The 288358-nt window shown below is 35.6% G+C and overlaps 6 protein-coding genes across 8 annotated transcripts; 3 read left to right on the top strand and 3 right to left on the bottom strand.

Moving 5' to 3' along the window:
* Positions 1–32575: 32575 nt before the first annotated feature.
* Positions 32576–53567, top strand: LOC149777517 (transmembrane protein 45B-like). The gene is made up of 2 exons (XM_089942104.1): positions 32576–32657; positions 37105–53567. Exon 2 carries the CDS (start codon positions 37145–37147, stop codon positions 38108–38110), a length of 966 nt encoding a protein of 321 aa, XP_089798230.1. The 5' UTR covers positions 32576–32657; positions 37105–37144; the 3' UTR covers positions 38111–53567.
* Positions 53568–60959: 7392 nt separating this feature from the next.
* Positions 60960–73995, bottom strand: LOC149777516 (uncharacterized). The gene is made up of 3 exons (XM_089940725.1): positions 73847–73995; positions 69281–70701; positions 60960–61303 (listed from the first exon to the last, which is right to left on the bottom strand). Exons 2-3 carry the CDS (start codon positions 70129–70131, stop codon positions 61108–61110), a joined length of 1047 nt encoding a protein of 348 aa, XP_089796851.1. The 5' UTR covers positions 70132–70701; positions 73847–73995; the 3' UTR covers positions 60960–61107.
* Positions 73996–84436: 10441 nt separating this feature from the next.
* Positions 84437–106148, bottom strand: LOC149777515 (vacuolar ATPase assembly protein VMA12-like). 2 transcript variants are annotated; one of them, XM_089942103.1, is made up of 6 exons: positions 105401–106148; positions 99771–99847; positions 97060–97149; positions 95622–95652; positions 92160–92284; positions 84437–89005 (listed from the first exon to the last, which is right to left on the bottom strand). In XM_089942103.1, exons 1-6 carry the CDS (start codon positions 105408–105410, stop codon positions 88928–88930), a joined length of 411 nt encoding a protein of 136 aa, XP_089798229.1. In that variant the 5' UTR covers positions 105411–106148; the 3' UTR covers positions 84437–88927. The 2 variants fall into 2 exon arrangements, with proteins under 2 accessions (XP_089798229.1, XP_089798228.1); XM_089942102.1 differs by lacking the exon at positions 105401–106148 and adding an exon at positions 104658–104858.
* On the top strand, positions 105102–165607 carry LOC149777514 (splicing factor, suppressor of white-apricot homolog). 2 transcript variants are annotated; one of them, XM_089942100.1, is made up of 17 exons: positions 105102–105297; positions 109163–109329; positions 113616–113726; positions 116716–116783; positions 125432–125684; positions 132559–132632; positions 135505–135617; positions 139250–139426; positions 141112–141307; positions 142578–142788; positions 147825–147980; positions 150528–150713; positions 151102–151327; positions 159559–159801; positions 162392–162664; positions 163910–164012; positions 164368–165607. In XM_089942100.1, the coding sequence occupies exons 1-17, from the start codon at positions 105113–105115 to the stop codon at positions 164449–164451; spliced, it is 2826 nt and encodes a 941-aa protein (XP_089798226.1). In that variant the 5' UTR covers positions 105102–105112; the 3' UTR covers positions 164452–165607. The 2 variants fall into 2 exon arrangements, with proteins under 2 accessions (XP_089798226.1, XP_089798227.1); XM_089942101.1 differs by having other exon boundaries at positions 105163–105343.
* A 2915-nt stretch (positions 165608–168522) lies between these two features.
* On the bottom strand, positions 168523–183280 carry LOC149777513 (uncharacterized). The gene is made up of 4 exons (XM_089942098.1): positions 183139–183280; positions 176287–176413; positions 173040–173164; positions 168523–169504 (listed from the first exon to the last, which is right to left on the bottom strand). The coding sequence occupies exons 1-4, from the start codon at positions 183271–183273 to the stop codon at positions 168548–168550; spliced, it is 1344 nt and encodes a 447-aa protein (XP_089798224.1). The 5' UTR covers positions 183274–183280; the 3' UTR covers positions 168523–168547.
* A 178-nt stretch (positions 183281–183458) lies between these two features.
* Positions 183459–243544, top strand: LOC149777512 (zinc finger CCHC domain-containing protein 8-like). Its single transcript, XM_089942097.1, has 15 exons — positions 183459–183887; positions 189317–189359; positions 190422–190484; positions 193827–193920; positions 198761–198841; positions 199920–200023; positions 204126–204206; positions 208704–208841; positions 209220–209288; positions 210771–210919; positions 211673–211729; positions 217578–217654; positions 220684–220761; positions 233033–233132; positions 239368–243544. The coding sequence occupies exons 1-15, from the start codon at positions 183485–183487 to the stop codon at positions 240168–240170; spliced, it is 2340 nt and encodes a 779-aa protein (XP_089798223.1). The 5' UTR covers positions 183459–183484; the 3' UTR covers positions 240171–243544.
* The last annotated feature ends 44814 nt before the right edge of the window (positions 243545–288358 follow it).

The raw sequence follows: 288358 nt of genomic DNA, 5'->3' as shown, positions 1-288358 counted from the left end.
TTGACAGGTGAACTCAGCATGAGCGGAAATAAAATAGTAGTGCTCGGGGACCCAACATCCGACGAAGACGCGTCAACAAAAAATTGTGTAGATGCCAGCTACAGCATCGTAGATAATAAATTATCCACGTTACGGGCCGAGTATGACGTTCACGTAAGTGCGTTTACAAATCTCCGCAGAAACTTTAGAAAACTTAAATAGCGGAACGGAAGAGACATTTATACTGGACGCAGCTGATAAGAAATTAACCTCAACATCTTACTGGTGGTGTCTGGAATTTGTTGCTGAGACGCTTCAGTTGGTTTCTGCGTAAAATAATAATGGCGCTGACGAAGTCAAACACAGAGTTAAGAACAGAGTTAGGGACAGAATCAAGAGTCCAAAAATATAGATATGATCAAGTACGTGAATGGCAATCAGCGTTAAAAACCATCATTGATAAGTACACCGTAAAATTAAAAAAAAAAAAAAATACAAGCGGCGTGCAGTTGCCATTGATGTTGCAGTTTATTCAGTGTCCACATTAGTTGCGTCCACTGGTATAGTATTATCAGCGCTGACTCCGATAACAGTAGCAGTAGCAACAATATGTGTTTCATCATCAGCAGGAATTGCAGGTGTTTTTAATATTATCGCGAAAAAGATATCCACGTGCACGAATACAAAATTGCACGATTATTCTACGCGGTTACGCACGGCAACAGCAGCATATTCTAAATTATAGTCGCTGATATCATCCAGCTTCGACGACACAACAATATCAGATTTCGAATTTACCAACATGGTGAAGATATACATTGAAGTAATCGACCTAGATACTCACCATTTGAAAGAAAATGAAACCAATAATGACCGAACTACTTCAGCAGATAGCCGCAATACAACCCCGCAAAAGACCACAGCGATAACAGTAAACTCCACTAAACCTGAATTTGGTATTAATTTTCCAACTGCGATTCTGGTGAGTGAGATCGCCCTTGCGCAGTTACGAGTATAGTACAGTTGGCCAAATATCAGATCGCAATCAGTCGGTAGATTACAATCAAATAATTCGTTGGTATTTGCAAATAAAAATAAACCAGATGGAACCCCCGACTGGACCGTCGTTGGAATACCAACCGGAAGTTATGATATCGAAGATATCAATGATGAATTTGCACGCAGAATAAAAAATATCACAGGCAAGGAATCCAAGATAAAAATAACAGTTCATGAACCAACACTATCATCTGCAATCGAGATAAACTCTCCCGATTACCCTGTGGATATCTATCAATCATCGATCAGAACAGTGTTAGGTTGGCCTGTTGTTGCTCCGGAGGCTCCTCCACCACCACCTGAACCAAAACGGGTTGATTTTACTTCAGACAGAAGTTCGTATCATGGAATTACCCCATCATACAAGCAATAATTACTTAATATAAAAAATGCAGAGTTGGGTGGTCATGTTATCTTCGTTGATAAGAACCGTGTAGCTTGGTATTTTCGTACTGAACGATCTGCCACAGGAGGAGCTGCAATTGCAGTTATTCATCTAGATGAAATTACTAAATACTTTAAAGACATTAATCAGGAGCATAAGCGACAACTAGAAAAACTACAGCAAAATTTCCAATTTCCAAGAACATATTTTTGATATAACAAGTTCAAGCAGCGAAATCATTAAACAAATAGAAATATTAACTCAGCTTGTATCCGACATGGAATACCTTAACCACCGAGTAATTCAGGCAACAAATGATGAACCCTTCGACAAATATAATCGCTTTAAACAAAATTTGATAGATGCATACAAGATAACAGAAGATGATCTACCGAATTTTAAATTTCCCGAGTATAACGTAGCTGAGTTAAGAAAATCACTCAACGATATCATTGATGAGTTTTTCCCTAAAATACTCGCTGCATGGAGAAAAGCACTACCGCCAGCAACTATTCTCCGACACGACAATGACTCAGAGGGAACCGGCCGTCATGTATCTCCGGAAACCGTAAATATAACCTCAGTGATCGCGGTCAACCTCGTCTGTGATGCAATTGATGGAAGCTATCAGACAAACACCGAAATATCAAATCAAGCACAGCAAGGATACATCTTATATGCTTTTACTCCGCAAATTTCACCTGGATCTCTCGTTGTGCAAGAGCCAATGAATCCCGTCTATTTGCGATGTCATAATCCACTGTTATCAAGAATAAACTTTAAACTGACTGACCAATCCGGGAACTTGATTGACCTAAGAAAGGACACACTGAGTCTGATTTTATATGTGAAATCTTAAAAATCTACGATTTCTCGATCACAGCAAATAAAAAAAATAATTCTCCACCTTGTCCTTGTCCTTGATAAAATCAATGAGATGAATTGACAAATGGACTACGCTCAGATTCATTTTCGCTGAAAATCTGTCGAATTTTGTAATTGTGATAGGTAATAAGGTAGTCAAACTGACTGATTTGATTTTTTTTTACTGAAAATTGGTCAGTAACAACACAAAAAAAATAATTATCCGTCCTTGTCCATGATAAAATCAACGAGGTGGACTGACATGCTACTTTCACTTTCATTTTCCACGTCCTTGATTTTATCAAGGAGTCTAACTTTCATTTTCATTACTTGAAATAATCTTTCTTAGTTGCCTCACACGAGTATTAATTGTCTTCTTTGCTTCATATTCACGAGATAATTCTGATCTAATGTTTTCCATTGCACGAGAGAGAGAGAGAGAGAGAGAGAGAAATTCCTTTACTTCACTTTCTTTCATTGTAGCTAGCGATTGACTCAAATGGTAAAGTATATCCTCCCTCTTCTTTTCTTTCTTGCAGTGTCTCAAAATCAGAAATAATTTTTTCAGGATTTAGTTCATCAGATATATTTATGCCGTCGCGCTCTAATTTTTTAATAGCAGAAATAGCATCATTGATATTTTCATAATTCAGTATACAGATGAAGGGAGATAACTCTTTCGATATAAGCTCTCCCTCCGGTAAATAATTAAGTAGTTACTTCGCTTGCTACTGCGTAATATTTAAATGACTGATTAAGGTTTTATTTTTGTCATCGTAACTAATTTTATACGATAATTTAAATGTCTACGCGATAATTAACACAATACAGTTCAAGAACATATTTCACTTATCTCTGGCTGCCTTTCATAGTCACCATAACGCCGACGCAGAATATTCCAGAAATAACGGGGATTTCCAGACGGAATTGCCAGAATAACTCAATCAAGTGATTTTCTAGAATGTTCAGAAACATTCGCCCACGCAAAATGACGGGGATTACCAGACGGGATTTCCAGAATAACTCAATCACGTGATTTTCTGGAATATTCTGCGTGGGCGTATTTATGACTTTAAAAGGCACAGAATTTCTCTCTCCCAGTCAGTCTGAAGGTACAATCTGGAATGAACAGAAATAAGAGAAATATTTTTTTTAGTAATCTGGAGGTTGTGTTTGCGCTATACTACACAATTATATTATATCGTCTTGGTTAAGGAATATAATTTAAATATATATTTATAATATAATGAACTCCAAAATTAGCAATGCCATTATTTCTGCAATTAAAAAATTAAAACATGAAATAATAAAAGTGTCTGATGAATTAAACCCTGAAAAAATTATTTGCGACTTTAAATCATTACAACGGCGAAAATTTTAAGATATATATACACTACTAGCAGAATATAGGTTCATAAACTTATTCAATCTGATAATTCTATTTATTCCAATTACAACATTTATTCGGATTATATTATTCATTCTGATAATAATATTCATTCTGATAATAATAATTTTAATCTGATAATAATATTTGTTTTCTGTTTTAGTAGAGCTTTAACAATTACGAGTACCATATACCCTATCAAATTATAAACTCTGACTGATTTTCACAATTACGAGTACCATATACCCCATCAAATTATAAAATCGGACTGATTTTCACAATTATGAGTATCATATACCCCATCAAATTATAAAATCTGACTGATTTTCATGATTTTATGTATATTTACCTGAAAGTTCAATGAGATTCAGTGAAAAATAAAATTCTGTTATATTTTTATTTGTTCCTTTAAAAATTGATGAAATTATTATTTTGTAATATTTTATATTATGTTTTCGATAAGATTTTTTAAAAAAAATATTTTTGGGTATTATTTCCCTATCAATTCGATGACACTGCTTGATGATCTGATTTAATTTGGGAAATATACCCATCAATTTGATGAAATTTTTTGAAAATCTGATTTAATTTGGGTAATATACCCATCAACTTGATGACACTGTTTGATAATCTGAAATAATATTAATAACGATACAATCAAAAAAAAATTATTGAACATAAAATTATTAATGAAATTGTTTCATAATCTGAAAAATTATGGGTAATATACCCATCAATTTGATGAAATGGACTAATAATCGGAACAATATACCCATCAATTTCATGAAATTGTTTGATAATCTGATTTATTTAGGTAATATACCCAACAAATTATAAAATCTAACTAATTTTAATTATTTTGAGTATCATTTTACCCCATCATTTATAAAATCTGACTGCCTTGGCTTTGTCAAAGTTGAATATCATATACCTAAATCTGAACCAGAATCAGCAAAAATAAATTTTGTTATATATATTTTATTAACCCTGATTATGAACCAGGATTGAAAATCAATCACTAACGTGATGATCTACAGATTTATATTCAGAGTTTCAATCCGGTAATCAAGTAACTGTCCGGATTGGTCAGTAAGTTTGAAATGTATCCTTGATAATAGCGGATTATGACATCGCAAATAGACTAGATTAATGGGTTCTTGTACGATCAAATATCCAGGAGGTACTTGAGGTGTACATATATAAAAAAATATAACCTTGCTGAGCTGATTTGATATTTCAAGATCGATTTGATAGTTGCCATCAATTACATCACATACAATATTAGCTGCGATTTTCGATGTTGTATTAACAATTCCTGGTGAAATATGACGGCCCCCACCGTACGGATTATCGTTCTGTTTGAGAATATTTGATGGCTGTGTTATTTGTCTCCATGTTTCAACAATTATAGGAAAGTTTTCATTGATAATATCGTTGACCTGTATTTTTAGTTCGTTGGTATTAAATCCTGGTAATATAAAATGGTAGTAAATCTGCTTCATTTATTTTATAATCATTAGCAAATAATTACCTAAAATATCATTTCCGCCCTCGTTGCTAACAGAACACTACTAAATTTATATGCCAAATAATAATTCGATGAGCGTACTCAAGGTCTGATGCAATTTGATTTAAATGTTGCATTATTTCAATGATTTTCCTTTTTAGATCGTTATTAGGATAGTCCAAAATATATATTTTAAATACTTGTACTAATGTCGTGCGTAGAGTTATATGTTCATCTTTAATTTTATTAGCCAGTGATCTAAATTCATGCTGATTAACAATTATATCAAAGTTTTCTGGATCACGTTTGTGTAGAATAAGATGCAACTAACAAAAATCAGGATTCCATGGCCGCACATTTCGACATTATGTAGGATTTTTAAATATCTTCTTATCCGTGAGGAAATCATCTCGTTTTCGTTCTGGTGGTCCTTGATGAACAGGTGGAATTTCAGGCCATCCTAACAACGATCGGATCGATGATTGATATATATCTACGGCATAATCTAGAGAGTTTATTTATATTGCAGCTGATAATGTTGGTTCGTGAACAGTGATATCAATTTAGATTCTCTTTCTATACTAGATTTAATTCTTTGCTGGAATTCATCGCTGATTTGTTCAATCTGATAACTACCTTTACGTATACTCACAACTTGCCAATCGAGTTTTCCATCTGGTTTATTTTCGTTTGCAAATACCAAAGAAGTATTTGCAGGTAATCAACCGAATCGATTTGATCTAACATTTGGCCAACTATGATATACTCGTAATTGTGCTAGTGCTATTTCTTTCGCTGGAATTGCAGTTGGAAAGTTGACGCTGAATTCAGGTTTCGTTGAGCTTGCTGATATCTTAGCTTTCAACGGATTTTTTTTAAACAACAATCTGCTGTAGTAACTTGTTCGGCGTTGACATTTTTATTATTTTCTAAATCCCGATTTCCTAAAACAGATTTTATCACAGTCATTACTTCTTTGTAAATTTTAATCATTCCTGTAAACTCAAGATCTGATATTTTTCCATCACTAATGCTTGCTGATATTAACCAAGATAATTTTGAGTATGAAAACGTCGCTGTATGTAATTTTATTATTTTATCATGTAATTTTGTGTTTGTGCATGTACATTTTTTTGCGATGATATTAAGAAAGCCAGCATTTGTTGTTGCAGCTGAAACACAATTTTTTACAACTGCTGGTGATTTCATTGTTATTGTTGATAACAATACACCGGTTCCAGTGATAACAGCAGACGCCGAAGACACAATTATGTCAACAACAACTATACGTCTGCGATATTGTTTTACTTTTACTGTATACTCGTCAACGATATTTTATTAGTTTTGTTTGCCATTTACGTGCTTGATTGTATAATGTAATGCTGAACGTTGATTGGGGAGCTCCTTATATTTAAGTATGTGGTAGTTTACAACTAATTCAAGACACCAATAATACAAGACGGGGTTGCCTTTTTCTTCAGGTTCCACCACGAATGTTCCCTCGTCGTTTTGATCTAACATAACTAACACACATCAAGTAATCTCGTTAATTGGATAACGCCGTGGTATTGTGGTGGATATCGCAAATGTCGTAGTACCAAGTACTAATAATCTGTATAACCCGGTAACCTCAACGCGATGTTTAATGGATTTATTAAGTGGTGACCATAATGCTGATTCAGATGCTACCGTATATACTACACTGTCGGTAATTGGTTTTATGTCAACGAGTTTGATGTCGAAGACTGGTGGACTTCCAAAAAAATCAATAATGGCTCTATTAATGTTTCTACGAAAATTTTAAAATGTTTGAACATGATTAGAATCTTCAGATCTAAATGTGGTTATTCCATAATTGATTGTCATTAACGAGTTTGTCATAGAAATGTTGTTATCATCGATAAATTCTTCGTTGCAGCGTCATCGCTTGACTCTGGTTCCCCAAGACCAGTAATTGTATTATTAGTCATATTGAGAGAACCAGTCATTGTATCACCTGCTGTTAATAAACGATCATTGATCTCAATTCTGATCACGTTGTTGTTGCTGTCTGCATATCGTTTTGTTATCACATCATCATCATCTGATTTTGGTTCTCTCACACTAATAATTGTATTTTTACTCATATTGAGACCGCCTTACATGATATCTCCAATTCTTCTGATACGTCCATCAATTTCTTCCATGATTGATAGAACTGATTCCTCTGATGTTTTTAATTTTACCGTTTTTAGTAAACACCACTAAGTTATCTTCTGTTGCATCTGGAACCCGCAGAATAATATATGTCAATGGAATATTACTCGACTTTAATCGTCCAAGTTTGTCTTGAAAAACAACGACTTCATTTTGGTCCACATTTGCAAGACTCAAACGATTAGCGAGTTCACCCTTTACCTCGTCAAGGGTTGCATGTTTAGATAAATCGCCCTGAGGTTTGCCCTGAGTCGTACTCAGACAAGATCTTCCGTAAGTATCTACTATTATACTTTAAGATCTGTTTAAAACATTGGACCGTCTGCTTGTATACTCGTGCACAACTTTATGAGGTGGTACTGGTGATGTTGACAGCATCCAGTACAGAAATTACTTCACGGCCACATATTGGCAGATCTGTTATTGCCTGTGTCGGTAATATTGAATACCAGACTAGAGTGTTTATCGTGATTATGTATTTTTTAAATTCTTTTGGTGGAGCCAACCCATACGAATCAAAATAAACAATTACACGTGGATCGATTGCGTATGCCACCCAATGAGCACGTGGACCCGGAACTTTTATCGAGATTATTAATGTTTGTTTCAATATTGTTTGGTTGTTTTGGTAATTGAACATGCATAAAAACACCTCTGAAGTTTTTTTATATTTAATTTTTTGGCAGCATTAAGTGATTCAAAATTTGACATAGGAAGAATCATCGAATTGGTCCTGCATTTTCCTGTTGCTTTCTTTAATGCCATTCCAGCAACAGTTCCAACAGTACCAAGTGCAGCTGCCTTTGCAACAGCAGCTGGAGCCGCAGCGGCTATTAACGCTGGTATAGCTGCAAGAAGTGGAAATATACCACCTGTTTTAACTACGTCTTTAATGGCATTTGCAGAAAGATCAAATTTAATACCGGCATTTGATCGTTTGGCGTTATTGAAGTACTTGAGTTGACTTCAGTGTTTCTTAGTGTTATTTTTGTTCAAGAATTCTTTTTTGATACTGATTGTAGTTTTTTAATTTAACCAGGAGTCAGACTGACACTAACATGCTGATACGACATTTATAATATCATGAGCGATTTAATTACGTTTTCTACTGGGACATCAGTAACTCTCATTCGTCCACCAAAACCTTCAAGTAACATTATTTTATCGCCGAGTATAACAACTATTGCTCTGTAAACACTAGCGGGCAGTCGAGCTACACGAGCTTGGAAGTGTATATCAACTAATGATTGTCTTAACAAATCCAAATGTTCCAATGAGAAGTAATAGATTGGATATAATCTTGTGAAATCCATCTGAGATATCTGTAAACCACAGTCAACATTCTGATCACGCCCCATAAATGTCATCAACCGATGATAAGCACGTGAAACATGATTTTGATCAAAATTTAGCAAACCTTCTTCAGAAGGTTCTTGATGTCCATTTATCCTCAAAGCAACTTCAGAAATTCCAAGTGTATCAAATACCATTGGATTTTGTTTCTGCGAATCTACTCTGGCATTTTCATGAAATGCGATGAATATATGTCGTGGTGCTGACACCCCCTGCTGTGATGCTATCTGCCATGTGAATAACCCAGCAGCATTACTTTGAACGCTATATGTAGTCATTGTCAGCCATGATAATGTTGATTTACCGCCTTGATCCATGAAAGATAACAATCGCTGTTCTTCATCGATCGATTGAGTCATTACTGGGATCCACAACAACAGTTTTCTTAGTATTACTTTACCAGCATCAACTGCGTTGGGTCGCCGGATTGCATCATTGTCAGCGGTTTTTCTTACAAGTACCACTGTGTGTTTAGCGCCAAATATAATTTTTCTAACATTTCTACAAAATCCAAATAGTTGTGATAGTTGAATCGCACATGACAAATTTTCTTCTCCATTTAACATTTGTCTGCGTGCTGCGAATCCTAAGCTGAAATAGTCATTCATCGATGCAACTACGTCCCCAGCTGCCTTTCGTCTCACGTTGCTGCTCTCGGGGTGATCAGTGGTATCTTTTGCAAACATCACTGACAGACCAACTGACCTCTAGTAATCATCGCCGTATCTTGCCAGATCTAATATCGTCGTAGAAATATCAACATTTTCGAGACAAGATTCGATATTTTTTTCGTCAATCATGTATATGGTACTGTTAAAAAATGCAATAACACCATTGTTAACAAAACTAGGTCGATCTAAAAGTCCGTATGCTGTATCATCTGCTTTCACAAATCGACCTTCTACTTCAGTAAACGCTTCAGCAGGTTAAAAAAAATATCTACTTGTATCTTGAACTTGTAATTCGATTCGTCCACGTGCGCTTGATACACGTGAGTTATAAGAATAATACTGATAATCGCGAAAAGATTCATCTTTGAGAACTGGCACATCCATGTCAAATGCGGGATCAGATATACGTTTAAACATTTTATTATAATTGTTATCGACTAAAACGAAGACCACTTCCTGCTATTAAACTTGCCGTTATATTTTTTTCTTTTTCTGGCATGGGTACACCCGCCAATTCTGCTAATTTTTTATTTGATACATCCCTAATCCAATCAGCATTTTTTAAAGTTTTAATATATGCGGGTTTCACATTCTTATCTCTGTCATGATATCCATACGCAGCAATATCAAGTATTTGATTGCGTAATACTAGCTCTAATTCTTGGCAGATGTTGTGGTTGAACATCAGGCTGTGGTTGAGGAGGTTACTGGGGTGGTGGTTGCGCTGCATGAAGACGGCCAGTAATATCAACAGGCAATGTCTCAATAGTTTTATTTTAACCACCTCAGTTGTTGTAACAATTTTCTTTGTTGGTTCGACAGTTGGTTTAAGTAATTGTTCTACACCTTCTGCAAATTCCACCTGAGACTCATGACGTGCTTGGAGTTGCTGTTTGAGAGCATCGCGAACAGGGATATATTTCTTAATTGACTCTAGTCGCTCTCGAGCTAATCTAGCTGTGCGAAATTCCATTACTGATATAATAATGATTTAATTACTCACACACTACAGCAGCAGCGAGGGTGCGACCACAAATGAGTCTCGCGGTGGGTAAACAAAACATTATACAAATGTAGAAAAATACGAACGACAAAGAATAACAAAATAAACTAACCCAATTAGAGAAACTCTCGGTCAGTTAGAGACCTCGGTTTGACGTTATTGACCTTATATTTTTCATTTTCGTAGGAAGCTTTTCTATCACAAATGGACCTTCCAGCTAGTGGTCTATTCACCCTCTCTGCTGCTGCATATTTACCTTCTTTTATCTGTTCTCTTCAGAGCAGGTCTATTATGCGAGTGATATTAGACATTTCTAAAGAATTTTAATCAATCAACCATGAACCGTTATCCCTCTCACCACTCTGTTTATTAATATGTGTACTCACAGCTAATTCTAATAAAGCATCTGTATATATAACCCGATATATTCGCGGGACGAAAGTAACTGGTAGCATTCGTGTTAGTCTACCCCGTGCATGAAGAGAATCTTATCGGATTTTAGTTTTCGCGGATATTCTGGAATGTGCTGTACCAGGCGCGTCGTTTTCCCTTCCAGTTCCTCTATTACTAGCATAAACGCCTCTTTAGACGCTTTTAATGCTTTGCACCTCATCGTTTGCCTCCTTGCCACCGCACTGGTGGCAAAACCTTGTTTTTCACTGTGTCCCATTCTTGCAACATTTTGCATGGCACTGACGAAACTCAGTCTCTTCTCATCATTTGTCGGTGAAACCTGCAGAAACCCGTTTGTACACGAAGCCCCACATTCATAATACCTGACACGTAGAAACCACGTGCATCTTTTGCGCAGGTAGTATAGTGGGTTGTCTGGGATATCCAGTTTAAATCGTTCTTTTTCCCCATAGGATTATCGTGAAGGCGGGTCTCCAGAATAATTGAGGCATTGGTCACTCCAGCGGAGTGTTGGATTTTAAACGTGGAATGTTGGATAATAGAAAACTAGGCTTTGGTGTTAGGTATATCTATACCGTTTTGTAACTCTTGGTACATGATTGTGTTTATATTATGTGTCATTTGTGTTCATGACTGTAAATTGCAAAGATCATAATCGAGATATTATATAGCTGATTTTGTACACAAGCATAACATTCTATTTTAAGATATTAAGAGTGTATATTGCATATGATCTATAAATACGTGTTTAACTAGGTGTTTACGATCTTTAATAATAGTATTAATAATAAAACCCGTTGACATGTTTAGGGTGGTTTCTCAATGGCTGGTGGGGTCAGGTGGGTTAGTAAAAATAATTTATTTTGTTTGGACTAGTTAGACCATTCTTTTTTTACGATGTAGGATATCTACAAAATATCACGTAGCGACTATGGGCAAAATGCGCTTTCACCCTTTATGCCTGTATATAAGTGGGAAGCGCAGTACAATTTTTTCCATTCTGATTTCTTATAAGTTCTTGTTGTTACATCAGTCTGCAGACATATTCAATGCTGTGTTGAAATATTGTTTGAGAGGAAACATTTGTTTGGATTATTACCTGGAATTATAAAGTGCGCCTTGGACTAAAATATTATTATGTGACTATTAGGAATTTATTCAAAGGAGTTCCGGACAATCAGAACTATTGGCAGACCAGTGAATTTTTTCGGAACATTCGAGTCTTTTGGACTTGAATAGAACTTTTTTAGGATTATTTTGGATTGATTTCATTATGCAGTAAGTTCCTCATAAAATTTCATTTATGACCGATAATTAAACTTTTTGTTACGTTTTACAGAACTTGGTGGTTTCATTCTTTCTGTTAATTTGTTTATGGCCATAGAGTCGTAACTTTCGATAGTAAATGACCTGGTGTTAGATTGTGAATAACTGGATGTTGAATAGAAATGAATAAGCCTCGGATATGGAAAAGGTAGCTCATTTGCCTTCTACGTCAAGTCCAGAAAATAAACCTAAGCTGCATTTACAACGTCGAGGACAACCCTAATGATCACATATTGAGTGATTGCTGATAGGTACTACGAACAACCTCCACTAGTTATTAAATAAGGGTTGAATGATAAGTTCGAAGAATTTTTTCATTCAAAATTCTCGGTCTATCATACAGTCAATTCAATCATAGAAGTATCATCAACCGCCCGAATAAACTGGTAATTCTTTTTCTGAAGAGATGTTTCTGGTGAACAAAATGTATGATTTTTCTATTATTTGCTGCACCAACATATATTCGAGTCATATTTTTGTTTTGCAGAAATAAGACATTTTTCCGAATGAAACCGAGGTATACGATCGCAACATCGTTCGGCCATTTCCGTCAGTCAAGTCGTCAAATATCCTCTGAAGTGGTTGTATGAATACACATCAGCAGCAGAGAGGGTGAACAGACCATAAAATTCCGACAAAACAAATAAAACAAACAAATAAAATCATCTCGTAGAAAGGTCACGATTTTTACAAATGAACTTTTCCTTGAGATGTTTTATTTCTGTAATGACCGATTGTACTAATAAAACCTCAGTTCGAAATAGTAGCTGAAAAAAATAAAGTACTCTACGTGTTTATTTATTTTTGTTTATTTTTTTGACGACCAACGTTGGTAGGTACCCTCTCTGCTGCTATTAATTTACCACCATACCAAGTTTGATGAATATTTTTCAACGCGTTCTCGCTGTCGTTTTTCCTCATCTGTTTCATCTTCATCTGTTTCATCTTTATTTATTCTATGTTTCAAGTAATATTCAAGTTCTGATGGTGGTTTTTCTATCTTTGGATTTATGTTCTTTCTGTGTTTATAATATATCATCAAACTTCGATATCGATCTCCACCGCAATTTTTGCAAATCTGATATAATCCTCTAACGAAAGTTGTTTTCAACACAACTTCGTGGACCAGCATGAAGGTTTTTCTTTATGTTTCTTGCAATATTCTCCACGGCATTTTTTATTACAATTGTTAGTGGTTCCTTGACGCAGCCACGCACAGTTGTTCATTATCTTTTTAATTAAATTTACACCCCTTCTGCTGATATTAATTAAATCGTTATGTTATAATAAAATGATACATCCAGAATCTCATACTGCAAGAACAGCACGAGAACGATTAGAAGCAATTAAAAAATTTCTTCCTGTCAGAGACTCATTCAGAAAAAATCTGCAAGCGCAGCAAGAAGCACAAGTTGAGTATGAAGAAGAAACTAAAAAACTATTTAAACCGGTCACTGCAGCTACTGAGAAAGTTACAACTGTCATCAAAGAAGATCTTCTTCCGGTATCAGAAAAAATAGCAAGAAGAACTAAACAGGCAAAGAAGATTTTACGAGACCTTCCAACTGACATAGCTGCAGCTCAACCTCCACCTGTTGGTGAGGAAATACTTGAAAGTATTGGAGAACTTCGTACTGAAGTCGCCGATGTGAGAGAAAAACTTGCATCTAAATCCAAATCTGCAGGAGAAAGCTTAACATTAATTGCAAGATTTAACGAAGGAGTTGTTAATATTATTAGAAATACTGAAAGAGAGAAATTACCTGAGATGATATTAAATAATATATCTGATAAATCTAATATTTTAAAACCCTTTCATGAAAAAAAAGTGATGATAATTTCATTAAATAGATATATCGCGTATATTACAACAAAAAACAAGCTAGAGGTCCAGAGTTCAAAAGACTTAATGAAGAAGTAAAAAGACTTTACAGAGGGAGACGGGAACAACCAGAACAAGAACAACCCTCCCAGCGGAAACTTCCTTCACCTTTACGTAAAATTTCTGCACCGGAAATGACATTTACACCGACAGATTCACCACATGGATTTCGAGGAAGTGACTCACCCCCGGTCACCACTGAAGTACTTACTCCGGTAATGCAACCACCAGTATTTAAAACACCTCAAGATGAACCTAAAACAAGATCTGGTTTATGTCCTGATAATATCATCAATGACGTGTCACGGTTAGAAGTTCTCATAGGAGGAAAACGTGCCGGAAATAATTCACCAGAAATAATTAATGAAGCAGCTGATATTTGTCGGCGACTATTTCAAGGTGGTATCATGGATATCGGCGTTTACCGAGAACTTATCGATGAACTTGTTGATGACTAGTTGTTAGATAAATGGTAAATAAAATAAGATGATAATACATAATAATCATCGCAAACCTGTACAGGTCAGAGCGGTAAACTCACGATTAACAATCTATAGAGCTACTTACGGAGATGGACTTGGTGATGTTATTCAGGGATTATTTACAAGGATAGCTCCAAAAGTAGCACCTGTTGAAAAACAATTATCGATGAAGGCTATTGATATTGTTCGTGATAAAGCTCCTGGTGCAATTGTCAATGTTGCTGGTAAGGCGTTCTCGGCGATCAAAGAAAGACTAGCACGATTATTGCGACGAAAACAACAACCACCAGTGAAACTGGCAAGTACTGAGGTGATGTCCGCAGACGTAAGTAAAATAATAAATCAGGCTGCAAATCAAAAACTAGCGGCGATATCTGAAGAAGCAGAAAAAAATATAACAGCAAATTTAATAGCAGGAAGCGGTCTTCGTCGACGATGATCATCATTTGAAAAATGGTAACTATAATAAAAATGTTCAGGCGCGAATCAGACCCAGCATTTGATATGGAGGCACCTGTCCTTAAGTACGAATCTGTACGTGATTATCAGTTTTATTCTTATGACGCAAGACAACCAAATCAGCGGGGGAGAATCGAATTACAGGTTCATGATACAAGTAGATATTTCTTGCTCGCTGAGGCATTTATTGAAGTAGAAGGTAGACTTGTAACGAATGTTGTAGCTAATACGCCATATGCTGCTAATTTACGTGTTGGTTTTGTCAACAACGGGATTATGGCGTTGTTTGATAGCGCCACATACATGATTGATGGAAAAAATATTGAATCAATTCAGAAAGATGTTGATGTTGCCACAACAATAATTGGTCTAGCGAGATATTCTGACGACTTTACAAGATCGGCTGGTCCAACAATGATGTTTGCTAAGGATATTACTGACCACGCTGATCATATCAGGTATGCTAAAATACGGACACCACAAAATACTGCATCTGATCCACAACCGGTTGCTGATGGTCCTGAATACGCAGCCAGACCAGCTGCTGCTTTTGATATTGTAAAAGGTGATAGCGCGACTTTCAACTTAGGATTTGCAACACGCCAAGCAGCGCTGTCAGGAGATAATAGAAAGTTTTCGTGTGCAATTCCATTATCTCACATCTTTGGATTTTGCAGAAATGTTAGAAAAGTCATCTTTGGAGCTAAACACACAATTGTGCTCGTAAGAAAAGGTGATGATAATGATGCAATCTGGCGAGGTGCTGGTGTTGCTGATGGTAAAGTAAATATATCAAAACTTTCACTGTGGATGCCAGTAATGACTCCATCTATTACTGAGGAACAAAAATTACTTTCTTTTATGGATCAAGGCGGTAAATCATTGCTATCATGGTTAACAGTAACCACAGATGCTGCTCAAAGCAATGTTAATGGTTTATTTACATGGCATATAGCATCACAGCAAGGTGTTTCTGCACCACGACATATTTTTATTGCACTGCAAAATATTGACCGGACGAATAATCAAGAACAATCACATATGATATTTGATAACCTTGGAGTTAATGAAGTTTCCTTGAGGATAAATGGACATCAAGAACCGGCTGAGGATATATTGTTCAATTTTGATCAAAATCATGTAGCGCGCATATCATCGTTTAATGTCATTCATGGGACGTGATCAAAATATAGATACCGGTTTGCAAATATCACAATTAGATTTTACAGGTCTATATCCGATTTATTATTTTTCACTAGAACATCTTGATTTATCCAAACAATCTGTCGTTGATATACACTTTCGAGCTCGTGTTACTAACCCAACAGGTGCTGGTGCCTTCTACAGAGCGATCGCGGTTATACTTAGCGATAAAGCCATGTTACTTGAAGGTGGTAGTGGTCGAATGAGAGTTGTTGATGCACCGGTGGAAAATATTTAATCGTGTTATTTAGAAAAATATATTTTATATAAAAATGTCGTATGGTCATGTTAATGTTACTCTGACTCCCGGTCAGGTAAAAAAGCTTCAATCAAAAACCGCCAACAAATGCGGAACTAAAATATCACTAAAACGAGATCAGATTAGTGGTGGTCCAAACAAATTATCGTTGACAAATAATCAGATTAAACATTTCAATAAAGCTCTGGAATTAAAAACTGGAGTTCAATTCCATCTTTCCCCGAGCGCCATCAAAGACATGTTTAAAACCGGTGGTATATTTCCACTTCTCGCGGCCATTCCGGCATTAATAGCTGCAGCTGCTCCAGCCGTAGCAAAAGCAGCCGCGTTAGGTGCTGTTGGAACAGCTGCTGGAATGGCGCTAAAGAAAGCAACAGGGCAAGGATACAAAAAAAAAGGGACGCGGCTTAAGATTGCCAGGATCTCGTTGGGGGAGAGGCCTAAGGCTTCCAGGATCACTTCGTTAGACGTTCCAGCATCAAATTTTGATTTACTTGATGCTGCTAAAAAATTAAAAATAAAAGCCTTTAGAGGTGTTTTTATGCGAGATCAATTACCGAAACAACCAAACAAACTCGAAACAGGTATTATTAATCTTGACGAACGTTCCGGACCCGGTACTCATTGGGTATCATACGCGGTTGATCCACGTGGAATTGTTTATTTTGATTCGTACGGGTTAGCTCCACCTGTTGAATTTATCAAGTATGTCGCACCACTTCACGCAGGAACCTCTGGTTGTAAAGTTTGGTATTCAACGCTACCCACACAAACAATGACAGATCCGCCAATATGCGGCCGTGAAGTAATTAATGTACTCGACGCTATATCAAAATCATCCAGGCCGCCACATAAAGTCGTGCACGATTATACGAGCAACCGATTTGTTGCGCGTAAAGCGTTTTAAACAACGGGTCTTATTATAATGGTTGACATCTACGGAAGATCTTCTTCACGCGTTAAGAAAAAGCCCGGCGACGTTGATCTGTCGAAGTATGCGACTAAGGATGACCTCGTTGATACCATGAACCTGGCTGGAGTTGACCCAGATGAAGTTGTTATTTTTCAAGATCGATATGGTAAACTAAAAACCAGCAATATCAAATGGAATGATATAGTCCGGCGAGTACTCGGTGCAGTTACGGATAATATTCCCGTGTTTACTGATAGCGGCAAAATCAGAGATTCAAGTATGTCACTTAAAACCATCAGAGATGAAATTGCAAGAAGTGTTGCTAATCGTATGAAAAACACCGGTGACACAATGATGGGTGAACTCAGCATGAACGGAAATAAAATAGTAGTTTTAAGAGATCCAACATCTGACGAAGACGCAGCAACAAAAAATACGTCGACACCGTAGACGGTAAATTATCCACGTTACGGGCCGCATATGATGTTCACGCAGGCGCTTTTATAAGACTTCGAAGAAATTTTCAAAAAACCGATGATTCCATTGATAAGTTCTTTGGCACTCCTCCAGTCATCAACATGAAACTTTCTGATATCAAAACTGACCTAGACACGATCAAACGAACACAGCAAGACATCGTAGCGGGAATTCCTGAGATTATCAATAAAACCAATTTGATTAAAATTTCAGCTGGAATAACTCCCGGGCATATCACAAACATCGTATGCACGGTATCATCGGGATTTGCAACATGGTCGCAGCAGAATAATACTATCAAATATACCGCAACAGTCACTGGCGTGTACAGGCTGTCTGTGTTTAGTGCTGCAAAATTTGAAATATTTACAACGTTTCCATGGCGTCATTCCACTGACAGGTTTTCCGGGGTTGTATCTGTTGTATTAAATAGCGGAACCGAAGAAATATTTATTCTGGAAGCAGCTGATAAGAAATTAACCGCAACATCCTTCTGGTGGTGTTTGGAATTTGTAGCTGAAACACCTCAATTGGTTACTGCATAAAAATATATATGGACGGTGCACAATACAGGTACAATCAAGCACGTGAATGGCAGGCGGCGCTAAAAGATCAAGTCGATCAATATACAGTAAAAGTAAAAAAATATCGACGACGATTGGTTATCGTCGACGTGATTATTTATTCAGTATCCGCTGTTGTTGCTGGAACCGGTGTAATATTATCAGCGTTGACAACGATGGCACCAGTAGCTGTAACTATTTGTATTTCAGCAGCAACAGCTATTGCAGGTGTGCTTAATATCATCGCAAAAAAAATATGTACTTGCACGAACGAAAAATTATCCGATTACACAATAAAATTACATACAGCGACGGTGGCATACTCGAAATTATCCTCGTTGTTATCAGCGAGTCTCAGTGATGGAATTACATCTGATTTCGAATTTTCAATGATAACCAAAATATACGACGAAGGTATCGGTATTAAAGATACAAGTATCAATAATGACAGAATTACTCCAGCAGATTGTGACCAACACAACTCCGCCAAAGATAACGATGATCTCGGTAAGTTCAATTAATCCTGAATTTAGTGTTAATTTTCCTACTGCAATTCCAGTAAAAGAAATAGCACTAGCGCAATTACGAGTATATTACAGCTGGCCAAATATCAGATCAAAATCATTTAATGGTACACCAGCAAATAATTCGCTTGTATTTGCTAACAACAACAAACCCGATGGAACACCTGACTGGGTTGTTGTTGGAATACCAACTGGCAGTTACGAGATTGAAGAGATCAGTGAGGAATTTCAACGTAGAATAAAATCAATAACAGGAAAAGAAGCAAAAATATCAATTAATGTTCATGAACCCACCCTGTCCTCGACGATTGAAATAAACTTGCCTGATTATGCCGTTGATATTTATCAATCCACGATAAGATCCGTACTAGGATGGCCCGAGATATGACCACCGATAACACCGATACCACCAGAACCGAAAAAGTCTGATTATGTCACGGATAGGCAATCATATCATGAAATTAATCCATCATACGGGGAAAAACTACGTATTATAAAAAATAAATCAATGTTTAGCAGTTTTATCTTTCTCAGTTATGATGAGGCATGGACTTTTAAAAATCCCGGGGAAATAAATACTAAAGGTTTTTTTCGAAGTGATATTATTAAATATTTTCAGGAAATCAATCAAGAATGTAAAAAACAACTAGATCAACTAAATCAATATTTTAACGAACATGTTTGACATATCAGCGTCATCACGTGAAAAAATCATCACGCGTGTGGAAATATTAAATCAGCTTATATCAGATATGGAATATTTTAATAACCGAATAGTTCAAGCGATGCTTAGTTTAGAATCATTTACACATTTTGGTGCAGATAAATGGTTAGAAAGATATAAATTAACAGAAGCAGATGTACCAAATTTTAAATTTCCCGGGTATAGTGTAACCGAGTTAAGAAAATCTGTCAATGATGTCATTGATGAGTTTTTTCCTAAAATACTCGATGCATGGAGAAAATTAATTCCACCAGCAACTGTTCTTAGATATGATAATGATCCACATGGCGGCGGAAGACACGTATCTCCGGGAATCGTTAATATAACACCGACGGTCGCGGTCAATCTGGTTTGTGAAGTAATCGATGGCAGCTATCAAATAGATCTCGGAAGATCAAATCAGGCTCAACAAGGATACATCCTGTACACGTTCACACCACAAGTTCCCCCTGGAAGTTTAATCGTGCAAGAACCAACTAATCCTGTGTATTTGCGGTGTCACAATAATATGTTAACACGAATCAATTTTAAACTCACAGACCACCTTAATCGCTTAATTGACATACGTGGAGAAGAACTTGTGATAAATCTGTATGTGAAATCGTAGATCTTTATGTAATGGAGGATTTTTTACACACGAGGATTTCTTAACAGTTAGAAGAACATTTGTAACAGAGATCAGACTCAAATTAGATCAACTTAAAAAAAATAAATAAAAAAATATTTTATTATTACTGGCACAAATTTGTGTTTGGTACAAATTAATCGGCCTTGCAAAAAAAAAATATTTTTTTTTCTGAAAATTTGATCATTTTACACTACACGTGGTCAGCGTTGACAGGGACCGCAGTTACCAAAACTTTCATTATCACCAGTAACGAAGTTACTTTGGATCGTTTCATCAGTAACGAAGTTACTCTGGATCGTTTCACCAGTAACGAAGTTACTTTCTGACATAATTTTTCTTAATTGTCTTATACGAGTACTAATCGTTTTCTTTGCCTCATACTCGTGGGATAATAACGATTTAATTCTTTCTACGGCGGCAGAGAGAGGAACGAACTCCTTCACATGATCATCTTCTACGGTAGCTAGCGACTGAAACATTGCCGCCTGAATCCGTTTCATGAGCTTGTATTCAGATGATAGTGTGTTTGTCCCCTGGGTTTTACGTTCTTGTAAAATCTCAAAGTCAGAAACTATTTTTTTCAGGATTAAGTTCATCAGATATATTAATTCCATCTTTTTTCAATTTTTTAATAGCAACAATTACATCATTGATATTTTCATGGTTCATTATATAATATATAAATCTTTAAAATAAAAAAAAAATATCCCTAGAACCCCTATCGAGTGTTTAGCGAGTTCGTCGGGATGTTTCAAGGACAGCACAACCAAGAACTCGTAGCTTGCCACCGCAATCTACCAAGTTCATTAGGCAAATATTCCCTCTACGAGAGCCCCTAACCCGCCAAACAACGGTCTAGAAGGCCCAAGAGGGAGGACGGCACAATCCTCATTAAATTCGTAGCTTGCCACCGCAATCTACCAAGTTTAGAGGATATACACATAACATATAACTTAACTAAGGACGGCACAATCCTCATTAAACTAGTAGCTTGCCAACGCAATCTACCAAGTTTAGAGGATATACACATAACATATAACTAAGGAAATGGATATATACAATGAAATGGATATATACAATGAAATGGTTATATACAATGAATGAAGAGCCCCTATCGAGTGTATTAGCGAGCTCAGATTATGCATTGGACGGCACAAACATATAACTTAACTAAGGACAGTACAAACATATACGCTCAGCAAAAATTCCACCCACAATAATTAATCCAGTGGGTGATACGAAAATATGTATCAACCACAAGTCAATATTGTGGTTGAATTTTGCTGAGCGGGGGGTTTTGCGGTTCCCCCATTATTATAAAAATCGCAATTATGCGCACACCACCGACAAATTGTCAGCCATGGGGATTCGATCCTGGTCCGCGAGCGTCACAGTCCAATACCATACTGATTGAGCTATCAAACCTTGTTATGAACATATGTTTCGGAAGTTAATATATAGCCAAGGAACCAATATTTACACTAAAACAGCGGTTTCTGAATAATAACAGTTTCTGTATTTATAACAACAGTTTCTGAATATAAAACAGCGGTTTCTGAATAATAACAGTTTCTGTATTTATAACAACAGTTTCTGAATATAAAACAGCGGTTTTCCTAAGCAGACTGCGAATCAATAATAACAGTGGCATGAACACACCTGCAGATCGATTACCATGACAACGGTTTCTGTTCTGTACCTGTATTACAGCTTCCTTGCGGATCAATAACATTATCATGATTTCTCGTAATGTTGTATGATGGGAAATATTTAAAAACCATAAATAATACTTCTACGAGTAATTAATTACGATGTAATTAGTTAAACTGACTAATTACGATCATAAAAAATCAAAAATCTACGAAGAAAACTATATATTACAAAGTAATCTCCCTTTTATATAATCAAAAATTCAGTAGTGTATGGAGGACATACTGTGACATAAATTAAAAAAATTAATTCAATGTGGTGATGATAGTTAATAATGTGGTGATGATAATTATTGATACTGAAAGATGATTTTCTGCTTATATTTCTTTGAGAAAGTAGATTTGGTTATATTTTCTGCGACGTATTTTACCACACGCGTGTTAATATCAAAATATTTCGCAGCCGCGTTCATAGACTGAAATATAATTTCTTTGCCAGTTTCCGTGTTTGTGGAAATTACCGCCCTCTTTCCGATTGTCTTACATCTTCCTGTATTACCACATGCAGAGTTCACGCTTCGTGTGACAACTCGAAGGTTGTGTAGGGAGTTATTTTGAGTATCCCCGTCAATATGATCAATAACAAGACCGTCTTTGATCACTCCGAAGAAACATTCGTAGATGAAACGATGACAGAAATAATTTTTCTTTCCCCCCTCGCATGTGAACCTTAGATAACCATGATTATTAATACAACCAACTGATCTCTTCAACTTGCAGTGTCTGATGATACCATTAATATTTGATTCATAATTTGTTATGACAGGATGTGGAATAAATATATTTTGCTCCATATATGCAATAATATTATTTGTTTAAATCATTGTTTGTCTGAAATCTTGATATATAATCCTCCACGGATTTTATAGCGTTTTCACCGCTATTATTTTTTTTGTCATAATATCTTTTAAGTTCTCTGAACCGTTTTCCGCCGCACTTTCCACATAATTCTGTTTTTCCTCGCACTCCAATACCACACCGCAGACATGGTATTGGTCCTAGACTTCCTCGTCGTATGTTTTGTGAGTGCATCCGACAAAATTCCTTTCTGCAGGATTTGTTGCATCGATTTACTGAGCCGATCATCAACCATCTGCATTGAGACATTGTATATATAATATTTTTTATTTTAAATATTTGTTTTAATTATATGAACGAGTTTGAGAGATTATCCCAAACTAGGCCTGTTAAATATAAATTCAACCTCGACAGATTATCTTCTGACTTGCCAGTGCGAGATTTGGTTGATCCGAAAAAAAGTTTGATCTCGAAAATTCACGACGCCAAGAAAGAATTTTACACGGATGGTGCATCTCATACATGGTCAACGTTCAAGATCATACGCCTTGACGGAGTCAAGAAAGCTGACAAAGTCACGGACGCCACAATGAACGACAAGCGAGCGGCAACTATCATTAACTACATCGCTGAATACGAGGGCAATCAAAAATATTTCTTCAGAGTAAAATTTATTGTATTAACAGAAACAGGTAGTTGGATTATCCGTGACAAATATGATCCTGTCCTTGGCAATAATAAAACTGTCATATTAAGTAAAAATTCCAGACCGGGTCTACTGACGGGTATTGACAAATCGTATTATGAGCGAGCATATCCTGTAACAGCGGTTATTTATGGAATCTATGAGATAAATAAAAAACCCAACGTTGATAAACTAGCGCCGATGAAATTTTCAAGGTTAAATTGTGTAGCCGAACGAGTAATAGAACACTTTACAAACGCGATGCGTGGAAATGGATTAACTGATTTAAGGCGTGAAAAAATAAAGTCGTGGGCTGATTCAGTTAAGGATACCGGTGCTACAATAAAAGATGTTGCTGAGTTAGGAAAAATATTAAAATTTCCAATAACCGTAGCGACAATAACGGGAGAAGTACTGTACCAATCGAAATATAAATCGAAGGGAGCTCCAATAAATATTATCGATCATAACGCGCACGCATGGACTAACGCAGTAACAATATTTCCACGTGATCGAACTGTTAGATTTTACCCCACAGATAATTCTGGGGGCGGTATGTTTGATTTTATTAAAGAAATAAGTAAAACCGATCCTGTATCGGTATGGTTATTTAAAAGTAATGAAGAAGGTGAATTTGATCAGTTTGTCAAACCAAACGGTGAAATATATCGCACAGAATCCCTCCATGACGAGATGAAAAATCTCGCGACGTTTTTACAGTGCAAGCACGCGGAAAATACTGAAAAATTACTAACTAATTGTTTTACCGTTCCATCTGTTGCGGCTCATTTCGCCAGAGAAAGAAATTCATGGAAACCAACACGATTTGATTTACTCGAGGACGTACACGCAAGTTGCGTCGAATATGGACATGGCGGATTATGGAATACCAAATGCAATTACAATGATGTTATTTCGGTTGATATGGTTGCATGTTATCCAGGAAGTTTTCTGGGATACGGAGATTGTTCTACGTACTTTGAAAGATTTGGTCACCCTACAAACGAGATGACGCGAGTGGCAATTAATGGACCATTACCTGATTTTGATCTGACTGGATTCGCCTGTATTGAATCATTCGAGTTTAACGAAAATCTTCACAAGATTTGTTATGTTTGGTTTGGTAGACATTTTTGTGAAAAACGTTGGGCACCTATAGTTTTGTTACGATATATGCTAGATTGTATAATACTGACATCGTTGGTGGTCAGTGAGGCGATTATATCATATCATGCACAGACCAAAGTTTGGTTGCCCATGTCAGATTCTGAAGTTATTAGCGAGTTTAAGGAAAAATATCCTGATGTTTCCGAAGATGATATTCCTAATAAACTCAAAACCGCAAAAGATCTCGGCAGAAAAATTATAGGTAAATTTACTCAAGGTGGTGCATATGATTATAAAAGACATCACGCACGATTAATTTTAGATGATGCCGAGTACGATTTTATAATCGCTGATACAACAGCGAAAAATATATTTGTAAATCGAGAAAGTGTTTATTTATCCGACGGAACAAAATTGGGTACGATCGTTAGTTACATAAATGACGTATCCCCACAATATACTCATCTAAGATCTTCCATGTTGGCTTATGTTTCTATAAATTTATTATCGATGATTAATAGATTTCCTGAGACCGCAGTCAGAGGCGCAACAGATTCGTTTTATATTTCGAGTAAATATTTAGAATCTGTTATGAAATTTACAAGTAATGATGAACGATGGGGTTCGTGGAGAATAAAATAGGAACTATTACACAATTATGCAGAATCAGCAGATGTTCCAATGAGAGATTTTTATCGTAAGGGTAATACAATATCAGAAATGTCGAAAGCACCATCGTTGAGTGATCCAATAACCAGATATAAGACAGTATATCTCAATGGACCTGGTGGATGCGGCAAAACAACTCGAACGATTAATGTTTTTAGAAATTCAGATATAATCGTGCTGACACCCACACATAGACTTGCACGTGAGATGAAACAGCGGCAAGTACAATCGTGTACGTATCATAGTTTCTTTCGGTGGCGCGGAGATACATGGACTCCTGAACGGATGGGAGAAAAATATATACCTAAAATAATTATTTGGGATGAGATATGCACGGTCTCATTGGATACATTAAAAAAGTTTCTTGATTGGTTGTTGACGAAAAATACCGCTATAATAATGTGTGGCGATCATGGTCAACCGCCGCCTTTTGTTGGACCATCTCCACATGATTGGTTAAAAAATTTCGTTGATTATTACGAAGAAATAGATGATGATCATAGAGTTCTTGATGCAAATTTGAGGGAGTTTAAAAAATTAATCAGATTACAATCAAACAAAATTCAGTGTGAAATAATACGTGGAGTGATCTCAGAGACCTCAATGAGTGATTTTTTGAAATTATGCAGACCCACCGATTTGATCGTAGCAAGTAGAAAAATAATCAGAGACGCTTTACAACAGCAGTTATTTCAACTACATAAAGAAAAATATTCAGAATTACCCGTACCGTTGTGTTATAGACCATCAGATACACGAAAACAGAATATTAATGTCGATATTCCAGGACCCTTGACAGAGTCAAGGAAACAGAATCTCGTATTAAATGATATTGTTGCCGTTGATATCAGTGTGGTCGAAGATGCAATACACGCTGACAAATCTCCATGGGTGTTGGGATACGCTATGACAATCCACTCGTCTCAGGGATTAACTATTTCTGACACACGAGTCTGGATTGTAGACGATCGCATCGAGTGTTCAAATTTAGTTTATTTAGCGGTATCGAGGGTCAGAAATATATCTCAATTACGTAGAATTATAATTCCTGAAATCGTTGATAAATTTAACATCATCGATGATGATATAATAAGAAAAAAATTAATCGGATACAAACAATCTGACAAAAAAAAATAAACGTGACTTTGATCTTGATGTTGAATTTATTATTGAGTTAAAACAGCAGCAGAACAATCATTGCGCCAGTTGTAATTGTATAATGTTATGGCGATATTCGAGTAATGATTCAAGACAATTCACCGTAGATAGAAAAGATAATAGTCGCGGTCATACACGAGAAAATACCATGTTAACCTGTCTTGAGTGTAATCGACGTCGGGGTGCAGGCACCCTTAGCGCTAGCGCCTTGGGTGCTAGTTAAGTGATCGAAATCACTGAAGTGATTTTGGTGGTAGTTGTGTATCCGCGGGAATTATTTGTAGTTGTTCACGTGTAAATCCACGTTGAGGAGCGGCCAAATCTAATCTGTAGATTGCAGGTCTACCTGAGGATCTTGTCACGGTAGATATTTTGTGTGTGGTAACACTCCAAATAGGATCAGTCGCTCTCGCTTTACCACCTTCAAGTTCACCAGGCTCATATAAATATCTAACTGTAACATCACCTAATATTTTTTGTTTTTTAACATCTTTTCGTTGTGTTGGTATATTTTTTTTTGTAATTGCATTAATGGGTTTCATGTTGGTTGTTCGTGTGATCTCATTATTTAATGCAGCTATCACGTTTGGTAATCTTGCAACCCATTCGCGAGATCTTTTATCCTGAATAAATTCCCTCGCGTATTGATATCCAAATAACCGCTCAGCAAGTGTTCGATTAAATCGCTCAACAATTGCTTGATCACGGTGAATTGCAGTATGACCTCGTCGTATTTTGGTATTATGTCGTTTCATCAGCGATGATACTGGACCAAGAAATTCCTTACCAGGATCAACCTGTAGTAGCTGTGGCCATCGCAGACCACCTTGTGGTCCGAGTCCTCGTTGATAAATTCGTTCAAACGCATCGGCTACTTCAGATGATGTTTTCGCTGATAGCGGCTCTGCTTCTTTATATCTACTTGCAACATCAACTACGGTTAGCGCGTATTTGTACGTTTTTCTACGCACAGTATCATGCGGTAAAAACAGAATATCAGCTTGATGAACTTCATTAGGAACACTGACATCGAAATACGCGTACTGAATTCGTTTAGGACGTGGTAGATAAATTTGCCATATTGCTTGTTTGGATAACCACGCTTTAGCAGTAGAATGTTTAACCGCTGCTGCATCAGCAAGTTTACCAATTGCTGCTTTGCCTCTCCAGTATCCTCTTGGTGAATAATAAATTAATTCCATTATTAATTACCAGCCCCAAGCGCTAATTTACCTTTCATCGAGGATCTTACTAACCAATTAGCTAATGATTCTCTAATATTTTTATTTTTTATAGAATTTAATGCATGAATTAATTTCACATCTGCAATATGCCTATGTGGTAGATTTTGACTTTTATAAGCTACATCATGAGCATGACAAGCTCGATCAATAGCGTTTATTGGTTCCTCGCCTGGTTTTGGTTGATCCTGATTATCGAGCCTGATATCGAGTCGAGTACCAGGACCGCAATAATTATATCCCGGTAGATGTTTTTCTCCACTGTATTTAGCCCATGGAGCACCTGGAAACTTTGACATCAAATTAGCAATATCACCACCGCGCCTATTAGGTAAAAACGAAAATTTCTTTCTACCGCATATAGAACATTTTCCACCGTACGCTATTTTTTTATTTTTTGTTATAACCGTAGCTAAATCAGTGGTTGGAGTTTTAACTTTACAGCGTAAACAATATAAATTCATGTTATAACATATATGGATATAATTGATTTCTCAGCAACTCGGCAACGAGAGCCAGTTAAACACCACCCTGCGTTACCAAATTCCATCAGAATGATTATCATAGGACCATCTGGATCGGGTAAGACGCAGTTATTACTTAATCTGATAATGAGATGGTTGAAATGGGATAAATTGTATTTAGTAGCACCATCCGCTGATGATCAGCGATGTTATGATGTACTTAAAGATTTCAATGAAAACGCACGATTACTGGACGAAAATAATGATGTTATAGAGTTTATAACAGATATTGATGAAGCACCGTCCGTAGATGTTTTAGACGGATTTATTAATAATTTAGTTGTATACGACGATGTGATGCTAGATAAACAATCAAATCAAGCCAGAATATTTTCCCGAGGGAGACATAAAAATACAGACGTGATCTAAGTTACTCAACGATATACACAAATTCCGAAGGTGATCAGAGACAACTGCAACATTTTAGTTGTGTTTAATGGCGTAGACACACACACACTTAGAAATATTCATCAAACTTGGTGTGGTGGTGACATGGATATAATTAAATTCAAAAATTTCTTCTCACGAGCGCAAGCTACCCCACATGGATTTATAACAATAAATTTACATGATCCAAGAACAAGATATCGTGTGGGTCTTGATAAAATATTTGGGTAACAGGGATGATGATAAAATTAAATTTAATTAAAAAGATAATGAACAACTGTGCGTGGCTGCGTCAAGGAACCACTAACAATTGTAATAAAAAATGCCGTGGAGAATATTGCAAGAAACATAAAGAAAAACCTTCATGCTGGTCCACGAAGTTGTGTTGAAAACAACTTTCGTTAGAGGATTATATCAGATTTGCAAAAATTGCGGTGGAGATCGATATCGAAGTTTGATGATATATTATAAACACAGAAAGAACATAAATCCAAAAATAGAAAAACCACCATCATAACTTGAATATTACTTGAAACATAGAACAAATAAAGATGAAACAGATGAAGATGAAACAGATGAGGAAAAACGACAGCGAGAACGCGTTGAAAAATATTCATCAAACTTGGTATGGTGGTAAATTAATAGCAGCAGAGAGGGTACCTACCAACGTTGGTCGTCAAAAAAAAAAAAAAAAAAAAAAGAAACACGTAGAGTACTTTATTTTTTTCAGCTACTATTTCGAACTGAGGTTTTATTAGTACAATCGGTCATTACAGAAATAAAACATCTCAAGGAAAAGTTCGTTTGTAAAAATCTTGACCTTTCTACGAGATGATTTTATTTGTTTGTTTTATTTGTTTTGTCGGAATTTTATGGTCTGTTCACCCTCTCTGCTGCTACATCGATCTGATGTGTTTGGCAGACGGCATCAGACATGTTACAACAGCAAAGTCCGAGATTATTCTGATCGTGACTTTGCCTCTTTCACCTGCCATCTCGTTCAAAATGAACGGAAATAGTTTGTGTTTTTAACGTACCTTCAACAATTGTTCAGTCATATCGCTACAATGGCTGCATTGTGGCAGCTTATAGTGATGGCTAGCTCTAGGGCATCATGCCGCAGACATGTAGCATGTTCCACTCAGTCACATTATCCTGACACCAGGCCGACCAGTCCTAACACTAACCTCTTAACGGTCAATGCCATGCGAGGCATCTGCTGGTACCATTTTAATAAGTCTTTGGTATGGTTTGAACTCTCCGCTCGAACCAGCGACCTCCGAGAAAGTCGCTCTGACCACTCAGGCTAACGGAGCGGTCACGAAAGTAGCTCACAAAGATAGTTCTCAGTTGCGACCAATTACATCCAATATTTCTTTCTCGACTTCACAGAAAATATCGACGCTTTTCCGATTGCTTGGATATGGTGTTCTCTACTGAGCAAATATAATAACTTCCAGTGTTTTCAAAACCGACCATTTCTATTTAGGTGGCGCTCTACAGCTTCGTATTTTGCAAAGTTTGAATTTTAAAGAAAAAGAATTTCCCCGGCTTTCCTCACTGGTTATACTGGCCATTTAAAAATAACCTTGTATATCTTAGGTATAACTCAAGGAATCTTTAATTCCCTTTATTTTGGTGCATGATTGGTGGTTGTAATATGGGTTATAGAGTATACAGCTTGGCCTTACTCCAGATGTGCATCTTTCAAAAAAGTGCTAGCTCCACTAGGTCATTTTCACTTCCTGAACTTCAGAGGTAAATTGTATTTTTTAAAAAAGAGCCGATAACTTTTTTTTTTTTATACATTTTATATATTTGGTAATTCATTCATTGCACTTTCAGAAGCCGATAGTGTCTAGTCTGGCAAAATTCATTTTCCATATTTTAATAGCTGCTATGGATAGTGTACTTTAGACCAATTCAGGATGATTTTTTAGCACAAGGGAGCAGTCATTTTAGTTAGCAGTGTGCTTAGATCATGTACAATTTCCAAAAGTACAATATCCAAATAAATATCATCCACATTACATTAATGTAGCATAGAGGTATGCCAACATTCTCTCCATTGTGCATGTTTTAAATGCAAACAACTTCACCTTACATACGTCACTCTCTTAAAAAGTACATAATAACAATAGGCCTCATTGGTTTGATTACTTCATGCAATATTTACTTACCTCCAAATTGAAGAGCTTAACTACGTTCAAAAGCTACTCACATCTGAAACTGAAGATTCAGCAACGAAAGTATTACAATAAACATGGGCAACATTACGCTTTGCAAACATTGATTTGGAAATATTTTAAGAAGAATTGTACTTAGTTTAAATTTCAATAAATTTATTAGATTGAACTTAGCAAGTCATGAAAATGTACAGAGCAATGGGGGCACGTGCTTGGAACTAATTAGTTGCTCTTGACATACAGACGTGACCTCTCAGCTGGTCGGTGTAGGAATAATATCCCAAATTAGATACTAAATCGCCAGATGGATTCGGGTCACAATTTTTACTACCGGTTCAGTACCCACGAATGTAGTCACGGTTTATTTTCAGAGCACGTTTTCCTTTTACTATTTGGTGGTAATACAAGATGTAGATTTAGGCATTCGTCGTATTGAGTTAAAGGTAATTGTTTACTCTTCAGAATTTGAGTATATGTGTGTATTTCGGTGACCGTGCAAAGTGAGTAATGAGGTATTGATGCCGATTCGGAAGTAAAATCAGAGACCCATTGCACGGTGCTTTATTTACAGTCCAGCCTCAACGCTTGATCATAACTTCATCTTGTGACCATCTTTGTGGGGTATATTAGATAAGAAATGATTTATTAGGATTTGGACACACTGGAAAGTTCTTTGCTAAGAAACAAATGCCGCGACCTTGTGGGAATAGTAGAGGAGCTGATTTAACCGCAGTGGTGCAGAGTGGCTTGAGATCTATATTTGGATTAACTTTTGTTCTCATCGCACAATATGATGGACGAAGGTCACCGGCTAAAGTCACAGCTGGAAATATTGTCGGCTTTTTTCCTGGTCCTTTACAGTTTCGTATTTTGTTTAGAGTTACATTTTTAAGAAAAAGAATTTCCCCGCTTTTCCTCACTGATTATACTGGCTATTAAAACAGACCTTGTGCATTCTAGATATTGTGAAAAGCTCTTTCAATTCGCTTTATGTTTGGTGTATGATTAATGGTTGTTATACACAGCCTCGCCTCCCTTCAAATGCGCAACTATAAAAATAAAAACTAGTTCCGCTTGGTAGTTCATTTTCACTTCCTGGAATTATGAGGTAAATTATAAAAAAGAAAAAATGAAGAAGAAAAACAAGAGCTGATCACTTTATTTTATATTTCATATATTTGGTAATTCATTCACTGCACTTTCAATACGCGGTATTGTCTAATCTGGCAAAATTAGTTTAGTCTATTTTAATAACTGTTAAAGCTAGCGTACTTTTTGGAATAAGTTAGGCTGATTTCTTTTGCACATGGGATAAGGGATTTTAGTTAGGGACATTCTTAGATCATGTACAATTTCCTCAAGTACAATATCCCAAAATATTCAGCCACAGTACATAAAAGTAAAATAGTGGTACACCAACATTCTCTCCATTGCACATATTGCAAATATAAAGAACTTAACGTTACACCTGTCACTCACATAATTTCAAAATAACCGTAGAGCGGTCCCCAAAAGGCTAATCACTAAACCCATCAGATATGTATTCCTACAGCCATTTCTGCGGTTATTACTTTGTTTGGCGGAAATGGCCGAGCGCTGTTCCGATGAGTAGGATTTAAATATAAGTTGTGAATGTATTTGATGAAACGTGTTCTCAGTTACATATCTGCTGACATTTTTTTAATATCTTGTGAATTTTATTAAATTTTGCAATTCAGTGTTGTTCATTTATTGAATAGAGAGATATTTGACTTTGATGGACTTTCACTTTCCGATCATTGGCGGAAATGCCTGATTCGTTCTCTGTAGATCTGATGCAAGGATGTAATGAGATGTATTCCAAGTGAAGTTCCTGCGACTGGCGATTAAGCCGAGAAATGGATAGTCGTATGTCTTAAGGAGTCAGGTTTCTTGCCATTCACCACAGATGTTTACGTATGTTGACAAATAGCAGAGTTTTTAATTTTGTATAGACATGGGATAAAACAGACGTTCTATCATAAATTATGATCTTTAGATTAAACAATCACAATCAAGTAAATTACTTGTAAGTCACAATTAGTAGGTCTCATGTAAAGTCCGACTCCTACATCATAACTGCTGATATATATGTTGTGTGCGTCATAGCACTAAAACAAAAATAACATGTTCTATGGCTTGCATTATAGGACTAGTCTCCTGTACTGAGTAGTGATTTTGAAATGGAACCGTCAAATTCACGAATTATGTACGAATTGAGATCGTAATTTGGACCTATTAAGACGTAACTGTCAAGGGTTGAGACTTTTTTAAATTCATAATATGCTTTTACAGTTTGGGTACACTTATAAAGACTTATAAAAATGGTACTAACAGCTACCTCGCTTGGCGCTCAGCATTAAGAGGTTATCCTGACACTGGTCCGCCTGGTGGCAGGATAATGTGACTGGGTGGGACATTATGTTACATGTCTGCGGCATGATGCCTCAGTGTTAGACATCACTATAAACTGCCACACTGCAGACATCGTAGCAATATGACTTATTTTTTTTTAAAGTTACGCTAAAAATCCAAATCACACACACAGTTTTGGTACACCATTTGTAGGTTTTATTTTAAAAGTCATAAAGGTCATTTCTACATTCAGTTTAGATTATTTCAGTATTGGCTGTCATTTATTTCAGAAATTGATTTTACAGATCTGAAAATGGCAGTTATTCACTTTATTCGGATCCTTATACATTCATGTTCCTCTGGAAGATCCTTATTTACATGCCCTTAAGAAGAAAACACAGAAAAATCAAGGTTAAAGTATTTGGATGAGACCAACCTAAAGGTGTGATCGAATACAATCCAGATTGAATGTTATGCACTGTGATGTGACAATGAAAGCTACACATTTTGATAAACAAATCCATATTATCTTATATTGTGACGATTGGACTCGATGTGCTGTTTTCTTCAGCCAATTTAATACCTGTTCACCACTGTAAAAGTCAATAGTGATTGATAATTTTCATCTGGAGGTTTCAGTAATCAGGATTGAATTGACTTTTGTTAAACAAAGTTAGTAGTATATTTTTAAACAACAATTTTTATTTAATTGAGTAAATATGCATACAAGACCTGTTTGGATTTTTCTATACAAGATGAACTTACAAAAAATGCAAGGGTGAGTAGTCTGGTTTGTTGCATCCAGTTGTGACTATACCTTGGGAAGGTCACCCACAATATTAATTAAGTTGTTTTGGAAACCATTAAACTGATGTAGATTCTAAAATTGATTAATATTTTTTTCTACAAAAGTTTTAAAAAGAAGCAAAAATACCATGCTTTACTATGATAAAAATATAAAGAATCATTAGAAATCGACGTGTCTATACCTATAGCTCAAGGCATAGAGGTTACATAAGTAGTAATGTCACAATGAAAGCTGCAAATGTTGAAAATAATTCGTTTCTACTTGGTTATATTGTATTAGACCCAATTTCCAGTTTCCTTGCCCAAGTTTAGCACCTGGCCGCCATGGTGAAAGTCCATTAGCAATTAGTAATTATTATATGGAAGTTTCTTTGATGACATTTTAAGTGCAGACCATTCAGCAGTCAGGATTGATTCATCTTTTGTTAAACTATATTAATATTAAATTTTTGAACAATATTTAATATTTTATTTAATTTGAGTAAATGTACTTACATGACCACATTGACTTACACCTTACCAGATAAACTATGCAAAAGTTGATAGTTACAAAATTTATTTTTCCTTGAACAGACAAGAGATTTTAATTCTTTACAACAAATACTAATGACAGTATCATCAGAAAACCAAAGTGATACATTTTCAAAATTTGTAGTCATTTATGTAAAATAAGCATTTTTGAAGGATGACACTGCTAGGTCATTATGACGTTGCACCAAACAAATCAAGACCAGGGATTTGAACTTTAATGGGATGGATTGGTAGTGGAGTGAAGGACAGGAGGGCACAATGTTGTTTTAATTGTATGGAAGAAAGCTTAACATGGTTCTGTACATTTCTTGTGTTCAGGCATCCATACCAAAAATTACGAAAAGCTTAGCAAAGGATAACTTACACTGAACACTTCATGAAACATTTGTCTATCACTGCTATCCTGTAACTTCAGATCTTGTGGACAGTGTTTAAATCATGCTTGTAATAAATTCATTATTGTTTTGCGAATCAATTAGTGCATTTCATACCTTTGTAGCTTTTTATAATTTTTTGTTGTTTTTACACCTAACACAATAGCTTCAGAAAATGATCCATGCAGGTATCCTCTCTTGCCATTTATGTAACACATAACAGTCACCTACCATGCCCGAGCAAGGAAAACTATGCTGTACTGCTCTCAATTACATTTGTTTTGCATCACAATCTACATACCTGTGGAACCAGTCATTTTACATATAACTACTGTCTAGGTACAGTATATACAAGTTTAGATAAGAAGTTTCTATTGCTCTATATATTTGAAGATCTACCTTCATTATTATTCTTAATTTTTATCTGTATTTTTTTGTTTACATACTGTTGTTTTTTGTTGTCTCCCTTGTGAATTAATGCAGTAAAGTATTTGCCCTATACATGTATACCCACCTCATCTTTGACAGAAATTTCTGGTCATTATTTTTCTTCAAGAGCTTATTACATATTTGGTTAATGAGACCTTGAATAATATCTTTAGAACATTATTAAAGAATAACATGAACCTAAGACATGTTGGTGACTGATATATTATGACTGACATCAAACCAACATTGCAACATTTTAATTTTTAGTCTGTGTGAAATGAAACTATACTCTGTTGCACCAACACCATAAGTTCTGCATCACAGACCTGGACCAGACTTTGTGTATTGCATTTTGGGTAAGGAAGAAGCCATTTGATTTCGGAGTCAAAAGTTCCGAGGTCAAGCTCATTGCTCCTGACAGAATGAAAAAAATTTGCACAGAATTTCATTTCATGACTATGTACCATTACAGGAGTTTGTCAAAGACTCATATATACATAGATGATATTTCTCTATAATTACAGATTAAATATTCACTTCATTATTAATGGAGATAAACATATTTACTTTTATCTGAATGTAGGATATTAGTTTTCCATTTGGCAAATCATCTATGTATTGTTTACAAAATAAGTGTTGCTGGTCAGGTAGACCGTTAACTTGATTTTGGACAAGTTTGTATTTTTTAAAATTTTTAAAGTAGCTTTAACAAATTTAGTCATATCCCTATGATGTCTGTTGTGTGGCTGTTATAGTGATGTCTAGTACTGGGGCATCATGCAGCAGACATGTAGCATGATGTCCCACCCAGTCACATTATCCTGACACCAGGCTGACCAGTCCTAACGTGAACCTCTTAATGCTGAACAACAAGCAAGGCAGCTGCTTATACCATTTTAAAAGTCTTTGATATGACTCAGCTGGGGTTCGAACCTGAGACCTATTGCGTCCAAAGCTGATGCTGTAGCCACATAGGCCACTGGAGCAGTTGATTTTGGAAAAAGGTCAATTACAAAATACGGATATACATCTTAACATTTGGAGCAGAATCAGTCTTATTGATGTGTTCTGCTCATCAGTTTGGGTGGATTAATTTATTCAAATTATTATTCACTAGAATTACAAAGTGCTCAATAATATTCTTGGACTGGAACAAATTTGGAATTATAGTTAAATCAGACAAGGACAAATTTGGATTATAATATTTTGATGCATCAAAAGACACATTATTACACTCCAGTTCATTGGCACATTAGTATATTTGAGACTACAGGCACATCAACACATTCAGTATTAAAATTTATTTGGAATACCACTATCAGTGGAATTCAATTGCAACTTCATACACTTGGACTTGTGATAGAACATTTAGGATTATTTGGGATTTAATTCACTATCCTGTTAATTCATTTTAAATCTTCAGTTGTTTTTGCTCTTTTCTGTTACTTATTTTAAGACCATCAAATCATAACACTATATATATATATATATATATATATATATATATATATATATATATATATATATATATTGCAAATTCTCTCAAGGCTTAAATCCTATACAACTTTAGTAGAAAGATGTTTGTTATAAGTTGTTTCTGGTTTGCTTAAGTTGTTAGGTTGCATCTGAAATGAGATGCAGTTCTTTCAGGATTCTATAGTAATAAAATAATTTGTATACTGATGACTGCCAACTTTGTTTTTTTTTTTAAAAATATAATGATTATGTGTATCTTGATATATTCATAATGTAAGTGTTTGCACTGAATTCTTTGCATTAAAGTAATAAAATTATATTGGTGGGTGTTTTTCCCCTCATCACTTGTGTAAATACAAATGTTGATTAACTGTATTTTCCTTTTTTTATAGGTTGTTTGTGTGAAAAGTATTTCCTGGACCATCCATCAAAATGGATTCCCTGTTGTATGTAAACAAAATAGCGACTGGATTATTCTACATTGTAATAGCTGTATGGTGGATGATACAGCTGTCAAAGAGATACTGGTATAGTAAACACAGACACTTTGAGTTCACCAGCTCAGTTACCTACCCTTGTTGTAACAGATGTCATCGATGTTCAGTAGAGGGAGCTTTGAAACTGACAGCTAGTCTCATTTTGGTGGTAGTAGATTCCTACGGCTTAATGTACTCACCCACAACAGAGTTTGAAACCTTGAGACATTATCAATCAATTGCTCAAGTAACAGTCTTCATTATTTTTTCTGCATCTGGTTTTGTCGATATTTTGTATCAGTGTAATCGGAGATTGGTGTTTCCAAGCTTGGACTATATAGTATTGTTGCTTGCCTTTACAGCTCAGTCTCTTGTCTCAAGTTACGATGTCGGTGATAATTCATCATGGGCGGACATAACCGACTCGTTAATGATGTTTTCTGCATTTGGTGCTGCTTTCACAGTTCTTCTTGAGTTAAAACAGAATGATTTCATTTGGTTTGCAATTCTTCGAGCATTCTTTACATTAGTTCTTGGAACATGGATGATCAATGCAACATTTTTTTTAACATCGAATACATCTCACAATGGCACAAGTGCAGTAGCTGATGCAAAATCGACAGCTAAAGGAGCCATGAACTTCAATATGATGAAAGCCAACATGCACACGAATAAGTCTGCTCTACTGATGGAAGATATGGATTGGGAAAATTCCCCGTCATTGGTTCTGGCTATGATGTATTCATGGCATTGTTTAGCCAATGTTATTGCATTGGGAATTATTTGGATAATCACGCACAGATTTGTGTCAAGGAATAAATGCTGTTGCATCCCTATTGATGAAGAGATTTCTGGCCGCTTTGAAAATAGAGTGCATTTTGATTATCATTTCCTTGCTCACCTTGATTCTGATTTAGACTGAAAAATTTGTCTTAATGGAGAACAATTTTTCTATCGGAGTACTACTATGAATTCACTATTTGTAGATATCACAGTTCTTGGTTTTGCAGAAAGTTACTTTTTATCAGTGCTTACATTGATGGATACTATTCAAATGGGGAAAAGGACAATAACTCCTATTATCTTTACTGATGGATCAGTATTTTTTTTGATCTATCAATATATTCATTGTAGCTGCTGACATCCAGGAAAATTGCTACATGTACCCACAAATGATGGTAAAAACAGTTTATTTCTAGTCTCTGTATGCTAGTACGTTGTCAGTGTAAACCTGTTGTTTGTGTGTTTTTATGTATATCATTTAACAGCACACCAGCACAGTCATGGCTATATAGTGCAGAGTAACTTGAGTAAGTCAAGTTTTGGATATTAAATGTAGTCATTTAAAAGTCCCAAGATATTTTCACCTGGAGCATCTCCACAATGTGCATCCCACAGTACAAATGATTCTTCTCTCGGTCACTGCAATGTGCATGAGGTGTTTTACATTGCCGAGCTTATGGCAGTAAGACATGGTATCAGTTCTCTCTTTATTGGCTTTTCTGTTTTTCCAAAATCTGTCCATTGATTTGCACTAGAGATTTTAAAAAAATGATTACCAATGTCTGTACCAGCTTTTCACTGTAATGTCTTCTTATTTGTACTAACTTGAATATCTGCACTAACTTGAATAATCTACAAGCAAGGAGACTTCTTGGTTTTTGCATGAAGACCTTGTCATTCATTACATTGTAATCATTTTATTGGTTGATTACCCAATTGTGTGGCTTTTGTTGTTGCTACAAACTGCAGATTTAAAGACACGATGGACACTGATGAAGCTGTTGAGATAAAGAACCTCATCTCTGATTCATGGACATCAATAGTGATAAAAATGCAGTTTTTGTATGCATGTCAAAAGACTGAGCATCTTTTATGTGTCTAGTTGTCCACCATCTACAGCTACCAAATTTTGTGGATGGCTTGCATTTGGGGTCTGAAAGGATCCTGTCATTTTCAGGCTTAAAAGTTAAAGTGTCAAGGTCACTGATTGAGAGAAGGTTTCCTAATAATAAGTTATGTTCTCCACCATATACAGTTACCATACTTGGTGTATAGGTTGCCTGAGGGCCAAGGAAGAACCTTTTAGATTTGTGACCCCAAAGGTCAAGGTCATTTTGTCTCAAAGAAGAAAATGGTTTATGCACAGTAACGAAAGTTCTTCATCATTTATTGTTACAAAACATAGTAGATGAATTGCACTTGGTTTAAGGAAATACTGTATTGATTTTGGCATTAAAAGGTCAGTTATCAAGGTCATTTTGACTAAATGATTAAGAAAGGATTTCAGCAAAATGACATTAGTTCTGCATGGCATACCTCAACCAAACGTTGCGGAGGGTTTGTACCTGGGGTCCAGAAGAAGACTATTGATTTTAGGGCCGGTGGTCAAAGTCACTGACTGAAATAAGAAAAAAGTTTTCTGCAAAGTACTATTAGTTTTAAATCACAGACTGGCCCAAACTTTTGTAGATGGCTTGCATTTAGGGTAAGGAAGAAGCATGTCAGTTTGGGGACTAGAAGGTCAAAGATACATAGAAAACTGTTAAATATGGTATAAGCCTATAATGTGTCAATCTTGGTACTCTTATTTACAAGTGGCAGTAGTATACATAGTTGTTTTATAAGAGAAGGGCAGCAGTATACAAAATTTGCTTTTTAGACGGGGCAGTTTTATACCAAATTGCTTTATAGAGAGGGGCAGCAGTGTAATTGCTTTATCGAAAGGGTAGCAGTATGCCAAGTTGCTTTATAGAAAGGGGCAGCAGCATACCAAGTTGCTTTTTAGAGCTGGGCAGCAGTATACCAAGTTGCTTTATAGAGAGTGGCAGCAGTATATCAAGTTGCTTTATAGAGAGTGGCAGCAGTATACTGAGTTGCCTTGTAGAAAAGGGTAGCAGTATATTGAGTTGCTTTGCAGAAAGGGGCAGCAGTATACTGAAGTTCTTTTTAGAGAGGGACAGCATTATACAGAGTTGCTTTATAGAGAGTGGCAGCAGTATATCAAGTTGCTTTATAGAGAGTGGCAGCAGTATACTATGCTGAGATGCTTTATAGAAAGGAGCAGCAGTATACTGAGTTGCTTTGTAGAAATGGGTAGCAGTACACTGAAGTGCTTTGTAGAAAGGGGCTGCATGATACTGAGTTACTTCATAGAAAGGGGCAGCAGTATACTGAAGTGCTTTGTAGAAAGGGGCAGCAGTATACTGAAGTGCTTTGTAGAAAGGGGTAGCAGTATACTGAGCTGCTTTGTAGAAAGGGGCAGCAGTATACTGAAGTGCTTTATAGAAAGGGGCAGCATGATACTGAGTTACTTTATAGAAAGGGACAGTAGTATTCTAAAGTGCTTTGTAGAAAGGGGTAGAAGTATATTGAGTTGCTTTGTAGAAAAGGGCAGCAGTATACTGAAGTGCTTTGTAGAAAGGGGTAGCAGTATATTGAGTTGCTTTATAGAAAGGGGCAGCAGTACACTGAAGTGCTTTGTAGAAATGGAAAGCAGTATACTGAGTTGCTTTATAGAAAGGGGCAGCATTACACTGAAGTGCTTTGTAGAAAGGGACAGTGGGCTACTGAGTTGCTTTGTAGAAAGGGACAGCAGTACACTGAAGTGCTTTGTAGAAAGGGGCAGATGGGCTACTGAGTTGCTTTGTAGAAAGGGGCAGCAGTATACCAAATTGCTTGATAGAGAGTGGCAACAGTAAACTAAGTTTCTTTATTGAAAGGGAATGCAGCATACTGAGTTGCTTTATAGAAAGGGACAGCAGTGTACATTGAGGCTTTGTAGAGAGGGTCATCAGTATGCTCAGTTTCTTTATAGAAAGGACAGTCTTATACTGTGGAGCTTTATAAAAAAGGGATTATCATACAGTTTTAAGATTCTTAGATCTGATTTTTAAAACCAGCACTGTGACTTCATCACTTTTGTAGGCATCATTTTTTTGTCCTTTTGCCAATATTTATATTTTTGTTGATATCGGTGGTTGCTGACAGTATTTACTGCAAACATATTTTATGCAGGCTATTTAAATTTGCAGTGCACACAGAATCCACCGAAATTGGACTCCACAAATAAAGGTTACTTCATATTCTAATCCACATTTGCATTTGTTGAAGAAAGTAAATTGAACAAAAATGATTGAAAAGATTATCAACATTAAGATTTTTCTTGTACTTTCAGTATGTTTTGTTCCTTTCAGATATTTTTCCATAACTTTTTTCTAATCTTTTTAACTTAATCAGACAGGACATCCTTTATATGGGTAATATAAATAGCAGTATTGTTGATTGTTTGGGACATCCACTATATGGGCTGTATAAATAGCAGTATTGTTGATTGTTTGGGACATCCACTATATGGGCTGTATAAATAGCAGTATTGCTGATTGTTTGAGACACCCACTATATGGGCTTTATAAATAGCAGTATTGTTGATTGTTTGGGACACCCACTATATGGGCTGTATAAATAGCAGTATTGTTGATTGTTTGGGACACCCACTATATGGGCTGTATAAATAGCAGTATTGTTGATTGTTAGGGACATCCACTATATGGGCTGTATAAATAGCAGTATTGCTGATTGTTTGAGACACCCACTATATGGGCTGTATGAATAGCAGTATTGTTGATTGTTTGGGACACCCACTATATGGGCTGTATAAATAGCAGTATTGTTGATTGTTTGGGATATCTACTACATGTACTGTATGAATAGCAGCATTGCTGATTGTTTGGGACACCCACTATATGGGCTTTATGAAAAGCTGTATTGTTGATTCTTTGGGACACCCACTATATGGGCTGTATGAATAGAAGTATTGTTGATTGTTTGGGAAATCTACTATATGTGCTGTATGAATAGCAGCATTGCTGATTGTTTGGGACACCCACTATATGTGCTGTATGAATAGCAGTATTGTTGATTGTTTGGGACACCCACTATATGGGCTGTATGAATAGCAGTATTGTTGGTTGTTTGGGACACCCGCTATATGGGCTGTATGAATAGCAGTATTGTTGATTGTTTGGGACATCTACTATATGGGCTGTGTGAATAGCAGTATTGTTGATTGTTTGGGACACCCACTATATGGGCTGTATGAATAGCAGAATTTTTGCTTGTTTTGCTGAAGAGTCAGGAAGTAAGGTGGCATGTGGTTAGCCTTCCAGACTCGTTCTTATTAAGTTGCATGTTTAGATCCCACCAAAGCCATCCAGGGTTGACTGTTTTAGTACATCTCTGGGCAAATCCATTTACTCTAATGGCCTTGGCACTAAACCATTTTTTATTTATGATGTGCTGTTGTACACCGTCCAATCAAATCAGTTTACATGGAAAATTATATTGTCTCAAACTCACATGACACTTAAGCAGCTAATGTGCCAACTTGTCAAGAAAATGTTGCTATTTTCTTATCAAACAAGATATTGTCATTATTTTCTCATCAAAAAAGAAATTATAGCTATTGTCAAACTGTCATGTCAAAGTAAGAATTACAGCTTTGCAGTAGAACATTATTGTGGTATTTGGAATGTGTTATAATCTCTCTCAATTTTGTGAAAGCAGGAATTTGCCCCAATTTAATTTTCTCTTAGGGTGTTAAAGGTCCCGAAAGGTTGGCTTTATTTTTACAAAAAGCCCTGATTTCCTTCATTGTTGTCTTTTTTGCTTTTGTATTTCAGTGTTTGCATTTACAACATTGATATCTAAGTCTACATTTGTTTTCTAGTCCTGTGTTTTGGACTTGTGGATATTATTAAGTGGTATTCTTGATATTGCTCCATGTATCAGTAATACCAGCAAAGACTGAAATACGATTCAAGACTATGTATCAGAATTTCACCATTGCAAATTATTTTTTTGTGGTCTTCAAAGCAAAATACATATTTAAATGTGCTTTTGAGTTGTTTTTATTGTTCTGTATTTGTTAGTAATGACAATGAATTTATATTAAGTGGCTGTGTCCTTTCAACTTTTGTGTACAATGAAATACAATCAAAATTTAAAGTGTATGATAATTTAAGAGTAATGTTTGTTCAGAACTTTTATATCTGTTGATATACTTACATATACCAGTATATTTACTGCAGATGTCATTTGATTTTTTTTTACCCCATGCCATATACATGTTTGACTGTTTTGTCTGTGTTCTTTAGTGTGCCATGTAAACAGGTTCATTTTTTGTATTGAAATTGCCACTAAAATCTGTTTTCTCTTTAGCTCTGTCAGATATTTTTCCCCTTATGCATTTGGATTATGTTGTCATTACATATATATTTATACATTTGGCAGCATTTGTACAGGATTCATTACTGTTACAATCCATGCCAATTTTTAAAACTGAGTAGGTGCACACAAATTGCACACAGCTGATTTTCCTATCACATTCAGTTAGTTTAACAAAAAGCTCTGATCTGATTTTGCAAGCACCTGATTTATAAATCAGATGCTATAATCAAGTGCTTGGCAAGTGACTTTTAAATCAGATGTCGTAATCAAAAACATGATAAGTGATTTATAAATCAAACACCATAATCAAGTGTTTGGTAAGTGACTTATAAGTCAAATGCTATAATCAAATGTTTAATTAATGCTTAATTAACATGTACTGTAATGTTTGGCTATCAGGTCAGGTAACTAACAATTTTTGTGACTTCAATTCAGGATTGTTTAGCCAGGGATGCAGTATCAAAAGAGGGCATCTTACATAACAAAGCCGGTGGTTCTTTCTGGGGTTTTCCCGGGTTCTTCCTCCACCATTAATACTGGCCGCCATATATAGCCTATCGTGTGCTGAAAAATGGCGTTAAACCCCACAACAACAACAACATAACAAAGCTGGTTTTTTTAATATTAGCCTATTTAGTCTAGTCATAAAATTGTCAGTGAAAGAGTATTTGCAGTTTTCAAAATTTTGTAGGTATGTTGTTGCTGTAGTAATCATGTGGAGAGGGTGTCTTCCACCTCTGTGATCCTTGGGTGGGGGTCAGAGGTATTTTGGTCCGTCATAAAATGGCCAGTGAAAGAGCAGTGAAAATTTTAAAATCTTCGTAGTTATGTTGTCTCTGCAGTAAGCATGCTTGAGAGGGGTATCATCCATGTCTTCCACCTTGCTGATCCTTGGGAGAGGTTAGAGTTATGATATACCAAAATTGTATTTACAGTTACATTTTCAAATATTTTCTGACCAAACTTCTTGTAATCAATCTTAGCTGGAAGCCACAACATATATGTGATGGACTTAATTATGACCTATGGGTCAGTGTCTTGGGTTGGGGTTGAGTAATGTTGGAGGCATTTTGGAATATGCATAGAAAAGTATGGGAATTTATTTTGGTGAGACATTGAAGATTTGCTGGATTTGGCATGCGGTTTTATATCAATGAGGTCATGATTGCCTGTTCTTCCCAAAACAAGTTCCTCTGTTCAAGACCCTGTCAAGCTAATGATTGTAACTTTAGTCTGGACCGTTGTGATGTACCCATTGCTAATAAGATTGGATAGTCTTTTATTGCCTTTTAAATGTTCATTCATTAGTACCTTTGTTAATATGTTCATGTGCTTGTTTCTTAATTCATTATGTCCTCAATATTATTGTTTTACCTACACTCGAAAAAGATAAGTTGGTGCATTTTTGAGTGACTTTTTTATTTTCAACCATTTATTACATCCTCAAAATCATGGACTCTATTTCATCTGCAGTGATGATAATTTATATGCAGATGTATCTCAAGGAGAATAACTTAACCATATAAAAAGTAGGTCAGTGTGTTCCATTTTTATTCTTGAGTGATATTTGTATTTCAAGCAGTTTGTTACATCCCTGTAGCATTATCCCTGTTGTATATTTAGACTGATCAGACGTTGTTTCAACCCCTAGAGAGGATTCTGCTATATTACCGTGATTAGGGCCACATGGTGACCCCAATAGTTTAATTTGAAATACATCCAGTTTGAAAGTTAGTAACTCATGCTTGCTATAACCTTGTAATCATTCTGTTGATTGGAACAGTCATTTTATCTTTTACCTTCCTGGAAGTTGTCTTGTTCATACAAAAGTCTAGCATGCTTTTAAGTACATTTAAGCATGAGTATTCAGATTCTCAAATATGTGTGCATTGTTGACAAGTGAGCAGTCAGTTCAAAATCATAGTGATGAATTCCTTCCTTAATTATGACAATGTTTTTGACTAATTGTTTGGATAGTTGACATTACATATTGGTAATGACTGATAAACACATTTTGTATTCTAAATTTTTTTAATTGCACCCTTGTCTTGAGATACATTTGCCAGGGTATGCTTTGAGTCTAATGCTAAATGACATTTTCAACAAATTCTCTTCATATCAAATGAATTATGCTTTTTTTTTTTTCTCAATAATATAGTTTTAATTGTGTTGAAATTCTAGTATATTGACTTGTCTTCTTGGCAAATATGATGTAAATAATTTCTATCCTTTAGAAAGAACTTTGATGTGAAACTAACAGAAGGTGTCAGGTGATCATAGAGTATCTTCATTTCAACAACATTGTAAGTAAGAAACAAAATTATTATATTGCAGTGTAAATTTAATAATTTTACATGAATAACCATATAAATTTGTTGGATGTAGATGCTCACTCTTGTATGTAAAGTTTTTGTAAAAAGAAAAAAAAAACCCACATCAGTAGCAACAACTACTGCTACTGTTACACAAAAAAGCATTTTTCTGCCAAACAATAACACAATTATTTAACTTATTTGTTGTTTACATGGTACACAAACCTGCATAATATTATTTTTGGTTTACACTGCACACAAACTTCTATAATTTTTATTTTGGTTTACACTGTACACAAACTCATAAAATATAAAAAATGTAATCTGCTGTAAAGAAACATCTGAATATATATTGCAACAAAAATCATGGGTGGTGATGGCTGGTGGTAGGTTAGAACCTTTATGCTGTTACAAATTCTTCCCAAGATGCTGTTTTTGCTGTGAAAATTCCGAGTTCTATGGATGGTAGCCTCAAAGTTTTGTTGTTGGATTTTTCAGTGTTGAACTTCGTATGCTGATGCAACTTAATGAGTTGTTAATTGTGGTTTTATTTCCCTTCTTCACTTGGCTGTTGGACTCTCAAACACTGGGTAACTAGTTTAATTCTTCCAGACTGGTTGGACTGTTGTGGGGTATCGCTTGGTAAAGCACTTCCATTGCTTCAGCATTATATTTTCAAACCCAGTCGGTATGTTAATGATTACTCAAAGCATGATCCCGTTGCCATGGGGATTTAGTGATACGAGTAAACACCCTGCTAACATTATCATATTTTAATGGGCTTTTTTTATTTAATTAAATGCAACAGCTAAATATACTGATCCAGAGTTGTTAAATTTTGATAATACAGGCAGAGGCATTTCTCATTATCAGCAGTCAATGCCTGTTGTATATTAGTAATATTTTTTTTAATGGCCAATTCCTTTAGTGTTGGAACTCAAAATACTGGGATTTTTCAAAATAATTTTTTTAATTAAAGACTAAAGAGTAGCTATATGCAAAGATATGTAGTTGCACAAGGGTCCCCATCACATAGTAATGCAAAGATATGTATTTACAGGGGAAGGTTCCATACACATAGTAAAGCAAAGATATGTATTTACAGGGGAGGGTTCCATACACATAGTAATGCAAAGATATGTATTTACAGGGGAGGGTTCCATACACATAGTAAAGCAAAGATATGTATTTGCACAAGGGTCCCATACACATTGCAGAGCAAAGATGTGTATTTATGCAGGTAAGGGTCCCATACACTTAGTCAAGCAAAGATGTGTATTTATGCATGGAAAGGTTCCATATACTTTGCAAAGAAAAGATGTGTATTTTTGCACGGAAGGGTTCCATATACTTTGCAAAGCATAGATATGTATTTTTATAAGGGTCCCATACACATAGTAAAACAAAGTTTGTCAGTCTTGCTTGCATAAACTAAGTTTTACTCTATGTACTCTGTCGTTACAGCACTTTGTAAGATGGTTTATCTTTTTTGTAATATAAACCTTCAGGAAAGTTTTATTGTGACAGTTTTGGAATAGAATATATCATTTTTTCAAAACTTGGGGTGTTTGACCTAAGGCAAATTGGGTCATAAGTACCACATTAATTAGCTTCAGCTGTGACACAGTACAAGGCATCATACACAATACAAGGCATAATACACAATACAAGGCATCATACACAATACAAGTCATCATACACAATACAAGACATCATACATAATACAAGGCATCATGCACAATACAATGATTCATGCATAATAATAAAAACCCAGATTGAAATGTACAGTTTAACCATCTGAACATATAAGAAAGAAAAAAGGTTTACATTGCAAGATTAATAAACCCTGCTGTATAATGTGCAAGAGCCTAACCTGTCATACATAACACAAGGCATCATACACATAATAAACCCTGCTATATAATGTGCAAGAGCCTAACCTGTCATACATAACACAAGGCATCATACACATAATAAACCCTGCTATATAATGTGCAAGAGCCTAACCTGTCATACATAACACAAGGCATCATACACATAATAAACCCTGCTGTATAATGTGCAAGAGCCTAACCTGTCATACATAACACAAGGCATCATACACATAATAAACCCTGCTGTATAATGTGCAAGAGCCTAACCTGTCATACATAACACAAGGCATCATACACATAATAAACCCTGCTGTATAATGTGCAAGAGCCTAACCTGTCATACATAACACAAGGCATCATACACATAATAAACCCTGCTATATAATGTGCAAGAGCCTAACCTGTCATACATAACACAAGGCATCATACACATAATAAACCCTGCTATATAATGTGCAAGAGCCTAACCTGTCATACATAACACAAGGCATCATACACATAATAAACCCTGCTATATAATGTGCAAGAGCCTAACCTGTCATACATAACACAAGGCATCATACACATAATAAACCCTGCTGTATAATGTGCAAGAGCCTAACCTGTCATACATAACACAAGGCATCATACACATAATAAACCCTGCTGTATAATGTGCAAGAGCCTAACCTGTCATACATAACACAAGGCATCATACACATAATAAACCCTGCTATATAATGTGCAAGAGCCTAACCTGTCATACATAACACAAGGCATCATACACATAATAAACCCTGCTATATAATGTGCAAGAGCCTAACCTGTCATACATAACACAAGGCATCATACACATAATAAACCCTGCTGTATAATGAGCAAGAGCCTAACCTGTCATACATAACACAAGGCATCATACACATAATAAACCCTGCTATATAATGTGCAAGAGCCTAACCTGTCATACATAACACAAGGCATCATACACATAATAAACCCTGCTATATAATGTGCAAGAGCCTAACCTGTCATACATAACACAAGGCATCATACACATAATAAACCCTGCTATATAATGTGCAAGAGCCTAACCTGTCATACATAACACAAGGCATCATACACATAATAAACCCTGCTATATAATGTGCAAGAGCCTAACCTGTCATACATAACACAAGGCATCATACACATAATAAACCCTGCTATATAATGTGCAAGAGCCTAACCTGTCATACATAACACAAGGCATCATACACATAATAAACCCTGCTATATAATGTGCAAGAGCCTAACCTGTCATACATAACACAAGGCATCATACACATAATAAACCCTGCTATATAATGAGCAAGAGCCTAACCTGTCATACATAACACAAGGCATCATACACATAATAAACCCTGCTGTATAATGTGCAAGAGCCTAACCTGTCATACATAACACAAGGCATCATACACATAATAAACCCTGCTGTATAATGAGCAAGAGCCTAACCTGTCATACATAACACAAGGCATCATACACATAATAAACCCTGCTATATAATGTGCAAGAGCCTAACCTGTCATACATAACACAAGGCATCATACACATAATAAACCCTGCTATATAATGTGCAAGAGCCTAACCTGTCATACATAACACAAGGCATCATACACATAATAAACCCTGCTGTATAATGAGCAAGAGCCTAACCTGTCATAAAAAATTCATTTGTATTCTTTTATTGTATGTTTCAAGTCAATCCCCCGGTAGTTTAGTCACATTTTTATATATGCATGCTATATTTTTGGAAAATTTAAGCTTTTTTCATGGTGCATCTGTTTATTTTTGCTTAAAACGTGGCCAGTATAGTTGTAATGATGGGCCAGTGTAGTTGTAATCATGGGCCAGTGTAGTTGTAATAATGGGCCCTTGTAGGGAAGGGATCATTCTGATTAGCATTACCATATTTTACCCAGGTAACAAATGCGTCCATTAATGCCAAAAAATTCCAAATATGCACACCTGCATTATAATGTGCTAACAGTTCACAGTGTATACTTTTCATGTTTGACATCATAAACCTTGACCTGCCAGTACATTATGTGATGGCACATTTGTGCATAATATACTAAGTTATCTCAATAATGTAACCTGTCTTTTTACCAATTAACCCATAAGTGTCTTGAGTGAGAATATTTTATTTATGGATCAGTGAAAAATGTATTAATTTATCTAACCAAATAGTGTTACAGTAAATGGACATGCATCAGATAAAGAAAACTTCAACAACTAATGTAAACAAGATATTTATCAATGGATAGATTTTATATAACAGTTAACAAGATACACTTAGCTATATTTTCTCAGTCAGCACATTGGGATCTACTACATCTGGATCTGTGTTAAGCATGCAGGCAAAATATTATAAAATTTAGGAGATTTGAGCAGTGTTGTACACATACTGGATATGTGTTAAGCATGCTGGCAAAATATTATAAAATTTAGGAGATCTGAGCAGTGTTATGCACATACTGGATATGTGTTAAGCATGCTGGCAAAATATTATAAAATTTAGATCTGAGCAGTGTTATCTACATACTGGATATGTGTTAAGCATGCAGGCAAAATATTATAAAATTTAGGAGATCTGAGCAGTGTTATACACATACTGGATATGTGTTAAGCATGCTGGCAAAATATAAAATTTAGGAGATCTGAGCAGTATTATACACATACTGGATATGTGTTAAGCATGGTGGCAAAATATTATAAAATTTAGGAGATCTGAGCAGTGTTATACACATACTGGATATGTGTTAAGCATGGTGGCAAAATATTATAACATTTAGAAGATCTGCACAGTGTTATCCACATACTGGATATTTCCAAATCATGCAGACAAAATATTATAAAATTTAGGAGATCTGAGCAGTGTTATCTACATACTGGATATGTGTTAAGCATGCTGGCAAAATATTATAAAATTTAGAAGATCTGCACAGTGTTATCCACATACTGGATATGTGTAAATCATGCAGGCAAAATATTATAAAATTTAGGAGATCTGAGCAGTGTTATCCACATGCTGGACATGTGTTAAGCATGGTGGCAAAATATTATAAAATTTAGGAGATCTGAGCAGTGTTATCCACATACTGGATATGTGCAAATCATGCAGGCAAAATATTATAAAAGTTGGGAGATCTGAGCAATGTTATCCACATACTGGATATGTGCAAAGCATGCAGGCAAAATTTTATCAGATATTAGCAGTGTTATCCACTGACTGGATATGTACTAAGCATGCTGGAAAAATATTTGATCTGGGCAGTGTTATCCACTGACTGCATATGTGCTAAGCATGCTGGAAAAATATTAGATCTGGGGGCAGTGTTATCCATGGACTGGATCCTGTTAAGCATGCTGGCAAATTGTTAGCAGATCTGAGCACTTTTATCCTCAGACCACTAGTTTGGACAGGGTACAGGTTTCCTGTCAGGATGTTTTAAGTATGATGCAATCTCTTCTTAGGTTTCCATAAGAACACTGGTGCATTTGAAATAATATTCTCACTGCATTTTAAAAATATAGTTAATAATACCAGATGGGTGCTCAAAAGTGCATGTTGAATGTTAACCATATAGTGAAACTCTTGACATTAAGACAAATCAGCTCCCAAAACAGGCAGGGTGTCACCTTTGGAAGGAAGGATGCATCACCCTCCTAGAACAGGCTTGGGTCAACACTAAGTATTTGTATTTTGGTATGGATTTTACGGAAGAAAATACAGTGAAACCTGTTTTATCAAACCCTCAATATCAAGGACACCAGATCTTAAATGACTGATAAACAATTTTATTGAAACAGAAACTGTTTGCAAAGGACACTTAAGACACTGCATAATTTGATTTTTATTTAAACGTGAGTCCTTTATTTAACAATGAAATGCACAAGTAAACTGAAAGGTTAATAAGTGATGACCTTTGTGAGCATGTGACTCTTTTAAAGAAGTCTCTGTTATGTCATGTTTTGCTAATCTATTTATGGTACAGGTCACAGTGTCTTTGTGTCTTCTTGTGGATCTCTTAACTCCGCTTACCTTTGCATGATTTACTTGTAGTAGTGTTGGTGTTCTCTAAAACCTCGAAAGCAAACCAAAACCATACTTAGATAGAACAAAGTTTCAGAAGAAAAAAATTAAACAAATTACAGGTCCTATTCTAACAGTATTAATGGCATTTGTGAAAGAGATGCCAGGCAGGGTTAGAATAAGTCTATGACTGGGACAAGAAAAAAAAAAGCAATATAGCTGATCATGTAGAATTATTTATTGTTTGCGACACACTCTACATCTGAGCATGTATTTTGAGGTCTTTGCAGCCTTGATGAGACTTGATTTTGAGGCCTTTGCAGCCTTAGAGGGACTTGATTTTGAGGTCTCTGCAGCCCTGATGGGACTTGATTTTGAGGTCTTTGCAACCTTGATGGGACTTGATTTTGAGGTCTTTGCAGCCCTGATGGGACTTGATCTTGAGGTCTTTGCAGCCCTGATGGGACTTGATCTTGAGGTCTTTGCAGCCCTGATAGGACTTGATTTCATAATTACAAAATATAAAAGGAAAAGACTTTTGGTTTTCTACAGTGTCTGTTATAAACTGGCTTATTCATGTTTTTCTTGCCATTGATGTACAGTTTTATATTTTTATCTTTAATATCATGCATATATGTATGTAGTTCTTGTTTATGTATTTTTATACACTTTTACATTATAAACAACAACATTTATTGTATTATATTTGTTGAATAGGTTTGTTTAGTGAAACAAGTTTTATGTTTTAGTGTGACTTGCAAAAAAGAATTTTCATTGTTTCTTAAAATGTAGATTGTATCACTTTCATGCACATTTAAAAATTTTGCTGTTCAGGTTGTATCTTAAAAATGAAGATTTTTAGGTACATGTAAAAATGCTTAGAGAATAGAAAAGAAAAACAAGAACTTCAGTGGAGGCATTTATACCAAGAATCAAGACTGCAGGCTATGTATTTTAATTTTGACAGGCATATTTGACTTCATGCATCATTTAAAAAAAAAAAAAGAATCAGTTTTTGTAATTAGGGCACTGATCAATGAAATCAGAGCAGAATCTTATAGTAATCATATCAATCCATCCATCTGCCTGTCTGTCAACAATTTGCTTTCTACAAGGTAACTTTACTGTAAGTAATTGAATTTCACCAAATTTGGTATACAGCTCAATAGCACTTAGACCTCAAAAGAGTTTGTATTTCCAACCTTGTCATCAGTTAGTGGAGATATGCCCATAGCTTTTGTGTTTTGGTAGATTTCCAGTATTCTCTGACACAATTTACAGGAATTATTCTCCTGTTGGTTTTCACAGCACAACCGTACCAAGCTTTGTTGGATTTCAGCTGAATTTGTCATGAGTTTGATTTCCACCATATCCTGTGATATCATTTGCAGGAGTTGTGACCCCAGGATACCCATCCTCATGATTTCAATATCCATTGCATAATTTTATCAAGGTTTGTTGGATTGCAGCCATATTTAGCATATGGCTTTATACTGATCAGACCCTGAATGAATTTGATTTTCAGTGTAAAACTACATTTAGAGAAGTTATGGCCCTTGATTTGATTTCCTCCTAACTCGGGTTTCTTCACCATAACTTAAGTTAGGATTGTTTAATTTAGATATATTTAGCATGTACCTTTGTATTGATCCATACATCCATCCACTCCCAAGATTAAAGTTAACAAAAAGGTTTTGTTCATTAAGCTCAGTGTTATCTTTTTTACATTTCTAAAATGGGGGTTTGACAGAAAGAGCATTCTTTCTTAATCTCATTTAATAGTGGTAAATATTTAATTATTATTTTATTTCTGCATGTAATTATTTTCTGACACCAAATTTAAGAGAGAAAAGTACATTTTCATTCATTTTCTTAATGTCATAATACTTGGATTAAACTGATTTACATTCATGAGGTTTTGTTTTATTTTTGTGGATTGGTTTTAATGGCACATTTAACATCTATTGGCTGTATCATGCAGAAGAAATGGGAGCGAAATTCCTCTCCCAAGGTCACACCAAGGCAGCCAACCCAGGCTGATACAGAACCCATGCATCTTTCTACCTAAATTAGATAAAGGCATTTTCAAGATCCCATATTCCAAAATATGTTAGAAATGAACCTTTTTAACCAACTGCTGGTATTTGAAGGCTATTACTATAAAAAAAATCCTTTAAACAACTTCTGCAAAAAAAAAACTACTCAAATGAATGTGATAAAATTTGACAATGTATCCTGTCAAAAAGACCTTTCAGGTTTGTCCCAATGATACTGTCATAAAGTCCTTTCAGGTTTATCCCAATGATACTGTCATAAAGACCTTTCAGGTTTGTCCTAGTGATACTGTCATAAAGACCTTTCAGGTTTGTTCCAATGATACTAATCCAACATAAAATTTGACAATGTATCCTGTCATCAAGACCTTGCAGGTTTGTCCCAATGATCCAACATTTTGACAATATATTCTGTCATAAAGACCTTTAAGGTTTGTACCAATGTATAATGTATCCTGTCATAAAGACCCAAGTTTCAGGCTTGTCCTAATGATCCAACATAAAATATGCCTACCATTACTAGAAGTTGAAAAATATAATTTGAGCTACAACAAAATGCTGAGCCAGTTTTAAAATTTTTGACAGAAAGCATTCAATCCACAGTGAGGCCTTTCTTTGTTGGCCATTGATGTTAATGTGCCATCGGATATACATGCAGATAAATAAAAATTGGAACAGTTGTTTCTGTAACATATACCATCAACAGCATTAGAAGAAATTTTTATGGAACACTCCAGTTTGCCCATATTTCATGGCAAACTTCTTGCATGTGGCCATTATGTAGATTAGAGCCAGCAGATTGTTCTTGGTAAACATCTTGCATGTGGCCATTGTGTAGATTAGAGCCAGGAGATTGTTCTTGGCAAACTTCTTGCCTGTGGCCATTGTGTAGATTAGAGCCAGGAGATTGATCTTGGCAAACTTCTTGCCTGTGGCCATTATGTAGATTAGAGCTAGGAGATTGTTCTTGGCAAACATCTTGCCTGTGGCCATTATGTAGATTAGAGCCAGGAGATTGATCGTGGCAAACATCTTGCATGTGGCCATTATGTGGATTAGAGCCAGGAGATTGTTCTTGGCAAACTTCTTGCATGTGGCCATTATGTATATTAGAGTCAGGAGATTGTTCTTGGCAAACTTCTTGCATGTAGCCGTTGTGTAGATTAGAGCCAGGAGATTGTTCTTGGCAAACATCTTGCATGTGGCCATTATGTAGATTAGAGCTAGGAGATTGTCCTTGGCAAACTTCTTGCCTGTGGCCATTATGTAGATTAGAGCCAGGAGATTGTTCTTGGCAAACTTCTTGCATGTAGCCATTGTGTAGATTAGAGCCAGGAGATTGTTCTTGGCAAACATCTTGCTTGTGGCCATTGTGTAGATTAGAGCCAGGAGATTGTTCTTGGCAAACATCTTGCATGTGGCCATTATGTAGATTAGAGCTCGGAGATTATTCTTGGCAAACTTCTTGCCTGTGGCCATTATGTAGATTAGAGCCAGGAGATTGTTCTTGGCAAACTTCTTGCATGTAGCCATTGTGTAGATTAGAGCCAGGAGATTGTTCTTGGCAAACATCTTGCATGTGGCCATTGTGTGGATTAGAGCCAGGAGATTGTTCTTGGCTAACTTCTTGCATGTAGCCATTGTGTAGATCAGAGCCAGGAGATTGTTCTTGGCAAACATTTTGCATGTGGCCATTATGTAGATTAGAGCCAGGAGATTGTTCTTGGCAAACTTCTTGCCTGTGGCCATTATGTAGATTAGAGCTAGGAGATTGTTCTTGGCAAACTTCTTGCACGTAGCCATTGTGTAGATTAGAGCCAGGAGATTGTTCTTGGCAAACTTCTTGCATGTAGCCATTGTGTAGATTAGAGCCAGGAGATTGTTCTTGGCAAACTTCTTGCATGTAGCCATTGTGTAGATTAGAGCCAGGAGATTGTTCTTGGCAAACTTCTTGCATGTGGCCATTATGTAGGTTAGAGCCAGGAGATTGTTCTTGGCAAACTTCTTGCCTGTGGCCATTATGTAGATTAGAGCCAGGAGATTGTTCTTGGCAAACTTCTTGCCTGTGGCCATTATGTAGATTAGAGCTAGGAGATTGTTCTTGGCAAACTTCTTGCCTGTGGCCATTATGTAGATTAGAGCCAGGAGATTGTTCTTGGCAAACATCTTGCATGTGGCCCTTGTGTAGATTAGAGCCAGGAGATTGTTCTTGGCAAACATCTTGCTTGTGGCCATTGTGTAGATTAGAGCCAGGAGATTGTTCTTGGCAAACTTCTTGCATGTGGCCATTATGTAGATTAGAGCCAGGAGATTGTTCTTGGCAAACTTCTTGCCTGTGGCCATTATGTAGATTAGAGCCAGCAGATTGTTCTTGGCAAACATCTTGCATGTGGCCATTATGTAGATTAGAGCCAGGAGATTGTTCTTGGCAAACTTCTTGCATGTGGCCATTGTGTAGATTAGAGCCAGGAGATTGTTCTTGGCAAACTTCTTGCCTGTTGCCATTATGTAGATTAGAGCCAGGAGATTGTTCTTGGCAAACATCTTGCATGTGGCCATTATGTGGATTAGAGCCAGGAGATTGTTCTTGGCAAACATCTTGCATGTGGCCATTATGTGGATTAGAGCCAGGAGATTGTTCTTGGCAAACTTCTTGCATGTGGCCATTATGTATATTAGAGTCAGGAGATTGTTCTTGGCAAACTTCTTGCATGTAGCCGTTGTGTAGATTAGAGCCAGGAGATTGTTCTTGGCAAACATCTTGCATGTGGCCATTATGTAGATTAGAGCTAGGAGATGGTTCTTGGCAAACTTCTTGCCTGTGGCCATTATGTAGATTAGAGCCAGGAGATTGTTCTTGGCAAACTTCTTGCATGTAGCCATTGTGTAGAGTAGAGCCAGGAGATTGTTCTTGGCAAACATCTTGCTTGTGGCCATTGTGTAGATTAGAGCCAGCAGATTGTTCTTGGCAAACTTCTTGCCTGTGGCCATTATGTAGATTAGAGCTAGGAGATTGTTCTTGGCAAACATCTTGCATGTGGCCATTATGTAGATTAGAGCCAGGAGATTGTTCTTGGCAAACTTCTTGCATGTGGCCATTATGTAGATTAGAGCCAGGAGATTGTTCTTGGCAAACATCTTGCATGTGGCCATTATGTGGATTAGAGCCAGGAGATGCTTCTTTGCAAACATCTTGCATGTGGCCATTATGTAGATTAGAGCCAGGAGATTGTTCTTGGCAAGCTTCTTGCATGTGACCATTATGTGGATTAGAGCCAGGAGATTGATCTTGGCAAACATTTTGCTTGTGGCCATTGTGTATATTAGAGCCAGGAGATTGTTCTTGGCAAACTTCTTGCATGTAGCCGTTGTGTAGATTAGAGCCAGGAGATTGTTCTTGGCAAACATCTTGCATGTGGCCATTATGTAGATTAGAGCCAGGAGATTATTCTTGGCAAACTTCTTGCCTGTGGCCATTATGTAGATTAGAGCCAGGAGATTGTTCTTGGCAAACTTCTTGCATGTAGCCATTGTGTAGAGTAGAGCCAGGAGATTGTTCTTGGCAAACATCTCGCATGTGGCCATTGTGTGGATTAGAGCCAGGAGATTGTTCTTGGCAAACTTCTTGCATGTAGCCATTGTGTAGATCAGAGCCAGGAGATTGTTCTTGGCAAACATTTTGCATGTAGTCATTATGTAGATTAGAGCCAGGAGATTGTTCTTGGCAAACTTCTTGCCTGTGGCCATTATGTAGATTAGAGCCAGGAGATTGTTCTTGGCAAACTTCTTGCACGTAGCCATTGTGTAGATTAGAGCCAGGAGATTGTTCTTGGCAAACTTCTTGCCTGTGGCCATTATGTAGATTAGAGCCAGGAGATTGTTCTTGGCAAACTTCTTGCATGTGGTCATTATGTAGATTAGAGCCAGGAGATGGTTCTTGGCAAACTTCTTGCCTGTGGCCATTATGTAGATTAGAGCTAGGAGATTGTTCTTGGCAAACTTCTTGCCTGTGGCCATTATGTAGATTAGAGCCAGGAGATTGTTCTTGGCAAACTTCTTGCATGTAGCCATTGTGTAGAGTAGAGCCAGGAGATTGTTCTTGGCAAACATCTCGCATGTGGCCATTGTGTAGATTAGAGCCAGGAGATTGTTCTTGGCAAACTTCTTGCATGTAGCCATTGTGTAGATTAGAGCTAGGAGATTGTTCTTGGCAAACTTCTTGCATGTAGCCATTGTGTAGATTAGAGCCAGGAGATTGTTCTTGGCAAACTTCTTGCATGTGGCCATTATGTAGGTTAGAGCCAGGAGATTGTTCTTGGCAAACTTCTTGCCTGTGGCCATTATGTAGATTAGAGCCAGGAGATTGTTCTTGGCAAACTTCTTGCCTGTGGCCATTATGTAGATTAGAGCTAGGAGATTGTTCTTGGCAAACTTCTTGCCTGTGGCCATTATGTAGATTAGAGCCAGGAGATTGTTCTTGGCAAACATCTTGCATGTGGCCCTTGTGTAGATTAGAGCCAGGAGATTGTTCTTGGCAAACTTCTTGCATGTGGCCATTATGTAGATTAGAGCCAGGAGATTGTTCTTGGCAAACTTCTTGCCTGTGGCCATTATGTAGATTAGAGCCAGCAGATTGTTCTTGGCAAACATCTTGCATGTGGCCATTATGTAGATTAGAGCCAGGAGATTGTTCTTGGCAAACTTCTTGCATGTGGCCATTGTGTAGATTAGAGCCAGGAGATTGTTCTTGGCAAACTTCTTGCCTGTTGCCATTATGTAGATTAGAGCCAGGAGATTGTTCTTGGCAAACATCTTGCATGTGGCCATTATGTGGATTAGAGCCAGGAGATTGTTCTTAGCAAACTTCTTGCATGTGGCCATTATGTGGATTAGAGCCAGGAGATTGATCTTGGCAAACATCTTGCTTGTGGCCATTGTGTAGATTAGAGCCAGGAGATTGTTCTTGGCAAACTTCTTGCCTGTGGCCATTATGTAGATTAGAGCCAGGAGATTGATCTTGGCAAACATCTTGCATGTGGCCATTATGTGGATTAGAGCCAGGAGATTGTTCTTGGCAAACTTCTTGCATGTGGCCATTATGTATATTAGAGTCAGGAGATTGTTCTTGGCAAACTTCTTGCATGTAGCCGTTGTGTAGATTAGAGCCAGGAGATTGTTCTTGGCAAACATCTTGCATGTGGCCATTATGTAGATTAGAGCTAGGAGATGGTTCTTGGCAAACTTCTTGCCTGTGGCCATTATGTAGATTAGAGCCAGGAGATTGTTCTTGGCAAACTTCTTGCATGTAGCCATTGTGTAGAGTAGAGCCAGGAGATTGTTCTTGGCAAACATCTTGCTTGTGGCCATTGTGTAGATTAGAGCCAGGAGATTGTTCTTGGCAAACTTCTTGCCTGTGGCCATTATGTAGATTAGAGCTAGGAGATTGTTCTTGGCAAACATCTTGCATGTGGCCATTATGTAGATTAGAGCCAGGAGATTGTTCTTGGCAAACTTCTTGCATGTGGCCATTATGTAGATTAGAGCCAGGAGATTGTTCTTGGCAAACATCTTGCATGTGGCCATTATGTGGATTAGAGCCAGGAGATGCTTCTTTGCAAACATCTTGCATGTGGCCATTATGTAGATTAGAGCCAGGAGATTGTTCTTGGCAAACTTCTTGCATGTGACCATTATGTGGATTAGAGCCAGGAGATTGATCTTGGCAAACATCTTGCTTGTGGCCATTGTGTATATTAGAGCCAGGAGATTGTTCTTGGCAAACTTCTTGCATGTAGCCGTTGTGTAGATTAGAGCCAGGAGATTGTTCTTGGCAAACATCTTGCATGTGGCCATTATGTAGATTAGAGCCAGGAGATTATTCTTGGCAAACTTCTTGCCTGTGGCCATTATGTAGATTAGAGCCAGGAGATTGTTCTTGGCAAACTTCTTGCATGTAGCCATTGTGTAGAGTAGAGCCAGGAGATTGTTCTTGGCAAACATCTCGCATGTGGCCATTGTGTGGATTAGAGCCAGGAGATTGTTCTTGGCAAACTTCTTGCATGTAGCCATTGTGTAGATCAGAGCCAGGAGATTGTTCTTGGCAAACATTTTGCATGTAGTCATTATGTAGATTAGAGCCAGGAGATTGTTCTTGGCAAACTTCTTGCCTGTGGCCATTATGTAGATTAGAGCCAGGAGATTGTTCTTGGCAAACTTCTTGCACGTAGCCATTGTGTAGATTAGAGCCAGGAGATTGTTCTTGGCAAACTTCTTGCCTGTGGCCATTATGTAGATTAGAGCCAGGAGATTGTTCTTGGCAAACTTCTTGCATGTGGTCATTATGTAGATTAGAGCCAGGAGATGGTTCTTGGCAAACTTCTTGCCTGTGGCCATTATGTAGATTAGAGCCAGGAGATTGTTCTTGGCAAACTTCTTGCATGTGGTCATTATGTAGATTAGAGCCAGGAGATTGTTCTTGGCAATACTTTACCATCTTGTTATCAACTTGTGCACTGTCTTGGGGTCCAACATGGACCGCACCAGTGGCATAGTGGTTAGAGTCACACTGCAAATGTTGTAGTGATATGACTGAAATTTTTTAAGGTACATTAAAATTCCAAATTATACACACACACATGAAAATTAATGTTTGGCATGGATGCTGGAGATTACTGAAAGCTTTGATGGAAGCTAATTAGGTAATTGCTTTCTACCATGCATTCTGTTTTCTTACTGACAGCAACCATTCATGATGTTTTACCTACTGAAAGTAGTTAAAACAAATAACTGTTTCACCGCCTGGACTCCGTGTGAAGTGTTAATCCTTTAGATAAAACATTTGTCTAATCTATAGGCATTTCAAAACCAAGGTTGCTTCAGCATAATTATTTGACTTTACTATAATAGAAACATTGCTGCATTTGAACAGAAGAAACCATTTTATCACTGCAGTAACATGAACTGATCATAAACATTGATTGAACCAATACTTATTCTTTGAACAGATAACAGTGTATGAACCAGTAATTCAACTTTATGAACAGATAACAGTGTATGAACCAGTAATTCAACTTTATGAACAGATAACAGTGTATGAACCAGTAATTCAACTTTATGAACAGATAACAGTGTATGAACCAGTAATTCAACTTTATGAACAGATAACAGTGTATGAACCAGTAATTCAACTTTATGAACAGATAACAGTGTATGAACCAGTAATTCAACTTTATGAACAGATAACAGTGTATGAACCAGTAATTCAACTTTATGAACAGATAATAAACAGTGTATGAAATAAATTACAAACACTGCAGTTGTTGCATATCAAAATCAATGTATTTGGCAGAATTTGTTTTAAATGAGGAAATCTACAGACTTGTGTCCGACAAAAAAGCTCATGCAATTTTATACTGAGGATGCATTTCTATGTCTTCTTTATCCACATCCCATGGTAGCTGGTGATATCCACTATTTTTGGACCTGGAGCAATACTTCCTTTTAATTACACTTGCAATAATAGCTATAGCTACAGCAAGCACAACAAGTGCAACTAATATGCTGACAGGACTTTTCTGGATGTTGAATATCTTCCTGGAAGAAAAAAAAAGGGTAATTTCCTGAGATATTATCCATAATGTTTCATAATTGTTGATAAATAGTGTATTTATGAAAATAAATCTTTCAAATGCTTGTTTTAGATGATCGATTGATCAGTTACTCAAATGATTTTTTAAAATTATTATATGTCGTGGGTAATGTAACATTGCATCTTGTAGCTAACCTTATCCAAAATCAGTGACAATTTTGTAAACAAATTTTTTTGGGAGTGAGGATTATTATCTTGAGCTGAGTTAAGAACATTTTATTTTGTTATAGCTAGACTACATGATGATTGGCACATGCTTTATTATGATTTTGGTGATGGACTTTCTAATTATAACTAAGATCCTTCTAGAACAATATGTACTTTTGACCCTTTTCCTCTGTCTCTTTTTATATCTTAGTTTAAAATATAAAACTTGTTTATTTGAAAATTAGTCATTTTTGCTTACATTTGTCTCCAGTAATTCATTTGGGCTGAAATTTTATTTATTTAATTAATTCAAGGGATTCTTCTCTGGAAATACAAAGTGTTTGAAAATGACATTCTTGGAAATAGATACATGTACTTGAATTTATTACGAAATTTCAAATAAAGATATATTCTTGGAATGTATTATTGTGATCCAACACATCATCATTACATGGGCCACCACAGACACATCAACACTTCCAATGATGGATTTAATTTGGATTTCCACTAATGCTTATTCAGAACTGTAATCATGAGGACTTATGTATGTAATTCTAGGATTATTTTGGTATTTAATTCACCATATCATGTTTTATTTTTTACATTTTCACTTATATTCCAGGGAAATAAATTAAATTTTTTGAAGTTTAAAAAGTTTGTTGCTTCACACTCTTTTCTATTATTTTAAGACCATAAAATTGTAATAGTCATCTATATAATTACCAACAGAGGTTTGTTAATTTTTTGATAAACTGGCATAAGAATACATTTGAAACTAACTGGGCATTTTAATTTAAATGTGTTTCATATGTCATATTTTGGTTTTCAATGGAATGAAAATTTTAAATAATAATAATTTCCAAAGTTAGGTTTGTATATACAAAGGTGGTTAAGTAATTTCTTTCTATTTTTCTATATAGCAGACAAGAAAAATGTGATTCATTTTTTATATTAATGTTACAAATTTGATACATTCTTTCCTCATAACAAATACTTTCATATCTTCCCATGTTATCTCTGATAGGCAAATTTCCCACTCTAAGCATAGTGTTGTTGTTTAACATCATTTTTCAGCACACGATAGGCTATTCATGGCGGCCAGTATTAATGGTGGAGGAAGAACCTGGGAAATCCCCAGAAAGAACCACCGACCCTCGAGAAGCTACTGGCAAGCTTTCTCACATACCCACATTGGCCGAATCCGAGACTTGAACCCACGCAGACAGAGGTGAGATGGCAGTGATCCGTAACGGAGAGCGCTTTAGACCACTCGGCCACTCGGGGGCCCCTCTAAGCATAGTGAATATGTAACAAAAATCATGATCTCATAACAATTCTAGATATCTTTGACTAGTGAATTCTACTCCCAATGACCTATAGAAACACAGTCTTTCCATTGACCTAATCTCATCCTGCAGTTTTTTTTTTCCTAAAAATATATTCTCTGGCTGAACAATCTAAGACATGTATTTTCATCATTTATGCCCTGCATACACCAAACATTGACAAATCCTAATGTAAACAGAAGCTTTTTAACATTGTTAGTCCATTAATCACAATTTTCCCCCTGTCTTAACTGTAAATTGTAGCACTGTTTAGGATATCTCTCTTCAGGCATTTTAAGAATTCTTAGCCAGCATTTTAAAGTACGATTATATTTTATACTCTGCATACTGATTCTTCCTAATTCTTTATTTACAAATGCATTTGGAGTAGACTTAAATGTATTAAGAACATATTTATAAAATGGCAAATGAGCATTTTCAATATCACTGGCATCTTAAAACCCCCAAACATCAGCCCTATTGTTAACGATGGGAAATATCTTTGAGTCAGACAGATGAAGCAATCCAGGTACGGGCAATCTGCCAAATTTTGAAAGACTGCTTCAGTATATGCATAGCCTTCAGCAAGGATAGAGTTTTCTGGCACATATATCAAGATTTTTTTGAAGAAAATATGCATCTAAATACTTATTAATATGATTCAGTGTTTACCTCTATATCGCCATGGTACCACTTTTTATAACTTTTGAGATAGCCACCTCTGCAAAATATAACTGTCACAGAATTGTATAAATCCTTTTATTTATTAAATACATGTACTAGGGTTTTGTTTATTGTGTACAACATGCCAATACCCGAGGGTGATTTACATTTATTTTTGTATGTTTGCTATGTAGTTTCGGTTTACGTAGTGTTATGCAAATATTTTCTATTCTGGTTTGTGACTTAGCAAGGGATTTATATTAGCAATATAAAGCTGCATTTTTAAGAAACATTTAGTACCGTAGGGTTCTTGTCGGGCATGGTTTGGTTTACTTCTGAACTTGTTTGTGGTTTTGTAATTATTGTGCCGATCATGTAATCTGTATGACTTACTGTATATAATGTCATTACATTTTAACACATATGCCCATGTCATGCATAGTACATGGTATTAGATGTATTTTCAGCTGACCCTAGTGACCGGAGCGATCCAAGTTATCGGAGTGATTGGAGTTGATATGGACACTGCCAGCTGCAGAGCTAACCATAGAAGTCGACCATAGCAGTTGTGAAGCTGAACCATAGCAGCTGTAGAGCTGAATAAACGGTGTTGCTGGTCAAGTAGCAAGTGATTGGGCATTGCTGACCGAGATTGGTGGGCGCTGCCGCTGATTGCTTGATTGACCAATCTGGAATACTGATGGCTTGATTGGCCAGTGTGAATGGTAGCCAAGTGTGCTGGTGACTGAGTGTGTAACTCCATACATGTAATCTTTTAGCTGTGGGTTAATTTGGGGGGTTTGTAAAACCCAGTGTGGTTTTGGGACTGTAAAGATAATTTGTATATCTGTCCCTGTTATTTGCATAATTTCACTATTTGAGTGAATACTTTTTACTATATGAGTAAAATACTAAATTTTGTTTTACTATTTTTTGTTGTGAAATCACAGTGAATCATTCATCTGTTGTCCTTGTACTGCGTAAGGTCATTTATTTGTATTTTCATTATTAAGTCAGTGCATTTTATGTTAATTAATCTAATATTTGGATTATATACATGCACATATTAATCATAATCAATTGCTCATTCAAGTCATTCGTTATTAAAATTTGTATTTGTATCACCATCAAAAGTGTTCTGTTGTAAATCCAAAATCCCACCCGGTTATCTTGTTACAACAACCACTCCTGTTTTTTTTCCATATTCACTTTCAATTTCCACTTTAGGCAATATGTATGCAGCTTAATGAGTATATTTTGCAACTGGTGAGCGGTGTCAGCAAAGACAAATCCTCTGCTTATAACAGTCAAAATAGTTCTACGGTTTCTACCAACACTCCCCTGTTTCCTTCAGATAAAAAGGGTTTCAAATATTTCAAAAATAAAGAAAAGAGTAAAGGCAATAAACACAACCTTGGCGTACACCCAAAGGGCAATTAAATACATCGGTAATAATATTGTTGGACTTAACACATGCTTTTACATCATTATAAATTGCCCTAATGATTAACATTTTTCCACTAATATTTTCACTAACTGCTTATGGTACAGTAAGTGTATCTTTATCTTATCAAAGGCTTTTTCATGGTCATTAAATACTGCATAGAATCTACCCTTACATTTTCTTAAATATTTACAAATTGATGTATATAATATAAATATATTATCTGCTGTAGAGTTACCTGCTCAAAATTTGGCTTGATCTTTGCCCAATGAATCATTTTTGTCCACCCATTAATTTATACTATTATTTAAAATTGATGTAAACACTTTGTTTAATACAGGTAGTAGACTAATGTATATGTATTTGGAGGGTTCATTTGCATCTCCTTTCTTTAAAATTGGTATGATAATAGCTGTTGACCAATATTCTGGACAATACCCAATGTCAAATAGTTATTAAATAATAGTGTTAATATAATGGTGCAATTATGTTGCCCATACATGTAAAGAAATAGCTGGATAAATCATCTATTCCCCCAGTTTTGTCATATTTCAGTTTACTCAGTGCTAGGTGAACCTCCTCTTCAGTAATTGTTCGATCTAAAGTCTCATGAGTTAGCTAAATGTTTTCATTTTCCTGTCAACAGAACTGAAAATATTAAATAAATCTGAAAAATATTCATACCAAGTTGCAGATGCGATACTGCTTTGCATACCAATATTTGGATTCTTTACAAGGTGCCAGAAAAGTTGTATATTTTTATAGTATAATGCAGATAAAAGGATATATTTTTTGTTTCAATTCATATTGTTTTTCTTGCTTCTTGTAAGAGATTTATACATATTTCTATAGAGTTTATAATCTTCAAGTGATTCACTTGTGTATTTTAATCTGAACTGTCTTAGATATCTTAAGGTTTTGCTTTTGACAGTTATGCAATTTGAAATAATGCTTCCATATATAACATGCAGATAACTAGAATCCGAAAAGACCCAGATTTACTTTAGCATAAAATGCCAGTAGATGAGAGTCTACATTAATCCATGTGTAAAAAGCAAACATCAGAAATCAGAATAGATCCAGATCTGCTGTAGCATAATTTAGTGGTGGTAAATCATGGCCAACTCAGTTTGTTTTTTCGTATAAGCAGCTTTGTCCTGATCTGCTCATGCATTTTGCAGTGGCAGCCATTTGCACCACTTCCAACTGGGTGGACATACACATGGATGACTCGGCCTTTACTTCAAAGAGATGGATTACTTGACAAATTTTACACTGCTGCTATAAGCATCCCCAATGAAATGTAATAAGCACAATGCATAGATTCATTATCTGAGTCTGACAAAATACAATAGACCCAAACCATTACAAAGAGGTTACTGTGACTTACATTGGATCTCTCAGTAGAATGAATTCTGAGTAGAATGAAGGGTGAAAATGACAGAAATTAACTTAAAGCGTAACAGTGAAATTTGTACAAAATCTAGATATGCACATAACACAGTCTCCATTTGCTCTAAAGTTGTGGCAAAAAAAAAATGGTTATCAGGAACTCAAGGAAATTCATATATTGATTTTCTTTATGTTGTCTATCAAGCTAATATCTGTAATACAGCTTCTCTGTCACATCTCTTCAATCCATGTTATATATATATATATATATATATATATATATATATATATATATATATATATATATATATATATATATATATATTGTGTGTGTGTGTATCGAGAGAGAGAGATTCTTCAAAGCAGGCCTCTCAGTAGACTGGAATCCCCTCAAGCATCTTTTAGCCACTAACTTTTCCTTCTTTCATACAGTATCTTCTCTTTTTCCCTTGTATACCAAATCTCCACATCTCTGAATACCAGAACAAATTTCAGTCTCAAATTGCAATTTAATCCATAAAACCAGAACTCAAAACTTAAAATAGTATTTTAGCTGCTAAATTCCTGATACACTGAAACAGATTAGCTATGGTTAGCAAGTACTGTAGTAAGCTTATCTGCGAGACAAAGACCCAGAAATTGTCCCAAGGGCAGATGAAGTTTACGTGATACTTGACACACGTGTCAACACAGATTAGAGCTGACAACAGGCTATTCTGAAGTCTTTGCACCATAAAAAAAGAGCCAGCTTTTAAGGTGCATAGTTAAAAATGAAATGCTTGTAGGCAAGCCATTTAAGAAAGAATGTTTGTCTGGCAAGTATATATTTGTTATTGATGATATTCATTCGTATCCATGATCAATGGACCATTTGTAACATTTAAAAAAAATTAAATATCAGGCCTTTATTAACCAAGCATGTAGTCTCGCTTTTCATGCTTTGTTGACTGTTGAAAACAATAATTTTCTTAAAGTCAGCTTTGTCCAGTTGAAGTGTGAACATTATGAATTATATGTAGTATTTAAACATCATGGAGTATCTTTTGTAACTCTAATGGACTTAAAGTATTTAAACATTATGGAGTATCTTTTGTAACTCTAATGGACTTAAAATATTTAAACATCATGGAGTATCTTTTGTAACTCTAATGGACTTAGAGTAAAGTATTTAAACATCATGGAGTATCTTTTGTAACTCTAATGGACTTAGAGTAAAGTATTTAAATATCATGGAGTATCTTTTGTAACTCTAATGGACTTAGAGTAAAGTATTTAAACATCATGGAGTATCTTTTGTAACTCTAATGGACTTAGAGTAAAGTATTTAAATATCATGGAGTATCTTTTGTAACTCTAATGGACTTAAAGTATTTAAACATCATGGAGTATCTTTTGTAACTCTAATGGACTTAGAGTAAAGTATTTAAACATCATGGAGTATCTTTTGTAACTCTAATGGAATTAGAGTAAAGTATTTAAACATCATGAAGTATCTTTCATAACTCTAATGGACTTAGAGTAATGTATTTAAATATCATGGAGTAGCTTTCATAACTCTAATGGACTTGGAGTAAAGTATTGAAACATCATGGGGTATCATTCATAACTCTAATGGACTTAGAGTAGAGTCATAAAAATATCTCATTCCTCAGAAGTTTCTTGTGATGAGGACTGTATTTGTATGTGGAACAGCTTTATTCATTCATATAACAGGATCAGATCTTCAACATAAGGTCAGGAGAAATTATACAAGAAAGAAGCATGCCAAAGTACAGTGCAGTGAATCAGACATTTTGAGATCAACAAATCTAAATAATAAAATTACAGAATATTAAGAAACCACTTCTTTGCTAACTTAATGTGGTCTCTCAAGACAGGTGAGCTCTCAACATCTTAAATGTAAAATAGTTGATTTTGTCCATGATAAAGACAGTCTTTCACCACAGGTAGTCTTCCAAAACAGGTAGTCTTCCAAAACAGTGTGATCTTATAATAATGGTTTAACAGCACATACTTTTGGTGATGTTTCTGCATTTGTAAAAGATGGCTTTAATTTCATTGTTGCAAGCCATGAGAGACAATCCAATGAGTTCACATATACAAAAATGTGTATTAGCAAAAGAATGTAGCAATCTCCATTACACATAAGTGAAAGTGCCAGTTTTATTGATCATGTTTGGGAGAAGGACATTGGCTCATTCAAACAGTGTGAATGATCATTTTGGGTCACAATGCTAAATAGACAGAACCCACACTTGCAGCAATTGGTTAAGCAGGTTTATACATATTCATGTTTAATGACTGAGTGGTAAAGCAGGTTTATACATATTCGATAAGACATGAGCAATTGGTTAAGCAGGTTTATACATATTCCATGAGAAATGAGTGATTGGTTAAGCAGGTTTAAACATATTCTATGAGAAATGATCAAATCTCAGCACTGTCAGCCACAGGTGATACAGGGACAAAACAGATTGTCTCCCTTTGTTTCATGCAGTTAAAAATTCAATCACCTGCAGGCAGAGTTTGTAACAATATAGTTCCTTTGACACATTGGAATAACAGATTTGCCACAATGTAAATAGTTTATTGTGTATTGTTTTCTGCTTATTTTTCTGACATATTAGTACTAGATTTTGTAAATTTGGTTTCATTGTAACAAAATCTATGAAAATACAATCTTTTGCTGCTCGCTGTGAAAAAGGGATCCATTGATCTCACACAAGTTTGTCCAGTTCAGTTTACTGACTTACCACATTGTGATTTGTCATGCTTGTTTCATACATATATATATATATATATATATATATATATATATATATATATATATATATATATATATATATATATATATATATATATATTCAAATGTGAATGTTATACTTTCCTCAATAACAATAATTTGCCACTGCATGAAAGGTGATAAACCATGCTACATTCACTAAACTTACTTTTCATTTACTAGTATGATGTTTTTCTTCAGAAGATTTCCACCTTGGCTGTTTGTGTCATCATCATTTTCTCCAGTTAGATCCTGTTTCCCACCAGATTTAGCAACCAACTTTTCACCTGGCTGAAATATACCATCTGGTTCCATTTTACCAGTCTGATTACCGGTAGCATTTACCAGCAAGTCTTTTCCATCTAGATTTACTGGTGCATTTGTTAGTGGGTCATCAGTACTAAATATTTTATCGTGCATATTTCCTTTATCAAGCAATTTACCAGTTTCATCCTTTTTATCCTCTTTATTGGACAAGCTAGCATTTGATCCAACTTTGAACAGCAATTTACCATTTATGTGCTCATGCACTGAGGCCTGTGACATGTCAACTTTGTCTGCTGAAACATGTGCAGTTGAAAAATGATTTCCACCATCTTTGTTAGCTTCATTCGGTGATTTATTAGATTTGCCTTCCTTAGCAAGTGAGTTTACAGGATTTGTATCTGGCACATTGCCAAGAATATGAACATCAGCAGATTGATGGTAATGATCACTATCCATTAATTTAAACCCATTTCTGTCATCAATGATCAGGCCTACAGTTTTTTCCCCAGTGAGAGAGTCGGGATCACGAATATCACCTTGCAGTTGAGTAACGTTGTTCTTATTGTACCTACTGATGATTTCTCTACCATTTAAGGTTTCCTGACCAAGTGGTTTAATTTTAACATTAGAATCTTTTTCATCAATCGGAGTTCTGCTCAAGTCCTCATTGACATGAAATAATTTGTTTGGTTTGTTCTGTTTGGGAGTTGTTGCAACTGAAGAATATTTAGTTTCATGTAAGATGCCCCACATGTTCTCTTTCTCGTGCAGTTTACCACTTTTGGAATCTTTTCCTGCAAAGCTACTGCATGGATAGTTCTGTCATATGATTGAACAGGTTTACTGCTATATATCTGCAAGTTAACAGGTGTTATCTTCCAGGTAAACATTTTATCCTTTTCATCATTTGATTCTTTATCTTTCTTTTTGTTATCCTCTGTAATCTCCTTTGTAAATTTAGTTTCTTCATCCAGCAAATGAACAGTTTTAATTTTATTGCCAAGCAGTGTGACACCAGGCTTTTGTGTTTCAAGGAGTTTACCATCTGTGTATTTATTATTTTTAGCATCATTTTGTATACCAATATCCACATCCATGCCTGGCATCATATTAGTCACCTTAACACTTTCATCTGTTGTGACAATTGTGTTAGCTGTGTGATCACCTTGAAGTTCAGCATCATGAGCCACAGATCTGTTTTTCCAGTCTGTGTATGTGTCTTTCTTCTCACTATTCTTCTTTCTGTGTTGTTCATTGATTCCATGTTGTATTTTAAAATGTGAACCAGTCCTTGAAATGTCAGTTTTCTTAACACTGCCAGGTCTGAAAGGAAATAATTTCACACGTCTTATTTTTTTATTTGTAAGCAGCATAAAATATCAACAACTCCAAATACTCACTGTGGGACAAAATGTTTGGTTTTAAGTTTTAAAAAGAACATAGTTTTGAGTTTTCTGAGGTCACAGACAAGAGCTTTTGTATTAATCCAAGACTGAGTGAGTCGTTTAGTAATGACAAGTCATAAGATGATTATTGTTATTCAAGTTTTATTTCTCCATATAGTATTTCTCATATGGGGCCCTGAGTTGCCAAGTGGTCTAAAGCGCTCACCGTTACAGATCACTGCCATCTCACCTCTGTCTGTGTGGGTTCGAGTCGCGTGTTCGGCCTATGTTGGTATGTGAGAAAGCTTGCCAGTAGCTTCTCGTGGGTCAATGGTTCTTTCCGGGGTTTTCCCAGGTTCTTCCTCCACTAAGAATACTGGCTGGCATGTATAGCCTATTTTGTGCTGAAAAATGGCGTTAAACCCTACAACAACATTTCTCATATATTTAGCCCAGGTGGTACACCTTATTGAATGTTTTATGAAGTTGAGTATAGATATCATTAATTATTATCATAAAAGGCTGGCACTTTGTTAAAGTATGCTGTAAGGTACAATAATGGAAGATGATGGTAATAATAATAATAATAATAATAATAAAGACTTTATTTAAAGAAGGTAACTCATTTAGTTACATAACTAATCTACCTTGAGGCCTTCTATCTGTTATGTACAATATATACAATATGTACATGATGTGAAGAATCTGGCTTGACACTAGATAATTAAGTGATTTTAAAAATCTAAGTATCAAGCCTGGAACATATGCACTGGCATCTGTGAACACATAATCATATATCAAATATAAAATATCATCCTGCATTGAAAAATTCAACTGTGAAAATGATACATAATTACAGAAAAGCAGGCGGTATTTATTGTACTAGAACTGTTCAGTTGTCTAACAATTTCATCCATTTAAGACATTGATTATGAAAAGAAGAAATGCTAGGAGCCTGCCTTATGTCACTGGGAATGTTGTTCCATACCATTGGACCAGTATATTGAAAACTTATTTTTTATACAATTCCTTCTTTGGCCTTGGTATAATGTAATTTTTACTTCTTATGGACCTTAACTTTGGAGTACCATCAGCATCTCTTTGGTGAAAGATATTGCTTAGATAGACAGGAATGGCTTTTCTGGATACTTTATACATGAATTTGGCCTTTCTAAGAAATATTCTTTCATGTATTGTTAAAATCTTATATTATCCATTGCATCCTAGAAATTGTCTATACACTGATCTATAATCAAATGGCAAGCCCTCTTTTGGAGTCTTAAAAGTGTTGTTATGTTTGAATTATAGGTATAATCCACATTTCTTTACAATAGTCCAGATATGGTTGAATATAACTTTTATTAAAGATGACCCTATACCGAAGAGTAAATGTTTTGATTTTCTTCAGAAGGCAAAGATAAAAATTAACCTTTTTTGAAACATGTTTAATGTGAATAGACCAAGTAAGATTGTTATCTATGAATACACCAAGAATTTTATCATGAGAGGTAATATTAAGGCTCACATTGTCAAATAGAACCTGGAGTTTGTTGCTATCTAGCCTTGCTCATTTTTGTTGCATTGTAACTAGTAGGGCTTTCATTTTTTTCTGTATTTATGATCATTCTGTTTTCCTTGCATCATACTTGAAGTCTGTTGAGAGCATCTTGTAAGTTATTTTCAAGTACTGTTTTGGTTTTACCCATCTCAGACAGTGTAGTATCATCTGCATAGAGGTCAATGGAAGAAACTAAAGTTCCCATCTTAAGAAGTAAGTCAAACAAGTATACTCTAGTAATACTAGGTTTTGTGTTTGTAAAACGCATATCTCCACTGCAGACAAAATGTTCTTAATTTACCAGCCTGATGAAGCATGCCAAAATCATTTACCATATGTACTTGCTTAAAAGACGAGGCCAACTGCAAACTGCTGAGACCCAAATCTGCAGTCACATAATGTGCCAGCAGATCAGGTTCTGTGCAGTTTGTTAGGAGTAATCAGTAGACCAAACAGCATAAAACCTGATCTTCAGGTGCATTATGCTATGGCAGATCAGGATCTTTGCTGTTTGCAAGCGAGTATAGATGGTACAAATATCCAACCATGCCATCTACCTTTTCACGAGGAAACCAAACACATTTGCCCAGTGGTTTGTTAACACATTCATGGGATGGACAGACGGAAATACAATGGATAAACAAGAACAAATAAAAATATCCCTGTTGCAAGAAGTTGGGGCATAAAAATGAAATCTAGTGTTGTATGATGTATTGTAATTTTTGTCTTTGATATTCTAAAATGCATTGAACATTTACAACTGCTAAACAAAGCTGAAATGGATGCATTAATTACATTTTTTCACAAATACAAATAATAGATTGATGTTTATAAATCTAAAAATACAGCTGACCTTACTCAGTCATAATTTACAGCTCAGGGAAAGAACCACCAACCCATGAGAAGCTAACATTTGAAGTCAAAAAAGTTTTTAAATATTTTTTTAAAAACTCAAAAGTTGCTGTATTAGCTTGCAAATCTAATAAGGTCATCTACATAAGAATACCAATGTACCTGCCAAATTTAATTGACCTACCTAATGTTCTTTGCTTAACTGGTAATAATGCTTGTGTCAGAAAAAGTCCAACAAGTTAATACAATTTGTAAAATAAGGAAACAGAAAAACTGCCACAGTGGTCTGAAAATCCAATCAGGACTTATGACAGTGATAATGTCTGTAAGTTCAATAGTTGTTGTGCCATCATGTTAAAATAGAATGGGACAACATATAAATGTACAGAGAGATTGTAGCAAGACAATATGCCCTCTTCTGCTATCACAGTGGGGGCATTTCAAGTGACTTTATTCTCTATGGTAACACGTGTAATTATTTTTGGCCTGCTTTTTGAAAATTGGTGTATTTCAGCCACAACTGCCTGAAGAAAAAAAAAACATATAGGGTATCAATTTTCTATCAATTTGCATGGTATTTCCCCATTTAGGCATTTGATCCTTCCCATCCATTTCTATGTGTGTGTGTGTGTGTGTGTGATTTAAAAAAATGAATATTTATAGGTAAACTTACCTTTGCTGGTGGCCTGGATTACTAGCTTTAATAATCACACAAAGCAAAGCAAAAGCAAGTAATATGTATTTCTTGGTCATTTTCAGATGTGTTGATTAACTATTTCTAGGTAATATAATGAATTGCTCATTCACAGATGATAGGGTCTATTTATAAACTACCCATACAGATAGTTACAGAACTTTGCTCTGTGTGATGGGTAAATTACCCAGTACACTTGAGATAACATGTATGTACTTTAATCTATACTGATAGTTGATGTCCTTGCATGCATTTATCATTATACTGGTAGTATACCTGATGGAGACATACTGACCCCTTGATGATTATGATGTTGATGGGGATTTGTAATGATGTAAATTGATTGGGCAAGCAGTTGATTGTTTTTTGTGTTAAAAACCGATTAGGTATGTTTTGTTGATATAACTGTGACAAGCACACTACCATATCACTAAATGGAGACAGTATAGTCATCCTTAATAATAAGATGCATTTATCTACAAGAGGAGGACTTACAGTACTAATTACATGGAAAAATGGGAACCAGTCTAAAAATGGGTGAAGATAAAATAGAATATACCGGTAAACGAACTTTGAGGACCATCACTGGTTGATAATGAAAATTAATATGTTAGTCAAAGGAATCTTTGAGAGCTTATCCAATTTGTAACTGAAGAAAAATAAGACAATATTTTATTGATGGAACATTGTCCTTTTACAGACTTAGAAACACTCATTTCTGAAATTAGTTCCCAATTCTTTAGGTGTAGAATTGAAGACATATTTCAAACACGTGTAGATCAAGAAAATAGCATAGGACGTACAGCTTTCTCTACAAAGAAGCTTACATCAGGGATGGGTCTATACTGAGAACTATAAGTTGGATCATGAGCATTCAGAAATCTAGAGTTATTGACTTTTTAATGTTTTTGTGTTTCTATAGGTTTACTACGGGAATTGAATTAGTACCATTAGTTTCATAGAGTGTGTGATGTGATTTGGATTTTTAGCATAGCTTTAACAATTTTTCAGTCATATCACTACAATGTCTGCAATGTGGCAGTTTATAGTGATGTCTAGCACTGGGGCATCATGCCGAGCACCAAGCAAGGCAGCTGTTAGTACCATTTTTGTAAGTCTTTGGTATGACTCGGCCTGGGGTCGAACCCACGACCTCTTGCATCCGAGGCGGATGCTCTCTAACCACTAGGCCACCGGAGTGGTGCAGTTTCATACAGAACAACATCCTAATAGTGGTTCCACTTATAGTATGCATTGTCAACAATTTGATGTTTCCAAGCTACATTTTCAAACGTTATGCTTCAGATTTTATCACTTTGGTCTCTGACACTGTGCTTATGCTGATGACCCATTATAATATTTTCTCACCAATTTCATTCAGTGAATGTCTTGGAACTTCATATCTTGTATTTTAAATGGCTTATGCCTACCTGAATTTAGTTTTAAATTCTTTGTTGGAGAAACAATAAATATGGCACTGACGAAGCTTAACTTAGAGGTGACTGTATCTAGTTCATACATTGTTTCTTTGTCACACAATGAGGGTGCTACTGACAAGGTTTGTTTGGTCATTATGTTTTCCCCAAGTGTTTAAAAACTCTATAACCACAGGACCGAAATAAAAGCTTATCTCCTAGACTTATAAAAAAATAATGTCGCCACAGGCTCTAGTATATACTGTATGCATTATATCAGTTCTTCTAACCACCTACTTTTTAACGACATGTATATTGCATCATCATTAGCATGTTATCCCTTCACAGCAAAATATGTGAAGCCTAGGTGCAAATTAAGAGAAAAAAAGACTGTTTACCAAAAACAACTAAATATTATCCTCCTGGACTTATTTATTACAATTTCACACAATCAGATTGTACTGGAAATGCCTGTCAGTTAGGTGTTACAATCAGACTACTGGAAATGCCTGTCAGTTAGGTGTTACAACCAGACTGTACTGGAAATGCCTGTCAGTTAGGTACTGTTACAATCAGACTACTGGAAATGTCTGTCAGTTAGGTGTTACAACCAGACTGTACTGGAAATGTCTGTCAATTAGGTGTTACAATCAGACTGTATTGGAAATGCCTGTCAGCCAGGTGTTACAATCAGACTGTACTGGAAAAGCCTGTCAGTTAGGTGTTACAACCAGACTGTACTGGAAATGCCTGTCAGGTGTTACAATCAGACTGTACTGGAAATGTCTGTCAGGTGTTACAATCAGACTGTACTGGAAATGTCTGTCAGGTGTTACAATACGACTGTACTGGAAATGTCTGGTAATTAGGTGTTACAATCAGACTGTACTGGAAATGCCTGTCAGTTAGGTGTTACAGTCAGACTGTACTGGAAATGCCTGTCAGTTAGGTGTTACAATCAGACTGTACTGGAAATGCCTGTCAGGTGTTACAATCAGAATGTACTTGAAATGCCTGTCAGTTAGGTGTTACATACTTTTGAGGTAGTAAATCAGCTTGTTGCCAGTTTGCACCTTATTTAATTTAAAAACAATAGAGTGAAATAAAATAATGTTGGGTAAATTCCTACAAATACTAACACTAAAGCATCAGCAAATCTAGAACCAGTATATTTAGTAATTGGGTACATCATCATCTTTTTGTTGCAATTTGTTATAGCTCCTATGAATGTTTGTATATTAATTTTCACAACTATATGGCTGCCATGTTAATTTTCAGGAATAAATGTCTGACAAGTGCCATTAAAATTTTTGGATCCCTGGTATCTCATATAAATATTTTGGTTCTCATTGTGGCAAATCCGATAAATCACTTCATTGATTTCTGTTATACAACTTTGTATGGCATCACATAATAGACCTGTAGTTTTTCAGTTATTTCTTTTCTTCTATCTTTTGTCTCTTGTTTCTAAATTTCTGCCTGCCATTTAAACATATAGGAGTCAATAATTTTTCTTGGCTTTTGTGCTTCATGTTTGTTTTGTGGATATAATATATAAATAAGAGATGGACAGGTTGGGAAATTTTGCCAGGTATCTGGCAGGTAACTGGCTAGGTTAGATTTTACTGGATTTGTTTCCTCCACTCCCATTTCGTCTGGTTTTGACACCACCCTCTCTCAACCCCATTTTTGTCAACCATAAAACATTTTTTTTAAAAAATATTTTTATTTGATTACTACTAGGATGATGTTTGAGAATAATTTGCAATGGAACAAACATGTTGGTCATATCTCATAATGTCAATTTGTATCTGTGGTTATGAAGCATGATATGGTCATGTCATCAACCAAACACAGATTAATATATTACCTTAGTGTTGCATATACAGTATCTATATTTTCTGCAACTTCTGGTATGATTTTATTTAATTTTCATAATTTTTATTCATGGTCTTAAACTGTAAAGAATATTTTTTGTTTTAAATTGTGTGCTTAATTTGGCTTTGTTAAAAATTTAAAAATGCAAATTATGTAAGATCTAAAAATAGATGTTTAAGTACATGTTGACAATTAGTAATAATAATCTTAATAATAAGACTTAAAATGGTGCCTATGGCATGTTTTCTCAGTGACTGATGGGATATAGAAGTTTCAAGAAGAATTCTGTGGATTCCCATTGGTTGCATGAGGTCATGTGAATATACGTAGTTTATCGTAAATCAAAAGTGTATCTTGTAACAAGGTGTATATTGTGAACTACAGTCGCAGTATATGGTGTATATAAGGAGAAAATTAAGCATTCAGTTTCCTTCCGATTTCTGGAGTCATTCACAATTTTTTTGTTCTTGATGTAAGTCTGCAGATGTGTTTTATGTTGTACTTAGATATTTTTTGAGAGGAAAAACATTTGTTTGGACTGTTTACTGGTGATAGAAAGTGCTCATTATTTGGGCAATAATATTATTCTGGAACTGTTATAAATTATTCAAAAGAATTCTGGACAATGCCATCTTGACTATGTCATGGTTCTTGGAGGACCAGTACATTTCTAGTGCTTAAAATTATAAGGGACTTTTCATTCGTTTAAGACTTTCATAGACCTTTATAAGGACTAATTTGGATTCACTTCATTATACTGTAAATTCCTATCACATTACCCATTATCACTTTAATAATTAAATTGTTCGTTAAGTTTACAAAACTTGTTGGTTTTGCTTCTTTTTTACTAAAGTTTGTGATCTTAGAGTCGTAAAAGATAGCAATAGAATATAAAACTAAATATAGAATAATGTTATTTATGGAAAGACTATTTGCAGACTATTCCAATGCAAAAAGAACTTGCAAACTGATTCCAGATAATTCTTAAAACCCCTTAACACAGTGATATTAAAATGTAAGTGAACAAATACTTTGAAGAAAGATGCAGCAAATTTCAAATAACATGGCACCATTATATCAAAAGAAACTATTTAGTGAAAGAAAATGAAGCAACACTTTCAACCAATTTAAGATCAAATTCAGCTAAGCATCTTTCCATTTCAAAACCAACAAAGAACTCTTTAAGAAACATTTTCAGTATTCTGGAATTTGAAATGGTACAAAAGCCCAAACAAAGAAAAAAAAATCATTATAATATAATTTTCTTGATGAAAAACATAACCTGTTTGATTTGACAAAAACATCACAACTGCAAAGCATTAATTTCCAAACCTGTATTGCCTCACTGTTTTGATACTGTATATACCTTGTTGGAACAGGTTCTCATTAATGTTTTTTAAGTTCTTATCTAGATTATTGTCACTTGCTCTGTTCTTTGTTTCACTATTAGGACAGAATTTTTTGAGTAAAAGTATTAAGATTGAAATTTTCTCTAAATTATATTAATTTTTCATTCAATTATATTGAAAGTAATTTTTCACTAAAATATATTGGGATTAATTTGATCAATTTCTGTACTACAACTGTATACTATTTTAATAAAGATTGCATTTTATGAGCAAGTGCAAAACCCCATACAACACATTTCTCTTGTATCCAAAGGTCATCAATTTAGATTTAGTGGGAAGCTGCTGCAATACAGGGAAATTGCTAAATCCCTAATGGATAAGTAAGCTAGATGATTCACACGTTTCCCGTGGGAATGGACACGAGTCTTGTTCTGATTTGAAATGAGTGTACACAAGCACTGCATATAAATAGAGAACAGGCTTGTGCATAATTAATTCATTCAGCGAGAGTCAGAACAGCTCTGTCTTTCCTTACAGGTAAGAATTGTTTGTGTTCGTAAACTTCTTTAAAGAATAAGTGCTTTTTAATATTTGAGATTTTAATGGTAAAGTTCGTATTTTTGCAACATTTTTGTGAGTTCTTTTTATCTTCTATTGTAATGGAATGTTTAATTCTTTCAAAGAATTTATATTCATTTGTATTTATGGTATGTATTATTGGAAATTATGAATTCGCTACCAACTTCATGTTTAGATTTAATTTTGAAATAAAAGATTCTTGAAGTAATAAAGAATAATGTTTTAGTAACCTATTCCAAATTAGCATTCTGTTTTAAATTTAGTAAAATACATTTCAAAAAATGATTGTTTCATTAATTGCAACTGTTGAATTTTTTACTCTTTGGCTATCATGAATTTAGTCGAGATCTAATTATCTGCATTACATTATAAAAGGCAGAAATTATACAAATGTGTAAAGTTGGTAAACTTGAAGGAAAAGTGTAATCTTATATCTATTTCGTGCATTTTAAGTATAAAGGCTTTATAGATGTATCTCTAGAATGTAGTATTATATATATCAATTATTTAAATAGAATTCATTCATCGAGAGTCAGAACAGCTCTGTCTTTCCTTAAAGTGATTCCGTACATCTGCTTGGCATATTCCCAAAGAAGTAGCCGTATCTACACTATTAGGAGTGACCCCCTTTATTAAGAGAGCCTGAACTGTCTTCTCTCTCACCATAGGCAAATTCCTTCTCGTAGCAAAAAATGAGTAGAAGGTTATGATACACAAGATGTCTTTCATAACATTACTTAGTTTTGTTTTCTTCTGCTAGAAAGAAGAGTTTTATGTGCTGTTCTTTCTTGTATATGAAACTATGTACTATGTAAATAAATATGGAAATAATTGATGGCCACAAGGAGTATTAGTTTCATTACAAGTAATTGTGTCACTGTCTTAAATAAAGTTCTTGTTTTTGTTTGTTTTATTATTATTATTATTATTATTAATTTTTATTATTATTGAAACAGGACCTGAAAAATTGAACATTTAAAATACATATCTACATGTAAAAGGCAATTCACATACCAAATTATATCCAATTATGTGAAAGGGTTGCAGAGCTGAAATAGTTTGATTGGGCATTTTTTGGCAAATGTTAGCCAACAAACAGTTATCTCTATAAGAATATTCAGGTTGGATGAGGTGAACAATACCAACTTCCAAGGATTTAAAACAGTTCACTGCCACAATATACAGTGAAACCACAAAAAACCAAAAACCATTAGACCCACCAAAGTTTTATGTTTTTAGAAGTTTTTGTCTTACTGAGGTTTCTGTAGATATGGAACAAGTCTTTTTGTAAGTGCTTAATATGTGGAGGGAGGAACAGAGAGAGACTGGAATTATGACAGCATCAGTGTCTGTACATGTAATAGTATACAAGATTAAGAAGGCTGTGTTTTCAAAATGTATTTCATTAAGGATCTGCTGAATAATATACATTCATCCAATAATCACACCATTTGACATGAGTAATACAGTTGTTCCATACAAAAATACATGCGGTCTTCATCACAACAAAACATCTAAGGAATGAGATACTTTTACAACTTTACTCTAAGTCCATTAAAACTTATAAATGATCCTCCATAATGTTTAAATACTGTGAATAATTCATATGCTCACAGTTCAAAAGCCTGGCTTGAAGAAGGCGTAGACTGCTGTGTCACAGAATAAGCCAAGAAAATAATTTAGTAATGCCTTAGAACAATTTGGATAATTGGTTTCTTAGATGCATACAGCGTTACCATGGGTAGTTAATAATTTTTTTTTGACTGGGCAATACATGCATCTTGCCATAGATTGATTGCGGCAAGATACCTATCAAGTACAATGTGAACAGGTACTTTACCCCTGGTCATGTATATTTGTTTTCTCTGTATTTACAGGAGACATATTGTCTTATGCGACACAGTGATTGCTTGGATTTTGTCAAGGAGTGCCAATACACTTACACCTTTCTTCAGCCATAGGGGTAATATATATATATATATATATATATATATATATATATATATATATATATATATATATATATATTAAAGGTCTCCCTTTAATATACCGTCTTTGTCAGTCTTCAGATTTTAAATACTAGAAAATTGTTGGTCAGTTACAGTTTATTATTAAGGGCTTTTTTTTTTTGGAAGTAAAACAATGTGGTAGCATGTATTTATGGATTTTCTCTCTACATTAAGTTTATTTATAATGACCAGCTTGGTATATTTATAGCTGGCTGGATGGAAGAACCAGAATGGTAAGGCTATGACTTGCAGTATGGCATCAAAGCCATTTCAACTGACAGTGTATCTGTTACATTATGGGAATTGTTGAATAGGAATTCCGGATTCTAGAGAAAACCAAGGAACAGCAATGTTAATTCCAAACCCTGGATAAGGGCAGTATACACTGTGGTGTGTTTACAAGGATATATGGTTATGTGAACCATACTTATTTTTCTTTGTATTGTATGGTTGTGTAAACCATACTTACTTTTCTTTGTATCGTATGGTTGTGTAAACCATACTCATTTCTTTTTTGTATCATATGAATCTGTGAATCATTTTTTTCATATGTATGGTGGATTTATGAACCAAATTCATATTTTTTTATACATGAATCTGTTTTCTTTTTATAACATGTTCCGTAGTTTTATATCATATGTAGTGGGGGGTTTGTGAGTCTATTTGCGTATGTATTGTTGTGAACATTTATTTTTCATTTCATAAACTTCCATTTACTCACACTGTCTTGTTTTATCACTCAGTCCAAATATCCATTCGGTTTCAGTCCTATTACATGTTGTGTTTTTTTCTTCTCATATCTTTCTTTGAGTAATGTGGCTTGTGTTCATGGCGCTATTTCTTGTGCTGTTACCAAATAATACTCATCATTAGGAATCGTGAAGGCTTGTAATCTCTGCATAATAACTGAAACTTCAGGGTACAGGTGGTTTCAATTTATCACCCGTAGCACTGCATGCATAACATCACTGTTGTGAGTGAAGACAAATGATAGCCATGGCTACTTAAATACATATATGTAAATATTTTTCTCTGTTGAAAATTATTTGAGTGAATCTGACCTTTAGCAAGGCCACATGCCTGGATAATAAAGCCCTGATATTTAATTTTTGAGAAGCAAACAATGTTCTATTGATGATGTATAACATCAATCACAATTAGATAATAGGCAAACAAACAGAGTCTTTCTAAAATGGTGTACCTATGAACATTTAATTATAAAATTTGCCTTAAAAAATGTCTCTTTTGTATGGTGTAAAGACTTCTGACCAGCATACTGTCAATACTAATGGGTACATGTGCGTGTGTTGAGTAATGTTTTAACCTTGTTTGCCTTTGTGACATCATGGTCTCAAAGATCAGGTTTCTACAGTACTTGCTAACTGTAAGCAAAGTTCCATCAGGAATTGAACATCTAAAATATATTATCTCCAAGTTTTAATTGAGTTTCAGTTTTATGGAGGTTTTTTAAGCATAAAACTTATATTTAGGATGGAAATTTGTTTCAGTATTCAGAGCTGAGGTGTGTTTATAGGGAAACGATGATATTAAAAAAGGAAAAATTAGAGACTAAAAATAATGTTGCAGTATACTGATGTCGATTTAAAACATAACTGAGGTCAGATTATTGTTTTCAGAAAATAAAATTTGTATTTATATCTCAATGTTTCTACCTTCCCTGATAAATTTATTTAAGAGCCCTACACCTTGTTCTTCTTTAATTAATTTATTTGATAAAAAAGGTATTTGTAAGAATCCAGTCATTAAATTGGTGAAAGACTGCATAGTTTTTGTGACATTTTGTTTTATTTATGAATGGATTTGGGGAGCTATGATATCTATGGTGTTGTGTAAAACTTGAAAGAAATAATTAACAAAATAAGGATAGAAGCACTAAAGTGCAACAATTAGGGGTGTATCACCATAGGTTTTCTAACTCTGATACGGAGGATGGACACAATTTGTATGTCATTTCAATAAATCAGTTACTGATACCCTGTTTTTGATATGCACTTCACAGCCATCCCATGATGCACATTTTAGTGTGAGATTAAAAGAAACAGCTGGACAAGTATTGGAATCCAAACTCAGGCATGATTTTAACACATATTTTATAAATCATGGAAAGTATGCCCATGTGGCCCAGTTGTGGCATGCAACACAACAATGGTCATCAAAAGATGCACAAATTTTTTCTCTGTCAACAGGTGCAACATATGGTACAAGAGTCAGAGGATAAGGATGGACACAATGCTTTTGAGATTTCAAATAAATCCTGAATAATAGGTTAAAGTGGCCCAATTTTGGTGGGCACACATAAATCCTAAAAGTCTTGATTTGTGAGTCTTGTGGCAATACAATAAAATGTATTGGAATCTGAGGCACAAAACTTTAAAATTTTTCAAAAATGTTATCCTGGAGAATAGGTCAAAGTAACTCAGTTTTGGTGCATAAGTTAATACTATGCTTGTTTCAAAATGCACTTAGTGTTAAGAGTGATGTTAATGGGTATAATAATAATGGAGTAAGAGCCAATATAGGAAGGATGCAAGGATCAATGCGACTTTTGATAAATTCAAAATAAATCTTTATAAAAAAAGTCACAGTGATCCAGTTTATGTGTACCACACGTCCTTCCTAAAGTACATCTTTAGTGCAAGTTTGGTGGTAACAGGTGTAAAGGTATTGAAATTAGATCCTGGATTTTTTTATATTTTTATCACTGTAGAGTGGGAATTTTTCACAGATGTAAAATCTATTGATTTGTTCCAGATTGGAGCATTTTAGTTTTGGCTAGTATATTTCAGTGACTGTGACTTGGACCAGATTATAATAGTAAAAGAGGTACATTTTAACAGGATTTAATTGTGTGATCTCACTTGGAGACCATTATATGGCTAAAATTTCTCCACCACTAAAAATTCCTACTAGCCAGCTGTTTCTGGAAAATAGGTCAGAGCAAGCCAGTTTTAGTGCATAACACAAGTGTGTCCCAAGATGCACCCAGTATGCAAGTTCTGTGTGAATACTGAAGTAATATGGGAATTATAGCCAAGACAATGGGCACTGATGGCTGGAAAAATGTCTGGACCAAAAGAGTGAACCATATATGCCATGCACTTTTCCAAGCCAGTGTATAAAAGTGAAAAGTGATATAAAAAACCCTCATAAAAGTATAAATGCAGAGCATTACTGCAAGATAACATGCATATGGATGGTAGCTAAATACAAGAAGTGGTTGCGAGAGCAAAACAGTAGGGAGATGCAAAAAAAAACCAAAAGAAACTGCCAAGTAAATGGCTTTCACCTTGACATCAATGAAGACAGAAAGAATATAAACAAGATACATTTAAAGTATATTATGTAGAATTGTTTGGATTTCATACCAACAAAAGTCATTTGTTTACAAAGCCATAAAAACTGATAACCACAAAAATAAATGTATACACAATAAATAAATATTGTTAAAATCAGAACATGCTGCGAAACCAAAGTGTAGAGAGCAGGCAATCTGGTGGCACAATTCTTCTAATAGCTACTGTGGAGTGATGGAAATTGAATATATTTAAGCTATCATCTTTATAAAGCTGCTTACTAACTGAAACCTTTATATATAAAAAATGATGCAGAGACCAAACTCAGATTGCAAGATAATCAAGGACCTTAACTAGTGCTTAAAACTGGTATATCCTGAAAGTTGCTGTTTTGAATATTCCGGACAGACTGCTATTTTTAATGCTGTCTATAACTCCAATAAACATTGTCATATAATTTTGGAAATTCGACCAATTCAAGGTCTTGTCAAGATAAAGCTACAAGCAAAATGTTTATGAAATCAAGCAACCTTTGGTAAAGTAATGCTTCAGAAAACATAGTTAGTTGGTCATTCAGGAACCATAACTCCTATAGATGAACGTGTGGAATGCTAGAAAGCAAACTCATTCAAACCACTTGTTAGTATAAAGATGCATGCTAAATTTGGTTCATATTCAACATTCCTTATTCAAGTTAACTGCAGACAAAAAAAAAGGAAAGAGAAAAGATGTCGACTCCATGAAATTGAACTCTTTTAAATTGTCATCAATTTAAATCTGCATGCAAAATTTACTTGAAATCCAAAAGTCTTGGTAAAGTAATGTGGCAGAAACAAAAGTCCTAATGATGTCATGCAATGCTGAATACTGAACTCATTCAAGGGCTGTCACTATATTGAGAAAGCTTGCCGGTAGCTTCTCATGGGTTGGTGGTTCTTTCCGGGGTTTTCCATCCACAATTTATACTGGCCGCTGTGTACAGCCTGTCTTGCAATGAAAAATGGTGTTAAACCCTATAACAATAACAACAACACTATAAAGCTACATGACAAATTTGGTTAAATCTAATAAACCTTGGTAATGTTATGATGCCAAAGTCAGGAGGAGAGGCAATAAAGGGGCCATAACTCTTTTAAATGAGGAAATGAAGAGATGAAAATTGGAACCTTTAGAGGTTTCATCATGATAAAGCCACAAATAATTTAGCAAAATCCAACAATTCCAACTAAAGTTATATAGTAGAAGTTAAAATATTGATGGATGGACATTACTAGGGGCTATGCTGGCTTTCTGGAGTACAGCATTAAATAAGACAACTATTCCAGGATTGGACTGCAAAACAATTTATCTTCAAAATTAATTGTCTTTTGCTTATGCATGCATGTGAGATACAAATTTTAGTACATAGAGCAACATTCACTCCCAATGATACAGTTAAATACAGCAAATGGTGCAAAAGAAATGCCACTTTCAAACACTTTAAAATTGGAGCTTAAAATTGTTAATGACAATCCTGTCACTGAGAAAAGTGATATCTTTCTGTCACCAGTTGCAGGAAAGACAAAAATGATTCTGAGTGTGGGTTATTTTCCCTATTTGCTCATAAACCAACTGAAAATAAACCATGTTATTTTGGACTGTAACGATCCTTACAGCTTAATGGTATGAAACACAGACTTGTACAATATATTACCCTAAGAAAACATGACAACCTCAAGAACAAAATGAGAAAAGATCAGAAGTTTCTTTGAACAAAGTTTTAGTCCCATTTTACAGAAGATGTAAGTAATTTTCATCATAACTACACTCAATAACAGCATGTAAAATGTACACCATTCAATAACAACATGTAAAATGTACACCATTCAATAACATGTATTCTGTATACCATTCAATAATAGCATGTATACTGTACACCATTCAATAATAGCATGTATACTGTACACCATTCAATAGCAGCATGTATACTGTACACCATTCAATAACAGCATGTATACTGTACATCATTCAATAGCAGCATGTATACTGTACACCATTCAATAGCAGCATGTATACTGTACACCATTTAAACAGCACATCATCTTTATACCATTCAATAACAGCATGTAATCTTTACACCATTCCATGACAGCATGTATACTTTACACCATTCCATAATAGTATTCAATATCAACGTGTACTATCTTTGTCAGCCTATTAGCTGATGCAGAGTCAAATTTGCAAAATTTGTAAAATTATTCAATCCATCATCCATATATAAGTCAATGCTGAGTATAAAATGAGGCCAGATCAATTCCTCGGCTTCGTCTTTTTCACTTGGTTCCATACAGCATTGCAAGATGAATTTTATCATATCTGCAACTCAGCAGATTTTCAGGTCAGCATCATTAAATGTTATTAAAAGTTCCTAATTCATTTCGCATGAAGTATTTTAAATGAACTGTATACTTTTATCTACATTCAATGATGCTGACCTGAAAATTATCTTAATGGCAGATAGGATAAAATTTGTGCTGCTGTGTGGAATGAAATTAATGTAACTTCTGGTTTCATGAATATTAATGGTATTACTGTATGCTATTTCAGATTACCAGCAACTGGGAAATTGTGTCACAACTTTATTTCTAGCTGTGCAAAATTATATTAGGATGACTAAGAGATTTATTTAATTGACTGAACTCACAATTATTTGAATCAGAATTAATTAGTTTCTATTCATTGTTATGCTTTGTACGTAAGTGTGTGCGTATTTTCTGTAAAACCATTGGTACTGGCATTGAGATCTTGATGTTATATTTTCTTTCTTGTTACAGCTGGGGAGACAATGCTAATAAGCTTATGCTTTCTGCTGAATCCCCCAAATCATAAGTTGATTGTTGCGTCTGACAAAGTTTCTCAAATAAATATGGTTTAAGCTAACAGGGAAATTGTATCACTGATGCTATTTCAGAGTACCAGCAACAGGCAAATTGTACCACTGATGCTAAAATGCCTTTTCTCCATTTTTCTTTTGAAATGTGAGAGAGGGAAGTATATGTATTCCACTGCATTTGTCTTCTTGCACCTTGTGATCAAAATAAAATATGCCCCGATATGAGAGAGATTTCAACCCTTCTTCATGCTATTTGGTACCTTACTGTTCCTGTTTGTCAAACAGAGAAAACAGTAATAAATAGGAAATGGAAACTATTAAAATACAGACCATACTCCAGTTTCAAAGTTTAAATATTCACAGTATTTACATCCACACAGACACTATTCAGTTTAAATCCCAAGAATGAACATGTACCATGCTAAGTTATTTTCTTTGCAAGTATAACAACTTCTCCATTCTCAACAAATAAGATTATCCTTTACAAGTATGTCTGCATACTCTTCCTGAAGGTTTGGCAGCATTTGGTTTTGATCTTGATCATGCTAGTTACTTTAAACTGCTGATAAGTCTGTCTGTAAGTACAAAAGGTGTCACTGCTTGAGAAACTTTCATGAATAAGCACCAGGCATTTCCTTTCATTACACTGTACTGCATTCACAATATCCTATGGGTGGCCTCGTTTCCTTATTGGTAACCTCATAAATTTGATCTGGTTTGCCTGATCTTGTTGTTAAACAGGCATGCTTAGATGAACTGGCCACAGCTCTAGCATATTTAATTAGCATGTAAATAACACTGCAAAGCCATGTGGTTCTTGGGTCAATGGATATTGTAACTAAAACTAAAGGAACTGTTTACTGATTGGTATCAAATGATAATGGAATATGGTATAGCCTTGTACACGAGTAAGATCACAATCGTCACATAACTAAATACTACAGATTACAATCATGCTGATCCATCTTCTCATATCAGGGCATATTTTATTTGATCGTGAGGTGCAAGAAGAAAAATGGGACGTAATATCTGTCGTCATGGTTATGCTTTCTGTTCTAATGCACATATATGAACGCAAATTTAAACAATGTATATTACTACTGCATGCTGCTTTAGCACAATTACATCTGATGTACATAAAATTAACACTGACAATCATGTAAATATGTCTGATGTACATAAAATTAACACTGACAATCATGTAAATATGTTAAAATCTTTCTCAGTGTTGGGTCCTACATTTGTTCATACATGATCTCTCCCAAAATGATAATTATTTCACACATTACTTCTTGTACTTTTGGAGAACAATTTTTTTTCTAATATACTTAAAATTACATAACATACAATTAAGTGATTTGAAGGACATAATCCATAAAGAGGTTGATTCAGAGCATAAGACAAAGCCCAGATTTTCTGGTCAGAAAGTATCGACCTGTAGACCGGCAAATATCACATATGGTGTACATTAAAAAACTGACATCTAGAGTCACTGAAATACTGACAATTTTAAACTATTTAAAAACTTAAAACAAGCATCAAATAGTTAAAATTAACTTTATAAATTTACAACTGTTTTCAAACTCAGATGAGTTACACTTGATGGTATGGGAGTTCAAACACCTCTTATTGACTTTGCAAATGCTATGAAAAGGACTTGATCAGGAAGTACATGTCAGCAATAAAGACAACTGTCGCCAGAATCAATCCCACAACCATTTGCTGGAAGAAAAGGAAACAATTAATGTTTTATAAAGGAATTTTATATGACGAACTATGGTTTTATCACCTGCGAACTAGAATAACATACATCAGCAAATGAATATAACTTCCAGAACAAGACCCAAATTATGGTAATCTTGCAAATGATGTTTTACCAGTAATAGTAAATTTAAGTTGATAGCTATGGTTTGTAATCTTGACAAAACTGTAAAAAAAACTAAAACACTCTTGGAAGTTTACCCAAAAAAATCAACCGTATTTACTTCTGTATCTTTGTAAAAACAGCTGAACCTGTCCTAACAGACACCTTTACCCAGCAGTCACCTGTTCACAATAACCATTCACCCCTCCCAATCCAATTTCTTATATAATTGTCCTTATGTAACAATCAACTGCTTTCCATAGTCAGTGGCCAGGTGTTTTCCTAAGAAAACAATAGTTTCTCCCTGCCTTAAGCAATCACTTGAGCATAATGACATTGACCATTCAGCCAATGCAAACTGAATATTTTGCTTTATGAGGAAGACACTTTTCTGACAAAGAAAAATCATTTGAATCAACATGTACCATTTCTTATATCACTTGTACTTGTATCTCCAGCCATGTTGACAGTGCAACTCAAAGGTGCCAATATGTCATATTCAATATTCAGGCAGTTTTTATCATTAGAAAAGACAGCTGAAACACAACTTATTTGCCAGATGGTGGCAAAAGTAGTTGTGTCATCGAAACTGAAATGGAAGTCATCTTTTTTTGCCAGTTATAGTTATATATATTCAGCTATTTGCCTGTGAATTAAACCTACCTCTGAAGAATAAGGTTCATCTTTAAGAAGAGATACAAGTTAGATTTGTTTTCATTAGGATCAGGGCTCTTTCAATATTCAAAACAAAATTAAAAAGGCAGGTGGAGTTTTGGTTGATGTGTCAATAGCCATATATAGCCTCTTTTTCATTTTCTGTTCATCACACAGGCTTCTGACATAAGCTGACAGTCTTTCTGATCTTGGCAAGTTGAGCAACTGACTAAGCTAGTTATTATCTTTAAAGCAGGTACAAACTAAGACCAGTGTACATTTTTAAGTCGATTATAGATATAGGATGGATTAAAAGTGACCAGGATATAGTAATCATGTGTGGAACATGAATTTTGTGTGTTTTTCTTTGATAGCTTTAAAGCTACATATGGTCTTAATATGAATTTCATTGTCTTAAATGGGATAATTCAGTGTGTAAAGTCCTTGTGTAAAAAGTTACAGTTTGGCAAATTGACACAGGTCAGACAATTTATTCCTTTCCATTTAGAAACTGTATTTGATAACAATAAAGGATGTAAAGACTATTACAATTTATTTTTTAAAAAGGGTGTTAAACCAACTAGTGAAAATAAATAGAATGAAATTTTCAATGTGAACACAGAATTATGGCATGACATATACTTGTTTTTAAAATAAGAAAACCAAAATTACAACATTTTCAATTCTGTGTTACTCACAGAATTTTACCACTGAATTCTCTGTATAAAATAAAATTATCAGTACACTGATAAATGTATGTTTTGGGAATGTAATGTGATAATCAAACTGTGGAATAAAGCGATCCTTTTGATTCAGAAGAAAGTGAATAAAGATGCCATATATTGGGAGATACAAGTAGAGATGGATTATATGAACAACCTTTTTATTTTTGCTTTCTTTTTGCTGTTGTAGGGTTTAATGCCATTTTTCAGCACACAATAGGCTATACATGGTGGCTAGTATTAATGGTGGAGGAAGAACCCGTGAAAATCCTGGAAAGAACCACCGACCCACGAGAAGCTACTGGCAAGCATTCTCACATACCCACATTGGCCGAATCGGTGACTCGAACCCACGCAGACAGAGGTGAGATGGCAGTGATCTGTAATGGTGCTTTCTTTTTGCCAAATATTACATCTATATATGTAACATAAAAGGGGATATGCCTAGATTAGATGGTTTAAAAGTTTTTCTTAAAGATCACTATATTCTGGAAAAAAATATTGCAATAAAATTTGAAAGGAAAGATTTGGGAACAGTGGGAATAATTATTCCACAGTAACTAGAATGATGTGCTTAACTAAAATACATGTTTAATAGCATCATGTTATCGTGTACAGTGTGTCACCAAGATGCTGTATATTTTTAATTGTCAAAAAAGAGATTGGGTAATACATGAATGTGTGCATGTGTGTGTATGTTTATTTAATTTTTTTATCCTACACTATATTTATTGTCACTAGGCTATGTCAGTTGTAAGGTGACTTCGGGATGGTACCCCAACCAAATGGTCAACCTATTACAGAGACAATAAAAAATTTTTTTATTTAAAAATGTTTCAAAAATTCTCAACATTATACTTGTTTTGTTCCATTTTGGTTGAAAGAACATACATGTTTTATGTGTGTATGGATGTGCTGAGACAATCAGGCCAAGTAGACTTCCTACGTCTTCTCAAATGCATGATCTATTTTACAACTTAAGATTCAAGTTGGTTGGGTGGGTAGGAATTCCTCCATTTGAACATCGACTTTTCTGAATAGTGGTATTTAATGAAGAAATAACAGGTAGGACTTGAAAATACTATTCAAAATGTTCATGCATTCAGAAGATTTTTCGAAATGATGTGTTTAGTATGCAATCCCTTAATTGCGCATTGTGCAAATAAGTTCTCTGAACCAACTTGGAGCAAAACAAAAGTCATTCTAATTGTGTATTATTACATACCCCAGTCCTGTAAATTTATAGCATTATAGTGCAACTTATCATAATGGTAACCTCCTGTAAGTAAAAGGTCTCAAATATAGCCAGGGTTGACTTGTCCCTTCTCTTTATTTCATTTACATATTCCATATTTCCTCCTTCAACCAAACAAATACTTTTCCATCCTGAAGGTGCCTTATACATTTTGGCTACAGTCTGAATATTATTCAAAAGCAGAGTGGGATTTATGCAAGTTCAGTCTGGTACATCTAAGAATAACCATGTAAGTTAATGAAAACGGATAAACAAGTCCATTCTTAGCGTGCAATAGGAAACTACTGACCCAGTAGTCACATTAAATGCCATATTAAATAAGTCAAATTAAATAGGTACAAAACATAATTAATGTAAGCAATATCATGAACTGAACCTGACCAGTAGAAATGTATCTCCCACAGATCCAAAAGCATACTCCGTGGCCTTGTATCCGAAGGCAAACGATCCCCCAACTGTCAAAACAAAGTTGATGATTGTTATCAGCTGCCTATTTAGTTCCTTATCTGTAAAAGAAATTGTTCAAAGGTGAGAAAAATCCTGAAATCAAAATAAGTAATCATAAAAATAAAGGTTGATTTAAAATGAATTACTTTCAAAAATTTAAATTCTTCTGCTTTTAATTATGGGTGAAGTGTCCACTGAATCAGTATAGAAGTATAACAAATTAACCAATTGTTCAGTTTTTTCATTTATACTTGTAATTAAAAGTACCTAATTTGTTCACACAAAGTATTTTAAATGCATTATGTACTTTAAGGTACATATAATGATGCTGACCTGAAAATGTATTGAGTTACAGAGAGGAGAAAATTGGCGATGCTGGTGGAATTAAATTATAGTAACTTCTGGTCATGAATATTAAAGGTATCACTGTATGCTATTTCAGATTACCAGCAACAAGGAAATTGAATAATTGATGCTATCATGCTTTTTCCAGTTTTTATTTTGAAGAGAGAGAGAGAGAGAGAGAGAGAGAGAGAGAGAGGCATATGTATTCCATATAATTTTTCTTCTTGCACCTTGTGATCAAAATAAAATATGGCCTAATATGAGAGAGAGAGAGAGAGATTTCATCTTTGTGCTATTTTGTACCTTGCTGCCCCTGTTTGGCTGAAGCATTTGTCAAATAGAGAAAACATTAATAAATTAAAACAGTAAAAATAAACTACTGAAATACATACCATATTCCTTGAAAGTTTTAAGATTTACAGTGTTTATATTCATATAGACTCCAGTTAGGTTAAATCCCAAGAATGACCATTTTGCATGCTCATTTACTTTGCAAGTACAATGGCTTCTCCATTCCCAACAAATAAGATTTTTAAAAAAGTGCATTTGCTCTTCCTTTACTTGGGTGGCAATTGTTTTCTTTACCTTTGCTCGTGCAAGTTCAAAAGATGTCACTATCTGAGAAATTCACAAGAGTAACCACCTGGCATTTCTTTTAATTATGCAGTACCAGATTCATGATACTCTATGGTTAGCCTAACTTTCCTTTTGGTAGCCTCCCTAATCTGATCTGGTGTAATGAATCTTGACCTCAAACAGGTGTTAGCTTGGAAAACCTGACTACCACTGTAACACATTTAATTAGCATGTAATTACTACTACAAAGCCATATACGGTTCTTAGACAATGGATGTGGAAACTACAACTAAACAGAATTACTTCCCCAGTGGTAGTAATTGATAATGGAATATAGTATTGCACTTGTACATGAGTAGGATCAAAATCATTAGGTAAGTAAACAATACAGACTACAATCGTCAAGACACCTCTTTCTCACTCTATCATACTGGGACATAAGTTTTATCTGATCATGAGGTTCAAGAAGAAAAATGTGATGGAATACCTGTCTTTGCCATGGTTATTTATCTTCTTACTTGTCAACTCTAATGCACGTAGATGTTATCAAATTTAAGCAACTTATATTACTAGTTCATGCTGCTTTATTGACATTACACTTGATATACATTCATTTTTAACAATGACGATCATGTAATTGCTATAAAATCTATCTCAATTTGGGGTCCTATATTCTTTTATACATGATCTCTTCCCCAAAATGAAATATATTTGATCACATTATTTTTTTGTACTTTTGGAAATTTTTTTGTTACATCCATATAAAAGTTGATTCAGAATATATGACCAAGCTCTGATTTTCTGGTCAAAAAGTATCAACTTTTAGACCGGCAAATATGGTAAGATAAAATGGGCAATAACTCTAAAATACTTTGAGCTTTAAAGTGATTTGTTGGTATGTGCATCTTCTGGTGATGAACGTAATATTTACTAAGTTTTCTGGCAATACATAAACAAGAATACAGTAGAACCTGTCTTGAAAGACCACCTCTTCTGCCAAAAAATAATGGTCTCTCAAGACAACTGGTCTCTCATAACAGGTCATAACATTATGTAATCATTAAATCTGTGCATAGAGATTATGGTCTCTCAAAGCAGTTGTCCCTTAAGACAGGTTTTACTGTACTATCTACTACACATTACACTTCTCCACCATATTTAACAGCCCACTACGTTAAATCAATGACATTTCTTTGCACCAGTCATTTTTCTTTTTTTCGTCAGTGACAATGACTTTGGACCATTAAAATCCAAAATTAAAGGGCTTCTTCCTTGCCCTAAGTGCATGCCATCCACAAAGTTTTGTCCATTTTAGTGACATAGGACTAATGTTATTGTGCAGAAACCATTTTATTCTTTCAGATTCAGACCTATGATCTCTTGGCTCCAAAGTTAGTTGGGTTCTTCCTTATAAGTGACAACTAGCCAATGAGCTTCGTAACTGCAGATTATGGAGAGCCCAAGTTATTGTGCAGAAACCATTTTTCAATTTTCAGTCAATGACCATGAGCTACATTTTGAACCTAAAACTGAGAAGGATTTTCTTTAAACCAAGCCATGCAAAATGTTTGGAAACTGTACAACGCATGTTCTGGTGAGGAAACACCTAATAGTATCCTTGCACTAAGAGTTCTTATGATATTTTGTCAGTAGGAAATTAAATAGATTATGAAGATAAAAGTAAATAGTTAATTCTGAAGTATAATATCCAAGTTGAAGTTTCTGAAATTATTAATGGAAAGAAATTAAATCCATTTACTTGCGAACTGGTGCATCTCAAAACATTTAGTACTGTATTTTGCATTCACCCTTAATTAGATAGACTATAAAATTATTATTTGTTTGATGCCGTGATGGCAGATTAGCATCATTTATTCAAATAAGGTTTTCATGCCAAAATGATTACAGTCAAGTTTGATCACAACTGCACCCCCCTCCCAGCAATCCACAAAGTCTGATCCTGGTATATGATGCTGAACTAATGTTACTGTGCAAAAACTGCATTCTTTCTTTCACAGTAGTATTTACCTTTATCAATGAGGCAGCAATAAAACAATTGCTAAATTTTTCAGAATGATAAAACCTTTAATACAAAAGTAAATATTTGACTTACAAGATTTTTTTCATTAGAAAGTACATAAAATAAAACAGTTAAACAGTCAAGTACTTAAAATATAGAATCAATTTTATATAAAGAACATTCTTTAAACTTCTCAACCAATTTCTGGCATGACATCATGATAAACCTGCTTGATTTTACTGACATAAAAATATGTCTTGCAGTTTTGACTTCAATACATTTGAATAAGCAAGAAAATCCAAATTTCTGATAGGATGGATGACGATGATCATGAAATAGTAAAATTACTGATTGCACAATGGCTTTGAATTCAAAAGGAAAAAAATCTCTAAAAATCTGCAGACTCAACATAAAATTATCACCAAAAAGAGAAAATGCTGATGTTTGCTACTTACAATCATTTCCAACAGCAACAAAATCATTTGTCTGCAAGAAAATAAATCATGAAATATTAAACTGATTTAAATTAAATATGCTACGTACAAAAAGTGAAAGAAATTTAACAATTTGCATAGGAATATGCAAAGGAACTCATTTTTAACAAGGTTTAATTTTATTGTTAAATTATTTGTGGTATTTTCTGAGTATTTGCTCTATTATAACAAATTAGATCAACCAGTCCATTCAAGTTTAGTTATAAATGAAACCCATTATAATAAATGAAATAAACTAGTCCATTCAGATTTGGTTATAAATAAGTTCTATTATAATAAATGAAATCAACTCATCCATTCAGGTTTGGTTTTGAATGAACTCTATTACAAAAATCAAATCAACTAGTCCATTCAGTTTTGATTTTAAATGAACTCTTATAATAAATGAAATCAACTAGTCCATTTAGATTTGTTTATAGCTTTCACTGTGATTATCAACTTCATGGGTATAATGTCAATAAATGTATTTTCACAGACGTCAATTTCTGTGTTTTAGGGGAAAATGACAAATTTTGTTAGCACTTAAACCTGTGAATTGGGGAAGATACAATCCCTTTGCTTTCATAGAAAGATCACTGCTCATTCAGTCTTGAAATTTGTGGTCTAATGCCGCACTGAGATCCCAAAAAATTGGTACCTCAAGAAAATTAAAAATAATTCACCGTATCAGTTTTAAGAACATGTAAACATCAGGAGCATATCAACTTCAAGAACATGTCAACATCGGGGGCATATCAACTGAAGAATACATCAACTTCAGAGACATATCAACTTTCAGAACATGTCAACATCGGGGGCATATCAACTTCAAGAACATGTCAACATCAGGAACGTATCAACTGAATAATACATCAACTTCAGAGACATATCAACTTTAGGAACATGTCAACATCAGGGGCATATCAACTTCAAGGATATATTAACTTTGCAGGATATATCAGCTTCAATGATATATAAACTTTTGGGATATGTCAACTTTCAAGGATACATCTAGTTGTATAGACAATATTTTTTATTATGTTGATGATAGGATACCTTTCTATCTGGTTCTCCCACGTGAAAATACCCGTGCTAAATTTCCAAAGAAATCTAACTGATGCAAATTTCAAAGATCCCATTACAGATCATCTCAAAGAGCACAGGATCCAGGGAAAACACTGCATATTGTGACTTATATCAGTAACCTGCAAAATGCAAAGAAGCTTGCACTTTTGGAGGAAAGAGCTCTAGACTGAATCATGCCGACACAGACACTAACACAGATACACATACACTAACACTGACAAACACAGACACACATACACAGACACTAACACAGACACACATACACAAACACAAGATCATCAGAAATTGATATCAGATGTTATTTCACTTGTCAATAAGAATATGCTCTGATTACCTTTGACTGCACATTTCGGACCATTTTTCTGTACTCCCTGTTTTCTTGCTGTGCTTGTAGTCTTTTAATTCGAGCTTCAAGTATTGGATTCTATATATTAAAAAACAAAACAAAAAAAACACCATTAAAGTAACTATTATGGTATTTATGGTGTATATAAATGCACACACAAATGTAAACAGCATTGACACGTATCAGCATAATGCAATGGCCAGTTCTAGTCCACTCCATTCCTTTGGCTTAGACCAAGATCTGAAAGCAGTTTGTGATGCCAAATCTCTGAGTGGGGGCAATATACATGGAAGAATATATGGTACAGTGGTCACTCACTGTAAGGTGACTCACAATAACAGTCCATTTTATCTTATGTGTTTGGACATGAAAACATGAATATTAAAAAACCTCTTACAACATATCCCTATTACAACATACGGACTATGCTTTAGTAGCAATAGGAATTAATTTCTTACCAACAGATAATTCATTTCATATGTGTTAAAATATGTTTTCCTGTATTGTACTGGCATATATTTGTAAGATTTGAAAGGTTTTACTAATAACTGAACATGTCACATTGTGCAACATTTTACACATTTCATTGATGAAATGAAATCATTATCTCATTGGGAATTGGAATCATATTTCATTGTGAACAGGAATCATGAAGGAAAGATTTGGTTTGGTATGGCATTTTTATAGCACATCAACATGAGTAGTTTATTTAGTGCCAAGGGTAATTGGAGTCAAGTTCCTTGCCCAAGGAATCATCATGGTAGCTGACCTGGGCTGATCCAATGGTATGATTAGAACCTGCACCCTTCAGCCACAAGTACCTACAGAGTCCTTAAAATGAAGAAAAAAGCATGTGAATCTAATCAGGACATCTAAATATGCATATAAACTAGCATGCAAAATTGAATTGTCTGTCATTGCTTAATTGTGCTGACACTGCTTTCATCCCAAAATAATGGCCTATGTCCAAAAGAAGAAACAAAAATGGGTAAAAATCTGAATATTTTCTGTAATGACACCCAAATCTAATCAGATAATATATGAATAAATACAAATATGCCCATCAAATTTCAATTCTCTCTAGCATTTTTGTACTTAATATTGCTGATAAGCCTTTTGCCCAAAAAGTCTAAGCCCCAAAAGTTTAAAAAAAAATGTGTAAAAAACAAAAAAATTTAATGGCCTCAAAGTCTAAACAGGCCATCTACACATAAATACAAGTATGAGTGCTAAATTTCATTTGTGTATCTCAAGTCGAATTTGATTAATCCTCACTGCAAGGATTCTGTTTAAAAACAACAACAGGAAACGGGAGTGATGTAAATGACACATAATATGCCTGCTTTAATCTGGGCCTTTGAGCTAAAAACAAGACTTTTATAATAAGGTGTGGACCTGGGTAAAGTTTATGAACATATCTGTCAGAATAAAACAGCGCCAGCCTGGATAAGGAAATAAGACACTGACCTACTGTATTACTTGCTGCAACCTTGACCTTATGACAACATGCAAGACACAGGTCAATGAAAAACTTTCACCAAACCTTCACACAGCTATTACCATTGCTGCTGGCAGAAAAGTGACAACTATGCCTCACATTTCACTGAGTTGAACTCAACAAAAGGGGCTACGTTCTGATGCCCCTACATATCACTAAAACCTTTCTACATTACGAGACTGGATGTACGTCATGAATATTTTCATTCTATAAAGATATCGTTTCTCATAAAGTTGCTTACATAAAATAAACAACCCATGGATTGTATGAACACATATATTATGTTCATTTATTTGGTTGTCAGCTTATTGTTGTACTTTTAACTTTTTTTTATCTGTGCTTCAAGATCTGAATCCTGGGGAAAAGATGTAATATAATTATTACAGAACCTGGATAAAACAATACATTTTTCAATGCAGAAATATTGACAATTACAACAGAAAGATGACATCTGAGGACTGAAATAAACATAAAACTTGATAAAAAAATATGACAGATCGACAGACAAGGTTGCATCATATCAACATGATAAACAGAGGTAGAATCAAAACTGTCACAGTGGTCACCCCTATATAACTGCAAATGTGCATTAAGGTCATACACTTCATGTCTCACTAATACATAAATTACAACATACCGACCTGTCTAAAATCATCACCTGTTCATAAATGTCAGTATGGACATGTTCTTGGATGACCTTTATAGACAGGTAGGTGGGTAGTTGTGTAAGTTGCCTGTAAAATCCTGAAGCTTGGCAGCTAGCTTGCTTGTAAAATCCTGAAGCTAGGCAGCTAGCTTGCTTGTAAAATCCTGAAGCTTGGCAGCTAGCTGGCTTTAAAAATCCTTAAGCTAGGCAGCCAGCTTGCTTGTAAAATCCTGAAGCTAGGCAGCTAGCTTGCTTGTAAAATCCTGAAGCTTGGCAGCCAGCTTGTTTTTAAAATCCTGAAGCTTGACAGCCAGCTTGCTTGTAAAATCCTGAAGCTAGGCAGCTAGCTTGCTATTATTTTGTAAAGATGAATATCATCATGATTCATGTAGTAAATATTGTGTAAATTCAAGGCCAAATCTATGGCAATTTGTGTCCAGGAGAATTAAATATATCCAGAGAGCTTTCCGCAGACTGAATATTGAATAACATTGGACATGACCACTTGAAGTCTCAGAAGTCACATTTGCAAAATAGGGAAAGGTTTTTACGTACTCTTGGATGACATTTAATTTCTGGAATGTGTAGATCACTTCCTTCCAGCATTTCATGAAGGTAAACCTTTGGTTGGTCTGAAATTAAAATTGAAAAGAAATTAAAGTGATTCATGGAAATTTGTACAAGAGAACTTATATTTTTCAAGCTAGATGGAAATAATGCATGCTTATTCAATATTCACACATATGCCCCCTAAAAATGTCAAGAACTCACCTGATAAAATGAAACCAAGGCTAATTACTTATCCACTGTGTACCTCATTTGGAAAGGCTATTCACACTGTGTACCTGATATGTGGAAAGTTATTCCCATTATAAATGGTACACCTTATTTCCAAGACTATTCACACCATGTGAGATGTCACGGAAATGCTTTATCATGCATATTTGGACACACATTTTTTTTATATCTGGGACACACAAAATCACTTCGGCGAGAGTCCTCCATACACACATAATAGGTGGGTGGCAAACTTCAAAGACTTGCCAGTCCTGCTTCAGCCACCTGCTTAGTGAGAAAATTTACTGATCAGTTAGTTTTGCTGATATTTACAACAACAGAATTCAGTGGTTGAAAGACCCCTTGATGTACGTGTTGTCTTTATAAGAGTACATCAAAAGAACACAACAAAATAACTGGGCAGCAAGTTCAAAGACTTTGACTGGTGGCAGGGTGGAAAAATGTGCTGATATTTACAATGACAGAATTCAGTGGCTGAAAGAATCCCTGATGTATATGTTGCCATTATAAGAGTACATCAGAAGAACACGATGCAATAGCTGGGTGGCAAGTTCATCAAAGGCTTTGACTGGCAGCTGGGTGGGAAAATATACTGATATTTACAGTGATTAAATTCAAAGGCAGAAAGACCCAGAGATGTAAGTGTTTGTGTGTGTGATTTGGATTTTTAATGTGGCTTTAACATTTTTTCAGTCATATTGCTAAGATGTCTGCCATGTGGCAGTTTATAGTGATTTCTAGCACTGGGGCATCATGCCGCAGGCATGTAGCATGATGTCCCACCCAGTCACATTATCCTGACACCAGGTCGACCAGTCCTAACACTAAACTCTTAATGCTGAGCACCAAGTGATGCAGCTGTTAGTACCATTTTTGTAAGTCTTTGGTATGACTCTACCGGGGATCAAACTAACGACCTCCCGCATCTGAGGCAGAGGATCTAACCATTAGGCCACCAGAGTGGTTGACCCAGAGATGTACTTGTGTTCATTTATAAGAGTACATCAAATAAACAACTTTATCTTTCATAATTGTGTTCATTTCTAAGTGTAGCAGTATAATCAGTGCACATGACCTTGGAATCAAGACATGTTGAGACTTAGACAAAATGACATTCACAAATTTGGATAGTATTTTGAAGTAAAACAGTAATGAGATTCAGAAGAGAGCTAAAGTTGCTAGAACTGAAAGTTCAGATGAGACAGTAGTCAAGTGTTAGAAAAATGTGATGCCTAGCTTAGTGCTTGAAATAAGACCTTATTTGGATTGACAAAACTGAGTCTCACTCTGGTGGACAAACAAGAGCTATGTCAATGTTAAAAAGAATGTAGAAATTAAACTCAATGGCAACCAATAGTTCTTCTAATTTGCATAGTTTTCTGGCAGGGGACTACAACTTTTGCTGGTGGGACTCCTATTTTTACCAAAATGGGAGTCCTGGACTCCTAGTTTTAAAATCCAAGCAAGACCTCCGCATGTACCCGATATGTGGAAAGTTATTCCCACGTTATGCAGGGTACCTGATTTCTAAAAGAATATTGTGTAGCAGTATAAATGGAGAAAATGACTCATGTGTAGCAATACAATCAGAGAAAATATCTTGTAGAGCAGTATAATCAGAGAAAACAAAAATGCATTTACCTCTGATCAAGATATTACCCAAAAGTTTATACCTCGTCCTGCATACTTTCAGAAGAACCTCATGCAGAAATAGAGAAATATTCTTTCATAATGCTTATTACCCGAGCTGACTGTAAGACTGATTAATAGCACCAAAAGAGAAATATTTGGTCATGATGCTTATCCACTTCAATATACTTAAAACTACTTTTCCAAATGGTATTACAAAGTAGTGAAAGATCAGCACAATTTCTGAATGCATCTCTCTCAACAAAGTGTACCAGCCAAACTCAAAGGAAATCTGGGAGATCAGTTACATGTGTTACCAACTTGAAATAAAGTTATTACTGTTAGTAGTAGTAGTAGTAATAGTATCACTACAAACGTGAGTGTAATCCAGAATCTAAACTTGATGCAAGATCTTTCAGAATATTTGGACTTTGCTTGTGGTGCAGATGGTCTTTGCTACAATAACTACACAGATTAGCTGTGTGAAAAGTCTCTACAGAAGTTGATACTCTGCTACCAAATTAAAAGCTGTAATTCAAATATATATATATATATATATATATATATATATATATATATATATATTTTTTTACATAATATACATACATACAAAGAAGAAGATGAAAGGCCTTCTTTTACATGTAGTCAAATTTTATGCTAACAATAGAGTAACAAAATTAAATGTTACACAAATATTAGAAAGTCCATAGGCCATAAAAGAAATGCATTTTCTGATCTAAAAATATTGCATGAATATATAATCTTCACTGTGCAAGTGAGTGGTCTAAAGCCTTTACAGATCACCGACATCTCACCTCTGTCCATGGGGTATTCAAGTCCCCCACTCGGCCAATGTGGGTATGTGAGAAAGCTTGCCAGTGGCTTCCCATGGGTTGGTGTTTCTTCTCTGGGTTCTTCTGCTTCCATATATACTGTAACTGGCCACCAAATATAGTCTATCATGTGCTGAAAAATGGCATTAAGTCCACAACAACAACAAAACAAAAAGAAAATGCTTCATCCTTGACTTAATATATCAACAAAATTTATATTCTGGTTCTATGTGAAATAAGTGCTTTTTTCAATCTTCTTTTGCATGCATTTTAAATAAGCAATTTCCAGGAATCCATGTCAGCAGCAAAGCATTAGCGACAGAAGCTTACTACAAGCCTTGTAAGTACAATCTTACACCAGAGCATAAAGGCAATGACTGTATACCTCACAAGTATGATCCTATGGTAAACCAGTCTGTATATAGGTTTATTTCAAACTTGATGAGTACAGTCCCATTGAAAACCATTCTTGATGGAAGCTGGCTATAAGCCCCATGAGTACAGTCCTACAGAAAACGATTCCTGGTAAAGGCTTGCTATAAGCCCCATGAGTACAGTCCTACAGAAAACCATTCCTTGTAAGAGCTTGCTATAAGCCCCATGAGTACAGTCCTACAGAAAACCGTTCTTGATGGAAGCTTGCTATAAGCTCCATGAGTACAGTCCTACAGAAAACCATTCCTGGTAAGGGCTTGCTATAAGGCCCATGAGTACAGTCCTACAGAAAACCATTCCTGGTAAGGGCTTGCGATAAGCCCCATGAGTACAATCCTACTGAAAACAATTCCTGGTAAGGGCTTGCAATGAGCATCATGAGTACAGTCCTACAGAAAACGATTCCTGATAGAGGCTTGCTATAAGCCCCATGAAAATAGTCCTTCAGAAAACCATTCTTGATGGAAGCTTGCTATAAGCTCCATGAGTACAGTCCTACAGAAAATGATTCCTGGTAGAGGCTTGCTATGAGCCCCATGAGTACAGTCCTACAGAAAACGATTCCTGATAAAGGCTTGCTATAAGCCCCAAGAGTACAGTCTTACAGAAAATGATTCCTGATAGAGGCTTGCTATAAGCTCCATGAGTAAAGTCCTACAGAAAATGATTCCTGATAGAAGCTTGCTATAAGTTCATTGAGTACAATCCTAAATGAAACCATTCCTGATGGAGGCTTGCTGTAAGCCCTACGAGTACAGTCCTACAGAAAACCATTCCTGGTACAGCCTTGCTATAAGCCCCATGAGTACAGTCCTACAGAAAACGATTCCTGGTAGAGGCTTGCTATATGCCCCACGAGTCCAGTCCTACAGAAAACCATTCCTGACAGATGCTTGCTATAAGCCCCATGAGTACAATCCTATAGGAAACCATTCCTGATAGAGGCTTGCTATAAGCCCCATGAGTACAATCCTACAGGAAACCATTCCTGACAGACGCTTACTATAAGCCCCATGAGTACAATCCTATAGGAAACCATTCCTGATAGAGGCTTGCTATAAGCCTCATGAGTACAATCCTACAGAAAACCATTCCTGATATTGGCTTGCTATAAGCCCCATGAGTATGGTCTTACAGAAAACCATTCCTACAAAGAACAACAAGTATGTCACCTAATTTTATTTTTATTCTACCCATTGAAAATTATGTAAAGTTTGCAAATTTAAAGTTCATCCTTATTCCACTAAAAGCTTGATATCTGAATATCGATTTTATTATACTGACTCTTATATAGTATAATAACACTTTTGTACTGCAGTATAAATGGAGAAAATGACTCATGTGTAACCAAAGATCACAAAAGTTATTTAAAGTCAGCATTATATTTTGTTTTAGAACTATTAAATTCAGTAAACTATAAAGTGACAACAAAGTTCTATATTTATAACGGCATTAATCAAACAGGTTTTACAAACTGATGGATGTGTGAACTCACTATTACTGTTTACAACTAAATTAAGAATGTACTGATTAAACAAGGTATTAAATAGACGGTGACAATATGATGCTCAATTAATGTGACATTAATCAGTTTTTCTTTTCAACATGGGGAGGATTCACTTTTTCCTTCATTCTTAAAATCAGTTACAAGAGCCCCTGAAATGGGTTAGGTGGTATTAGTAGACAGATATTTCCGACAATGCTTATGCATTATCATTAGAGACGTTAGTTAGATCAGGGTCCGTACCTGTTGAACACCGAATATCATTTATTTCTTTATGAAGAATTTTAACATCTTTTACTTTGATAGTTTTCACATCCGCTGACTTTGTATATTCTAGAATAGTCTTTTTTACATCGTCTCGGAGGCAACCACAAGAAAGGGCTTCATTTATGAAGCTCAAAAGGCTTGGTGTAAGTACTACTTCCACCTCGGCGAACTCCATCGTATCGGAAATGATGCGGGACATAAATTTTTCGAATAGGGGTGTAGAGATTTTGTATAATTTGAGAATGTCCAGCATAATTAATTCACTTCAGAGAATCATGCATCAAAGAATGCAGAATATATAAATATGATAAAAGGAAGGGAATTTCTCTTTAACCATGAGGAAGAGGATTTAACAAACATTGGGAAATATGAAGCGGAAATTGTTGCCAATGGACTACCCCTCCAGTACAATGAGTAAGACCGGAAACAAGATGGCGAGTCAATGGATGTACCAGGCGAAGAGCAACGAGACTGTTGATGACAAATACACAAAAGAAGAACTTTTTGTTTTTGGATATGCATGCAAGCTATTTAGAGATGACGAAAAGGCACGCGCTATCGACGAAGGAAGCCATCTCATACCATGGATGGGTGACAACAGCTTGCTGATTGACAGGTCGGTTGAACCCGCATCATGGCGTGGAATCTGTCGATTTTCAAAGGTGTAAATTTTCGCGGTCTCGTGATTTATTACTAAACTTTTAAGTTTGTACAGGTACCTGAAGACATATCCTGGTTTTTGAACTTAAACTAGGAAAACAGACGCAGGTTGTTCCTGTGAAAGAATGCGATAGACCGCAGCTCAACATTTTCAAGATGGCGGTGTTGTTGGGCGAGTTGCATCCCTTTCCAAGCTATCTTGGTGGACCAAGAAAGACTGATGTGATCGTCGAATGAACTATATATAATAATATATGTCTTTTGTGTGATGTTTCTTTTGTTGTTTGGCAAGGCTTAGCTTTTGCCAGACAAAGTTTCTTTCAGATGGAAGCGACAAGCAGACTTGATGAAGGTGCTTTGCAGAGGAAATGGTAATTGGTATGAACATGGGCGGGACTCTTTACTCAGATACAACCAAAATGTAATAAAATACAAATCAGATAAACCTAAATACAATCCAAATGCAACCAGATATGATAATTGTCAAATATGAAATTTTTCTTTATAACCTCAGTACATGGGTCAGCTTATACCAACAAGTAGGTAGTCCATACTGAAGTTTTATGCTGTGTTAAACTCCCATCATTTCTAACATATCGGGTGCTCGCTAGTAGTTAATAAATTTATTTCGACTGACCTTGGTTTGCGGATAGAAACTAAAATCCCTTTTCTTTCGACCTATGGCGTCAAATCCTTCAGAACACAAACTTTTTGTTAATAATAACTGTCAGAAAAGAACACGTATGTATACATCTATTTTTAAATTTCTGTTGCATGCATGGAAAGCATCACCCCAACGCAAGAACAATTGCTGGAAACCTGGCAATGAGTGCATCACATGGAACCGACTAATGCTTGGGATGGAATTGCAGTTAGGTGTGGCAATCATGGCAGAATTTTGAGAGACAGAGACAGATGTGTTGGAAATTCAAGATCTTGAGAACGCTAAATTTTTTATAAAAAAGTCAAAGTATAAGCAGCAGTAAAAATATGCTAAATAGTAATAATACATACATACTGTTTGTTATTATTATTGTTATTAATAGCATTACAGTTTTGATTTGTTTGTAAATTTATTTATCGTTTTCTAGATCTTGAATTTTCTACGTTTCTATCTCTGTCTTTTAAAATTCTGCCGTGACAGCCAGATCTAACCGCAGTTCTGTCCCAAGCATTAGTCAGTTCCATGTGATATACTCCTTGCAAGGTTTCCAGCAGTTGTTCTTGCCTTGGGGTGATGCTGCTTTCCATGCAGAACACCATGTAGATACTATTAACCAACACAGGAGTGTTCTACATTTACTGAAAATAGGGAGTATAAAAGATATTTACATGATACACAATGGTTGACAAAAAGCTGATTAACATTTGATCATTAACTATTGCATTTTTAAAGGATGTTTGTGTGTACCAATTTTGATTATAAATGAAGCCCTGTTAAAAATAAGGACAATTTTATTTCTCCCTACCCAAAAAGTTATTTGGCTCATATCTTTTTTACTTCTCTATCCTTCCTTGATCAATTTCCTAAGCAGATTTGAAGGAAGTATCATTATGTTGCTTAACATAAAATGACATACTTTTGTTGAAAATATTATTGTTATGCATGCGCTTGTAAGGTACGTAATTCAGAAATCCCAAACTCTGGCACTGTCTGTTATCAGGGGCATTAAAGTTTTTAAAAAAGAAACAAAAATTCTTGGAAGCATGGTGACTCACAGAATTCTGACTTTCCAAACAGTTTGATTTTATTTACTGAAATAAAAGAATTATTTTTAGGGTAGATTAGTTGACCAATAGTAAGTGATGTTTTCAGGATCAGCTTATTTTGAAACATCTAGTAATACACTAAATCAGCAATCAAATGGTTAGCTTTGATCAAAGTATGATAAATTGACTTTTATTGGACCCCAGTATTGTTATTATGAATACTGGGATAACATAAACAGTGAGCTTCATGTTTTAAAAAAGTGTCCAAATATTAAAGGTAAATATACGCTAACATTTTATTGTCTTGTCATTCATTCAGTCTTCTTGGAAATTCTTGGTTCAAAACTGAGATTAGTTGATTTAATTTATCATACCAACATAGTCTTTTCATATTATATGAACAACATTATAAAATACAAAACATACATTCTGGATTTGCAAAGCATGAATTCCCAGATGCTGTGTTTCTCTCATGATAAGCCCATTATGACAGCATAATATAATTTTCATAAAGTGTAGGGTGAGCCTGTTCTCAAAGATGGCCTTGTCATGTGAGTCAAATTGTTCAAAAATGGGTGTACCAAACCGTTATTTATTAGGTTTGAAGCATTGATAACAAAAAGAAAGAACCATATCTGTGAACCATGTTATTTACCTTTTTGTTTAATAGTCTTAAACATTATAAGAGCATATCAGTTTTTATTTATTTATTTAAAGTCCATTATAAGAAGTTCACATTTGTTTATATTACTGATTGTATCATTTATTACTTTGTGACTGTTTAACTAACATTAATTATCTTGTATGTTTTGGCTCAGATCAATTTGTCAGCCCATTTCAGTTAAAAATTAATAGTATAAAGATATTTTCACATCAAGCAAATCTGTTAACCTCGAACACACAATGGATGGTACTGGGTTATGTTTGGATTGTATTGGATTATGTTTGGATTGTATTTTTGTGTATTTGGTTGTATTTGGGTAAATAGTACTTGAGTTAAAAATTATTAAGATAGTTAAGGGAACTGATATTGACATTTCTTTTTTGTTATGTCTTCCATGCCAGCTTGTTTTCTGAGTTTTCTTTTAGTTTACATTGTAACATTGTTACTTACTGTGATGCCAAACACATTACTCTGATGAAATGCAAATTACAATATTTGTAAGTTTTATAAATACATATGGTTCTCACAGATTTAATTTGGTATTCTGTTAAAAGTCAGAGATGGTTATATAAAACATGTCTTCTAGAACTGCCTTGGAATGGAGCACAATAATTCATATTTAAAATTAAAGACTCCAAATGGACAGAAATGTTTTTAATAGCATTGACTACTGATGCATTTGAATCAAGTGAGTCTGTTTTAAGGACATTTATGTACTTACAGGTATTACATGTTAGTTTGGAAAATAATTATAAACCTTTGTTTGAGCCAGATTGCTGGCCTTCAGCAGTGTGAGTCACTTGATTTTTGTAGTGAAGAAGTTTCTTGAAGCATAAGGATGAATAAAATATGAATAAGATATTCATTTGTACCTAGAAATTTATTGGGAGGGGTGACCAATGTAGACCAGATTTTATTACTACGTTCATTTAATAATGTTTTATCTCAACATATTTGAAAATGAGACAAATGCAGAATTCTTTACTTTATATGACTTGGAAATTTTATGGCAGTCATTTGTCATTATTCAGTCACTGCAAATTCAAATTCATCTGCAGTGGATAGGTGTTGGTATGGATGTTGACAGATCATGTGTAATATATAGACAGAGTTCTATACAGCTTTTCATTATCCTCATTTGTTTTTATTGCTAAGTAGATTTTCCCTTTAGTGCTAAAAATTCTTTTCTTCCAGAACTGAGATTTATTTTTGAAATTGCAGAAAAAACACTTGATTTTTCCCATAAAATTTATGAAGAGGATTTCAAACAGTTTATCTGACATTATACTTGCCTAGTGAAAATGTTAAACTTGTCCCATGCTTCTTTACAATTGATATTTCAGACATTGTCTGTAGTCATTTGGTAGAATTCTAAGTTATGTGCTATTTATTATTGATACAGTAAAGAGGTCAATCACTGACTGCTTTTCTCTATTGTTTGCTACAGATATGATGGCCGTGGACATCTGTATGATATGTCAGCATATGATGCTGACAATTTACCTAAAACGGGAGTTGAGTTTTCAGAAGAAGAGAAGCAAATTGAGGCAATTTGTGATGAGGAACGCTATTTAGAACTTCATACAGACCTAGCTGAACAGGCAGTTTATGAAGGTAGATTCATCAAGTTGACAGCAGATATTATTTGTAGTTGTATACTTAGTGCACTGTTTTTAGTGTGGTGGCCACAATGAAAATCTTGTCACCAGTTCTCCTGAACAGATGGTCATTCTGTTTCAGAGGTAGTCTTCTAATGGTGTCTAATTTGTCTTAAATGAAAATGCTGTCAATCTTACATCCAATATGACTGCCACAGTGGCTACTTTGAAATCAGTTGTCTTCAGGGCTGCTGCACAAATTTATTTATCTCCAGGGTCATTTTTGATATTTGCAAAAATTCGAGGAAAAATTTGTATGGGCGGGTAGGTATGTTGCTGATCCACATAGACCATAATGATATAATCATTCATCAGTAATTTAGACAGCTTGTTTCCTGGCTGAAAAAGACTGAATTATCTAATTGTAATTAATACCCATTTGCCAAGCATGTTTAGTAACGGTCATCTTATCAAAAAAAAATTCATTCATCTTTGTGAGATAAAAAAATGGCAAGTGAAGAAATTTTCATGATTAATAGCACATTGTAAAGTGATTATTTTAACATAAAACGAGGAATTTAGAGTGTAGGAAATTTACAAAGACATGAAGAATAAAGTGTCCTTCAAATGGTTTGAATATTATTATGAATTGAAGATGGATTTATATGAATCAAGTAACGTTTAAACTAGTTGACACTTTTATCAAATGTGGCTTGCCGGGACAGGCATTATGCAATATGTGTATAAAGCAAATAGATTACAGCAATTATGGTTCAGTTGCTCTTGAAGATCATGTCAGACCAATAAAACGTGTCACTTGTAAAATAGAAACATTCTCACTACAATATTGACAAATTGTTTAAACAAATCAAGAATGAAGAACATGTTCTAAAAGAAATGAACAGTCTAGGAACTTTCAAGAACTTGTTCTAAAGGAAAATGAAAAAAAAAGTCTAGCAAAGAATGATGAAAGACAAATTAGTTGAATTTGCCAAGAAGAGAAAAACTAATAGTTAGAATTAGATTGCTTGTAATTTAACTGTTTAACAGTTTGTATCCATGTTTTTTGAAAATGTTTTTGCCAAGTTGTACCTGTAATTTAACTGTTATATGTATTTTTATTTTCTTTTTTACTTCCCAAGGTTTTGACATCTTTTAAAATTGCTTTAGTTTCTATTATATTTTGTTTTTCAAATCTGTAAGGCAGAAAAGTATGATGTTAGATTCAGGGTCATTTTTGTTTATATATGAGAATGTACATATAATTCTATGTAGGACAGTAAAATAAACTATTAATATTCTCTGTGCTATAGTATTTGCTTTAGTGTTTATTGTTTATGAATCTGATGGTAAAGTGATAAAAATGATTTGAGTATGAGTTACTTCAGTTACAGGTCTTAAATGATGCAATACTTGGTCAGTTTTGGGGTTTTTAAATCTTTAAGTTGCAGGAATTTTCAGAGGTGGGGGTGTTGGCCCCCTACCAAGGCATTGCCCTGGGACCTACATGGGTGCCTGTGTGGGCACCCTCAACTTCATCATTCAGTTTCCCTCTTTTTTCATAATCGTTGTTCACAGCCCAGTGTCAAGAATAATGGTGATGGTTTCAACACTCTGCAGTAAAAATGAATAAATGATTTTATCTTGAATTCTTGGAATTCTTTTCAGACAGCAGTGTCAGGTCCTTCAATGGGCTCTTGTTTGCTTTCGACATTATGTAAGAGAATCCAGAATTGAGTCTTTTGAAGGTTCTGATAAAGTTTCTTAGAAACCTTCATATTAATCTATGTAAGAAAGAAGATTTTACACAAGGGTCAGAATTTTGCATCATACACATGGCGTTGCAGAGTGTCTGATACAGAATTCTGATCCCAAGAGTGGAAGTTTCTTACCTAACACTGCAAGATAGTGGATTATTTTTCTCTCATTTCAGAACAGAAAGAAGAGGGTCAAAGTCCACTGTTGACTTAATATTTAAATGGCATAAACTAATGATATTTTCCTCAGCTTGATGTAGAATGATTATCCATTCATAAATAATAACTAGAAGCTGATTATAAAAAAAACAGGAGAAGTACATTTTTTATACACAAAACAAAACCACAGAATCAGTTTAGAGCTAGGTTGATTAGTTCAGAGCATTTTGTGTGACACCAACTTCAAATGCTGCATATTTCAGGATGAAAATATGTTGTATTTAATGCTTATCATGATTATTGTGCAAGAATATTCCATTGATAAATTTTTTGCAAGTTTATTTTCACTGGAGTGACAATAGGTCATGTGATGAAAGACAGTCAGATGATGAAAGATCTAGATGTTCATCATTTTTGTGTATTGGAAAACGGTCATATGCTTGTAGGAATGTGGGAATATCAATGTTCTCTATTACAGCACCCACCTTTATAACAATGTTAATGGGAGCCTTAAAAATTACCCACAGTATAAGTGTGGTCACCTTATATTGAGGCAAAAGGGACATTTTATAATTGTGCACAAAGCACAATAAGTATATAATGCTGTGGAAACCAAATTATATCCATTTATTTACATCAAAGAGAAAATTCAGGGGACATGTATTAAGTAGCAATGAATCAAAAGTTTACCAGTTAATGGGATCAATAACAATATCTGCATTATAAAAGGGGCAAGCTGCATATCTAGGATCTCCATCTTTATCATTTGAGGTAATGTTATTTGTTTTTTTATTTGCCCATATCGTCTTTGAAAAGGATGAGATATATATTGATGTGTTTACATTACGATTATAAATACTGAACAAGAAATCAGCTGTGCAAAATACAAGCGTGTGCTTATTATTGTCTATCAATCAATTTTATGCCTAAAATCATACTGAAAAGCAGAGGTCAATTACCCAATCTGAATGTTCAGTTCAGCGTGTTGAGTATATTACATACAAGTGGTCTTCTGTTTAGACAGACATGGCACAGACATAAATTAAGTATGTCAATATGATGTTTGCTGTATGTACCAAGAATTAAACGTCCCCCCCCCTTCTTTATTTTTGCAGGCATGTTTCGTAAAGTGTAACTTCAACAACCAGAGTTCTGAAATTAAGTTTGCTTGCTTTGCTTCCTAAATCACCTTAAAAAGTTACTCACCCTTGAACACTATTTCAGCAACAGAAATAATCATACTTTCCGTTTCATATCTATGGGATAAAATCTGACTTCAGAGAAACACTGCTACTGTTCACAAACTCGTCACTAATTTTTAATACAGATGGCTTACACATTCTCATTCAAAGCAATATGTAATAAATTTTTGTTCACTTACACACATCTACATCTGTTTGATTTACCTATATTGGTTTATTCCACTTTTTGATCATTTTTACTTATGTAAATTATCATAATAATAGGCTGACCCACTACAGTATTCAAATGCACCGCACTAGGTATTGTGAACCAGTTAAAAGTGTGTGTTTTGGATTTCTAAGATAGCTTTTTAAAAAATTCCATCATATTGCTACAATGTCTGCAAAAGTTTATAGTGATGTCTAGCACTGGGGCATCGTGCCGCAGACATGTGGCATCATGTCCCACCCAGTCACATTATCCTGACACCAGGCTGTCCAGTCCTAATGTATATGATTCATCATAGGTACTTGGAAAGAAACCTTACTAGTATGCAAGTCGACTGTGCGATGGAATACTGAAGTCAGCATCATCTGTTTTTACCTCTGTCTAGGGGTTTGCATATATATACTATTCATCCATTCATTAAATTTCATCAAAATAAAATCTGATTTTTAAAAAATCATGATTTTTTGCAGCCCTGACTGAGGTGTCTTCTAGTGAGGGAATACTGTATTTCAGTGACAATTTCAGAAATAGCCTTAGTGCTGTTCGTTTTTTTTCTTCTGCCAGCAGGCTAACTGGGCCATCCACTTGAAAGATTTAGAGGTAGACTTTCGGAACCATTGACTATGTAGTAAAATTGACATAGTAAAATCCCTGAACAGTTGCTTGAGAAATAAACGAAACATATCAAGTTTGATGTTCAAGTTTGGATAGTTTTTGTTGAATGAAAGTCATTAACTTTTTACAAGGCAAGATTACATCATTTCATACATAATATTTGATCTTGCCCTAACTTTTTGGCAAAGAATGTGTTAAGTATCATCTGCCTTTATGCCTTTTTGTGCTGTTAGGTTTATTATGCTATAATTTTATATAAATTTATGTAAAGATTTTAAGTAAAATCTCGACCACTAACAATTACAAATTGTTACTTTGTTTACTCTGGAAGGTTGCTGAATGCCTGCTTGTGTTATTTCAGAAGAAGAATGGAAGAGGTACTACGAGTCTCTTTCTGAAGGTTACAAGGCAGTGGGATTCAGTTATGACTTCAACTATGGAGACAGCTATCCCACAGAACAGGATATTCAAGGTGAGGAGTTGTTTTATTTCCTAAATCAAAAGTTACCCAGATTAGCATTAACCATCTAATACATGTTTTTGAACATAATTGTTAAAGAACGCAAGAAACCGCTTGCTCCTTTTTTTTCAAATAGCTGATGTTCCATGTTCTGGATTACCCAAATACTGGATTGGTTCTTTGTGTGAAGTGTTTGACAGTATCCTCCAAAGATACAATTGAAATCGGAACACAACATCAGCAGCATTCACAGCCTGGAAATTTCACATTTAACTCACTAGTCTAGGACCAGTGGGACTATAAATTATCCAGCTCCACACTAGCCAAGGACTGGTCCAGCAGACAAGTCTGACGTGCAAATATTTAATACAGTGCCATAGTGTAAATGAAAAACGGGGGGAAAAATTACAAAATTTAGATGCACTTAGTAGTCCCAGAAGGTCTTGGCGGATGATCTGAGATTCCTCTGACCTTTTCAACCATATTTTAGATATTTTGGCATTTTTGGTTGTCAAAATGTCTAAAATGGGGTGGAAAAAGGTCATAGGAAACTTGGACAACTTGGGAGATTGCTCATCATCAGATGAACTTTGCCTTGGCCCTCAGAGTGCTATGTTTTCTCAAAATAAATTAGTCAGTGGACAGTGGTCTCACCAGGACAGGATTGAACTAATTCTGGTCCATCTGACATGGTGAATAACTGGTTGTGCACACAGCTTTGTAAATGCTCAGAGTGCCATGTTTTCTTTGTAAATGCTCAGGCAATCAGGATCTTGATCATTGAGAGGGATATGTATTATATACTAGCAATAACCTTTCTGGTGTAAGTAATATGATACTGGCTTGTTTCACTTACTAATGTTGGTTCAATTTTTAAATTGGACATGCCTTTGAATAAGGGACATGAATGATTGGCTGACTTTGGGTATGCAGTACATACTGAACAAAACATGAACGCTCTCTTTTTATCATATTCATCCCATGGCCATGTCTCTTTCAATGATCCTGGAAAGTCCAAATACATTTATTTTTATCTTAATTTCCCTACTTTTTGGACCTGGGTTGATTGAAGCCCTGCAGTGCAAGATGTCTAGTAGTAGTCTAATTTCCTCTGGTTGATTCTTGTCTTCTATTGGTAAATCCATATTTATACTTCTAGTATCTAGAACAGTGATACAAGTTTATACTAATGTTGCTTTGTTTTTAGCTCAGCTTAAGAACAAATCTTTGATTTCCAAAGATCAAGCTAAGATAGAAGTATTGCTTGCTAAATTTGCAGATTTTTCCAGTACTATTTTGTACCACCATGCACAATCGATCAACTTCCACTTGCATTGGTGCACTTTTATTACTCTTTTGTCGATGTTTTACGATTAAAATGGCATGATTTATGGGGACAAATAATAAGTTTTAAAGGTCTGATGGGCTAATGCTATTTACGTATGACCAGTCTGCAACTGAAACATATTGGTCCCAGATTTTGGACTTTTTGTGCTGCATGTAAATGCAGAGAGTAAATATGGTTGCCTTATTGCATTGAATTTGAAGGAAAATAATAGTCCTCTTCACATATGCACTCAGTTGCCAAAGGATATTTCTTACTCATGGGTGAAGTAAAGGTTAGCTATTTTGCAAGCCCCTGTGTTTGCGTACATAAATACATAATCATTTACATTTGCAGTGAAGCTGCCAGTGTGCACAAGCGTGCAGATCATGCAGAATTTTTACAAATTTGCATACTTTAAAATCATTGATGCATGAGAATTACAGCAAATGAGTTAAAGGTTGCACATGCAAAAATTCACTCTGCATCGCATTGAATTTTTATTAAACACTTTCACTAAATTGAATAAATAAGGATCTAAAATAAAATTGAAAAGTAAGAATACTTACTTGACAAAAATACCTAGGTCCATGTCAAAGTATGCAGATTAAGGTTAATATAAAAGGATGCTTGGAAATGCCACAATTTATTTATAACAGAAACTTGTGTATCCTGGAGAGGCTGTGAAATCAATGCCACTTGCTCTAACTTTCATATGCCTGAACATTTGTTCCATGTCCTGAAGGTCAAATTGTAAATTACAGTCATGCGTTGCTAGGTGGAAAATGCCAGTGGTGGTGGAAATGTGCAAAGTGAACGGTAGAATGAAGAAAGTAAAGTATGTAGTAGAGTTTTACATATATAAAATCCTTTAGATACAGGCTGTTAAGGGGGATTCTCATCAAAAACACTGTTCATAGACAGACATAGCTCAAGCTTAAAAACAGTCTCCATTTTTGTTTTTTCGTTTCCCTTTTGGTGATGTGGGACGGGGAGAGCTCCTTTCTATATAAAATCCTGACCACATCTCTGCTTATGTACACTGACTGACTTGACAAGTTTGTCTTCCTAGGTCCTATACAACAGTTCGGAGTGGATTTTATAGCATCAGCCCCAAAGGAGAGGGGGCTCAAGGGAATAATTTTATATATACACTTACATTAGTTATATATTCTTGGTTAAGTTCTTGCTTTTATGTCAGGCTTTTATACACTGTATGTCTGAAATCATGAAAATTGATGAGGGGATGTATCTTGATGGACACTATACCCACATCACAAAAGTAGGTCACTGGCTTATTTCATGCTTCAGATTTTTTTGTTTTAAGTTTATTTATCAACCTCTGTGAATGGTAGAATCATCTCACTAGATGATTGTATGCATCTCTCTTAGTACCCCACCATTGATGTACCTAAAAATGATGTCGTTATGACCTTTATTTAAGATTTTGCTGGCTTGGGTTAAGTTTTTGCATTTAGCTTGTGATCACCCTGTTATGTGTGGGTGTCTTGGTGAGAACAATAGTTTCTTTAAAAAATTTGTCACTAGTCTATATTTCTTGCTTCATTGTTGAAATTTCACATTTATGTCCATTTGTGTTGAGAACACAGCAGTGGTATTAATATTTTATTAACACATTTCATGTTAGGTGATGTTATATTTCATTTTGTCTTTCAGTGAAGATGGAAGAGGAGGAGGTTTTTATTGCACCTGAGGAACTGCAAGTTCCGATTGACATGATACAGGTAGTTGAAAACCATTTTGAAAAATCATAACTTCATATACATAGCTGCAGAGCTGTATGTATCACAGACAATTTTTCATGCAATAGTTCTAAACACGTGTTGGTTGGTATGTCATTTTAATTTAAATCTACCTTGAAAGGAGGTTGGTAGATAATACTTTTTATATGCATGCCAGAAAACTTAGTATATTATGTTATGATGTCCATCTCTACATCCATCTGTTCCTTAGTTTGTCTCCACACAGTTTTTCCACCCTCTGCTGTTGCCAAACTTAGTAAGTAGCTTGCATTTGGAGTAAGGAAGTAGCCCATTCATTTCAGGATCAAAAGGTTAAAGGTCACGGTTAGTGTTGCTGAAAGATGAGAAATGGTTTCTGTTCAATCACATTTATTCTTCATTACAGATCTTGGCCATAGTTTGTTTTTAGTTTAAGCTAGGGGTATGGAAAAAGCCTATTAATTTTAGGGTCACAAGATCAAATATCAAGGCTACTGTAACTGAAAGAAAAATGATGGTTTTCACACAATAAATTTAGCTCCACATCAGACCAGGACTCGTATTGGATGGCATGCACTTGGAGTAAGGCAGAAGCCTATTGGTTTTGGGGCAGGTTGGTCAAAGGTCAAAAGTTAACCATATATCTTTACAGGAGTTTTTGGATGGCTTATACTTTGTGTATGAAAAACTGTTGAAGTTGGAATCAAAAGGTCAATGGTCAGGGTCACTGACTGAAAGAAGAAAAATGTTTTCTGCATAATATGTTTAATTCTTGACCATGTGCTTTAATAGTTTGTGGAGGCTTGCACTTGAGATGCAGAATAGGCCTGCTGATTTTGGTGTCAAAGGTTAAATGGTCAAGGTAATTGTGACCTTAAAGAAAAACAGGGTTTTGCCCAGTAACCTTTGTTTTAGAGCAAGTTCCTTCATCAAAATTTGTGTATGGTTTGCACTTACTGTAATATAAAAACCAGTAGATTTTGGGGTCTAACTGTCATAATAACTTGCAATTGTTTGTTTCTGCACAGTAGTTAGTTAAACGATGCATACATTGACCAGCAAAGGCCAGATGCATTGAGATCAGCAGTGTTCTAATAGTGCCTACACTACTGTACATGGGTAGGGCATGTAATATGCTTTTCACAGTACTCCTTAATTTTTTTTGTGGTAAGCCATTGACAAAGAAGTAAAATTTTGCAGATGAAAAAGAACCAAAGAAAGAGTTCAGATCCTACCCCTGCAGAAAGATTCCCTGTATGCCAGATACATTTAATGGGAAAGCCATAATCAAGCTTAAAATGGTTATTGATGCTTGATGATCAATAATCAGAAATGATTTTTCTCTGTTTAAAGCAGAATTTCGCTTTTCTCCTGATGTCAATCAGATTTTTCTTGATATACCGTATTTCACGTTATTTTTCATACATGAAAAAATAATTATTAATTTCATTGTATGAAAAATTATATGTAAAATAAATAATTAAATAAAGGGATCTTTCCCGGACAAGGCCTGCGGGACGCACGACACTTGACAACCTAACTTAAAAAACTGATGTACAAATTGTCTCATTCTGCTCTCAGCTGAAGAATCTGATTTGTTATTAGCACCATCTTGAAGTTTATGTAATCATAGTTTTCTGAGAGAGAGAGAGAGAGAATAATTTTTATTGTTCAGTTACCTGTTAGTTGTGTTATTCCTTATGTAAACACTACAAGGGCACAGTTATATTCCATTGGCAATTAAAACAAGAATAAATAAATCATTTTGTTTGTAATTATGAGATCCATTGTCACTGTGCCACATAGCTGTGCAGATGTAATATACGTGATAATTAAATATGCTTGACCTTTAGCTTGGTCTTTTCCAGTAAATACTGAATTAAAGACCAGATTCACCTCTACAGATCAAATTAAGGAGGCTTTACGTAGGGAAATGAGGCTACCCATGGGGTATTGAAAATGTGTACGATAAGCCCATTAGCTCAAGATCAATAGTAATCTACTGATACTTGTTCTAAAGGCAGTTGAAAAAAATGGCAAATGAATTTAAGAGAGAGAGAGAGAGGTAGAGAGAGAGAGTGTGTGAGAACAACAATGCAATGTGTATAAAAATATTTTTGTATTATAAACAACGTTATTTTCAAGGATATAATTTGTGATCCAGTGTTGAATGAATGCACAAAACAAATGCAAAAACATGATGCAGTGAAACATTATGATGGATAGCAACAAGTCACCATATGCCAGGCATGTAAATACACAAGTTAAAAGGCACTTGTCACTGCCGGTACCTCTAATACGCACCTCTCTCATTCTGACTTTATCAATTATCTTCCCTGGAACCAAGTCGAAATACATTGGCGTTTCGTCCATATTTCCAATTAAATGTTCATCAAATTCCTCATCCGCCCGCAGCCTTCTTGTATATCTGGTAAAGTGGTCTGTCTTTTCCTTTTGTTTGTCAAGGTAGTTTTTGAGATATTGAAACTCAACATCTCAGTGCAGTCCATTTCGCTTGAAAAATCCATCAACCCATCCTCTTGAGCCCTGAAACTTTCCCCCTGAATAACTGCTGTAGCATAATTTTGTAACATCTCAATTGTTACAGGCACTTGATGGTCCCGCATACACGGTAACCAGGATAAAATTTCCTGCTCCTTCTCATGCGAATACGTCAAGGGTCAGCTGGTACCTGGGATAGATCCTTTCTTTGTCCTTTGAATATTTTTCGAAAAATCCAATTTCATACACCTTGATAAAGTACTTGGTGTAAGGTGGTACTTTGCAGCTATGGGCCTAATTCCACATAGTTTTGCCTCGTCAACAATTTTTATTTTATCGTTTATGTCCCATTTCTTATACTTTCCTCTTACTGGTGACTTTTGCCGTACCAGGAAACTGGCTTATATCCCTCATATCTTTGCTGTAGTCCAGCTTGTCTACTGCAGGCTTGGGGAAATTTTTCAGCAACAATGGGCACCTCTTCAATAGTGTCTTTTGGTATGATGGCATTATCTGCTGCATCAGTATTTGATTTGTGCAGTTCAGCTTCATCTTTTACATTGGGGATCTCGGTAACTGAAGTAACAGGTGATGGGCTTCACCTATGTTTTTTTCTGGACCATCCAGGTCCAATTTTCTGCTTTTTGTTTGGTGGTTCAGTGCATTTAGGTATTGGTGGGATTAAAGTCTCTCCCTTTGGCAGGGGTTTGAAGAAACTTAATAATGAAGACATGTCCGAGCACGAACAGACCAAGATCTTTGAACATATTAACTTTATATAAATCGAACTCATGGAGTCAATGACTTTTGCATTTATGATTAAAACTAAATGGGTTTTTATAGTTTTTACTGCATTACTATATTGAGACAATAAGATTAATTGCCCAGTGGTCTGTGGTCTTCGCATCTTCCTGTCCTGAGCTATTATTTTTACTAGATAAATAAACTCAAATGGCTTCTGAACTCATTTTCAAATGCACGTTTCTTTGTTACACCGACTGACGTAATCAAGAGCACTCATTAATGATGTTGTCCAGCTGTTAATGAATAGCAGTATATATTGTAATGACAACAGAACAAATACATCAATCATTATATTTTCTCGCTGATACAAAAGATGAAGAAGGGCAATAAAATGAATGTGAATAGATTCTCGGTTAACAAAACAGTTGCCCTTTCCGAGTAAGCTGAGCAAAGGGCTTTCTACACACTTATAATTGTTGAATATTTCTTTAGTTTTTTTTCTTTCTTTTTCATCATTAGATGCCTCAGAAACACATTTATGCAAAGATAACGTATAATTCGGGTTTGTGTTTCAACAACTATTTATATTTCTCCAATGGGATTATACCAGATATACTTGGCAAAGAATAAATTGGTCATTTTGCGTATCTGAGTGATACATCAGCATTTTTTCTGATGCCGTTTGAAATGTGATGCGAATAAAAACATAAAAATATGCAGTGAAGTACAATGATAAAAGAAAGAAATTATCAGTGACTTACATGCATGATTATAAACGACGATTGTTATATTGCATGAATCTCCTGTTTCACGATTCGATGCCTCATTTAACATGCCCAAAGTTAGTCACTACTCATCTTGCTTAACAAAACAATACCCTGGTCATTTGATGTACCTAAATCGAACTTTGGTATATTTTTGAATCTGTTTGAAATGGGAATCTGTCTTCAATTTTAACAAAATGAAAAGAAAATAATAGATAAATAAAAGTGATTTTATCTCTTATTCTTAACTTGTAAAATTTAAAGAGCCATACATTTTTATCACTTTGGCAAAAGTAAATCTTCACTGTAGATCATTTTATGTACGAAAAATAGGATGACTGAAAAAATATTAAAAAATGTGTGAAAAAATAATGATAGAATTAATTATTATTTTTATGGTGTGATAGAGTACAACAAATTTAAAGGTTACGAAAAATAACATGAAATACAGTAGTCTGTTTTTTTATATCATCTCCGATCCGGTTTGTAAAAAATGATGGTCAGTTCCATTCCACAACGACCCTTGTTAAATTATTTGTTCCAAGTATTAATTAGCACACTACTTGCATGCAGAGTATTCTGATTGGTTAAAGGTTTAAATTCATCCAATGAATCTTCGTGTAATGGAAACTGATGGCAAGGGAAAGAAGAAGCATGCTTGCAAAACATGGCGTTGTTCCGGGAGAGAGCATGGCACAGAAGTTTAGATAAAGGTGTGAAAAATGTATGGAAATGGAAATGGCTGGAGCAAAAAGTTGACGGAAATTTAGTTGGTCAGTTTATAAGAAAACTGAACGCTAGAGGACTGGAATTTTGTGACCTCAGCAAGAAAGATCTGAATTTCGGTAATCCTGGTTGGATGAGTTTGGAACAGCACCTACAAAAGAAGCTGCATGTGAAGAAATCGAAACTCTGATGGCATGTGGAAAAAGTGCAATTAATTACAATAAGAAGAAAGATTTTTTGCACGAGAGAACAGATGTAGCCCTCTGTCAGAATATGTGTACTGCATGTCACCAACACAAGCACCAGCTTGAAAGGAAAAAGGCTGTCATTGAGAAGGGAAAGAAATGATTGCACATTGAGCCAAAAAAATCAGTGATGACAAAAAGGAAGGCTAAAGAAATCTTTGCCAAAGCCACAAAAATAGCTCGACTGGCATATCACCAGGTTGTGTCCATTGGAGAAAAAGACATGTGAATGTATGGGATTATTTGTATCTAGTTCATGTACTTGGGTGTTTATTTTGCAGATTTGTTATGAAAAGAGAGAAGTATAATATATTTGCGGCAAAAATTGACAAATTATTGTGACTTAATTATGATGTGAACACTGACATGCACATGAAATAACTTAAGCATCAATAGCATTGGAAAACAAATTCATGTGACTATAAATATTGTGAAATTATTGAAGTAAAGTTGAACATTTTTGGTAAGTTTATTCGTTTTTCAGATGATTATTTTTGTTTATTTTATAATCATAAGTTGCACCAGGAGCAGTTTTTCACGAGTGTAAAATGCGTTTTTGGCTGGGGGCCCTGGACCTATGGAGCGGGGGCGCTGTCCTTGTAGACCAAACCCACCTTAAAAATTTTTCAGCTTTTTTATGGAAGACCAAAATCATGTTTGAATAATTCCAAAGCAATTATTTCACATCAGATATATATATATATATATATATATAATATATGAATTGTCTTTTGTCTCCGCATGCAGCAGTTCAGTCCCATTTTTTGTACATGAATATAATATAGTGGAGGCATTTTAACAAAAAAACACTTCTACACTGTTGATAAAGTTGTATGTTACCAGTTAAACTGTACAAATGATGCAGGAACAATGCAGGCCTGCAAGCAAATAAAGCTGCTTTTATGTGGGATAGAAACACATGTAAACAACAACTCAAAAATGGCCTAACATAATTTGACCTAATTTCAGTATTTGACAAAAAGTGCCCTGGCATGAAGGCTTTTCAGGTTTATACAAAGATGTTAATCTGCCAAGGATGAAGATATCAAACAGAGAAACACTGCAGCAGTTTTTTTAGAACCTATGTAATTAATAGCACCCTTCTAATTTAGAATTTTTCGCCAACTGCCCATGCATAATGGTATTTTGATGTCACCTTGGGCCTTGTGTTTCGAAATGAACATCAATAATTTTGTTTATGTTGGGATTCTGCAGATTTTACTAGAACTTTTCTTTGATTTTCTCATGCAAATTTTTAGGTCTAAACAATTCTCCCAATCCAAATAGAATGAATATTTTCTGATTACTGACCGTAAAATTGCATATTCAAGAAGCTCAGGAGGGTATTTAAAAATAATATTGTTCTTGAAATGCTGTTGAACTTATAGATCAAGAAAAAAAGACTGGCATATTATGTTATAAACAAATTGAATTATAGAAAACATGGATATTTGTTTGATTCTTTAAAGGTGGACTTGATATTTTCCCAGTTCAGATGGTCTTATTGTCCTTTTTAGGTCCCTACATGAAAGAGTTGGCAAAGCCTAATAGTAATCACTTTGTTCATTAATATGTCCATCCATCAATTTTTTTGTTTTCTGCAAGATAATGTGTTGGGCTTCAAGCAAATATGGTATGCAACTTTATATTCAGGAGACTTCACTGGAGAGATTTCCAACATTTCACATCATTACAGGAGTTAAGCCCCCTTGTTTCCAGTGCACCTGACTTTAATTTCCATAGCATTTACATTTACTAAGGATTGTTGAATTTGAACCAGATTTGGCTTCCGACCTTATACTGACAAAATCTTTGATTTGCCGCATTACACAACATTGTTTAGAGGAGTTATAGCTCCAGGTTGCCTGCTGCTCTAATTTTGGTTTATCTTTTCCAAGGAATGTTGGATTTAAACTATATTTGGCATGTACATTTTTATAGTTGAAATCATATATAGGCTTGATTCCCAGTGTTCTGCATCATAATTTATATTAGTTGTGCCTTGTCTCCTGCAGCATAACTTGAACAAAGATTGTTGAAATTTTAACCAAGTTTGGCATGTAGCTTTATATTAACGAGACTTGAGTGAGTTTAATTTCTACCATTCCACAGTCTCGTTTACAAGAGTTATAGCCCCATGTTGTTCATCCTTCTGAAGCATTGTTACAATTCAAACTAATCTGCCATGCAGATTTATACTGATGTGACTTTGAATAGGTTTGATTTCCAGTATTGCTTGATGCACTTAGAAGAATTATGGCCCCTGAATGCCCATCTTCTGTCATTGGTTTCCCAAGACAGGCCCTTCTGTTTAAGAGACTGCTAAGCATGCTGTAGTGAGTGGGGCACTTTGCAGTGCAACCTAATATCTCTAGTTTTAAGTGAAATTTATGAAATAAGTTGAATTCTTTATATCCTCGGTGAGCAGAAGATTGAAATCATTTTATTCATTATATACATTTTATCTCCACAGATCTATGACTCTAGTTACAGTCAACAACAGTTATCCAGATTTATTGGGACGCATGGATTTTGTTTGGATACTTGGTTGTCCGGATAAATGATACCGTTTATACAGAATAAATCAAGTGACCAGGGGATACTGTTTAGTCATTATACTTTTTTTTTAATCATTGAAAAAAGTGGCATCCATAAAACTGATGTTTTAATGCATTATTTGACAAAACATGCAAAATCTTCTAGGTAAATATATGAAAATTGCATTAACTTAGCCAGAAATAGTGATGCCAACCGTTTCAATTTTGGTGGAATCATTCCCATGTTAAACCTCAAATGATGTCTTTATGATCACTTCTGTCGGATCTGATTTTCTGTTCAGATAAAATTTATGTAGGTGAACTGCAGCTTAAGCACTGTTATATATACATCAGTAATGTGCTTGTATAACTAGAGCAATTACAATTCAAATTTGTTTACAAATTGTTCCCAAGATGTCATAAATGATGTAACTGGATGCCCAGACCATTTGACCCTGTGGTTAATCTCATTTTGAAGTGCAGCTTTTGTTCATTTGGTGAAGAATTTTTTTACAAAAAGAAGGATACATTTATAATAACAGTTTCAAAAGAAAGCTACACAAAAAGACCCACTGGATTTGAGACATCAAAACTGCCTTTGCAGTCTTTTCTTGATGGACTTAAGCAAAACAGAAGTAGAAAGAAGACTAGGAAGCAAATTTAAAAAAAATCAAAATGAGTATAGTTCAGTGCTTAAAGTACATTGTTAAGTAAGTATTTGTAGAATTCCTGTTGTGGTCAAATTCAGATTTTCAATTCTCACATTTTTCTTTGACATTGGAAGGGGTTGGCATCACTCTACAAATTAAATCAGGTGTTGGGAACATGACACATTCCTGTTTGACATTAGCAGGGTTTAGCATCTCTACAAATTAAATCAGATGTTGTTAACATGACATATTTTGTGAGATCACAATAGGATGCGTTTATCTAGTATAATACAGTACACAATATTTTGACACATTAACATAACAGAAATTTTAAATGGGTTGCATAAATCTACAGTAATGCAATGTTTTAAATCTGGTTAAGTCTATTACATTGAAATGGAGTAAACCCTTAGGAGGAACACAAGTCATGTAAATTGTACATCACACTGTTTCTTACTTCACTCTTTGTTCTTTTACATACAGCCAGAGACGGTAAAACAGAATGCGATCATTGAAAAAACTGCTATTTTTATTGCCAAGCATGGAGTTCAGATGGAAATCATGATGAAGACCAAACAAGGCAATAATACTCAATTCCAGTTCCTGTATTTTGATGATCTTTTAAATCCCTACTACAAGCATGTAGTGAACATGATCAAATCTGGCAAATACAAACCAAAACAAAGCGCAAAAGGGGAAGCAGAGAATGGAGATTCTGAAGATGACCACCATGAAGGTACACCAATTGTTAATCTGTGCCCAACTAACTCATCATCTCCCTTATAAACTGATGGATCATTTGGACCTCTTTTTGAATTATTTTTTTAATATACAAGAACGAAAACTAAAGAAACGGCTAAGGACTTTTCCATTGAAGCATGCATGGTACACAGGGAAAGCAATATTAAAAAAGTACATGATTACTCATAGTTTATATGAAAGTGATACAAAATTGTAAGTTGGGTGACTACTCCATATTAAGAGCGCCTTCTGTATCCCCCAAGTATATTTTACTGGAACAGCCCTTATAATAATGCAAGTTTTGCAAAAGATCATAGCAAACATCCAAAATTCAACATTTTGAAGTTAAAAGTGTGATTATCGTTTGGTATATAAGCAGGTTGAAAAGAAACAAGGCATATGTGTCTATAAACGATCAAACTGACACAAGACTGCTTTAAAAAAAATGTGACTGCTTGAAGAAAATGTGGTGGGATCAAAAGGATAAAAGTCATGCACTTGTATGCATTGTACTATGCAGAGTAAGTTGACTGTTATTATGAAATTTATTGATGATCTAATGGTCATTTGACAGGAAGTTAATAGTCAGATTTTTCATTAAAATCACACACTGTTGGGAAATCCTTTTTTTTTGTTGCCTTTGCATTTCTGTGGATTGTTAAAAAATGTGCAATGATAGAATAAAAGATAACTTGTAAGTTCAAAAATGCAGTGCACATAGTTTTGTCTCTGTTTGTTCTTTTTAAGATTAAGTGTTGACTGCACCACTGCTGTACGCAGACTGTGTTCATTAGTAAATCAGCATAGTTGTTCTCGGTTGTTTGCTATGTGATATCAACTAAGTTGTTTATGCTGACATTTAAAATCATCTTGAGGAATTAGCCAGTGCAGTGTATTGATGTGGCCAGTTCAGGAGATTTTTGTGAGAGTAATTCGAGCTATGAAGCTGTTAATGATCGATACACATGTACTCAAAGGGAGGCAACCCCAACTTTACTAATATTAGACTTTATGAGTAATGCATGTCAACTTGATTTCTATTGAAGTCTGTCATTTGTGTAGGAGAGATAAAATTGAAAATCGTGAATCAGCAACTGTTGCTAGTACACCTCTCTGCCCCTATAGTGGACTACAATTTGAGTTTTGCTTATGCTACAATTGATGTTTATGGACCCTTTAGCTCACAAGTTATCAAGACAGAGGTGTAAGTTGTCTTGTAATGGATGATAGTTGTGATTTCAGTGGTCCCCCCCCCCCCCCCCCCCCCCCCCCGCGACCAGTGGCCATTCACTCTTTATGGCCAGAATCCCTTGGCAAAGATGAGTTTGTGTTCAAAAGTATCCCTCAAGAAAGGCCACCCCTCTAACCTGTCCAGTGAACAACCTATTGGTGTAAAATTGTAAAATTTACCCTTCACAAGTGGCCACATTTTATTTTAATACGTGTCCAGAACCAGTATTTAATTGCGGTAAGGTAAGTAATCTGATTATATTTCCCAATGTCTGTTTCTGGATGTCGGGTTTTCGTTACTGAAAGAAGTGTTGGCTGAAGTACTTGCACCACTAAGGTTATTATTATATCACTGACATTAATGTTTGCAGGAAATGGGGTCAGCAATGTTTCGATAGAGCTTTAGGCTTCACATATTGGAATTTTTTAATTTTTTTTTGCAATTGACGATTACAGCTGGACATATTTGTCAAGATGATAACATGGTCAGATAGACTAAATATAGATTTTGTGGATTAACAAACACACAGAAATTAACCATGAACAAAACAGGGTACTAGACAGAGACCAAAAAATCATGTGACAGGACAAGTATCACATCCTCTAGAACAAGGCTTTTTGTTTACAAAAGTTTCATCTGCAAAATTAAATTGCAGTACTGTACAGTTCAATTAACAGCATTGAATCAATGGTTGCAAATCTTTAACATGTCATTATGTAAATGAAGTAATAATACTTTGGAAGAAAAAGTAAAAGTTACTCAACTTGACGACAATGGGGTGAGTTCACTTGCCAAAAAAGTTTGTTGAGAGACTCCAATAAACAAGATCATTAAAGATAAAAGGAATATTCTGTAGTAGTGGGAAAATGGAGTAAATGGAAAGAGAATTATTTTAAATTTGAAACAGCATATGTACCAAGATTTAAATAATGTTTTTAAATGGTTTTGTAATGTGCATACCTACAACACCTCACTCACATTTCATGCCTAAGAATAAGAACTATTAATTTATATTAACTTGAAATAATTCTGTTTTTAAGACAAGAATAACATTTTAAAAATTAATGCTGCTTTTAAATGAAGTTATTAACTACTTTAAGTTATGAGTAGCTTTCCTACTATATACACGTACATAAACATATCTCACAAATATAGTCCCCCCTCTGGAATGGCCATCCGTCTTATAAGGCCACTTTCCCAGTGCAGTAGGGGTGGTTGTATAAGAGGGGGCCACTGTATGTTAAATTCGTTTCATTTATACAGTGAGTTAAATATCTGTATATTATGATTTATCATAATTTTCTATATCTTTAGCAGCACAAGTTTCACCAGAAGGTTCTGAGGAAACTAATGAAATTTGCATACATTTCTTTTCCATTTAAAAAACATTGAGCTTACATTGAATTAGGCCATGTTTGATATTCATATTTGGCCTACATGTTTTGCTAGCTTAAAAATTGTATGCACAGTTAAGATATTTGCAGCACTCTGTATAACACATTTTTGCATCAGATTTAATCCTAATTAGATATGAAAACAATAGTCATAGTCTTGTTTGAAGAAATGGTATTCTTTTTCTCTTCTACTGGGTTGTCACCTGAGCTGGATATGCCAGTCATGTTTATATCCTAATATAGGGGCCATAAAGATTTTTTAATTAGCTCAACTGGTTATAGATAAGAAGAGTTTATAAGATGCAGGCATGGGGTCGATTACAGGTGGTCAAATACAATTACAATTACGATTACAGGTTGTTAGGCACTGATGATTCCACTTATAATTTCACTTTATTTGGAAACCATGATTATGATTACAGGGGGATAATTACAATTATGATTGCTTTGTATTTGCTTATCTTCTTGTTCAGAGCAGATATCTAACGATTGTATAGCTGAAAACAAGCAATTTTAACTCTGTGTTTATTTGACAATTGTTTACATACAAATTAACGTGCCAAATGATCAGTACTTAGCACGATTATAGAGCTTCTGAAATCAATGATTCTGATTATGATGACAGATAATACTGTAATTGATTACCATTGATTCTGATTACAATCGTAATTGGCCCCATCCATGATGGGACGGTTTGATGCCCATCAACCCTTTGCTATCTGTCCATCTGTATGCACATGTTATCGCCACTTTTCTTAAATAACTTGGAGGATTACATTGAAATTTTACATACATTCATCCCATGGTCCAGTTGCTCCTAAATGAAAATGTTGCTACTTGGACATTTAGTTTTGTTATCACTACTGCTCCTGAATCGATGGTTATATCAACATGTTGTTTTCACTAAAAGACTTATGATATCTAGTTGGTCCCTAATGAAAATGGATCCAATTTGATCTCCAGTTTGACTGCTGTGATATTCATCTTTAAAATTATGTTATTTCAAAATGTGAGGGCAAATCAACATGGGGTCTTCACTGAAAGACTCATCATGTATATTTCGTTCTACATAAAAAGAGTACTGACCTGATATTTACTATTACCACCATGGTTGCCATCTTAAAATTCTTGTTAATGACTACTTTTTTCAGAATGGATGGTTATATCAACATTGTTTTGTTTTTTCATTAAAAGACTTCTTATGATATCTAGCTGGCCCTGAATAAAAATAGTTATGACCTGACCTCCAATATAGCTGTCATGCCGGACGTCTTAAATGTCTTGTTATTACAACTGTACTTGAACAGAAAGATATATTGATGTGGGTTTTTCACTAGAAGACTTATAACAATGTAAATTTTATTGTTGCTTCTCCTGAATGGAATGGCTGCCACAACAGCAGTCTTAAAAACCTTGTTGTCTTTACTCTTGAATGGATGATCATTATAACGCTGGGTTTTCACCAAAAGAGTTCTAATGATTATCAGATATTGGTTTTATCTCTCAACATTTAAAAGAAGAAATTGTCTTATTTTAAATGTGGAAATTCTTTTTGCCCAGTTAATCATCATTCCCTTGGATTGACTCCATTCTTATATCAATTTTGTTGAATCCCAAGTAAGTCATTGAAGCCTGAGCCTGAAGGGTGAGGGTTTCAGGATATCTAAGGAATTTAGGGCACTTAGATACTGGAAACCCTGCCCCCTCCCCCAGTATAATCATTGTTCTTGCATAAAAGAAATAGAAAAAAATCCTTTGCAATTTCTATAGCAATTTCAAGTTTTTATAGTGAAGGCACTGGTCTGGTATGTTAGCTTTACTTAATGTTTTTCCAGGTTAAACCATATTCGGAGTCATCTGATGTAAAATGTATGAGTGTCTCATAAGACAGCCAACTTCTAAGATCTGTTCAGAAATAACCACAGATTGCATCTTGTTTAGTATAATACTGCCATTTCTGATGAATAAAGCAACTATCAGGTATTTGGCAGGTAATTACTTGAAATTTTGAACTGTATTTTGATGTGCAAATGAGATACTGACTGGTTACCATGGAGCATATGAAATGAAAAAAAACAACTTTTCATATTGTTATTCCTATAAATGATTTAATATGATGAAACAAGTTTCCTTATGAATAGGGAATGAAAACTGACCTTAATTAACTGTTTTCTGGAACATAATTGAAACGTTGCCTGACTTTACATACAGGTTTTTAAATATTGAATGACCCTTGACCCTTAGGATAGTGGATATAACTTGTATCTCTCCTTGAAGATGAACTTTTTTAATGAAAGAGAACTTTAACTCACAGGCGTACAGATAAAGATGTCAAACTATACCCATCACACTGGCACAAAAGATGACACCCATTTCTGCTGTGACAACATCACTGTTCTGCTCCTACAACACAACTTGTTTCCACCATCCAGGAAATACATTACTTTGACCCTCTTCCATAATGATAAAACTGCATTATTTTTTAAATTTGATATATTGACACATTTGGGTTAAATTGATTCACATGGTATGTCTTTCTCTAGATATGCATTGTTCATGGAGCAAAAAGTTTAGTTTCCATACAGAGAGCAGCCACTGTCAGTACTCTCCACTCATTGCTTAATGCAGTGAAAAACTACTATATGATAGGAAATGCTTGGCCACTGATAATGGAAAATAGGTGACCATTATATACATGACATCTAGATAGGAAATTTTGGGGGGGGGGGTTAGAATGGTGGTCAAAGTCATATGTTTTGACTTTTACTGTAATCTCTTCTAAACATGATGACATAAACAAGTATGAATGGATATTTATCAAACTCGGCGAACAGTAGCTTGAATGATGACAGTTCAGTATGTGTAAATTGTAAATCTGAGACATTTTCATGTAAGCACACAAAATCATGTTGGTATATTTAGGCAGTATTGAGACATGTTCATATCTGCACACAGGTCATGTGGGTATAACTGGGCAGTATTGAGACATGTTCATATAGGCACACAAATCATGTGGGTATATCTGGGCAGTATCTGAGAAGTTCAGTAGTTTTCTATCCATGAAATCAGGTTCAGGACAAGAAGTGATGACGAAGGCATTTTGTGAACATCTTATTTGAAATGTAAGAAAATAATTTTGTTACCAAGGTTGTTATGTTGAAATTTTGCAATGATATCTAAGGAGATTTCAAAACAAATGGAAGAAATAGAATTCTTGTGAATTCCTTCAAATTCATTTTAGCTAGTAGACTTGCCAACCTTCTGCAAGCTGAGATTTATAGACCAGAAAATAACCACAGTTCTTATTAAGGAGAGGTTACATCTTTGCATGCTACTTCGTAAGAAAAAGTGTTGTGTTAAAAATTGTACCACCCCAACCCACCATCCCCCCAATTTTTTATATAGTATATCTTGCCATTGCTGTTCAAGATAGAGTTGAAGCTTTGGGATATGATGGAATGTGTGATGGGAGTGGTTTGTAGATGGGCAGATTGGTTTTATAATTTAAACATAGTTGAGATCTTTAAAAAAGACAATCTCTTAAATATTTTACATGTAGCTCTAAAGGTGCCATGTCTCATTATTGAAGTTAGAGCTGTTCCATGTTTTGTGTTTTTGGAATAAACCATCAGGTCTTGCTTTAGGGATATGGAATAGAACCCTTTGGGGATTACTTGGAGATCCTCACTCTATAGCCATATATAAATTTGAAGGACACAAGGAATTGAAATCAGACATATATCCAAAATATACCCTGATTCAAGTCACTGGGAGTAGAGGACTTGCCTATGGTTTATAACTTGGAAACTGTTAAGATCCCCACCCAATAGCCATATGTACATGAGTTGATAAATATGCATGCACATCCAACATCAGTCACGGATTTGAAGTAGGAACATGCACTTGACTCAAAATTTTGAAACTTTCAGCATCTCCACTATATAACAATATATACCCTAACTGACAATGAAGAGACAAATATATATTTCTTGTGTTGCAAATTTGATTCTGATTCCGAGAGTTGCAAATCTTGAAATTGCAGGAATAAGCAATGGCATGCCATTGACCTAATTGTAGTTATGTTTTATTGGTATAGATTTTGAAGTAACATGTCAGGGTCTGTGCAGTTTGTTCTACTTATTATGTCCATTGAACAGCATAAATCAAGATATGCTGATGTTTTATGGTACCCCATTATGCAAAGGCAAAATATTGATCTTGTAACAGTGTACTTTTTCTTTCAGGTTTAGGAACAGATGGATTACATGGATATCTGCACCCAAGTCTTGTAACTGGCACAGCCCAGCCAACCCCAGAAGTAAGTGAGAGTTATTTTTTAACTCATCTGGCCATAAGGCCATATGAGCTTTTGGCATTGTCTTTGTGCATCTTCTGTTGTGTGTGTTCTGCCATTGTGCCAAACTCATTCATGCTTCTGAAACAGCTGGATCAGTTTGCACATGGATTTAAGCATTTCAGATTTGCTCATTTTTTAACCAATGTGACCGATACTGAAGAATTGAACTTTTACAATACCTTATCAGAGACTGCTGAACAGAATTTTAACAAATGTGACTGAAAGCATTACATACAAGTCTTCAAAATTTGTTTAATTGAAGTCAATCTATTATACAAATAATGTTAATGATTACTAAAACAAAGAAATCTTGAAATTGCTTCTTCTCAAAAACTGCACTGGATTTTATCTAAATGGTACAGAAATCAGCCTGGCTTGGAGGGCTTTCATGTTTGTATTATGCTGGCTACAGTAATTAAAAAGTATGAAGACTTTTAAACAAATTCTTCTCTAAAACCTTTCAAGAGGGTCTGAACAAATTTGACAAAAGATATGGCTGCTGTTACTAAAAATTAGAACTTCATAAAATTCACGACAAATTTTGACCAAATGTGACAGATAGCACTCAGGCATCAAGGGCCTTTAGATTTATTAAAACAATTTTAAAAACATTTCATCAACTGTGACAGAAATCTTCATTGTGCAAATTAATTTCAGAGTTATATAAATCTGCCTTTCCAAAGCTGTATTGTTCAAATTTCTATGCATGTACACTATACAGTAACCAAAATGGTGACATCAATCTGAAATGCTTCAAAACTCAAATTTTGACCCAATCTGTACTTCAGACTTACCGCTGATAGCTATTTATGTGTAAGCCATTGACAGTATGCATGCCATGCCTTGTCTTTGTTCAGTATCTTTATATATGTTGAATCCGGTTCTCAAATCTATTCAGACTGTTCATAATTGCAACGATTCTACATTTATTAAAAATCTCAAAGCAGAATTCACATAACTCCAAGGATAGGCTAACTAACCACAGACCTATGTAACTCTACCACTGTCGTTAGAAAATGTCAGACTATCTGAGAAAGAAAAAGAAAACCTAGCCTCCTCAATCTTGTGCAGATATATAATTTGGACTCTCTCTCATATATATATGTGTGTGTGTGTGTGTGTGTAACATTATTTCTAACAGTTTGCATCAATAGCTGATTTGCTTCCAGCTAAATTTTTATATGCCCAGTGACCCATCTATAGGAAGTTTAATACACCCTGTATTATATTTATGCTATTTAATATGCATCTTTGATGCAATGGTATGTCCTTGGCAGAACATTCTATATAAAAGGAATGGATTGTTTTTCCATTTTTTAAAAATAATTCACAATGACATTTTTTACTGCATGATAGAGTTTCAAAGGCCTTTGAGCTAGCATCTGAAAAAGTACAATAAACATAACTTCAATGATGTGTGTATATATTTGGTGGTCCAGTAAATGATTTTCAGTTTCAAAGGCTCTTTTGAAGGGGATTGATAAGAAGCAAAAAAGAATATTTGCCAGCTGAACATCAATTGATGCCATGTACATTTACTGTCAAAAAAGTTATACAAAATCATTAAATACTTGTTTTAAATTAGGTGTGTCTATACCTTATATATTAATGTTGTCACCCATCAGCAACCATTTGGCCTAGTTTAACCCTGGCCTCTGATGATTCCTCTCATTTGGAGGTAAGTATAGGCGACCCCCCCCTTGTGAAATTTTCTATCAGTGTCTCTGTAGGGAACAAAAGCACATTAGTGGTCATATATTTTGACCATAGTAGTTGCTAATGTTTAGATGAGTAACCTCCATAATGGAATGTGAATGCGTGGACTTTGTCAGTTTTTGTTGAAATTTCAGAAACTAGAGAGAAAAATTATTCTTTGTTCCAGTAGTTAATTAAATATTATATACAGTTACCATAATGTAATCTGTTTACTAGTGGTAGTTAGAATTACCACTTGGTGGCCTAAGTGGTTAGAGCATCTACCTCTTATGCACCAAGTTGTGGGTTTGAACCCCGGCAGAGTCATACCAAAGACTTATAAATATGGTACTAGCAGATGTCTCTCTTGGTGCTCGGCATTAAGAGGTTATTTTAGTACTGGTCAGCCTCGTGACTGGGTTAGACATGAAGCTGTGTCTGTGGCATGATGCCCCAATGCTAGACATCTCCATAAACTGCTACACTGCAGACATCATAGCAATTTGACTAAAATTGTTAAAGCTATGTTAAAATCGAAATCACATACACTCGGTTAAGTTTAATTACAACATATAATTTTTGCGCTGCTCATTTGAAGTAATATGACAGTTGCATTGTATAATGACCAGAATGCAGACATAAACCTTAAAGCATAATGAATACAAAATTTTAAAGTAATTTTTTTTTAACTATTGCTAAATGTTCATTTACAGCAGGCGTGTCCAGTCTGGGAGCCACATATGGCCCAGTCTTTGATTGTGCAGTCTGGTTCCATGTAGACCGTCCTTTTGAAAAAATGCATTTTAATACTTATTCATTTTGTTTTTGGTATTGCTTTCTGATGATGTTTTATGTATCTACCACAATATGTAACTATCTTATTTAACAATATTGTTACAAAAATGTAAGAAAAAAGTTATTAGTGTCGTATACTAATTGTGTTGGAATTTTTGTTGTTAATTATTTAAATAGTTCTTGCTCATGTGGCCCACGACCTTAAGCATTTTATCAATTTGGGCCCCAGCCAAAGATGTTGGATGCCTGGTTTACAGGGAAATTGTCATAGTTGGTGCCTTTTTTTAAGGAATGTTAAAATTACTTGTTTTAAAATAAGTGTTTTAAACTTCTCAATTTTTAGGTATATAAACCAATTACAGTACAGATGCCAAAAGTTTCCATCCATGACACTCCCTATGGACAGCTTGTGAAATCTTTTGCCAAACATCACAGGAAAGCAGATGAGCAACAAAGGTAACCTTATGCATAATTAATTTGCTCCAAGTTAGAGAAACATAAGTCATTCAGATATCTATACCTCAGTCTTAATTTGTTCAAGTTTACCAACTCATCTGTTGTACACAGTATCCACATTATTTCACTTTTATAGTTGTTTTAAAAGGAATTTATTTATGGCCAGTCATGCATTGTGTACAGTGGATTGTGTCTGACATCCTTCATTTTTGTTACCTTGAAACTGTTTTTATAGCTACTGCTGACTTGACACCCAACATGGCTACTATGGTTCCCATTTTGAAAATCTTCTTAGGCTGGCTTCTTCTGAACAAATTGTCATAGTGAGATAAGATATCCAGATTCTTATGATTTGGCTCTAAGTCTTATGGAAATGACCCGTAAAATACAGACCTAGGAAATAAAAACTGTAATTACAGAAATATGATTGCTATAAAATCCAGATACTGGTTTGTCCAGGTTTGATTCAGATCCTTGTTTCATATTAGATTCAGTAGAGTTGGTTGGGGAACTTGACTAACTTTGCAGGAGGACTTCAGGTGCATGAAGCTGCATGTATTATGCAAAACATACATTGAACAAGCTGTTGCTTATTTTCTAAAAATGGCATCCAACAAATGATACATTTTCAGGATGAAAAGGACAACAAACTGCTGAAAAAGTTTTGTTGTTGTTTTGGGTTTAATGTCATTTTCTCAGTGCTATATGTAGGCTATATGTGGTTGCCAGTATAACTAGTGGAGGAAGAGCCTGGGAAAACCCCAGTAAGGACCACCAACACAGGTGAAGCTACTTAAGAGCTTTCTCACATATCCACATTGGCTGAGCCTGACACTCGAACCCATGTGAACAGAGGTGAAATGGCAGTCATCATTAAAGGCAGTTTTTACAGTTTGACCATTGCAGTACATGATATTTTGTTACACCTTTCTGAAAACTAGTCTAATTTGAAGGGAACAAAATTGAAGGTCTTTGTTAGGGTTGGCAAGTTTTGGTTTTCGCTAGAAGGCTTCTTACAGCTTATTTCTGATAGCTTTCACCTTGGTCTGCAATGTTGACAATTTTGAAATCTTGTCCTCACTACTTCTGCATGGATGGTTTGATTTACACAGTATTTTCTTTGAAAGTCTTCTTGTGGCATGTGCAGAGCCATAGTAGTTAAGCTAGTAGAGTATCATACTCTTAATCCAGTTTGGATTAGCTAACTTGGTGTGTCCTTGGGAAAGGCAGTTAGGTCCCATATTTATGCATGATATAGCCAGTAATGCGTTAAGAGTTCTGTTAAAGCCATTAAACTTAGTTAAATGGTTTAAAATGAAAATGGTGCTGAATTGACATTCACTATATGACCATAATAGTGGCTTTCTTGAATATCATCTTGTAGCTACTTCAGAATAGATGCCGGCATATAGTCATATTGATATAGGGTTTTCACTAAAAGACTTTTACGATATGTTGATCTAGATTGAAGATGATGCAGGTATGAACTCTCAGGATGGCCACCACAGCAGTTGTCATGAAGTCTTATTATATCTATTCCTTCTGAACAAATTGTATAGAAATGGGGTTTTCACTTAAACACTTCTTACAATATGTAGCTGGTCTGATATGAAAATGATGCTGAACTAACCTTTAAAATTTCAGCCTGAAAGCCATCTTAAAAATCTTTTATTTGCTACTTCTGGATAAATAGTACAATTGATATGGGTATTTCACTTTAACAGTATGTAGCAAGTCCTGCAAGAAAATGATGCTGATCTGACCTCCAACAGGGCAACCATGGTGGCCACTGCAAAAATCTTGTTATCACTACTTCTCTTGAAAGAATAGTGGCATTTGACATGGTGTTTTCACTATTTGGCCTTGAAGGTGCATAGTGCAGATCCTGCCACCAACATGTCGATGACATTATGCACAAGGTTGAAATCCAGACCTACTTGAACTTAGGCTTAAGACAAATGTCACAGCTTGTAATTTTGTACTTATTTCAGCTTTATGAGCTCAGTGACCCGTACATGCATTTATATATATGACTTTTGACCAGACTTTATGAAATTTTGCTGTTGTATTTATATCTGTATTTGGATGACCTAATTAGATTTTCAAGTCATTTCAGCAGTTTTAAATTAAAATTTTGTAAATTATATCTTTTACTGATATTTTAATGAAAACCTTAAAATGACAAAGCAAAAAACCACTTTTTAATGTATAAAATTGAAATATGTTAGGTTCATATTTATTATTATTCAAGTGATCTGATTAGATATTCAGATCATTTCTCAGTTTATTTTTTCATTTGTTTTACTTTGCTTTTTGTGTGGTGAAAAACCTTGCTAGCATGATGTAACAGGTATGCATGTGTTTGTCCATCTGTTTGTATATCAGACATGATTTTTCTCCATTTTAAAGCGAAATTCCGCTTTTCTCTGACATGAATCCGATTTTTCTGATATAGTCCCTTTTTTTATATCATCTCCGATCTGGTTTTTTAAAAATGGTCTGTTTGGTTCCATTCTGCAACGACCCTTGTAACGTATTTGTTCCATATATTAGTTAGCCCATGACTCTTTTAAAGGGTGTTCTGATTGGTCAAAAGTTTAAATTCATCAATGAATCTTCATGTAATGGAAACCGATAGCAATGGAAGAAAGAAGCGTGCTTGCAGCAAAAAAAATGACATTGAGAAGTTTACATAAAGGTTTAAAAAAAACTGTGAGGAAATGGGAATGGCTGGACCAAAAAGTTGATGGAAATTTAGTTGGTCACTTTATAAGAAAACTGAACATGAGAGGACTGGCATTTTGTGACCTCTGCTCTACGTCAATCGCAGTTGGAAGATTTTGGAACAGCACCTACAAAAGAAGCTGCATATGGAAAAATTGAAGCTTAGATGGTATCTGGAAAAAGTGCAATTAATTACTATAAGAAGAAAGATTTCTTGCACGAGAGAACAGATGTAGCTCTCTATCAGAATATGCGCACTGCATGACGTCAATACAAGCACCAGCTTGAAAGGAAAAAAGGCTCTCATTGAGAAGGAAAAGAAACAATTACACATTGAGCCAAAAAAGTCAGTCAAAAAGGAAGACTAAAAAAATCTTTGCCAAAGCCGCAAAAAGTGCTCGAATGGAATATCAACAGGTTGTGTCCATTGGAGAAAAAGACAAGTGAATGTATGGGATTATTTGTATATAGTTGATGTACTTGGGTGTTTATTTTACAGATTTGTTATGAAAAGAGAGAAGTATAATATATTTGCTGCAAAAATTGAGAAATTATTTTGACTTAATTACGATGTGAACACTGACAAGCACATGAAATAAGCACCAATAGTATTGGAGAACAAATCATGTGACAATAAATATTGTGAAATTATTCAAGTCAAGTTGAACATTTTTGGTAAGTTTGTTAGTTTTTCAAATGAATATTTTATTATATATTATGATCATAAGTTGCACTAGGAGCAGTTTTTTATGATTGTAATATGTATTTTTGGCCGGGGGCCTACCAAAATCATGTCTGGATATACAATAAGCAGTAATTTCTATGAAATATCTGTGAAATTATAATGATCTTTATGAAAGTAGATATTTGTACATATCCATGATACATTGTTACTTGTACTAATCTAGGCTTGAAAAAGAAGGCCAGGAGCAGTCATCTTTGCCACCTTTTGTTGCTCAACCAGTGTATGGACCCACACTTCCAAGTAGCCACTCACGCCATGGAACCGAGCCAGGCACCATTATCTCCAATGCACAGGATAAGGAGAGATGCATTGAGGGAACATCAAACGACAGTTCACCACGGTAGGTGTGCACTGTTCTTTATTGCAAAATGTGCCTATTTTATATTATCAGTCATACTGTAGCATGAAAATGTTAACTATCTATTTTGTGTAAAGTGACTGTGTGCTTTAATAAGGACTTATTGCAGTAAAATATCCTTTAGACCTATGGAATGTGTTTTTAATGGGTGGTAATCACCCAGTTTGCAATTTAGAAGTTCATAATTTCAGACAAACTCTTTTAGAATTTGATCAAATTTTGCATTCATGTGGGTTGGTGGTTCTTGTGTTTTTCCTGGATCTTCCTCCACCAGTTATTCTGGCCACCATGTATAGCCTACCTTTCACTGAAAAATGGCATTAAACCCATTAAATACAAGAAACAATTTTGCATGCAAGTTTACATTGATAAGACCTTATTTAATTACTTATGTTTTCAGCATCCACGTCATTGTTTACAGGTGTTATTTCCCAGAATGCCCATCCTCTTAGCTTTCATTTCAGCATCAAAATGTGACCTAGAATTGATTTATTTTAGTCAAATTTAACATGCAGATTTGTACTGATGAAACCTAAAATGGTTCAGATTTCCTGTATTATATATCATCCATCACTGATTTGATTGCTTGATTGCCTTTGATAGCTTGTTGCATTACTTTGGTTTCCAAACGATAACATCATCAAGAATTGTTGGAGTTGGACTGAATATTGCATGCATCCTGATGCAATCTTGAATGAAGTCACTTTCATTGTTTCATGATGTGATTTACAAGAGTTGTTGACCCTGTTCGTCCATCCTTCTAACTTTTGTTTTTGGCAACAGTTGTTTGCCACATACTGTAACATGTGGATACGTCTTTTTTTTAATATGCTTATTGATGATGAAATATATCATGCACAATTTTGATTTGTAAACAAATCAACCCAAATGAAATATATTATGATGAGCCTTTGTACAATTTGATATGTATGCAGTTCAACCTAATTGAACACTATTCAGCTATTGATATTGAAATAGATCATGATGAACTATTTGCAGTTTTGATCTGTACACAAGTCAACCCATTAAACACAATACTGCTATTGATTGACAAAAGAAAGGAAAGATACCAAGAAGGAAACAAGAATTAAAACATATTAAATAAAACAAGAGACCCTCAGAGAGATTGACTAGGTGAAAAGAATCTCCACCTATCACACTTTTTTGTTTACTTCATATCTCTTTAACTCTTTGAGACATCTTCATTAAACTTGTCATGCTTTTGTATCATGACTAGACAATGTGTACTGTAAAATGAAAAGTAGATTCTGATCAGCATTTGAAGAGTTGTCGCCATTTTTATTACAAATTATGTTAAAACCTTGTTTGGATAATATCCCCAGAACTGTGTGATACATTTTCTTAAATGGTTAATATTTGTATCAAAACATAGGTATTTATACCAGTTATGATTCTGCATTGTCATATTAATACATTTAGAGTTATCTCCCCATTTTTTTTACACGTTTACACTTCATATTTTGTTGGTGAGTATTCCATAACCACTCACAGACAGATTCAAGTTTCATAAGGATGAGGGTTTGGGGAGCACCATAATAAAATTTGTGAGAGATGGAAAACTTTGATAACTTTAAAAAAAAAAATCTGTTATGGGATCATTTGTACAGTTTTTTCCTTACATTCAGTGTTTTTCTTCATGTTTTCAGAGATTCACCACTGACTATTGTTCCACCGCCACCTGATGTTCAGCCAATTATTGATCGAATGGCAATGTATGTAGCTAAGAATGGAATCGAGTTCGAAATTGTCGTCAAGAGCAAGAATGATCCCAGATTTGAATTTCTCCTTCCACACCATGTTCATTATAGTTATTATGAATTCAAGAAGAATATTTTTCTGAAGGTAAATATTGTTAATTGAGACCTATTATTGTTATTATTGTTTTCCAAAGGTAAATGTTAATTCAGATACTCGCTTATAAGTCAATTCTGACTGCAGCAACATAGACCTCAATTTGCTGTCACATAATATGTTGTTTTTTCTGCTGAACACTCCTTGAAAACTTCATGGATCCAGATCTGCTAGCGGTTATTATACATAAAAGCAAGTATACATGTTATCTTTCATGTGGATTCATTTCATATGATATTTATTAAAGACGTTATTCATAAAATGAACTAAATTTCTTTTGAATGAGCACAACTGTAGGATCTGATGTAAAAAAAATTTTTTTACAAAGAAACTTGTTAAGAAACGTACGGTTTTATCTAAATAAATTGAAATGCCCTTGATGTTTTTGTGGTATTATGTGTGTGTGTTATTGTGATAAATAGAATGTTGTGATTGGCACAGAGGGAAGTAAATCCTATTATCTGAAATAAAAAAATTGTCTTTTGCTCTGCTGTCTGCTGAAATTGGGTATCCTAAGAATGAAAGCTAATTAACAGTAATCTTCAACCAACTTGATTGGTGTTTTGTGTTCTCATGTTCACCCTCTTCAACCAGGAGGGAGACATAATAGTTTTCTGTTGTCTGACTTGATGTTCATCTATCCTTTCATCATGTTACACTTACATTGTAAGTTTCTCTGAAAAAATTGTTGAGCCAACCCAAACCAAATGGGATATTAGATACCTCTAGTGAGTCCCAAGACTGATTAGGTTCTAGTTACTGGCTTTTTTTTTTCAAGGTCATTGGGTGATATTTTGTGTTAAATGAAATTATGATTTGTCTTGGCTGAAGCTATTTTAAACATCTATATAAACTTCACCTATCTGTAAAAGACACATTTAAGTGGTCATTTTGTGTCCTTTGTAGACGTGTATTACTGTAATTAGTATTACTTTCCTTGGTACAGCTGTCATTATCAAAAGATGATTGCATCATATGTTGTCGTTAATGGTTTCCAATATATTTAACTTCCCCTTAATGGCACAAAATATTGCCCTTTGACCAAAATAGTTAATGACTTTTTATAACAGACTTCACACAAAATTGAATCAAATTGACTTTGCTAGTATTTATTTTATCACTTCAGGTACCAGCAACAAAAATGGCATTTATGTTAGGGTGGGAATGAGTTGTTTTTTTTTTTTACAAATTCCTTTTAGTAAAAATTTAACACATTTGATTGTGCTTCATTTATTTATCTTCTTTTTTTATTTGTGTTCAGGAGATGGGAAAAGATAAACCAAAAGAAACAGAGAAAGTATCAGAGAAAGAAATAGAGAAAGAAACAGAAAAAGAGATAGAAGAGAAATCTTCAGCCAGTAAAGGTGTCTCTTTCTCCATCAAAAGCAAACCAAAGGAACAGGAGTCTGTACCAATGGAGAAGAAGAAGAGGCCAATATTTGATAATGAAAGCAGTGATGATGAAAGCCGAGGTACTTTATCGTAGTGATGTTTTAATCTCCTCTGAAATTTTAATTGTTGTCTATATCTGTCACCAGAGCACTAAATCGTGATACTGTCATGTCATTTTAAGGTTTATTTGCCCATTTTAGTCATAACACCACATCTTTTGGCCATGTAACCTTAAATGAACACAGTAGATACTATACATTGTAACTGATAAAACTATTAAGAACTAGATTAGTTTTGTAAAGCTGCTGCTGGAACAAAAAATTAAAATTTGGTTGGTTTCTAAGACTTTAAGAAAAAAAAAGACCTAGTCCAAACGTTTTTAAGACATTCTGAAACAGCCACTATAAATGTAGCAAAACATGAGAGCACATGCACAGATGTCTTCAGACCCTAATGGTCTGTGATGTTAACTGGTGTGTAGCCTTAATTTTACATGTTCTACATGTTGAAGGGGTTGTTTCAAAACTGAATGTTGACTCTGTTGGACATTGTCAATTTTTTGCAAAGCCTTGGAACCTGAAAAACCTTGATGGGGAAAAATATTTTCAGGCAATTGGTTTTCCATAAAAATTGTATCTTGTGATGATTTTATTATTTGCAACATAAACATGCATTTGCTAATTTATTTCTGTTCTGTTCCATATATATTACCTGTACAGCATTTACCTGCACTGCTTTCAATAATGACGGTGTAATGCACTGTTAATGTTGAAGAGAGCTAGCCTCGATCGTGTGTCTACAGATTGGAAATTTCAGATTGGTGGATATGTCTATTGGCATGATATTGAAAGTTTTTATTTATTTTAAAACTTTTTATCATTTAAGAAAAATTATTTGTCATTGGAAAATTTCAGTTATTTTTATAAAGGTTTTGTTTGGTTTGGTCTGGTGTTTTATAGTGCAGTAGCAATACTGAGGCAGTTGGAGTAAAGTGCCTTGCCCAAGGAGAACCATGGTAGCTGACCCAGACTGGTTAGATTGTAGGATTCAAACCTGTACCTTTTCTGTCCTTGAGTCTGGCATGATAAATACTAAACCACCATGTCTCCCTTGTATAAAGTAATGTCACAATATTAACAGTGAATTCTAAGTTTTTTACCTCATATCTCTCTTTAGATTTTTGTATCATTTTCAAACGGCTGATTACCCAGGCATATATATTTTAAAACTGCCTTCCCTTGGTACAGCATTTGTTCAAATTGAACAACCCTTAGTGAGTTCTTCTTTGAATGAAACAGAATTCTAAGTTGATTTACCTTATATCTAAGTTGGTTTTACAAAACCTTCTGTGAGTGCATGCATTACTCATGATGAGCTATTATTTAGCTTAGCTTTTGTTTCCTAATGCCAATCACCATTGGCCCATACATTAGGGTTGCTAGTCTTCTGCTAGTAAACTTTGGCTTTGCAGCTGTGAATTATGGCAGTTTCTGAGCTGATAGCTAGTTACCAGACTTAAGGTTTCTCCATCAAATACATTACCCAGTTGCATTAATATTAGGAATTACTTTACTGCTCAGGTGGCCTAAGTGGTTAGAGCATCCACCTTGGATGTAGGAGGTCGTGAGTTTGAACCCTGGACAAATCATACCAAAGACGTATAAAAATGGTACTAACAGCTGCCTCACTTGGCTCTCATCATTAAGAGGTTAGTGTGGGGACTGGTCAGCCTGGCGTCAGGATAATGTGACTGGGTGGGACATGCTGCTACATGTCTGCAGCATTATGCCCCAATGCTAGATATCACTATAAACTGCCACACAGCAGAAATAGTGATTTGACTGAAAAATTGTTAAACCTGCATTACAAATTGAAAACACGCACACACACACATACATTAGAAATTACTCTCTGCTACCTCCGAACCCATCCCTCCCTGAAAGATCAAAAAATGTCTTGCTGTCAGTCTTGTAGAGAAAGGGAATTAATGCTAGAGAATAATTGCAGCTAAGTGGTCATCTGTATTCTAGATGTAATCAGTTTAAAACTTTTATGTGTAACTGTGAACATTGTCTCCACATTAATTTCATTGCAGTTTAAATTTCATTTTGATGGTCATTTGTTTTCAGCAATATCGTGACCCCGTTGGGGGGAGGACCCCCAAACCCCCTTAAAATGTTTTCAGTTTTTTTATGGATGACCAAAATCATGTCTGGTTGTGGAGAACATCCATGAGACCTGAATTTGGAATTGTTGACCAGTTTTATGGGAAACATTAAATGCCAGCCCCCACCTCTCACAAGATAACCAAAACAGACTCTACTATAATGGTCACTTCATATCAAGTGAATTCACGCCAAGCAACTTCACTCGACCAGAATTGGTATCATGTATGACATGCATATACCACAGGAAGCTCAGTTTGTGTTAATGAATGAGTTTAAAGAAACCAGAACCATTTTTAACCAAACTGGCAGCCAGCTGGGCATAAATTCCACTACCTGCCAGTGCATGGAATTATAAATATTGAAGCCAGGTGTGCAGGATTACCTTTTGTAACTTTCCCAGCTGGACCAGCCTGCAAGTCATTTTCAGTGGTCCTGAATCTGTCATCTCAGACTGTCAGGCAACAGCTAGACAGTTTCAAGAGTGATTTTTGTCCAGCAGATCACCTAGATTGGCTGGGGAGATGGACAGTTCAGTCAGACTAACCATATCCATGATACCAGTACATGACGAACCAGCACCACATTGGGAGATGTCCTTCCAGCAATCCCACCCAACACAACTGTGCCTGTCTAGCATTCCCCAGCCAGATGACGCTCCATGCTGGACATAACTCGGATGGCTGTCATATCTGATAGGGGTAACTTTTTGTTGTGCATGCTGACCATTTGGCATCATTTTTGCCATATGTAATGCTACACTACAGGACACACTGTACAGAAGGAGGACAATGCCCAGTTGATGGACTGACATAGACTTGCCTGATCATTCTGATACATCCATGGAATGGACAGAATTACAGTTGAAGTTATGTTAGTAGATATTATTACTAAACTAAATCTGCCTGAGTGCACATTTTCAAAGGCTTTTAAGATTATGTTTAGTGACTCTGACATTGCTGAACAATTTCATTGTGGTAGATCAAAAGGAACTGCTATTGTTAAAGAAATAGTGGCCAATACTACATTAAAATTAGCTGAAAGAATGTGGAATTGCCCATTCACAGTTTCTACAGATGGAAGCAGTGATTAAGGAAACGTAAAGACCTCTTGTTATCAAAATTGTTGATCCAGTATCATTGGGGGTGAGTATTGCCAGGAAAATATGTATTGCAATATATTGCAATATGGCATGTCTGTATTGCGATAGGTATCAATACGTATTGGTCATTGATAGCATTTATGACTGGAATGTTGATATTGTATATTTTGTACTGAAATAATGAGCAATTTCCTTGCATTTAATAAAATATGAAGAAGAAAATGAAACCATCTTGCTTTTAATTCAACCAAAACACCCAGTAACTGTAATAATCACATCACTTGTTTAGAAAATAAAAATTATATCAACATGTGAAAACTTCTACAAGCAAGAAACAAAATACTGGAAAAGAGTTGTAGAATTATTTTGCCTGATTAGAAAGTCTTCAAATCAAAATGATCTAACGATTCATTTCTTGTAGTACAAAACATGACAGGGGATAAACACAAGAAAAACAACACATAATCACAAATTATCATATTAATAAATATCCTACTTTGATTAGAAAAATTAATAATATAGTAAATTAATAATATCAGTGATTCCCAACCTTTCTTGGTTGGAACCTGAGAGACTAATTACTTAACACCGATGCCATGTTTAAAAATCCTTTGTTTGATACAACACTGTACGGCCGCAAATCGTGAACGATGAAACTAGCAATGGCATGAGTGATAGCTGTGGAACTTGGTGATGAAGATTTGTATTTAGTCTGTGCACCTAGCATAACAGCAATCTTTGGTTGTCGATCTGAAACAATACGTACACTTTTAATGGAACCTTCGACTGTTGCGTTCGAGGTTGTGTCAGTCTGTTGCACAGTACTTATGGAAAGTAATGATCGATGGTGATGCCGTAAATGAGTTGAGAGTTTCGTCGTACCGCCTGCGTGCTTGATTTCAGTTTTTCACATATTACACACAGCGACAGTTTTGTCAATTGTATTAGTGCCAAACCCCCTTTTTAGTGAAAAATTATTCCAAACAGAACACTTTGCTCTTGGGTTCTTCACTAGCTCATACAAAGAAACCGCCATTTTGGTAACTATGTTAAGACTAATAAAAGACATTGGTGTGCTCAAAGCTAGTTATGGACTGGCTAATGTTGTGAAGAAAATAAAACCGGTATACTGGTATTACTAAACTCTTATCGCGATATACCGTTTCAGGCATTTTGTATTGCAATTTACCGGTAAATCGGTATATCGTTACACCCTTAAGTATCATCATCAGTAACATCAGACATTCTCTCAATCCCTGTTTGTGAGTGTGTGTGATTAGTATTTTTAACGTAGCTTTAACAATTTTTCAGTCTTATCGTTATGATGTCTGCAGTGTGCAGTTTATTTTTGCATGAAGTGCAGAGAAATATTTTTTTTTGTGCAAAGTGCAGAGAACAAATTGCATTTGTGAATTTTCGTTTCCATAAGGACAATCACAAGGACGACTTACTGGCTTTACTCATGGACCAATAATAAGTAACATTTCTGATAATGTTTATTTTGGCATAACACTTCAAGACCTGGTGAAATTGTTAAATTTCAGAAAACAAGCCACGATTGTATTATATTCGAATTCATATGTGATCTCTTCCCCATAATGATAATACATTTTTTATACACTATTTCATGTTCTTTGAAAGAAAAAACATTTCATGTGCAAATGAATATATGAAATTTCAGGAGCTGTGCCATGACTGCGTTATATCCAAATTCGTGCTATAGCAGGGCACGTTATAGTGGGGTTGCACTGTAGTTGCAATAATTTCAGAATTTTATATGTGCTTAAGTTATGTTTCAGTATTTTCAACTTTTGTGTCCTGCTTAATTGTGGCATTGCTTTTTGATCAGGTGAAGGGGAGTCACACAAGGGAGAAGGCAAGAACAAGTCAGATGTATCAGGGACGTCTACACCCATTGGCAATGATATGGAGCCTAGGACAGAAGTCAAACCAGAAACTGTTGAAAAGCCAGAACTACCACCTGAAGTTTTGGAAAGAAAGATAGGTTTGTATTTTATGTTATTTAGGTACAGAAGATACATTTGTATTTTATGTTCTGGCTAATACTACAGTATTGCTTTCGCTTTACAACTGTATGGTCCAAGATTTGAGTCTTGGTTCCATTAAGAAGCTGGTGATTTTCTCTGTCATCTCCAATATCTTTCTGGTTTTAGTATAGTTATTAAGCTATTGGTGTTGAGCCACTGTTAACAAGATATCATTTTCCTTTCAACAGCCATGAGGATAGTGAGTGTAGTTTTCCATGTTAAAATTTTGTGTTAAAGCTTTTGAAAGTTGCATACAGAAAGGGTATATCTTATCATGATTCACGGGCAGGACAAAGCAATTACAGAACTTCCATGCATATTCTTGGAACATGTGTCCTGAAATTGTTTTAAATGGTTGACTCACTCTTACCTTTTTCATGTTTCTTAATATGATACAATACAGCTAATTTTATTTGTAATAATTTTCCTTGTCAAAGATTTGAGCAACTTTTTAGCTTTATATTTTTGGAGCATAACTTTTAATCAGCACTGTATAGCTAGGATTGTGCTGTTACACAAACAAGCATCAGGTACCTTATAAGCTTGATGCACTCTCTTGCATGTTGGGGCCCCGAGTGGCCGAGTGGTCTAAAGCGCTCACCGTTCCGGATCACTGCCATCTCACCTCTGTCTGCATGGGTTCGAGTCCAAGGCTCGGCTAGCGTGGGTACGTGGGAAAACCTGCCAGTAGCTTCTCGTGGGTCTGTGGTTCTTCCCTGGGTTTTCCAGGATTCTTCCTCCACCAGTTATACTGGCTGCCATGTATAGCCTATCTTGTGCTGAAAAATGGCGTTAAACCCTAGAACAACAACAACAACAACTCTCTTGCATGTCAGATGTGTCATTTAATGGAGGCAGGTGCCACAACAGTTAATTCAGTGGTTAGTATGCCAGATTAATGATTGAAAGGGTGCTGTATTGAATCCTACCATCGGATCAGCTCAGGTTGGCTAGTGTGGTGCATTTTGGGTCAGGACATTTTAATCCATTTGCCTCTCTACTAAGAAACCTACTTGAATTGTTTTGCTGTAAATCACCAAAGCAAACCAAACCTGTTACTCAAATCATTCTTTTTTATTTATATTGAAGGTAAATTTCCATCCTTCTTAGTCCGTCACCCAATGTATGTTGTACCTTGTTGTCCGACAAGCCTATCTTGATGCACATGATGCTTTCAGTACCAATTAGAAAAGCTATTATCCTTGGCAACTTTGATTTTGTGGGCGTGGCTGAAGAAAGTTTTATCTCATCTGAATGTAGATGACAAGATGTGTCTGCTTTTTTCTGGCTGTAGAGGCATCCTTGTCAACGATGATTTGACTTTTTATATTGGTTGCGCTATTCAAATTAAAGTTTGTTAAATGTTACTGTATATGCATATATTCTATCATTCATTTACATCACAGCATTTGACAGAATCCTTTTTAATTTACAAAGGTTTATACATGAGTTGAATGTTGTAATATTGAGCTATAACCATAAGCTAGGGGGTTGCATTTAGAAAAATAATTGGCACATGTCAGTCTGAAGGACCTGGTGAAGTATCAACATGCATGATTTGTACCTTTTTGGCCAGATTGCAAGTAATTCTAGTATTTGGATTTGTTGCTCCCTGTCCTTATAGCAACAACAGGTTATGGTAATTTCTCGGGTGCTATTGCTCATAGGGTCACATAAGATAATACTTATATGTAGCATGTGAGATACTACATGTGTCGATGAAAATTTGGTCACTGGTAAGTGATAATGATTCATCATTTTGTTGAGGTCCTTTTGTCAGGCACTAAAACCTAAGAATGTCAAGTAATTGGGACTTGTACTCCATGTCCAGTCATTTTGTCAGGCACTAAAACCTAAGAATGTCAAGTAATTGGGACTTGTACTCCATGTCCAGTCATTTTGGTTAACCTTTGTGTTTAGCTCAGTGACAGGTTTGGGTTCAGGTCATTTTGTCGTACACTTTTGATGGTCAAGTCATGTAATTTGGTATATAAATGCATTATGTGGAGCACTGTACCTTTCATTAAAATTAGATGTTGACCTATATTAAATTGTCTATTGATTTTAGCAAACCTTTGAATGCTGCTCATTTTCTCAGACACCATTGTCTATGGAGTTTCATATTTTTGTATATAATTGCATCATGAGGGAGGACTACATCCATTGTTACAGTCTTAGTCACTGTAACCTATATTTATCAGTCTGGTGACTTAGACTAGCCTTTTCATTTAGTACTGTTCCTTAAGATTTGTATTTCGGTATAAATCGTTTTCTAAGAGTCTTATAATTTGGTATTTAGATGCATTATGTGGATGATGAAGCTGTCTCAGTAAATATTGACCTCACTTTAAAATGCTGTACACTTGTATGCCTCCATCAAAAGCATTATAGTGAGGGGTCAGTGTAATGAATTTTTTTCGAACTTAATTTTTTTCTCTGAAACAAGTCAGTTTCAGTGAAAAGGCATCTATCTTTGGGGTCCTGAAACTTCTATCTCCTTGCAGCTGAACAAAGACTTAAAGACAGGCTAGCAGCAGCAGCACGAGAGAAACTATCTCAGGCCGATAAAGAAAAACAGCTTCAGGCAGAGAGGAAGAAGAAAGCTGCCATGTTTATTAACATGTTGAAGTCAACTAATCAGCAGCTGGGTCAAGGATCAGGAGAACCAGGAATGGATATAGTTGATGCTAGTAAGCTCTTGTACCAGATATAAAATTGCTGTTCATGGCAAAAATGGTATTTAAAATTGATTCACATTATTTTATTGCAGGACATTTTCACCTTGTGTTTCATTAAAATCATGTGTTTGAATCTTTGAATTTACTGGATGAAAGACAGTTCTAAAGTTAGGGATACAGCCTAGTTCAGATGTATCATTCATGTGTCAGAATTTCTAGATTTTAATTACAAGATGAGCTCAAGTAGTATTAAGATCAGATATGCTGTATTTTCAATAAAGCACGATTTTCAAGCAAAGTCTTGTATACTACTTTCCTATGTACACCTACTTATCATACACACGTTCACACTAACAAAGATTATAGTTGAGACAAATTCATAAACGTGTTTTCATTACAGGTAACAGTACACCCAACTTGAGCAGATCATCTTCTCCTCTCATATTTGAAGATGTTGAGATGGAGTTGAGGATAGATGAAGATAGCTCAAAGTCAAAGAAAAGGTCACTTCATCATGGATCAGTGTCCAAGTCAAGGTCAAGGTCAAGATCTCCAGGGCACAAAAGGTCCAAGAAGAAGAAAAAGAGATCATTTACTCCACCAAGTGCATATGCAGTAGCTAGAAGGTATTTATTTGTGACATAATAAACATAACTATTAATATTTATTTTCTGTGTAATGGATTAAAGCTGAAAAAAAGGACGTATAGTGGCCATTTTGTTGTTCCCTGTATTTGTCTGTAGTTAGGATTATATGATCGTATACAATGTGCCATATTGTGAACAGCATACACCAGAATCTATCATTGCATACTGTAATGGTAGATCAGGGTCCTTGCTGTATTTTCTGATTGTAATTGCCAGTGAACAGGATAAACCCAGATCTAATTGAAACGCCCTACGTGAGCTTCTGTTGCTTACAGTTCAGTGCATGTTACACATGGATCTAATGTCACTTTACTGAAATCCATTAATCTTTAAGGATGCTTATTCTGTATTTTTATATGCTGATGACAGGGAGTAGATGCTGTTTATAACAGAAGAGAACCCTTTAATTGATCGTGTTTTGGGAACTTGCTCTAATGACGTATAGAATGGGGCCATTACATCATGTGGTAGTGCATGCTGAATATTACATAATTGAATTTCTCCTTTTGAATACATTCCTCGATCACATTAACATTAGGATATAAGCCTGCTAATTCCAGAATCTAGCCCATTACCTACCCATGCCACCACTTGGTGTCACCAGTTATTAAACTTCGTTTACATTCAGCATCATTTGAGATATGTCCTGCGAGTCCATTACAAATTTGTGTTAAATTTAAATGATCCATACAGGATTTTAGATTTATTTGGATTAATGCTCTGTTCTAAACAGGTGATAAAATATTAGTTTTGTTTATGTTTTGTGAAAGTTTTCACTTTCTCCAACTTGGTCAGTTTTAGACCACACGGTGTAACATGTTATTATTCAGTTTCACATACACTACCTATTGCTCACTCACTCAGTAATGGATGTTGTTTTACCAACTTACTGACAAGCTGCATCATTAATTTATACATTTTTGTGTGTGTTTTATTTTATTTTGTCCTTTCAGTGAATTCTATCAAGGCTAATGAAGACATGCACGAGTTGTGCCCTGTGTGTACGATATCAGTACCATGTGTATGCCATATGGTCCAAGAGTGTATGGACTACAGTTTTGCAAAAGTCAACAAAGGGCAAAGAAAGAGTCGACAAAGACACAAATTATAAATTCCCTGAAGTAATTACGATAGAGTTGGGGATTATACCCGCATTTTTAGGCCACCCAAATGTTATAAGTCTCCCTGCATGTCCGAGCATATCCTTTGGGCCTGTAAGTCTGAGCACATTTAATGGATCAATCATATGCTGCCATATTCAGAGGTCTCACTAGGATTTTAAAACAGTAGTCCCACCAGCAGAAATTGCATTTCCCTCCCAGAAGCTTATTGGGCATGTTGAAGTGGCTAAATGTCCAGATGAGAAGAACCAGTGGTTGCCATTGAGTTTAATTTTCCAGATTCTTTACACCACTGACAAATAGCTCTTGTCTGTCCATCAGAGTGAGACCGTCTGTCCAACAGACTGGGACCATCAGTCCATCAGATTCAGACTAAATTGTCTGAAGAAGGATAGATCTTATTCCAAGCACTATGCCAGGCATCACACACTTTCTTACACCTGGCTGCTATTCCATCAAAACTATCAGTTCTAGCAACTTTAGCACTTTTCTGAATCTCATTACAATCTTGGTCAGTTTGCCATTTAACCCCAAAATACTTATCCAGATTTGCAAACTGCATTTTGTCTAAATCTTGACGTGTCTTGAGTTTGAGGTCACATGCACTACTTATTCTTCTAACTCGGAAATGAACACAATGATGAAAGCTGAAGTTGTTCATCTGATGTACTCTTATAATGACCACATGTACATCTCTGGGTGTCGCTGCCTATGAATTCAGTCATTGTAAAAAGCAGCACATTTTCCCATCACTCATCCGCTGGTCAAGTGTTTGAACTTGCCTCCATCTATTGCATCATGTTTCTTTGATGTTCTCTTATAATGACAACAAGCACTTCTGGGGGTCTTTCAGTCCCTGAATTCTCAAATTGTAAATATCAGCATAGCTAAATGATCAGCTGATCGACACATTTTCCCACTTAGCAAGTGGTTGAAGCAGGCCTGGCAGACCTTTGAATTTGCTATCCAGCCATTGCTTGTGCATGGAGGACTCCTGTGTAAATGATTTTTTGCATCCCAGATACAAAATTGGCATCCAAATACGCGTGATTTAGCATTTCTGAGACCTCTGATATTACCATATGGAACTGCCCATGATTGTCCAAACCACTCAAGCCAGCCATCCAGCCACTCCAGCCATGTCAATCGAGGGGTCTTACTGGAAGATCTGTCCATCTCACCAGACTTACAGCTTCATAATTCCACAATTACAGAGATCTTAATGATAGATCTGTCTGTCCTACTGTGCTACTGCTATGTACAGTTACCACTACAGGACTCTTGCTGATAGATCCAATTGTCTCTCCAGGTATATGGCTTCACCTCTCGGCAGTTACTGTTAGGCCAGTGTGGGTATATAAGAAAGCATACCAGTCGGGGGTTTTCCCACATTCTTCCTCCACCATTTATACTGGCTGCCATGTATAGCCTATCTTATGCTGAAAAATGGCATTAAACCCTACAGCAACAACAAGAACAACTCTGCAATTACTGAGATTTTAATGATAGAATGGTCCATCCTAACATGCCTGTGGCAACGAACAATTACAAGTATGGTGATCTAAGTGTTAGTTCCGTCCATCTTGACAGCACCAATTGGACTGCCTTCTGCTTGGCATGTAATCATGCTGACCAATCTCTGGCAAACCTGTCATCCATTCAAGTACAACACAATCATCCAGCAGAACAGGCTTATCCTATATTCACTGCTGAGCTGCAGTGATCTTATATGTCATGCCATTCAGATCTCAACCTTGTTCCAGCAGACAACATTCAAACGAATCTAGGTGGCAGCCTTATAGGGCAGGTAAGAAACCAAGTTTCTCCACCCCATGCCTTCTGTCTCCCACTGTTGGGTTAACACCCCACATCACCTGAAGACAGTCTACCTGGCTCCTACAATTCGAATTATGTTGGATCAACACATTTCTACAGAATGAATGGTTGATCCAAGTCATTTCAGAGGGGTTTCGTTTTCATTTATACAACCTCTTTCTTCCTCTCCTCTTTTAATTGATCTGTCATCACATTGGGAGTAGGGCAGTATTGACATTCTTCAGCATGAGATAGCCATCAAAAAGCAGCGGTAAGATTGTATGAAAATCTAAATCTCCAAAGTTCTCTTCATGGCAGCGGTTTAACAAAAAGGTCAATGGCAAGTTGAGGCAGATTGTAGACTTGAGTCGCCTGAGAAAATTCATTTCTCCACCTCGTGAGGATTTCAGCTCATGAAATTAGAGCAGTCTCTGCAAGCCTCATGTTTGAACACAGTTTTATTCCAAGACTGCAATAGAATTCAACCTTCTAAAGATTTTATCTCAGGGATTTTGTTCTGCAGTTACAAAACCTGAATCTGGTGGTTCCTATGCCTGTGTCCCAGACAGCCACTAGACCCAAACAAACCAACACAGCCTCTGCACTGGTTTGCCAATAAATTTAGACATTGAGAGGATTTCAGTTATCATCTTAACCTGGCTGAGCAGTCCTGATTTGCTTGACCTTAGCATACATGCCAACCATTACACCTTTGGCATAATCATTATGCCTTTTTTCACTAAATTATGCCTTACGTGTAAATGTATTCGGATTACACTTTTTCGGTATATACCCCTCCAAACAAAATTAATAATTTGCTTTCTCATTTTTATTAACATCCCATTAATCTCACAGACGGTATTCTAGAAAAGATTGCCTTTATGTAATTATGACATAAGAGTACGCTTGTCCATAGACTTACATGCACTTTCCTAACAGTATTATGTTCTATTTATAGCAGCTGCCCTATTTCCAAGAAACATGCTGGTTCTACTTTCAAACTTTGACCTTAGTTTCTATTTAATCAGTTGTATGGCTTAGTTAGGAGAGAACAGACTGGTTTTCTAACTCGTAATATTTGCTCACAGATTCTTTGTTCAAATTCATAACTGGTACAGAACCAGTCTGTAGGTATTTGGCACTAAAAGTCAAGTCGGATTTATTCTAGTCGATGCGTATGTTAGAGCAAAAATGTTTTTCAAATGATTTCACAGATGGATTAGAAAAGACAAAAAATCAGTTCAGAGATGAATACATGAATTACATTATACAGCGTTCCATTCTAGGGCAGTTTCATGCCCCTTGCAGGCTGTATGTAAAGGATTTTAATATTGGTTGTGGTGGTAAAGCAAAGAAACCTTGAATTAGCTTGTGTTACTAACTCCAATACTAAGGTAACTTTTTTTTTTTACAGCAGAACTAAATTGTGGACAGGAATTCTATAAATGCAGAGGTGCTGTATATCGAGTTCCTAATAGAACATGGACAACCCCTAGCGGTAGAAAACTACATTAGTCCTTTGTTCAAATGGATATTTCCTGATTCCAAAATTGCAGAAAATGCGCAATAACAAAATCATCTGCTATTGTTAGGTGTTTAAGAGAAGATACTTCACTTAAAATTGCAGAAGCTATAAAAATTGGGCCTTTTAGTATTGCAACAGACAGGAGTAGTGATTATGACAAAAAGTTGTACCCAGTCTGTGTAAGAGACTTTGACAACAAAAAGGGCAAAGTCAAAGTGCTCTTCTGTCGTTACCAGAATTAACAGTTGATTCCACTGGAGAAACCATTTTTTATTTGCTTGATAATGCTTTGAATAAATATAAGTTGGCAGAATTGTATGGGGTTTTCAGCTGATGCGACATCAATGATGACTGGAATTTATAAAGGAGTTGCATTCTGTATTTTGAAAAATGTCTCCATCATTGTTCATATCAGATTGTCTGTCATAAGATGCACCATACTGCAGGAAAGGCTGCTGATAAATTAGGAGAACTGAACTATCAAGTTGGCACTCTACTTGACAATGTACTTCATGCAGGCAGAGTTGATTGTGTTTCATCTAATTTCCCAGCTAAAGACCCAATAACTGGAAGATATAAATTTCCTCTTCTTTGTCAGGTTATTTAAGGAATATTGGTTCTTTACCTTTCTAATGCTGACTGTGAGAAATTGTTCAGTATTGCTAGCAAAACTAAAACTGAATTCATATCCAGGCATTGTAACCTAGCACTTAGTGCTCTACTGTGTGCAAAACATTTATAGTCTCAGCTGGTACAAAGTATTTTGAAATGCAATATGAGAGTCTGTGCTTTTTAAAGCTCAAAGTGTTAGATGCGAAAACTTGAAGCAGTAATTAATGTTACAAGTCCATAGGGATAAATAAATCATTTTGTACGTTTGCTCATTGAATTTTTATCATGTTATATGTGAATTATTCTTTTTCTGCTCGGGTTACTCTTTTTGTCCACTTGGATTACACTTTTTCCTCACCAGGGGTTGGCATGTATGCCTTAGGCTGTGTTGCTGTAAGTAGGAGAGCAGGTTATTATTCATTAGGGAGTCCAGTTTTTCTTCCCTTCAAGGATACCTGAGATATAGGTAGGATGCTCAGAATTCCATGTGCCTATTGCATATTCTGCTATTATTATATGCTCATTTTTTTCTCCGTTAACTTTACATTGTCAGAATTGTGCAGTATTTTACAATATTGATCTCACATGCAGTTCATATTGAACTTGTGTGAATAAAGGAACTACTTTTTATTGTAAACAAACAATGGACGCAGATTCCAGCACTTTTGATTTATTTTCTTTGTCTGTGGAAGAGTAAACCAACCGAATGAACTAAAGCAGATGTTTTGTGGACTGACACATATGAGCTGCTTTGCTACATTCTGCGTTAACTTTTTTGATATGATGTTTTGGATTTAGGCTAGCTATAGATGCCAGACAGGGTCCTTACAAATAACATGCAAGTGACAAGGCACAAACTGTCTTCTTTAGCTGGTAATAAGAATAGCAAAAAATATACTTGTAGTTTTAAAGCCTGAATGTCTTTAAAATGTACTTTCTTAGTTCTGCAAATCCGAATTACATGAGCCATATCTTGGGTTCTCAAGCTTAATTACACATTATTAAATTGTACTTTTATTTCAACTATATTCCAATTGCAATTAAATCCTCCTTACTGCACTCAAAATGAAATAAACATTAAATTCCATAGAATCTTTTTGCTAATTGCAATTGAAAGACTTCATATTTTTCCCATCTTATGATTTAAAAAGGTACATGTCAGATAAAACAGAAACCGATGTATTTCATGTAGAATTGGCAGATAAATTCAGTCCATAATCACAAAATTTTGTGGAATTGACAAAAATACCAAAATCTATTAATTCCAGATCAAATGGAAAAGTTGTTGCAATGCGTATTCATTCACAATATGACTCCAAATTTCAATTTTAAGTAGGGGCCCCGAGTGGCCGAGTGGTCTAAAGCGCTCTTCGTTATGAATCACTGCCATCTCACCTCTGTTTGCGTGGGTTCGAGTCTCTGATTCGGCTGAAGTGGGTATGTGAGAAAGCTTGCCAGTAGCTTCTTGTTGGTCGTTGGTTCTTTCTGGGGTTTTCCCGGGTTCTTCCTCCACCATTAATACTGGCTGCCATGTATAGCCTATCATGTGCTGAAAAATGGCATTAAACCCTACAACAACAACAATTTTAAGTAGACCAAAACGACATTTTCTTTCAAAAGTTATGTCTAGTGCACAACTGAGTTCAAATTTATCTGGGCAGAGTTATGTGCACATTAATAATGTTGTTGTGTAATGATGAATCTGCACTTGTGTATTTAGTTTGAATATGGCATACATTCAGTTTGTTTTATGTAGTGTATTTTTTTTACATAATTAAACCTTAGGTAGAACAAGAAAATGAGCAGATAATAAAAAGGTTACTGCATTTGTATGGGAAAATATGGACTTGTTTTGTCGAATGAATATACTGCACTCTCAAGGTTGTGCAGTATTTCCATCTGAAAAATTTGTTCATATTTTCCCTTACATTTGCAGTAACCTATAAATGTGGATGCGATTGGCAAATGTATTCAAAGTAGAAAGTAAGTTTTTCTAGTAAATGATGTTTCTGAGAGGTTACTTGTGCAGTCACCTTATGTCAAGACCCTTTAATTCATCTTGTTATGTGAGGATCCTCATTAGTATGTGTGTGTGTGTGTGATTTAGATTTTTAACGTAGATTTAACAATGTTTCAGTCATATTGCTACGATATCTGCAGTGTGGCAGTTTATAGTGATGTCTAGCACTGGGGCATCATGCCGCAGACATGTAGCATGATGTCCTACCCAGTCACATTATCCTGACACCAGGCTGACCAGTCTTAACACTAATCTCTTAATGCTGAGTGCCTAGAGAAGCAGCTGTTAGTATCATTTTTGTAAGTCTTTGGTATGACTCAGACGGGGATCGAACCCACGACCTCCTGTATCCAAGGCGGATGCTCTAACCACTAGGCCACCCGAGCGGTTGATCCTCATTGGTAGTTCATTCAGTTTAAAATGTAGAGACACCTATAGGTGGCAAGGGGAAGTAATTGGCAAGAGGCTATGCCCTTTGAATGATACAGAAAAAAGATGAATTGTTGTCTTCTAGAAGGGCTGGATTCTGGAGGTAGCAGGTTTATATCCTATAGGTTAATGTGATTGGGCAAATATTTTTCATTCATTAAAAACAAAGAATAAATGTGACAGGTAGATCAACAATAACAACCTGTTGTATATTTAATGAAGCAGTCACAATTCTTGATGAGTTACTGTCACAATGTATAGGGAGCATCTGCAAATTCTGGAAAATTGCAAGGATGAAAATGTACCAGTGCATGCTAAGGATACACTGAGACAGTTGAGCCCGGCTGACCTAGGTAGGTATATCAACTGTGCTATTTTAGCTCCCTCCAATTATTCTTGAACTGTTTGCACACAAAACTGAGTCTTGACCTGAGAATCTCAAAATCAGGTATGAAACTTTGAGTAAATAACCATCCAAGCAACGACCAAGAATACTGGGCCTTGAGAGACACAAATGTGAAGACTCTTAAAGGGCAGGGGAAAGACCTTAAGATACAGGTGAAGGAGTAGGATAAAAACACTGAGAACAGTGCACCCATCACCTTCTGTCAACCAGGTGAACTGTCTTTGATACATATATTATTTCTAAGATTTAGTTTTTTGTACATTCGTATCTTACATTTTTCAGAACACCACCACCACCTCCACCAAGATACGATGATGTTCGGTGGAGAGATAGGTCTCCTATTTCCAGTAGAGATAGGGACAGATATCACTTAAAGTCAAGGTCACCTTCAAGGTCAAGTTTAAAGTCAAAGAAGTCCAAACGATCAAAGTTAGGATCATCAAACAAAGCAAGTTTAACGTCTGAATCTCTTCAAAAAGGCTCCAAGAAATCCAAGAAAAAGAAGAAACACAGATCATCTTCAAGGTATTCCAATCTGTTTTCTTAGAAATCCACACGCAGATGATATGAATAGTTCTGTACAGTGAAACACCGACTTTGCACTTTCCACCGTTTCATTTTGTTTCTGCTCCATAACTTTTGTAGGGCTGCATGGATTGAAATAAATTTTTAGTTTAAACAATGTTCATGGAAGACAGCATCTATTCATATACTTAAAAACAATGTAGTTAATGGAAATGCAATAGAAAGCCGATGTTATGCCCATGTTTCTCATAGAAGCTTACTCATCCATTTGATTTTCAAAGTATAATGTTTCAAAACTTATGGATTGAAATCAAAGTTGGTTGAGATTTTATGTTAAGAAGATTTAAATCATATTCTGTTTTTACTGTTTTACAGCAAAATGTTATGGAGTAGATGTGTTACTACTGTGTAGATGATCCAATTAAAATTCTCATGCTATGATAGCAATTTTTTGGCCAGGATGCAAAGTAATTCCAACTTATGGACTATGTTTGTCTGGCCATTGATTCCTCCATTTGCTTGACTTGCATCGACATTGTGGTTAGGTTTTTCAATTATCACCACTATCTTCATCACTATTCATTAAAGAGTTGCACTATTTGATATGTAAATGCATCATGTACAGCCTTCAGTGAAAACTGGGTGTGGCCTATTTATATCTGCTCAGTTTCTCTAGGTTAGAGAGTAAATTTGTCATTTTCTCCGATACTATTGCCTATAGTGACACAAGTTTGCATTTGGTAAAAATTCGTTTTTGTGTGCCTATACTCTATGGTTCATTGCTAGAACTCTGAACGAATACTTGCCTGTTGATTATAACCTTTGTAATGAAAAATGAGCCACTGGGTACCCATTTACCATATAAAAGTTTTTTACCCGTGCACATGGCCCCATAAGCTCTTGGCTTGTAAAAGGAGCACTCACTTTGTTTTCATGTTGACAATCCTTGTGATTGACCTGCGAATATAATACATGTACTTGTTCAGTGCCAAGTAGATTTTTGCCTGTTCCAGTAAATGTTTGACATTAATATCTTAGCTTGTTATCCTACGTAACTACCCTAAAGCTGTGAGTGATGCTTGCTCAGTGGCAAGCAACAGAGGGTGGTCATTTGATCCTGCTGTGCAAACGACACACGTTCAGTTGCAACCTTTAATAGATTTCGCAAACTGTATGATCAAAGTGTTACAGAGCCAAGCTCAGTCTCTACATAAGCATCCACATATAACAATGAGGCCAAGGAAAGATGACTAGACTACATCGATTTACTAGATGACAATGGAGGATGTCAGAACTTTATCAGACAGTGAGGAAGAATTCTTTACTTTGTACCAGATGACATTAGTGACATTTATAGGATACTGTGAATTAAAAACAATATGGACTTAACATATTTTGTTAGTTGCGTGGAATTAACATATTATGGAATATTGTGAATCAGATCATTCTGAACTATTTTGATATTGCTATGTGACCTATAATTAAATTCATGAATTTATCATATAAAGGAATTAACAATATCAAGCATTGTGGATTTTATTGGAGTTAATTAGAACATATTGTAAATTGGTAAATTATTTGTGACATTCCATGCAATAATACAAGTTTATTTTACAGTTTATTGTTAGCTTTCTTATGTTCCTCTCTATATATCGTTCCATCCAGTTTTGCTTTTTTATTTTTCAAAAATGCAACTCTAACATATTGACGACAAGTCACTTCTTCAGACAGATCTGACTTGAAAAATACACCCCGTCTTGTACACGTTGACCATTAAAATAATACACTTTTACATGCCATTCATGCCAAAATCAACCCATAACAAATCAGTTCAGGTTTGTACACATTTAATAGAATTTCCCTTCAATTGGGTACCCAGGTAACCAATCATTAAGGTCATTGGGTACCCAGAAGATATATATTAAAAATTTCACAGCTTTTTTCATTGATTTAAGAGACTGCTCCAGTGGCCTAAGTGGTTAGAGCATCCGCCTCAGATGTGGGAGGTCGCAGGTTAAAAAAACAAACAGCCAAGTTGTACTAAAGACTTATAAAAGGGTACTTGCAGCTGCCTTGCTAGGTTCTCAGCGTTAAGAGTTTAGTGTTAGAACTGGTCAGCCTGGTGTCAGGATAATATAACTGGGTGGGACATCATGCTACATGTCTGCTGCATGATGCAACAAGTGCTAGACATCACTACAAGCTGTCACACTGCCGACATCGCAGGAATACGACTAATATTGTTAAAGCTGCATTAAAAATTCAATTACACAAACACATTGATGTTGGCATTTATGTTTAGGTTAGTTATCTTCTCAGGCATCATTGCGTGTGAGTCACATAACTTGAAATATAATTGAATCTTGGGGAGTGCCAGATCAGTATAACCTGTATTTCATGATTTGCAATCTGGCCATTCTGCCAGTCATGGTTTTCTTCTTTAGTACATAATTTGTAAATGTTTGCTTCATGCAGACCCATGCTGAAGCAAAGAAAAAGATCGTAGAAACCTTTGACGCAAATGCTTGTATGTATGCAACAAAATGTAACGAAACGTGTTTCACTGCCATATTCACTTTTTGTCTACAAGGTCTCATACCAGATCACCACCTATACTAACTAGAATTGAGCCAATACTCGAGTCACCAGGATATGTATTTGAAGTGCCAGACTATTCTGTGCCAAACCTCACACCAGAGGCAGTACAGGAGAAACAGAGTGCATCATCCTCACCACTTCCTCAAGTTATCGAAGAGGGGGAGATTGCAGATAGTGAGGAGTCACTTCCAGGAGAAGGAGATGACGGGATTCAAGATCAGGAGGAGGAGAATTGGAGTAGAAAGAGTCCAGATGTGTTGACTTGGTAGGCTGTGTTCTGTTAACATCACAACTCACTTAAAGAAATTGTAAGGATTAGGTAATATTGACTGGCAGTGTATGTAGTAAAGTAAAATAATATACAATGTTATATTGTAATGCAACTCATCCAACACAGTTTAAAAGTGTGTTCATGTATAAGATAATAATGTTTCTGAGCTTCTACACAATTCAGGGGTGTGTGCATGTATGATGTAAAAATGTAGTTCAGCTCCTACACAATTCAAAGATGGGGAGTGCCTATAAAATTGTAGTTCAGCTGTTACTCAGTTCTGGAATGTGTGCAAGTATAATGTACAAACATAACTCAACTCCTCTCACACTTATTTTATTAAACTTAGATTTGAGGTGGTCTATATAGGTTTGCACAAGTACAAGATTTTTAAAAAATCCATTTCAGGCTATGCTTATTTGTGTCAGTGTGGAGGTACTTTATACATAAATGTAATATTATAATTGATGGAATTTAGTTTTGTCGATAAAGGTCTTGAAATTGACATTATTATTGTACCTCTTTTGACAAAAACAAAATTAATCTTCTTTCATCATCCAGAATTAGTTTTCATTGTGCTAATGAGCTTGATCTCCTTCACTAATTCACCTAATCACACTGCAGACAAATGACAAGTATTCATTTGCCTTCCAGCTTATGACTATTCCACATTGCTCATGCAAGCTTCTAAAAACTTAACTGATTTTTTTTTCTCGTCATGAACCAGTCAGAAAATATATGCATTTAAATGCAGACAGGTCTAACCTCTGGAAAAGGTCTAAGTTCAGCTGTTTCTGGCATCAAAATAACTCAGTAACAAATAACCATTGAGAATCCACTTGTACTAGTAACACATTTGGATACATTTAAGAATTCAGTGGGCAAAATAACTGTTCTCTTTGGAGTGAATCAGGATCTGAGGCATGGATTCAGGGTTTACTGCTATCCTGGCTGAAGGAGAATAGGTTTGATTTTTATTAAGCAGATGGCAAGAAATGCATCTTTTGTAGTGATGATGGTGATTTTGTTAAAATTGAAATTGTGTATAAAACTTTCTGAAGATTGCATATGGTTCTGTGCTCAATAGCACAGTTCTTAGGTAAAAGAAAGAGGTCTGTCTCCATCTGTATGTCTGAATGATGGTTTCTTCTTAAAGGCGGTGGATGGAATGGGAGGGACAATTAGTACAAATCAGAATCGTCATTGAATTAGAAGCTAAATGTCTTGCATATGTTTCAGGGTCAAACATGCCGATACATCTAGAGACAGGTCACAGTCACCATCTGTATGCCTGGATGATGAGAACAAGTCACAAAATGAGAATACTTCACCTATATCACCAGTAAGACTTTATTATAATACAGTGTTCAGAATTATCATTTATTATTTAATATGCTGTTAAGTCTGATGATAAAACTTTGTGTGAAACAGTCTCAGATGATCTTGTTGCTATTATTTGTGGAATCTAAATGTAAATAGTTGTCATATATCAGTAATTATGTAATTAGATTTACAGTTCTTATTTTTGAACATTGTTCATTACAGATGTACAACATATGCTTTCTCTTCATCTAAGCATTTCTAGAATTTTCAGTTTTTATCAAAAGGTATGATATTGTTGCTTAGCAGGGAACAAAAATTGATAATAACCTATACAATAATAAATTCTGATAAGTTTCTTAATGTGTCTTTCTTAGGAAATGATCAAGAAAGTGCGTGCAATGATCAAGGCCAGTCGACAAACAATTTTGCAAGATGAAGAACTTCTGGATGTTCCTTGACGATTCGTGTTTCCATAGTGATCCAGGATAAACTTGAACTTCAAGTATAATGTGTATTGGAGTTGAACTGAAACTTTGAAACATTGTAATTTACTGAAGTAAAGGGCTTATCTTTTCTTGAACCCCTTAATGTTTTTCTGATTTCATATGCTTTCGCTTCCACTGTTGATAAAGTTGATTGAGAGTACTAACAATATTACAGTATTTTTATCATGATTCAATTTCAGGTGAAATGCAGGCTTATTCATTGGTACGTAGACCGATTGATACCTAAAAATTTTGCCTCCTACATTATCATACTGAGAGTATTTGAGAAATATTCATGCCCATGATGTTTGATTTTGCTCTGCAAATGTATTAATTTAACATCTAAAACCAATGACCATAAGACCTCGGCATGGATCAGTGCCAATGTACCATAAATCATTGATGCCATATTTATATATATCCAAGTATCGAAGACCCAAATCTGTTGGCACATTATGCAGTGGAAGATTGCAGTCCTCCCATTGTTTTAGAAGATTTTCTTTAATTGTTGGTTGGATCATCAATATTTAGTTCTCTCTCTGCTTTTTGAGCTGACATATGTTACATACTAAGTTTTCACAAGCTTTCCAATATCTATGGTAAACTTTTCAAGCTGATGGCTACATTAAGATAAGTGTCCCCGGGTGGCCGAGTTGTCTAAAGCGCTCACTGTTAGGGATCACTGCCATCTCACCTCTGCATGGATTCGAGTCTCGGGTTCGGTCAATGTGGGTATGTGAGAAAGCTTGCCAGTAGCTTCTCATGGGTTGGTGGTTCTTTCTGGGATTTTTCCCAGGTTCTTCCTCTACCGTTAATACTGTCTGCTGTGTATAGCCTATCTTGTGCTGAAAAATGGTGTTAAACCCTACAACATTAAAATAATAGGTTTTTTCTTTAAAAAATAAGCTTTGTAAAAAATATTAAATAAAGAATATAAAAAGCACAGAATGTTTCATATGAGTTATTGTGGTTGTATATTAATTGTCTACATGTATCAGTACTTCAAGGGTATTTTGACAAAATCATTGATGATTTGTCTTGCATTCATGCCTTGTAGACATTTTTGATAAGGAAATAAATTATATTTGCTATTATATAGCAATAATTAATAAAGCAATCATTTTAGAAACTTTTCTTGATTTTTATTTTGCCACCCTATATTTTAAGGATTTTAGATCTTTTAGCTCTACTGGCTATAGACCAGAAAAGCTTATGGTTTGGTCTGTTGTCTCTGTCCATTCCTTAGCACTTGTTATCACCACTCCTCCTAAACTACATGGAGGATTGCAATAAAACTTTAGACACACGCATTCATCCCATACTCTAGTTAGTTCTCACTAAAAGTGGTACTGCTGACACATCCAATATTGCTACTGTGGTGGTCATCTTGAAAATTATTTTATTGCTACTTCTTCTGAATGGATAGTCAAATGAATATAGGGTTTTCACTAAAAAAAACCTTATTGTGATGTCTAGTTGGTCCTGAATGAAAAAGGTACACGTCTGATGTCTACTATGGCAGCCAAATTGAAGATCTTGTTATGGTGGCGCTCTACAGTTTCGTATTTTGCATAGGGTTAGAATTTTAAGGAAAAAGAATTTCCCATGATTTCTTCACTGGTTATACTGGCTATATAATAAAGACTTTGTATATCTTAGGTGCTGTTAAAAGAACTTTTAATTCCCTTTATTTTGATATATGATTGATGGGTGTAATTTAGGTTCTAGAGTATACAGCTTGGGTTCACTTAAGATGTGCTCGTATAAAAAAACTGCTAGCTCCGCATGGTCATTTTCACTTCCTGGACTTCAGAGGTAAATTGTAGAAAAAAGAGCCGATAACTTTTTTTACTTTTCAGATATTTTGTAATTGGTTCATTGCACTTTCAGCAAATGCTATTGTCTACTTCAGCAAAATTCGTTTTCCCTATTTTAATAATTGCTAAAGTTAGTGTACTTTTGATTAATTCTGGTTAATTTGTCAAGCAAAGGGGATCATCCATTTTGTTGTAGTGTGTGCTTAGATCATGTACAATTTCCACAAGTACAGTATCCAAAGAAATGTCAGCCACATTACATAAAAGTAACATAGAGGGTATGCCAACATTATCTCCATTATGCATGTTACAAATGCAAACAACTTCACCTTACCTACATCGCTCTCTCAAAAGTACAAAATAACTGGTGAGCGCCCCCATTGCAAGTAGTCCCGAGCAGAAAGTCATATTGAATGGGTTTTCACCATAAGACTGTGTATGATGTCCAGTTGGCCTAATGCAAATGGTGCCAATCTGACATCCAATATGGCCACCACATAGTGGTCATCTTGAAAATCTTATTATCAATAATATTTTTGAACAGATGGTTGTATCAAATGAGGTTTTCACTAAAAGGCTTCTTATAATGTCAGCTTACTCCTAAAGAAACTGGTGCTGATCTGATGTCTCATATGGCTGCTATGTTGGCCAAAAGAAAATCTGGTTACTTCTTGTCCTGAATGGAAAGTCATATAGACATGGTGTTTTCACCAGAAGTCTTCTTATGATGTCTGGTTAGTCCTAAATTAAAATATGTCAGTCTGGCTGCCACAACTTGAAAATCTTGTTATTACTACTTTCCAGAGTCAGTGCTCATATCAGCATGGGGTTTTAACTAAAAGACTTCTTATAATGTTTTGTTGATCCCGAGTTTAAATGGTGTCGATTTACATCCAATATGTGGCCATCTCAAAACTCTTCTCTTTGCTACTCTGCTTAAATGGAAAGTAGTTTTGATGTAGGATTTCTCCTTCAGATACATTCCCTGATCACATTAGTGTCAAGGATATAAGCCTGCTATCTCCTAAATCTAGCCCTACTAAAAAGACAAATTCAAATTTTCTGTCTAATATACACAAAGGGCTAAACTTATTCCCATTATCTCCCCTTGCCACTACCAGGCATCGCGTTTTCAAGTTTTGCTTCTGTACTGTAAACTTTGTACATGATACCTCCCAACATTCCACACCATTATCAGTATCAAAATTATCTATACAGCCAGGAATTTGGATTTGTGTGATTTAATCATTCCTCAACAGGTTGTATACATCTTTTTATGCATTTTTCCAAAATTGGGTGAATTTCATTTTCTTTGGACAGATACATTATCAGATTCAGTATTCTAAATGTTATGGTGTTTGATTTTAAAAGCATGGGAAGGGCAAGCAGTGTTATGTTGTTTAGTCTTAAAAGATTGGGAATGGCAAGCATTTTTCTAATTGTTGTGTTGTTTAATCTTAAAAGCATGGGAAGGGCAAGCAATAGTCTAATTGTTATAGTATATTTTAATCTTAAATCAATCTTTAAATAGAGACACTTGAAATTAGTACGGAATAACAGTCTTAAACTTTGTGACACTTCTTTATGTGGCCAACATTTAGTACAGAATAGCTGAGAATGCTTTAGTACTGAATGCTTACCTTTGACCTTATGTTATTAATATTAATATAGGGGCCCAGGTAGCTGAGTGGACTAAAGTATTTATCTTTACTGATCACTGTCATCTTACCTCTGGCGGGTAATGTTCACATCCTTGTGGGTTCGATTTGCTGGCTTATCCAATATGGGTATGTAAGAAAGCTACCAGTGGTTGATATCAGTGTTTACCCTGTGTTCTTCATTCAATTTATACTGGTCACCAGGTAAAGTGTTGGTTGTAGATATCTTTTGCTGAGTATTGGTGTTAAACCAACAACAACAACAACACAATGTTATAGAATTTGAAGCCACCCTAATCTGAAAGTTTACAACATGATAGAACTTAGCTGTAGAGTTTCTTCATTGTGCATTTTACTTGAAAGCGTCATGTTGGAAGCTTCCAGATTTTAGTGACCTTCCATTTTTAATGTCAAGAATCTTAATTGAAAGGTCATTGGTCAATGTCTAGTGCCAAGGTGTCATCAGCTAAGCATAGAAATGACTGTTACAGAGGACTGTATGTATTAGATGGAGTAGATTGGGTAGAGGCTTAATGGATAAAGAGCATTTTATAAAGAAAACAACACAATTTGAAGAAGAATTTATATTTTACTTCAAGTTGCATATCTCAATCTGGAGTACACAACATGGGCTACACCAGACACCAGTGAGTTGCTTGCAAACTCCAAAATCAGCTGGACAAGAGGGTAAAATGGTAACTGAGATTCCCTGATCACACTTGAAGTCACACTGGCTCGAGGCTTTTTAACTTTTGGGCTGTAGTCATGATCATACTCGAAACATAATAAATCCGTATCATGGCCAGAGTTTTCAGAAATTCCGAGCCAGTTTATTAACAATTGTTTCATGAAAGATGGAAAAAGTGTATCGATTATGATTTGCGATGGAGGTAGATTATCAATTGCATTTATGTTCTCCTTTTTGAATAGGTCAACTCTTTCAGCTATTTGACTTTCTAGACTGTGAAATTCCTTTCCCAGCCAATCACTTATAATTTGCAACAGAAGAAATTTATGCTTTTCCATTCCAAAGGTATCCTGATTATCTGATGCTGCTCCTGCTGTGTCTGATTTTAGCAGTGTCAAAAAGTCTTCCATCATTTGGAAGAATACAAGTCCACAGTCTGGCAGTAATTTGTCATCTGTGGCAAAGTTGGAAATGCATTTCAGATAGTCAAATGTAGTTAATACATGACATACAATATGATGTGAGAGATTGTCGACATTTGAAATTTGAGTCTGCACAAAATCCACCAATTTTTCAATAAATTCACCAGCTATAACTGAATGTGAGTCTGAATCAATTGTCACCAAATCTTTTGCTAAATTATTTTCTTTGAACTTACAAGTGTTGTGATAATTTGCAAAAGGTGAATTTGATGCATGAGATTCAGTTAGTGAAATTTCTGTGGAAGTTTCAAAATTTAAGGTATCATCAAAAGTACAGCTTTTTGTTCCTGAATCACAACCGCTTGACAAGTCAGCAAAATCTAAAGCAGCAACTCCCCTTTCCTCTAATGGTGGCTCATGGAAGTGATCCAACCAAACATCCTGAAAATAGACATTGTAATATAGAGACAAGCTTCAATAGGTCAATTGTTGCTGGAATATATGCTGAGGAGTAGATAAGCACCACTGAGAACCAACTATTTATTGGTGTGTGTGTGTGTGTGTGTGTGTGCGATATGGATTTTTAACATAGCTTCTACAATTTTTCAGTTATATCGCTATGATGTTTGCAGTGTGGCAGTTTATTGCGATGTCTAGCACTAGGGCATTATTCCGCAGACATGTAGCATCATGTCCTAGCCAGTTACATTATCCTGAAACCAGACCGACCAGTCCTAACACTATTAATGCTGAGTCCCTAGCTTGGTCAGAGTTCAAACCTGCGACCTCCTGCATCCGAGGTGGAAGTTCTAACCACAAAGTCACAAGAGTGGTTACTTAACTGATATAGTGTTTCAATGAAAATCTCATGCTGATGCAAAAATGGCATTCAGAAGAAATAAGAAAGATTTTCATATGGCCATCAAGACGGCCATTTTGGAGACTGGATCTTCATTAGTTGAATACAGGAACACATATATATATATATATATATATATATATATATATATATACACACAACAATTCCATAAACAGAAGTGATAACAAAATTTTAAAGATGGCTGCCATGGCCATAATGTTGCAAATCTAATCAACATAGTATTTATTTCAAAGAAACAAGATATCATAAGAAGTCTTTTAGTTAAAACCCCAAGTCTGTATGACGATTAGTTCAGAAGATGTAGCTACAATAGTACTGTCAAGACGGCTATTATAGCAGCAATAATGATTGGTACCATTTTCGTCCTGAACCATCAAGAGTAGAATTAGCTATAATAAGACTTTCAAAAGTTGAGGTTTTTCAGTGCCATTTTTTTTGGCTGGTTGGTTAGTTTTAAATGCTACCTGCAGCACTTTATTTGACTGTATCATGCATAGGAAATGGGATCTTAGTATCTTTCCATGAGGTGATACAGAGGCAGTCAGCCTAGTTGAAATATCATAAGAAGTCTTCTACTGAAACCCCATGACAATTTGTTTGGGAATAGTGATAACAAAATTTATAATCATTACCATTTTCATTCACAACCAACTACATGTCATAAGAAGTCTTGTAGTGAAAACTCTGTCACTAAGGCCATCATTTAAGAAGTAACTACAACCATGCTGTACATACAGATTTCAGATCAGTGCCATTTTCATTTAGACCAACCAAGACGTCTGAAAATCCACTTAAGTGAAGTAGTAATAACAGGATATGGAGGCCATGCTGAAGGTCACATCAGCACATGATCATTTAGTGCTAGCTAGACATTGCAAGTCTTTCAATGAAAACCGCATATCAATAAGACTATCCATTACAAAGCAGTATCAATAACAAGATTTTCATGATGTCCACCATTGTGGCATCTTGGATGTTACATATAAAAATCATTGTCATTTAGGACCACTTAAACACAGTGAGAAGTCTTCTAATAGAAATATGACAAACTGAATCTTAATTCTGGCCCATGTAAATGTCACAAGTTTTACAGTGAAAACCGTATCGATATAATCATCCTTTCTTAAGGAGTAGCAATCAAAGATTTTCAAGATGACCACCACGGTGACCAGGGTGGATGTCAGGTCAGCGCTAGTTTCATCAAGAAGCAATAAGAAATTAGAAATCTTTTAATGAAAACACCACGTTGAAATGATCATCTGTTTTGGCGAGATGCAAGATCACCACCATGGTGATTGTATTAGATGATAGACTGGAACCTTTTTCATTATGACCTAGTATACATTACTGAAAATGTTTTCATTAAAACCCCATATTGATATGACCATCCACTGCATACTCCTCACAGTCAGCTACCTTTCACTGATAGGACAATACCATAGCTAGAATCCTATAAATTTGGTTGTAAAATACCACCTTGAGAAAACTCTACTCTCTGATAACTTTGTGATACTTAAGTTTGATTGTATTAATTATGGTTTTTGGTCTTGCATACCTTTGGTGCAATATCTGAAGATTCTGTATAACATGCTAGAGAAAAAACTATGATTCTTAACTTACAGTGATTGAACATGAAGCAAATTCTGTTTTAAAGTAGCACACAAGTAGATGTCATAATATACCAATGATATCACAATGTGATGAATCTGAGTCATCACATTTAGTATGCTACCTTTACACTTATTCTTGATGGGATTTCATGGCATGAATTGGGAACAAAGAGCCACCCATTCAGTATGTACGCAAAAAACTGACAAAGCTTGACCCCTCCCCCTCCCTGTACACATGCATACTTTTTTACACACACCCCACCACCTAGGTATGTACGCTTGATGCACCCCACCCCACACCCCAATTCCATAGAACGGTCTATATTTAATCCATGCAGAAATGATAAAGGATTAATATTAACATGTTTAATAAAACATTCTGGCTTCATCAAAGAAATAAGCTGCATAACTTTAAAAAGTTTGTCTAGTGTCAACTAAAATTCGAATGCAGACTGAACCCAGTTGGCAGGTTATGTATTAGACAAATTATTATTGAGGGTCCCCCCCTTGTTTCCTATGCATATGTACATTATAAGTAACCGCCCCCCCCCCATGCAAGCGTATGCATTTGGGTTACCCCCCCCATCCATGCGTACTTACTAAATGGATGGTCCCCAATAGTAGGAACCAGTCAAACTTTTCTCTGACTAATCCATGGAAACATGGCAGTGAGATATTCGGAAAGAGCAATAACACTGGCAATTACAAGATTTTCAAGATGGCTGCCATGGTGGCCATATTAAATATCCGAGGAGCTCCATTTTCATTTAGGAACAAGTAGACTTAGTGATGAAAAGTTTCATGGCAGTTATTAGTAGTTTGTGCTAAAAGATGGATGAAGCATAACAAACACTGGACAGGTCATGACCAATAGAACTACAATCTTTGAGATGACTGTTAATTCCAAGACACAGCAATAGTTGCAGCACTTAGATTGTTCAACTTCTACTGTGTGCTCAGATAAAAGCAACAATCAGCAACTATGGTAAATCTTAAACAATTTTTTTTGTTTTGCATGAAAAAATTTGTATTTTAATCCTGTGACACATCACTGTGCTTCAGAAATGTTATTTTCTTCCCTTTCACACAAGCCAAAGGCATGTGTTTTTAAATGAAAACCTTGCCCCAGATAAAGATCTTCTGGTCCTGAAGTGCTTGTCAACAAATAAATAGGCTTTTTGGACTGGTAACTCTAAGAAGACAGGTTGTAGTTTTCAAGCACCATCTATTATTTACAGTTCCAAACCAACATTGAAGAGTTGCTAAAAAGCAACTCAAGAGTGCAGGAAACCCCCCAAAGAACAGCAAAGAAATTTTGCTGAAATGACATCTCCTAGTTTTCAAAGGACACACACGAGGTGAAGATTTTATTTTGGATTGGTATGTTCAACATGGTGTAAGGTGCATTAGCATGATATATACTGGAAGTAATGCAAACAAACAGGCCATTTCTTTAGCAAAGAATGTTTAGGGTGGCAAAAGTTACCTTGAGGTGGAGGAGACAGTCTCTTTGAACCTCTGGAGAGTGAAGATCAAACACCACATGGAACAGTCCCTGGATGCTGTAGAACCAGACCTCATGGCTATTGTTGATGCCATCCAGCTTAAGACCTAAAATTGAAGCGTCACACTTGCATTCTAACACATGCGAATATAATGTGCTTTCTGATCTGTCAAAAATCAAACTTTGTGGCTATAAAATCTACAACAAGTGATGCCGCAAATTTCCTGGTGTTGCAGTTTTGCAGAGAATCATGTTTAAGCAAATTTTCTACATAACTGTTCAAAATGTGTTAGAATGGACACAAGAGTATTGTGTTAGAGGTTTTGTGAACAGAAGTTTCTGGTCTTGAAGACATTAACACTGTTCTACTGTTGTAATTATTCATTTTCTATGACTGATCTATCATAAAACTTAATTTGCAACAGTAATCCATCATAATTAAGTCCTTAAATACTCGAATACAAAAGTGTATGTGTGCTTTTCCTTTATTAATGCCAGATATAGTTTTCTGATATCTTAATGAGTGAAAAACCCATAAATTAAAAATATACAGCACAGGAAATGAAAATCAGCTATTTTTTTTAATAAACCAATTTTGCTCCTGTCAATCTAATCTTAATGATTAAAAATCACCCTTAATCCCTACTCACAACAAACTGAATTATAGTAAGAGGTTTATAAAAAAAAGTAACAACTTGGGAGAAGTGGGGTTTGGTGGGAAGGTAAATAGAGTGTAGGTGGGTATTTGCAGTGTGGATGGGTTGGTACAATTTAAGTAGAAAGGTAGTGTAGATGGATAGGTACAGTGTAGGTACAAGGAACATTTTAGATGGGTAGGTACAGTTTAGATAAGCAGGCACAGTGTAGGCGGGTAGGTACAGTTTAGGTCGGTTAGTGTAAGCAAGAAGGTAATGTGTGTGTGTGTGTGATTTGGATTTTTAATGTAGTTTTAAAACAATTTCAGTCATATCACTATGATGTCTGCAGTATCACAGTTTATAGTGATGTCTAACACTGGGGCATCAAGCCACAGACATGTAGGGGCCCCGAGTGGCCGAGTGGTCTAAAGCGCTCACCGTTCTGGATCACTGCCATCTCACCTCTGTCTGCATGGGTTCGAGTCCAAGGCTCGGCTAGCGTGGGCATGTGGGAAAGCCTGCCAGTAACTTCTTGTGGGTCGGTGGTTCTTCCCTGTGTTTTCCAGGGTTCTTCCTCCACCAGTTATACTGGCCGCCATGTATAGCCTATCTTGTGCTGAAAAATGGCATTAAGCCCTAGAACAACACAGATATGTAGCATGATGTCCCACCCAGACACATTATCCTGACACCAGGCCGACCAGTCCTAACACTAACATCTTAATGCTGAGCGCCAAACGAGGCAGCTGTTAGTACCATTTTTATGTCTTTGGTATGACTCGGCTGGGAATCGAACCCACAACCTCCTGCATCCGAGGTGGACGCTCTAACCACTAGGCCACTGGAGCGGTCAGGTAATGTTTAGGTACAGTGTAGATAGGCTGGTACACTTTAGATAGGTAGGTAGTGTAGATGGGTAGGTACAGTGTTGGTAGAGTGTGTGTGTGTGTGTGTGTGATTTGGATTTTTAACAAAGCTTTAAAAAAAAATCAGTCATATTGCTATGATGTACATTCAGTGTAGGTGGATAGGTGCAGTGCAGGTTGGTAGGTAGGTAAAGTGTTGGTTGTAGATATAGGGTTTAACAGCACATAACATAATAATGTCTATCCATCTGAAACTTCAGCTTTAAAAATTTAAAGATAATGAATTGTCAGAAAACTTCAGAATGATACCCCATTCCAAATAAAGATACATGTACCACAAGATAAACGACAAAAGGTAAAAATGTTGACATGTTTTAAAATGTCAATTAGATTTCTAAGGTATTTTGCAGCTTGGTATTAATTTCTGTGCTTTGCATGCTCCAATGTGTCAGCAGCGACTGTACTAATGTGTCAACAGCGACTGCCTCCAATACACCAACAGTGACTGCATGCAATTTGTCAACAGTGAATGCCTTAAATATGTCAACAGTGAATGCCTGCAATGTGTCAACAGTGACTTCCTCCACTGGAAGAAAGTTATACTGAATTCGCTGAGTGCCGGATGATTGCTATCAGAATGAGGCAACACTAAGTGACATTCATAAGCCAATCATTATCTCATTCAGTGTGTCTGTGGTGTGTGTGTTTTTGTGTGATTTGGATTTTTAACACAGCTTTAAAAAATTTCCAGTCCTATCTCTATGATGTCTAAGTGTGGCAGGTTTTAGTGATGTCTCACACTTGGGCATTATGTTGCAGACATGCAGCATCATGTCCCATCCAGTCACATTATCCAGACACCAGGTCCTAACACTAACCTCTTAATGATGAGTGACAAGCGAGGCAGCTGTTAGTAGCCTTGGTATGACTCAGACGGGGTTCAAAACCTTGACCTCCCGCATCCAAGGCAGAGTGATGGTTGTTTCTGGTGGGTGACTTTAGCTAAAGGAACATTTCAAATTTAAACAGATGAAAGCAATTACAACTGTTGCTGCATACACTACTGGTTTGTGCAGAAAAGACACCTGTATAACATAACATCCCACTTGGAAGTTTACAGAACTTGAGAGTTTAGATAGTGAATTCATAGAATCAAATTAATAATAATGTGAACTGTAATGGTATAAGCTTGCTTTAACACCAGAAATATGCATAAGTTCTGATCAGAGCCCAACTATTCAAAAGCTTATGAAAAACAAGACACTATCAAAAAAGAAAATTGTTTGATTATCTTTTAGTTGCTGATTTTAAATTGATTAACAAATGTAAAGACTGGTCGGACACTTTTATTTGCTGATCTCAAAAAGATGAAACAAATGTGAAGACTGGTCTGACACAGTCCATCAGCAGGACTGATGGTAAGTTCATGTAGTGTGGGCTGTTATGATTAGTTTGTCTTATTCCTGTTGATTATTATTTTAATGAAAATCTCAGATGAATTAACATGTAGACATTTTCCATCAGCAGGAATGATTATCATTTTATAATACCTGTAATTTTAATTTGCATTATGCATGTGCATTTTTTTTTTAAATGCACCTCCGGGTCTCAAATAATTCATGAGAAGACTGGTGTTATACTCTTAATTACTTGGAACAGAAACACTACTTTATATTTGTATTTTCTTTTTCCAATAAATTTACTTTACAGTTAAAATATACTTACCATTTAAAACCAATTTGATAGCAAAGCCATCCTTTGCATATCTTGCATGAATTCTTGGTTGATTTTTCTTAGCTACTGAAGTTCCGTTCAACACATCACTGGCAAGAAACAGAGGGACCCCTTTGCACTAAAATGCAACAAAGAAAATAATGCACTATGATACCTATTTCAAAAGTAAGAAAAACCGTCTTTGACAGTGATGTCAATTTCAATAAGGATGAAATTAGAGAAAATAACTTGAATACTGTAGATGGTGCAAACTGGCTGACTGACTGACTCTTTCACAAGTATCTACCTATTTGATCCAAGATCTGCTTACAACATTCCAGGTTTTTCAGAATGGGCTCCAATCAAGACTTAACAGCCATTTGATTGGTCTAACTTAATACTCAAATTTCTTCCACTGGATCCCTGGATTCAAGGCTTAAGTTGATATCCAAACGGAATTTCTGTTAGCTCATCAATTATCTGGTAACCCCATAACTGGGATTTAAGAGTTAGAGTTTAATTATTTTGTCAAATAACTACATAAACATTGCAGTTACACAAGTAACATAATAGCACAAACTCTCTCTCTCAAATATAAAATATGGGTATTCCATGTGTACCTTCTGCAATGCATCAAAGTCAGCTGAGTGGGTCCTTTCAAAGCTTAAAAGGCAATAGGGTGCAAGCTGAAGAAATGCTAATTGCTTTACATAGTGACTGGTAAGCCAATATGCAGTGATCTTGGAACTTGGCAAAGTTTATGTAGGCATGGTAAAAGGCTACAAGTACATACTCACTAATAAGTCTAGTCAGACTGCAAACAACAAAGATCTTTATCTGCTGTAGCATAATGCACCTGCAGATCATGGTCTATGTTGTTGGTTCTACTGATTACTCCTAACAAACTATATAGACCCAGATCTGATGGCAGAATTGGATCTGTGCAATTGCAGTTCAGTTGGACTACCTATATGCTTGTATATATATGGTATGTCTTGTACCAAGTAAGTAGCATGTATTGACCACTGAATGTTCTCTTTTTAGTAATTCTTAATATTACTCCTAATGAACAAATATGTTATGAAATCAACCATGATGACAGGCATGTAAAGTTATTATTATTATTATTATAATTATTATTATTATTATTATTATTATTATTATTATTATTATTATTTAGCCAAGTTAAAAAGACATAGAACTAAAATTATTTTGCAGAAACTACTGTTTTTCTTTCATTCTATGTGACATTTGACCTGTTGATCCCAAAACTGATAAGTGCCTTTCTTTTCTCAATTGCGGGTCATGAACAAAGTTTGGTCATTGTTTGTGGCATGGCTCCTGAGTTATTTTGTGGAAATGGTTTTTTTTAACTTCTGTGACCTTGACATTTGACCTTTCAACTCTAAAATCAGCTGGTGTCTTCCATGTATGAGCCATCTATATAGTTTTGTCAAAGGCATGTAGTAAATAAGAAGTTTTGTGAAAAATATTTTTTCTTTCTTTTAGGAGGAGGCATAGTTATTAATGGCTCAGTGGTTAGTGTGCTAGACTAATGACAAAAATGCTATGGGTTCAAATCCCATCTTTGGATTAGCCTGAGTCAGATCATGTTATGACACTAGACAAATCACTTCACTCTGATTGCCTCATTACTAAATATACCTTTGTTGCTGTGCTGTAAAACACCAAACTAAACTAACTCCTTCCTTCAGTCCTTGTAATCCTGACGTTTTTAACCAAAAAGGAACAGGTATCTTCCTTCTCTCAGATGTAAGCCATCCAAAAAGTCTGTTCAGAACAAGTGAAAATGAACTCAAGATATCATGCAGAAACAAATTTTCTTTGAAAAGTGATTATGATCTTAGCCCTGGACCTTATGGCCCCAAAATCAATAGGTGTCTTTCTTATATCAAAAGTAAGCCATTACAAAGTCAATATATTGTGTGGAACTGATTTCTTTTTCAGTGCCTGACAGCATAACCTTTGACCTTTTACTTAAGCATCAGGCTTAACAAACATTTCTTGGAAACTGAGTGTTTGGATGCATTCAGAATTAACCTAAAATATGTGTTTCCTTGCCCCATTTCAGGTGAAAATAAAAATAATCTCCTGTAGTCAGTGAGTTACAGGACAGAAGTGATAATAAAATGCAAACAATCAGAAAAAACAGTACTTCAGAGATATTGCTTTTCATGGTCTGCTTTACTATCATATACAAACAACTTCCAATAATCTTTATAACATTTTGCTAAATTTTCTTTTCTTTGTATGTCACTGTTATTTCCTATAAAAGCATTTTCTACAACTAGGTATTGTTTCAAATATTATCAGCATTGGAAAAATATTAAAGGGAGATAACCACTCTCAGGTCAGTTCATTTACCTATTTTTGAGATGCCTTCTTTAACTGATAAAACTGACATGAAAGGGCAGTGTATATACTTTGTTACTAATTTTAATATGAACATAAGGTTTTATCTATTTTTAGTATATGTAGTATAGACAATTTGGTAACATATAATGGTAACTGTGCCATAAGTATGGAGTGATTTAAATCACTTGAAGCCAAATTTCTGATTAAAAATTATTTTGCCAGCAAGTAGAGTCATGATTGTCAAAGATCCAATGATAGTGAATATGGATCAAGCAATGCTCAATAACTGAACTCTGATGATGAAGTGTAACAGTATACATATCTTATATTAGAAATAACATTTTCATAAGATAGAGGTTTGTCATGAAACAAAAACTGATATACCTATAGGATACAGCACTGCAAGACTAAAACTGATCAATACTGTATACCTACCATTCAGACAGCTTGGAATAAAAGAATGATTATTTAAGTACAAAAATTAAACATCAAATGGATGGTTGTTTTGAGAATTGGAACAGAAGTATGCTTGGATAATGGTGAAGGCCCCTAATGAAATGATACAGACTGATCTCATTCCCTCTCCAACAAAACAACATGCCAGTTTTTCTTTCAGTCTATATGACCTTTGACCTATTGATCCCAAAATTGAAAGGTCACTTTCTTGTCTCAAATGCAGCATCCAATTTACAAGCCACAAAAAAGTTAGGAATAAAAGAATACCTATTGTTTAAGTTTAAAAATGGATATATATTTTAAAATATCAATATCCTTGCACCATAAAAGCATTTGTTTTACATAGGAAAATAACATGCATGTGCTACAGTGCTAAAAACTCCATGGGATCATGTAATATTAGTCTACATTAGTACTGAAACGAATAACTCGGCAGTAAAATTAGAATACTCTTTTGTAAATATTTTACTGCAAATTTGGCATTCAAATATTCATTTGTTTACCTAGCTGTCTGCTAAATATTCTATTTCTGTATGATGCTCCTGCTGAAATTTCTCTAATGCTGTTGATCACATATATTATGAAAATACTATGTGTATTTCAATGTTTTTCCAGTTTTTGTATTGTCATCCATATCTAATCACATTTTGTCCAGTATTGAAAAACCTCAAAGCCAGTATGCTTTCCATCAAACATGGCCAAATCTGGTTCAGTCTTTTTGTTTTGGATTTAATTATACAAAAATTTTCCATGTTTAGTAATGACTGCAATATTAGATTGCAGAAGAACAGCTTTCGTATAAATCGAAAAGGCATTCAAGGTAGTACATTTTCTGTCCAATTTGTTCCAATTCTGTCAAGTGGCTATTTATTAAATTACTTATGGAACTTATGCAATTCAGGTATGACAAGCCATGGCAAAGATATTCTGATGCGAATTTAACACTCGATTACATGCTATCCTCAAAGTGTATATTATTCACATAACACTGGATTCTACACATTCCCATCTTTATCTTTTAAATATAAAATGTGTATCACAAATGAGATTTAGTGTAGTGAACATGGTTTCAAAGTAAAGAAACTTTAGAATTGTTCAACTTTTTTGAATGTGTGCTGTTGAGACCATCTTGAACATTTATGATATTTGTAAACAGACACTGTTAACCAGTAGTTTAACACCGTATTGATCAATAAATCTTCCCAATCAATATAGTTGCTATGATTTACAGTTAGCAAATAAAATAATCTAAATTGATTTGGAGCCTTTATTGATATGTTTCAAATACTGTCTTGATGCTTGACATATATACAAATTCATCAAGACAATCGATTTTCATAACCAAATCAAAATCAGTGTATCAAATTTGTCAAATGTTAGAGTTTGCTAGTTTATTATTACTGGTGTCTTTTTATAATAAACCATTCAGTTCAAATTATTATTATGATTATAAATTGTAAATAAAAATAGCTGTACTGAATATTCATGCATTATGCATGCTATAAAAATGACATAAAATTATATATTTTTATATAGTTCAATAGTCAATATTTGCTAATTAATCATTCTCTATGTTAAAGTAAACAGTTAAAAATAATTTAAATTAAATAATAGCAATTTCATCAAGAATGAAAATTACACATTCCCCTTTTGAAGTTCCCCCCCCCCAAATTTTACTACTATATATATATATATATATATATATATATATATATATATATATATATATATATATATATATATATATATAAATTCTGAATGGATTAACCAGAGATATGACTTGAGAAAAGAATAGATAATGAACCAAGTATATGAAAATAAAATTAAATATATATATTACATTATTATTATTATTATTATTATTATTTTTATTATAAAGATTATTATAAAATCCAATCTTTGAAATGGAGTTATAGTACTTGAAATCAACACATTCCTCAAAGAGAACTGCTAGTGAACTTATTAGTGTGATTTGAAAGTTGGACATCAAATTAGATACAGTGATTCAAAAACCTGTGGCAACAAAAATCACCAGTATATTAAACCTCTTGGAACAATTCTTTGAACCAAGAGCAACCCAGCTAAATCAAGCTCAAGTAGCAATTAGTGTAAAATCAAATAGCATTGAATCTATATTCGATGAAAGCATACATTTATAGTTATGTTTACAAGAATCAGAGATGAAAAAATATGCATAATTTTAAATGAGAGCACTCATGCTGATGAAAGAAACAGTTAAAGTAGAAAACCTTCTTCGGCATTATTTTCGGCAAAGCCTAAAACTAAACAGTAACAAGCTTGAAAATGAAAAAGTGAACAAGCTAAAAAAGTGAAATCATTAGAAAACAGAACTGGACATTACTCAGTACTCTGTGGAAAATGTAAATAAAATAGAGAGTAAACAAAGAAAAACCTTCGCTTCTTATCAGACTGTGAACAATTAGTAAATAAGCAAAAGATGATGAAATGTTTCAAGATTTTCTATTGTTGGTAATGGTAGCTCAATTTTACAGCGAACTGAAGAAGAAATTTAAATGCCTTTTTAATATGATGCTCTATGTGAAATTTGACCGAAACAAGTGAAGTGTCATTAACTACTGAACATACATTTTTTGTAGGTATGTTTTATTTTTAACTTGTACATATGACATTTCTTAAAAATTATAATTTGGCATAATGTAAAATTTTACTAAAATAAATCTGAATTGACAGCTGCATTTCTACTATCTTTTACATGTATGAAGGAAGATATATGTATGGGAAAAAAACAGGTATTATGTATGAATTGAAATACAAGACATGACATACCAAACATAAGATAAATACAAAGTTACTCAATTACCTCCAGTTTATTTGACTTTTGTACCAGTCTGTATAGTCTGAATATATCTCCCCATTTGTTTGTACCTTCCTTCCAATTCAAAAAACGAAAAGCACAAATTAGATAAAAGATGCACTGAACTTTGTTCAATTACTGATTTATAATTTTAAACCTGATTATGAACAGGATTGCCCTAACACCTTATTGTCTGCACATTTTATTCCAAACAGAAGTTTCCAGTATAAAAGACGACCTTGATCGCTGGTCATTTTCCAGATCCTGGACAAGTCTATTGTGAGTGAAGGGGTGGATGTACAACTACACATGTATGTACACAGAAGGTAAATACTATGTCATCTGCTTCTGACATTTACAATGTCAAATCAAGCAAAAGAAAATAAAGACAACTACAAATTTGCCCTTCACGTGGATTTAACAAGCAGTATAATTTCTATGTTCATGTTAGCAAAGGGATAGAACTCTAAACTCTCAACATTATGGTAATTTACAGAATTAACCACCAGTTACTAAATAGGATGAACTATGTTACTCTCTTGTCTGAGGAAAATAGACTTACCCATAGTGAACACAACATGGCACCGTGTTAGTATGGAAAGTCTGTTTAGCATGAAAGGTCAGTCAAGGTTAGAAATTATAAATCAGTGAATGAATTGTGTAAGTTCTGTGCACTTTTTTTTTTTTAATCACATTAAGATTTCCTTTAATGAAATCGGTAGTGGTGTACAAACAAATGGTGAGGTAATTTCAGAATATAGTACAATTTCTTCTCAACAGCTGGCAATTCCCCGTTACAAAATAGCCCGCAAAAGAAACTTGTTTAAACGTGATCACCCAGCTTGGGTGGCTGCATTTAAACATGTCAACGTACGTAAGGTTTAATTTGCCGCTAACTATTTTTCGAGGAATTTATAAAATAATCTTCAATGGAATTTTGATGGACAAGGAGCGAAATAAAGTGACTAAACGCCATTTAGAGGCATGTGTAATTATATTCTCAAAAATAACACTTATAGCTACAGAAAGTTACTCAGAGCGCGTACATGACCTATGTGAGTTGTACTATAGTTGTATTGACTATAAAGGTGCAAAAAGACCGGAATATTCTCCAGATACAGTCCCATGTTAAAGACTTTCAAGATCTGGGTTTAGTGGTTTGCGCGTTATAACTCTATAAAACCACAGACATTAACCTGGGATAGTGAAATCGGTAGACTGATCTTGGTTTTGTCAACTAGTGACAAGTAACGAATCTCATGTCCTCCTAGATTACAGGAAGGGGGCTGAACTTCCACTGCATACACCACAGTTTGTGACGTGGCAGCCATCTTTAAACAAAAATATTTACTCCGTTCCTAATATTTTAAAATTGAAAGGTCACTTGCGAATTCATATAAGTAGATTTACGCATTTCTAAATTTAGAATAGTTGACTAGAGTATAATAAAGACAGAAATCAATTAAATAAATTTATTTTATATTTTGAAAATTTATTTTATATGGGCCTTTTCAGTTAGCATTTTCGCTTTCAATATCCAGCATGGCGGACTGTTTTGGTGATGCGTCGCTGTTTGAGGAGTTTGAAAGGGACAGAGAGCAAGAATGCACGTTTATTTCTTTCAGTAGAGGAACAGATGGAGAAGAAGACAAGAGCAGAATTGTGTTTCACTTAGATGATTCATCCACTTCTTCAGATGACAGTGACGAGAATCAAAATTCAGCCAAGGTGAAGGAACTCTCAGCTTCTTACACACTGAAAAACCTTAAGAAGGAGAGAGAAAGATGGAATGGACCAGGTGATAATAGTGTTGAAGACGAAGCTAATGAAGAACAAGATGATGTTACCTTGGAAAATGGTGTTAAACATGAGACGGGAAGCCGAATTATATTCAGTGAAGCAGACAGAAATCTTCAATCAACCAATTTCAAACTCAAATATGAAAGTATCCTTGCAGTTAGAGAATAATATGAAAAAAGTCAAAACCTAGGGAGTGAATGCAGTTTAATATCACATGTACATTGACTTGGCATGACATTTCACACTACATTTGGAATTGAATATCACATGTACATTGACTTGGCATAACATTTCACATTGCATTTGGAATTTATGGATGTATGATTTAACAATTGTAATTTAAGAAACTGGTAAACTTTAAGAGGGAGTAAAGCTTGCTGGACATTGTATGTCAGACATGATCATGGACATGATGTCTATTCATGTCCTTTGCATTTAATAAATTATATTCCTGAGTTGCAAGATCTGTTTAAAAATAGTAGGTCAGCCCAAGCAGGACTGAAGGCTTGCTCAAATAGCAAGTTCATTAGATATCATGTACATGTAAAGTTATTGAAATCTGTAATCTTTAACTAGCACCAAAGGTATTTTTTAATGACTACCATTTTCTCTCAGTATTTCATGCATGATTTATCTTGGAAATAAGTACTGGCAGTTAGGTATCTTTAAACATGATAAATTAACCAGCCCATCAAATACTTTATCAACAGTATTATAATAATAATGACCATACAATTAAAACTTGCATGGCTTATTTTGATATCAGTTCCAAACCTGTGATCTATTCTGGATCTATAAAAATAGCCATGTAATAGAAGAGATTGTGAACAAAAGCAGAGAATGTGCATTCAGTGAAATCAGCAATTACATTCTCAAACAGGCAACATATTTCGAAAAGAAGCATTAAATCACTATGAAAACATATATTATTATAAGCTTGAAAATCAGTTTGCAAAAATATGTGTACTTTTTATACTCTTGCCATTATGATAAAATGTTATCAGTTCATCAATTGATCTATTGCCAATCCCACACAGGTCAATGATCAAGGTCATGGACTAAGAAAAGAAAAAATGGTTTCTGTGCAATAACTCTTTATCTCCACTATCACCAGCTAGCAAACGTTGTGGCTGTTCTTGTACATCTGATAAGGAAGAAACATATTGATTTTGTGATTGACAGGTCATTGGCCATGGTCATTGTAATGGAAAGAAGAAAAATGGTTTCCACACAATTAGTTTTGCATCACATAATTGGACCAAACTTTGTAGATGGCTTGCATTTTTGGCAAGGAATAAGTTTTTTGATTTATGGGTCAAGGTCAAACACCAAGGTTATTGTGGCTATTAACATGTTTTGCAGAAAATCTTTTGATTTTGAGTATAACAAGTTCTTTGATTTTGAGTATAACAAGTTCTTTGACTGAATTTTGTGGATTGTATGCACTTTTGATAATACACGAACTATACCATTTTGGATATTAAGGTTAGAGGTCTTGGTAAGTCAAGTAAAACAATAATGGTTTTGCACATTAAGTTTACTTGAAAACCACACACCTTGACCAAAAGGTCTAGTTCATTGAAGCTGTTGGTCAATAATTTCAAGTGTCAACCATATTATACAAGTACTATCATATAGGAATATGCATGCAAGTTTGTTGAATGGTATTCTGACCCATAATCAAGTATGATAATGAGATATAGTGACTTGACAGGACTATCATAAATTTTCTTAAACTCGGTAACAAAGAACTGAAGTGAAAGCAGCAAGTTTTGTAAAATCAAAAATAAATTTATTTCTCCAAGTTATAAAGTGAAAATTTAAGAGGAACTTACATTAATGTGAAACCACTCCAGTGTCCTTGTGGCTAGAGTATCCGACTCCAATGTGGGAGGTCATGGGTTCAATCCCAGTCCAAGTCATACTAAAGACTTACAAAAATGGTACTAACAGCTGCCTCGCTAGGCGCTCAGCATTAAGAGGTTAGTGTTAGGATTGGTCGACCTGGTGTCAGGGTAATGTGACTGGGTGGGACATCATCCTACATGTCTGCGGCATGATGCCCCAGTGCTAGACATCACTATAAACTGCCACACTGTAGACATCATAGCGATATGACTGAAAAATTGTCAAAGCTACATTAAAAATCCAAGTCAAACACACATAAATTATTGTGAATTAAATCCCAAATAATCGTAAAAACTTTTATAACCAGTCCAAAAGTATAGAATATTCTGAATGAATTCTAGTAATCTTGAATATGCTGATGTACCATTAGTTTTGAATAATTGATATGCTAAGTCTTGATGGATCACAATGATATAATCAGAATTCTTTGAATAAATTTGCAATAATTCCAAAATAGTGGTTTTGTCCAAACTGTAAGTTAGCTCTTTATAATTCCAATGAATTATTTTAAATGATCCCTCTCAAATTATATCTGAAGACTGCAGTGAATAATTCTTCAGACTAAATTTAAAGGAGGAATGAGATGCACTTGTTTACCTGAATATTATATAAAACCCCCAGACACATTGCAATACCAGGATGTGGGGTGAATAATGTTTGATTCTAGAACATTCCTAATACCAGGATGTGGGGTAAATAATGTTTGATTCTAGAACATTCCATGTTTTTTATAAAGCCTACACTTTGAACTCAAATATCAGTTGACAAGTTTTTAAAAAATGGCAAAAGTCAGCTAGACCATATCTATTCTACCTTTAATAAGGAACAAAGGTTAAGCACTCAAAATATACATAACATACCATATCTATTCTCCTTTAATCATGAACAAAGGTGAAGCACTCAAAATATACATAACAGGACTGTTTTGTCAAGTAGATCTTTTTGTGGAGGATTCATAAGGTCCATGACTTATTTTAAAAATAATACATAGTGCATTTCATGCATCAGAATAAAAATTTGCTTTGTGTTAGGACTATATGGTCTTAAACTAAGTGACAGAAAGAAGTAAAACCAACAAGTATAGCAAAATCAACAAATAAATTTATTTCTCTATGTTAAAAAGTGAAAATTTAAGAGGAATTAACATTATTGTGAAATAAATTAAAGATAATCCTAAATGTTCTTTGACAAGTCCAAAAGCATGGAATGTTCCGAATGAATTCCAATTTTGAATGTGCTGTTATACCAGTAGTTTTGGATAGGTTGATGTACCAAAAGTCTTGATGTATCACAGTGATGAATATAGAATTCCTTGAATGAATTGACAATAATCCCCAAATAGTCATGTAATCCAAAATGTCAGTGAGTACTTTGGGGTCATTCACATATGACGTCACATAGTAAAGGGGGAGGGGTCAAATTTTGTGATGAAGTATGATGAGGGGGAGGGGGTGTTGAAGAAATGTGACATCACAATAAATATAAGTGCGGAATGCTTCTTTCAAAAATAATATATCAGAACAAAAAAGATTTTGTGACCTGCATCCTCAGTCCATTTTTATCCGCAATAGATTATTCTCTCATGGACAACTTATATTAATATTGTTATCTCAGATGAAATATTGGGTAATTGTTATAACCTTTAATTGGTTTCAATTGCTCGGGTGGCCTAGTAGTTAGAGCGTCCACCTCGGACGTGGGAGTTCATGGGTTTGATCCCCGGCAGAGTCATACCAAAGACTTACAAAAATGGTGCTAACAGCTGCCTTGCTTGGCACTCAGCATTGAGAGTTTAGTGTTGGGACTTAATCGGCCTGGTGTCAGGATAACATGACTGGGTGGGACATCATGCTACATGTCTGCGACATGATGCCCCAGTGCTAATCATCACTATAAACTGCCACACTGCAGACATTGTAGCGATATGACTGAAAAATTGTTAAAGCTATGTTAAAAATCCAAGTCACACACACACATACACACACTTTAACTGGTTTAAACTGTTGACGTCTTTAATTATGTTATTCTTTTTTTAAAATAATGTAATACACACTTTAAAAGCAAAATGTAGACTAAATAAACTGTAGGCCTACTGGTGATTAAACTTAGATTTTAGAACAGTTAAACAATATTCTAACAGATCACCATCCAGGCAACAGTCTGATGAGATCAGACACATGAGTTTATTAAGTTGAAAAACTGTATTAGGTCCATAGTGAACGCTTAATCTTTTAATATTTTCTGTGTGAAAAAAACAACAAATGTAATTAGTTGAGTAGTGCCAAGGGTGGGCCCTGTGTTGCACTGGGACGCCATACATTAAGGGGAATAGGTGGTGGTGTAGGGTTTAACGCTACTTTTCAGCACAATATAGGCTGTATATGGCGGTCAGTATAATTGGTGGAGGAAGAACCCAGGAAAACCCCAGAAAGAACCACCAACCCTCAAGAAGCTACTGGCAAACTTTCTCACATACCCACATTAGCCAAACCTGAGACTTGAACCCCATGCAGACAGAGGTATGATGGCAAAGATCCATAACAGTGAGCGCTTTCCACCACTTGGCCACTCGAGGCCCTGCCGAATGAGTGGAATCAATGGTTAAATGAAGTGATAGGGTCAAAACAGTAGAATCAATGTTTAAATGAAATGGCATGGTCATAACAGTACAATCCAGGGTTAAATGAAGTGGCATTGTCAAAGCAGCAAAATCAATGGTTAATTGAAGTGGTATGGTCAAAACAGTGGAATCAGCTGTTAAAAATGAAGTGGTATGGTCATGTATAGCCTATCATGTGCTGAAAAATGTTATTAAACCCTACAACAATAGCAACAACAAGCATTCATTTGACCATGCTACTTCATTTAACCATTGATTCCACTGTTTTGACAATGCCACTTCATTTAACCATTGATTTTGCTGCTTTGACCATATCACTTCATTTAACCATTGATTTTTCTGCATTGTCCATGCTACTTCGTTTAACCCTGAACTACTTTTATGACCATACCATTTCATTTAACCATTGATTCTACTGTTATGACCATGCCAGTTCATTTAACCATTGATTCTACTGTTTTGACCATACCATTTCATTTAACCATTGATACTACTGTTATGACCATACCATTTCATTTAACCATTGATTCTACTGTTTTGACCATACCATTTCATTTAACCATTGATTCTACTGTTATGACCATACCATTTCATTTAGCCATTGATTCTGCTGTTATGACCATACCATTTCATTTAACCATTGATTCTACTGTTATGACCATGCCAGTTCATTTAACCATTGATTCTACTGTTTTGACCGTACCATTTCATTTAACCATTGATTCTACTGTTATGACCATACCATTTCATTTAACTGTTGATTTTGCTGCTTTGACCATGACACATCATTCAGTCATTAATTCCACTGTTTGGACCATGCTTCTTCATTTAGCCATTGATTTTGCTGCATTGACCATGCCAGTTCATATATGTGATATATCCTAGACTTGCAATGAGAAAAAAAGTACACCCTTACAGCAAGCATTGTATAATTATAAAAATAATTGTTATTAGATGAATCCACACTCATAAAAGTAACTTTGTAATCATTTCGTTTCTTTTTGTCCAGTTGATAAACCTTCTTGTAATCCTTAACACAACTCCAGGGAATAAATTCCTGAGATTTGCAAAAATAATTGACTCTACAAGGTTTGTGCTGTCTTTCTGACCCTATCCTTCCTTATCCTCATTTCTTATTATCCTCCACCATATCTGCAAATGAAACTGATGAGCACATTGATGGTATGAGTAATCAGTTTTAACTGAGTACCATATATACTTTCTTATAAGTCAAGTCAATTGCAAACAACAAAGATCCTGATCAGCCATAGCATACTGTACCTGCAGATCAGGGTCTGTGTTTGTTCTGCTGATTAATCCCAATAAACTGCACAGAACCTGATCTGCCAGCATAATGTGCTGGCTGGTCTTGGTCTGTGCAGTTGCAGTTGGACTCATCTTATAAGCGACTATCTATGGTAAAGTGATCAACATGAATATCCATAACCAGACAATATATTGGTAACTGAGCTGCAAATTTTTGTTCACCCAGTGATGTATTAAGATGATCAAATACATATAGTTTTCCCTCATTATAGTACCTATCAATATAAAGCATTATGAGGCAGCTATGGCTGTGGATCACATTGTTTTATGTAATGCTGATATTGTATGTATAATGCACTTCTTTTTAATGTGGGATATTCTATGGCTTCTTTGGATGGCATTATAATGAGGGAACACTATCATCTACTTCATTATATGGTGGTCTCGTATTAAGGTGGGATAGTTAATGACTTCATGGACAGCATTGTAACGAGCAATTGCTGTGTTGCTTCTTTTGGCAGAATCACTTGTTATTTGACATTTGGCAGCATCTGATATGTTGATTACTGTTTAGAACAACTATTTACGTTTATAATATTTAGATTCCATTAATACTTAGACTTTGGACATGATTAGTGTAAACATAAATTAAAAGGTGTTTAGTCATAGAAGACAACTCAAATTCATGAAAAGTTGATTCACTGTAGTTATACCTTTGTTATATAATATGCACCTGGACTATAGTCAAATTTCATGTAAGTTTTATTTTTTTCAGTATAGTTAATTACTACATTTGCTAACATTTGCATAATGCCAAAATTATCATTAACACTAATTCAGTTACTGTGTGATGTATGATTGCATGCAATTAACTTTACTTTCCAGATACATCCAAGATGAGGAGAGTGTACCTGTGCAGATCATTTTCCAAAACAATCCTTTTTCCAGGTAAAATTTCAAGTGCTGTTTTATTTGATCACAATAAAAATTAAAAATAAATCTTAACAGCAATGTAGTTGAGCACATTATTGAAAATAATTAAATAAACTTCATGAAAATGTAAACATATGTTAAACTCTATTTATTCAGTCAGCTTACGTAAGACTTTTAAGAACTTTGTGAGTTGCCTGTGTGTATGTGTGTGTGTGTGTGATCTTGATTGCTAGATCACCTCAAGTTGTCAGCATTAGAAACTCTGGATCATGACTGAGATGCAAAGATGAAATTACTATGCTATATACATATCAATTTTTAGATAATTTCATAAAATCACTATACTTAACTGCAAACAAAGGAAATTGTAACATTTCAACCCTTTTAACTCAAACTTCCACTCATTTTCACTACATTGTTCTGAATTACTGGTACTGAGTCATCATGATTGAAAAATATCCAGACCAAATACTGAATTCTTAAGATGATAGCTGTCTAATTTTAGATCATGTTCAAAGTTATAAGCAAATATTACACATTATGACATCTTTTTGATGCTCAGTTTTGTTATTTAGTCAGTAAGTTTATGTAAATTGATACTTCATAACAAGTTATTGCCCATACTACTTCATGTTATTTAGTCAGTAAGTTTATGTAAATTGATACTTCATAACAAGTTATTGCCCATACTACTTCATGTTATTTAGTCAGTAAGTTTATGTAAATTGATACTTCATAACAAGTTATTGCCCATACTACTTAATGTTATTTAGTCAGTAAGTTTATGTAAATTGATACTTCATAACAAGTTATTGCCCATACTACTTCATGTTATTCATCAGAATGTTTTCTTTTTCACTCTGTCATGGGTAGAAATATAGTTCTTAAAGCTGTCCCATTTGCAGCTTTGATATCTCATGTATTTTCCAGTTTCATCGTTTCAGTCTTCTGAACAGTGTAAATTCAGATATATCCTGTTTGGTGTACAAGTATTTATATAAAATTTTGCTATGCGTAACATAAAACATATCACATAGCTATCTCTTCATTATTAATATATCAAAACATTACATTTTTATAGATATTGCATTGTAAAATATGAGGGCACTTTAATCATCTTTGTCAGAATTTAGTATGATATCACAATCAAGATATAGGAGCTAATGTTTTCATTTGATTTCTACAAAATGTGCATGTACTGTCATTTTAATTTCAATTTTGTCAAGTAATTTTTGTAAAAATATTCTATTCAAATGTCCATATTGAATCCATCTCAGTTTTGTGATTTTGGGGTTTAAGAAAAGGAGGGAATATATTTTATCCAGTTGTTGATTTTATCAGAGTTAAATGGACTTGTCCATATCTTTCTTGCAGTAGGTGTAACGTTCTGATAGTTTGTAATTAACTTTTTACTATAGAATTGTAATATTTGTACTAATAATTGTAATATTTGTACTAATAATTGTATAATTTGTAGTAATAATTGTATAATTTGTAGTAATAATTGTATAATTTGTAGTAATAATTGTAATATTTGTAGTAATATCAGGCTATTTTCCTGTCCACTGGCATAATTTGTTTGAATACAATCAGAAGAAAAAGAATACAACTATTACAAAACTTAAGATTCACTATTTTCATATTACAGTTTGCCGACATACAGAATTGTAACTATAATAATGTCAGTTTGATTTTTGTCAGTTTTGATTTTTATTGTCGCTCATTACTTTGGGTTTTTACTCTGACAACCCTGTAATATTTTGTGATGGATGATATTGGGTACTGTATTAACTGATGATAGAGCTTATGTGATGATTTATCATTCCTCCATCCACTATCACTACACCTCCCCTCCAATCCCATGGTACAGTTTGTCCTAAATGAAAATGGTGCCATTTGCACATTCATTGTGGCTACCACAGCAGTCATTTTGAAAGTCATGTTGTCACATCTCCTACAGAATGGTTGGTCGTATCATCATGGTGTTTCCATTACAAGTCTTAGACTATCTAGTTGGTCCTAAATGAAAGTCTTGGAAATTGTGTGATTGTTACTCTTGAATAGTTGGATGAATTATCATTGGGTTTCTTATTATGTCTAGTTATTCCTGAATGAAATTGGTGCTAAGCTAACATCCAGTATGGCCACCACAGCAGTCATCTTGAAACTATTACAGCTATTCTTGAATGGAAAGTTACATTGGCATGAGATTTTAACCAGAATACTCCTTATGATAATCTAGCTGATCCTAAATGATAATGATACCAATCTGTTGTTGATTCTCCCTTTGAATGGATGGTCATGTCGACCTACATTGGGTTTGCACTGGAACCCTTATTATGAAGCCTTGTTGTTGAATGAAAATCTTGCTGAACTTATGTTCATTATGGGAACCATGGGAACTGTTTTGAAAATCTTGTTATTGCTACTCTGAATAACAAAAGTAATATTCTAATAAGGTTTTCACCAGAAGACATCTTATAATATCTAACTGGTTCGAAATAAAATGGGTGTCTCTTGCATGTCCAGGATAGATGCCTGGGTGACCATCTTGAAAATCATGTCATTGCAACTCCTGAACGAATGATCATTTTAACATGTCATTTTTACTGAATGACTTCTCATGATGTCTAGTTGGCTGTAAATGAACATGATGCTGCTCAGATATCTAATTCAGCTGTGGCCATCATGAAAATCTTGTTATCAATGCTGCAGAATGGATGACTGGTTATATATTGTGTGCTTTCACTAAAAAGCTTCAAATGATGTTTCGTTGGGCCTAAATGGAAATGGTGCCAGTCTGATATCCAGTATGGCTACCATTGGTAGCTATCTTGAATTTTGTTTTATGTGACTTCTCCCAAATAGAAAGTCATATCAACATGGGGTTTCCACCAGAAGACTTCTTAAGAGCTTTATTGGTCCTAAATGATGTTTTCTTGGTCCTATATGACATTATTTCTAATCTGACGTTTCACAGTTTCTAATTTGGAAATTTTGGTATTGCTGAACAATATCAAACATTGTTAAAAGGATGAAATGTTCTTATTTTGAATTCCTTGGAATTCTTTTCATCCAGTAGAACATCATTCCCTTCAAGGGACTCTTGTTCATATTTTATGATACCAAACTACTGTGTGGTTATCTGTGTTATGTGAATGCATGATACCAAACTACTGTGTGGTTATCTGTGTTATGTGAATGCATGATACCAAACTACTGTGTGGTTATCTGTGTTATGTGAATGCATGATACCAAACTACCGTGTGGTTATCTGTGTTATGTGAATGCATGATACCAAACTACTGTGTGGTTATCTGTGTTATGTGAATGCATTTCTTGTGTTTTTTGTTACAGGAAGTACAGGACGCAGATAGAAGGATTTATCAAATACCTGATGGAACAAGAAGCCAGAGACAGTGAGAAGACACTGCAAAAGCTTGATCTAAAGGTAGGATAGCACAAAAATATTGAAAATATCTGGAAAGATATCAGGTGTACATATTTGGTCTGTTCTTTTAATCTGAAATATGTTACAGGTCTAAAGATTAACTGTTAGTGCCTTCTGATTGAAAATTCTTTGAATTCTTTTTATTTTGACATTTCTATGCATAAGGCTATACAGACAGGCTAAAGAAATGCAACTGTGAATTTTACTGTTACTTCATCTGCTGCATCTCAGCTCTTAGTTTTTATTGACAAGAAAGTAGTTGAAGCAGTCACCATTATGAGCTTTTTTTACAGCCATGCATACTTCATCTGACATCAGTCCATCAACAGGTGTCATTTTCAGCTTATTAAAATCACTGGACAGAGTGTATAGAGCATCTTGGCATGAAGTACTTTCTAGTTTATACAAATGATACGGGTCTGCTATCAGATATGGCTGCCATTACAAAAAATAGAAAACATTCAAACAGTGTCCATTGCTGCCAACCCTCACAAATTTGGCATGAATTTCACGACTTTTTCAGCGATTCACGGATTCACGCCGCAAGATAAAAATTCATGAATTCTCCAATTCTCAATTATTTTAAATCTTTAATAAAGTAACTGATTTCTTGTTAAGCGCTAGTCGTGATAATGGCAGTTGCCGAAGCGGTCCGGTACTGCTGGTTGCGATAATCGTAGAACTTCAGCCAATTAGAACAGTTGGCCCGGTAGCAAGCATTTTAGCCTATTTTAACCTTGAAACGGCTACTTTGCCAAAGACACTAAAGAGAATCTGACCAAATTGGAGAAAACAATGTGAGTGACTTTCAGATGTAAACAAACCATGCTGTTCCATTATCATATATGGCTGATGTTCGTAAGAAAATATAGGTAGCTTCCCAAAACCACAGATCATAATTTTACTGAGTTTGAGAGAAAGCGTTCTGACATGATGGCCTTTCAGTTTATACAATTGATGCCAAGCTGCCATCAAATATTGCCACCACTCCTCATGTTACCAGAAAAGTCTTTAAATATGTTTCTTATTGAAAACTTGTGTCAACCAAAACATCACAGAAAGCATCCTGGTACAAGTTCTGTAATTTGTACAAATGACACTGATCTGTTGTTCATTATGTCTGCCATTGCTAAAAGGGATAAAAATCTTAAATGATAGAAAGGATAGTAATTACCTACTTAGGCATTGGGCTTTGAGGTTGATGTCTTTCAGTTGAACAATCTCTGGCCCATTTTGTTGTTTTTTGTTTTTTTGTTTTTTTTACTTCCTTCCTTTCTTTCTTCCTTCCTTCTTTTTTTTCTTTTTTTCTTTCTTTCTTTCGTTTGATTGCATTAGAATGCGACATGATTGTTGACAATGTGGAGATTTTGTTGCTAAGATTTTGAAATTCAATAACATGGTAAAGAGCTCCATACAGCCTTCGTTAGAATTTAATACAGTGTGACCCCACTATAGCATGCTCCATTATAATACGAATTCAGATATAACACGGTCGTGGTGTGGCTCCCAAAATTTCATATTCATGTATTTTTCTCATATACAAAATAAAATCTTGCTTGAAAATACGAATAAAATGTAAACAATTTATTTTCATTTTGGGGAAGAGATCGCATATAAATAATACAAGATGATTGTGGCGTGGCTACTGAAATTTTATGTTTTCTTGTACATGAAAAAAATTTTTTTTTCTTCTCTTTTTAAAAGTGAAAAATCATGTGGCAAAAGTTTATTCAGGGATCTCGCAGGGCTTCGGCAATGTCGTAAATTGCAATTTATTTTCTTTATTGGTGACAAAATGTACCATCTGGCGATTTTTCTTTATTGGTGACATTGTTGGCTGTTTAAACTTGTATATACAACCATTGGTTTGCTGTGGAGAAATTCAGAGGCATCATGAAAGGAACTTCAAACTTGATATAAAATGCACTGAAATTTATTGTTACATCAATAAATTCTTTGTCCATATCAACAAACCATCTTAATAGTGCATTGTTATATCATAATCTGCTTATGTTGACGGTACGTTGTGAGGTATCTGCTTTTTTTAAATATAAATTTCTGGTAGCGGAGATCAACTGGATGAAGTATTATCTCATCTTCTTTCTTATGTTGGATTTTTTGGTTGCTTGCTAGTCATTAATATATTTACATAGATTGACATCTGTATGTGGATGGTAAGTAAAATTCCTCTGCTTTTCACTCAGAATTAAATCTTTGAGAACAAACATTTTCTATAGTAATCCTTGTCATCAGACCAGAGCACCTATGTCTATATTGCCTGTTGACCCTTTTTAAAATTTCTGACTTGTGCATAGAAGGCAGCATAACTTGCCTACCACAAATGTAAAGAAAAACAATGGGAAAAAACCCAGAAAAAGATCTTACTTGTTGGTCTATTCAATAGGCAGGGAGGAACAATGACTACAATCGACCAATTCCTTTTTTAAAAATGTACCCAGATAAAATAGTTTGCTGAAATTTCAAAGAAAACAGACTTCCTCTAAAGCACCGACTTTTATGAAAATTTGCTAAGCAAATGGAAAAAAATCAGTCTCAGTCATGCAGTACAATTATTTGATGTTGCTGACACAATAAGAAATGGGTATTTGTTTGGTTCTCCAAAGCTGTCCTTGAGCAGTGGCTTCAATAAGACATGCACCCTTCATCAATGAAAGCCGACTACAAACTTCAATAAAAACAAAGATAGTTGTTCAAAGGAAGTCAGTACCAAACTTAAATAAAACCTATGGAATCTGATGGATTGTTTCATTTCCAACTGACTGGAACATCTGTGCCGTGAAAGTTTCCTATTTGCAGGAAAAAGTTTATGCTTACAAACGCTACCAACGGCGGCTTAAAACAAACTTTTACCGACTTGGGACATACTGAAAAGTACATTTGCTTCATCATTCATTACGTGATTGTGATATTTCTTCCCGCTTCGTTTAGACCTATATGACCTGTGACAAAATTGTTGAATATTTTAAATTTGTGTGTTTGCATATTTTCGATGGAATTACTTATATTGTGGATTCAGTGTATGTGATGAGATTCGGTGGTGAGTACATGGTGTTGATACTCTGTTTATGCTATACATTAGACATGTATATATGAACAGTATACATGTATATGTACCAATGCATAGTTCTCTGAATAAAGTAAAATATTATTTATGACTTCTCTGTTTTCACTACAGGTGTATTTTTCATTTAATATGCATGAATTTAAGATGGTAACTGTGCCTGTGAAGCACGTATGTTTGTGTCCACATTTATTACCCACCCATCCACCACAAATTTATTTGGGTACATGCATCATATTCTTTAGCTAACTGACCTGGTTGCTTATAACACAGTTGGGTTCTATGGCTCCCAACTACTGTGTTATAGTGGGGTCACATTGTACATTATGTTACTAACTGTTGTTGTACATGGATTGGATTGAGGTACTTTATGCAGGGCTGAGCAGACTCCATAGTTTATCGTCTGGTACATGTGGTATTCCTTTTCAACAAGAGAAAGTTTTGAAGGAGTTTGAGCAAGTCAGTTTTTGTTTTGTGAAGTCAGACATCTGCTGATTTGTACTCTGATTTAGGCAAGTCCTATACAATAATCTCCCTTGGATAAAGCAGCTGTTTTCACAAGTAAATTTTGTAGCCATACATATGTAAAATTTACTTCTCAATTTTAGGTAATATTAATGTTTTTGCTGGAAAAAAATATTTGTATAATAAGAATTTTAATGAAGGTCTGGTCTCAACTAAATATGTTTTAACAGTTTCCAATATCCAGAAAATCAATTAAGTGCAAAAATACTTCATTTTCAGTTTATGTATTATTTTACTCTTTAATGGAAGAAAGAACATCAACTATAAAACAAGAGTTGGCATTTTTTTTACTTTGAAATTTTAGTAAAAGAAAATGTATAATAATTTTCTTGTGCTACAATGCCTATGAAGGAAATTTACATTAGGTTGAAGATACTTTATGTAAACTGAAGGTCTGTTTGCCATTTTGTGTGTGTGTGTGTAGGTCCATGCATGTGTGTGTGTGTGTACACCAAACACACATACTATGCATAGATTTTGAGCTATTGAGATAGTTGAGATCCTGATAATCTCCTCCTGTCCCAATTATTGGCACTGTTTTGGATCATTCAGAAAGCAGTGGTTTTATCTTTTTATACTTGATACAAGAATATATATATATATATATATATATATATATATATATATATATATATATATATATATATATATATATATATATATATATATATATTTCACTTTTTTAACAAGTTGTTTAACTAAATATAATGTTCATGAAACAATGCAATTGTAGCTGGACTAACAACTGTGTGGGTTTCATACACACCCATACCCCATTATGTCTTATAGCATGACATGATGTCATTTTGTAATGTCTTTCTTTAAAATTTGCTTTTGTTTAATCTTAGAAATGCTTGATTTATAAATGCTGAATTATGCTTTTTTTACAATTTATGTTCTGAGGAATTGAGTACTTATATCATTATTACAATCTAGAAAATACATTTCGTTAATGCTTGGCAAGAACTTTCTTTGGCAAAATTTGTGGCATACAATAGTACAAGTCCAGAAATGTCAATCACTTAATGTGCTGTTTAATTTGAAATAAATCAGCATCAAAAACTTTTTTGATTGCTTTTGGCAGTTTCTGTAATTACTGGTGCCAATGTGTTGACTTTATTTTTTGTCTGAGATCCCTTACAGCCATACTGTTTTTGGATTCTCTTGGAAGGGAGGTAACTCTACCAATGCTTCTTTGAACTTGATTTAATATCGACTTGTTTTTGCTTTCAGGCAATGCAGCCCACATGTGTGGACCTCAACAACAGGATTCCAATTGAGAAGAGAACTGATAGGATGTGGCAAAGCCATGCTGTACGTAAAGCTATTTAGATTTATACATATTTGTCAAAGTCTTTGTAGTGAAAAAGTGAGACCTGGCTCATTTTTTCAAGTGTCGTCATTGTCGTTGACACATTTATTCATGTATTTCTTAAGGTTTTTCAGATTTGATTAATTGTCCAAAACTTCTGTAGGTATTCTTTTTGTACTTTGGATGAATCATTATGAAGCAAAGGCCTTCCATTCCCCAATATGCTCATCTGTTTGAACATGGGATAAAAGACACAAGATTTTGAGGAATGCATTGAGCTTGGGCTCAAAATCGAGACCTTTCTAAATATATTTGTTGACAGACAGGTATAGGTTCTTCCTTGCATACATGCACAGCATATATGTTTTTGTTTTGGTTTATGGTCAAACTTGTCTTGGATGAAGCCTGTTGTACATGATACATGATTTTGGATCAGGCCTGTTGAACATGATACTTGATTTTGGATCAGGCCAGTTGTACATGATACTTGATTTTGGATTAGGCCTGTTGTACATGATACATGATTTTGGATCAGGCCTGTTGTACATCATACTTGATTTTGGATCGGGCCTGTTGTACATCATACTTGATTTTGGATCAGGCCTGTTGTACACGATACATGATTTTGGATTAGGTCTGTTGTACATGATACTTGATTTTGTATTAGGCTTGTTGTACATGATACTTAATTTTGGATCAGGCCTGTTGTACATGATACTTGATTTTGGATTAGGCCTGTTGTACATGATACTTGATTTCGGATCAGGCCTATTGTACGTGATATGGAGAGCAGGTTTGCAGCTGTAAAATAATGTAAATCTGACAATAGATAAGTCCATTCAGAATACACTACATTTCAATACCCTTAACATCTTATGTGTATGACTTGTAAATTATTATTTTAAATGGACTGGAGATCTAAAAATAAAGATGTATGGGTTATATACATCTGTACACTGGAGTTTTTAATAATGTATTCTATTAGGTTAATTCATTGATACCATTTTTGTTCTTTTTAGGTGAAAATTATGAAACAAAGTATACCTTTTTGAGAAAATTCTGTTTCTTACCTTTTAACAGATCATTGGTTCTGCACAATGCTACAGAGACTTTTTGATGGACAGTATGGGCTGGCCGTTGGTGGAGTACAATCCTTCTCTGACAGAAAGCTGGGTGGTTCCCATGTATCCTTCATACATAATATCACACCCCATAAATAAAGGTGTAGTGGTCAGTGTGCAAGTAGTGTAGTATTGTTACTGTAGAAAATGTCCAGTAATTATTTACTTTGAGATAGTGGGGAAATATTATCACATCTGTACAAGGAAACCCTGCTATAACATGCTCATTTATAGCTTGAATTAAGATATAACACTGCCACATCCAGATTCTTTTCTTATATGTGTCATATGTCCTAACACAGAATAGATGTCAAACAGATAAAATTAATTCAGTCAACATTCAGAAAGCTTTAGCTTAACAATGATAATAATGTTCTTACACAGCTGTGATTAATTTTCATAAAGTTTTGGGCTAAATCACAGCTGCTGTATAATTGGCAAGTAGTACAATTACTGGTATATGTTTGACTGGCATTTTGTTTAACCCTGTTCCTCCCACCAACACTAATAAATATATGTCAAATGCTAGGTCTTTTTTGCAATTCTGTGGTTTTGGTATGTGAATAATGTATTTGGAAGTTATGGACCCCAACTACTGCATTGTAGCAGGTTTCCCTTGTAATATAAATGTCTGTACAAACATACTCACAGAACCCCGAGTGGTCTGAAGTGCTTTCCATTATGATTCACTGCCATCTCACCTCTGTTGGCGTGGGTTCGAGTCTTAGATTTGGCCAGTGTGGGTAAGTGAGAAAGCTTGCCAGTAGCTTCTCTTGGGTTGGTGGTTCTTTCCAGGGTTTTCCTGGGTTCTTCCTCCACCATTAATACTGGCCGCCATATATAGCCTATCGTGTGCTGAAAAATGGCGTTAAACCCTATGGGAAACCATGTAGATTTTTTAAGATGGCAGACAGTGAAAGGTCAGAGAGTTAGCTGCTTCAAAAATGTACTTTGTGTTTTATCAATTGATATCATTTTGACAGCAACTTGAGACCATTTGCTATAAGAAATAGTTTATGTACATCATGCAGAGTCCAGCTAACTATCTCTTACTGCCAGTGAAGGTGCATTTAAGGCAGTATTTGAGTTCAGAAAAATTCAGAGGTTAACTTTGTAAAACGCAGGACTTTTGACATGTTTAAAATGACAGTTGGATTTATTTTTCACGTAATTTTATGCAAATAGCATCTGTCTGGTGCTTGAATGCATAAACCATATTCAGTTTGTAAGTTTTCTCTCAATCTGCCCAAAGGACAGTATCATTATCACTAGTTGTAAGGAAAGGCATATCAGTGGCCACAAATCTGAAAAATGTAGGAAATCAGCATAAACTTAGGCCACAAATCTGAAAAATATAGGAAATCAGTATAAATTTAGGCCACAAATCTGAAAAATAAAGTTTGCTTCTATATCTCAACCATCTTTGTCTAATCAAAAAAGAGAAATTGGCTCACTTAAAAGAATCCATAGTCGGCTAACGATGTTGACTTGCTTTGCAATAATATAACCTTGGTATTGATATCCTTTACACACAAAAAAGTAACCAAAGTCGGCTTCTGAGGTCTGTTTGAAATAAAAGTAACCTTTGTCTTTGATGTCCTGTCAGTAAGTTCAAAGAATGAGCTTACTGCTCACTGCCAGTTGTGTTTATTCACCACCCGGGCTTTTATATGCTTGGCATCTGTAGTTACAATTAATACAAAGGAGCATTGATGTCTGAGGGTAAATAGTAATGATACTTTGTAACCCGTGCTGACGAAAAGATTGTTATTTGCATTCAAGTGAATGTGTTTTCAAATAATGGTTTTTATTTGCGAGATACTGTCATACATTAGATCTGGATATAATTCAGTCTTGATTATTTTGCACCTAACACTGTGTCATGCATGAATGACAGTTGTCTTCAAGATATCGGTTGATTATTTCCTTCATGTTTATGATTTTGTTGGATCCAGTTTTCAGTCAAATAACATATTCAAACCTTTGAGCACAAGCACACACAATTTATTTCTTAATCTTCACATCAAAGAACAACGTGATGTGTTTTATCAGACATAAGTGATACATGCTACATTATCGAAGCCTACACTACATATACGGATTTCATGGATATATTTCATTCTTTAATGTTCATGTTTAAAAGAAAAGGAATAAATGCAACAATAAAAGGTTTATTTCTTTTTTTCTTCAAATGTTTTATTTACCTGTTTTATTGCAACGTGCAGTGGTGGTGAGCACAGATAAAATACAAATTTATTTTGTTTCTTAAGTCTTGGGACATATGACATAGGTGAAAAAAAGTTTCACATAAGTTCAGAGACAAGAATTGTTTTTTTGTTTTATCATGTCCCAACATGTATGGTAAATACGATACATTTAAGCCACAGATTTGAAAAGTATGGGAAATCAGCATACATTTAAGCCACAGATTTGAAAAGTATGGGAAATCAGCATACATTTAAGCCACAGATTTGAAAACTATGGGAAATAAGCATACATTTAGGCTACAAATCTGGAAAAATATGGGAAATCAGCATACATTTATTTTCATTTCATTTTTAATGAAGGTTTGATTTAGAGTTATTTTCAGATTGTGTAAATTCTCCTTACCTATGAACTCGTACATGGTTTTATAAATCTAAACTCTAAATCTTTTCTTTACACTCTTATGACTCAGGGATTGTATTCCTGCACCTGACAGCTGCTTTTCCATACAAAGTACATGAAAAATAAATCACTTGCCAACATTTGCTTTGCATTTACACTGTTAACAAAACTTCCATGTTCTTGGTGACATTTTTCTTTCAAGTTTGCCCAGTCTGCAGTCCACGGTAAACACACCATAAGTCCTGTAGTCTAAATGATTAACCCTGCATTTTTTCAGATTCAAATATTGCCTTCCATGCACCTTTACCTGTGGTGTGAGATGGTTGTTTGGTCTTAGTTGGAGTACAAGATAATTGCTTGGACTAATTTGGAGTATGAGACAGTTGATTGGACTTGGAGTATGAGATAGTTTTTTGGACTCATTTGGAGTATGAGTCAGTATGACTCAGTTGGAGTATAATACAATATGACTCAGTTGGAGAATGAGACAGTTAAACTCAGCTGGAGTATGAAACATTATGATTCAGTTGGAGTATGAGGCAGTTAAACTGAGTCGGAGTATGAGACAGTTGGTTGGACTTGGAGTATGAGACAGTATATGACCTCCTGCTTCCGAGGTGTACACTCTAACCACTAGGCCACCGGAGCAGTTAAAGCAGTTTTGTATTATTTCTTGGGATTTTTATTTGTTTTTTCGATTTTGTGACCTAATACTATGCCATATTACCAATAGACATCAAGAAATGTTGCTTTATTTACCAGCTTTCTACAGCACACTATGTAAACTGCAAAGTTGTTAATTTTATACAAACTTATTGACTAAAAGTGCATAAAGACCTATTGTAAAATAATTTAATTTTTATCATTTAGTCCAAAGTTGTCTGGAATGTTCCTGCAGTAAGTCTAGTCCATGTTTTATGATGGCTCATTCGTTCAGTATAAATTCGGCTATTGGGACAAGTTGTGATGTGATGTGATGTATACAATAATGGCAGTAGCTGATCAGTCTGAGAAAACTCAGAATTTAATAGATTTCATATTGATCACTAAATTGCTTGATACATTTTTTAAAAATTCGTAATATGTCAAGTTTTGATGGTTAAGTCTAAGGTCTGGTATTATGTTTTTCAGTGCCTGTAAACTACTTCCATTGAGTTTTTGAAAACAGACTCTGTTTCAAATGAGTAAGTGAAATCACATCTGTCATTCTCTGCATAAAATACTAATAATATTTTTCCAAGTCATTCATAATTTGTTTCTGAGTGATATATAAAAAAACATTCACTTTATGGTTGGTTGTGTGTATTGTCATTTTCACTAAAGAGTTCTATATCAAATAGGAACAGGCGGTGGTGTGCATGCTTTGCACCTCATCATCACATGGTTGTACTGTTGTGTTCTTGGGATAAGATGTCACCCATTTAAGAGTTGTAGTTATCTATTGGTCTTCTTTTATTTCATACCACCTAAATCTTGATCTACAGTTTGCACAGAATAATGATGTGAACTGTATCAGACCTTTATCTAGAAAGTACCATTATTTTCCTGAATATAATAGGTATGAACAGGTGTTTAAATTGGCCATTCCATTAGATGAAGAGACTTTGGAGAAGATAAAGAGGGAAGAAGCAAAAGAAAGGTTTGTTAGCTCTTTTTTTGTCTCATCCCCTCCCAAAAATGTCCAAGAAATGTAAAATGTATTGCATGTCAGAATATTTGAAAATGTCAGATTTTTTGCTTGTCAGTTTGCTAGGCCATCTATTACGCAAGAATATAATGTGTAAACTTGCTGTCAGCTTGTTTTGTTTTGTTTTATGTTTGCTTCAAGTGTCATAAATCTGGAAGTTGAAGTCTGTATTTGTTGGTAGTTATAGTTACTTATAACCTTTGAAAAGTTTTCTTTTTTGTGAATGGAGAGACATAGATGCACAGCCTTATTTTTAGTTGGCTCCATGCAAAATGACCATCTGCTTTACAGCTGATATGTCTTCTTTTCAGGTATTTCAGAGATTGTTTTTGCAGTTGCACAGTGTTTGACTTCTATTTTCTGGTTTCAGCATGCTAATATAAAAGATAATAAGAAGGCTGATTATAGTTCCATTTCCTTACAAAGTCTTTCATGATAATGTGTGTGAATTATGTTCAATTATCTCCAGTGAGACATATTTACAGTGAAACCCTGCTGTAACTCTTCATTATAATATGATCATAGCATGGCATCTAAAGTTTTACAGTAATTTCACCAATATTTTCAAGTGCATCAAATTTTTTTTCTAAAATAAATAAGACTGATTTAATAATTTGGCAAAATCTATTGTTTTCTTAATGAAAAAAGTGTCTTACAACTGTATCTTTCTTTGCTTGAATGATGTTAAACATTTCTGTTTGTGAAGGTTCATTTTGGTTGTGTTAAAAGTAAATTACTGCACATTGGTTTTGGTTTATTATTTAAGATGTCATGTCAGCTCATTAAAAATCTGATAATAGTTAATGTTTTTATTATTCACCCATGAACAATAAAGTCATTTAGTCTTTGTGTGTGTGACTGAAGTACATTCGACCTACAATCATTGCTCAAACAATAGCCAACAAGTATTTGCTCATTCAACTGTCTTACACAGCCAAGCACCAAACAGCTTGGTGGTTTATTAAAGATTCTCAACTGAACTTATAAATCAATTAATTTTATGTGATTGCTAATTATCAAAACCAGTCTCACAGCTAATTTTTGTTCAGATTATGAGGTAGTGATTGATAAAAATAGCAACCAAAAAAAGACAAAGAAAACCATCAGCTCACACTTTAACATGGCTTGATCATATTGTAAAACAATGATCACTCAATCAGTTGACCATTGAAGCGAAAAGAAAAAATATGTGTCATCTGACCATACCTGTTTTTTGTTGCTGACTCTATCACCCCCACCACCAGGGTAAAAAAGATAATTATTGGGGTGGGAGGCCTAGCACATTGTCCTTTCCCTTTAAAAGTTACCTCAATGTTCATTATCTATTATTCTTGCTGTAATCATTAAAATTTATAAGTGTCAGAGTGTTTATTTACCATCAATAACGGTAACATGGAAATGTAAAGTTTTTAGTCTTACAAAGCTTGAACCCTGGACAGGATTAAGTCCAGTCTTAAACAAAGCTTAAGATTTAGGTGTTTATGAGTTGGACATTGAGCAAACATGGCAGTTGCAGGAAGCAACTGAAAATCTTTCATATTTTCCCAAAAATATTAAAGTATTCAGATTCATAGCAGAGAAAATTTTAGTGGCATGAAATTTATGCTGACACCATTAATTACCTTGAGATGTACACTGTTAACATACTGTACCATAATTGTGCTTCATCTTTTCTAAGGTAATTTTTCAATTATTCTTTTACATTGAATTAGGTATTTAATGATCTGTGACAGAATGACTAAATATTATAATTATACGTGTATATTGTTTGACGGAATTATCATGGTTTTGCACGGATACTCAGTTGCTGAGTATTTGTGTTGATACTTTAACTATAAATGATATGCATTAGACATGTATGTATATATGTATCAGTGCATGGTTCTCTAAATAAAGTTAAATATTATGTATGCAATCTTTTGTCACTACATATGTATTTCTTGTTTAATATGCATTGATTTAAGCATGCCAATAAATTTTGTTTGGCATGCATAATTTTCCTCTGTTAACTTTGTTGTTTACATCACAGTATGGCCTATAGCCTGATGATGCTATAGTAGGGTTTCACATGTATCCCTTATTATAACTTCTTTCATAATAGCATATATGAATGGAACACATAGTTACCCTTCTCAACAATGCCATTCAGTATAGTAAATGTATGTATCACTTCTCCAGCAGCATTGTCAGCTGTAAGATTCATTGTGTGTGCAGGTTATATATATCAGCAGCATCAGTCGCTGATTTCAAGGGTAACTATCATTTAGTAGTACTTATCATGAACTACTGCTACAACTCTATGGACAAACTTAATTAACAGAAAAGAAGCAAAACCAACAAGATTTGTAAAACCTAACAGTTTATTTATCAAAGTTATAAATGAATAATGTGAGAGGAACGAAGTGAATCCAAATGAATCCTTTTAAAGGTATATGAAAGTTCTAAATAAATGAAAAGTCCCTTATAATTTTAAAAACAACTCCATATAGTCCAAACAAATGTTTTGTTCCTCTCGAAAAATATCGAAGTACAACATAAAGCAGGTCTGCAGACTTAAATCAGGAGCACAAAAAGTGTGAATGACTCCAGAAATCAGAATGAAACTGAATGCTTAATTTTTCTTCTTACATACACCCGTATATTGTGACTGTACGTCGCAATAGACTCCATGTGACAGCACACATTATTGATTTTGATGAACTGAGCATATTCACGTGACCTTGCGCAGCCAGTGGAAAACCAAAGAATTATTCTCAAAATTTCCATATCCCATCAGTCACTGAGAAACTATGCCATAGGCACCATTTTAAGTCTTTTTATTATTATGATTATTATTACTAATTGTCACCACATACATCCACATCTATTTATAGATCCTATGCAATTTGCGTTCTTAACAAATTCAGAACATATGCACAGTTTATAACAAAAAATCTTCTATACAATTTACAACCATGAATAAAAATTACAAAAGATAAAATCATTTACCAGGAGTTACAATAAATGTAGAAATTCATAACACTATGCTGGACATGAATTTTGTGCAAAGTGTTACATACCTGCCAGAATAGGGTAAAGTGGTAGAAAAATGGGAGAAGTGAGTATGGTGTGGCCAAAATGTAAATTGTTTAAAACATCAGCTTAAAAGGGTAATTTTAGTAAACCATTTGAGCCATATAGTATAAGAATAAAAGAAATAATAATTAAACTTCATAAATATAGTTGTTTAAAAAATTAGCTGGATTCAGATAATATTGTAATAAGACTTTCATTTTGTAAAATTCAGTAGGCTAAAAAATAGGCTATTATAAAAAAAAATGGGTGTCAGGTATAGAGTTACAATTCCTCACTTAATACTTTTATAGGGTGAAGCATGAACTAAATGTGTTTACTTTTATTAGAAATCAGTCTTTGAACCTCTACAGTGATAATTTGCTCTTGATTAGAGTGCAGATGTATGTAATTTCACTCTGCTTTGATCATGTGTGAATTTTGGGGGGAATCTCATAAATTGAAATGTAATTGCAGACATAAATTACCTTCATTGAAAACAAAGGTTATCAAAGGCATGTCCTTTGAATAGGAAAATACATGAGTTTATACTGTACTTGGAATATGATGAATAGGAAAATGCATGAGTTTATACTGTACTAGGAATATGATGAATAGGAAAATACATGAGTTTATACTGTACTAGGAATATGATGAATAGGAAAATCCATGAGTTTATACTGTACTAGGAATATGATGAATAGGAAAATACATGAGTTTATACTGTACTAGGAATATGAATACATTCAGTGGCAAATGCAGGGGGGGGGGATGAATTGGCTGACTTGCCCTCAAGTATTGACCCAGCTAGATGCCTTTATATTGTAAGTGTTTTTGTACAGCAGAATTAAGGCGAAGGTTTCATTATTATTGGATGATTCACTGGTTAGACATGTTTCATGGAACCCATGTTTTTCTATTCATTGAAATATTGGATTGTAGATACATATATGTACCAAATTTTGACTTTAGCATCATAATGAATTGCGTTTTGGAAACATATTGCAAACTTTAAGATAATTTTAGTGACAAAACATTAGTTACAAAGCAGTTATGCAGAATTAAAAATGACGTGAAGTTGGTAAATCAAAATTAGTGCTTTTTTGTTTGTTATTTATTTTCATTGCAGTCTTGCAATTCCATCTATATTTGACACATACTGTAGGGGAAGGCAGCAAGGTATTAATCCTTTATAAAGTTTGAATAATGTTCATTGCAACTTAGCTTCTTGTCTGCTTTATGAAGCCTTCTGAATCAGTATGACTAGCCCTTACTATCTTGAGCATATTAGCGTAATCAAACAAGTGTTTTCCAGGGTCTATTTGCCGTTATACTTCAGCTGTTTAATGACTATCAACTTCTTTCATATAAAAATTACAATATATTTCTTTTCCCTAGGCCAAAGGCATGTTGCTGGAACTGTGGTGGAGAGCATATGTTGACTGACTGTAAAGAGCCACGAGATCAAAGTAAAATTAATGAGAGCAGAATGAAGCACATGGCTGACCAGGCTGCTAGGGCCGCTGGTAAACCATCGTAAGTGGTATAGAGAATTATTATTTATTCAATTTTATTCAGTTTTACCTTTGTACACATGCAGCGTTTTTTTATGTGCTTTGCTATATATTTTTTAACCCAGAATTAACCCATTAGCTTTTTTAGCAATTACTCTCCTTCTTTTTAAGTACCATTTTATCCCACCCACTAAGGATTTGGATGCACTTACAGTTGTATCTTTTTCTAGCTCAGTAAATACTCTGAAAATAGCCTTATTTTTGAACTGTGGGGATAAGCATGACATGCAGGCCATGTTTTTTGTGTTGTTTACTGGTAATGAATTATTTGTATTACACGCACTGTCAGATGGCTTTGATGTGACCTATTAACATCACCAAGTTTTCAATACATTTGCAGGTCCAAAAGATATCACTTGGAAGCTGATGTAGACCCGAGATTTGAGAAATTCAAGCCAGGTTTTTTAAGGTAAAAGGAATTAATTTCAGTTGAATTCTTTTTCCAGTTGTTTTAAGGGTCTTAAATTTCACATTCCAAAACATATTCTGGTTGTAATGTATTGGGAGTACATCAACAACCTCGCAAATACAGCCCTACCAAGCTTTAAAAGATGTTCACCATGTCTTTTGGCTTGTTTGTGCAAAACAAATGCCTGAAGGTCATCTTTTTGCCAAGACACCAAACCAATAAATTGTCAATTACTGCTACTGCATGCTCTTCTGGGTACATAGCAGGAGGGAAGTCTTCAGGTTGTATGCCCATATTATGAATTGGTTAAGTATTATTGAAATATATTTTATTCCAAAAATTGGTTTCATATTCATATATATTATTATTATATTTTATATAAGCAGGAAAGAAATGGAGGGAGTTATATCCTCTTACCCTTGAGTTGCCTTGTTTACTTAGATTTGTGGTTTGGGAAAAAGTCAATGTGTTTAAACAAAATGATCATTGCTTGTTGGTTTTTTAAATTCATAGTTTGAAACCAACCACAAATTTCAGGTGGGTCGGTGGTTCTTTCCGGTGTTTTCCCGGGTTCTTCCTCCACCATTAATACTGGCCGCCATGTATAGCCTATCATGTGCTGAAAAATGGCGTTAAACCCTACAACAACAACAACAACAACAGATTTCAGCAAAAGTATTATTATGCCATTACGTGGGCCATGGGATTAAAACTTATCACATATGTATTAGTAAATATTCTGCCATACAGTATTGAAGACAAGCACCAAAATTGAATTATTTCTCTGAGTCCTGGTGGCTTGGTGATGTGTGCTGGATTTGCAGCTTTAAGTGTTTGGGTTCAGATCCTGTCAAGACAAGGTCAGGCTGGCTACCGTGGTGTGGGCAAAATGCATCATCATCATTGTTTGAACTTTATTGTGTTGATGTGCCAGTAAACACTAATCATTCAGTAAATCTTACCTATTTTATCCTCACTCATCATTCCAGCTGATAATTTCCTTCAGATAGTTCTTATGTTACTTTGGGGCCCCGAGTGGTCTAAAGCGCTTTCCGTTACGGATCACTGCCATCTCACCTCTGCCTGCGTGGGTTTGAGTCTAGGATTCGGCCAATGTGGGTATGTGAGAAAGCTTGCCAGTAGCTTCTCATGGGTCAGTGGATCTTCCCGGGGTTTTCCAGGGTTCTTCCTCCACCATTAATACTGGCCGCCATGCATAGCAACAACAACAAAAACAATGTTACTTTGCACACACACATACATGTACACACACACACACACAAGAATGAAAACAAGCCCTTCTCAAATGGAGGTCAGATTACTTGTAGCAAACAGTCTTTGCTAAGACACCTTTCTCGGGTGGTCACTTTCTCATCTTAGAGATGCTTGTATTAGATCCGTTTACAAATTAAATTATGTTTCATTTATTTTTCACCTTTAATTGCTGTTGAACACTATATGTATTGTCTGTTATCTCCTCAGTAAAGAGTTGCGCCTGGCACTTGGCTTATCAGAGGAACAGTTGCCCATGTATATATACCGAATGCGGGCGATGGGCTACCCTCCAGGCTGGTTACAAGAAGCCCAGAACAGAACTTCAGGCCTTGCCATGTTTGATAAGGATGGTAGAGGTGAGGATTGGCTCTTTTGGGAACAGCTTCAGATTTAGATAGGCTTATTTTCCCACACCTGATCTTCACCTGTTTAAATATTATATTATGTGACTTCATAGCCATTCGTGTTGCATGTATTTGCCATTTCATAGTATGCCTTGGTTCATTGATATTTTGTACCATTGGTAAAATTGATTAATTTATCCAAAATAAAAAAAAAACACTGACAACAATTTTACTGCAATACTATTCTATGTACATGGAAGGGATGCATATAAATTGTCAATTTTTAATATTCTCTTTGATAATCTCCTTTTGGATGTAGTTGGTTGTCTCTCTTCTTGGAGTACCATTACAAATAATGTTGTTCCATAATTAAATTCCAGAGCCAGTCTGAGTGATTTGGCTCATATAAATATTTTAGGCAAATCATTGCCATACTTGGATCTGTAGTGTTAAGATTTTCTTCAAGCAAATTTAAAGGAAAATATCAGATTTACAGAGGTATGGTAAAGTGAAGAGTTGTCAAAGATAATCTTCATGTCATGAAAAAAGATTAATGATAGAACAGTCAGCAATTTTCTCTGATGTTGGGGTATTGATATTTTACAAAAATAAATATAGTTACCCATATTTTAATTTCCTTCCAAAGCTGTCTCCATAAGAACAAATATGTATACACAGTAACTCTTAAACTGTACTACTGTTCCATCTTGCCAGATTGACCAAATTACTTGCTGAAAATGTTTAAATTTTGCCATTTGTTTTCAGAGGTCAGCGTAACTGGAGACTGTAAAGAGGATGGAGAAGTTGATGATGAAAATGATGGTAATTTATTACAGTCATAGGATGTCCGTTGGAAATGGAATATGCACAATGAGTCAGATATATAATGTATGGAGGGGCATATTCATATGATTCACACTTTTGAAGGTATACTGTAATGGGTCATGTCCACTTTTGAAGGTATACTGTATTGGGTCATGTTCACTTTGAAGGTATACTGTAATGGGTTTTGTCCACTTTTGAAGGTATACTGTAATGGGTCATGTCCACTTTTGAAGATATACTGTAATGGGTCATGTCCTCTTTTGAAGGTATACTGTAATGGGTCATGTCCTCTTTTGAAGATATACTGTAGTGGGTCATGTCCACTTTTGAAGGTATACTGTAATGGGTCATGTCCACTTTTGAAGGTATACTGTAATGGGTCATGTCCACTTTTGAAGGTAATACTGTAATGGGTCATGTCCTCTTTTGAAGGTATACTGTAATGGGTCATGTCCTCTTTTGAAGATATACTGTAGTGGGTCATGTCCACTTTTGAAGGTATACTGTAATGGGTCATGTCCACTTTTGAAGGTATACTGTAATGGGTCATGTCCACTTTTGAAGATATACTGTAGTGGGTCACGTCCACTTTTGAAGGTATACTGTAATGGGTCATGTCCTCTTTTGAAGGTATACTGTAATGGGTCATGTCCAATTTTGAAGGTATACTGTAATGGGTCATGTCCACTTTTGAAGGTATACTGTAATGGCTCATGTCCACTTTTGAAGGTATACTGTATTGGGTCATGTCCATCTGTTTGTCTCTTCAAGATGTTTCATTCTTTTTATATGGCTCAAGCATCTGTCTGTGTGTCCCTGCATGGTGGTTCCATCTGTTTATCTGTTGGTCCATACATAGCTACGATGTCGTAGCCTCAACTTGATTTGTTGTGGTTGAGGCTACGAACTGATCCCATATCATGTAATGGAGCAAAAAATTCGTCACTAAAGTCAGAAAAACAAACAGTGTAGAAATCAAATACATAAGTATATTCATACTGTGAAAGAAATTTGGCTTATTTTGAATTTATTAAGCCCTTACGCGATAAATTAAATTGGCATGGTTACTCTAACCTTATCCTGTCCGCCATGACAGATAACGCGAGACTCACGCCGTGACCCTTTTTCTACGTAAAAGTCTTGCCAGACCATATTTTGGATTTTCTACGCTATATAATTATCAATTAAGTACGAATAATCGCTTCCTGGTGGAATTTCAAAGTTGCCGATAAACCGTATTTACTTTTAATGCGCAGAATTTCTGACCCAAACGACGCCAAAATTTTACTACGATTTGTTTACATTTCCAAAAAAGGCGCCAATGTCCTTATATGGCACACAAACAAATGAGGCTGAGAACGGAAGTAATCATTATTTGAAATAATATGGTGGACGATCTAAACGAAAATATCGGCTAAAAAAGGTAAACGAGATTTTACAACTATTTCTACAATGATTTTCGATACTTCGGTATTAAATAAGAGGACTACTCAATTTATTGGATTATTTGCAAGGAATGTGTTTAAAGTTTTATTATTAGGCTAAAGGAGCGCCGGGTGTGAATCACACCCAGCTTGCTCCATTAACACGTATATGCTCATGTTAGTACCCTGTCCACGAGGTACGAGTAAGGGTACTAATATTAGTACTAGTCCATACATGGTGCATCCTTTTGCCAGTCCATCTATGTCTCAACATTATGCACCCATCTGTCTATCCATGTGTCTCTACATGGTACATACACTTGCCTGTCTGTTACATTTTCCTTGTAACCAGTACTCCATCTGCAATGATTGAAGGAGGGTGATCATATTGGGCATGATGCTTCTTCAGAATAGGTTACCCAGTCATCATACGTAGGAATACATCCACTCTCTCACATGTTACGATAGGTTATCCAGTCGTCATACATCTAGAGTACACCCACTCTCTCACAAGTTCGGATAGGTTACCCAGTCTTGATACATCTGGAGTACACCCACTTTCTTACAAATTTGGATAGGTTTCCTAGTCATCCTACATCTGAGTACACCCAGTGTCTCACAAGTTCAGATAGGTTACCCAGTCATCATACATCAGGAGTACACCCACTGTCTCACAAGTTCAGATAGGTTACCCAGTCATCATATATCCGGATCACACCCACTGTCCCAGCTGTCAACAAAGTTGTTATTGCCTTTGAATGTAGAAACCTTCAACTTCATGCATGGACAATAAACCCGTTTTTGACAAGCAACAATTGGTTCGCACAAGTTTAATGATTGGTTCCATGGTGGACTATACCTGCACTCCTAAAATGATATCACTGCTTGGAGTTCTTGCTGGCATATTACTACCAGGCTTTTCAGATCCAAGCTCACTCAGCCAACAACTTTGTGCACCCAGATGCAGCATGTATACCAGGATATTTGTCCCCAGTGTCATTTGGGAGGGAGACCTTTAAGGCCCAAAACATAATGTGAGTATCCCTCTAGCAAAACATGAAATCTCTTGTTTTACTTGTGCTTTGTCTTGTATTCCTAGTCAACAGGGGAAAAATCCCTGACTCATATTGTCCCAGCTATTCATTCTTCTGGTCATGTGTGCTTCAGAACCCCCATTTGGAGTGGTGTCCATCCTCCAATTTATATGCTTACATCATTGTCCAGAAATCTCTTTGCCTTCTCATATTATCACAAACCTTCTTGCCCAATGGAGACTGCTCCAGTGGCCTAGTGGTTAGAGTGTCCGCCTCGGATGCGGGAGGTCGTGGGTTCGGTCCCCGGCCGAGTCATACCAAAGACTTACAAAAATGATACTAACAGCTACCTTGCTTGGCGCTCAGCATTAAGAGGTTAGTGTTAGGACTGGTCGGCCTGGTGTCAGGATAATGTGACTGGGTGGGACATCATGCTACATGTCTGCGGCATGATGCCCCAGTGCTAGATATCACTATAAGTTGTCACACTGCAGACATCATAGTGATGTGACTGAAAAATTGTTAAAGCTATGTTAAAAATCCAAATCACACACACGCACACTCACACTCACACACACACACACACACTCGCCCCATGGATCACCTTCCTATCATAGTGACAGACAAAACTTTGTATGCCAGATCCTGTGGTCAAAGGTTGGGTTATACAAGATCTATTGTTAAAAAATGGGAGGACCTCCCCTTGCTCATAGCAGGTATTTTGCTGTAAATCATGATATGCTTAGTAGGCAGTGTAACTATTCATTGTGCCCATAGTGAATGCCTTTCATTGTACCCATATTTAATGCCTTTCATTGTGCCATAGTGAATGGCTTTCATTGTACCCATATTTAATGCCTTTCATTGTGCCCTTAGTGAATGCCTTTCACTGTACCCATAGTGAATGCCTTTCATTGTGCTAACATTTAATGCCTTTCCTTATGCCCATAGTGAATGCCTTTTATTTTTTATCTGTTCTCTCAGTGTTGTGAGCAGACACATACCTCTTCTTTAAAAGCCTCAGAATTACAAATAATTAACTTCCTTTTTTGTTCTTTTAGAAGTTAGTTTCCATCAGAATCAAGCACTACCATTCCACAATCTAGAGATATGTTTCGCGATCGTGGAAGGGTGGATATAGGTCAAAACAAGGACCGCTCTGATCTGTTTTGACTGAAGGCCTTGACTCATTGTCTGGCATGAATTTTTGCATGGATTCTGATGTGACTGAATAAGATGAATTTTTAGCCACTATTCTGAGCCTCCATTGCTTCCTCCCTTTCAAACCTAGAACTGAGATGCATGTCTTGTTGATCAGACTGACTTCTGCAGTTCCTCCATCTTGATTCAGATTCTTACCTGCTTTTATGACCCAAAACAACTCTTGGGTAATCGATCCTGGGTCTTGAAACAGCTGTAACTCAGTAAGCTTTCCAGTCAGGATCATTAAATGTAACTAAAAGTACCTAATTTGTTTCACACGAGGTGTTTTAAATGTATTATGTACTTTTGGCTTCATCTAATGATTCATACCAAAGACTTACAAAAATGGTACTAAAAGCTGCCTCGCTTGGCACTCAGCATTAAGAGGTTAGTGTTAAGACTGGTCGGCCTGGTGTCAGGATAATGTGACTGGTTGGGACATCATGCTGCATGTCTGTGGCATGATGCCCTGGTGCTAGATATCACTATAAACTGTCACACTGCAGACATCATAGCGATATGAATGAAAAATTGTTAAAGCTATGTTAGAAATCCAAATCACACACACTTCATTAGGTTAAATCCCAAGAATGACCATTTTGTATGCTGTCTAATTTTCTTTGCAAGTATAATGACCTCTCCATTCCCAACAAATAAGATTTTGTTTAAAGTGCATGTATTCTTCCTGTACTTAGGCGGCAATTGTTTTTGATCTTTGCTCATGCAAGATGTACTTTTAAATTGCTATTGGTTCCATTGGCAAGTTAAAAAATGTCACTGGCTGAGACATTTACATGAATACCCACCTGGCATTTCCTTTTTTTATATGGTACAGTATTCATAATACCCATGGGTAGCCTCATTTCCCTATTGGTAGCCTCGCTAATCTAATCTGGTCTGCAGAATCTTGACCTCAAACAGGTGTTATCTCGGAATGACTGAATACAGCCATATCATATTTAATTAGCATGTATTTACCACTACAAAGCCATGTGATTCTTTTAATAATGGAAGTGGAAACAATGGGAATTGGTGCGAATTCCCATTGTCAGTGGGAAGTAACTCTTGTCTGACTTCTGCCAGAGGCAAGCAAATGACCTTTCAGCACTTTTTTGTTGCTAAATCAAAACCAAAAATCATGATAAACATGTTTTTTGAAGGGTATGAAGGCTATATTTGCTATGAAGTGGATGTACTTCTACACATGACGGTCAGGTTAATGTTATTGAAGACACATTTTACTTCAAAGATGATTAGATAACAATAAAGGTTTATGATCTTGAATGCAGCCTTAAGAGGATGTGGGGGTGGGAGTCAAAGGTCAGAGTTTCATCGGTAGTATTGACTCATCTGAATTCCATCAATACTGATTGGTAGGAGTTGGGGCTGATAGTCATATTTGTTGTGTTATTGTACCTTTAATAAATTTTGCGCATAATGAATGTAAGTTTGAGATTTATTATACAACTACGATGACTATAATATTTGATTACATGGTAATGAGACAAGTTTGGTATTATTCATGCATTATAATGTAGTTGGGTATAATTATCACATTGTAATGTTTATGCTGATAATTACGTATCTAGCGGATGCATGTACACAGATATATATGTATGGTTAAGGAATCATTTGTCATCGGTACACAACTTGTGATGATGATTCATGTAATTTAACTTATTCCATTATTTATGCATTAGATTTTAAATAGATCTCAGAATTTTTTTTGTGTATTTAGCTTGAATCCTTTTTATAAATGTTTTGATATGAATGCATCATTAACTTCACTCATCTGCCTTCTACTGCATCATGCATACATTTTCTTATACAGTTTTTCCCATGCCGTACTGTCATTTTTTAAAGAGCCTTGTATAATTAGATAAAAATAGTCATATTTCATTCCTTGATTATCTATTATGTAGATAAATCCTAGATACAGAATTTTTATGGTATTCTCTGCTCACTGTGAGAACTATTTATGCTAAATAAAACAATAGCAAGTAATTCTATTTTAATGCTTCCTGATGATTTCAGCAGAAGTTAATGCCTATAGTGTCTGTCGAGTTACAATGTTGTGTTTATGGCCAGTTTTAAAAGACACATTGGTTGTGTATTTATGTTCCATTAACACATTTTAGTTGCTGGATATTCATGCTATAATAAATGTATTGAAATTATTTGCAGGAACTACCAATTTAGATGTGAACAAAATAATTGAATATCCAGGGTTTACCGTGTCAGTACCTGGTGGAATAGTAGATGTAAGTAGTTATTTCTTGTGGCATGATAGTACCCAATGGTATGTTAGATGTAAGTAGTTATTTCTTGTGGTGTAATAGTACTCATTGGTAAGACAGACACAAGTAGTTATCCTTTGATATGTAACAGTTACTTGATATAATTACTTGTAAGTCACCACTCCGGTGTCCTAGTGGTCAGAACGTCCGCTTCGAGTGCGGGAGGTCATGGGTTCGATCCCCCGCCGAGTCATACCAAAGACTTACAAAAATGGTACTAACAGCTGCCTCGCTTGGCGCTCAGCATTAAGAGGTTAGTGTTAGGACTGGTCGGCCTGGTGTCAGGATAATGTGACTGGGTGGGACATCATGCTACATGTCTGTGGCATGATGCCCCAGTGCTTGACATCACTATAAACTGCCACACTGCAGACATCTTAGCGATATGACTGAAAAATTGTTAAAGCTACATTAAAAATCCAAATCATACACAAACACACACACTTGTAAGTCAGAGCCAACTGCAGGCTGCACAGATGTAGATCTGCCATTACACATTGCACCAGCAGGTCTGGGTATATGCAGTTTGTTTAGACTAATCAGTGGAACAAAGAACTTAGAAACTGACATGCAGTCACATCTTGTGAAAGCCGATCAGGCTGTATGATGTTTCTGTTGGTCATGACTTGTATGTGAAAACAGATGGTAATCAGATTAATCAAAAAGTGATCAAAACTATCAATCAGGCATTCGATTATGATTTTCAATAAATTAAAAACAGTTGAAATTTCTTAAAGCAATTTTAATCATTGGTTCTCTTGATTAGAACAGATCTTGGATTTTAACCAGTAGGTTACTATTATGAGGTGAGGCTTGGTTCATGGGAAATATTCACAAAGTGTGGAGATTTTGCAGTGGCAAGCCATAGATTTTTCATGTTTTCTTGTACTTATTTGTCTGTATCACTTAATCAATTTTATGAATGTATTATCTTATTGTTGCAATATGCTTTGTGTTATAACTAAATTACTTTCCAAATAATTGAAATTCCTAATAATTCTTGCTTCAAGAAAGTTTCTTGCTTGTGAAAACTTAATCATTTTGAATTAAATTTGTCCCATATTTTGTTCTAAAGGTAAATTTACCATCTTGATCAAATTTCGCTCTTTTGCGGGGAAATATTTTATCCCAAAATATTTTAAATTAACAAATACAGAATGTTTCTCTTTGTCATTTAATTTTATAATATCATAGTTGGAAATTGGCAAGTTGCAATACTGAAAGATAAAATTTGTTGGGTAAAGTTATAATGATTCCAATTTCTTTACCATGGTTCTAAATTGATGAAGCTCTACCTGTATTCAATCAGTTATCAGTCATTTGTTTGTTGGCCTGAAATTCTAATAATGGTCCTGACCAGTCTGAATGTGTGCTATTGGTGAATGATTGGGTAATAACACCAGGACTGTAAAGTCAACCTCTGGTCAGCATGGATATACTTCTTGATATTTCTTAGTGTAGCATGGACATATTCATTTCTAAATACCTTTTTTCATTGTTTTAATTAACTTTATTACTGTAAATCTAAAATCTGATTTCATGGTGATATTATAACTGTAATATTCATTTTATTCCATGTTTGCTATAATACAGTGAACATCCAGCTGCCAACAGCAGACCCATATCTGTTGGACCAGTGTAAGCCCAGATCAACTGGCCCACTGTAGACCCATATCAGCTGGCCTAGCGTAGACAAATCTATTGGCTCAGTGTCAGTTCAGATCTGCTGATGCTGTATAGACTAAGATCTGTCAGCCCAGTATAGACCCAGATCATCTGGCCCATATTTTCTGGCCCATTGTAGACCCATGTAGACTCAGATCAACTGGCCCATTGCAGACCCATGTCGGCTGAGATCAGCTGGCTGACATTTTCTGGCTCAGTGTAGATCCAGATGCACCGACCCAGTGTAGACTCAAATCTACTGGCCTGATGTCATTATAGTTTCACTTCTACAAATAAAGCACCTTCAATTTAACATTGAACAGTAAGGCATTTATTACACTCTCAGATGATGGGGATCTCATAGAACCATACAAGAGTCTTGATGAATAAAATTAAATGTACTGGCAAATCGGGGTGTTTAATTTTGCAGTTTGGTGTAAATTTTACATTGGAAACTATCATTATTTCAATTTTTAAAGAAGAGGCAAGATTATTTTGACATAATGGATTAAACATATGTGATAAATACTGGACAATTGATCATTCATTTGTGATAAATACTGGACAATTTATCTTTCACATGTGATAAATACTGGACAATTGATCTTTCAACATGTGATAAATACTGGACAATTAATCTTTCACATGTGATAAATACTGGACAATTGATCTTTCACATGTGATAAATACTGGACAATTAATCTTTCACATGTGATAAATACTGGACAATTAATGTTTCACATGGGATAAATACTAGACAATTAATCTTTCACATGGGATAAATACTGGACTATTGATCTTTCACATGTGATAAATACTGGACAATTAATCTTTCACATGTGATAAATACTGGACAATTGTTTGTTCATATGTGATAAATACTAGACCTTTGATAATTCGTATTTTTAAGATCTTGATAAAGTGTATATGTGAGTGTGTGATTTTGATTTTTAACATAGCTTTAACAATTTTAGTCATATTGCTACTATGTCTGTAGTGTTCCTGTTTTAGTGATCTCTAGCACTGGGGCAGCATGCAGGAGACATGTGGCATAATGCCCACCCAGTCACATTATCCTGACACCAGGCTGACCAATCCTAACACTAGCCACTTAATGTTGGGGCGCCAAGCTGGGCAACTGCTAGTACCTTTTTTCACAAGCCTTTGGTGTTAATCAGCTGGGGTTCAAACTTGAGACCTCCCACATCTGAGGCAGATGCTTCAACCCTTAGGCCAGCTTGATAAAGTATGTTCAACACCAGATTTAAATTACATTAAATTACATTGAGTTGTGTGACATTATACAGTCTTTTTATTTCTTTCTTCAGGAGCATGAATATTATGGAATGCCCGCTTTACAGCCACACCAGCTGAAATCAGCACTGGTAGACATTGTCATAACAAAGGTAAAATGCAGCAGAATGACTAACTTAAGGTTGAAGTCTCTTTTAATCCACAGGTGCCCCATAAAGTTAGATCTTTTCCCAGTGTCTGTGGCATCAGTGATCATGAGTTTAAAACTTGATGGATTGAATGCCAGTCAATTGCAGGTTAACCAGAGTGAATCATTTAAGTCACTCTTAATCTGCTGGTGCTTGGTAAAGTTAGAGATTATTTTAGTTCATGTAGCAGTAAATTAGAGTTTAGCCCAGTTTCCTAGAACTGGATGCCAGTCAATCACAAGTCACAGTTAGTCACTTAATCCTCCTGCTAAAGGTTATAACATTTTTATCAAAAATTGCTTACCTTTATTTATTTCATGTCAGATCATAAAAATTGTTTGCTACACTGGCATAACTTTTTAGTGGCATTACCTACCATCATCATGGAGTAGTTGAAAGTCCTTATTGTCATGTTAAATAGAGCTGAAATGAATAACTGAACCGTTCAAAGCAGAATACTCATTTATAAATATTCTAATATTAAATTGGTATTTAAATATTTGTTGTTTTACCGGTTGATTTGGTGAAATGGAAATTAGGCAGCATTGAATTAGTTTACAAAGGAATAACTTTAAACCTGCTTGTTTCAGCTCATGCAGTAATCATAAGGTCAGATTTCACAATAGTCTCATAACTCACAATATCATTTTTTTAATTGCCATTCTGGTACTCTTGAAAACATAATATATGATACAGCAAGTTAATGAAGAGCATGGTATGAAATAAGCATCATATGAAAGTCAACAAAGCCTTTATGTATCATTCATCCATCAGAAAAAATGTATGAACTGTTGTCAAATTTTAATTCCATCAGGGGCAGTTGTTGACAATCCTGCATGTCATTACCAACCCATCCCACCCCACCCATACCCACCTTCCACCCCATGATAATCTTACCTCGGAAAGGTAACTTCGATATATTTCCATGGTTGGTCTTTTATTCAAGTTTCGAAGTTATTACACAGTGGCAGAATTACCAAGATGCTTAAAATCTGATAATATACTTTCATTTTCTTAAAAGTTGGTAATGCAGATGTCAGTTTGACTAAGATGTACATGAGCCAGTTGACATGACTTTGGAACAGAACCATACAAGTTTTAGGGGGTGAGGAACTTGTGGTTGCATTAAAGCTTGCTAGTCAGTTTTGCTGTGCATTAGCACAAAGCCATAGTTATCAGCATATATTTTCATATATACAGGGATTATTTCACTTTTTCTTTCTTCTGCCTTTTGGAACCTGGCTTAACTTTTTGTTGGGAATCCCTCTTTACCCATGAAAACAAATGCTTTTTGCACAAACATGGTTGAGGCACTTGATATCTTGCCCTGCTAAAGGTTACATTATTCTGTTCACAGAAGCCCCAAGACCATTTCACACTTGTTGAAATGTACAGTATTTTGTTTACAGAGGCCCCAAGGTCATTTCATACCTATTGGAACGTACAGGTTAATACCATATTTGCCGGCCTATAAGTCGATGTGGAGTATAAGTCAAATGAACAAATTTGGCAATTTTTCTATCCTTCATCCTTTTATAAGTCGATGCTGAGTATAAGACAAGGCCAGATCAACACCTCGGATTCCACACAGTATTGTGAATTTCATCCTACCTGTAACTCGGTAACCTTTCCAGTCAGGATCATTAAATGTAACTGAAAGCACCTAATTTATTTTATAAAAAGTATTTTAAACGTATTATGTACTTTTAGCTACATATAATGACGCTGACCCAAAAATTTATTGAGTTACAGATAGGATAAAACTTGCGATGCTGTGTGGAATTAAATTATAATAACTTCTGGTTTCATAAGTATTAAAAGTATCACTATGCTATTTCCGATTACCATCAATAGGGAAATTGCATTATTAATACGAAAATGCATTTTCAAGGGTGGGAAGAGAGATACAGAGAAAAGGATGCATATGTATTCCGTCGCATATTTATTTTTTGCACCTCGTGATCAAAATCAAATATGGTCTGATATATGAGAGAGAGAGAGAGAGTTCAGCTCTTTGTTGATTTTTTTTTCTTTTTTTTTTAGCTTATTGCCCCCATGTTGCTGAAGCTTTTGTCAAAGAGAGAAAACATTAATAAATGAAACAGTAAATGTAAACTATGAAAATACATACCATACTCCTTCACGGTTTAAATATTCACAATAGTTATATCCATATAGTCTCCATTAGGTTAAATCCCAAGAATTACCATTTTGCATGCTAATTTTCTTTGCAACTATAATGACCTCTCCATTCCCAACAATTAAGATTTTGTTTAAAGTTCATGTACTCTTCCTGCATTTAGGTGGCAACTGTTTTTGATCTTTGCTCATCCTAGATGTACTTTAAATTGCTGTCTGTTCTGTTGACAAGTTAAAAAATGTCACTGGCTGAGAATTTTACATTAGTAACCACCTGGCATTTCCTTTAACTATATGGTACGGTATTCATAATAACCATGGGTAGCCTCATTTCCCTATTAATAGCCTCACTAATCTGATCTGGTCTGCAGAATTTTGACCTCAAAAAGGTGGTATCTTGGTATGACTGAATACAGCCGTAGCATATTTAATGAGCATGTAAATACCACAAACAATCCTTGTGATTCTTTTAATAATGTAAGTGGAAACAAAAATTAGAAGGAATCTCTTAACTAGTGGTATTGATAATGTAATATGGTGCAAGTGATTCTTGTAATAATGGAAGTGGAAACAAAAATTAGAAGGAATCTCTTAACTAGTGGTATTAATTGATAATGGAATATGGTACAAGTGATTCTTGTAATAATGGAAGTGGAAACAAAAATTAGAAGGAATCTCTTAACTAGTGGTATTAATTGATAATGGAATATGGAACATGTGAATCTTGTAATAATGGAAGTGGAAACAAAAATTAGAAGAAATCGGTTGACTAGTGGTATTAATTGATAATGGAATTTGGTATTTCGCTTGTACACAAGTAAAATCAGTCATCAGGTAAGTGAACAATACAGATTTACAATAGTGAATACATCTGTCTCTCTCTCTCTCTCTCTCTCACAATGGGGCATACATATTTGATCATTAGGTGCAAGAAGAAAATTGTGATGGAATATGTCTTTGTCATGGTTATTCATCTTCTAACTTGTAAATTCAAACACATTTGTAATTAAATTTAAACAACGTATATTACAAACAATGACATTACTGGTGCATGCTGCTTTAGCGCAATAACATCTGATCTGTGTTAATTTTTAATACTGACGATCATATAATTGTTTAACTCTTTACCTTCTGCAAATACTTGCTGCCCTGCTTACTAAGCCTGATAAGCAGCCTGCCTTCTAGCAGCTGTTTGTAGGCTGAACCCCAGAGCATCATAATAGCTACCTGAGTAACAGCTTCTTGAGTTAGTGCACATGCTGTTTACATTTTCTATATCGATCTTGTCCCATGCAAACTATGTAATTTAATGAAAAATAAAATTTTAAACACTTACCAATGTTTTGTGCCACTCATTTTCACCAACAAGTACATATAATCCACAGGAATCAATGTTTATTTTCACATATTTATAATTTTAAAAATAATCCTCAATATATCTGTGTTTATAATATTTATTAGATTACTTTTCTCGCCACAATTTTGCACACCAACATGTCTACTATTTTATTGATGATTTGGTAATTTGTTATGATACTGCCTAAAGCACATAAAAAGAAATCTATCTCCCTTGCATTTTCTTCTAAAATAAATGTTGGCCCTGAAACTGCTGTAAAGTTGTCCACATTTACCGGTCTCACATGTTCCGACCAGATTTGATTGTCTCGTGTTTCTTCCTCGGATTCAGATAAATCTAAAATGTCAGGTGTCGAAACAGGACTTATACTAATGTCCAATCCTTCATCTTGAATCTGATTAAAATCAATATCATCACTTTCAAATCCTTCAAAACTTCCATCAGAATCGTCGTTGGAATACATGAATGTTGACATTTTATTTTACTGTCACTACTGACCTTGTTTTCAGTATAATTTCCCCCTTATATGCTGTAAAACTACTAATAGAATACGTTCATCATTTTATGTAACGACTATTTTCATTGGCTAAATATTTTAAAAAAGAACGGATGTTTGTAATTTCATTCAATACAAAGCTTTAATATGAAACCTGTATATGCATATCTGGGCTTTCCCAACCCTTGGCCGGAAATGCATGTATGAGCCAGCCGGGACAGAGAGAGTACTATTAGCAGCTTGTATATGCGTCTCTGGGGTTACATGGCTATTTTTATGGTCACATATATGCGTCAGCAGAAGGTAAAGAGTTCAAATACTCACTGTGGGATCCTATATTTGTTCATACATGATTTCTTCACCAAAATGAAATATTTTTTTTCACATTATTTTTTATACTCTTGGAGAATTATTTTCCATACAAAAAATATGATAGAGCGATTCAGATGACATAATCCATATATAAGTCGATTCGGAGTATAAGATGAAGCTGAGATTTTCTGGTAAAAAGTATCATCTTATAGGCCGGCAAAACCAGTACCCATATTTTGGTTTCAGTTAAAACAGTTATTTATCATGTCTGGATATGTATTTATTCTGGCTTAGCAGGAATTCTGTGTTCCAGTTTGTGTGTTTCTTTAGTCTGTCAAAATGTCAGTCCCATAAGACATTGTCATTTATGATAAAATCTCAAGACCTGTAGTCAATATATCCCAATTTATTAAATTAAACTGGCTTCATATCTATGGATTTTGATTGTGTGCAGATCATTGAGGTAACCCCATCATTGACCTATAGACTTTCTTTATCCTTCATCGTCAGAACTGATTATACTGAGTTTGAAGATAAACACAGAAATTGCCATCATCACTGTTTTCATTTTCGGTCAGAATTCTCAAAAAAATTATTTAGGGCTCTAAAATGTCAGGATTGAGAAAAAAATTTATACATGGGACCACAAAAATGGCGGAATTCTCAAAAAATGGGACCCCATACATGTCATTTGCTTTGATTTAGATGACTAAGTTCAGATTGTTTTTAATGCAGCTTGGTGGGGAGTTGGGATGTAAATAAAAGCCATAGTAAAAAGGAATAGAGGATGAATTTGATGCCTATATTAACGCTGATGATTATATGAATCCCATTACAATTAATTCAAAATGTTTTTGGTTAGGGAAATCTGTTATTTTTGCTTCAACTCTGTTGATAAAAAGAATATTAAACATTTGTTCATTTTGCATGGATTGGATGGAATAATACACTGTCACTCACTGCAAGCATCACCTAATGTAAAATAATTGGTTTAAGAAATTTAATGAACACCTGCATCTGACCATCTGGGTCAGGTACTGGAGATTAAATGCCCTGGCCAAGGCATAGCGCTAGTAAAGCTAGTAAAGGTCATTTTTGGCAAAATATCTTTTAAAAACACACACACACACACACACACACACACACACACACACATATATATATATATATATATATATATATATATATATATATATATATATATATATATATAGGGGGGAATACTGCTTTACAAGTGAATTTGAGCAAATGGTTATTTAAGGTTTTTGTACCTGGTTAATTTTGCAGACATACCTGCCATGGTTAAAATATATTGAAATTTAAAAATGCCAACATAGTTTAGTTATATAAGTTTTGCACATTCTTGTGACACATTTGAAGTGTAGCAGAAGATGTGGATCACTTTTCCAGTTGCAGTGTTGTTGTTGTAGGTGCAAGTGTTAACATTTTGCAATTAGAGCAGTATCTCTGACTATATACAGTATGAAATTTCATCCCATAGGGTTCTACTGACCGTGGACACAAGTAGGTCATGGTAACCACTATTTACCCTCTGTGATGATATTGTATTCATCTTGGAGTGTACTGCCCACCATGGGCAAAATAGGTTACGGTGATCCATTTTTAGTCTCCAGTGACTGCATTAAGATTTACATTTAGCTCAGTTTATCTGATGCGGTTGAATGAAACTTGATGGGCACATTCGTCAAGGAGAGTATTACCCATCATAGGTCAAAATAGGTCATGGTGATCTATTTACACCAAAAATAACATGAAGATTCTACATTTAGCATAGTTTTTTTTATATATAACAGTTTTGTATTTTCTGTCATAAAACTTGATGGAAGGATTTGTCTTGGAGAGTACTCCTCACCAAGGCAAAGTAGGTCATTTTGACCTGCTTGTTATGTTTCAGTGATTACATTTCAGTCAGATCCTTGGACACTGTTGTGTATATGGTCATGAAATTTGATATGTGTATTTGTATTAGACCAAGAATAATTAGAGTGTGTATCCTATTGCACTGTTGTTAAAATGAGGGTAGGGTAAGCTGTTTTTGTTTTTGTAAGTTTGTGAGTTTATTTTCACTCTGGAGAGCGAATTTTCATTTAATTTTGATCAAACTTGAAATGTGAGCTAATATCATCAAGATCTTGGACAAGTTCAGTATCGTAGCTGGTAAGTGTCCCGTTTTTTCTCTGTATTTGTCCTGTATTTTGAACCTGAATACGGGTGTATGTTTTTGTGTGCAAAAAATACATTTTTTAATTAAAAAAAATAAAAACAAAAATTTCCTTGTAATTTTCAGTTTAGAATGGGCACTCGGTTCCATTCTGATAGAAATGTATCGTATGTATATAAAATATTAAAATAAACTAGAGACAAACAGTCATAAATATAATTATATTGTTATAAAGGATATACAATATATCAATTTAAATTATACAATTTTATATAGTGCATTAGCATTAAGTCCATTAGGATACAGAGTATCTAACTTATGAATCCAATAAGTTTCTTTTATGAGTCTATTCATGTCACCATGCACAGTATCTATTGGCATGAAAGAAAAATCAAGTAGAGAGTGATTATTGGTGTTAACTCATTCGGCCCCAGAGGTTTTTGTCATTTTTTTCTGAAATGTGCGTAGGAACGAGATTTGGGGTGCTATTTCTGAATACATCGTAATACAGCGGTTTTCAACAGATTATCCATGAGAATAATGTCTAGTTGTATTAGAAACATCAATTTCCATTGGTTATTTTGCTTGCGCATGAGCAGAAGGGTAAAAGTTGGAATTCTTTTTTTTTTTTTTTTTTGCTTAATAGACCCATCATTTTCGTATGGAGACCGCAATTTATTCCAAATGCCCACCTTATCCTAGTTTTTGCAAAGGTTCACCTGTCTGTGTTCAGTTCAGACCGGTATGCCTTAGATCTGAGGCCAAAAGGTCTAAAATCCGGACACAAAATCACATTCCGATCTCGAGCGAATTTTGGGTGAAAAAAAACCGGGTCCAAAAAATGAGCTTTTTCTCTCTGTATTTTGTAGTGCAACTAGAACTTCCAGATTATTTGATACCATTTTAGAGCTATATCTGTCTGCTTTTTTTTAATACCACCCACGTTGGTCTATCTTAAATGGCCTCGATGCTGCAGGGCTTTGAAGTAGGGTACAGCCTCATCACGCCTACAGACGGGATCGGGGCCGAATCGGTTAAAGTATGTTGAAACATCAGAGGAAAACTAAGGATCTCTATAATTTTTTATATGAAAGCGATGATTATTCATTCTCTTAGAAATTTGTTGTAGTGTTTGTCCAACATATTGCATGCTACATTTTTTACAGGTTATTAAATAAATCACATCAGTTGATATGCAGTTAGTGTTATCGCATAGAGAAAATACCTCTTTTGTATTAGCACTACTGAAAGAAGTACTTTCTCTTATGTTTGCACATTGAGAACACTGGTGTCTGTTACATTTAGATGACGAAAAGTGTATTTTTTTATTTTCTGTCTGTTTAGTTCTGATTAAAAAAATCTTGCAAATTCTTGGGTCTTCTATAAGCGAGAACTGGTTTAATTTTGAAAAGTGATTTGACCCTAGTTTTATTGGATAAATTTAGGAGACTATAATATTTATTAATTATACGACCTATATTAGATAATGAAGGATTATATTGTATTGTGAAAGGAATTACATCTCTCTCTATTTTACATTCTGCTGTGTTTAAAGCCTCATGTTGAGTAAGATTAAAGACTTTGTTCAGTGCAGAATCAATTATGTATGTAGGATAATTTCTATTTTGGAAGTAAGTTCATAATGTATTCAAAGAATTTTGTAATTGACAATCATCTGAAATAATGCGTCGGTATCTTTTGGCCTGGCTATATGGTATACCGTTTTTACATGACATGGGATGACATGAAGAATATTCTGCTTATTGGTGGATACTAGTTTCTTTGATATGAATATTTGTAGAGATAGTGTTATCAATATTTTTTATTACATTTACATCTAAAAATGAAACACGCGTACTTGATGCAGTATAAGTAAATTTAATTGTCAGATGAAAATGATTCAGGCGATCGATAAATTTTTTCAGTTCTTCATTTGAATGTTCCAGATCATAAATATGTCATCTAAAAATCTAAACCAAACAGATGGATTAAACTTTTCATTTTGAAGAAAATCTTTTTCTAATTTACCCATGAAAAGGGAAGCGTATGAAGGAGCCATGGGACTACCCATTGCTGTACCCATTATTTGTATGTAATTCATATTATTGAATTGAAAATAATTGTTTTCCAAGATGAGTTTTATTATTTTACATATATCTTCACTAGATAGTGTGCTATTATTAAGATTGTTATCAATAAAATATTTACATGCTTCAATACCATCTGCATGCGGAATGTTGGTATATAGTGATGTTACGTCTAATGATACAAGGATTGAGTTATCAGAAAGCTGTGGAATAGACTTCAACTTTTTAATGAAATCAGTGGTATCTTTAATGTATGAAGGAAGTGATTTCATTAAAGGTTGTAAAACACTATCAATAAATTTGGATAGGTTTTCAGTATATGAATTATAACCTGATATAATTGGTCATCCTGGATAATTTAAAGGTAAATTATGGTCAGGATTTTTATGAGTTTTGGGTAATATGTAGAATTGAGATGTACGTATGTTAAGAGGGAAAGTATCAAATTCCTCAATTACAGAATTATTATTTTTAGCAATCTCATTAATGCATGTTGAAATATTTGATTTAATTTCTATTGACGGGTTTTTGTCACTATGTTTGTAGTATTTTTCATCATTTAATAGACGTTCAACTTCTTTAACATAATCATCTTGATTCATAATAATAATAGTGTTTGATTTATCAGCCTTTTTAATAACTGTACTGTCATCATTCATTAGATTATATAAAGACTTAATTTCGTCCTTAGAAATATTACTATGATATTGCTTTTTATGATTATCAGTCAATATCTCTTTTTTGATCGTGTCAATATAAAAATCTAAATATGAATCAAGTCCACTAGCTGGTGTAAAAGATGATTTAATTGTGTTAAAATAACCCATTTTTTTAGAATGAAAAGAAATCGATTTACTTTCTGAATTCTTGTATGCTTTATCATAAAAAAATTCTTTTAATTTTAAGGGTCTATAGAAATAAAAAATTTCTTCAGCTAATTTAATTTTATTGTGACATTTTGGTTTGGGACAAAATTTTAGCCCTTTGCCTAACAGTATATAGTCATTATCAGTTAATATTCTACATGAGAGGTTTAAGACTGTTTCTTTACCTCTCTTAATTTGTTTTCTTCGCTTTGTTTCTTTCTTCCACTCTCTTCTACTTTTGAATCTGTGGAACCTCCTATTATTTTGTCTTGTGATGTCATCTCTATAAGGCCTTGTAAAATCTTTACCAGGTTTGTCAGTGTCTTTCTCATGGTCACTGTTTCTGATTCCCCCCGTTTTACGGCTTCTTCGTATGTCTTCTTTTTTGTGCCCAGGGGAGTCAAGTTTTTTCGCTGTTGTTCATCCTGTTGGTTCTTATTTGAATTTTCAAAATTCCTACTTATGTTGACTCTTTGGGTTACTGAAGTTTTGGGAGGTGCTATAGGAGTATTACTCTTCCTTGCAGTAGTTTCTGTGGGTTTAGAATACTTCTTTTCTTGCTGTTTATTACTCTGTTGTTGTGTTGATTTGTTGCTTTTATGCTGCTGTTTATTCTTCTGTTGTGATAATTTGTTGTTTTTCTGCTGCTGTTTTTTCGGTTGTTGATGGATTATATGCTGTTCTCCATTTTTTTTTGACTTGTTTATTTTTCTCTTCTTTACTCTTTCATAAATTGCTCAGTTTTTCATTTTGCTTCAGAAGTATATCATTTTTCGTTGATTCTGTTTTTTGATATACTTCTTGGTCGAAACTGAAAAGTCTTTGCCCATCTATTTTCTTCCTCAGTTCATCCCTAACATTTTCCATCTGTTTTCCGATGTTTTGTGATATTTTTTGTTGTTCTTCTGCTAATCTCTCAACTATGTTTAGCAAGACTTTATGTAACAGTCTGTCGATAGAATCTTGGAAATCTTCATTTCCGCTTCCTATGTATATCTTCAGTTTCAGTCGTAAACCTGGTGGAACGATCCCCTCCTCAACACATTTGTTCAAGAAACTGCTGTGAAGGCTGCTTTTCATTTGTTTTTCAGATAGTTTCAATATTTGATATTTCAAAGACGTCATTACTCTCGGCGGATCGTAATTTGATGCCATTATGTTGTTGAAAAATTTAAGAATTGTGATAAAAAAACAACACAAAACGCCGAAAATTTGCACAGAATTTTCAGCATTTGTGTTGTTTTTTTATCACAATTCGTATGTATATAGGAATACAGTTCTACAATATGATTGGTTCATTTGAAATTGAGGCTACAATGCCTGTCTTTATCTGCTATATTGGATTTTGCAAATGGTTACTGCTGTCACTACATCTCATCTTCGTAATATTCAGCTTCTAATCATGTTGAATAGGAAAGCAGAATATCCAGAATTTTCTCCAGGAAAGACAAGAAATCAGAACTGGAAGGACAATTGTGCAGTCTTGTTTAGACTTGTAAAACCATCTAGTAAAGGAGAAAACAGCGTTTTGCAAATCCTGTAATTTGATTTCGCTATTGGGCATGGAGGCACCCATGAAATACAAGAGCACAAAAAAGTTAATAAACATCAGCTTGCTCTTCATCATACACAACTCAGCCTGAATATATAAATACCAGAGAGAACCTTGATGTAATTTGATCGAAATTCGGTTTGTTAAATTTATTTTAGAAATGAACCTCCCTCTTTCAGTTACTAGTGTTGCTTGCGATTTATTTTACACATGTTTTCCAGACTAAAATCGCAAAGGATTACTCGTATGCTTGAACGAAAACAGTTCAGTAAGAAAATCACAAAGAATTGAGATCATCAATGAAAGTTGGTACTTTGGAATTGATAATGATTAAAAAAAACCCAAGGTTTGGAAAAGGCTCCTATAAACAGCTTGTGTCAGAGTGTGTGTGTTGCACTCTTGCACCTTCTAAATGGGCACCCGACTGGAACATGGTGTCCGTCCAGAAGGTACAGATGTGCAACACATGCATCTTTGACATTAAATAATTATGTAAGGTACTGCCCTACTTTACTGATGGTTTTATATGTTGTAAGTAGTTACATATGCATTACAATTTAAAAAATCAGTATTTGTTCCTAAAAATCAGTATTTTTTTCACAAGCAGTCAGTATTTTTGTATTCGTGGGTTGGCAGTTATGCAATATTCAGCAAGACTGATGCATTTTATGGAGCAGGTGAGATACAGCACTCTGTAGAATTCTTGTTATAGTAAAAAAAAAGTTGGTAATTACATCAGAATTGCCCAAGAAATGTAGACGTGACTGTAAAACATGTAGGGATATAAGTACATGTATATCAAAAAAAATTCAAACCTAGTTTAGAGATTTGTCATAGACATAGTGGTTCTGTTCAAGCCAGGTCACAGATAGGCCTTATATTTCAACTTAGTTTTCTTGGTTAGTAAATTTTTATAATCTAGAAACAATTGTAGAAACAATCTTCTCTAAATAAATTTGCTCATATTTTTATTTTCAGGTTTACTTGATTCTTTTATCAATATTAGGATAACATTTTTGTCACTACTTTTAGAAGTCAAGTTGTATAATAAAAAAGATAACCTTGTGAGAGTATCAAGAGATCATATTAGAATCTCTTGATCTATAATATGATAACACACTTTGGAATCTCGGTAGAGTTATATTATATCATGCACTTTTTCTTGCAAAATGCCCCTGTATTTGACACACAAATCCTTTGGTGCAGAGAAAGTTTATTAAAGCAGCCATTTGTTGGTTTTCTAGGAGATGAAGAAAAGGAAACGTGAAGAAGAGGGGGACTCCAGTAGAAAGAAAATAAAATTAGATATCAAGGAAGCTGATATGGAACTCTCCTCAGATGAAGGTAGGTTTGGATTTGGAGTACCCCTCAGCCTGTGGTGGGTTTCAATGACAAGTTCTCTTCAGATAGTTCAGGTGGCACTGAACAGTTTCTTAGACTTTGCCATGGCAATACATTTTTTATTGAAGAGAGATTGATACTTCATCTCCATGTTTCACCTTTGTTATTTACATTGGTTTCAAGATTTCATGATGCATATATCAGAGAACACTTCTAGTACAGAGACAGTTTTGCTTGTCAAATTAAAGATAAACTTCTTGCCTACAATTCACGTGATTAATAGCACTATTACATTGTCTGTCAATATTGCCTTGCTTTGGTCTTCTGGAATGAGAGCACCCTTGTCTGAGCTCACAATTCCTACCTTGCATTAGTTGGAATGTTATAGAAATCTAGAACAAAGAGAACCCACACTCCTTGCTTCCAGGAGAGTATGGGATCCTTATCTTCTAGATCCCAGGAGTGTATGGGATCTTCCCTAGAGAAGTGGGGCAGTTTTGCTTTGGGACATGCAGGACTCAGAATATCCAGGAAAGTATGGAACTAATCACTCTTCAATCCCAAGAGCCTATGGGATCTGTCTCTATTGAAGTTGTGAGTTATATTGCTCCTGAAAAGTTGCGTAGCTCTATCAGACACTAATCGATCCCAGGATCATATGGAATCTGTTTCTTGTAGAGATGAAAGACAAGAGTGCCCTTTAATAGTTACAGTACTTTATCTGGGTCAGCAGCCTGGTGAAGACACATGAGACCAGATCGCATGTCCCTGAGAATAGAAAGCTCTGAATCACCTTATGGAGGCTTGTCCAACAGATCATTGTCATTTGACTGGTCTTTGTCTCCTTCATTTCAAAAGTGTATGGAATGCATCTCTTTGTGAAGTTGAGAGACCAGACACTGGTCACCACTGACTGGTCATTGAGATCCAGTCACTGTTCAGTGGAGTCCATCAGTGGTACAGGGACAGGCATCAGTTTGTCCATCATCTTCAGTCTACTGATTGTCTAGTTGGGGATATGGAATCATTATATACTCATTCAACTAGGGAAGTGGATTGAATCCTTTCCAGGGAAAGAAATCTTCCTTCCCAATAATGGCACCATGGACGTGCATGCCTTGGCCTCATATTAGTTCAGATGGGGCAGGTTGGAGACCCACATCTTCTACTCATTTGGAGCCAAATAAAAGGGGGAACGGGTCTTCTTCCAGCATATGATAGAGGAGGGAAAGTGTTCCCATCTCCCTAAATTGTCTGCAAGTAAGGGCAGTCCTGCCACTTGCTGTGAGCAGTTGCAGAATGTGGATATCCCATCCTCATAAAAATCCTACTACTATGGGCAGGTCCACCGTTCCCTGTAGGGAGTTGTGGGACAAAGACATCGCTAGTCCCCAGTCTCATGGGATAGGCTCTGGGTTGGGAACCAGGAGCAGGATGACTACTTGCTTTTGGTTTTGATGGAAACGAATTCTGCAGTTGGACCATCTGAGATGGTTCCTTCTCCTCCTTCAGGTCCCTTTTATCCTCCCCCATTTTGGTTCAGAAGTTTAGCATTCATCTTCCCAGGATATGGATGACAAGAAAATCCTCCCCCGGTATGGTGAGACTCTTGAGAGGGGGAGGCAGCGTCATGACCACATCTTTTACTCTCTCATTTGACCATGGTAATATAGCTTGCCCAAAAAGTTTTTTGAGAAGCTAGGAATTTACCAGTCAATGCTTCGACCATTGGTTTCAGTGTCCAGCTACAGGGTTTACTCTCATGGCATATCTTAGATGCTGGGACATAAGCACGTGGGGCTTTTAATAGGGACCTGGTCTTGCCTTCCAGTCACGATAACCTTATCTGCCAATCTTTTTTCCGCAGTCTTATCCATTCTTTAGAATATTATTAGGAATGATTGTCTTCAGTTGTGCTGCAAAACTTTGAGCCATGCTTTGTCAGTGTCCATGGCACAATTAGTGAAGTTGATCCACCTCCATAGTGACATTGCTCAGGACACATCAAAGGTCTTGCTGGATCAGAGCAAGAACCTTCTTGTGACTGCTCTATTGGCAGTGTCTCATTTCCTGCTATGATCTTAGAACCGCCACTTGGAACCTTCTCAAAGTTTTTTTCAAAGTTTGAAGCCTCAATAATCCAGGAAATAACATCAATTCAAGCCTCCCTCTCACCTGTTTTTAGTTAGACTAGGCGACCAGATGGGTGAAGGAAGGTAGCATTTCAGTTCCCTCCCCCTTTCCCTAGGGATTGTGGGGAGGCCCTAGAGACTTCTAATCTAGCCAGCTGTGTATCCTTCTTGCCAGGACCTTTATTGGGTACTCGGCTAGCCCTCTTTTTAAATGTTTCAAGACTCGGAGCTCTCCTCAGATTATGAGCTTGGATTTAAAGTTCCCTCGATATGAGGAGAGGTTTGGATGAGTAGATACAGGGGTGTATAAGGATCTCTCCTTATATGAAAATAGGTTTGGTTGTGGAGTTTTTCTCAGATGAAGTTAGGTTGAAATTTGAACATTTCCTCAGATGAAGATCCTCTGATAAAGACAAGTAGGAAATGCTGACCCTCAATTTGCTTCTTAAATACCACTGTTGAACAACACCATTGTCTGCACAGACTATTTGATCCTAGAGTGAGCTCTGAGTTATCATGTACGTAATTTTGGCAGTCAGACTCTTCAGAAAAAGTTGACATATTGCAATAGAATATTTGCTGATGCATGCAATAAAATTTTCTTTCTTTCTGGTGCTGTCTGAAGGTATCTTGAGACATCAAAAAATAAGACATAAAGGGTATTTCTGCAAGATTCTTGTGAAAAACTGGTATCACTGGTTTTTCAAGAGTGCTGTCTGAGTTTGAGGGATTCTGAGTTAAAGGCAGAGCATAGACACTTCTCCTTTGAACACATTCCCAGATCAGATTTATGTTTAGAAAATTAATTTGCTATCTTCTGACAAAAACTTCAACATTTCTGTCCATATTCCATATTGACAAAGGGAAGAAACTTACCCATTAGCTCCCCTGACGGCAAAGTGGTGCCAGATATTAGCTTTTGCTAGAACACTATCAAGTTAGTTTTGAAGACCTCTCAACATATAGTGCAATTTCATGCCATCTATCTACAAAGTCTGTATATTTGAATGTAGTAAGGGTTTTGTTATATGGTAAATATTACATTTTACTTTTGATCAATATTTATGTGAAATTTGTATGCAGTGTGGACTTCATTTATTGACCTGGTGCTCCCTTACTGCAAATTTATTTCCACTGATTTAAATTACAAGTGTTCTTATGATTTTCTGACTACCTTCAGCTTTTTAATTTAGATTTTGTGTACTTCATGTCATTTCAATTAAACATAATGAAATGTGGGAAAATGGAAGGAATTTAAAGTAGTGAGGACACTTGTGAGACGTGCTTCCACAGTCCTGTGTAAAAACATTCAAAGCAAAGAAAATGGGGTGAAGTTTCGTTTGGAACAGTGATATATTGAACCTTCACCTAAAGATGGCATAAGAGGGATGTCACCAGGGTCCTACCTCCACCCAAAATTAGACATGCAAAAGCCAGCTGTTACTGATCAACAGAATTGGTGGAAGAAGGGATTGCATTCCACTACTGGTGAAGGAAGTGATAAGACATTGCTAAATTTGTGACAGTTTTTGTCCATTTGTTAGTTTTTAAAGTTCCATGGATAATTTGAAGCTTATGGAGAAATGTCTCCCACATATCTAGACAGCCCTACAAAAACATCAACTATGTCGTTATCTTCAGGTCAACCTCATCCACAGTGACTTTAGTGTATCTGGGTGACATTCTTCAAAAAGACGTGCTAAGCTCATTTTTTTGTGAAGGGCAGGAACAATATTTTTCCCATTTAGGATTTCTAGTGAACTGGGCCAAGTCTGATCTCAATTCATCCCAGGATTTTGTCTACATTGGTGTGTGATTTTTGTCCGATCGTGACTTCATTCACCTCCCTAATCTATATTAGGTGCAGATCGTTGAGCTTATGGAATCCGATTTCATCATGGAATTTATCCCAGTGAGAGAGTGTTTGCAACTCCTTGCTTTGCTTAATGTAGCAGTGGATATGATTCTTCTCGGTTGCCTTTTCATGCACCCTTTGCAGATAGCCTGACTGGCTCAGTGGCACTCCATTTCTGGTTGAGTCAATCAGTGAGTTTGCAGATAGCCTGACTGGCTCAGTGGCACTCCATTTCTGGTTGAGTCAATCAGTGAGTTATTAACTGACCTAAATTGTACTATTTTGGTGTCAGTGGCATGAAACCAATAGCTTATGTCAGAACTTCCTCTGTAAAAGCCATATCCAAAAGTTGCAGTCTGTATAGACAACAATTTATGTGGTTGGAAATTCCACCTGCTGCTCTGCTTCTCCATGGTCAATGGCAAATTGAAATGAGGGCTATAGTAAACTCATGACCTTTCTGGAAGAATTGTCTCTATGGGATGGTAGTTCTCATCATGTTGGACAAGGTCTGTGGTTGTGACCTGCCTTCTCAAATGAGGGAAGGGGGGATCCAGTCACCTGAACTCTGCATTCTGGTTAGGGTCTTTCACTTCTGTTGCTTCGGAGCTAGGAATCGGTTCCTACCAGCATAAAGTGAAAGAATGTTCATGTACTACCCACTTTGATTGACAAATCAGTATAGGTTGAAATGCATGCCTGGTCCAAGCTGTGAAGCACTGTTTAATATCACTTTCTTCCAGTGAAAGCTTGGAAAGAGGATGTAACCCCTCAGTCCCAAGTATAATGTCTGATGTGGTAATACTCAAGGTTTTCTCTCAGATCTCAAAAGGTCAGAGCAATTACTGCAGACCTTGCATTGGAAAATACAGTTTTCAATCAGAAATAGAACATTTTGGCTGGCATGCACAGTCAGCCTTCTAAGGCTTTTATCTCCATAATCAAGCTTTACAAACTGGATCAGGTGGGTACAGTCACTGTGGCCAAAATAACACTCCTTATAGGCATGAGTTTTTGTTATTACTATTACATTAATATTAAACCATCCCACTCCTCCATACAAATGTGGGCATTATCATTAATTATCACTCAGCTTAAATGGATAAATAATAAAATTGACGGTAGTCAGTGGTGATAAAACAAACTAATTGGCATGAGTTTGTGCATTGTCTGTCTGGTATATAGATGGAAAAGACAATTCATACTTTTTTTAAAATTATTGAAAATGTTGTGATACTGTCTTTCTATTCATCCATCTATTTTCCTGTGATACTCTCCTTCCATTCATTTATCCATTTTCCTGTGAAACTCTCCTTCCATTCATCTATCCATTTTTCTGTGATACTCTCTTTCCATTCATCTATCCATTTTCCTGTGATACTCTCCTTCCATTCATCTATCCATTTTCCTGTGATACTCCTTTCACTCATCTATCCATTTTCCTGTCTCCTTAACTGCTGGCTAGAAATTCATGAAACTTTTTAATTTTATTGCCCCAGTGACCATTCTCTGTTGAAGGGGATTAAAGGTTAAAGGTTAATTTATGATGGCCCTGTTAAATATTTCATTATGCAGTGAGTGAGGTGCCTCATGTATAATTCATGACGGAGTTTGCAATATGACCCCTCTTTATGGTCTGGTGGTTGGATGACCCCTTAGTCACTGTCTGGGGTTAGATGACCCTTTAGTCAATGTCTGGGGTTAGATGACCCCTTAGTCAGTGTCTGGGGTTGGATGACCCCTTAGTCAGTGTCTGGGGTTGGATGACCCCTGAGTCAGTGTCTGGGGTTGGATGACCCCTTAGTCAGTGTCTGGGGTTGGATGACCCCTGAGTCACACTTGGGATAGGCATGAGAGTTTTGTGCTGTTGGATAATGCACTATACATTATGATAATTCATGACGGCAAGCCGCTTGCTTTTTTACTATTACATTGTCAGTGCTACTGAACAGCTCATCTGCTGTTGTTGGGTTAGTTTTCTTATGTCAGGATGTGATTTATTGTTGTTTTTTTTTATGTTTAACTATTAGAATAGATAAAAATCCATTTAGGGTGCCGTTTTTATTTTTTTTTAAATATTTATTGAAGATAGGTGTTAATGTTATTCACAAGATTTTCCATCATTAACTTTTAGACATTGTACAGTTGTAGCATTTTAGAATTAAAGAACAGATGCACAATAATTATTGAGTAAAATGAATGTTTTTCATTATGTTTAATCCACTGAAAATGTATATATAAAAACTTTCAGGTGAAGTGGAAAATGGCAGTTTTATTCCCCCATTGCCAGTTGACACACCTCCATCTAAACCACCACTTCCTGATGACACTCCACCAGCAACTCCCAACTCCCAACAAAAGATTAACTACCCAAAAACGGTTGGCAGCCGACAGAATTCACTTCAATCTGAGACTCGGAAATCCCCGTCCCTTGAAGAGCTGGAGATGCAATATGAACTACTGCAGAGGAAATTAGAACAGGATGATTCAGATATTGTCATTCTGGACAGTTTCGAAGATAATAGCAGTCAGGACAGTGGATCAGCTGCTGTGATTTTGGATGAAACGGGTGAGGCAGAGACTAAAGCCCCAGCTGCTGTAAAACAGGAAGCTAATAACAAATCAGATGAAGTTATTGAAATTGCAGATGACTCATTTGAACTTAATGAGTATCAGAAGATTACTCCATCTGTTCCTCGTGAATTGTCTCGGCAGGGTTCTGCTGCTTCCATAAGTACACTTGGTGAAATGGGAACTGAAAGCCCTGTTATATCTAGTGCTGAAAGTCCATTTGCCGTGCCAGAGAGTGCTGATTCAAGTCAGAGTTCTTTCAGCAGGTCATTGTCTATGTCTAAAGAATATGGAACTCCGATTCTTCATCGAGCAGGCAGCTATAGTTCACTTCCTTCCAATGAAAATTTTGGAGTTGGAATCGAGGAGCATATACCATATGAGAATTTGCCAGAATCCACAGGAACTTTCAATCGCATGAGGGGACTGATTAAGAGAATTAGAGATAAAGTTGGATTAAAGAAAAGTAAAAAGAAATCTTGACATAGATATAAAGCCACCTTTTGTGTTATGCTTACAAGTGCATTCAATGAATTCATGTTTTAGATATCTCTCAGGCCTGAAGGTATTTCTTTTAATATAAAGACAAACTTGCTATGTCAGTTTTTTTTTAAAAAGGACAAACAGTTTGGAAAGACAGAAGTGTCTCTAATGTTGTGCATGCACCATTATCATTGGCGTAAAGTAATTCTAAAATTGAGCTGCCTTCTACCCATAGTTGTGTCTGAATGTGCCAGTTATTTTTTAAATTCCAGCTAGCTATGATTTGATTTTATTCCATATACCGTTTAGTCAGATTTATACAGCCATGAAAATGAGATTTTTTTATACATAATTCTACATCTGTTTACATCTGTAATGTTACTAGTGTATGATTTGGTGCATTTAGAGATTGTCCATTTTTGTGCAGTACATACTGTCAGCTGGTCCAGTATATGTCAGATTTTTGGAAAATAATTTATAACATGTTCAAATAAAACAAACTCAGGGTACTAAACATGGTACCAACTAAAGGTTTGTTTTCTGCTTGGCATTGATGTATGTGATATTTTCTTTTGATTCAAACAATTTGAACCAATTAAAATATTCCCTATCAACAAGTTCGTGTTTAGTGTAACGATTGATGACATTGTTATCAAAAGGATCTTTATAAATCAGTACTAATTTAGTTTGGACATGGATCTGTCAGACGTGCTTAATGACAATTTATCCAGAGTATGAAGGAAATCCATTGAGGCTTTTAAGAAATATATGCGTATTAAAAATGTGGGCAAAATCCTTTGCAAAGCTGTTCTTGAGAATGCATTGTTATCATGAACAGTTTAAGTTTTATTATGATGTCTAGTTGGTTCTAAATAGAAATGGTGTTAAATTGATATCCAATATGGCTACCATAGCAGCCAATGTGAAAATCTTATCCATACATATCCAGAATGGAAAGTCATATCAATGTGGGGTTTTGACTTGAAGTGTTTTTATAATATCCTGTTAGTTTTAAATGAAAACTGTGCCAATCTAATATCCAGTATGTCCACCACAGCAGTGCCTATCTGACATCCAATATGTCCATCACAGCAGTGCCAATGTGACATCCATTATGTCCACTGCAGCACTGCCAATGTGACATCCAATATGTCCACTACAGCAGTGCCAATGTGAGATCCAATATCCAATATGTCCACCACAGCAGTGCCTATCTGACATCCAATACATCTATCACTGCAGCCAAGTCTTGTTATTGCTGAAGAATATCAAAGATGGTTTCAACACTCTGCAGTTATAAGGAAGGAATGGTCTTATTGAATTCCTGGATATTCTTTTCAGCTAGTAGAGTGTCTTTCCCTTCAAGGGACTCTTGTTTTTAACCCCGTCATAAGAGGCTGCCTATTTTATTATGGCCATCTTTCATAATGAGATGGTGACCATTTTAATCAAATATTATATGCCTCCAGTGCTTGGAGAAAAATTGCAACACAAAATTTCTTTCATCAGATTACTTGACAAAATTATGAACTTCAGACACATTTAATTTTATGTTCCAGTTTACATTTGTTGGATAATTCAGACATCCTGTGACCTGCAAATATGAAACTTGTAAAGCATTATTTTGTTGCTCAGTTTAATACATTCACAGCAATAATTATTTTCACATGCATTACATTAGCAGATTAGGTTAATCCATTGCCATATCTTACATGCCTGAAAAGTTTCCATGTCTTACATGCCTGAAAAGTTTCCATGTCTTACATGCCTGAAAAGTTTCCATCTCTTGCATGCCTGAAAAGTTTCCATATCTTACATGCCTGAAACATTTTCCTTTTGTCATATCTGGATAGTCATGAGCACATAAACCAATTAAATTGGTTTGTACAGTTCACTGAGTCTTTCCCAAATTATTCATTTTCTTGTATGACTGTATACTGGATGTATGTCAGAACTTGGGGTCTGTTTTTGAATGCAAGATTGCATGACTTGATAAAAAACGTTACACATGAAAATAAACTGAATATTCATGCATGCCAACCATTACACTTTTAGTGTAATCATTGCACTTTGTTTAAACCAAATTATGCATTCAACTCATCTGTATGGGTTATGCTTTTCTGGTACATTAAAACATAAAAATAAAGCAATAAAAAGGTGTGTTTGTCATTTATATTATCACCTCTTTAATTCCACTCATCATAAAAATGTGAGAATATTCTAAAACAACTGCTCCATAAGAATAACGTATTAAGAGCTAATTTGTTCATCATAAATCTACATGTACTTTCCTACTTTTCTATTTTTAGCATCTGTGTATGACCCATTTCCAGGAATAAAAATGGGTTTCTTTAATTTGAAATTTTGCCTCAAAGATTTATTATATTGGTAATCAAGTCTGTACGTTTAAAGAAAATGGCACCAGATATTAAGTGATGCAGGCGTTACCATATGATTTGTGGATAAAAATTCTTAGAGTAGATGGGCCTTTTTAAACTTCAGTATATATCAGATTAGAAAAAGAGCAAAACAAATTTGTAAAGAAGATGAGAGTGATGCAATACAGCACATGGATTTAACACTTTATCATGCTTATTGCAGAATATGAGGACTACATGATCATTAGGCAAAAGTTAGACATGTAGACTAGTTAAAATAAGTGTTGAATCTATAAAAAAAATTCTTTTTGTATATTCTGGTTCTGATTCTCATGGAATCTGCCAATTTTTGAAAGTATTTTGACCAGCAGATCCAGATTGTTAGCATTATTCATACTTTTTACTGTAATTATGGCCTGTAATATATTAGCTACAATGTTGTAGCCCCATCAAAGAAAGGGTACTAATATTAATCTAGTGTTATAAAGATTGCACTTTTTATGCTCACATACTTTCTTGCCACTTTTATTAGCAAAAATGATGCTTATACCTCTCAGGGTTGGAAAGTATGAATGTATGGAAATGAGGATATTGTCAAACCTTACCTGTATTTTTATATTAAAGCCATCCTGTATTACAGTTTTTGTCTGCTTTTTATCCGGATGGAGGGATATTTCCCCCAAAATGCTCAGTTCTAGAATGGACCCTAAGGACATATTTCATATTCATCATAACATTTGGGGGATAGGCTTTGTATATATTATATATCATTTAGACTGGAGGATTTCACAAGTTTGACAGTGATTTTGATTTTTTGCTCAGCCATTGTAAAAGAATTTTGTTTCTTCGATGTATATGTGCATATGAATGAATGAACAAAGAAAGGAATATTGGTACGTATTTTTACTATGTGTATGTGTACATTCACAAATATATATTTACTGTACGTGTAAATGTATGAGAATTGAGCACATGTAAATAAAAGATTCATCTATATATTTAAATGTTCATTGATTTAAAAAAATTCGTAAAAGGAGCAGACTTGTATGCCAAAGTGTCGGTGGTAAGACCAGGAAATCACATGTTTTCTACTCTGGCAAAGCTACTAGTGTAAGAAATATGATCAGGTGCTAAAACACCAAGTTCGACTTCATAACATTTTGCAAGGTCATAAAGAAGAAAACATAATTTTATGTAAATCAAATAATTACATTGAAAAGTTTTTGTTCTTGCAATGAAAGTATACACTGTATTCATTTACCTGATGATTGTGGTTTACCTGTTGTATGAGAGCTACTATATTCCATTATCAACTGATACCTGTGAATCAACAGTTCATTCTTGTTTTAATTACAATATCCATTGTCTCAAGGGGGCCCCGAGTGGTCTAAAATGCTCTCTGTTACAGATCACTGCCATCTCACCTCTGTCTGTGTGGGTTTGAGTCTTGGATTCGGCTAATGTGGGTATGTGAGAAAGCTTGCCAGTAGCCTCTTGTGGGTTGGTGGTTCTTTCCGGAGTTTTCCGGTTCTTCCTCCACCAATAATACAGGCCACCATGTATAGCCTATCATGTGCTGAAAAATGGCGTTAAACCCAACAACAACCACAACATTGTCTCAAGAGCCACATGGCTTTGCAGGTATATTTACATGCTATATATGCTTGTGGCTTTGGCTAGGTCATTCCTGTTGACACCTGTTTGACAGAAAGATTTGACAGTTGGTATCAAATGAGTGAGGTTACCAATAGGAAATGTAAAGAAAATTATTGACAGAGACAGAAAAATTCAGGAGAGTTGACCCTGATCCGGGGATCTGTTTTGCATTTCAAGTTACTGTATAACCTTTGTTTATAGAGATATTGTTCAATTGGGGCTTTTTCTTTACACTGGAAAGTATGTGTTTGTGACCAGTTTGTGAGTTAAATTTTAATTTGTATTCAAATTTTTTGGATTCTAAAAGATTAATTCATTTTACTGGAAATATTTGAGTGCTCATACAGAATTCTTGGATAAAGACATTTATTTAAATTTTATTCTGAAATTCCAACACCATAATATTATTGACTGTGGAAAAAAAAAGAACTGTAGATGATACAACACCATACTGACTACAGTATACATCATCACCTTCCATTTTGGATTCTTTGTTGGGACTCAAACTTGAATTCATTAGAATATTTCATTATTAGGACTTATAAAATTTAATTTGTGGAGTGTTCTTGAGTTTTGATTCTTAAAACTAAGTTCTTATTTTTTTCATTTTTTATAGTGTTTTTCCAGGAAAATAAATTATTTGTAAAATTTTTCAAAGATTGTTGTTTTCTCAACTTTCTTTCATTACTGTTTATTTGAGCCTAAACAAGTAACATAAGAGTTGGGGGCTTATCTGGGATTATTTAGAATTTGGGCTACAATATTTAAGAAAAACTTGTTTGTTTTTTTTTTTTTTAATTTGAATTCCCCTTGTTTTGGAAATCTTTAGTGAAATCGGCAAGGTTTTTCTAAAATGTCATCAAAAGTGGAAATCTTTCTTTCAAGTCCTGCCTAAGACCAATTAGACCTTTTCAAAAAAGATGAATTAATTAAACATGCCAGAAAATATGATCTTTCTGAGGTAAAGGCTTCCTTAACGAAGCAAGAAATAAAAAATATGGTGGTCCAGTACTAGGTAGAAAAAAATGCTTGGATAAAAGTGCTTTGGTTTCGATAAGTAAGTCTGTATCAGACCCTGACATAAAAATAAAGGAATTAGAATTAAAATACAAGATGGAATTGGAGATGAGGAATCTGGAACTTCAGAATGATAAAGAAGAAAAACAAATGCAATTGGAAGAAAGAGAGAAAGAATGACAAATGCAGTTACAAGAAAAACATGCAGTTGCAATATGAGAAAGAGGAGAGATAGGAAAGAGAGAAAGAAAAACGTGCATTTGCAAGCGGAAGAAAGAGAAATACAAGTGCAGTTACAAGAAAAACAATTGCAAATGTAGTTAGATAAGGAAGAAAGAGAAAGAGAGGGAGAGATGCAAAGGCAAAGAGAGAAGGAAGAGAGGGAATATCAATTTAAGTTAAAAGAAATGGAGCTGGAAAGTGAAAAGCATATTCCCACTTCAAATACAAATTTAAGTTTCGATGTTGCAAAGCATATTAGGTTAGTGGCCTCTTTCAGAGAAAGAGATGTAGACAATAATTTTACTCATTTTGAAAAAGTTGCTGAAAATTTGAAATGGCCAAGGGAGCATTTGACTCAGTTATTACAAAGTGTACTCACTGGTAAGGCTAGTGATATTTACAAATCACTGTCAGTTCAACAAAGTGGTGACTATGATACGGTAAAGAATACATCTTAAAGGGTTATGAGTTAGTCCCTGATGCTAATTGCAAAAATTCACAAACTTTAAAATATAAATTGGACAAACTCGTGTCGAATTTGCTAGAGAAAAAGTCTCAAACAACTTATATTACTTGAATAGTTCAAAAACTGTGTCAATAGTGATATTAAGTCTTACCTTGATGAGCATCGAATTGAAACCTTGGAAAATGCTGCTCGAGCTGCCAATGAGTATTCTTTAACTGATAAAGTTCCTTTTGTAAATAAGACTTCTACTTGATAGTCTTCTGGCAGAAAAGTATTTCAGCCTAATACAAGCCCTTCTAAAACTCAAACTGGCATAACTTCTAAAAATCAAGCTTCAGATAAATTTGATCAAAGATCATTGCCTCCTCCTACGTGTACCTATTTCAACAAGATAGGACACGTTATTTATGATTACTACAAATTGAAAAGTAAGCATCATAATCAAGACAGACCTATTCCAAATGCTCTTGTTTCTAAGAGGTCAAGGTCATGGTACTGTATTAAAAGCAATACATTTGTTGGGTTTAATAAACCCCAGTCTGATTTTATTATGGAGAATCATGAACCATTCATATTGAAAGGTTCTATATCACTCGGATGATTAGGCCAATCATATCCCTATTAAAATTTTAAGGGACACCGGATATTTTCAGAGTCTTTTATTGTCAGATACTTTGCCTTTTTCTGAGAAGTCTTCTAATGAGAGTGTTCTTATTCAGGGTGTAGAGTGAGGCTTTATTAATATTCCTCTCCATTGTGTAAATTTGTCATCAGAATTAGTCTCAGGACCCGTGATAGTCGGCATAGTCTCTGTTTTACTCGTTGAGGGCATTCATTTATTACTAGGCAACGACCTAGCTGGGACAAGGTTGTGGTTAATGCACTTGTAACTGACAAGCCTTGTTTGGATCAGAAACTCGATCCAATTGAAAAAGAATTCCCTAATTTATTCCCAGCTTGTGCAGTTGCCAGAGCTATGGCAAAGAAAGCTCTTGAGAATGACGTTGATAAGAAAAGTATTCATTTAGCTGACACATGTATAGGTCACGTTCACCCTTGTTTGGATGAATCAGAAGGGATTGATCACAGTGATCCTCTTTTAACGACTCATTCTCTTTTTCTAATTAGGGTGACAAACGACAATAACTTGTCGTCGAACTGAAAAAAGATGATATCTCCTGTTTGTTTCAAAGAGCCATTAGTGAAACTGAAGCCACTGAAGATCCTGTCTATTATTTCATTAAAAATGGAATGCTTGTGAGAAACAGGAGACCTCCAGAGGTACAACAGGTACAGCTGATGAGTGGTCAGTGACCTATCAAACTATAGTTCCAAAACCTTACAGACAGGAAATACTTAGTCTGGCCCAGCTTGCATAATCATTTAGGGGATTAATAAGACTTATCACAAGATCTTGACTCACTTTTATTGGCCAGAAATCAAAAGTGATGTTTGTAAATACTGTAGATCTTTTCATACTTGTGAAATGGAAGGACACCCCAATCAGAAGATATCTAAGGCTCATCTACAATCTATTCCTACCTTTGACGAATCGTTTAGTAGAATTATGATAGATTGTGTTGGTCCCTTACCTAAGACCGAGTCAGTAACCGATACCTTTTGACCATTATGTGTGCGTCAACAACGTTTCCAGTGACAATTCCTTTCAGGAATATTAAATCTAAAACAAAAAGAAAAGCTTTGATTTAGTGTTTGTATACTCAGTTTGGCCTTCCCAAATCTGTTCAGTCGGGTGAAAGGTCAAATTTTAGGTCTGAAACTTTCCAGTGTATTATGCTTGAATTTGGCATTCAGCAGTTGAAGTAAAAAGTGAAATTATGGTTTGATAGAACTTCAATTGAGAGAGCTTTGGAATCTGGTAACAGACTTATGTCTCTCTTTCTCATTCTTTAAAATTTTCTTTAGATTAGAAGTTGCGACCCTTACAAAGTTAAAAAGAAAATGACTGAGTTAAATTAAAATATTAGGGCTCCTGGGGTATAAATAAATTATAAGAGTACTAGTATATTGAAAGAGATAGCCAGGTTAAGCATGCAATTAAAATAGTTGTACCTGTCCCACTCATTGAAGATTTTAGTGAAGGAATATCATCGGAATCCCTGATATTGGAGTGACAAATCTTCGCAATTCAGAAATTATGAAAGATCTGGACCAGAAACTTTTACATTTGCAAGTGCAAGAAAGAAATGAACTTAAACAGTTATTATTTAAATATGATCACTTATTTCCAGATGTTCCTATAAGATGAACAAAATTTTCCATGACGTTGAAATTGTAAATTCCAAACTTGTGAAACAATGCCCATACAGGATGAACCCTCTCAAACAGGCATACCTGAAAAAAGAAATTGAGTAGAGACCGGAGTTCACCACGCGTACTTGTTCCAAAACCAGATAAAACTTTCAATATGTGCACTGATTATAGGAAGGTGAATAGTGTGACAAAAACAGATTCATTTCTATTACAAAGAATCGATGACTGTATTGATAAAATCGGGAATGCCAAGTATGTCACTAAATTTGACCTTCTGAAAAGATTTTGGCGTATTCCACTAACAGAAAGAGCAAAGGAAATTTAGGCATTCGTGACTCCAGGTGGACTTTATCAATATAAAGTAATGCCGTTTGGGATGAAAGGGTCTCCAAGTACTTTTCTACGTCTCATGAATATGATTACCTCTCGTCTAGACATTTATGATGGTTACATCGATGATGTCATCATCTACAACGACAGCTGGAAAGAAAATTTAGCAACAATTCGGAAATTCTTTGAAAGACTCACAGATGCAAGTTTGACAATTAATTTATCCAAAAGTGAGTTCTGCCGTGCTAGTGTAACTATTCTAGGACATATCGTGGGACATGGACAAGTTAACCCTATAGATGATAAGGTCAAGGCTATCTCTGAATTCCCTGTGCCTGTAAATAAAAAGCAACTGATGAGATTTTTTAGGTATGGTTGGATACTATCGGAAATTTTGTTCGAATGTTTCTAAAATAGCTGAAGCCCTGATAAATTTATTCAGTAAGAAAAACAAGTTCCTTTCGACTGAAAAAAAATGTCAGGAGGCTTTCGATAAGATAATGCCGTACTAAAAAGTGCGCCCGTTCGTACAGCTCCAAATTTCAGCCAATCATTTAAACTGTCTGTTGATGCAAGTGATGTTGGGTTGGAGCAGTTTTAATTCAAGAAGACGAAATTGGTATTAATCATCCAGTGTGCTATTTTTTTAAGAAATTAAATAAGCACCAAAGAAATTATTCTAGAATCGAGAAGGAATGTTTGGCTTTGAGATTGGCATTACAATATTTTCAAGTTTACCTTAGTTCAGCTCCTTCTTCGATTATTGTGTTTAGTGACCACAACCCCGTTACTTACGTAGGCAATATGAAAAATAAAAAGACTACAAAAGTGGAGCTTGTTGTTACAGGAATATGATATTGCCATCAGTCACATTAAGGGAAATGATAATTTAATAGCAGACGCACTTTCCCGTGTATAACAATGCGTTCTTTCATATACACTGTGTGTAATTTATAAGAGTTCCTTCTAACCTCGTGTACAATGAATCTATGGTAAAGAAAGAAAGCTTTATCATATAAATCTTACTTTTTCTTTGTGAGCAAGTGTTACGTATATTTGATTAATTCATATTTGATTTAATTTAATTGTTTGTAAGTTTTAAAATTTTTTTTAAAAAATTTCATTAGATGTCAATGTAATGTAATTTTATTTACTAGGAATTTTATATTTTCTAAAAAATTCAGTTTGACCTGAATCTTTTCATAAATACCTAATAATAGAAACACTTGTTTCTATTTCTGACCGAATTCCTGGCCTTGATTGAGGGTCAAGTAAACAATATTTTCTTTTTTTTTTTCTTATTCTTAAAGTAAAATGATTGGTTTTTGTCAAGGTCATACTTCCATTTAGACGCTAATAGTTCTCGAAAACTCTGTAGAGTTGACCCTCATCCGGGAATATGTTTTGCGTTTCAAGTTACTGTATAACCTTTGTTTATAGAGATATTTCTCAGTTGGGGCTTTTTGTTACACTGGAAAGTGTGTGTTTGTGACCAGTTTGTGAGTTATATTTTAATTTTTATTCGAATTATTTGGATTCTAAAAGATTATTCTTTTTCCTGGAAATATTTGAGTACTCATACAGAATTCTTGGACAAAGACATTTATTTAAATTTTATTCTGAAATGCAAACACTGGAAAATTATTGACTGTGGAAAAAAGATCTGTAGATGATACAACACCATACTGACTACGGTATACGTCATCGCCTTCGATTTTGGATTCTTCGTCGGGACTCGAACTTGAATTCATTAGAACATGTTATTATTAGGACTTATAAAGTTTAATTCGTGGATTATTCTTTGATTATTTTTGGATTTGATTCTTAAAATCGTAAATTCATTTTGTTTTCATCTTTTTATAGCGTTTATCCAGGGAAATAAATTATTTATTAAATTTTTCAAAGCTTGTTGTTTTTACTCTTTCTTTTGTTACTGTTTATTCGAGCCTAACTAAGCAACATAAGAACTTTGACACTGATATTGAACATCCTTCCATCCAATGCATTATGAAACTTGAGCTAGCATGGAGAAGTTCAAATTAGTTTGATTTCAAGATGTCCTTCTGACCCTACTATCTGATCTAACCCTAACTCTTGACTGTTACGTCAATAATATCACTCACCACTTCATCACTTTTCTGTTTTCTTCTCCACAGCTTTTACAGCATATTGTAAACATAAACATTTTGTAAATTAAATGGCCCAGAAATGCATATGTTCTGTGCTACGTTTAGCAACCAAATGACCCAAAAACTAACATTACAATTATTTCGAAATTTGAATTTAAAACTGTGGATAACTTGTTAACTTTTTCAATACCTGTACATTCATCATCAGTGGTGATGTAGACTGACCATGCAACACCACTATCATTTGGATGTTTCTTGCTACAACATCATGTTTTACTATTGTTTTAATGTCATCTGGCCCACCACCTACTGTTTATTAGTTCTATGAACGTTTTCTTCTTTTATTTGTTACATACTTTTGTTTCATCAGCAGCATAATTTTTATATTTGTGTTTGTTTTAATCCCAGTATTACACATTAATGACTATATCATATAAAAGAAATGGAAGCAACATGCCTTTCTCAAGGACGCACAAAGCCATCCAATCTGGGCTGTTTTGCACAGGGATTGATCCATTGACTCATGGTTCACGAGTCCAACATGTTATTAAGTAAACTAAACATACTGAAATAAATATTGTGATGTGTTTAAATTGTTTGGAGACGACTAGTGTATTGGAGGGATAGCTCCATTTACAGGTACCACCACATTCATAGGGATAAACGTCTTTCCTCAAATTCTTCAGTGTCGTATATTGAAACCATCTTTTTTCAAACTCATTCATTCTTTTCAATTGTTTCATGATCTAATAACTACAAAGTCATTGTTGAAAATATATAATCAAAAACTAATTCTTTGATGAACCAATTTCTGAGCAGGTTGTTAGCAGAAGGTCTAAGATTGCCTCTTAATGTTCGTGCTCGCATACCTTTTTGTATTTATCTCTTACAGATATGACACATGTTGAGATGTTTTTGATCTTCCTCTTTGAATATCATAATTTTTGTACTTTGGGGTTTTAATTTTGCATGCACTAATTTTGTTATCTTGCCCACAGCATTATAAAATACTTTAATACAATCACTATTTTTTTAAACTCTTGATTTATAGATCGTGGATATTGATTTCAGGTACATAAAAACGTGATGAAATGTGTTTTACTAGATTTCTGTGTCCAGCTTTAATTTGTAGTGTACATAATTGAGTGTTATCTTCTGCAATACTTACCAAAATGCTTTCAAAATTACAACAAAGAATGATTAGAAACTTATAATGAGATTGACGATTACCTACTATTACAATAGCACCTTTTCCATACTCAACCTTTTTGTATACCTATTGTATAACATAATCTTTTATCTTCAGTTAATTGGTATGGCATTGACAAAGTTAAAGCATTTTTAATAGCAAACATCATTTGTCCATTTTGTTTGTTGATCTGTTAACCAATCTTTAGAAACATTTAATTCCACCACAAGTGATAATTTCCTTCTCTTTAGTGAAGATTAAAAACGATGCCCATGAGAGGTTATAACTTGACTATGTTCATTATCAAGTTCAGCCAAATATCAATATCTTGCTGTCAGCATTATTTTCTTTAAATTACAGTGTTAAAGATGAAATCTGTTTTAATAATGCTTAAGGTACCTATGACGCTTGTCGAGTGCGCAAAAGCATGCTCTTGTTGTTTGATTATCTTTTCTAGTAAGAAAGTTTGCCTTGGTCTCGCCATTAGTTCCGGCGAACATGTGCCGAATCAAATTTAGGAATTTCCTATTGATAATTCTCTTAGCATTTGGTAGTGTCAGACTGAAGAACAAACAGGGGTTCAGATCACTGCTGTCTAATAATGTATGAGTTAACTACATTTATAAACGATTTCTTTTTAATCTTGTTTAATTTTGCATTTGCTACAATGTTTGATAGTTTTGCAATCATTCTTATCCGTCTGCATTTTTGTGGGTTTTTTGTTTGCTTGTTGTGAATCCTCATTGCTTAAGATTATATATACTTTGACGTTCATCAATATCTGTAATCCATTGCTCAGTTATTTTGTGATTGAGTTTTAGCTAATCTAGCTTCATGTGTCGTTGATGTTGAAGTTCGTTTCGCTATGGCTGGATTTCATTTATTGTGCTCATATCTGTTTCCTCACCTTGACACCTTTACGTAGAGGGTGATATTTGTTTATTCCTATAATAACTCGTAGAATTGTCCATTTCATCATCAATCGTTGCTGCTGCATGTTGTTTAAAGTAAAAAAATATTCAATTTGTTTTTATATGGACTTATTGTACTTTGAGCCACATTCTCCATTATGTTTAAATACTCTGATTGATGTAGTGAACATCAGCCTTTTAACCATTGTATCCCTCTATGTTAGAGTCTTTGATTTATGTAGCAAACATTTATTCATTTTGTCCTGGACTACGACTGTTAAATCCTATGATTTATACAGTGAACATTTCTTTCGTTTCTTCCTGTTTGAAATGTTCGAACATTCTTTTGTAGCGTAGTTTTCGATCAGAGTTTTTACAAGTTTGTTTTCTCTTAGTTTCTAACTTTTCTTTCCCACTCCAGATATTTGTATATTTTGAACACTTCATCAATCTGGCTGTAGGTTTCTAAAATTCGTGTGCAAATAATTCTAATGACTTATGACAGACTTATGCATAAATATCTGCCTGCTGGTTTTCAGTTACCATTTAATTAAAACTTACAGTATTTACTATTCAGTAGACTATAAATTGTAAAAGTACTATTCAGTTAGTGTTGTTGTTGTTGTTGTTGTTGTTATTTTGGGGTTTAACGCCATTTTTCAGCACACGATAGGATATGCATGGCGGCCTGTATTAATGGTGGAGGAAGAACCCGGGAAAAACCCCGGGAAGAACCACCGACCCACGAGAAATTCATTCGTGTCTATCAGTAACTAAGCAAATTACTTTTAAATTAATGACTAATAAGGTAATGACCTTACATTAGTGACTAACAAGGTAACATTTAGTTGCTTTTTGTCAGACCTAATAGGTACTATTTTTGGCTCTGATTAAAGAAATTTAAATCAACACGTTAAAAGCAATCGGGACATACCAATTTAACTTGCATGCGGCAACATATCTCACACTTAACAAAAGCAGATGAGTGCATGTGAATACAAGAATTGAAAGTTGCTTTTTGATGGAAATCTTTCCAAGGCAGATAAACACGAATGGAAGAAGCTTATAATTTACCATCAAACGAATTGAAGCTTTAATAAAATAGATTGTTTAATAAATCTGAAACAATTAGAGAAATATGTGTGTGTGTGTGTGTGTGTGTGTGTGTGTGTGTGATTTGGATTTTTAACGTAGCTTTAACAATGTTTCAGTCATATCGCTACGATGTCTGCAGCATGGCAGTTTATAGTGATGTCTATCGCTGGGGCATACTGCCGCAGACACGTAGCATGATGTCCCACTCAGTCACATTATCCTGACACTAGGCCGACCAGTCCTAACACTAACCTCTTAAAGCTGAGCACCAAGCCAGGCAGCTGTTAGTACCATTTTTATAAGTAATTATTATGACTCGGCCGGGGACCGAACCCATGACCTCCCGCATCCGAGGTGGACGCTCTAACCACTAACCTCAACTGGAGAAAGCTTTGAATGATTTAATTTTGTTGCAATAAAGATGAAGATGAATCAAGACATATATAACAGAAATATATGAACATCCCGAAAAATTGAAAGAAATGGAAAATTAAAAGGAATTTTTTTTGTAAGGAACAGTGTTGCAAATGTGTTAGTACTGTTATGTCATATATAAAATCGGAAACAACTCACTATACCATAGTCTAGTGCAGCACAAATTAAAGTTATAAATACTAAGCTAATTATTTTCCCCAGCAAGAACTATTGCACATAGACAGGACTGTTCTAATTCATATAGGCAAAGTCAGGAAACACAAAATCCACACATGATAGTAGCTATTTCATGCATCTCATATCCTTAATGCAGCGAGAAATGTACCTTTATTTTAAAGGATTTTGTTTTATATTCTTCATTTTGCTAATCTTTATTAACAAATGCTAGTTAAAACTGATTTAGAAGGAGTATTTCTTTAACATGCTTCATCTAAATGGTTACAATATTTTAGCAAAAATAACTTTTCTATTATTCTACCGTGATAAATACAATATGCATGCCATAAATGAAGTGCATCTTGGTTCATCAGCTAGCCTTTTTGAGCCAGAATTTCTGTTTTTATTATGCTATTATTACCAATTCTACCAAAACTATGACAACAACTACTACCATTTCCACATTCACTACCACCATTATTACTTGTACACGGGACCCCGAGTGGCCGAGTGGTCTAAAGCGCTCACCGTTACGGATCATTGACGTCTCACCTCTGCGTGGGTTCGAGTTTCGGGTTCGGCCAACGTGGATATGTGAGAAAGCATGCCAGTAGCTTCTTGTGGGTCTGTGGTTGTTTCCTGCGTTTTCCCGGGTTCTTCCTGCACCATTTAAAATGGCCGCAATGTATAGCCTATCTTGTGCTGAAAAATGGCGTTATACCCTACAACAACAACTACTTCTACAGTAGTACTAATTCTGCCGCTATCGCTATTACATCTACACTGAAAGCAAACTTATTCTAGACGTTTCTAGTGCATATAGCACTGCCACCTCACCATTAGTGTTTTTGAAGGAAATGGCATGCGCATGAACCTTTGCTGGGGGCCACATTCACATTAAATGTTTATGGGACAGTACCTTCCTGTTTGTAAATTTTGTTTCAATTATACCATATACTAACTACTACGGTTGTGCACATATGTTGTTACATTTTACCTAAGCCGTTGACATATACAGGTAATGTGAAAATGATTTATATATATATATATATATATATATATATATATATATATATATATATATATATATATATATACAGAGAGAGAGAGAATGTAATTTTGTTATCACATTTAGCTTAGTATAGTCCTCCTCAGTCATGCGTGTATGTAGTTTGCCGTCAAATTATCAACATAATGCCGTCATATAATACAGATTTACTGTTTCATAATGTCATATTTACTGTCAAATAATGCAAGAAAAAAATTGGTCCTTCAAGATTCCGATTTGTTGAAATTTCACTATGTAGATATAAAACTTAAAAAACCGTCTGGTGACAAGGCCCCATATTTACATACATATTCTTGTGAAGACAATCATTCTGTGTGTGTGATTAGGATTTTTAACGTAGCTTTGACAATTTTTCAGTCATATCGCTACGATGTCTGCAGCCTGGCAGTTTATAGTGATATCTAGCACTGGGGCATCTTGCCGCAGTCATGTATCATGATATCCCACTCAGTCACATTATCCGGACACCAGGCCGACCAGTCCTAACACTAACCTCTTAATGCTGAGCGCCTAGCGAGGCAGCTGTTAGTACCATTTTTGTAAGTCTTTGTTATGACTCGGCCGGGGTAACTGGAGCGGTCACAATCATTCTGAAGTTCGGCGACAGGAGTTAGTTATGCCATCAAATCAAAAGTTAAAAATTTAGTCTGACGCTGACGCATGCAATGTAATAAATATGTTATTCGAGATGAATGCATGACTGGGGATTCCGAATGTATGACGGATTAGGCCACTTTTTAAAAAGATATGCTACACAGGAAATACCTTCTTGCAGAGGAATACTAATATTTTTCATAATTACTCTTTATAGTATTAAAATGACCATTAAATGAACAGATAGAAAGCAAAGTGCGATATGAAATATTTTCAAAATCAATTTAAGTGGGAGAATGAATGGAAGCATCAGGATGTGGCATATCCAACTGATATCATATCCAGCATATCAGATTTAGCAAAATCAATTAACAGTTTTAAATAACTTTCAAATAAAAAATATATTGTCTCAACGTAAAATGTCATTACTAGATGATCAATTTTTGAATCCAACAAATAGTATTATAGATCTAAACCATTTGTTTGCAATTTGTAATAACTTTAATATTCCCAATTATCAAGAATATAGATATATTAATGGCAAAATAAACGAATATTTGATTGACTATGGAACTAAAGAACAAGAAACTGTCGATTGAACCTTTGGCGGACCTAATTCAGGCGTATATGAACAACATTATATTTAGTAGAATGAAATAGTTGAATATACAGAAATATCTTTGGCGAATAACTAAATACATTATTGTCAGGCGATGAAAACATAACATATACTTTTCTTGTTTCTTCAACACGGCGATGTTCAAACAGACGAAGGAATATCTTGACTAAATCAATTTTATAAAGTAATACGTGATATACATTTTAAGTGATCAATTCAGGAAAAGAACATATGTTACAAAGTCTGCAGTTAAGCACAACTGCTACGAGAAGCTTTAGTTTGGGTTAGAAAAACTACGTCTGAAATGAAACTATTACTGGTCACTTAAGAGTCAAAACTTTGACTAAACTATGCAGTAGATGCAGATTGAATATTCCAAGTGATCCGATGAAGGAAATGGAAAACGGCATAAGTTGTAATAATACATTCCGAACACCATCCGATACGTTTATTTGGGGATTCTTCGAAATTCAGAGATATTAAACAATCTGGACCCGAAACTGTCACATATACAGCCACAAAAAATAGTGTACTAAAAAAGCTATTATTTGAATATGAACGATTCTTTCTAGGTGTTCCAACGCGAACCAATACATTTACCATGACACTGAAGTGTAGATTCAACACATGTGCAACGGCATCTGTAGAGTAACGACTTTCTCAATCAGAGAGTTCTGCAACACGACATTCAATATTTGCTGGAGAATGATTTCATAGAACTGAATAAACGTAGCGAGAAATCACCATCCGTTCTTGAGCCGAAACCAGATAAATACTTTCCGTATATGTACTGCCTTTAGTAAAGTCAAAAATGTATCACCAGAACAGATTAATTTCCAGCACCAAGAAATTATGACTGCATTGACAAAATTGGAAATGCAAAATATGTCACCAAGTTTGACATTTAGAAAGGGTTCTGGCAAAATTGTGCTCATGCAAGGAGCAAAGGAAATTTCGGAATTTGCAACTCTAGGTGACCTTTATCAATATAAGGTGATGATGTTTGGTATGAAAAATTCTTCGGCAACATTTCAGCATTTAATGAACATGACAATATTTTGTCTAGATAACTGTGATACGTATGTTGATGACGCCATTTTCTACAAAACATCCGGTAAGATCACTTGCAAACCATTTGGAACTTCTTTACTCAGTTTAGTGATGCCAATTAGACAATTAATTTAAATAAAGCTGAGTTTTGCCGTGCTTGTGTTAGATATTTAGGACATAGTGTGGGACAAGTTAAACCTGTAGAAGTTAAGGTCAAGGCTATCTGTGAATTCCTAGTGCAACTGGTACGAGTTTTGGGTGTGGCTAGACAATATCAGAAACGTTTGCTCCAATATTTCCATAATTGATGAACCCCTGACCAGTTTGTTGAGTACGAAGTCCAAGTTTCATTGGCCTGTAAAATGTCAGGAGTCTTTAGAGGAACTGTAGGCCACACTTAAGAGTGCACCACTTCTTTCAGCTTCAAAATTCAGTCAGTCATTTAAAATGTCGTGTAATGTAACTGATGTAGGAGTTGGAATAATATTGATTCAACAAGAACAGCAGTGGTGTGGATCATCCATTTTGATATTTTTCTGAAACATTAAACAATCATCCGATAAATTTTTTCACAATCGACAAGGAATGTTTGTCCTTGATGTTGACTTTATGATATTATTGAGTGATCACAATGTTTCACTGTCATTAACAACATAAAAAGTCAGACATTAAGATGACGTTTAGAGGGAATACTACATTGATATTAGGCATATCAAGTGAAAAATAATCTGGTTCCAGGTGCACTTTAATTTGTATAGAAGGCTTATCTTGCTTTATTCTGGATTTATTTTATGTTATTCAGAAGACATCTTCTTATATAATTTTAATTAGTACAGTATTATATGCATGGTTGGATAATGTGTGAAAGAGAGCTTTATTGTATCAATCTTTCTTTCTTTCTGAGGGGATTTGTTATTTATATTTTTGTGTGCTTAACATTTATCCATATCTATATTATATGCTTAACGTTTGTCCATGAATATACATTGGATTTTAAGATAATTTATACAGGCTGACATGGACTTGTGACCATAGAATGTTCTAGAAGGCTATCTGTTTTTTGTCTTGTTTGTAAGTCATAAATAGGTTGTTTAGTTGAATGTGAGTGCAGGTCTAGCCTTATAATGTTCTAGAAGATAAAATGTTTTCGAATTTGAAGGGAAAATGACCAACATCCTGGACATCTTATCGTTTATTAGGTCTTTATATAAATTTGAAGCAAACAAGATTATTTTATTCCTACCTCAAGCTCATCTGTGTTCTAAAATTATTTGTGATGAATTATTTATTTAAAGTGTTTCATTGGGATTACAAAGTGCTAATTGACAGTTTGGACGAAATCAGTATTTTGGCATTATTTTGAAATCATTTAAGGAACTTCTGGATTGTATTATTGCGATACATCAAGACTGTTGGCTGATATGAATATCTCTATTTTTTGTAGCTCTTCGTACATGATGGTTTCTCTATCATGTGTAGTCTTTATTCATGACTTTACATTGTAATGATCATTTGTAATCAACACATTAGATACGTAAGTTTTGTACACCTGTATACAATTCAATTTTAAGATATTGAGTGTACTTGCGTAGGATCTAAAATAGTTGTTACGTAGTTGTTTACGACCATTATTAATAATATTAAAAAGAAATGTTTACGAGCTTGAGGTTAATTCCCACTGGGCAGGTCGACGAATAATTATGTTTTTTTTTCCCGATTGAATGGGTTAGGACACATGAATAGGTATTTTGAGATCTTAGATTGATTAGTAAGATCTGTCACGCAGTGTATATTGCAACATATATTCGTAATGGACTCTTGATGTGTATATAAGTAGAGAACTGAGCAATCAGATTAATTCCTATTTTGGATTCATTCCTATTTCTGATTCTTGTTTTTTATGTTGAGATCAGTCTGCAGATGTCTTTGAAGTTGTGTTCAGGTAGTTGAGAGGAGACATTTGTTAAGATTATTCATTGGAATTACAAAATGCTCACTTAACTAGAACATTATTTTGGGACTATTGTCAATTATTGAAGCGAATTATGAGTAATGGCATTGTGATACGTACATTCGATGATCTGAAATTGTATCGGAACATTCGATTCGCTTGGACTTGATTAGAACTTTTTAAGATCAGTTTGGATTCATTTCATAATACTTCTTCTTACATTTTCATTTAATAACTACGCTAATTAAATTGCCTGTTAAATTTTATAAGTCTTGTTGGTTTTGCCTCTTTCTTTATCTTAATTCATGACCATAAAGTCTTAAAAGGGTGCACCATCTCATCCAGGGCTATTGGCACATAAACACATTCAATACTGAATATAATCCAGAACACACTTTACTTTTGGGCTTGTGATAGAACTTGTTGGGCTATATTGCTTATTCAAAGTCTTCATTGGTGTAAAAGCAAGAATTGGATTAGTAATACCTAGTCAAAAATTATTTAGAGAAGTGTTATGATGCGAATTTTCTCGTAACCTTCTTCTCACTGCTTGCTAAGACAAGGAAATAATCAGAAGATAAAAAATGTCTTTGCCCATGGAGAGAGAGAGAGAGAGAGAGAGAGAAGGCTGTCTTAACAAAAGGTGTCACTCATAACGGTATAGATTCATTTACGTCTTGGGGAATATGGCTAAACGAGAGGTAACGGTCTTTGATGTAAGGAAAGACATTGTCTTCCGATTCTCAATGAATGAACTTTATTTAAATAATATATTTAATACTACATTCTCGAGATACATCTACGAAACTATTTATTTAAAATACACAAAATACATATAAAATTATAACTTTTGTCTGAGGTTACCAACATCATACATTTGTATAATTTCTGCCTTCTAGAATATAATACAGATAATTAAATATCGACTAAATTGAATACTAATTTGGTATTAGATTACTAAACCTTTATGCTTTATTACCAACAGAATATTCTATTTCCAATTTAAATTTTACTAAACATGAAGTTCGTAGCGAATTCTCCTTTTCCAATAATACATACTTTCAACACGAATGAGTATAAAGCCTTTTTAACAATTAAATTAACATTATAATATAAAATAGAAAAAGAACTCATAAAAATGATGCAAAAATATCGAGTTTAACTGAATTTTACCGTTAAAATCTTAAACATTAAAAAGTCCCTATAGTTTTACGAACACAGAAGATGATTACGTGTAAGGAAAGACAGAGCCTTCTGATTCTTGATGAATGAACTGATTTTGCGCAAGCTTGTTCTCAATTTATACGCAATTTTGGACGTAATTTCACGACTAAATATGGACATTCGTCTCGGTACTTTCGTATTCATTCATTTTGAATCAGAACGAGGTTCCCGTCTTTCTTATTGATACTGTCTGCGTCTGTGTATGTCATCAGACAGACAATTCTGTTCCATCGGCTCATTCGTTTTAAGAAACTCGTGAATCTTTTAACATACTCATCCAAAAGTAATTCGCCTGTTTAGTATAACTTACATATGATAACTTGGATAGAAGGGAAATATATTTAATAGTATTAGGGGTTTTGCAATTTTTCATAAAGCACAATCTTTATTAAAATAGTATACAGTTGTAGTACAGAAATAAATAAAATTTATCTGAATTTATTTTAGTCAAAAATTACTTTCAATATAATTTAATGAAAAATTAATTTTAATACAATTTCGAGAAAATTTAAATCATAATACTTTTACTCAAAAATTCTGCCCTAATACAAGCATAAAAATACAGTAAATTATGTGAATAATAGCATAATAACATAACTCCTTCTGTCAAAAATCCGAAAAATTTAAAATCAAGTTTCTATGCAAATTTCATGGAAATTACCGTACTGATTACTAGATGAAGAATGTTGACAATTTAAAAGTATAAAATGGTATTAATTTAAAATTTGTTAATACTAAGCGTCTATTTACTTTTTCATGTTTTCTCCCTTATTTCTAAACAGCATTATTATTATTCATAAATCTATTTGATAAGTATCATTAGTTCTACGAAATTATAATCAAATAAGGAGATTTAAACAGGGATATAAAATAATTAACTTGAGCATTATATCAACTGTTAATTATTCTGGAAATTAACGTCATTGTTAATTATTGAATTTGTTTATATGCAATTTGTATAAGATATTTTTACATTTAAGTGAATTTATTATTTATTGGATCATTGAAATATTAACTAACTTTTGTGAAATTACTGGACATTTATTTTATGGTATAGCACAGCAATATTTAATTTATGCGCTCAGCATTAAGAGGTTAGTGTTAGGACTGGTCGGCCTGGTGTCAGGATAATGTGACTGGGTGGGACATCATGCTACATATCTGTGGCATGATGCCCCAGTGCTAGACATCCCTATAAACTGCCACACTGCAGACATCGTATCGATATGACTGAAAACTTGTTAAAGCTACGATTAAAAATCCTAATCACACACACACACACACACACACACACACACACACACACACACAGACACTTCTTTCGTGCTGATTTTGTTCATTTAAATTGTATCTTTTCTTGAAGAGAACTCCAATCAGTAGAAAGATTTGGAAGCTCTTGTGTTGCGTTTTCACACACAGAGACACACACACACACACACACACACACACACACACACACACACACAAATATGAGAGAGAGAGAGAGAGAGAGAGAGAGAGAGAGAGAATTGTAAATATACACCAGACAGACATGAAAGTGCTATCCCTGGATTCTATAGAAGAATGCTTGATAATAGTAGGCAGAATTAATGTTTTAATACAAATGATACTATCATACCTGTATGATAGTATTATATATATATATATATATATATATATATATATATATATATATATATATATAATTACAGAATGGACCGACTGACTCTCGTCCTATGGATCTGCATATCTATCATACTGAGTGGACAATTTGCAATGATGGAAATACATGGTAATGTACACTATACGAGTGATATAAATTTAGATACTAAAATGTCAAGGTCACGTCAATTACCTTGCGGCACAGCTACACATTTATTTTCCGTCCAAATGTATTTTCCATCTACATTTCCCCTTGTTGCCGTTTGAACCATTTTGCCGTTCTGTTTTGAATGGGCGATCTTGTGCAAGTTGCAACCTGTGAGTGGCACTACAGACCATGTATGTATTTATGTATGTATGTATGTATGTATGTATGTATGTATGTATGTATGTATGTAGGCATGCATGCATGCATGTATGTATGTATGTATGTATGTATTGATTTTAGTTCTTGACGAAAGTAAGAAAGGTAATAATGGGGGGTTCACGCACAGGTTACTCTACATGTCGAATGCAGTCAATTGACTCTGCTTTTATATCGTTATTACTGTAAATTACAAGATTGTATGGTCTAACGTTAGGGAGAGTAGTTTCTTTTACTTATTTACTCTAAATAACAGATACGTAAGAAAATTAATATAGATGTAAAATGCAGACACCTGGCCTTTCCATATCGGGCTTTTATCTACAGCTAATGTTGTCGGTGCATGGAATTGATTCCTTTGTTTTTCTTTGTTTATTAATTTATCGGTATATATATGAAACAGGTTTATTTGTTGTTTATTACCATCATGTTATCTTTTTACATTTAAACTGGACTCAAAGCGTTCGGTGTCTTTAACAGCAGAGCTAACCATCCAACCTGTTCAATACTATTTTGTTTATTTTTCTTTCCGTGACAGGGAATCAAAACATAACATTATCGTCTTAAAACATACCTAAGTATAATGAAACTTAAACGTGAGTAGTAATGTGGGATACTATTGGAACACGTAGACTTTAATGTTAAATTTGGTCGTTTGTACTATGGGGTCTATGGGAATTTAGCATTGGGAATATTTAAACTGTATAGCGACAAAATATATTGGGAAATGGGATAGGGGTGACGTCACGGTAATGGACATTGGCATCAGTGTTGCAAGTGACTGACTTTAATCGGGCTAAACAGTGACAGCATGAAAAAAAGTTATAACCCCTGGCGTGGCGGGAACCAGTACCGTTCATACAAACAATACAAACATCGCATGGCGGGGCGGGAACGAACTAACGCGCGGTACTGACCAACGACCCGTACCGTTCATACACAATTCACATAAAAAATCGGCTAAAATTGTTATTTTTTAGGCAAGAGAGAATAGACAACTTTTCCAGACATATGAGTGGCCCTGAAAATGGCCTTTGGTTTTTTGTTAACACCATTCAGTTAACAATGAGGCCATCGCACCGATCTTCTTCTCTTCCTCCAACTTCGGTTGACCTCTGAACCGTAGATTAAGAGTTTAAGACTCTCTTCAGACAGCCTTACATCTCCACATAGATCCTTCGTTTCCATAGGGCTGTCTTAGTCATCTGGGTAATAGCCCATAATGATTAGCCATACATGGGATAGTCCTTGTTGGACAGGATCGTCGACAGGAGGGTAGCGGATTCTACGTTAGTCCACATCTTGTGACGAGAACAGCTGAAGGGAATGAAGTGAACTGCGTTTATTTATAGTGAAAGAGCGGATCGAAACGGATTGATTTTTTAAAACCAAATCCGAACACGCTTTACAAAATTCAGTCAATCTTATAATCCGAAGAGAGCTACATGTGACGTCACATTCCTTATATAGCTGCGCTAGCGTCTGTGCGGAGTGAGCCAATGCGACAGAGTTTTCAAACGTGACGGGAACTAAGAAGACGGGGTGCACCGGCCGTGGAGACACGAAGCGATGGCATAGCAGCGGCTACCAGAGCAAACACAGTCCCAGAAGTTCGACCTCTCTCTCTCTCTCTATGTGTGTGTGTGTGTGCGTGACCATGGCGTTTAAAATGTAATCATTTGACTTTTTGCAATCAAGATGAAACGATAGCATCATTTCGTGGAGAAAAGAGACGAAAGCAAGAGATAGAAACGTGACCTATCTCCTCGAATAGTAGTGATGTCTTGGCTGAAATCCATGCCAACGATTTTGAAGATGGCATGAGCTGGCCAGAATCCAGACCCAGTGAGTTAAAGTCAAGCCAAAGCCCACCACCATTAACCCCTGAAAAGTAATACCACATTCAAGAGACGGATCAACACTCCTCTAGAAATTTAGAATTACAGTCTACACGCACACGGTGAAGTTTAAAGATTTCATGTCCTACATACCGTTGGAGAAAGCAAAAGAGTTCATCCCTGGTATGTGTGATTCTTTGTTAACCACGCTGAAACGGCAAAGTAAAGCCAAGAAGATGATCGCTTGACACTTTCCATTTATCACGATAGGCTGAAGTTCCCCGTTTAGACCGAGATTAGCAGGCCATCAGAATTGACACCTTCCAAAGTCAACGATAAGATTCAACACGTGCATCAGTCCAATGACAAGTTTCACAACATCGATGGAAAAGCGACACTGTACATGACCCACGCTTCTCTTCCCAAAGGGACCGGACGCAAAAAGGTGTTGTTGATGGACGACCAGTTCAGCATTAAGCGCAGCCTCGTCCGAATGAATAACCCTCAAAACCAGATGTGTTTAGCCAGAGTCATCGTGGTGGGACGAACGTATGCCGATAAGAACTACATGGTAGAATGGAGAAGAGCCTGAGAGAACATTCGACAATCGGACAGAGCCAAATAACAAAGACACACCCTGTGGCATTCTTGAAAAGCAAAGATTGGAAGACGTCTTGGTTCCACGCTATACCTTGAAAGTGCAACCTCAAGTGCGCAGTCCTCTATTGTTTCGAGGCAAAATTTCAAAGACGGAATATTCATTCACGTCTATTTTCACGATGAACATTTCGATGTCATTACCAGTATCACCAGATTCTTAGGATACGGTTACTTTTTGTGCAAAATGTTTCTATAGGAATAAGAATCGAGCGCAGCACAAGCATTGTGGGTCAAAATGCCCAGTATGTTTGGCCTCTAAACCTTGTCTTGACGAAGGACAAAAACGAGTGCATTGCCCAGCTTGTCAGCTAACTTTTGTCAGACCCACCTTTTACCAACAAAATATCGGAAGACGCAAAAATCACAGCGTTAAAATGCTTGCCAACTGCTTAAATTGTGCCCTACTTGTAGAAACGTGATACGCACCAAAGAAACGATGTCCCATCTGTCACCAAATTGTAGACTTGGAACGAGAATGCTACATTCAAAAATACCAACCCCAACAGGAGGAGGAAGAAGATGACCACAAGAAGAAAGAGAATTTAATTTTTTCCATTTCAAATACATGCAAGAGACCAGTATTCACATTCCTAATTTCTGCGTGGATCATTGAGAGTGCATGAATTGCATGCAATAGCCTGTATTTAGTCATTGCCCTCACTGCAGCAAGATTCCTGGAGGACGTGAAAAGAATCTTTGTAGGACCGAACACGAAGACCGATTCGCCCAATGGATCCTAGACCCCATTGACAAGACATGGAGCCAAGAGGAATCGAACGTTACGGAGATTGTCATCGCTATGCCACGGTGATGGCTTACCTACGATTTCTCGGGATACGATGGGCAATTTCTTCTGAAATACTATACGGAACAAAGCACCGAACACCCTTAGAGTGTTCGTTGCTTTGACACCTTGAAAGGAGCCAAAATCATTTCCATGCAAGTGAGATAAGTGAAGTTTAAAGATTCGATGAGTTACTTGGCTATGCCATTGAGCCGAATGCCTAAAACGTTTGGAATTACAGAAATAGACAAAGGCATATTTTCAATACCGAAGCCAATCAACACGCCGTACTACACCATTTGCGTGATCCTCACTGCTACGACCCTGACAACATTCACACCGAACAACGAGAAGCTTTGTACACTTGGTACCACACTCACACCTCAGACCTCTTCGACTTTCAGAAAGAAATGCTAAAGCATTGTTGATCCGACCTGGACATTTTATGGCGTTCCTGTGGTAAATTTCGAGAATTATTCATGGAACACGAAGGGATCAGTCGTTTGAAAGAAGCCTGCACCATTGCCAAAGCATGAACTTTAGTGTACTGCAAACGATTCATGCCTGAAAATATCCTGGCTGTCGTACGTCCTCAAACGACCAATTTTGTCAAACGTCAATATTCGGTTAAATCTCTACGCTGCCTACATTACTTGTGCGACAAGAAAAACGAATGGATCCAACATGCTCGAAACGGAGGAGGCGAAACGACCATCGGAACGTATTCGGTGGATCGTTGGGACTCAGAACGTGTACGATTGTAGCGGTTACTTATTTCACGGATATCCCATCTGCTGCCCTAAACGTAACACAACATACCATGGAAGACTTGTACGAAGCCACTTGTCAGCGGCGCTTGAAGTGAGAACAGCAAGGATACCGAGTGGTGGATATGTGGGAACACGAGTACGATTACCGTTTGAAAACTGATCCCGAGTTTAAACTTATCGTGGAAAGTTACAAGTTGGTGGACCATCTGAATCCGCGGGACAACTTGTACGGAGGATGGACTAATGCCACCTATTTGCTGTACCACACCGACGAGGAGAAAGGTGAAGAAATCAATTACTTGAACGTGTGTTCGCTGTATCCATACGTGTGCAAGTATTGTCACTTTCCCACAGGACACCCAAACGTTTAATCATTCTCATCGTCAGTAATTCAGCCTTCAATGGAGCCCCAATAAAAAGTCCTTTCAACTTTCATCACTTTCGCGTGGCCAAAATTGAAGTCAGTCGCGATGACAAGACCTTGTGTACCAGACCCTTTGAACCTGACTTTGACAAGAAGAATTTATTGCGGTTGTACTTGTCCCTGTACGAAGCCACTGGACAGTTAGGGACCAACACCACTCACGGTATTACATATGGCGATTATGCAGGAGGTTACTCTTTGTGGACCTTTGATTTTACTCCAGACCAAGGCAGCCACGAGGGACATTTCTCCTCCATAAAATCCGGCCAGATTTGTGTGGAACGTCTGTTTGCAAACTGAGTCCTTGATGAAATGGTTGAAGTTCATCAAGTATGCCGAATTAGATAATGTGATATAAATCAACATTTTGAGAAAAGTCATTCTAGACTGTTATAAGTTAAGGAAGACACTTATTCCTCTTTGAATGATAGAGAATCTTAAGAAATGGAATGGGAGGATACGATGCAAGCAGAACCATCCACCAAAATGACAAAGAAGTAGAGGACATAGTTATGTCCAGATGTAACGAACAAGAAGAACATTTAGTCTTCTGTTTTGCCGAACACCTGGCAGCAACCATTACATGGTTGGTACAGAAAGATTACTATTGATATCAAAACGATCAAGCCAGTCAAATTCAACACGATGACTGTCTGTTGATGAGTCAAGAAGAAAAATTGGACGAGTATCTGGAGGACGCTTGGGGGTCTCACCTGGGAAGAAGTAGTGTTGCATCAGTGGTAGAAAGACCTGCGTGATCATTCTTCCCCTCCATTGCCTGCTCTAGATATTCATCGCATCCAGTCTCTCTTGACCCAGTAGATGAATCAAAGAGACGATTATCGACCGAGATTTTCAAGCAAACAGTCAGAATTGAGTTGATGACTTATCATTTCTTGTGAAAAACAAGACAAATCAAAATGGATACCTGAGAACTTTATTACCTTTTGAAAAACAGTTAGTATACCGCCTCTTGGAATCCTGATGTGTGCGCCAAAAATTAACTTTCTCATCGCAAACCTAAAGACCATGAAGCTTATGTCATCAACATTAACGACAGCCATCTCCCAGGAACACGCTGGGTAGCTGTCTACTTCCCTAAAGATGGTTATGTGGAGTATTTTGAATCTTATGAATTACCACCTTTGGAAGACGACATCGTTGACTTTATGAGAAGAAATGCCCAGACGACACGATTCAATGATATGAAATTACAAGGCACAGATTCCATGGTGTGTGGACAATATTGTGTGTATATTTTTCATCAACGCTGTCTTGGATATTCATTAGAACATTCAGTGACTTAGTTTGATCGTGACCTTCTAGAAACGATGAAAACGTAGATCGATGGTTTTGTGACAGTTATGGACATGTCTTGTATTTTGCTAGAAAACATAATAAACATTAATGGCCCAATGACTTCCATCCGTGGAACTCGAACTTGACTCCACAACGTTGTCAACCTTGTCAACATAGTTTGCTTGTTTGAATTTGTTTTTGATGTAATATGACGTATTGGTAGTTTGTTGGTAGAATAAAAATGTTCTCTTTTGAAAAACGTGTTGGTGGTTTATTTTAAAAAAAGACACTGCGAATATATGTTCTTTGACTTCTCTCTATCCCTTACCATGAGATAAGCTGTATAGCGATCCTACCAACAAAAGCCCTAGGGATGTTTTCTATCGTGTCCGCGCTTAAGCCATATAAAACGAGGCAGTCTCCAGTCTGACCATCCATTGTTGAGTCATCCATCTATGAAGATGTGTTCAAGACTAGTCAATCTGAACGAAGCCTACGTGAATTTGCATCGTGTCAGGCAACACCTGATACCCAAGCCTGAAAATAGAGAATGTCAGGATGCTAAAAGTGGCCGAAGACCTGATAGAAAAGGCGAGCAATCATTTGAATGAAATGATTGCAAGAGGCAGTGGATGACCTGGGGATGGTGAAGGAAGATTAGATTAGTTTGGAGTATGGTGCCTATAATCTTCACAGACTCTAGATGGAAATTAATAACTTCAAGTAGACGAAGGAAAGACTGAAAGACCTAATCAAACAGGAAAAGACGAGAAAGAGGACGGAGAGGATAAAGATCAAATGAAAAGATGGAACGAAAAAATTGAAAAAGAAGAGGAAAACGAGAAGAGGAAAAAAGAGGGCGAGAAGGAGAAGGAGAAAAAGAAAGAGGACAAAAAAGAGAAGAAAAAGACGAAAAATGTATTAAGAAAATAAGATGTTGTTGGAGGTAGAGAAGAGAGGAGTGAAAATGGAAAAACAAGAAGAGGAAACCCAAAGGCCCTTTCTAGGGCCATTCGTATGTCTATTCTCTTGTGCCTAACAAAATTATTAGTCGATGTTTTATATGATAGATTGATATTCATGAATCTATGTTCGTGTTTTTGTATATAATCGGTACGGGTTTGTTGGTTAGTACTGCATGGAAGCTCGTTCCAGCCCGGCCAGGCGATGTTAGTGTTATTTGTATGAACGGTATGGGTTCCCGCCCTGCCAGGCAATGTTTTTGTTTTTTGCATGAACGGTACGGGTTCCCGCCCAGCCAGGCGTTACATCTTTTCTAGTCGGCTGTCACTATTTCGCCCGGCTGCCACTTGCAACATTCTTGCCAATGTACAGTATAGTGATGTTACCCCTGTTCCATTTCCCTTGTCGTTAAACAGTCCCAATTGTTTTGCTGTCGCTATACAGTCCCGCTATTCCCCATGTTAAATTCCCACAGACCCCATATTACAAACGACCAAATTTAACATTGAAGTCTACGTGTCGCTATAGTATCCCACATTGCCACAAATGTGCCATGCTTGTGTTAGTCCTTTAAATCAAGTCATAATGTGGAGTAGCTATATAACATTATTCGTGTTTTACTTTTTCAGTCGGCAATATGATGTGGTTAATGCGCTTGCTACTGGGACCTAATTATAATAGCGGACTGGTTGGACTGCCACTGAAAAAGACCGGGCCAATTATGGAAAGCATGCCGAGTTTTGCCGCATGCAATTTTTTTATGGTTGCTGTACCTTTGGAAACATGAAAATATTTAAAATTTAAAAAAGGGATGAAATGTGTGATTAGTGGTTTTTTCTTGACAGTTGTTTTTCCAAGTGACACACCGTCACAATACTGATTCAGTTTACCTTTAATTTTTATTTTAAGCCTTGCATTCGGGAACTTTGCGTTCCTTTGACGTGGTTGACACATGAACTAGTTTCAATGTTGCTACTAAAGAATATATCAGAACAGCGAAAGTTATCTTTAATAGTTGTCATTTTTCTCACAAATTCTTTCAATCGTCAAAGTTTTTTCCCCACTTTCTTAGCAGCTAAATCCGAAACTGAAATGTCACTGTTATGAAAATCGACTTGAAATGCCAATATTGTGAACAAAGGTAAGCGTTTGTGTTAAAGTGGGTATGAGTTTTAGGGCATTGATGATATCACAAATGCTTTAATGCAAACTAATGCAGACTGCCTGAAGAGAGTATTTTTCCAGATAGAGATGGGCTCTTAAATTATAATTGGAGACTTCTATTTATAACTAAAATTTTATTTTGTAACCATTAAGAAGTTTCTAAATGGTTATTTTCTACTAGGTAAAAAGTGTATTTTTAGAAAATGCTAATTGTGACCTAAAGTTAGGTAGAATCTTTACTGGACAAATTTATTATATGCTTCTTTTTTCTTCGTTAACTCTACATTGTCAGAATCGTTCAGTATTTTACGATATTGCACACCTTGATATTGCACTCAAGTGCAGGACACGTGTGCCCAATAGTGAATTAGGAACTACTTTGTAAACAAATAATAAACACTCGTATTGCAGACGCTTTACGTTTCGGTTGATTAAATTTGTTTCTGAATGAACTAAATCAGATGTTTCGTGGACTGCCACATACCAGCTGCTTTGCTACATTCCGCGTAAACTTTTTTGATAAATTGTTTCGGAATTTGGCGATAGACGCCAGATTTCATAAAATTGATGGGTACCTACAAATAACTCGCAAGTTACAAGGCATAATCTGTCACCTTTAGCTGGTAATAAGAATGGTATAAAACATAGTTTTACTTCATGAATAGCTTCAAAATATACATTCTTAATTCACCAAATCCGAATTACATGAGCCATGTCATGGGTTCTCAAGCTTGATTACGCATTTCGAAATTGTGCTGTAATTTCGACTATATTACAAGTGCAATAACATCCTCCTTACTGTGCTCAAAATAAAGTAAACATTATATTCCATAGCATCTTTTTTGATAATTGAAATTGAACGACTTCATAGATTTCCCACATTATCATTTCAAACATTCAATGGCAGAACAAAAACAAACTTGCAAATGTCAACACGCTACTCCGTCGCCGCTGAAATCCATTGTACATGTAGAATTTGCACATAAATCCAGTCCATAATAACGAAATTTCGTAGAAACGACAAAAATGCCAAAGTCTATACTTTCCAGATCAAATGGAAAAGTTATTGCAATGCACATTCATTCTCAATATGACTCCAAATTTCAATTTTAAGTAGATCAAAATGCCATTTTCTTTCGAAAGTTATGTCTAGGGCGCAACTAAGTTCAGTTTTATAAGTTCGGAGTTATGTGCGTATTAATAATGTTGTTATTGTGTAATGATGAATCTGCGCTTGTGTAATTAGGTTGGAATATGGCATACATTCAATTATTTTGTTTCGTGTAATGTACTTGTGTTTACATAATTAAGCCTTAGGTAGAATAAGAAAATGAACATATAATAAAAGGTTACTTTATTTGTATGGGAAAATATGAACTCGTTTTTTCGGATGGATATACTGCATTTCAAAGGTCGTGCAGTATTTCCATCTGAAAAACTCGTCATATTTTCCCAAGCAAACGCAGTAACCTATAAATCTTTACTGGAACAATTCTTGCTCTTATGCTGGGATCAGTCCAGCACAATTCTACTTATTTTAGGAACAACCCAGAATGCTGAGGTCAGCACGGTAGAGATTATGACTCGTCATTGTATTTTTATATAGAGTATTTTTTGCAGTTTCTAAAGAATAAGTAACGCCTATAGAGAGTCTAATTTTTATTTGAGTAGTGATATTGTTAGAATTATCTCATATTGTTACAATAGAATAAATACATGCAGTATGAAATAAAATGTTTGTGGACTAACTGATACCTTCAGAAGTGTAATCACAAAAGCTGAAAATGGTTCCCTGTGCAGTCCTTAGTACAAATTTCACCTTTATAATGTATTGTTATATATATGGTCCTACAACATGAATAATTATACTAAAGTTTCCCAAACAAAATTATGTGCTAAAATATATCCTTTGAAATCAAATCTTTGCTGTACCAGTCACCCCATAATGAGAGCTACTCAATAGTGTGTTATAAATAATCTATTTATTTTTCACAAACCATCTTCAATTTCAGCATATATTGTAAAATAGAAACATGCGCATGTTATATAGTCTCTCTCTTTATATATATATATATATATATATATACTAGTGTGTGTGTGTTTGTATGTACGAAATATAATAAAATCTTGATAAAGTATGAGGCCATAGCCACACAGGTGGGAAATAACGTAACACTTGTGATTTTTTTTTATGACTGAACATTATTACATGTAATACCAAATTTTCTGTAATTTTCCATAAATGTAATAACAATTGAATAAATAAATGAAACGGCAAAGCTTCGAATAAAAAGTATCTAGAACAGTTAAGAATATACAAAAAAATATCGAGCTTTGTTTAGACGGCTCAAATTTTTTGACTGTATACTGTTTTTTTGCAGGTAGACTTGACAGTATAAGTAAAGCTACAAAATCTCATTAAACAAATAGAAAAAAAGAACATGGAGATGTAGGTTTAACGCCATTTTTCACGATATGCCATACATGGCGGCAAGTATAACTGGTGAAGATACTACCCGGGAAAACCCCGGTAAGAACCACCGACCCATGATAAGCTAATGGCAATCTTTCTTACACACAAACATTGGCCGAAACTGAGACTCGAATCCACGCGGACAGAGGTGAGATGGCAATGGTCGGGAAAGACGAGTGCTTTAGAACACTCGGACACCAGGGACACAAAAATAGTAGGATTTCTTTATGATTACGTATAATGAGTTGTATAGGTAATAAAATCAGTAGACAAACTAGCACATACTATAAAAAATAAAGAAAAATACATTTTTATTGAAGAATAATAAAAACTATATGTTCAACTAGGATTAAAAGTCACCAAAGTTCACAGAATAATAAAATTCAAACAAAAGGCATAGTGAAAGCGGTATATTAAGTGTAATATAAATCTAAGACGTCTGGTAAAACAGGAACAATGTGACCATATATCTGAGAAGCTTAGCAAAACGATAACGTTGTGAGTCTGAATCTAAGACGTAAAGCAAAACAATAATGCTTTGATTACGAAAGTAAGAAGTCTTGAAAAATAAGAATGTGAGTATGAGTCAAATCTGTGTAAATTAATGAATTAAATTGCTTTTGAAAAGACGATGGAAATTATAGAAAATGGAGTAGATGTGGAGGCATAAGAGAGAAAACATATAGAAAACATAAAATTATTCCAAAAAATTAAATGAAGATTGTTTTGATATGTGGGATACGCAATCATGTCTTCATTTCAAGCAATGGTCTTCTAACATATTGAGGTACTAACGAAAGGGCGAGATTGAGCTAGGCAAGAACCTGAATGGTCGTTGCCAGCGTCAAGGCCAGTGATATCTGCTCGCCGTAAAATGGCTCAAATGCGTATGCCAAGGTTTGCAGCGTTCGTACAGCAGACGATGTGTGCCTTATAAATGGCTATTGTTCAACAGTCTTCCAAAATCACAGGCTTGAAGCACATGCAAAGGAATATCTTTACCCTATGTATCCAAGGGTGAACGATGTGGTTGATTGAGAGCAACAACACATTTCTGGCGTAAAGTTGTTTAGCCTTCTGCTTTCATCCATGTTTGAAAACTAGAAGGTCAGCGAAACGAGGTTAATCAATGTGACGGGATTACTTCAAAAGGTCAAGCTATGATAGTGCTTAGGCCATTGGAAATACAACAGTTACACCTACACATTGTCGATAAGAAAATCGTAGAAATACTCAGCATCGAAAGCTCAAACAACGCTTTGTGTACAGTATTCGAAGAGCATGACTAATGACTTCACGCTTTTTTTCCGGCGTATTCAGGTGATGTTCGAGGATGGGCAGCACTGGATGTAAAAGATTGCCACTTCTAACAAGTACTGCTTTCGGATCATGCTACGAACATGTCACCATTCCGTAATCGTTGAATCTCAGCAGTAGTGAATGGGGCCACCCTAGGGACAATGGGACTCAGCATTAAAAACACCCCTGGGCCACTCTAGGGACAATGGAAATTTAACATGGAGAAAAACGCTGGGCCACTCTAGGGACAATGGGAATTTAACATAGAGTTTGGGCTTGTCTAGGGACAAGGGGAATTGAACATGGGAATAGAGTTTGGGTTTGTCTAGGGACAAGGGGAATTGAATATGGGATTTTTTTTTTTAAAAAGTTTTTTAAATTTAAATTTAAATTTAAATTAAAAAAAGGGTAGGCAATGGAAAAGCTATCTCTTTTCGAGAAATATGGCTGGCCCTGAAAAGGGCCTTTGGGTTTATGTTAATGTATCCATTAACATAAAGGGCACCGCATTGGTCTTCTTCTTGTCCTTAGGTTGCGTTTCACTGTAGGACCGTAAATCAGGACTCTTTTGAGGCATCCTTGTCTTTCTACGTAGATCCTACGTATCCACAGACTGGTGTTTGTCCTGTGGACAACGGTCCACTTGGATCGGACATACATGGGTATGTCCGTCCGGAACATCATGGAAGACACAAGCGTAGAAGATTGCACATCGGTCCACATCTTGAAGCGACGAGAACAAGTGAATCAATGTACTGAACTGCGCTTATTTATAGGTAGAGGTAGGATTGAAACGGATTGAGTTCATTCACCAATCCAAACACGCGTTACAAAATTCAGTCAGCCCGCATCCAATCCGAAGAGATTAGTCTGTGACGTCAGTTGGTCTATATAGATTCGCTAGCGCTTGTGTGCAGTCAATCTATGCGACAGTGATTCAACATGACGGAAATTCAGAAAACGATCCATTGGGGTGCACCAGCAGGGGAGACCGCCCAAAGGAACCCGGACTTACTTTCAGAAGAGGTACATTGGGATTTTGTGGATTTTCTTACCTCGCAAGAATTTGTTCCGGAACCTTCGTCATTACCGCAAGTGGAGAATTTTAGACAGAGACAGAAAGAAGAATTGGAGAAATTTATGCAACGACAAAAGGAAGTGGAACAAGCTTTTCTCCTACAGCAACAGCAACAGCAACAAGAAGAGGTAAGAAAAAAACAACAGCAACAACAGCAAGAAGAAGTAGCAGCAAAGAAACAAGAGGGTGAAAATCAAACGGCTACGGTACTGTTGGACATTTTAGCGGAGTTAAGAAGTCTGAAACAAATGTATCAGACTTCTTTATCACGACCGAAGAGAATACGACCTTCCCGAGCTAAACACGCCAACCCTGTGACTAAGCCTGTCGTACCACCCTTAGTGATTTCAACCCAATCATCAGAAGTAGGCCTTGGCCGTGGCAAAGGCTTAAGGCAGTTAAAGTTGATTGGTTAAACTCACTCCTACACCATAAAGAAAAAAGGCCCTTTTCAGGGCCACCCACATTTCTCGAAAAGAAATACAATTTCAATTTGCCAATAACTCAAAAATAAACCCCACCCATTTTACCCTTATAATACGTGTCTGTGTATGAGTGCGTGAGTGTAGCTTCTTATTTTAAAATCAAAACTCAAAGACACTTACCTTATATCATTCATGTATTCTTTTATCCATTTTTTACAATCCAATTCACAATTCACCACAGAACACTTTAAAAAGTTCGTACACTTCTTCTTTCTCATTATTTAGTCTCTCTGTTTTTTGAATTTCTTCACCGTTTTTTCCTCATTTTCTTCCCTTCTTCTTTTCTTCTCCTGTTTCTTTGCCTCTTTTAAATAGAATTGTCTTCTTTCTTCCTCTTCTTCCTCTGAAGAATCCCTCTCTTCTTTCGAAGAATCCCTCTCTTCTTCCGAAGAATCCCTCTCTTCTTCTGAAGAATCCTTCTTTTCTTCTGACTCCTCTTGTTTCTTTTTTGGGCAATCTGGAGACCAATGTCCTTTTTCTTTACAATAATAACAGGTATCTTGACTTTTGTCTTTTTTAGCCCCTGTTTTTTTTCTTTTTTGACGGTCTGGACACTCTGAAGACCAATGCCCTTTCTTCTGACAGATATAGCAAGTATCCTGACTTTTATCTCGAAAGGAAGGAGAGTAGTCCGTAGGCTGGTCTGAAGAGAATTTTCTAATGACCCCTCGCAAAGCTCTGACGAAACGTTCGATTTGGTTAGTCTCTTCCATCGTTGTGCTCGGCTTGAGAGTGAAATGAATAGTGAAAGGACAAGACACACACCCTTTTTATATACGTTGGTTTGCCATGACTATAAATTAGTCTATGGTGTTTAAACTTGAGTCATTTGACGTTTTGCACTCAAGATGAAACGATCCTATTCATTCGAGAAGAAAGAAGAAGAAGAAGAAAGTAAGAGTCAGAAACGTGATCTATCGCCTCGTACCAGGGCTGAAATCTTGGCACAAATTCATGCCAGTGATTTTGAAGAGGACATGAGTGAACCAGAATCCGAACCCTCTAAACCAAGTTCACCACCCTTAGTCAACCCTGAAAAGTACTATTCCATTCGAGAGACGGAAAAGCGCTCCTCTAGAAAATTTAGAACCACGGCTTACACCTACACGGTGAAGTTTAAAGATTTCAAGGCTGACGCACCCTTAGAGAAAGCAGAAGGGTTTATCACCGAGATGTGGGATTCTTTGCTCACCTCACTCAAGCGACAATGTCAACCCAAAGAAGACGATCGCTTGACACTATCCATAGATCACGACGGTTTGAAATCCCCTGTTTGGATCGAGTTTAGCAGACCCGCAGAACTAACCCCTTCCAAAGTCATGTACAAGATTCAACACGTACAACAATCTAATGACCAGTTTGACATCACCGACGGTAAAGCCACACTGAAAATGGCTCACGTCTCTCTTCCTCAAGGGACTGGACGCAAAAAGATGTTATTGGTGGACGACCTTCGCAACACCAAAACAAGTCTCGTCCGAATTAACAACCCTCAAGACCAGATGTGCTTAGCCCGTGCCATCGTGGTGGGACGAACCTATGCCAACAAGAACGACACGGTAGAATGGAAAAGAACCTGGGAGAACATTCGAAAATCGAACCGAACCAAACAACGAAACGAAGCAGAACTCCTGTTGCAACAAGCTGGCCTGTCCAAAGACACACTCTGTGGCATTCCTGAGATGCAAAAATTGCAAGATGCCCTAGCTCCACGCTACACCTTGAAAGTGCACCCTCAAGAAATGCGCGGACCTCTGTTGTTTCGAGGCCAGGACTTTAAGGACGGAAAATACATTCATGTTTATCATCACGATGACCATTTCGATACCATTACCACTATCAGCGGATTCCTGGGATACAGATATTACTGTGAGAAATGTGACTATGGTTATAATAATCGAGAGCAACACAAGCATTGTGGATGGAAATGCCCAGGATGTTTGGCCTCTCCACCCTGTCTGAGCGAAGAACCAGTGCCTTGTTCGACTTGTCTGCGCACGTTTGTCAGCCCTACCTGTTACCAACAACATTTGTAAACACAAGGTTCACAGAAGAAATGTGCTTGTCAACTCCTGAGATTGTGCCCTACGTGTAGACAAGGCATACGTACCAACAGTACCAAGGCACACGTATGTCGAGGAAAGAAAAAATGTCACATTTGTCACCACATCGTCGACTTGGAACACCAATGCTACGTGCAAAAATACCAACCCCCACCAGAGAAAGAGGACGGTCACAAGAAGAAAAGCAATTTCATCTTTTTCGATTTCGAACGCATGCAAGAGACCGGCATTCACATTCCTAATTTCTGCGTGGCTCATCGAGTGTGCGAGAAGTGCATTCAAGAACCTATCTTCAGTCATTGCCCTCACTGCAGCAAGATTCCTGGAGGGCGTGAAAAAATCTTTCGAAGACCGAACACGTTAGCCGATTTTGCCCAATGGGTCTTAGATCCCATCGACAAGACGTGGAGCCAAGAGGACATCGAACGTTACGGAGATTGTCATCGTCATGCCACAGTGATGGCTCACAATTTCTCCGGATACGATGGACAGTTTCTTTTGAGCTACTATACGGAACAAGGCACCGAGCGTCCTAAAGTCACTTTGAACGGAGCTAAAATCATTTTCATGCAAGTGGGACAAGTACAGTTTAAAGATTCGATGAGCTATTTGGCCATGCCTTTGAGTCGAATGCCTAAAACGTTTGGAAAGACAGAAATGGCTAAAGGGTACTTTCCACACTTTTTCAATACGGAAGCCAATCAACATGCCGTTCTACCCCATTTGCCTGAGGCTCACTATTACGACCCCGACAATATGCGTACCGAACAACGAGAAGCTTTCTACGCTTGGTACCAGGCTCACGCCTCGGACCCTTTCGACTTTCAGGAAGAAATGCTTAAGTATTGTCGTTCCGACGTGGACATTTTACGGCGTTGCTGTGGAAAATTTCGAGAACTGTTCATGGAACACGGAGGGGTCGATCCTTTGAAAGAAGCTTGCACCATTGCCAAAGCGTGTTCCTTAGTGTATCGACAACGATTCATGCCTGAAAACACCGTGGCTGTCATCAGTCCTCAAACGACCCACTTTGTCAAACGTCAATACTCGGTCAAAGCCCTACGTTGGTTACATTACTTGTGCGACAAGGAAGACAAGAGGATTCAGCATGCCCGCAACGGAGGGGGCGAAAAGACCATCGGAACGTATTCGGTCGATGGCTGGGACTTAGAAAACCCCAAGATCGTGTACGAGTTTAACGGTTGCTTATTTCACGGATGTCCCGTCTGTTACCCTGACCGTGGCACTAAAAATCAGTTTTTGCAACGAACCATGGAAGACTTGTACCAGGACACTTGTCAGCGGCGCCTAAAGTTAGAACAAAAAGGATACCAAGTGGTGGAAATGTAGGAACACGAGTACGATCACCGTATGAAAACCGATCCCGAGTTTAAACGCCTCGTGGAAGGTTACCAGTTCATGGACCCGCTGAACCCGAGGGATAGTTTGTACGGAGGAAGGACCAATGCCACCTGTTTGCTGTACCAAGCCGACGAAGAGAAAGGAGAAGAAATCAAATACTTGGACGTGTGTTCGCTGTATCCCTACGTGTGCAAATATTGTCGCTTTCCTGTAGGGCACCCGCAATTGTTAACGGAACACATCGACCTGAAAAACATTCGACAATACGAAGGCTTGATCAAGTGTAAAGTTTTGCCTCCCACGAACCTATACCATCACGTCTTATCTCACCATTGTCAAGGCAAACTGATGTTTCCCTTGTGCCGTACTTGTGCCGAAACGTGCAACCAAGATCAACCTTGCCATCACACCCAGGAAGAACGGGCCTTGACGGGAACCTGGGTCAGTATAGAATTGTTCAAAGCTCTGGACATGGGATACCAACTGTTAGAAGTGTACGAAATTTGCCACTTTCCCAAGACACAACAGTACCACAAGGGTGACCCTACTCAGAAAGGCATTTTCGCCGACTACGTGGATGCCTTTTTGAAACTGAAACAAGAAGCCAGCGGCTATCCTTCCTGGTGTCACACTCCGGAAGACCAAATACAATTCAAAGAGAAATACTACGAACAAGAAGGCATCTCTTTAGACCACATCGAAAAAAACGAAGGCAGGCGATCGTTTGCCAAAGTGATGTTAAATTGCTTGTGAGGTAAAATGGCACAACGACCGTGGTTACCCAAGACGGAATATTTGACAGAACCTTCACGCTACTTCCAGATGATTCACGACAAAACCAAATACATGAAACACGTGGACGTCGTTCGAGAGAATTTAATCTTGGTCAATTACGAAGAAGATCTGGACTTTGTACAAGACGACCCTTTTGGAAATGTCATCATTGCGGCTTACGTGACAGCTCATGCTCGCTTAAAATTGTGCGAAGCTTTAGAACTGTTAGAAGAACGCGTCCTGTACTTTGACACGGACAGTTGCATTTACATCCATCACCCGAGTCAACAGCACCCTGACATCGAAGGAGACCGTTTAGGAGCCTGGACAGACGAGCATCCCGACGACAAGATTCTAAGTTTCGTCAGTGGCGGCCCCAAAAATTACGGCTACGAATACCGGGACAAACAAGGAGAAGTGCACACGACGTGCAAAGTGAAAGGACTGACTCTGAATTATCGTACCAGTCGAGTGGTTAACTTTGGGGTACTGAAAGAAGCCTTGCAATCGGGAGAGGATGGAAACTTTAAAGTGACCACCTATCAACCGAACAAGATTGTACGTTTACCCACTCACCACATCGTCAGTCGACCCTTGGAAAAAGTCTATCAAATTGTATACCAGAAGCGAGTGCGACTTCCCAATCACTTTACATTGCCGTACGGTCACGTCGGTATTGGTCTGTATATAAAACGGAACCCTAGGCAAGATCGATAGTTCCATGTTCATTGAAGTAACTTACCATGTCGTTGACGAAGAAGAAACTAGATTGGTTAGGAGTCAAATGTTGGACATCACCGAGAGCAGGGTTTTGAGGCTTGGACACAAGAGGTGGCCCAGTATGCACGAGAGTTATTCAAGGAAAAAAGTTACTTTTCAAACTGTGTTAGTGACGGTGCCAGAAGAACCCGTCACCCAGGACAGGACTGTCGTGGACAGGTCTGAAAGACCCTTTCGGGAGGACACTTGTGTGACCTTACCCCTACTATAGAACTGGTTACAACTTTACCCAAAACATGTGGTTGTTGTACAGACACTTGTTTTTATTCCACGTTCATGGTTATCATATTCCTTTTATTCTTGTACTTAAGCCTTTGGCTTTTATGTATTTTTGTCTTTCGTATTCATGTTTGAAAAAAACATTCAATAAACGTGTTCTGAAAAAGTATATAAACTCTTGTCTTGTTTGTTTTTCGTGTCACAAGTGACATTTCTCACACCATGGCTACATCTGCTGTCTCTGCTCCCTCTTCCTCTACTGTCAAAGTCATCGACGAACACTTAGATCGTGCCAGTTGGGAGGCTTTGTATCTTCGCCATCCCTTTAACATGCTCATTGCTGGACCTAGCGGTTCAGGCAAAACCGAATTCGTCAAACGTTTGATCGAACATAAACATCATTTGATCGATCGACCACCTCAACGGATCGTGTTGTGTTACAAAGAGTGGCAATCGGCGTACAGCCTCTTGCGAGAAAGTCAAGGCGATTCCATCGTGTTTGTGGAAGGCATTCCTAAAGAAGACGACGGCATCGTCTCTGATTCCCGTCTAACCCATTTGGTCATTTTCGACGACATGTTAGGAGAAGACGAAGAAGAAATTAAACTGTGGTTCACGCGCAAAGGGCATCACCGTAATGCCAGTGTCGTTTACATCACCCAAAATTTGTTTCAACAAAGTAAAGCCCATCGCACCATCAGTCTCAATGCGCATTACGTGGTCTTGTTTAAAAGCCCTCGAGATAAATCGTAAGTGCAAGTCTTAGCCAAACAGTTAGGAACACCTTGGCTGACTCAGGCGTACGACGATGCCACTCAAACGCCACACGCCTATTTACTCGTCGATTTGAAACCTACGACTCCCAAGGATTTGCGATTTCGTACCCACTTGTTTCACCACTGGTGCCAAGACGGAGGGCCTGTCCTGTACACGTCTCCGTCCTCGACTTCATTTCACTCCCCATAAAAAGATCTATAAAAACCTCAGACTCTTTTTCGTCTGTCTCACACAGTGTGAACATGACGTCCCTTCAGTCGCATCTTCCCGTCAAATTGATTCGTGCCTTGTATGGCATCAGTCGAGAAAAAGATCCACAAACACGAGCTCGTGTCTTAGAAGCTAGTCTCAAAGAAGTCTTACGATCGTTCACGGTGACGGCACGTCAACTACTCCAAGGAATCATTCAGATTCCTCATCAAACCAAACGCTTTTTCGATCGAAACAAAGTCGCTTTGGTCCAACTGGCCGATCCCCGCATCGACACTCAAACCAAAAAACAAATCATTTTGAAACCTGGAGGGAGCGGTACTCTAGGAGGGGTCATCATTCGCTCACTCTTAAGATGGGATCCTAATGCCCCCAAAGTTATACCCAAGACAAAAGTCCAACGAAGCCCCAAGAAGAAAAAGACCAGGTCCCCAAGGAGAACTTCTCCAGTGGCAGGACCCTCCTCTGACCAGACACCACCACCCCGGAAAAAGAAAAGAAGCCCCCAGAAAAAGAAACAGAGAAAAAGTCCCCAGAAAAGGAAAAGTCCACAGAAAACTAGTCGCAAGAGAGGCACTTCGGCCAGGACGCAACCTTACACTCGTAAACCACGATCTGCCACGGGAGTGACTGCGTCTCCGGCATCCTCACGTTTGTCCACTTCTCCGTTGATGACACCAGGAACTGAAGAGTACTTGGAGACATTGATTACACCAAGAACTTCTCCGTTGATGACCCCCAAAAGAACTTCCCCAGTGGCAGGACCCTCCAATTTAGTGGCAGTGGCTGCTGCTCACAAAGTACCTTCTCCCAAAATCAAAGTCCATGAAAGATCGGGCATGTTACAAAGTTTACTGGATTTGTCCAAGCAAGAACTGGCTCGATTTAGTCCGTTGCGTACCCCTGCACGACGTGTCATGCCTGTCCTCAAACTGATACGACGTAAAGACAATCAGTGGCGACGCGTTCCAGTATAAAAAAGGCATGTGACAAAGTCGGGTATCAGTGTTTTTTTGGTGCTCCTGAAGACTCAAAGATGTCACCCTCCAGAAAACCCCAAGGAAAGAAAAGGAAAGGACTGCCACCACGTTTAGCCAAACATGGGGACATGTTATCTGTCCTGTCCAAAGCTTCTCCACCCCTACGAAAAAAACTCATTCAAACAGCCTCCAAAGAGGTCATCGATACCGTGTGCGAATGTTGTTTGAACGTTTTGAAAGGCACGATCCCTTTGTCTAAACACCAGAAACAATGCTTAAGCAAGCATCGTCACGTTCTTCGCCAAATGGTTCGAAAGAAAATTCCCATTCGTCAAAAAAAGAAGATGTTGGTCCAACGTGGAGGCATTTTGCCTCTCTTGTTAGGTCCCATACTGAAAGGAGTCTTGGGAACCATGTTGGGAAGACTGGTGGGAGCAAGATAAAAAGGCCCTCGGAAGTCCCAAGATCTCAGAATCGACCCCTGACAACCCCATGGAAGGACGAAAACTAGCTTTAGTGCCTTACAAACGATGGATGGAATACCATCGGTGGCAAGAACAACGCACCCCGCATTTACCTCCCAATCCCAATTTGAGCGAGATGTCCCAGTTACAACACGAATTGCAGTCCTTGATGGATCGCCAAGATTTGTCCGAAACAGAAAAATCGCAAAAGTACGGTCAACTCTTGCAACGACTGAAACTCTTTCACCAGAAAGCTTTAGACGAAACAGCTCTACCCACTCTGAAAGATTTTAAGACCTTGATGAAAAGTCCAGCACCATCACCAGTACCAGTACCAGTACCAGCACCACCAGTACCAGTGACCAAGACAGAAAAAGGAAAAGAAGAAGAAAGGTTTCAATCTCCACCAGAAAAAGTACGCAAGTTAACAACACCACCTACCTCCAGAATTGGATGGATTAAAAAGATGATGGCCACCCCTTCTTCATCACAAGAGAAAAAGAAAGTGAAGACAGAAGTGAAGACAGAAGTGAAACAAGAACCGATATCCCCCGCTCAGACATCCTCCTCCTCTTCAACACCTATTGCCGTCCGCACACGCAAAGCATTGCAATCCAAGAAAGTACCCCAAGAGAAAAAGAGTAGCATCCTCCAAGAGTGGGTGTCTTATTAACACAAAAAATAAAAATGGAAAAAGTCTTAGCCAGCATTTACTACGATCCCTCCCATCCTGCAGGTTACGCAGGAGTTCAAAAATTGTATCGTACTGCCAAAACGCGACTGAAAAGTCTCCGTTTACCTCAAGTGCAACGATGGTTACAAGAACAAGCTACCTACACTTTACACAAACCCATTCGACGCAAGTTTGCCAGAAGTCGTACCCGAGTGGAAGGCATCGATCATCAATGGCAAGCCGATTTAGCCGATGTCTCTCATTTGGCCAGCTACAATCGTGGCTACAAATATTTGTTTTGTGTCATCGACGTCTTTTCCAAATTTGCCTGGGTCGTACCCTTGACTTCCAAATCGAGCAGCGAGTTAGTGCGAGCCCTGCAACGAGTGTTGAAACAAAGCGGTCGTCACCCTCTTCGATGGCAAACGGACAAAGGTACCGAATTTCTGAACCAAGCTTTCCAAAAAGAATTAAAGAAACGTGACATTCATTTTTTTACCACCGAGAATCCCGAAACCAAAGCCAGCATCGTGGAACGTTTTCAACGCACTTTGAAAGAACGCATGTGGAAATATTTTACGCATCACCACACTCTGAAGTACATCGACATCTTACCGCACCTGGTGCAAGCGTACAACCAATCTTACCATCGAAGCATTGGACATGCCCCGCAAGACGTGACTCCCGACAACGAAGTGCTGGTGTTTGAGCGCCTGTTTGGTACGTCCCCGACGAGGGCTGTCCCCAAGAAAAGTGGAGAGTTGGTCGTAGGAGATTGGGTGCGCATTGGCAAAACCAAACGCACTTTCGACAAAGGTTACTTACCTAACTGGACGACCGAATTGTTTCGTGTCACTGGACGAGTGCATGGCCGTCATCCTGCCGTCTATAAATTGGAAGACATGAACGGAGAAGTGCTCAAAGGAACGTTTTATATTTGCCCGAGTTACAACGTGTCACCAAAAAAGAAGACGACGTGTACGACATCGAAAGCATTCTCGAACGCAGAACCCGTAAAGTGGGCAAACGACGTGTCAAAGAAGTCAAAGTACGTTGGAAAGGATATCCACCCAGTTTTGATTCTTGGATCGACGCTTCGCAAGTCATCGACTATAAAAAGAAGTGACCATCATGCCCTTTCACACAGCAGACGCAGCTACGTCGACCACTCCTCCTTCACCTAGTTCTTCTGTGCAAGATTTACAAAAACAACCTTTGTGGGTGTGGTGTGGAGAACGTGTGCCTAAAACGCAAATCGTCTTTTTCTGCCAAATCTTCGTGGTGTATTGTGTCATCGGGGCAGCCATCGCCAATTTGAGTTTGCAACAAGAAGACAAACAATTGTGGACCATTTTATTGAGCAGTTGCAACGGTTACCTGCTTCCTAATCCCTCCCTGAAATTCACCTCGAACGGGAACCCCGGGAACCTTGTGTCCAGTGCCAGTGCCAGTCACCACTTCAATCACAACCAGAACCCCATTTTAGACGGAGACACGCCTCTGACGTCCACTAACCCCTCGGACAGCCACAGAACTATGAGTCACCAAAACCAATTTTACTTAACTTTACCCAGTGACAGTTCCATGGAGGTGTTTCCTAAGAACACGTTGTGCTGTTACACGGCCAAATTACCTCAGGCCATCCAGTTAGATCACGAAGCCCATTGGGAAGTGGCTTTAGTAGAAATGATTCACCCGACCCAAGTCCGCAATGTCCTTCCCAATCAAAATTTTTTTGATGTGGAAGTTCATGACGAGCAAATGCAACAGTGGATGGATAGCAATGTCAAATATGACAAGAAAACCCGTACACAAAAGTACACCACCTATCACTTGTTCATTCCCCCAGGCTATTATTTTAGTGGTCAACATTTGGTGAGCACCATAACCTCCAGGTTTAATGTCGTGTTTCTGAAAGCTTTGGAGCATGTCAACAAAAATGTCACCATGGAGTACCACAAAGCAGCTCGTCGCTTCTTGATGAAATTTGAACGGAGTAAAATCATGTCCATTTTATTTTGTCCTGAATTGTTTGACATGTTGGGCGGAGACATGGACATGAGAAAGGCCATGATCAAGAAAAACGAATTACCCATTGTTTACGACAACGAGTCTTTTAGCAAGTTATTTCGTGCCCCGGTAGAACTGAACCAAGGACTGAATTTGATGTTCGTGTATTCCGATGTGGTGGAGTACAACGTGGTGGGACACACCTCCGTACCGTTACTGCGTGTCATTCCTTTCAAAGTAGATTCTGCCACGGGCGCTGACGAGGAAGGTGGAAACACTTACCATGTCCACCGCGAATTTGTCCATCCTCACTATTTGCCGGTCAGCAAGTCGTATTTGGACACGGTCAACATTGCTATAAAAGGAGATCTGGGACAAAATATTCCATTCACCAAAGGAAAAGTCTCGGTGAAACTCCATTTTCGAAAACGGTTCTCTCACGACTCTTAAGTCATGTATCTAGTGTACCGAGGGGTTGCTCGACAGCGAGGACACGGCTTAGGAGATATGTTAAAATCGGCCTTTCGTTCGGTGGCCCCGGTGTTGAAACCGATGGTGACACGCGGATTGCACGCCTTGAAAGATGCGGCACTGACGCAAGGCAAAGAATTTCTCCAAAATGTCATCATCGACAAACAAAACCCTGAAGAAGCTTTCATGAGGGCAGGCAAAAATGTCTTGCTGCAAACGGGCAAAGACATTTTAGGTCAACGAGAAACACCTATAAATGCCCTGCACGCTACCGAGTCAGGCATTCAGCAAGGACAAGGCAGAAAGAGACGACGAAGAAAACACCCTTTCACCAGACTTCAAGCGAGAAAGGCCAAGAAAAGAAGAACCGTTTGAGACTTAGACGTTTTCGATTATTGAGAAAAGAGACAAAAAAATGATGCACCGAGAATCTTGCGCTTGTTCCAAGACGGAACTAGACCTGTTTGCCATGCCCCCCACGATGATGACGATGCAAAAATCCCAGTGGGTGGAATTTCACCCCGTCTCCTCACTGACCGATTCCGCTCCCATCGAGTTTGAAATCAAAGGACAGCCCGAAGATTACATCGATCTGAATAGCAGTTACTTGTACCTGAAAGTCAAAATTCTAGATAAGACTGGAGGTCCTATAGACGATGAAGCAGTAGCTCCCGTCAACAATTTCATGCATTCCTTGTTCAGTGGAGTGGACTTGTACTTGAATAACAAACTGGTCAGTAGCAGCATGGATACTTACCCTTATCGAGCGTACCTGGAAAATCTCTTGACGTACGGAATAGATGCCAAGAACACTCATCTCAATGCCTGTGTGGTATGGGAAGCTGACGAACCTACCAAGTTTGAAATATTGGAAACTGATGAAAAGAAAGACAACAATGATGGATTTGTAGAACGAAGAAAGAGAACCACGGGAGTCGACACAAGTTTAGAACTGATGGATCGTTTGCATTTGGACATGTGGTTGCAAGAAAAGTATTTGCTCAACGGGGTGGATGTCCGCCTGAGACTGAATCGTAGCAGTGCCGCTTTCCATTTGATGGCTGATAGTGACGGTTACAAAACCAAAATCCAAGAAGCCAGACTCTACGTACGCCGTGTGGAAGTGTTACCTAAAGTGGGAAACGACATCAGTCAGACGTTGAGCAGAACGACCGCCAAGTATCCCATACGACGCGTGGAAGTGAAAACCTTCACCATTTCCAAGGGACAGTGATCCATGATCGAAGATCATCTGTTCCAAGGACAGTTACCCAAACGTTTGATCGTTGGTATCGTCGAGAATACAGCCTTCAACGGAGCTGCCGAAAAAAATCCTTTCTACTTTCAACACTTTGGCGTGTCCAAAATCGAAGTCAGTCGCGATGGCAAAACCTTGTG

Source organism: Sinohyriopsis cumingii, chromosome 18, assembly GCF_028554795.1.
Source record: "Sinohyriopsis cumingii isolate HCF-2022 chromosome 18, ASM2855479v2, whole genome shotgun sequence".
Classification (NCBI taxonomy): Eukaryota; Metazoa; Mollusca; class Bivalvia; order Unionida; family Unionidae; genus Sinohyriopsis; species Sinohyriopsis cumingii.
Note: the sequence above shows the minus strand (reverse complement) of the source record. Positions and strands in the feature narration are given on the sequence as shown.

Coding starts and splice junctions, on each gene's coding strand:
- LOC149777514 (XM_089942100.1), top strand. CDS start 105,113: ATGGCGAGTCAATGGATGTACCAGGCGAAGAGCAACGAGACTGTTGAT. Junction 109,330..113,615: donor TGAACAGGCAGTTTATGAAG/GTAGATTCATCA, acceptor GTGTTATTTCAG/AAGAAGAATGGAAGAGGTAC. Junction 132,633..135,504: donor CAGCCCAGCCAACCCCAGAA/GTAAGTGAGAGT, acceptor CTCAATTTTTAG/GTATATAAACCAATTACAGT.
- LOC149777515 (XM_089942102.1), bottom strand. CDS start 104,856: ATGGAGTTCGCCGAGGTGGAAGTAGTACTTACACCAAGCCTTTTGAGC. Junction 92,285..95,621: donor TGTTGCTGTTGGAAATGATT/GTAAGTAGCAAA, acceptor TTTCTTTTACAG/ATAAGGAACTAAATAGGCAG. Junction 89,006..92,159: donor TGGGAGATACATTTCTACTG/GTCAGGTTCAGT, acceptor CTTTTCTTCCAG/CAAATGGTTGTGGGATTGAT.
- LOC149777512 (XM_089942097.1), top strand. CDS start 183,485: ATGGCGGACTGTTTTGGTGATGCGTCGCTGTTTGAGGAGTTTGAAAGG. Junction 190,485..193,826: donor CAAAACAATCCTTTTTCCAG/GTAAAATTTCAA, acceptor TTTTTGTTACAG/GAAGTACAGGACGCAGATAG. Junction 208,842..209,219: donor AGGGCCGCTGGTAAACCATC/GTAAGTGGTATA, acceptor ATACATTTGCAG/GTCCAAAAGATATCACTTGG.
- LOC149777517 (XM_089942104.1), top strand. CDS start 37,145: ATGGATTCCCTGTTGTATGTAAACAAAATAGCGACTGGATTATTCTAC.
- LOC149777513 (XM_089942098.1), bottom strand. CDS start 183,273: ATGGCTGCCACGTCACAAACTGTGGTGTATGCAGTGGAAGTTCAGCCC. Junction 176,414..183,138: donor TACCGATTTCACTATCCCAG/GTTAATGTCTGT, acceptor GTTGCATTTTAG/TGCAAAGGGGTCCCTCTGTT. Junction 169,505..173,039: donor ACTGTCTCCTCCACCTCAAG/GTAACTTTTGCC, acceptor GTCTATTTTCAG/GATGTTTGGTTGGATCACTT.
- LOC149777516 (XM_089940725.1), bottom strand. CDS start 70,131: ATGTGGGGCATCTTACATGAAACTAAATATTCTTCAGTTGCAACAACT. Junction 61,304..69,280: donor ATCATACTAGTAAATGAAAA/GTAAGTTTAGTG, acceptor TTTTTCTTCCAG/GAAGATATTCAACATCCAGA.